The 276,736-nt window shown below is 43.5% G+C and overlaps 6 protein-coding genes, 1 long non-coding RNA gene and 1 pseudogene across 19 annotated transcripts in view; 4 read left to right on the plus strand and 4 right to left on the minus strand.

Moving 5' to 3' along the window:
- LOC109909717 (endothelial cell-selective adhesion molecule-like) overlaps positions 1-22,606 on the plus strand; it is a 72,689-nt gene extending 50,083 nt beyond the window's left edge. Inside the window, exons 1-7 of one of the 2 annotated variants that reach the window (XM_020508729.2) lie at positions 7,711-8,604; positions 10,408-10,553; positions 13,452-13,653; positions 14,017-14,172; positions 20,203-20,325; positions 20,421-20,550; positions 20,725-22,606. In XM_020508729.2, coding sequence (XP_020364318.1) covers positions 8,559-8,604; positions 10,408-10,553; positions 13,452-13,653; positions 14,017-14,172; positions 20,203-20,325; positions 20,421-20,550; positions 20,725-21,604 — 1,683 coding nt within the window. In that variant the 5' untranslated portion in view covers positions 7,711-8,558 and the 3' untranslated portion in view covers positions 21,605-22,606. Of the gene's footprint in view, positions 1-7,710; positions 8,605-10,407; positions 10,554-13,451; positions 13,654-14,016; positions 14,173-20,202; positions 20,326-20,420; positions 20,551-20,724 lie in introns of those variants that run through there. The other variant, XM_031795684.1, reaches the window with a different exon arrangement.
- A 2,391-nt stretch (positions 22,607-24,997) lies between these two features.
- On the minus strand, positions 24,998-29,683 carry LOC109909576 (isobutyryl-CoA dehydrogenase, mitochondrial-like; annotated as a pseudogene).
- Positions 29,684-31,933: 2,250 nt separating this feature from the next.
- LOC109909577 (uncharacterized) lies at positions 31,934-34,552 on the plus strand. 2 transcript variants are annotated; one of them, XR_002257774.2, is made up of 4 exons: positions 31,934-32,308; positions 32,452-32,504; positions 32,651-32,728; positions 32,880-34,548. It is a non-coding gene; the product is annotated as an uncharacterized LOC109909577 (long non-coding RNA). The 2 variants fall into 2 exon arrangements; XR_002257773.2 differs by having other exon boundaries at positions 31,936-32,504; positions 32,880-34,552.
- Positions 34,553-34,694: 142 nt separating this feature from the next.
- LOC109909156 (vacuolar protein sorting-associated protein 26B-like) lies at positions 34,695-38,326 on the minus strand. The gene is made up of 6 exons (XM_020508115.2): positions 37,511-38,326; positions 37,155-37,311; positions 36,713-36,877; positions 36,345-36,520; positions 36,110-36,252; positions 34,695-35,887 (listed from the first exon to the last, which is right to left on the minus strand). The coding sequence occupies exons 1-6, from the start codon at positions 37,731-37,733 to the stop codon at positions 35,750-35,752; spliced, it is 1,002 nt and encodes a 333-aa protein (XP_020363704.1). The 5' UTR covers positions 37,734-38,326; the 3' UTR covers positions 34,695-35,749.
- A 5,493-nt stretch (positions 38,327-43,819) lies between these two features.
- On the minus strand, positions 43,820-59,145 carry LOC109909439 (junctional adhesion molecule C). The gene is made up of 9 exons (XM_031795249.1): positions 58,947-59,145; positions 54,410-54,478; positions 54,172-54,285; positions 53,910-54,062; positions 53,345-53,547; positions 53,101-53,200; positions 47,895-48,027; positions 44,297-44,348; positions 43,820-44,159 (listed from the first exon to the last, which is right to left on the minus strand). Exons 1-9 carry the CDS (start codon positions 58,993-58,995, stop codon positions 44,124-44,126), a joined length of 909 nt encoding a protein of 302 aa, XP_031651109.1. The 5' UTR covers positions 58,996-59,145; the 3' UTR covers positions 43,820-44,123.
- Positions 59,146-85,171: 26,026 nt separating this feature from the next.
- On the plus strand, positions 85,172-190,255 carry LOC109909154 (protein turtle homolog B). 3 transcript variants are annotated; one of them, XM_031796227.1, is made up of 23 exons: positions 85,172-85,510; positions 131,714-131,911; positions 145,463-145,609; positions 159,147-159,298; positions 162,031-162,148; positions 165,588-165,732; positions 166,782-166,927; positions 167,893-168,035; positions 168,300-168,440; positions 168,563-168,682; positions 168,816-168,966; positions 170,319-170,442; positions 176,701-176,876; positions 177,476-177,702; positions 178,033-178,117; positions 178,352-178,513; positions 178,606-178,651; positions 179,095-179,181; positions 179,881-181,515; positions 182,869-182,914; positions 183,693-183,952; positions 184,572-184,702; positions 184,943-190,255. In XM_031796227.1, the coding sequence occupies exons 1-20, from the start codon at positions 85,447-85,449 to the stop codon at positions 182,912-182,914; spliced, it is 4,113 nt and encodes a 1,370-aa protein (XP_031652087.1). In that variant the 5' UTR covers positions 85,172-85,446; the 3' UTR covers positions 183,693-183,952; positions 184,572-184,702; positions 184,943-190,255. The 3 variants fall into 3 exon arrangements, with proteins under 3 accessions (XP_031652087.1, XP_031652088.1, XP_031652089.1); XM_031796228.1 differs by lacking the exon at positions 183,693-183,952; XM_031796229.1 differs by lacking the exon at positions 179,095-179,181.
- Positions 190,256-195,746: 5,491 nt separating this feature from the next.
- On the plus strand, positions 195,747-241,465 carry LOC109909153 (rho GTPase-activating protein 32). Of its 6 annotated transcripts, none has more exons than XM_031795833.1 (22): positions 195,747-196,018; positions 214,665-214,757; positions 215,627-215,732; positions 215,932-216,029; positions 217,186-217,270; positions 230,033-230,119; positions 230,511-230,648; positions 230,908-231,000; positions 231,176-231,298; positions 231,456-231,533; positions 231,723-231,804; positions 232,053-232,202; positions 232,333-232,435; positions 232,609-232,753; positions 233,083-233,165; positions 233,404-233,511; positions 233,844-233,989; positions 234,069-234,282; positions 236,053-236,201; positions 236,410-236,484; positions 236,639-237,325; positions 238,144-241,465. In XM_031795833.1, exons 2-22 carry the CDS (start codon positions 214,666-214,668, stop codon positions 238,212-238,214), a joined length of 2,913 nt encoding a protein of 970 aa, XP_031651693.1. In that variant the 5' UTR covers positions 195,747-196,018; position 214,665; the 3' UTR covers positions 238,215-241,465. The 6 variants fall into 6 exon arrangements, with proteins under 6 accessions (XP_031651693.1, XP_020363701.1, XP_031651688.1 ...); XM_020508112.2 differs by having other exon boundaries at positions 238,197-241,465; XM_031795828.1 differs by lacking the exon at positions 195,747-196,018 and adding an exon at positions 215,141-215,291 and having other exon boundaries at positions 214,659-214,757; positions 238,197-241,465.
- A 22,423-nt stretch (positions 241,466-263,888) lies between these two features.
- LOC109909152 (cell adhesion molecule 1) overlaps positions 263,889-276,736 on the minus strand; it is a 187,806-nt gene continuing 174,958 nt past the window's right edge. For 3 of the 4 annotated variants that reach the window (XM_020508109.2, XM_031796155.1, XM_020508107.2), the window contains 2 exons: positions 268,444-268,572; positions 263,889-268,269 (listed from right to left, as the gene is read on the minus strand). In XM_020508109.2, the coding sequence (XP_020363698.2) occupies positions 268,151-268,269; positions 268,444-268,572 (248 nt within the window). In that variant the 3' untranslated portion in view covers positions 263,889-268,150. The remainder of the gene's footprint in view (positions 268,270-268,443; positions 268,573-276,736) is intronic. The other variant, XM_020508108.2, reaches the window with a different exon arrangement.

Raw genomic sequence — 276,736 nt, forward strand, 5'->3', positions numbered from 1 at the left:
CAAGACTTTGATTGGCTCGGCTACAGTAAAAATATGTGATGTGTAATTGATTATTTGGACACTTGTTATTGCAACCTTCCCATGAAACGTGCCTAGAACATTAATATCTTATATTCTGAGAACATGGCAACCATGTTCTGTTTTTTTTGTGTTTTTTTGTTGGGACATTGATGGAATATTCTCCTAACCCACAGAATTTGACACATGATTGTTCTTGCACCATTCCCATGAAACGTGTGTAGAACATTCATATTTTAAGTTCTAAGAACTTGGTAACTACATTCTGGGTGAGTTTTATTTGACATTAATGGAACGGTCTCTTGGAAACATTCCTTGCACATCACAGGAACATTCTTATGAAAACGTAAAGTTAATGACCAAATGAGACTCTTTAAATTTGTGGGAACGATTGTTGTTAGCTGGGATGCCTGTCTCTTCAGGACTTTCATCACAGTCTTATCTAGATAGCATTAAATCATCATCTCTCACCATGATTCACATACCCTCAATCCACTCCTCAAACCATTCCTCAACCCACACTCTATCTATCCTCACTCAAACGCCACCACAATATTGGTCTTTATCTCTATCGGTGATGTGAGATGTTTACCATGTATCTAATGAGGACTGCCTTGTTCGACTTGTTTAAACCTCAAAACAATTGAGACATGGACTGTGTATGTGTGCCATTCAGAGGGTGAAAGGGCAAGACACAAGATTGTGCCTTTGAACGGCATGTGGTAGTAGGTGCTGGGTTTTTCACACTCAACAGTTTCCTGTGTGTATCAAGAATGGTCCTCCACCCAAAGGACGTCCAGCCGATTTGACACAACTGTGGAGTGAATGTGGGCCAGAATCCTTGTGGAACGCTTTTGAACCTTGTAGAGTCCATGCCCCGATTAATTGACTGTTCTGAAGGGGGGGGGCAACTCAATATTAGGTGTTCCTAATGTTTGGTATACTCAGTGTGTATAATCCCTAGTTTTCACAGTACAGTGTTAATTCTTTATGACCTAATTTCTGTGGACTGGAGACATGGAGTCTTGAACATGACTTGAGCTGCAGGGAACATGTATTCTTGTCAAACTGACACTGTCCTGAATTCTGATAGTAGCTTGTGCCCACATAGCCAATAGTAGTCCCTTACAGTAAACATATTGACCGTAGAGGCCTACTGTATTTGCGCAAAATACTGGAATATTGGCCTGAAATTCTTAGTATTCACAATGCCATTCATATGGACAGGATTAACCATTAATACAAATCTATATGAATGTCTTTGTGGATTTAGCCTGTAGGTGGAACTCGGGACAAGGTTCCTGTGTTTAGATTTGCCATCCACCACCTCTCTAGGTTAAAGACTCATAAGCAAAGTAGATATTTGTCCTGCTGCCATAGGTCATGTTCTTGAGGTTCTGAAAGGCCACCCTATTGTGTTCAAGGGCTGAAGGTACACACACCTCCCCATCTGGGGCAACATAGTCATCCAGAGGAAGCCATAACTCTATGGAGGCAGCTGCCTGGCTGTTGGCCTTTTATTCCCGCTCCTACCTCCTGACCGTCTCCTCTCCTGCTGGTTTCCTGACCCACCCTGCCTGAACAATGGAGATGAAGCTAACGCTGAGGGGAAAGGTTGTTCCCTGGCAGATTCTGAGATGTTGTGGTGGGGTTTTGCTTCCCCATCAGCACACTAACCCCTTCAAAGGCAACATCTCTTTCATCTTCAAAATTTCTGTAATATTGTAAAACATTGTGACATGCATGCAAATATCTAATGTTTTCTATGCTTGAGGCTTTCGAGTATTGCATGATGGGCCCTGTAATTCCTCTCAGATAAGAGCTCAGTGGAAATCTGAAATCAGATCACATCTTAATTACAGGCCTGCATTAACCTGTGCTGTGCTCATCAGGGCTCCACGGTACGATAGGCACGGACTCCCCCAGCCAGCACTGACTCTATCTGTCACTAGTCAGCCTGTCAGCGCGGCCCTCTCTCTTGGATATAAAAGGGCCAACCCGTGCCTTCCCTATCCCCCCCCCCGGCTACACTAATGACTTATAAATATCTCCTTCAGAGCCCAAGATGGTGGGCTGCCTGCTGCTCTGGTGGTGTAACAGTGCAGACCAGAGCCATTTAGGTCCACAGCCTTCCTTTCATGCCCTGCCATCATTCCTGCCAGAGAGAGCCAGACCCAGGCCAGTGTGGGCTGTTAGATGATGGACAGCTGTTCTGATGAGGCCACTGATATGAGACAAGACTGCTGGGTGGTATACCGTATTTTACTATATACCGGTATTGATGCACGGACCGGTTTGGGTTTTTACTTTACCTTCTATAACGATATTTGAATGTTTGGTTTGTTAAATGTGATACACCGTGTGTATCGTCCATTTGTATAGTTTACTTCGCTACTTGAGTCATCTCTCCCTGCTATCTCTCTGCGCTTTCCATACAGACCTAGCCCAGCCCACTCAAGGAGCGCATTTGTTGTTCCTCGACCACGAGACACTTGCGTTCGATCTGTATGGTCAATGCAGCACATGCAACAATGTTGATAACGATGCTGTTTTCACATTGCTTTTTAATATAATCCACTTCCGTTCTATAATTACACTATCAGTTTGTTTCTTATATCTGCAAACAGCTAGTTTGTCTTTTCCTAGCAAGTTAGGCCTAAATCTTGTTAGCTGCTAATGCTAATCGCTAGCTAGAGAATAAATGTACTAAGTCAGCACAAAGCTGTGTTAACTTAATTGCAAAAGGATTTTCTAATGATCAATTAGCTAATCCAAGTTTATCATTTTAAAAGGCACAACGTGCCATTGGAACACAGGAGTGATGGTTGCTGATAATTTGCCTCTGTACGCCTATGTAGGTAGATATTCCATAAAAAATCTGCCATTTCCAGCTACAATATTAATTTACAACATGAACAATGTCTACACTGTATTTCTGATCAATTTGATGTTATTTTAATGGACAAAAAAACAATTATTTTAAAAACAAGGACATTTCTAAGTGACCCCAAACTTTTTAAATGTAGTGTACACTGATCAAAGCTTCAATATATCCATCCTTTTCCACCTTTGTGCTCAGTGTGTGCCTCCCTTCCTCTCCTCTGTCTCATGTCTTTCTCAGCTGGGAGAGTGTGGTAAATGTTCCATGTTAGTTGTCAAAGCTTCCAAGACTGTATGACAGTCCATTCAGCAATGCACACACAAAAAGGCATGCAGGCAGTCTGTTTCCAAGCAGAAATATTAATGTAAACATAGATGAAAAGACAAGGCACTGAGCAAACAGGAGCAGCATCGTGCAAAGATTAGACACCCATGAACTGCACTGGGCCCTAATCCAAACACAGTTCTGACTGTTGGACAGCCTCAGTCCTGTAGAGTGGAACAGACAAGTTACCCTCCAAAAGGCACCATAGTATAATACCATCAATCAAAACTGACCTGTCTTTAGCCTACAGGATCTCTCTTGATATGTGAAGGATTACTGTCTACTGTTATTAATTACTGTCTTAATTCAAGCCCTATCCACTATGTTCTACAACTCACTCTCTCTTTATCAGTGTAAGTAGGTCATGGCTTATGGTTTATGACAGTGATCAATGGAGATATGAATATTTACTATAGTAGTGGTCATGATCTGGTCGTTAATGATGATGTAACGGTCAGGAGGTAATGGTCATTAGTGATCGAGGGGAAGCTCCTTTCCTTCACGTTGACTGGGCCTAACACTCTCTTATTTGGATTAGCCAAAATGCATTATTCAAGTCCAATCCATCTGTGTGTGTGTGTGTGTGTGTGTGTGTGTGTGTGTGTGTGTGGGGGGGGGGGGGGGGGGCTGTCCTAGTGCCACAGGCAGTGAGGCGATTTAGAGTGTTCGTTTTTCAGTCCAGTTTAGTGTTTAAAAGGACTGCTCTGATTGATGGCCCTCCCAATGTGGTTTCATAGCTTCGTAGAGTCTCTGAAGACATAGAGGACTATTTCGACATCAATCATGCATCTCCCCACATGGGCCAGCGGAATAATGTGTCCACTTTGGGGTGGCAAAGGTTTAATAGTCTTATCTTATTCGCAGCATTCTCATTAAAAAAATTATATATATATTTTACCTTTTATTTAACCAGGCAAGTCAGTTGAGAACAAATTCTTATTTTCAATGACGGCCTAGGAACAGTGGGTTAACTGCCTGTTCAGGGCAGAACGACAGATTTGTACCTTGTCAGCTCGGGGGTTTGAACTCACAACCTTACGGTTACTAGTCCAACGCTCTAACCACTAGGCTACCCTGCCGCCCTCATGAACAAATTGATATGATACCCACTCCAAAAAAAGTTGCTTTCTATGTTTTTCACACCTGTATATGTATGGGAGTCTATGATATGCTAAGTGACTGAAATACACCAGTTCTGTGTCTGTAGAGAAGATCTGTTAGCTTCTACCATTCAAAAGTTAGAGCCAGATTTGTAGAATGAAAACAAAAAACATTGAATATTTGTCACACCATCGCAGCAGCTCAAAAGATTCAGGGTAGACCCAAAAGCCAGGTCCTGGTGAATCTCTGTAATGCTTTATTCCATTACCTTTTCCTCTCGTACAACCTCAATGCCTGTATCCAACCTCGCCAATGTACACGGTTAAAGACATGAAAAATTGTGATCTAAAATCAGCTAAGCTGGTCAAATATGTTTTTCTCTCTGAAGTGCTCTTAAGTTTTTTTTTCTCCATTGATTAATTTATAATGTGATGAGAGAGTGAGAGAGAGACTAGGTGAGAGGGAGACAGACCATACCAGTAATGTATGTGGTGGAGAGACAGGGGGTGTGGGAGTTAGAGCCCATGTTTGCATACAGAATCAATTTGAACACATTCAAAACTTTAGAGGAATTAAAGCTCCTGTGTTGCGATGGCATACTCAAAATGGTTTAAAATAGCTTCAGAGATTACGCTAATGTAATCCAATTTAAAGGAGCCGCCTCCAAATATTTATTATTTAAGCACCATCTGTTTGAAGCCCCAGGGGTCAGCCACAAACAGTACATGCACAAAGTCTTCCACAAAGAGGGCTATCTCATTGTCCTACATCACTAACTGCCTCTGCACCATCCAGAACCCAACTCACTCCTCATATACCCTCCATATCCTCACTTTACCTTAATCCTCTTTTTACATAGCCAAACACAGGCTTAGCTTTGTGGACTGGGTACTGTGTCAGGACACGTTTTGTAACGAAGCCTCATATTTTCCCATCATTGAATGCCTCTCAGTCTGAGATGTACATCGGTCACGGCCCATTTGTAAACTGTAGCCCCCCTGCCACTCACTGTGCTGTCAGACAGTCTTTCCTAGTCATTGCCCTGTGAATCCTTCCCTCTCTCCTGTGAAGACCTTCAGCCCCTCCGGAGCGTGCTACTGCAACTTTCACCAGCAGCTTCAGATTAGTGGTTCATTTGAAGGCTGACTCAGTCAGCACAGGAGAGATAGTGGGGGCTGTGCTGCAGCTTGAACACAGGACCCTCAGGAGATAAAGACTACGGTGAAACGAGAGATTATAGTGAAAGATAAGTGGTTCTGTTTAATGAGAGTTGGTTTATCTTCTGCCCGCGGCTGGAGGGTGGGCATGGTTGTGTGTTTCAGCTGGGGACTGGAATCATTTGATTGTCTTATAAGCAGTTTGTATTTTTCAAGGAGCCTATGTTGTACTGGTGGTGTTTAAAACATAGGGAATATCCATTTGTTGTTTTTCATTGGGGATTTCAGATGTTAATCCTATATTTAAACATACTTGCATTGATATCATTTAATTATTATCATGGATTATTATGGGTTATTGATCATCTAAAAATGGAGGCACTAAACATTTTGCCTGGCTACCCATCCACGTCGCTCCGGCCAAATGCCACGCCCACTAACGTTTATTCTCGATGACTCTGGATTTGATCTCCCCCCCCGAAAACTTCTCGAATGCAAACACATTCAAACTGTTTTGATTGATCCCTGAAACCTATGGGTTGGGCCAGAGCCTGAACACACATAGGTAGAGCTTTGTTTCGGAAGTAGTCATTGGCTTTGGTACTCTAATTGATTAGACGATCCAATCGCTGATGACTTGTTTTGTTCAACTCCCCCTCATTTTGACTTCAGCAGAAAATTACTTCTATCATTGCAGTCTAGCGATAGGTGGAGCATTGGAATTAAATTCAGTATGAGTCATCAGGCTACTAAACATTGGCATTTGATTTTAAATGACTCCACTACATCCATGTGATTCTAGTCTGTTGCTTAGTTGGTGATTCTCATAAAGATTTGCTGCCCCCTCTAGGCTGCTCATGGTAAGTGACATATTCTCAGTGGGCTCTATTTTGAGCACCAGCTTGGTAGCCTCATTCGACCATCCTGATGGATCCTGATAGTTTTTGCTGAGATATTTTTTCCATAGATTTTAGAACTCTCCAAAAAGGCCCACTATACTAATGTCTATCATACATTTTTGGGGAACAATGAGTTTAGTTTTATTTCAAAGGCAAGATGCATCTTTTTGTATTATTTTTAAACACCCATATTGTCCATGTAAAAACATGGTAGTTATTAAACAATCCAGTTGACAGTGATGCCCCGCCTACATTGTGTTCTACAGTGGCAGCTTTTCAAGGGTTTATCTGTTGATAGATGTAGATTAATGATACCAATATCCACACCTTCCAGTGTGTCTCATCTGTCTGCAGCAAGACACAACCCAGATGGAGAGTGGAGAGTGGAGACGGGGATTAGGGAAGATTTTCCTTCATTTAATAATCAATTGAATGGCACAGTTCGGAGGATAAACCTAGCACAAGAAAAAGCGGTAAGAATAGTCACGGGAATATAGAGCATTAAGGCGCAGTGTATAATTTAAAAGAACCATTCCCATTCATCATCATTCTAATCTACAACACAGTCCAATACTCCTTCGCATTAGGACACACTGAATTGTTATCCCCAAAAGTCTGGAGGGCTTAGATTTAGCTGCACATAGTTGTATAGAATTTTTCCCATAGGTATGTATCACTCTAAATTACTTTTTTCAAAGTGACGCAATCCATCCTAATCCAATCACATCCTACATCCGTTTTCCCATGGTAGGAAGAGCAGTTATATATTCCTCATCTGCATCTATATACTCTTAGAAATGTTTTGGGGTTCCATGTAGAGTCCTCTGTGGAAATGGTTCTACATATAACACAAAAGGGTTCTACATGGAACCAAAACGGTTCTACATGGAACCAAAAATGGTTATTCAGAGTTCTTCTATGGAGACAGCCAAATAACCATTTTAGGTTCTAGATAGCCCCTTTTTTTCTAAGAGTGTAGCACTGCTCTTTTCAAACACAATCATTTCTCAGTAAAGATGATGCCCACATTGACTTCCAACTAATGGAATAGCCCACCCCCTCACCTTTAAATCTGCCATCTCAAGCAGAAAAAATGAGTTTCTATCCCTAACAGGATTAGCGAGACAAAGTGCAAGCCAAATCAGAAAAAACAATCCAGGGTCTATTATGTTGTGGAATAACAGAATGGCTAATACAATGATGATGCTATTAAATCCACTTCAGTCAGTCTGACAGCATCAGCTGTGATTAGTGTTTTGGCAAGTTGGACTTTCATTGGCACAAGAGTAGATGTTGCATTTTCCATTGGCGCATTGGTTCTCATTCGCCTTAGGAATTTCTGTGGAACAACAATCTCGAATAAACTTGTAAGTTCAATGCAAGTTCAAGTTCAGGACATGAATCAAGTAGTTTTATTTAGGCCTATCCGTTTCTGTTAGTATATGTTTTGAAAACCTATGCAGGCAAAGAAAAGTGATTGAGCTACAAATATGAGAATCCAGTCATACCAACAGTCAGCACAGAGACAGTTGTCAAAGTGACCATGTGTTAGCCTACCTCCTCTGTGTCCAGCCGAGCTGGGTCACGTGAAGCAAGAGTCAGGGTTGAAGGATTGAGCCAGGGATTGTTTAGGGATTAGTCAATAGGAGCTTCACGGCAGAAATTAAACAAGGGACACCATAGCAATGGGGTCACATGATACCAGGGGCAATAAGAAAGCATAGAGTCACTGCGACTATAATCCAAGAACAACATGCCAGCCCTGACGCCAGACAGATGCCCAGTTGCTCTCGCTCTCTCGTTCTCTCGCTCTCACTCCCACTCAATCGCTCTCGTTCTCTCTCTAATTCACCCAGCTGAATACAGTTTCATTCCAGAAAGAAGGTAACCGCTGTTCTGTCACACAGCAGCTGTTGAGCAGCCCCTGGCCTAGCTAGATGTATGTGCGTGTACGGACTTGACCGTCTTGCTGAGTGTTTGTGTTTGTGTTTATTGGGACTGGGGGTTAAGACCCTCCTCTTATAGGGCTAGTGTTTTTGCGGACTAGGGATTTGAGACCCTCATCACGTCACTCTGAGAGGGTTGTCTGTGTGTGTGTGGAGAGGGGTTATTCTGTGTGTGTGCGTGGGACCTAGCTCCAAGCTGGCGGAGGGCGAGGACTACGATTGCTGGGATCAGATGATCCATCTTCAGCTGACCAGCTCAGGGGACTGGCCGGCACCCTGTGAGTGAGCCTGCCCACCACCATACTCTAGTTCAATTTCTCCTCTTTTTCTCCTTCTCTTATCTCTCATTTCATTCTCATCCATTCATTGAATTCTCATCATCCGATCTCTATCATTCCAACTTTCATGCTCCTCTACACCTTCATGTTATATTCTGCCTCTTCTTCCTCAACCTCTTTTCGATGCTTTGGTTGTAGGCTGCTGGATGATACTTTAGGTTTTATTGCTCTGCCTTGTGTCTTTATGATTATCCTAAGTGTAGTTATATGGGTTATTTCTTGGCATATAGTCTTGATATTTTGTAGGAGGAGATATGGGTTAGACCTGGTCATTAAATGTGAACTAGTAAGCACTTAAGTCCTCAGACAGTTCCATCAACTAAATGCTTGAGATTATTTTATGCATATCCAGATATTCCAATCATTTCTAATGCTTAACATTAGTGAATGTCTTTTTAGAAAGTTCAATTAATTCTAATGTTTGATTTTACCTTGTGTTTTTTATGGATATTCCAAATGGCTCAAACGCTCAAGGTAAGCTTTTGAATGTATTTTTTCTGAAAAGTGTAATTTTGTTTGAGGTTGTTGGCTAAATCATCAATATAACTGTTACAGTTCAAGTTTACTGCAAACAATTCAGGGTTGTCTGACCACATACAGTAGGAACAAACAGAACTCTGGTAACCAAGTACAACATCCCAAATGTGGGTAAATGATTGATTTGTGAGATCTGTTATCTCCATTTTGGTCTGTCAGAAACTTTGTGGAGCCGAGTCCCGCTGAATGTTGCCCAGGTTACGTAAAAGCTCTCTCAAACAGCTGTGGGGGATGACAGATCTTTATCCTATATTAATCAAGGCACTGTCATTATTCTGCTTTTGATCTCATTTTTCTAATGTGCTCCGTCTTCCCCTTCCATTGATCTCATCTGGGCTTTGCAGGTTTACATCTGGCCAGTGTTTGTAGTGTTAGGGGGATTACCAGTATCGGTGTTGAATTATGACGGGTGAATACAAACAGATTGCAAGAGAGGGCTATGCAGATGTCAAGGAAGACCTGAATGGGCTTCAAGGCTTGGCCATTATGTGAAGCACGCTGTGACAAGTAGGGCTGGCATAATTACCGTATAACCGTGTAACCAACGGTTATGGATGAAGAACATCATGAAAATAAAATGTATTTTTATTGTGGAATGAACAGCTGACTGAAGACGGGACGGCCAGGCATTCGTGTGGTTGAGTCTGTCTCTGTTTTAACATGGACTCTACAACGTGATGAAACGTTTGTTGCACCTTGCTGAAAACAAGCCAGGTGTTGTAAGCAAACAAGTCATCAGTTGTCGAAGCAACGCCCTCCTCCTTGCAGCAGTAGCACCTGCAGTCAGGAGCATAGGAAAGAACAAAATGTGCGTCTTAAATTTTTATTTTTTCAAACTGTTAGTATGGTGACCACAGTTATTTGGCTGACCAATAACCATCATCCAAAAATCCATGACCCTCACAGCCCTAGGTGGCAATTCACATCATACTATATATAAAACTGAACTGATTAGAGTGGAAGAGTTTTGTTGACTGCAATTCGCTCCCTACCTCTTCCTATAACCCTTCAATGTTGGCAGATCTGTGGAAGCAATATGGTGGAAGCTTCACAACTAAATTGCTTATACCTATCCAGAGCCTTCACATCTGCAAACACTGGAGGGTTAGCACGAAGGGGGTAGGGAGTGTATTGGAACCGGCTGTGCGTTGGTGCTGTGTCAGGTGAGTTTTAGTGACTGTGTCTCTGTGTGTTTGCTGTGTCAAGGTGACTCCCAGCGGGTGGAGATGCCCAGGAGAGAGATGGAGGTGGTGAAGGGTCAGGTGGTGGTCCTGCAGGCTTGGTACAGCCCCACATCTGATATCGGCAGGAACAGTGTCATCTGGAACTTCATGGCCAACGACTCCAAGCAGGTATGTAAGCCATCTCCTCTTCCTCCTTTCCACTAGAGGTCGACTGATTAATCAGCATGGCCGATTTTCAAGTTTTCATAACAATCGGTAATTGGCCTTTTTGGACGCTGATTACATTGCAATCCACGAGGAAACTGTGTGGCAGGCTGACACGAGTGCAGCGTCAAAAGGACCTTGTTGCTGCAAGAAGCCAAGGTAAGTTGCTAGCTAGCATTAAACTTATAAAAAAACTATCAATCTTCACATAATCACTAGTTAACTACACATGGTTGATATTGTCCTGCTTTGCATATAATCAATGCGTTGCCTGTTCATTTATCATCGAATCACATTCTACCCAAATGGGTGGTGATTTAACAAAAGCGTATTCGCGAAAAAAGCTGAATTGTTGCACAAATGACCTAACCATAAACATCAATGCTTTTATTAAAATCAATACACAGAAGTATTTTTTTTTTTACCTGCATATTTAGTTAAAAGAAATTCATGTTAGCAGGCAATATTAACTAGGGAAATTGTATCACTTCTCTTGAGTTCAGTGCAAGCAGAGTCAGGGTATATGCAACAGTTTGGGCCGCATGGCTCGTTGCGAACTGTGTGAAGACCGTAATTAATATGCCAGACTTTTACATAATTATGACTTAACATTGAAGGTTGTGCCATGTAACAGCAATATTTAGACTTAGGGTTGCCACCCGTTCGATAAAATACGGAACGGTTCCAAATTTCACTGAAAGAATAAAGTTTTGTTTTCAAAATTATAGTTTCGGGATTTTTCCAAAGGCTCATATTTCTGTGTTTATTATATTATAATTAAGTCTGATTTGATAGAGCAGTCTGACTGAGCGGTGGTAGGTAGCAGCAGGCTCGTAAGCATTCATTCAAACAGCACTTTACTGCATTTGCCAGCAGCTCTTAGTAATGCTTGAAGCACAGCTCTGTTTATGACTTCAAGCCTATCAACTCCTGAGATTAAGTTGGTAATACTAAAGTGCCTATAATAACATCCAATAGTCAAAGGTATATGAAATACAAATGGTATAGAGAGAAATAGTTGACGCGTCATAATTCCTATAATAACTACAACCTAAAACATCTTAACTGGGAATATTGAAGAACTGGGAATATTGAACCACAAGCTTTCATATGTTCTCATGTTCTGAGCAAGGAACTTAAACGTTAGCTTTTTTACATGGCACATATTTTACATGGCACACATTTTACATGGCACATATTGCACTTTTACTTTCTTCTCCTACACCGTGTTTTGCATTTTTTAAACCAAATTGAACATGTTTCATTATTTATTTAACATTCTGACATTTCAGATTCTTAAAATAAAGTGGTGATCCTAACTAACTTAAAACAGGGAATTTTTACTAGGATTAAATGTCAGGAATTGTGAAACTGAGTTTAAATGTATTTGACTAAGGTGTATGTAAACTTCCAACTTCAACTGTATATATATCGGTATCGGCATTGAAAAATCATAATCAGTCGACCTCTAGTTTCCACAGAAACCACTGTTGCTGGATCTTTTCTCATTAACCTTTCCCTGAAGTGTTTATGTCCCTCTAGTTGGTGTGCAGTCTGAAGGAACAGACTTATGTTGAAGAAGCTGTTTGATTATTTCAGGGCTGGGAGCGGCTCTGCTCAGGTTTCAGACAGTTTTACAGTTTTATTTTCAGTAATCCAATCTCCTTCTAGTAATCCCAGATCTGGCCACATCTCACAGGCATTACAGACATGCGGCAGGTAGCCTAGTGGTTAGAGGGGCGAGCCAGCAACCTGAGGGATGCCAGTTCAAATCCCGTGTCCGACTGGAAAAATCTGGTGGGAAGTGAGCTGGCAACTACACGGTTGCTGATATCAAGTCCTGGATGCCATTGCCTGCCGTTGTGCCCTGAGCAAAGCATTTAACCCCCTACAACAACAGGTGCCCAGTGTGGCAGCCCCCTGCACCTCTCAAAAACCGGTATGTCTGTCTTTTGGAGGACAATAAAGTAATCTTAATGGCATGTACAGTGCCTATAGAAATTCTACACCCCCTTGAACTTTTTTTCACATTTTGCTGCCTTAAAATTCAATCTAAAAAGGGATTCAATTAGATGTCTTTCCTATACATCCAGACAACATACTCCACATTTTCAAAGTGAAAGAAAATTAAGAAAAAAAAAACTGAAGTATGATAATTGGATAAGTCTCCACCCCCCTAAGTTAATACTTGGTGGAAGCTCCTTTGGCAGCCATTACAGCTGTGAATCATTTTCATTAAGATTCTACTAACTTTGTAACCATATGTCACTAACGGTGTGGTTGTGTTGCATGTATCTCCTGTATGTTTAGAAGACCTCTGGATGTGTGTGTGCGTGGCTTCTTCAGTGATTACGATAATCTCAGTAGTTTCACTGGCCATGGCCTGTGAGCTTATCTCTAACAGAAAATCAGTCTAAAAATTCTAACTCCCATCTGCACATACATATCAGGATTATCTGAAGGACATTGACTTCTGTTATACGGTAAAATTGTGTGGCTATAGATGGCACCGAAAATCGTATTTCAGCTCAATATCAGTATTGTATATTTAGAGAACCGGTATTTCTGTAGTTACTTGCATTAGTTTTCATTACAACAAATCCTCTCGTGCAGTGTTGCAAAAATGCTAGTCTCTCTCCTCGACAAGCAACACAAATGCTGGCTTGAAAAAGGCTAACAATATGTCGGGTTTATATACAGTATGCTGGCGCAAATAGAGGGCTTCTATGGAATGGAGTGCTCATCCGGGTAAAATCCTATCATTTCTGACAGTACATTTGGTTCCTGAACTGCGAAAAGGAACACAATCTACCGTAGCGTTCCCTATTGTGAATTATTTCCCTTGTCTGTCTGTATGTGCAGGTCATCTCCTACAGTAATGGTGAGCCAGGGATAGGTAGTCCTGAGTTCAGGAAGCGTGTTGGGTTCAGCCTGTCCATGCCCTCGGCCAATCTCTCCATCTACATCAACAACACCCAGGAGTCAGACTCAGGACGATACCTCTGCAATGTCATCATCCCTGGAGCCGCCGGACTCTCTGGAGAAATGCGCCTTAATGTCAAAGGTACCATCCGGAATGGATGCCTTGTTTCTGGCACTTTCCAAAAATACTTGACTGTTTTTTTGGGCCAACACTCAGAGATGGAATCACAAAAGTGTAAACTGTACTGCAGTTTGTACATATGCACTGGGCTGTGTCTCTAATACTTTCCTTCAGCTTCAACAGATGGAGAGTGTGTGTTGGCACATTTCCATTACCTTGCGCAGTGTGGCCAGCATTCTTGGAAATACAGTACCCTGTTCAATTGAAATTGATTAATACGATACTTCAGGAGGTCAATTGGGGGTCAATTGTAGTAGGCCAAATCCTTTAATTTGTTTCTCTCATAGCTCTTCTGTTTCTAACTATCTGTTCTCTCTCACTCAGTCCCTCCCTCGCCTCCAGTGTGCTTGATGACTGGGTCATCTGTCCTGAACGGCAACGTGACACTGAGCTGTAAGTCCAGCTCGGGCAAACCCATCCCTCAGTACAAGTGGACCAAGAATGCCCCCATGTCAGAGGTCTTCTTTTCCCCCATGCAGAGTGAGTACTCCTTTATATCTGTACCAATAATGTTAGCCAATCACATTAGCTCTCTGCCTCAGTTAAGTTTTATCATAATTACGAGTAGTCCCCATCAGAATGGATTGAATCCTTATTGAATATACACAGAGTACAAAACATTAAACACCTTCCTAATATTGAGTTGCACCCCTATCAGAATAGCCTCAATTCATCGGGGTATGGACTCTACAAGGTTTTGAAAGCGATCCACAGGGACGCTGGCCCATGTTGACTCCAATGCTTCCCACAGTTGTGTCAAGTTGGCTGGATGTCCTTTGGGTGGTGGACCATTTTTTTAAACACACAGGAAACGGTTGAGCATGAAAAATCCAGCAGCGTTGCAGTTCTTGACACACTCAAACCAGTGCGTCTGGCACCTACTACCATAACTCTTTCAAAGGCAATTCAATATTTTGTCTTACCCATTCACCCTCTGAATGGTACACATACATAATTCATGTTTCAATCATCTCAATTGTCTCAGGTGACAACAATAAGGGATCATAGCTTTCACCTGGATTCACCTGGTCAGTATATGTCATGGAAAGAGTTCCTAATGTTTTGTACACTCAGTGCATGTAATGTACTGTATGATATAAGGATTACAAAGGATAGCTCACCTCCATCCATCGCCGATGTAGAGCACTCCACCATGTGATGCAGAGTAACCACTACTAACCAGCACTGAAAACACCTGCCACTACTATGGATGGGTGCAATATAATTTTAGTCAATGCAAACTGTCATTGTCCTCTTCACAGCAGCTTTATATGGGTTATTGTAGTAAGGAGCCCTGCCTCTCACTAAGATTGTCAAATGAGAGCTAAAATAGATACATTGATAGACTAAGTAATACCTAGCTTCTAAATAGCCATTGACATAAGATGGAGATGATTCCAAATAAATTACAAATATATAGTTTCAGAGAGCCTATAATTCGGATATTTCTTTTCCACTAATTGGTCTTTTGACCAATCAGATTTTTGCCAATAGAAATATAATTGGGCTGACTGTGTGAACACAGCCATAGCATCTCCCATCGTTTTACTGGTATATCTGCTCAGAAAACCCATTAAGGGTGCATTCTCCCATATGGTGTAATCTCTCCTAACCTTCTCCACTGGAATGTATTGCCAGGGGTTCGCTTGTTAACTCTGTGAGTTGGGCTAAATGTTGAGGACAAATGTGTGGTGTGTTGGCGATGGGATTGCAGATCCTAATTTCTCTCTCTTTTTTTCTCTCTGGTGACTGAGTTTTTTTCTTTGAAATGCCACAACATGCATCACTTAATCCTCTTTAAAGAATGGGAAACGTTCACGACGTACACACTGCATGCTCATGTCAGACTTGCAGAGAGTGAGAGAAAAATATTAAATCAAGGTTTATTTTTCTTACTTTATTGCACATATGCCTTTTATATTGTATTATTTTGTGAAGAGTTGTGAAAATACAGTGGAAACAATTATTGTGAAAGCACCAGCTGTTTCTGAGCAACAATGAGGCTTACACTGATTGACCAAGTACTGGAATAGCTCCTCCTCTGATCCCCTCGCTTCTTCTATAGATTACCCAACAAATAATACACTTTATCTGTTTCACTGCCTTATTGACTCAATGTCCAGGACTGTGGGTTTGAATGCACTACCAAACACACATGGACAAACCTGCAAAATCTCTAGAACACTCTGATCCTCTGTATTTTTCTCTTTGACCTGGCACATGCTCTCTGTGACATTGAGCCTCCACCCCTGTGTTCTACTAGTATTCTAAAGGACACTACTTTCGACTGAGCATAAGGGCTTGGTATTATCAAACTCAAGTGTTCATTTGTATTGTTTTGGTCTAGCAGCAGCAGTAGGCAAATTATTTTCTGCTACTGAAAAATGTGGCAAGTTTCAGTTGTTTATGGTAGTAACTTTGTCAGTGGTGGCACATTGCTTAGCCCAAATTGCCCGTATGGAACAAGAGGTGTGATTTACAACACCAGTGACCTGATCCTACCTACTATAGAAACATTGAAGTTGTTATTATAAAATGAGTCTTTGTTTTTATTTTATTATATTAAAAACCAAGCTTATGTAAATGATGGTCTTTTGTAATGCTATACCAACCTAACTTAAACTGTAATCTTGCTTCTTTAACATTTGACATGTCCATACATGGCTCGCACATGATGCAACACAATTTAGCCTTTGTAAGGTATTTTCTACTTATGAAAGTGCTGTGTAAGATAATTCCATATTGAAGCCAATTACCTACTTACAATGTAGACTGCATACATTTTTTAAAACATATTTAGCAAAAAACTAGATACATTTTTGTTATTGCTATTATGGCCTATTAGGTCACTGTTGGTTTCAAAGAAAAAAAACTATACTCCACAAATCACAATAGACTAAGACGAACATTCATGCCCTCCCACTGAATTGGAGTGCATGACAACACACAACGTCAAAAACCGTGCATGACTTGAAGCCACCACATATTAGCTATTGATTGGTCAAGCCCTTGCCACACATACAACTTCTTAATTCACCAAAAGCCAGCACTTTTACGACACCTCCAGGTATTTTAGTTTGTCAATATAGCGAGCTACCCTCAAATAATCAGCATGTCTCTCTCGCTTCATTCTAAGATGCTGTGTTTCTATTGTTCCCCATCTCTACTTCTCTCCTGCCTTTGTCTCATCACTCTTTTCTTGCAAACTTTTGCAGCTATCAACACCTTACAGATCCCTTCTAGGGGTTAGAGGTTGATGTCTCTCTTCCCTAATCACTCTCTTCACCAGCTCTTCTTCTCTCAGTCACTATCTCTGCCACTTTTCTCTCCTGCATGACCACAGAATGGAGAGCCTGCCCCTCGACCTTGCTTGTTCTAGGGTTCATGGGTAAGGGTTTCACACATACATCCTCAACCCACCTAGGACTCAGAAGCCTGTAAAGCCCCACAGCCTATATAATGTTAGATCTGGCCGGCTTGTTGTCCTAAAAAACAGAAATGAGTTACCTCTGGTTTGTTCAGCCATTCCTATGGGGGAATTAATGAGGAAGGAATGGGGTTTGGGGATAAATGCCAAAAATAAGGTCTGAGGTTAACACAGGCTTAGGAGGTATTATACCTTTTGTTCTGAGATATCAGTCAGTTAACATGGCCTTTATTAATTATGAAGCCTTTATGTGCATTAAGTGCTTGTTTTTGATTAAATATGTGCTTCAACATTCACAATAGTGGCATTAGCTGACAAAGTTTCTCATAGAACAAACTGTATAAAATATCCTGAGCCTGTGTTTACCATAGACCTTATTTTGGGGCGTTTATCCAAAAACCCATAAAAAAAACATTAATCGCTCCATAGGCATTGGCCAATGAGCCATGGCGAAGTTTGTGCCTACAAAAAGATGCTATTGCTCTCTATAATCTTGCTGGTGTCACCCCAACCCCCCATCTTCAGGTGAACTCCCCTGACCCACCATTGGACAGACACAGATATAAAGTTGAACCTTTAGAAGAATTGTATATGTTATTCATCCAAAGGCATGTCTTCATTAATCCTCACCAATGACTTTTCCTTGAATACATCTGCATTGCCCTTTATAAACTCAGTCGATCTGAGATTACATATCTTTGACTTGCGTGATAGAAAATGTTTCCTTTGGTATGGATCAACTGATACGAGCCCTTGGCCCTTAGACATCTGGCCTGAAGATGAAACCACTTCAAAACATAGCAACCACTATACTGTAGGTTAACCTCTTCATAACATGCTCAGATAACACCATATAAAAGTACGAAAGTCCACAGTAATCAATATGCTAATATAACATAAATGGTAAATGACTGTGAAGGCAACAATAAAGTCAATAAAGTAGTGAATGTAAAGGCTACATATCAAGGCCATAGAGAAAGAGAAAGCATGGACTTTCTCACAATGGCTGTCATTGGTCCATTCATCAAATGACAGACATTCAATGATTCAATCAAAACTATGATTGCAAGGTCCACTCTGCTGCGTTTGCTGAGGTCATTGAGTTTGAATTTAATCCAGAATAAGTGTTTTGTTTTTGTCTTGTACGTAGACTAAGATTGTGTCTTAACATTCTGAATATGTATGAAACATGAAGGTGCACAAATAACAGTTGGCACAAATACTATGAGTTTGTTTGTGTGTTCTTGCGTTCTTAGATCTTTCCAGTAGAAATGTTTGATAGTAGCAAGTGACTGTAAATAGTACTGTAGTTAGTTATTTCATGGTTTGATTTCAGTATATTTTGATCAGTACAATACTTTCTTGGTATATAGAGATTGGTGATGTCTTTGGATCTTGATTGCAGTGCAATTTAGAAAATCTGCCAAATTTAAGAATGTGCTGATCTGTTGTTAACCTGTAGCAATTATTTCTGGCTCCTCTGGGTTACTAATGTCAGGTGCCTATTGTACACACGTATAGGCACGTCCATCCGCAAATTATATCTTCTCAGAGAGGTTTTGTTTATTAGGAAATTTAAAGTATAAGTTAGCAGTAGCACCGTTGCGTTGCGGAGTTTGTGTGCTTTGCGTGCCTTATGATTTGCCCCCACCCTCCCAGAGAGAACAGCAGATGGTGCATGCTGAGGTTATCAAACAAGAATTCCAGCCAGCAGTTCATTCCTAGACTTTGGGACAGGGACAAACAGCTGTTTGTCACAATGAAAATTTAGGACAGAGGACATCATTTGCCATAGTTTAATTATAGGATTTTGTAGTCTGGTTATTAGTGAAGGTACTGACATCATATTGTGAACTTTAGCTTCTCTACTTGAGTTGAGCTGGTTGAGTCACTGGGTTGTTTTGATTCTCCATTTATGATATGCCTCGGAATATATGATGAATATATATCTATTTGTTTTCCCCCTTGATCCTTTATATTGGTATATATGGGTAGAGGCCCCAGCCATCCAAGTCATAGACTGTTCTCTCTGCCACCGCACAGCAAGCGGTATCAATGCATCAAGTCTGGAACCAACAGGACCCTGAACAGCTTCTAGCCATAAGACTGCTAAATAGTTAACTTAATTTGACTCATCACATATTCTGCTGCTATTGCTTATTATCTATCCTGTTGCCTAGTCACTTTGCCCCTACCCATATGTACTGTACATATCTACCTCAATGACCTCGTACCCCTGCACATCGACTCAGTGCTGTATAAATGTATCGTTACTCATTATGTATTTATTCCTTGTTATCTTTATATTAATCAATTTTTCTCTCTGCATTGTTGGAAAGGGCCCGTAAGTAAACATTTCACTGTTAGTCTACACCTGTTGTTTATGACGCATGTGACAAATAAAATGTGATTTAATTTGAAAACACATCTGATGAAAATATTCTCTTGTGACGTTTCCAATCGGATTTTGAGAGGATTTGCTTGATAAGAGCTGCCCCACATGTTTATTATTCTCTAGTGCCCCCAGTGCTACATACTTACAATAGAGCATCCCCACGCCAGCTATGACAAGTGGACCACAGCAACTAGGATTATGTCAACTGATGAAGTCCAGCTGTGAAAAGCCACAGGTTCTGATTCATCATTGTGGAGACTCCTTGTCTGGTGTTTAACCATTTGCTAGTGAGGTCTCTACATATAACCTAATTTATGCCCGGGACAGAAAGGAGTGATATCATCGAAGAGGATCCATACTGGTATAAAGAAAACCAACAGCTCATCCCACTGGGAAAACACTGGTTGAATCAACGTTGTTTCCACGTCTGTGCCCAGTGGGATTTGACTCCCTAGGACCAGGATACCCCTCAATACTTATAGCTTCGGAACCAAGAGAGTATTGTACTTGATAGAGTGTGTAGTCTAATTATGTTTGTATACATACTGTAGCTACCCTTGTGTTACCTAGTGTAAGTGTCAGTATTACTGTAGATGGAGATTGTGTATAACGTTCTGTGCACTGTACAGTACATGAATATGTTCATGATGTAGAGGCAAGAGTGTGTAACACTGTCTCTCTCTTTCAGATGAGAGGCAAGGCACCCTCAGGCTGAGTAACCTCACTAAGAGCATGTCAGGGAAATATGTGTGCCGAGCTAGCAACACTGCCGGCTCTGACACTTGCTCTATCAACCTGGAGGTCTTCACCTGTATGTATAGGAAGTAAACACATAATCTCATACTAGTATATACAGACTGCTCTTGTTTCCTGTTCTAATCCTCTCTGTGGTGTCCTCTTCCACAGCCTCTAATGCTGGAGCGATTGTTGCTGCTACTCTGGGGTCCATCGTGGCACTGGTAGCCATCATACTCTTCCTCATCTTCATACTGAGGAGGAGAGACCATGAAGAGGAGGAGCTAGCCAATGATATCAAGTGAGATTTTGTCATTGGAAAAACAAGTACAGTTGTTAAACGTCACAGGATGTACAACTACTAGTACTCCACCATGGACAGTGTTCTAATTCAGTTTCTGCAGGTTGGTGATTGGAGGATGTGTGTGATATGATCTTGGTTTGTGTTTTCTCATTGGCTGCCTATCCATTACAGGGAGGATGCCCAGGCACCCAAGCGTGTTTCCTGGGCAAAGAGCGGCACAGGCTCAGACCTCCTCTCCAAAAATGGCACGCTGTCTTCCATAGCCACGACCCCACATCTACGAGACCCCCAGCAGCCCAACAACTTCCGCTACCCCTACCCCACTGCTCCGGCCTCTGACACAGGCTCTGTGTTCAATGCCTACCGCCTTCGGCCTGGAGAGCCCAACCCCTTGCAGGGCCTCCCAGGATACATCAGTGGCACACCTCCACCCAGGCACACCAGACCCCTCTGTGTTGCAAACAACATTGATGCCACCTCTCCACACAGGCACAGTCGACCCCCCAGTTCTAACCACATCAGTGGGACTCTACCCCCTGGCCACACCCGGCCCCTCAGCACTAGTATCATTGTTGACACCCCTCCCCATGGGTTCAGTCAACCCCCCAGTCCTAACCATGTTGGTGTCACCTCTCCACATGGGCACAGCAGACCCCCTAGCTCTAACAACATTGGTACCCCCTCCCCACATGGGAACAGTCAACCCCCAAGTTCTAACAATATCGGTGCCCCCTCTCCACATGGGCACAGCAGACTACCAAGCTCGAACCACATTGGCGGTAGCGCTCCACACAGGCACAGTCGACCTCCCAGTTCCAACCACAGCCGACCTGCCAGCATCAGTAGCATTCCTCACTATGGACACAGCAGAACCTCCAGTTCCAACGGTGCCCCACCCCATTCCCCACCTGGCCACATGGTCACAGACCCTGACAAGACTGAGGGGGCCCAGCCCCAGGTGCCACACCCTCTCACCTCACCAATCAGCTCCACCACCCTGGCCCGTATAGGTGCTGTGCCCGCTCAGAGCCAGGCTGGATCACTGGTATAGCCCACTGGAGTGTCTCACGTTTTACTTTTGAACACAAACTGAAGCAAATGCATAAAGACTTCCTCAAAGTAAAACTGTATAGAGTAGAGAAGGATTTGCTACAAATTAAAATCACTTTTCATTGCAGTTGTTCAAAGTAGAATGAAGAACTCATGCTAAAGAAGACAAATGAGAAATTATGACACTTGTGGAATCGACTGTATTCAAGTCTGCACAAGTTCAAAGACTTGTTTTAGCTGTTTTCAAATACCATGATCAGAGTCTTTAAGGTTAAAACAAGGCCTATTCTCTAAAACATTGTTTGTGAATCCATATATTTGACTTAGTCGTGGCCAAAAGTTTTGAGAATGACACAAATATTAATTTCCTGCTTCAGTGTCTTTAGATATTTTTGTCAGATGTTACTATGGAATACTGAGGTATAATTACAAGCATTTCATAAGTGTCAAAGGCTTTTATTGACAATTACAGGAAGTTGATGCAAAGAGTCAATATTTTCAGTATTGACCCTTCTTTTTCAAGACCTCTGCAATCCACCCTGGCATGCTGTCAATTAACTTCTGGGCCACATGACCTGACTGATGGCAGCCTATTCTGCAATAATCAATGCTTGGAGTTTGTCAGAATGTGTGGGTTTTTGTTTGTCCACACGCCTCTTGAGGATTGACCACAAGTTCTCAATGGGATTAAGGTCTGGGGAGTTTCAAATCAAATGTATTTATATAGCCCTTCATACATCAGCTCATATCTGAAAGTGCTGTGCAGAAACCCAGCCTTGTGAACATATTTAAATACAGTATAAAATACATGTTTTTGGAAAAAGGTTTTGTATTTCAATTTCAACCAGAACATTTATTTTTTACACTTGTACAGCGGTTGAAAAACTGTGTTTTTGTATCTGAATAAAAACTGGCCATGGACCCAAAATATCAATGTTTTGTTCCCTGAGCCACGTAGTTATCACTTTTGCCTTATGGCAAGGTGCTCCTTCATGCTGGAAAAGGTATTGTTTGTCACCAAACTGTTCCTGGATGGTTGGGAGAAGTTGCTCTCAAGGGATGTGTTGGTACTATTCTTTATTCATGGCTGTGTTCTTAGGCAAAATTGTGAGTGAGCCCACTCCCTTGGCTGAGAAGCAACCCCACACATGAATGGTTTCAGGATGCTTTACTGTTGGCATGACACAGGACTGATGGTAGCACTCACCTTGTCTTGTCCGGACAAGCTTTTTTCCGGATGCCCCAAACTATCGGATAGGGGATTCATCAGAGAAAATGACTTTACCCCAGTCCTCAGCAGTTCAATCCCTGTACCTTTTGCAGAATATCAGTCTGTCCCTGATGTTTTTCCTGGAGAGAAGTGGCTTCTTTGCTGCCCTTCTTGACACCAGGCCATCCTCCAAAAGTATTTGCCTCACTGTGCATGCAGATGCACTCACACCTGCCTGCTGCCATTCCTGAGCAAGCTCTGTACTGGTGGTGCCTTGAGCCCACAGCTGAATCAACTTTAGGAGACGGTCCTGGCGCTTGCTGGACTTTCTTGGGTGCCCTGAAGCCTTCTTCACAACAATTGACCCGCTCTCCTTAAAGTTCTTGATGATCCGATAAATGGTTGATTTAGGTGCAATCTTACTGGCAGCAATATCCTTGCCTGTGAAGCCCTTGTTGTGCAAAGCAATGATGACGGCACGTGTTTCCTTGCAGGTAACCAATGGATGACAGAGGAAGAACAATGATTCCAAGCACCACACTCCTTTTGAAGCTTCCAGTCTGTTATTTGAACTCAATCAGCATGACCGAGTGATCTCCAGCCTTGTCCTCGTCAACACTCACACCTGTGTTAACAAGAGAATCACTGACATGATGTCAGCTGGTCCTTTTGTTGCAGGGCTGAAATGCAGTGGAAATGTTTTTTGGGGGATTCAGTTCATTTGCATAGCAAAGAGGGACTTTGCAATTAATCTGATCACTCTTCATAACATTCTGGAGTATATGCAAATTGCCATCATACAAACTCAGGCAGCAGACTTTGTGAAAATGTATATTTGTGTCATTCTCTACTTTTGGCCACGACTGTATATACATGTTTTATATGCCAGTTACAACAATTGACGAGGGTTTGCCTGGAGAGAATGTATGCTCATCAACTCACACCATCATGTTGAAACTAAGCACATTACTGCTCATAGAGATGTAAAGCATTCTTCTCAGGCCAACTGTTCATGTGGAGTTGTGATCACCCCAGTAGAACAGACCATTTTATAGACAAAGTGTCGACCCATACTTGTATCTAATAAGAATATTTGTGGTTTTATTACATTTATGTACACAGAGAATATATTACTAATCTCAATTAGGTAGCTGGAATGTATAATTCATCAATGACAGAGATCTGGGTTTTAAATATTCTTCCCTTAGCGGCAAAAGGTCTCGTGCAGTCAATCGTGATTTCCTGTGTTTTGAGGTTGGAATACTGTGAAATTATAATGGCCATTTAGTGTAAGAGCTGCTTGAGAAATTGGTCATTGTTTTCAATAAAAAATTTAGCAACATCATTGTGATCCAGAAATGATTTGATAGAGAAACAGCTACATTGGACCTTTAAAACATGGTTCATGCAGTACCAAATATTATATCAAATCTCAGTCATCCAACCCATCTAGATGATACATTTAATTGTTTTATGATTAAACTGAATCATGAGAACCAAACTTGCTCATGTTTCAAATGTTGCCGCCATAACTGAATGTGCAGGAGAGGCTGTGATGTCATCGAACGAATCATCTGGTATATATAACCAAAAACTTCTCCACAAAATACAGCATGGAGAAATATGACATATCTAATATGGTTCCACTTCCATATCCCTCAATGAGCAGCTGTTATTTAATTCCACACAAAGGAATTAAAAAGGGACCTAATTACAGCTTTAGCCTATAGTATTCCCCCTTTTAAAAGTGGGGAGTTCAAGACACTTGAGGGATACAGTCAAACAACAAGAAGCCTGCCACTACACCATCCCTTCAAGACACTTGAGGGATACAGTCAAACAACAAGAAGCCTGCCACTACACCATCCCTTCAAGACACTTGAGGGATACAGTCAAACAACAAGAAGCCTGCCACTACACCATCCCTTCAAGACAGGAGAAAATCCATTTTTGGCCAGCCCATGGCATATTTATCCAGACTCTGGCAGTAAACTTCTGGCAATTATCATCCGCATCATTTCATTTGTTCCTGAAAGAGAAAATATAAAAGGGTAAATCAGTAATTTGTCAATGCAACAGTGGCTAGTGATCACAAGTTTATAAAGATGTGTGTATTTTCATTAAAATACTGAACCATTATGTTATAAAGCACAGCTTTGTCATAGTAAGAGCGGTGTATACATACCCTCCGGTATCTGGTGGACTCTGATGTCCCGGACAAACTGCTGAACAGCGTAGTCTTTGAGGTAACCGTATCCACCATGCATCTGGAGTGCCTGGTTACAGATCTATTGAGAGAAGGCAGAGATACCGATGTGTGTGAGAGATGTGCAGCTACATCTGATAACTAGACTTCTACATCATTACCCGTGCGTAAGAGGAGACCACTTACTGTAAAATGTTGAGTCTCCAACATGCACTGGTCCTTTTTAATGGTTGGGCATCGTTTCAGCCTCCAGTATTTATGCTGCAGTAGTTTATGTGTCGGGGGGCTGGGGTCAGTTTGTTATATCTGGAGTACTTCTCCTGTCCTATTCGGTGTCCTGTGTGAATCTAAGTGTGCGTTCTCTAATTCTCTCCTTCTCTCTTTCTCGGAGGACCTGAGCCCTAGGACCATGCCCCAGGACTACCTGACATGATGACTCCTTGCTGTCCCCAGTCCACCTGGCCATGCTGCTGTTCCAGTTTCAACTGACCTGAGCCCTAGGACCATGCCCCAGGACTACCTGACATGATGACTCCTTGCTGTCCCCAGTCCACCTGGCCATGCTGCTGCTCCAGTTTCAACTTCCACCTGACTGTGCTGCTGCTCCAGTTTCAACTGTTCTGCCTTATTATTATTCGACCATGCTGGTCATTTATGAACATTTGAACATCTTGGCCATGTTCTGTTATAATCTCCACCCGGCACAGCCAGAAGAGGACTGGCCACCCCACATAGCCTGGTTCCTCTCTAGGTTTCTTCCTAGGTATTGGCCTTTCTAGGGAGTTTTTCCTAGCCACCGTGCTTCTACACCTGCATTGCTTGCTGTTTGGGGTTTTAGGCTGGGTTTCTGTACAGCACTTTGAGATATCAGCTGATGTACGAAGGGCTATATAAATACATTTGATTTGATTTGATTTGGTTTCACATTTTAGCAAAGAAACAATGGCCTACAATACACTCTGGGTCTCCAAAAAAAAGTGTCATTCTGCTGCAGTGGAATTCCACCCCACCTCTACCCTGCGTTGAAGAAAGGCATTGGTGTTTATGGTTAGGTACACATTGGAGCAACGACAGTGCTTTTTCGCAAATGCGCACTGCATCGATTATATGCAACGCAGGACACGCTCAATAAACTAGTAATATCATCAACCATGTGTAAATATATATGTGTGTGTGTGTATATATATATACACATATATATATTTATTTATTTATTTTACCTTTATTTAACTAGGCAAGTCAGTTAAGAACAAATTCTTATTTTCAATGACGGCCTAGGAACAGTGGGTTACTGCCTGTTCAGGGGCAGAACGACAGATTTGTACCTTGTCAGCTCGGGGATTTGAACTTGCAACCTTTCGGTTACCGGTTACCGGTTACTAGTCCAACACTCTAACCACTAGGCTACACATATATACACACACACACATATATATACACATAACTGTATGTGTGTGTGTGTATATATATATATATAACACACACACATATATAAACACATATATTTACACATGGTTGATGATATTACTAGTTTATTGAGCGTGTCCTGCGTTGCATATAATCGATGCAGTGCGCATTCGCGAAAAAGCACTGTCGTTGCTCCAACGTGTACCTAACCATAAACACCAATGCCTTTCTTAATATCAATACACAGAAGTATATATTTTTAAACCTGCATATTTAGCTCAAATAAATCCAGGTTAGCAGGCAATATTAACCACGTGAAATTGTGTCACTTCTCTTGCATTCATTGCACACAGAGTCAGGGTATATTGAACAGTTTGGGCCGCCTGGCTCATTGCGAACAAATTTGCCAGAATTTTACATAATTATGACATAACATTGAAGGTCGTGCAATTTAACAGGACTATTTAGACTTAGGGATGCCACCCGTTAGATAAAATACGGAACGGTTACGTATTTCACTGAAAGAATAAACGTCTTGTTTTCGAGATGATAGTTTCCGGATTCGACCATATTAATGACCTAGGGCTCACATTTTTGTGTGTTATTATGTTATAATTAAGTCTATGATTTGATAGAGCAGTCTGACTGAGCGATGGTAGGCACCAGCAGGCTCATAAGCATTCATTTAAAAAGTACTTTTGTGCGTTTTGCCAGCAGCTCTGCTGTTTATGACTTCAAGCCTATCAACTCCCGAGATTAGGCTGTTGTAACGATGTGATGCGAAATGACTAGCGGGGTGCGGGCTAATGGCGTTTCAAACGTCACTCGCTCTGAGCCTTGGGGTGGTTGTTTCCCTTACTCTGCATGGGTAACGATGCTTTGAGGGTGGCTGTTGTCGTTGTGTTCCTGGTTCAAGCCCAGGTAGGAGCGAGGAGAGGGACGGAAGCTATACTGTTACACTGGCAATACTAAAGTGCCTATAATAACATCCAATAGTCAAAGGTATATGAAATACAAATCGTATAGAGAGAAATAGTCCTATAATTCCTATAATAACTACAACCTAAAATTTCTTACCTGGGAATATTGAAGACTGATCTTGAAAGGAACCACCAGCTTTCATATGTTCTCATGTTCTGAGCAAGGAACTTAAACGTTAGCTGTCTTACATGGCACATATTGCACTTGTACTTTCTTCTCCAACACTTTGTTTTTGCATTATTTAAACCAAATTGAACATGTTTCATTATTTATTTGAGGCTATTTTGATTTTATTGATGTATTATATTAAGTTAAAATAAGTGTTCATTCAGTATTGTTGTAATTGTCATTATTACAAATACATGTTAAAAATCGGCCGAATAATCGGTATAGGCTTTTTTTGTCCTCCAATAATCGGCATCGGCGTTGAAAAATCATAATCGGTCGACCTCTAATATACATATATATACACATACATACGGCCATCAAATAACAAACCATTAAATAACCAACCAAAAAGGTAAACTTGTTGCCACCTCACCAATATTGATCCTGCCTCCATTCAGGCCTCTCATAGCGATGTTAAAGCCCTGTCCCTCCTGACCCAGCCGACTGATCACTGGGACGTGGCAGTCCTCTAAGATCACTGCTCTGGTTGGCTGAGAGTTCCATCCCACCTGTTGAGATAACAGAGGCCTCTGTTGGAAAATCACTGCATCCATCAGGGCTTCAACACAACCATGACTCAACTATGCCCCCTGGTGGGCATTGCTTCACTTAGACATGTGGAAATGAACTATAGACCATGTAAGTTTGTAGGCTCCTGCTTTAGTTTATTAGACATAAGGATTGTATTCAAAATTACCAATGTAAGACTATCAACATCAATCAAATGCCAGCTACCTTCTTCTCCTTGTTGCCAAAGCTGAGTCCTGGAGTGTCTTTCTCCACCACCACACAGGAGATCCCCTTAGGACCTTTCCCTCCCGTCCGACACATTACTATGTATGTGTCTCCTCCTCCACTGATGAAGGCCTGCAGCAGGACAAACACAGTGAGAGCGATACCTCCACTTTATATCACAATTTATTCTTTCATATCAGCTACAGTAAGGAGATGAAGAAAATCAGTACCTTGGACCCATTGAGGACATAATGGTCTCCTTCCAACTTTGCATTTGTGAGTAACGAAGCAGCATCACTGCCACTGCCTGAAACATGAATGGGAAATGAGATTCAATAAGACAGAAAGGATAGCCACACTATACAGGTTCATGGTGCCAATGCATGACACCATCACATGGTGGGTAGCCTAGTGGTTAGAGCATTGGACTAGTAGCCAAAAAAAGTTGCAAGTTCAAATCCCCCAGCTGACAAGGTACAAATCTGTCGTTCTGCCCCTGAACAGGCAGTTAACCCACTGTTCCTAGGCTGTCATTGAAAATAAGAATTTGTTCTGACTTGCCTAGTTAAATAAAGGTTAAAAAAAATAAAAAAAATAGAAAGATTAGGACAAAATACCAACCTGGCTAAGTGAGACAATAAGAGGCCAACTTGTCCATTGTACAAAGCTCAGGGCAGTACTTCTCCCTCTGCTCAGTGTTGCCGAAGGTGTCAATCATCCAGTTACACATGCTGCACAGAAATTAGCATCTATTAATGAACACCCCATACTTACTCCTGCTTTCAATTAATATCTAGTCAATTGTCTGTATGTGATGTTTGGTGAATCTCTTGAGCAGACACTTTTGAGAGGTTGTGGTGATTGCTGGCATTTGCCATGCCTTACTGTGAATGCTGAGGTAGGCTGTGGTGCTAACGCAGCCTGTCGATAAGGTCTCAAAGATGAGCGAGGTGTCCAGACGAGACAGGCCAGATCCCCCCCACGTCCGGCTGTCCATAGATCCCCCCAAACCCCAGCTGGGCAGCCTTACGCATGGTCTCCACCGGGAAGATTTCCTGAACAATGAAAGTTGCTTTTTACGTTCATACAAATACCCTCTCACAAAAAAAGGAGTTTAGTGATTGCAGAGGAGGCTGCTGGGAGGAGCTAATGGCTGGAATGGCATTCATGGAAAGGAGTCAAACAGGTAGTTTCCATATGTTTGATACTGTTCCATTTATTCCATTAACATGTATGGGTTGAAAGGGAATAGCTAAACAAGTTGCACGGTACAGTAATACCTTTTCATCCCACTCAGCCATGTGTGGAGACATTTCATTTGCTGCGAAATCAAAGGCCATCTTCTGAAACGCTTTCTGTTCATCAGAGGCCATGAGCAGCTGCAAGGAGGGAGTTAAGAATAGAGTAATGCAGGTGTAAGTTAAAGTACTGTGTGAATTTCACCAGGTTCATATATTAAAATGTCATGTTGATTTGTTATTATCCATGCCTGCATCTTGGGAGTAGGGGAGTGTGTACTTACGTTTTGCCCTGCGTGCTCGTGCTCAAATTATTTTGATGCAATATGAGAGGTAGGCAAGCTTTTTGTGTCTTGAGTTTGATTATTTTAAGCACAATGTCATACACACAGTGTTTTGTTCATGAATAATGTTGTATATTTAGAGGTTACTCATAAGTGGATGGTATTGTTAAGATGCACTTGTAACTGTAGTTTTTAGAATTATATTAACATTCTGAATTCAACATGTGGTTAATAGCTAGCTACGGTATTAGCAGGCTATTGTATGTGTGAACGATGGCTAGCTCCTCGAATGATCCCAGTCCCTCCTATTGTGCATCTGTTGTAGAAAGTGGTGACGATTCGCAGAACATATGTGCTCTACAAATGTTTTAATTTCTTTTGGATGCAGATATTGAATTCTGCTTCATTAAAACAACCTGATCTCCCAACGCACACACAACGCAGAGTTACAGCGTTGCAGTTCAGCACCGGTTACACAGGGCACATACTGCATAAAACCTAGCAGTGTTAAAAATAGAGTCACGAAGGGCACCTACTGCATAAGGTCTAGCGGTGTTAGACAATAGTAGTACGGTATAATTACCAGAATCATTTGAAACACTTTTACATGAAGAGAAATAGTTGAAACAACCATTGAACATGACACATCACACTCGCCCTTACATCACATCTGTCAAGTCAACGTAGATCAGGACAGAAGCCCACCCCCCTGCCTCAGAAGCATTTCGCTACGCTCGCATTAACATCTGATAACCATGTGTATGTGACCAATACAATTTGATTTGAGAGGTGGAAAGGAGACATGGCTGACCAATAGGAATCAAGTGTCTATTCTCAAGTAAGCCTGTATGTACACCACCATGCATTCTTAAAATGCATACTGTTTACTATGCATCAAAATAACGATTGAGTGTCACTTGACCACCAGAGGTTTTTACATAGCTAGTTAGGTAGTACAGTATAACCTTACCAACAGAGGTCAATATGACTAAGTAGTACATAAGTAGCAATGCATTTCTGGAAAATGCACACTTAGCAATGAAAAACAAGACACTTTATGCAGTCAGTTACCTACTAGAAATTCTGCTCATCCCAACTAACTCATGTAAACGCTTCAGGTGACTAGCAGTGCAAGTCCGCATTTTATTTATCCGTTATTTTACCAGGTAAATTGACTGAGAACACGTTCTAATTTGCAGCAACGACCTGGGGAATAGTTACAGGGGAAAGGAGGGGGATGAATGAGCCAGTTGTAAACTGGGGATTATTAGGTGACCGTGATGGTTTGAGGGCCAGATTGGGAATTTAGCCAGGACACCAGGGTTAACACTGATAGGGTTGCGTCTTTCGAATCCGATGTCAGGACAAATAAAAAGCAGAATCTTTTTTCAATTATCTTTAATCAAATTCAGGCAATAAATGGTAAATGCAATTTTCGTATATACGGGTTCACTGTAACACCACGCAGGGTAGAACAAAGAACTGACAGGATGTACGTAAACAGCTGTTCTTATACTGTGATAGACATAGTTCCAACCCGTCTGTTGGCCTATCACAGTAGAGGCAGAGCATGGTTTTAGACTTGCTCAGACTAGTCCCAGCCTCTTGGCGCTTCTTGGAGTTCACCCTCTGTCGATGTATAGATCCTCACTGTTCTGGTATCACACCCTAGTTATAACAGTTGCTCAGTATTTTTCCATCTCAATCAAACCTCGTGATGAGCCTCTCCTCCCTGTACCTGTCTATCTACAGTTTTCACACCATGTTGCTCAGTATTGTCACACACACAAATACACAAAGCAGATGTAGCAAGCAGTTGTTTAATCTCATGATGAAGCTCAAGTGCACAAACGCAGATGCCGACATCAGATAATATTTAATCATATATATGGTAATGGCTATAATGTAAAACACAGAATACCATAACAGCCCTACTCTTACGATAAGTGCCATGGGATCTTAATGACCTCCGAGAGTCATGACACCTGTTTAACGTCCCATCCGAAAGACAGCACCCTACACAGGGCAGTGGGAGAAAAAAAGAATTGAGCCGAGGAAAGAGTGCCTCCTACTGGCCCTCCAACACCACTTGCAGCAGCATCTGGTCTCCCATCCAGGAACTGACCAGGACCAACCCTGCTTAGCATCAGAAGCAAGCCAGCAGTGGTATGCAGGGTGGTATACTGCTGGCATACCAATGATACCAATGATTTCCATGAAGCTATTCCTCGTTTCTGTGTGCTGTTCAATATTAAACGACATTTTCTGCCAATGCATAAACTCAGTCTGGCAACGAGAGAACGTTCCAACGGCCGCCATGTTGGTCACTGGTTATATCACGCGGGTGCTGTAGTTCCGTAACATAAGATAAGTGTAGTTCTTGGATTGTGCAGGTCCTGGTTAGTTTTCTTCGATATTTTTTCAGGAAAAGGCTATTTTTTTCGTAATTTCATTAACCACCGAAATATACCCTAAGGTAAGTTGCTTGCTTAAACCATAGCCATTAAGGAGGCCTAAACAGAGAAATCAAATTTAAGCGAACTGTTTCTACATCAAGTGCCTTGAACATACGTCACTAGCGCGGGAGTTATTCATTATTCAGAGTCCTTCCTTTTGCAGTGTTCTGAGTTTAATGACGCGACCACTTCGATTCGCATGTTTATAACATACCAGTAAGTAACAATGTAATCCTTTGCATAATTAACTTATTTAATGAAACACATTCTTCATTTGCTTTAAATCAAATGTCACCAACTGTCACGCACACAGAATGGTTAGGCATCATTGGAATAGGATTTAAAGGTTCAATTTCTTCCAGGCCAACCACTATTTTGTCATCTCTCAGACATGCCACATAAAATGAGAACTCGTGGAACCACAAGAACACTACAATCCAGTAAGTAAAAGCATTCACATTTATGTACAATACATGACATTGCAAGGATTTCAATGTGCATGAAACTGTTTCACAATCACTTTACTACGACAATTATTTGATTGTCGAATGGCTATTAATAAGTTAATGTATTTTATGTACTGTTAACCAGGCAACGACGAAGAGACAAAAAATTGTGCCCGCAGTGAGGATTCCCTATTGGAGATTGGTCAGGCAGTCCGGGGGGAAGAGGAAAGGCTCAGGGAAGACTTGAAAACAGGACTTCAAAGGAAGAAAAATCACCTGAATGACCGTAGAACAGGTGGGTATAATTGGAACGTTCCAAAATTAATCTGTTCCCAAAACTTCGTAAATAACAAGGTTGCCAACAAACAAGCATACAAAGTTGTATAGCGGCCGAATAAGATACCGGGTAGGGAGTGGGCTATTTCATTAAGTATTTCACTCACCACTTTTATTTAAAAAAATGTCTGCTCACTCTGGTAGGCTATGGACAAACATTAAGAATAAACTACGTGGTGAGTTGATGTCTATTCAGCAGCTAGTTAGCAAGGTGAATTGATCTACTTTGTATGTGTTGTTTTTGGCAACCTTGTACTTTACAAAGTTTTTGGCGCTGATTCCTGTTGAAACGTTCCAATTATACCCCCACCCACAGTACTGTCATAGAGCCAGAGAGATGCTTTGAAAATGTCAAGATATTCTGTTCTCCTTAATAATAGGATGGTGTCATCTATGGCTATTCCATGTCTGGCTTTGTGGTTAATGTGTCCACCCTTAGATTGGAAGGTTGGGGGTTCAATCCCCAGTCAAGTTATACCAAAGACTTAAATGGGACCTGATGGATCTGCTAGGCTTTCAGCACTAAGGAAATGGATTGGGGGTAAGGCCCTGCGGCAGACTAGCATCCTGTCTAGGGGGTATAATTTTACATCAAGCTGCCTAACGATATACAGAAACAGGAGATAGGCTCTTGCCCTATGGGTTGTTATGGCTTGTTAAGGCTTATTTACTATGTCAGTTTGGGATCAAGGACTCTTCCCAACCAAACTGGTTATTGGGATGTTTGGAACTACCGGGCCTGTAACTTCATGCGAGACATGAAAGCGGGGCAGCAAGTATTCTTCTAGCACAGTAACTGCAAGGAGCCTGGAATATCTGCGAGTTATGACGGTGAGTAAAGGAGTCCTATGTGGACCACAGTCAGTTTGACAAGACAGATGTCCATTACGACACCTCCAGCAAGGCAGACAACCCTAGATGGAGTATGGTATGAATGATTTCATGTTTACATTTGTTTGTGTTCCAAATGGCTTGAGATCAAGATACATCACTGATATGTAACAGGCTTTTTTAAAATCACAATCCAATTTAGACTGTACTAGTGCTCTGCTGGCTTGGTTGGTGTCCAGTTTGAGAGGATGTTGAAGTACTTCATTCCTCTGTCTGAGTTGAAGAAGACCCACCTGCAGCTCAAGGCGGGGCCCTGAATGCCATGGCTCTCTTCACCACGGCCAGGCTGTCTGTCCAGCCCCTCACCAGTGGTACGTGGAGATCAGTGACACTGAGTAATATGGTTGTCAAATCTCCACCTCATCATATTTTACAAAGCTTTTGTCTAAGTAAAATCATATATTTAAAAAAATTCAAATGAGTTTGGAGGACAAAGACCCACTGTGAAGATTTGGACAAGATGATGCTGCTAATATGTTTACTGTCTATTGAACCATTGTGCTTGTATTGAATGAAAATTGGCTCAAGGTTTCTGTTTGTCAGACACCCTGGAGTTAATTTCTAATATTAAATGTTTATATTAAGACAGTTCATGTGTTTGCCTTCACTGTCTATAAAGGAGATCATTTCAGTCTAAACATGCAACATTTTCATTTCCAAGGTAATTAATCAGTCCATTGAAATATTTATCAGGTGCAAGCAACTTATTTCTATACCAAAATGAGTGTGTGGATAACAATGCATATGGCATCAATTTATTTCAGTTTTGGGGAAGGGGCTATAATTAGTCATTTGCAGAGCACAAAAAAATACAGGAACATTTCAGGCTAAAAGAAGTGTTAAACATATTGAGGCAACAGGATTTAATTTGCAAGATACACTTAGGCACGACATTTCAAGTCTAACATGGACGATACAGAAGACTTCTTAATATCAGACCTCAAATACAAGCACTTCAAATCCCCGCCTAACAGTATTGGAATGCTTAGGTAAAGCATGTGAATGTAATGGTCATATTGTGACCGTCTGTATGCTATTCACTGTACATGATGGTATAAGAGGGTGAGAGTTCTATAGCTCTTATTTGCAGGACTTTAAAATGAATGGGTTAGTAATACTTTATCTAGCCCTCTCACTCAAAGAAATTGGATGACACTTCCAATGCAGTAGAAACCTTCCATTGATCTCACTGCAGTCATTACACAAGGACAGAGGATAATGTGTATGTGGAGAAGCAACGGATACCTATCTGTGTAAAGCCACAATTTCAGATTTCATTATGACAGACCACATTAAAATGTCAGGAATGCATTTGACTGGGTATGGAATGTTTTCAAAATGCATCGCTGTTACTCATGACTAACTCCCTATGACAATACAGTGTTGTAGACGGAGTTAGAATCCATTCATATAAAGCTAAAGCTAGAAATATATTTTGTGACAAAGAAAGTTGATCAATTGAAGATGACAGGGTATAATATTCCATTTTTCGGGTATCACGCACGGGGAGATCTAAATAAGTGGCCGGCTTAACTTTCACCGGATATGTGTGTGGATGGAATTGACCTGCAGCAGGATTTTAGACCCCTGTAATGGCTCATGCAGGCTTCTTTTTCATTGTTCAGGTGTTTACCTCTAGACTTCCCTTCATCCTTCCTTTATCCCTTTATTCAGCAGCCCTAATAAACAGAGGACTACTTTATCAGTGATCATGTGAGCTGACAGGTGCCCCACTACTTTTCCACAGACACTGCCAGTCTTCTGTGAGGAGAATGAGTGGAGGCAGCTTTAGGCGCTGTCCTCCCTCGCCGCCTTCTCCAGGGCGCTCTCTGAACTGACTGAGCCCTCGAACCGCTGGGCTCCGATGGTGGCCTGGCTCGACATGCTCTTCCTCACCACATCCCCTTTCCTCCACAGTGTGATTTCCTGATTGAGAAGGAAGTGGTCATGAGCTCATTGTCTTAATCACTAAAGCATTTCCATAGGGACATATTTACTGCTAGGTAGGAATGCAGTATATAATGTGCATCACAGTGAACAATGGATACACCATGTTGAACCTGACACCTGATAAATTCTCTCTAAAGGCACATAATTTCATCTGGGATCACTGCTAACAGTTACCCATCAGAAGCCACTGTTCTATACCTGCTGTTTGAAGTAGCGTCTCTCCTCCTCATCAATCAGCACCAGATTAAGGTAGTAACGCACAGAGAACTTCTTATTGATATCTCGCATGGTAGGGGTCATCTCATAGCCAGCCAGAAACAACCGTATTGGAATTGACTCTCCTTAAACATAATTAAAACACCCAGTTAGACCTGATGGGTAGTTTTGAGTATTGCAATTTTCAAAATCATACAATCTTCACTATATCCTTTACCTCGGACAGGAGCTCCATCCATGATCTCATATTTGGCGATGGTGTCATTTTCATGGTATACACTAGGACCGGTGCCAGTTGTCTCCCTTTTGATGATGTCAATCTCCATGTGCTTGATTTTAATCCGCACCAGCAGGAAGTAGATCTTACCCACAATGACGTCTTTCAGGTGGTACCTGTGAAAGACAGGAAGGATTGTCACAGGACTGCTCTGCCGCAAAGACAAATAGTTAAAGGAAAGGTTCTAAGCTACAATGATTTCTGCATGTTGCTGTGACTAGGAGAGGTGGCATTTTGTTATTTTGTAAATTGACAAAAAAAATGAGGTGACTGAGGGTACTGAAAAAATGTCTCTCTTTCGGCCTTACTTGGATTTGTTGTACTCAAACTCAATGTGGAGACAGTCTTCGATCCCAACTTCCATTTTTATTGATGAGTTGAGCTCTGGGTACGTGCTGAGTGTGTGCACCACAATATCCATCTCTTTACTGATGTCATTCAGTCTCCTGCTCACCGTAGCGCGCAGAAAATACCTGCAAGTACAACCAACAGACACTGAGCAAACCTGCTGTAATCTCAACAGATGTCATCCAACAACATATCCTCATGGCATCCTGAGGCTATAAAATAAGATGGGCATTATCATAACCACTAATCACGATGTGTGTGTGTAGCACACAAACATTACTCTTGCTGAGGATGTAGTGCTAGGCACATGACTGACAGGTCAAAGGGGATCTTGGGTTAAAAAGTGAGCCATAAAGTAATAGTTACTTTGGCAGAGAATGTTCAGGCTGAATGTTTCCTTACCGTAGCTTCACATTCTGGCCTGTGTAGGACTCATAGGGCTTCTCAACATGGGTGAACTCAAAGTCGAATGTCTGTGACTGAGTAAGCTCACCAGGCCTTGCCAGATCTTTCACCAGGGAGACAAACTCATGATGGTTTCCTCTGTCGTAGTACAGCTCTGTGAAGGAAGGACAGGTACACATTTCAGACATTCAAAGACATCACAAAATAATCACTCTCTCATAGAAGAATATATCTAGGCCTATTGGCACATTCGACACAACTGTTGTTAACTAAAAAGTCCAACATAAAGCGACATTGCATTTATTATGATTTATTTGGAATAGATATCACTGCATTAAACTAAGAACACTCACCAATCTGGCCTACAAATTCGATTTTGATGCCTTGATGTTCCAGTCTTTTCCCAGGGTTCTTCAGTGTAACGTTGACCTTTCCTGCCACAGTCTCCCCATCATAAAATAGGAAATATTTGTCCTTCTTCCCATCTTCAGTCTTATGTTCAGCCTTCTTTCTCGTCTCAGCATCAGTCAGAACTACATCAATTTCTGCACTTTGGCCAAAACTGAAGAAACTCATGCTTGTTATTTTCTGGCCGGTTTTATGAACAAGGTTAAGATTGATCGGATCTGAACAGATCTTTTAAGACCAATTTAGGTGACACTTTCAGTGACCTATTTCTTACTGAAGTAAATTCTGTCGTTCATTCGAAATGACGGAAAGTGCAACAACACCGACTTGTTTGTTACCAGCAATGATCACAGAACGAAGTAATTCTGCTTATAGTCAGCACATGCAGATGGGAGGTCTGGACAAATATGCAAATGTTAGCGTTATTTTACCTTTATATTTCTTCTCAAATTCAATTGAATTCATTTACACACAGCACCATGTCTTCATATCCCTTTCGATGAAATAGCCTAAATACTACAAAACATGTCGCATGGTGATATCCACAAACACTGAAGAATGTAGCGTTTCCCTCGAACTGAAGATGTATCCGTCGTCATTCAGACACCGATTAACAATGTAGTGGGTCTTGATTTCCTTTAGAACGTTATTCACGTTAAATTATATATTTCCTGAAAAAGCATAATATTGCAAGCGATCATTTCCTATGTTGTTGCACTTCCGGGGTTGTCTGGTTGACTGCATTATTTTTCAAAATAAAAGTTAAACTCTTCTGTAGTCATTTGCAAATAAAAAAAAGTCTCAACAATACAATAAATACAGTTACTAATGTTATTTGTGTCTTTATTGACTAAATGAAGTAAGCATAACAGTATCCATTACTTGCACTACAACGAACATTTGACAATTTACAACAGTTCCTGAGTAGTGTTTAACAAAATAACCATGTTTCAAAAAGTCATTTTTAACAATTTCAATTTGAAACATTGTTTTATACTTATATATTGTTACTGATAAACATGTATGTGTAGACATTTGTTTCTAAAAAAGTTGTATTGCCTGTATATCCATTAATATTGTATATTGTGTTCATAAAGAAAATACAGTTAATTGTGAGTTACAACTGGACAATATGTCCAATATTCATAAAGTACATAATTAGTAAGCAAAGAAGTTCACTTATACAGACACGGCAAAAAATCATAATCACTTGATATAATCATAATAATACATCTTAACTTGCAGCATTATAATGGAATTATACTGTATAACTGTAATATGTTTATTTGTTATTCTGAACACAGAGAATAAAGTCTGTTGGCTTTTAAGAACAACAGACAGTTTCATTGTGCCCCTTGGTTCTACATGTAAAAGATCAGCTTTTTAAACATGCCCCACTCATTATCTGTATGTATGTATGTACAGTTGAAGTCGAAAGTGTACATACATCTTAGCCAAATACATTTAAACTCAGTTTTTCACAATTCCTGACATTTAGTCCTAGTAAAAATTCCCTGTCTTAGGTCAGCTAGGATCATCACTTTATTTTAAGAATGAGTGAATGATTTATTTCAGCTTTTATTTCTTTCATCACATTCCCAGTGGGTCAGAAGTTTACATACACTCAATTAGTATTTGGTAGCATTGCCTTTAAATTGTTTAACCTGGGTCAAACGTATCACATAGCCTTCCACAAGCTTCCCACAATATGTTGGGTGAATTTTGGCCCATTCCTCCTGACAGAGCTGGTGTAACTGAGTCAGGTTTGTAGGCCTCCTTGCTCGCACATGCTTTTTCAGTTCTGCCCACAAATTATCTGTAGGATTGAGGTCGGGGCTTTGTGATGGCCACTCCAATACCTTGACTTTGTTGTCCTTAAGCCATTTTGCCACAACTTTGGAAGTATGCTTGGGGTCAATGTCCACTTGGAAGACCCATTTGCGACTAAGCTTTAACTTCCTGACTGATGTCTTGAGATGTTGTCCTACCTCATGATGCCATCTATTTTGTGAAGTGCAAGTCCCTCCTGCAGCAAAGCACCCCCACAACATGATGCTGCCACCCCTGTGCTTCACGGGTGGTGCTCTTCGGCTTGCAAGCCTCCCCCTGTTTCCTCCAAACATAACGATGGTCATTATGGCCAAACAGTTCTATTTTTGTTTCATCAGACCAGAGGACTTTTCAACAAAAAGTACGATCTTTGTCCCCATGTGCAGTAGCAAAACTTAGTCTGGCTTTTTTAATGGCGGTTTTGGAGCAGTGGCTTCTTCCTTGCTGAGCGGCCTTTCATGTTATGTCGATATAGGACTCGCTTTACTGTGGATATAGATACTTTTGTACCGTTTCCTCCAGCATCTTCACAAGGTCCTTTGCTGTTGTTCTGGGATGATTTGCACTTTTCGCACCGAAGTACGTTCATCTCTAGGAGACAGAACACATCTCCTTCCTTAGCGGTATATGACGGCTGCGTGGTCCCATGGTGTTTATACTTGCATACTATTGTTTGTACAGATGGTTCATCCTCCCATGGATGAAAAGACGAGTGGGGTTTCTGAGGTCTTGGCTGATTTCTTTTGATTTTCCCATGATGTCAAGCAAAGAGGCACTGAGTTTGAAGGTAGGCCTTGAAATACATCCACGGGAACACATCCAATTGACTCAAATGATGTCAATTAGCCTATCAGAAGCTTCTAAAGCCATGACAACATTTTCTGGAATTTTCCAAGCTGTTCAAAGGCACAGTCAACTTAGTGTATGAAAACTTCTGACCTATTGGAATTGTGATACAGTGAATTATAAGTGAAATAATCTCTCTGTAAACAATTGTTGGAAAAATGACTTGCACAAAGAAATGTCCGAACCGACTTGCCAAAACTATAGTTTGTTAACAAGAAATTTGTGGAGTGGTTGAAATACGAGTTTTAATGACTCCAACCTAAGTGTATGTAAACTTCCGACTTCAACTGTATGTATGTATGTATATATACATTACCAGTCGAAAGTTTGGACACTTACTCATTACAGGGTTTTTATTTTTGCTATTTTCTACGTTGTAGAATAATAGTGAAGACATCAAAAATAAGAAATAACACATATGGAATCATGTAGTAACCCAATTGGTGTTCAACAAATCAAAATATATTTTATATTTGAGATTCTTCAAAGTAGCCACCCTTTGCCTTGATGGCAGCTTTGCAAACTCTTGGCATTCTCTCAACCAGCTTCATAAGGTAGTCACCTAGAATACATTTCAATTAACAGGTGTGCCTTGTTAAAAGTTCATTTGTGGAATTTCTTTCCTTCTTAATGTATTTGAGCCAATCAGTTGTGTTGTGACACGGTAGGGGTGGTATACAGAAGACAGCCCTATTTGGTAATAGATCAAGTCCATATTATGGCAAGAACAGCTCAAATAAGCAAAGAGAGAGAAACAGCAGTCCATCATTACTTTAAGACATGAAGGTCAGTCAATACAGAACATTTGAAGAACTTTGAAAGTTTCTTCAAGTGCAGTCGCAAAAACCATCAAGTGCTATGATGAAACTGGCTCTCATGAGGACCACCACAGGAAAGGAAGACCCAGAGTTGCCTCTGCTACAGAGGATAAGTTAATTAGTTACCAGACTCAGAAATTGAAGCCCAAATAAATGCTTCACAGAGTTCAAGTAACAGACACGTCTCAACATCAACTGTCTCAGAGGAAACTGTGTGAATCAGGCCTTCATGGTCTAATTGCTGCAAAGAAACCACTACTAAAGGACACCAATAATTGCTTGGGCCAAGAAACATGAACAATGGACATTAGACCGGTGGAAATCGGTCCTTTGGTCTGATGGGTCCAGATTTTAGATTCCAACCGCCATGTCTTTGTGAGACACAGAGTAGGTGAACGGATGATCTCAGCATGTGTAGTTCCCACCGTGAAAAATGGAGGAGGAGTGATGGTGCTTTGCTGGTGACACTGTCAGGGATTTAGAATTCAAGGCACACTTAACCAGCATGGCTACCACAGCATTCTGCAGCGATAAACCTTCCCATCTGGTGTGCGCATAGTCCCACTATCATTTGTTTTTCAACAGGACAATGACCCAACATACCTCCAGGCTGTGTAAGGGCTATTTTACCAAGAAGGAAAGTGATGGAGTGCTGCATCAGATGACCTGGCCTCCATAAATCACCCGACCTCAACCCTATTGAGATGGTTTGGGATGAGATGGACCGCAAAGTGGAGAGCAGCAAGGCTCAGTATATGTGGGAACTCCTTCAAAACTGTTGGAAAAGCATTCCAGGTGAAGCTGTTTGAGAGAATGCCAAGCGTGTGCAAAGCTGTCATCAAGGCAAAGGGTGGCTACTTTGAAGAATCAAAAATATATTTAGATTTGTTTAACACTTTTTTGGTTACTACATGATTCCATATGTGTTATTTAATAGTTTTGATGACTTCACTATTACTCTACAATGTAGAAAATAGTAAAAATAAAGAAAAACACTTCAATGAGTAGGTGTGTCCAAACTGGTACTACATACAACCGTTCAAAAGTTTGAGGTCACTTAGAAATGTCCTTGTTTTTGAAAGAATGCACTTTTATTTGTCCATTTAAATAACATCAAATTGATCAGCAATACAGTGTAGACATTGTTCATGTTGTAAATGACTATTGTAGCTGGAAACGGCAGATTTTTAATGGAATATCTACATAGGCATACAGAGGCCCATTATCAGCAACCATCACTCCTGTGTTCCAATGACACATTGTGTTAGTTAATCCAAGTTTATCATTTTAAAAGGCTAATTGATCATTACAAAACCTTTTTGCAATTATATTAGCACAGCTGAAAACTGTTGTTCTGATTAAAGAAGCAATAAAACTGCCCTTCTTTAGACCAGTTGAGTATCTGGAGCATCAACATTTGTGGGTCAAATTACAGGCTCAAATTGGCCAGAAACAAAGACCTTTCTTCTGAAACTCATCAGTTGATTGTTGTTCTGAAAAATGAAGGCTATTCCATGCGAGAAATTGCCAAAAAACTGAAGATCTCATACAACGCTATGTACTACTCCCTTCACAGAACAGCGCAAACTGGCCCTAACCAGAATATAGTCCTCACAAGTCCTCAACTGGCAGCATCATTAAATAGTATGCGCAAAAGAAAACACCAATCTCAACGTCAACAGTGATGAGGAGGCGTCTCCGGGATGCTGGCCTTCTAGGCAGATTTGCAAAGAAAAAGCAATATCTCAGACTGGCCAATAAAAATAAAAGATTAAGATGGTCAAAATAACACAGACACTGGACAGAGTGTCCAGAATGCCAGCATCCCAGAGTCGCCTCTTCACTGTTGAGTCCGGTGTTTTGCGGTTACTATTTAATTAAGCTGCCAGTTGAGGACTTGTGAGGCATCTGTTTCTCAAACTAGACACTCTAATGTACTTGTCCTCTTGCTCAGTTGTGCACCGGGGCCTCCCACTAGTCTTTCTATTCTGGTTAGATCCAGTTTGCGCTGTTCTGTGAAGGGAGTAGAACACAGCGTTGCATGAGATCTTCAGTTCCTTGGCAATTTCTTGCATGGAATAGCCTTAATTTTTCAGAACAAGAATAGACTGACGATTTTCAGAAGAAAGTACTTTGTTTCTGGCCATTTTGAGCCTGTAATCGAATCCACAAATGCTGATGCTCCAGATACTCAAATAGTCTAAAGAAGGCCAGTTTTATTGCTTCTTTAATCAGAACAGTTTTCAGCTGTGCTAACATAATTGCAAAAGGGTTTTCTAATGATCAATTAGCCTTTTAAAATGACAAACTTGGACACAACGTGCCATTGGACCACAGGAGTGATGGTTAATGATAATGGGCCTTTGTACGCCTATGTAGATATTCCATAAAAAATCTGCCGTTTCCAGCTACAATAGTCATTTACAACATGAAGAATGTCTACACTGTATTTCTGATCAATTTGATGTTATTTTAATGGACAAAAAAAATGCATTTCTTTAAAAAACGAGGACATTTCTACGTGGCTCCAAACGTTTGAACGGTAGTGTATATATAAAACTATTGACACAACCTACCTTCATATTAACATAAACTAGTCCAGCTTGCATTCAGAGGTTATGAAATACTGTTTTTTTTAAACAGGTTTGTTGTACTCTGTAGAAATTTTAGGAAGTAAAAAACCTTGTTTGTCTCAAAACAGTATGAGGGAATGTTCCAGCACCAGTTAAGATGAACATACTGGTGGAAGTTCAAAAGTCACAGCATTAATATTTTTTTAATTTTTTAAGTACTGTAATTGTAGTTACAGTAATGACTGAGGGCAATACATATGTGCTACAAAAAAAAGTAAACAGTGTACTAATAGGGACATGACGTTACAGTTGCCAAAGTTATCATAATGAAAAAGATCAATCATTATTTCAATTTTGCTTTCTGATAGGCAAGCTTGTTGGTTCATGTGAAATGTTACAGCTCACATTTCTCACACGAAGCCCCATTATGGGATTTGGCACACTTGACTTCAGTGGGTCTCCTCTTCAGTGTGTCTCCTTGATCTCAGATGTCAAATGATAAACGATGATTTGTGACGGAAGTGACCCTGATGGGAATATAAATTATAAAAAAATACCTGCAGTTGATAATTCTTTTCATTTGTCATTTTTAATAATACATTGTGATTACACTTTAGCTCAATAATAATAATATAGAACACACAATTAAGTTAATTTTATTCACCTCATCTGCTTCGGCATAGTCAATGCCATCATCCTGCGATGGAAGTTTGTAGCTAAAACACACAATAAATCCTTAATTTCCACACAAAGACGTACTAAGCAACTCACATCACATAATATGTCACTATTAAACTGGTCCATTTAGCTTTAAAAGCCCTGTACAGAACAATGGATGTCGATTAAGGCAGCCCCCCGCAGCTCTCTGATTCAGAGGGTTTGGGTTAAATGCGGATAACACACTTCAGTTGAATGCATTCTGTTGCACAACTGACTAGGTAACCCCATTTCCCTTTCAACCTATATTGTACTTTAAAAAAATATATATATATTTTTAATAACATTTTCTATTATTATCTATATTATTATTATTTTCACTGCATTGTTGGAAAGAGCTCTCAAGGTAAGAATTTCCCTGTACTGTTTTACACCTGTTGTATCCTGTACACGTGGCAAATCAACTTTGAAACTTGTAACTAGAGGTCGACCGATTATGATTTTTCAACGCCGATACCGATTATTGGGGGGACCCAAAAAAGCCGATACCGATTAATCGGCCGATTTATTTGCATATATAATGACAATTACAACAAAGATGAAAAATAAATCAATACTGAATGAACAATTAACACTTTTATTTGAACTTAATATAATACACAAATAAAATCTATTTAGTCTCAAATAAATAATGAAACATGTTCAATTTGGTTTAAATAATGCAAAAACAGTGTTGGAGAACAAAGTAAAGGTACAATATGTGCCATGTAAAAAAGCTAACATTTAAGTTCCTTGCTCAGAACATGAGAACATACAGTGCCTTGCGAAAGTATTCGGCCCCCTTGAACTTTGCGACCTTTTGCCACATTTCAGGCTTCAAACATAAAGATATAAAACTGTATTTTTTTGTGAAGAATCAACAACAAGTGGGACACAATCATGAAGTGGAACGACATTTATTGGATATTTCAAACTTTTTTAACAAATCAAAAACTGAAAAATTGGGCGTGCAAAATTATTCAGCCCCCTTAAGTTAATACTTTGTACTGCCACCTTTTGCTGCGATTACAGCTGTAAGTCGCTTGGGGTATGTCTCTATTAGTTTTGCACATCGAGAGACTGACATTTTTTCCCATTCCTTCTTGCAAAACAGCTCGAGCTCAGTGAGGTTGGATGGAGAGCATTTGTGAACAGCAGTTTTCAGTTCTTTCCACAGATTCTCGATTGGATTCAGGTCTGGACTTGGCCATTCTAACACCTGGATATGTTTATTTTTGAACCATTCCATTGTAGATTTTGCTTTTTGTTTTGGATCATTGTCTTGTTGGAAGACAAATCTCCGTCCCAGTCTCAGTTCTTTTGCAGACTCCATCAGGTTTTCTTCCAGAATGGTCCTGTATTTGGCTCCATCCATCTTCCCATCAATTTTAACCATCTTCCCTGTCCCTGCTGAAGAAAAGCAGGCCCAAACCATGATGCTGCCACCACCATGTTTGACAGTGGGGATGGTGTGTTCAGGGTGATGAGTTGTGTTGCTTTTACGCCAAACATAACGTTTTGCATTGTTGCCAAAAAGTTCAATTTTGGTTTCATCTGACCAGAGCACCTTCTTCCACATGTTTGGTTTGTCTCCCAGGTGGCTTGTGGCAAACTTTAAACGACCATTTTTATGGATATCTTTAAGAAATGGCTTTCTTCTTGCCACTCTTCCATAAAGGCCAGATTTGTGAAATATACGACTGATTGTTGTCCTATGGACAGAGTCTCCCACCTTAGCTGTAGATCTCTGCAGTTCATCCAGAGTGATCATGGGCCTCTTGGCTGCATCTCTGATCAGTCTTCTTGTATGAGCTGAAAGTTTAGAGGGACGGCCAGGTCTTGGTAGATTTGCAGTGGTCTGATACTCCTTCCATTTCAATATTATCACTTGCACAGTGCTCCTTGGGATGTTTAAAGCTTGGGAAATCTTTTTGTATCCAAATCCGGCTTTAAACTTCTTCACAACAGTATCTTGGACCTGCCTGGTGTGTTCCTTGTTCTTCATGATGTTCCCTGCGCTTTTAACGGACCTCTGAGACTATCACAGTGCAGGTGCATTTATACGGAGACTTGATTACACACAGGTGGATTGTATTTATCATCATTAGTCATTTAGGTCAACATTGGATCATTCAGAGATCCTCACTGAACTTCTGGAGAGAGTTTGCTGCATTGAAAGTAAAGGGGCTGAATAATTTTGCACGCCCAATATTTCAGTTTTTGATTTGTTAAAAAAGTTTGAAATATCCAATAAATGTCGTTCCACTTCATGATTGTGTCCCACTTGTTGTTGATTCTTCACAAAAAAATACAGTTTTATATCTTTATGTTTGAAGCCTGAAATGTGGCAAAAGGTCGCAAAGTTCAAGGGGGCCGAATACCTTCGCAAGGCACTGTATGAAAGCTGGTGGTTCAATATTCCCAGTTCTTCAATATTCCCAGTTCAGAAGTTTTAGGTTGTAGTTATTATAGCAATTATGACGCATCAACTATTTCTCTCTATGCCATTTGTATTTAATATACCTTTGACTATTGGATGTTCTTATAGGCACTTTAGTATTGCCAGCCTAACCTCGGGAGTTGATAGGCTTGAAGTCAAACAGCGCTGTGCTTCAAGCATTGCTAAGAGCTGCTGGCAAACGCAGTAAAGTGATGTTTGAATGAATGCTTACGAGCCTGCTGCTGCCTACCACCGCTCAGTCAGACTGCTCTATCAAATCAGACTTAATTATAATATAATAAACACAGAAATATGAGCCTTTTGTCATTAATATGGTCAAATCCAGAAACTATCATTTAGAAAACAAAACTTTTATTCTTTCAATGAAATACAGAACCGTTCTGTATTTTATTGAACGGATGGCATCCCTAAGTCTAAATATTGCTGTTACATTGCACAACCTTCAATGTTATGTCATAATTATGTAAAAATCTGGGAAATTAATTACGATCTTCACACAGTTCGCAACGAGCCAGGCGGCCCAAACTGTTGAAGTGACACAATTTCCCTAGTTAATATTGCCTGCTAACATTAATTTCTTTTAACTAAATATGCAGGTTTAAAAATATATACTTCTGTGTATTGATTTTAAGAAAGGCATTGATGTTTATGGTTAGGTACATTTGTGCAACGATTGTGCTTTTTTCACAAATGCGCTTTTGTTAAATCACCCATTTGGCGAAGTTGAAGTAGGCTGTGATTCGATGATAAATTAACAGGCCCCACATTGATCATATGCAAAGCAGGACACGCTAGTTAACCTACTAATATCATCAACCATGCGTAGTTAACTAGTGATTATGTGAAGATTGATTGTTTTTTTATAAGATAAGTTTAATGCTAGCTAGCAACTTACCTTGGCTTCTTGCAGCCACAAGGTCCTTTTGACTCTGCACTCGCGTAATAGGTGGTCAGCCTGCCACGCAGTTTCCATGTGGATTGCAATGTAATCGTCCACAATCGGCGTCCAAAAAGGCCGATTACAGATTGTTATGAAAACTTGAAATTGGCCCTTCATGCCGATTAATCGGTCGACCTCTATTTGAAACTGCATAGCCCTACTCACTTGGTTCCTGTGTGATCCTTGCCGGAGGAGAAGCAGTGATGTTTTTGTACATGACAAACCCCCAACATCATAACAATGAATCCAGCCAATGCCGCCAACACCTTCAGGAAAATGCCCACAATGTCGACATCATCTGAAAATACAAACAGGGCATTTTGAGATGAGATTTGGGTAACAACATAAACCCAAATTTAAACAACATACAGCAGCCGCGGTACAATACATTTTTGGGGGGTGAGCGGATGGAGTGGGGCCGGAGGATAATTACAAATCATTTGTAGACTGCAAATTGACTGCAAGAAGCCCAATCGAATATAATATTTGTCTAAAACATAATAATTTAGCCCACTGGCCACCAGTTTGGTAACCCTGACTTAAAGGAATGACCTTGGAATGCATGTCCATGTCAACCGCTATGATTTATGTGCACTAGAGTAGATGCATGTGACTCACTTGCAGGTTAGGTAACACACAATTGTATGTTCAGTGTGGCAGCGGTATGACACACTGACATATTTAAATCAAATCAAAGTTTGTCACGTGCGCCGAATACAACAGGTATAGACCATACAGTGAAATGCTTACTTACAGACTCTAACCAATAGTGCAAAAAAGGGTATTAGGTGAACAATAGGTAAGTAAAGAAATAAAACAACAGTAAAAAGACAGGCTATATACAGTAGCGAGGCTATAAAAGTAGCGAGGCTACATACAGACACCGGTTAGTCAGGCTGATTGAGGTAGTATATACAGTGGGGCAAAAAAGTATTTAGTCAGCCACCAATTGTGCAAGTTCTCCCATTTAAAAAGATGAGAGAGGCCTGTAATTTTCATCATAGGTACACTTCAACTATGACAGACAAAATGAGAAAAAAAATCCAGAAAACACATTGTAGGATTTTTTATTTATTTATTTGCAAATTATGGTGGAAAATAAGTATTTGGTCAATAACAAAAGTTTATCTCAATACTTTGTTATATACCCTTTGTTGGCAATGACAGAGGTCAAACGTTTTCTGTAAGTCTTCACAAGTTTTTCACACACACACAAGTTTTCCGTGTTGCTGGTATTTTGGCCCATTCCTCCATGCAGATCTCCTCTAGAGCAGTGATGTTTTGGGGCTGTTGCTGGGCAACACGGACTTTCAACTCCCTCCAAAGATTTTCTATGGGGTTGAGATCTGGAGACTGGCAAGGCCACTCCAGGACCTTGAAATGCTTCTTACGAAGCCACTCCTTCGTTGCCCGGGCGGTGTGTTTGGGATCATTGTCATGCTGAAAGACCCAGCCACGTTTCATCTTCAATGCCCTTGCTGATGGAAGGAGGTTTTCACTCAAAATCTCACGATACATGGCCCCATTCATTCTTTCCTTTAAACGGATCAGTCGTCCTGGTCCCTTTGCAGAAAAACAGCCCCAAAGCATGATGTTTCCACCCCCATGCTTCACAGTAGGTATTGTGTTCTTTGGATGCAACTCAGCATTCTTTGTCCTCCAAACACGACGAGTTGAGTTTTTACCAAAAAGTTATATTTTGGTTTCATCTGACCATATGACATTCTCCCAATCTTCTTCTGGATCATCCAAATGCTCTCTAGCAAACTTCAGACGGGCCTGGACGTGTACTGGCTTAAGCAGGGGGACACGTCTGGCACTGCAGGATTTGAGTCCCTGGCGGCGTAGTGTGTTACTGATGGTAGGCTTTGTTACTTTGGTCCCAACTCTCTGCAGGTCATTCACTAGGTCCCCCCGCGTGGTTCTGGGATTTTTGCTCACCGTTCTTGTGATTATTTTGACCCCACAGGGTGAGATCTTGCGTGAAGCCCCAGATCGAGGGAGATTATCAGTGGTCTTGTATGTCTTCCATTTCCTAATAATTGCTCCCACAGTTGATTTCTTCAAACCAAGCTGCTTACCTATTGCAGATGCAGTCTTCCCAGCCTGGTGCAGGTCTACAATTTTGTTTCTGTTGTCCTTTGACAGCTCTTTGGTCTTGGCCATAGTGGAGTTTGGAGTGTGACTGTTTGAGGTTGTGGACAGGTGTCTTTTATACTGATAACAAGTTCAAACAGGTGCCATTAATACAGGTAACGAGTGGAGGACAGAGGAGACTCTTAAAGATGAAGTTACAGGTCTGTGAGAGCCAGAAATCTTGCTTGTTTGTAGGTGACCTTATTTTCCACCATAATTTGTAAATAAATTCATTAAAAATCCTACAATGTGATTTTCTTTTTTTTTTTTCTCATTTTGTCTGTCATAGTTGAAATGTACCTATGATGAAAATTACAGGCCTCTCTCATCTTTTTAAGTGGAAGAACTTGCACAATTGGTGCCTGACTAAATACTTTTTTGCTCCACTGTACATATGGTTAAAGTGACTATGCATATATGATGAACAGAGAGTAGCAGTAGCGTAAAAGAGGGGTTGGCGGGTGGTGGGACACGATGCAGATAGCCTGGTTAGCCAATGTGCGGAAGCACTGGCTGGTCGGGCCAATTGAGGTAGTATGTACATGAATGTATAGTTAAAGTGACTATGCATACATGATAAACAGAGAGTAGCAGCAGCGTAAGAGGGGTTGGGGGGAGGCACACAATGCAAATAGTCTGGGCAGCCATTTGATTACCTGTTCAGGAGTCTTATGGATTGGGGATAAAAACTGTTGAGAAGCCTTTTTGTCCTAGACTTGACAATCCGGTACCTCTTGCCATGCGGTAGTAGAGAGAACAGTCTACGACTGGGGTGGCTGGGGTTTTTGGCAATTTTTAGGGCCTTCCTCTGACACCGCCTGGTGTAGAGGTCCTGGATGGCAGGCAGCTTAGCCCAGTGATGTACTGGGCCGTACGCACTACCCTCTGTAATGCCTTGCGGTCAGAGGCCGAGCAATTGCCGTACCAGGCAGTGATGCAATCAGTCAGGATGCTCTCGATAATGCAGCTGTAGAACCTTTAAAGGATCTCAGGACCCATGCCAAATCCTTTTAGTTTCCTGAGGGGGAATAGGCTTTGTTGTGCCCTCTTCACGACTGTCTTGGTGTGTTTGGACCATTCTAGTTTGTTGTTGATGTGGACACCAAGGAACTTGAAGCTCTCAAACCTGCTCCACTACAGTCCAGTTGATGAGAATGGGGGCGTGCTTGGTCCTCCTTTTCCTGTAGTCCACAATCACCTCCTTAGTCTTGGTTACGTTGAGGGATAGGTTGTTATTCTGGCACCACCCAGCCAGGTGTCTGACCTCCTCCCTATAGGCTGTCTCGTCGTTGTCGGTGATCAGGCCTACCACTGTTGTGTCGTCTGCAAACTTAATGATGGTGTTGGAGTCGTGCCTGGCCATGCAGTCGTGGGTGAACAGGGAGTACAGGAGGGGAATGAGCACGCACCCCTGGGGAGCTCCAGTGTTGAGGATCAGCATGGCAGATGTGTTGCTACCTACCCTCACCACCTAGGGGCGGCCCGTCAGGAAGTCCAGGATCCAGTTGCAGGGGGAGGTGTTCAGTCCCAGGATCCTTAGCTTAGTGATGAGCTTTGAGGGTACTATGGTGTTGAATGCGGAGCTGTAGTCAATGAATAGCATTCTCACATAAGTGTTCCTTTTGTCCAGGTGGAAAAGGGCAGTGTGGAGTGCAATGGAGATTGCATCATCTGTGGATCTGTTTGGGCGGTATGCCTTTGTATTCTTGGGCACAGGGATTATGCTGGTCTGCTTGAAACATGTTGGTATTACAGACTCAATCAGGGACATGATGAAAATGTCAGTAAAAACCCCTGCCAGTTGGTCAGCACATGCCTGGAGCACATGTCCTGATAATCTGTCTGGCCCCGCAGCCTTGTGTATGTTGACCTGTTTAAAGGTCTTACCCATGTCGGCTACGGAGAGCGTGATCACACAGTCGCCCGGAACAGCTGATGCTCTCATGCATGCCTCAGTGTTGCTTGCCTCGAAGCGAGCATAGAAGTGATTTAGCTCGTCTGGTAGGCTCGCGTCACTGTGCTTCCCTTTGTAGTCTGTAATAGTTTGCAAGCCCTGTCACATAAGACGAGCATCAGAGCCGGTGTAGTATGATTCAATACGCTTTGACTGTTTGATGGTTCGTCGTAGGGCATAGCAGGATTTCTAGAGTCCCGCCCCTTGAAAGCGGAAACTCTACCCTTTAGCTCAGTGCGAATGTTGCCTGTAATCCATGGCTTCTGGTTGGGGTATGTACGTACAGTCACTGTGGGGATGACGTCCTCGATGCACTTATTGATAAAGCCAGTGACTGATGTGGTGTACTCCTCAATGCCATCGGAAGAATCCCGGAACATGTTCCAGTCTGTGATAGCAAAACAGTCCTGTAGTATAGCATCTGCTTCATCTGACCACTTTTTTTTCACTGGTGCTTCCTGCTTCCTGCTTTTTTGCTTGTAAGCAGGAATTACCAAATGGAGGGCGAGTGAGAGCTTTGTATGCGTCTCTGTGTGTGGAGTACAGGTGATCTAGAATTTTTGTCCCCTCTGGTTGCACATTTAACATGTTGATAGAAATTTCAGTTTCCCTGCATTACAGTCTCCGGCCACTAGGATCGCCGCCCTTGGATGAGTGCTTTCCTGTTTGCTTATTTCCTTATACAGCTGACTGAGTGTGGTCTTAGTGCCAGCATCTGTCTGTGGTTGTAAATAAACAGCCACGAAAAGTATAGCTGAAAACTCTCTAGGCAAGTAGTTTATCACAATATAATCTACTTCAGGCGAGCAAAATCTAGAGACTTCCTTAGATTTTGTGCACCAGCTGTTGTTTACAAACATGCACAGACCGCCCGCCCCCCCCCCCCCCCCCCCCCCCCCCCGTCTTACCGGAGTGTGCTGTTCTATCTTGCCAGTGCAGCGTGTATCCCGCTAGCTGAATATCCATGTCGTCATTCAGCCACGATTCCGTGAAACATAGGATATTACAGTTTTTTATGTCCCGTTGGTAGGATATTCGTGATTGTACCTCATCTAATTTATTGTCCAATGATTGCACGTTGGCGAGTAGTGTTTACAGTAACGGCAGCTTTACCACTCGCCTTCTCCGGGTCCTGACAAGGCATCCGGCTCTTTGTCCTCTGTACCTGCGTCGCTTCCTCTTGCAAATAACGGGGATGTCGGGGATGTAACGGGGATGTAAACAATACATAGTTGCAGTAAGAATGTCAGTCGGGTGTTTAGTACAGCATGGCCTACTCACAGACGTCCATCAGCTGTGTGGGACACTGTGCATGTCCAGCTACATTCTTTGCCTGGCAGTAATACTCCCCCGCATCCTCCTTCCTCATCCGGCGGAATTTCTGGAGGGAAAAATGCCAAAATCAACCCCAATACATCATACGGCTTTTCTCTTGTACCAACATCATCCAACAGTTGGATCTACTGTCTCATTAAACATGATATTCATATATCTAGTTTCCGTTCAATCTCCATTGATTCCTTACCAGACCACCCGTGTCAGCGTTAATGGAATAGGTGGAGTTGATGAACTTGGGGCTGCTCTTTGGGTCCTGGGGAAGCTCCTCGTTGTTGCGGAACCAGCGGTACTGTGAGGCAGGGAAGCCCTCGTTCTCCAGGCAGCGCAGCTCAGAGGACGTGCCAACAGTCACCGCCACAGGCACACTGCACCTGGGCACCACAGGCTTTACTGCACAGACAATAAATAAATAATAATTGTACAGAATGGTCCGACAGGAATTCGACTTCTGCTTTTTCCCAACTGCTCTGGAAGACACACATCCACATAGGCAAAGGACAGAGGTCATACTACGGCACCCAAATAACAGTTTTCTTTAGAGAGAGAGTGAGCACACTTTACTTGGAAATAGACAACACTGAAAAAACACAGCAAACTCTACTATAGGATTAAAACATTGGTCAACAACACACCTAACACTGACTAGGCCTATACTGAGATTGACCAGAGGACATACATATATCTCAGGCCAATGACAAGGTGGGAGCTCTGCATTGGTTAAGTGACACAGGAATATGACAATACGACCTCACCCCTGACAGCAAGACTGATTAGAATTTCATCAAAGTGTTTGTGGTCATCAATGGCAGCGACCTCACAGCGGTACTCTGCAGTGTCTGCACGGCTGGTGTTGAGGATCAGTAGGTTGGCTGGCTGGATCAGCTGGGCTCTGTGCTCCAAGTCCCCTAATAGAGAGGCAAAAACACACTCCAACCTCTCATTCCCAGAGAATAATAACACAGTTCTTAGGCCAATATGGTGTTGGTAAGGTGCTTAAAAAAATAATCATCTTACCTGAAATTTGATTTTGAAAGTACACATAACTAGGGACGCCATTTTGGATTTTCTTCCATTCGATTCTGGGGTTGTTTGTTGAGATGGACTCTATCAAGCACGTCAACTCAATAGCTGGAAAGAAAACCGTGATACTACGATGTCAAGACACCGGCAGACAACAGTAGAGACTGGCAGACAGACGGGCAATGGAAGAAAAATTATTCAGAGAGAATTAGTCAGTGTTTCAGTGACTTACGTTCAAATTCATTTGCCCACACAGTCTTGTCTGTGGTTCGGAGGATTACGCCAAGTGATGGAATGTAGCCTGTAAAAGTCAACAAATAAGTGAGAAGAAAAAAATTCAGACTGACAATCTTCAGAATTTTCATTCCAGGACAGTGCCAATTTTGCCAATGCCCATTAAACAGATAGGCCAAAAGGATTAGAGGGTCAGGAGGTGTAGGCCTATAGCTACAGAGAGGGTGAGAAAGAGCCTTAGCCTCAAAATGAACAATTTCTCCTGAATCATTTCTCATGTCTAGGTGGAGACAGGTGGAGCACATCTCAAGGGGAGCACAAGTCTCAGTATTAGTGTTCTTTCATCAATTATCCTAACTACAAAACACTCTCAAATGAAACAATTGGGAGATATATTTAGGGAGGCTTAAGAGTTACTATAATAACACACAGTGAGTAATAAAAACAGTCCCTCCTTCTGTGTGTTCGTCAGCGATATTAAGGACTCCTAATGAGGGGTGAAATCAAGACTGGAATGTATTGGAGCACAATTCATCTGAGTGTATTAAGAACTTCCAAGGTATAATCCAGACAGATAAAAGCACTGCGGCTGATTTAAAATGTCTCTGGTTATCAATTCATGATGCACATGAAAGACAATTCCCTCATATGCAAGATGGGCCTGTACTCCAATAACCTGGCAGTTTGGTGGAGGATAGGCTAGTTTAGTTGTGCGTCCCTCTCAGAGACTATGGGAACACATGTAAGCTTTTAGGATGGGTATGAACTAGAGGTCAACCAATTATGATTTTTTTCAAGCCGATACCGATGCCGATTATTGGAGGACCAAAAAAGCCGATACCGATTAAATCTGCCAATTATTATTTATTTTTTTGTAATAATGACAATTACAACAATACTGAATGAACACTTATTTTAACTTAATATAATACATCAATAAAATCAATTTAGCCTCAAATAAATAATGAAACATGTTCAATTTGGTTTAAATAATGCAAAAACAAAGTGTTGGAGAAGAAACTAGAAGTGCAATATTTGCCCTGTAAGAAAGCTAACGTTTAAGTTCCTTGCTCAGAACATGAGAACATATGAAAGCTGGTAGTTCCTTTTAACATGAGTCTTTAATATTCCCAGGTAAGACGTTTTAGGTTGTAGTTATTATAGGAATTATATGACTATTTCTCTCTATACCATTTGTATTTCATTAACCTTTGACTATTGGATGTTCTTATAGGCACTTTAGTATTGCCAGTGTAACAGTATAGCTTTCGTCCCTCTCCTCGCTGGGCTCGAACCAGGAACACAACGACAACAGCCACCCTCGAAGCAGCGTTACCCATGCAGAGCAAGGGAAACTACTACTCCAAGGCTCAGAGCGAGCGAGTGACGTTTGAAACGCTATTAGTGCGCGCTAACTAGCCAGCCATTTCACTTCGGTTACACCAGCCTCATCTCGGGAGTTGATATGCTTGAAGTCATAAACAGCGCAATGCTTGATGCACAAGGAAGAGCTGCAGGCAAAACGCACGAAAGTGCTGTTTGAATGAATGTTTACGCACCTGCTTCTGCCTACCACCGCTCAGTCAGATACTTGTATGCTCAGTCAGATTATATGCAACGCATGACACGCTAGATAATATCTAGTAATATCATCAACCATGTGTAGTTAACTAGTGATTATGATTGATTGTTTTTTATACAAATAAATGTAACGGTAGCTAGCAACTTACTTTGGCGTACTGCATTCGCGTAACAGGCAGTCTCCTTGTGGAGTGCAACAAGAGGCAGGTCGTTATTGCGATGGACTAGTTAAGTGTAAAATTGCAAGATTGAATCCCCCGAGCTGACAATGTGAAAATCTGTCGTTCTGCCCCTGAACGAGGCAGTTAACCCACCGTTCCTAGGCCGTCATTGAAAATAAGAATGTGTTCTTAACTGACTTGCCTAGTCAAATAAAGATTAAATAAAGGTGTAAAAATCGGTGTCCAAAAATACAGATTTCCGATTGTTATGAAAACTTGAGATCAGCCCTAATTAATCGGCCATTGGATTAATCGGTCGACCTCTAGTTTGAACACTGACTCAAAGGCTTCAGCCAGCCCTGAGGGTGGAGAAAACATGTGTCCTGCCAAAGTGGAGCACTCAGTCATAGCTCAGCTGTGAGCGCTGATGAGATCCGACTCTCAGCTTCCGTCACAGCGACTGACTTTCAAACCCCTGTATATCATGAGCTATTTTTACAACAAAAAGTGACTGGCCATCCTGAGAGATACGAGGAGAGCTTGTCCAGCAAATCTTCCTCTGGTAAACAGAGCAGGGACAGCCTATCCCTGTAATACCACTCATTAACCTTCAATTCCTTTACAATGTACTTAGACTGAACATAATTAATTACTACTACATGTCTCATTTTTTGCTGCCTACAAACAGACAGGCAGACAGTGTCCAAGCTTCACTGTATCCTCCCACCTGCATGAGGCTTTGTTGACCCAGACAGTTTTCAGACTGTGGGAGAGAATATGTGGTTAATTAAGAGGACAATGGCTGATTGCTATTGTGTGCCTGGAATAAATGCATTCCATAACTGAAAGCTTTCCACTGTGTTGCCTACATAAAGAAAGGGATCTCTCTCTCAAAAGACCCAAGCTGTTGATCCAGTGCATCCATCCATCTATCTATCTATATTTTTAAAACACATTTCCCAGACATTCTAGCACAGCTACTGTAAAAGCAGCCAAATCAAATTGTATTTGTCACATGCTTTGTAGACAGTAAAATGCTTACTTATGGATCCCCTATGGATGAGTAAAAAGATGCAAAAAATGTAACAAACAAAAAAATAGAAATACTGACACAGTGAGAATGAGTGGCTATATATAGGGAGTAGAAACGAACATGGCTATTACAGGAAGTACCAGTGCTGAGTCTGTGTGTATGTAGCCGATGTGAAATGGCTAGCTAGTTAGCGGTGGTGCGCGCTAGTGGCGTTTCAATCGGTGTCGTCACTTGCTCTGAGACCTTGAAGTAGTGGTTCCCCTTGCTCTGCAAGGGCCGTGGCTTTTGTGGAGAGATGGGTAACGATGCTTCGAGGGTGACTGTTGACGTGTGCAGAGCACCCCTGGTTCGCGCCCAGGTCGGGGTAAAGTCTATACTGTTACATGTACACTATATACAGTGGGGCAAAAAAAGTATTTAGTCAGCCACCAATTGTGCAAGTTCTCCCACTTAAAAAGATGAGAGAGGCCTGTAATTTTCATCATAGGTACACTTCAACTATGACAGACAAAATAAGAAAAGAAAATCCAGAAAATCACATTGTAGGATTTTTTATGAATTTATTTGCAAATATTGGTGAAAATAAGTATTTGGTCACCTACAAACAAGCAATGCATAGTGACAACCGTAAAGTTTGGTGGAGGAGTAATAATGGTCTAGGGCTGTTTTTCATGGTTCGGGCTAGGCCCCTTAGTTCCAATTAAGGAAAATCTTAGCGCTACAGCACACAATGACATTCTAGATGATTCTGTGCTTCCAACTTCAGCATGACAATGTGCTCGTGCACAAAGCGAGGCTCATACAGCAATGTTTTTTCGAGATCCGTATGAAAGAACTTGACTGGCCTGCACAGAGATCTGACCTCAACCCCATCAAACACCTTTGGGATGAATTGGAACGCCAACTGCAAGCCAGGCCTAATTGCCCAACATCAGTACCCGACCTCACTAATGAAATTGTGGCTGAATGGAAGCAAGTCCCAGCAGCAATGTTCCAACCTCTAGTGGAAAGCCTTCCCAGAAGAGTGGAGGCTGTTATAGCAGCAAAGGGGGGACCAACTCCATATTAATGCCCATGCTTTTGGAAAGAGATGTTCGACGAGCAGGTGTCCACATACTTTTGGTCATGTCAGTGTATGCGTGTGGGTATAGAGTCAGTGCAAGAGAGTCAATGCAGGTAATCCGGGTAGCCATTTGGTTAGCTATTTAGCAGACTTGTTTAGAATTATTCTGTTTTAGGGGTAGAAGCTGTTCAGGGTCCTGTTGGTTCACACCTGGTGCATTGGTACCGCTTGCCGTGCGGTAGCAGAATCTTTAGCAGAATAAAATCATTCATACAATGAAATGTAGGCCTACCTGGCAGCTTGGATGGAAATAACGGTTGACATCATCATCACATTTTGAGCGACAGATGAGGAGAGCTCAACGTTAGAAGATGCAAAAGCAGTGTGTACAACCTGTTCTATTTTTATTTAAATATTAATGAAAAACTGCTGAGGATTGTGTGAGCGTTTCAATGTGATTATAACGCATGTATAAAGAAAATGAATTACCATCTATTAATTGTGTGGCTCATCCTCAGCATGTTTACACCCGGCCAAGCTACTACTAGTATGCTAGGAGAGTAGGAAAACCGTTTAGCTAGTCAGCGCGATCATTTTCATAACAAAGCATTGCCATGTCTGCGAATTAATACATTTGCGATGCACAACATGTACCGTTAAACTACACCTTATCTTAGTGGAAATGAAAATAACTTACCAAGAATCGAGTAAAGGATGAAAAAAGACATCAGTCGTTGTAACGCCATCTTGAAACGTCTGATTTATCGGTAATTCTGGCACACATAAACCATCTAGCTAGCTACACCACACGCAGTGCCTGGTCTGAAGTGGTGAACAGGCTGGTGGACGTTTCCATAGCTACAAGGGCATCAGGGCGGAAAAGGTATAGTCCCAAAACCGGAAATGCCTTTACATCTGTTTTATAATGATGGTGTCCAATAATGCAATTTCATTAATGTGCTAAACAAGATTCATACTCCTTAATTCTCTCTGATATATCCAATACGCAGCTTTGACCCCGAGAACTAATCAATGCAAATGTCATTCTCTGTGAACATGACAGGTTAATTAAGGTTAAGATTAAACGGTACACACTCTTTTCAAGCCATTTCGCCGGGTAGGTGGTGCTATACGTCACGGTGGGCGTGGGTTTCAAAGTGCTAGGACTGTCGGATGCGCGTCCACGTTCATTTGAGAACCCTCCACCTAGGACGTGTTTCATAAATATAACTATGGTGGGTTTATAGTTTACAGTTGCGCTTTAATATGAGTACATCATGTTGCTTTATTTGAACTAACAATAGCTAGCTACCAAGTGGCTGCACCAGTTTCCCCCAAAGTTAATTTGTAACGTCAAGTTTTGCTTGCTAGCCAACCTACAAAATGTACTTGAATGAAATATATGAAACTGATCATGACTAAATTTAAACTAATTTCAATGCGATTATTTTGTCAACATATAAAAATACCAGTATTGTGTCAATCACTCAGATTAATTATTTTGGGGTTGCTGGTTTAATTTTAAAAACTCTTTATCTGATGTATTTTGGATGACCTTGGTTTTATTTATTTGTTTGAGGGCATATGCACGAGGCCAACGTTACCATATTATTTTGGAGGCATATATACATACCCAGTCTCACACTGATAGGCCAATTCTCAACTTTAAACAATGCGTAATTTGAATACAAAATATTTGTTTAACATCTTTCTATTCTGTGGCTGCATGAAATAGCAAAAAGTTATTACACTGGTTTACTTCATCTTTGTGTCTCCCTGATGAAACAGCAACATCCATTAATGTAGTTAGGCTTGGCCAAATTGCCAACCTGTGCTCTATGGTTTTAGTTGTGTGTTGAATAGATTCCATGATATGGATATATGTTCCGCTGTCATTTTCTACATGACACCAGTATTGTTCTTGACACTATGTGCACCCGTGTATGCGTGCTGAAATCTATGCCAACCGTGATGTATAGCACCGAAATGGGGTGAAAATTGTGTGCCGCTAAGAAAACCAAGTTTGACTTTGTTCCATTCATTCCATTCCAGCCATTACAATGAGCCAATCCTCCTATAGCTCCGCCCACCAGCCTCCACTGACTTACGATATGTTACGAATTCCAATTTGTTGTGCTAATATTAGCTAGGTGGCTAACGCTAACTAGGTGGCTAACATTAGCTAGGCTGGGGGTTAGGGGTTAAAGTTAGTGGAAGGGTTAGCTAACATGCTAAGTTGTTACAAAGTAACTGAAATATAGTAAGTAGTTGCAAAGTTGCTAAAATACTAAAGTTATCCGTGATTAGATTCAAACAGGCAACCTTTGGGTTGCTAAACATTTGCTTAATATGCCCACCAATACATTTACTATGTTATGTCCAATCTATGAGACCAGGTTGTAAAATAAGATAAATGTGGACTATCAAAGCAAAATGTATTGTTGCCAGAATCTGGTCACATGTCTTCATTCTCTCATAAATCCACCAGGTGACAGTATGTGACCAAACATCACTGATTGTCATTCAATTATTATACTGTGTCATGTGTCACTCCAAACACACCACACATACAGCACAATTCCTCTGTTCTGTAGTCCCAAACAACACCCAGTGAATAATCTGCCCTTGTGCGAATTGGCTTTAGGTCAGATAATATTATTAAGGGTTAATACGTGATTATTACAGTGTTATTGTAAACCTATGGTTTATAGTGGGGATTAATTTATGGTTTATATCCCTTTACTAATAGGCTATATGCAAATCCACCAAATGATAGGCCTCGCTGACTTCCCCATTATTCTCAACAATCAATCTAAAATTGAAGTCGGAAGTTTACATACACCTTAGCCAAATACATTTAAACTCCGTTTTTCACAATTCCTGACATTTAATCCTAGTAAAAATTCCCTGTTTTCAGTCAGTTAGGATCACCACTTTATTTTAAGAATGTGAAATGTCCAAATAATATTAGAGTGAATGATTTATTTCAGCTTTTCTTTCTTTCTTTCATCACATTCCCAGTGGGTCAGAAGATTACATACACTCAATTAGTATTTGGTAGCATTGCCTTTAAATTGTTTAACTTGGGTCAAATGTTTCAGATAGCCTTCCACAAGCTTCCCAAAATAAGTTAGGTGAATTTTGTCCCATTCCTCCTAACCGAGCTGGTGTAACTGAGGGTTGAGGTCAAGGCTTTATGATGGCCACTCCAATACCTTGACTTTGTTGTCCTTAAGCCATTTTGCCACAACTTTGGAAGTTTGCTTGGGGTCATTGTCCATTTGGAAGACCCATTTGCGACCAAGCTTTAACTTCCTGACTGATGTCGTGAGATGTTGCTTCAATATATCCATATCATTTCCCCCCCTCATGATGCCATCTATTTTGTGAACTGCTCCAGACTCTCCTGCAGCAAAGCACCCCCACAACATGATGCTGCCACCCCTGTGCTTCATGGTTGGGATGGTGTTCTTCGGCTTACAAGCCTCCCCCTTTTTCCTCCAAACATAACGATGGTCATTATGGCCAAACAGTTTTAATTTTGTTTCATCAGACCAGAGGACATTTCTCCAAAAAGTATGATCTTTGTTCCCATGTGCAGTTGCAAACCGTAGTCTGGCATTTTATGGTGGTTTTGGAGCCGTGGCTTCTTCCTTGCTGTGCGGCCTTTCAGGTTATGTCAATATAGGACTCATTTTACTGTGGCTATAGATAATTTTGTACCTGTTTCGTCCAGCATCTTCACAAGGTCCTTTGCTGTTGTTCTGGGATTGATTTGCACTTTTCGCACCAAAGTACGTTCATCTCTAGGAGACAGAACGCGTCTCCTTCCTGTGCGGTATGATGGCTGCATTGTCCCATGGTGTTTATACTTGCGTACTATTGTTTTTACAGATGGACGTGGTACCTTCAGGTGTTTGGAAATTGCTCCCAAGGATGAACCAGACTTGTGGAGGTCTACAATTATTTTTCTGAGGTCTTGGCAGATTTCTTTTGATTTTCCCATGATGTCAAGCAAAGAGGCACTGAGTTTGAAGGTAGGCCTTGAAATACATCCACAGGTACTCATCCAATTGACTCAAATGATGTCAATTAGCCTATCAGAAGCTTCTAAAGCCATGACATCATTTTCTGGAATTTTCCAAGCTGTTTAAAGGCACAGTCAACTTAGTGTATGTGAGGGCCTCCCGGGTGGCGCAGTGGTTAAGGGCGCTGTACTGCAGCGGCAGCTTTGCCACCAGAGTTCGTGGGCCGACACACAATTGGCCTAGGGAGGGGTTGGCCGGTAGGGATTTCCTTGTCTCATCGCGCACCAGCGACTCCTGTGGCGGGTCGGGCGCAGTGCGCGCTAACCAAGGTTGCCAGGTGCACGGTGTTTCCTCTGACACATTGGTGCGGCTTGCTTCCGGGTTGGATGTGTGCTGTGTTAATTAATAAGAGGCAGTGCGGCTTGGTTGGGTTGTGTATCGGAGGACGGATGACATTCAACCTTCGTCTCTCCCGAGGCCGTACGGGAGTTGTAGCGATGAGACAAGACAGTAGCTACTAAAACAATTGGATACCATGAAATTGGGGAGAAAATGGGGTAAATGAAATAAAACATTAAAATTAATTAATTAATAAATAAAAACTTAGTGTATGTAAACTTCTGACCCACTGGAAGTGTGATACAGTGAATTATAAGTGAAATAATCTGTCTGTACAAATGTTGGAAAATTACTTGTGTCATGGACAGAGTAGATGTCCTAACCAACTTGCCAAAACTATAGTTTGTTAACAAGAAATTTGTGGAGTGGTTGAAAAATGAGTTTTAATGACTCCAACCTAAGTGTATGTAAACTTCAACTGTATATCCTGCATTAAACCTTGAGTTGTACTCAAATTCACTACAGTATTCATATCTGAACTCTAACTAGTTTGGGTGATTGGGTCTTGGCATTGCTAACATCCTATCCTGAGCAGCTGTGCTCCCCCTCTCTAATATCGTCCACAGTCACTGAGCTAACATAGTCTCTAAAGGTTGTGTCTCACACTAGCAGCTCCACAAAGAGCAGGTCTATTCAGTCACCGTCTGCTTAAACAGAGCTGCTGAGGGCTGAGGGCTGAGGGTAGGAGAGGGTGTGAAAGCAGCCTGCCTTATGTGAGCCTCAGTGCTGTGAACACAATGATCTAAATGAAACCTCTATACCTGACAGAGATCCCACTGGGAACAGATATCAATTCAACGTCTATTCCACGTTGGTTTAACATAATTTAATTGAAACAATGTGGAAACAACGTTGAATAAACTAGTATGTGCCCAGTGGGATAACTCTCATCACAACATTTTGACACAATAATATCTAGCTGTATGTCTTCGTTCTGTGACTTGTGTGCATCACAATTGTGGGAGCTTTTTGTGTGGGGATAGGGAGTTTCATTATGATATTCTAACTCTGTCTTATTACCATGCTACTGGAGTTATAATTAAGCAATAAGCCCCGAGGGGTGTGGTATATGGTCAATATACCACAGCCAAGGGCTGTTTTTAAGTACGAAGCAACACGGGGTGCCTGGATACAGCCCTTAGCTGTGGTATATTGGCAATATACCACAAACCCCCAAGGTGCCTTAATTCTATTATAAACTGGTTACCAACGTAATTAGAGGAGTAAAAATAATTGTTTTGTCAAACCCGTGGTATATGGTCTGATATACCACAGCTTTCATCCAATCAGAATTCAGGGATTGAACCACCCAGTTTATAATTGTAACTGATTACATAAATGATGCTTTAACAAGAGAGCTGTTTTGTCTTTTGAATGCAGAATTTTGTGGGGAAATCAGCTTCAGAAGAGGTGTTCGTTTTAGGCGGTGACAGATGGAATGGCAAAAAGAAAGTCAGGCAGGTTAACATTCCATTCATAAATTGTGGGATTTGACGTTCATACCCTCCACCTGAGAAGGGAAGTGAAGGCATATAAAGCACTACTGATACTGAGGTGATTCAACAGATGGCAGGGTTTTGTAATGTAATTCAGTTTAAAAATAACCACAGCAAAGCATATTGATTAGCTTCCTCCTTCTATACATTACAGTTGAGTCAATGGCTGCAACAACAATGGTTCATGCTTTCAAGCTGCCATTTCAATGTGCCCATTAGAAAATACTTGTAACTTCAAGAGTGTTATGTTAACTCTTGAACCAAAGGGATCTATTTTCGGATGAAAGAGACGCAAATGTAAAGAGCCATTTTGCATGTGCCATGATTACTTTCTTAAAGGATTTCCCAGGATTCTGGTCATTAGCATACAGAGCAGTGGAATGAATGTTCTATTCAGCTACTATGCTACTAGAGATATTGATACTCAAAGGACACATGCAGCCCTGTCATCACTACTTGAGATCGAGCAAAAATAAATACAGTATTTCGTTAAATGATAACACCAAATTATATTCATATAGATACAGAGAGGAGACTGTCACAGTAAATACATTTTTAAGTGATTATGTATGAGCGTCTGGAAGCCTGGTTTAAACTTATTTAATGGAATTTCAAAGCCTTTAATATTAGGATACTGTAAGGTCAGCCTTTCCTTTGAAAACTTCCCTAACAATTCATTTTGAGGTACCATTTCCACCAGGAGCTACAGTAGCCTATGCATGTACTATTCAGGAGGGAATATCCCTCATATGCAGGATGTCATAAAATACATCACAAAGAAAAAAATACAGTACCAGTCAAAAGTTTGGACACACCTACTCATTCCAGAGTTTTTTTTACTATTTTCCACATTGTAGAATAATAGTGAACACATCAAAACCATGAAATAGCAAATATGGAATCATGTATTAACAAAATATATTTTATATTTGAGATTCTTCAAAGTAGCCACCCTTTGCCTTGATGACAGATTTGCACACTCTTGGCATTCTCTCAACCAGCTTCATGAGGTAGTCACCTGGAAGGCATTTCAATTAACAGGTGTGCCTTGTTAAAAGTCCATTTTTGGAATTATAGCCTCGCTACTGTTTTTTTATTTCTTTACTTACTTATTGTTCACGTAATACCTTTTTTTCACTATTGGTTAGAGCCTGTAAATTAAGCATTTCACTATTTGGTCTACACACCTGTTGTATTCAGTGCACATGACAAATAAACTTTGATTTGAGACACATCTCAACATCAACTGTTCAGGCTTTCATTTAATTTTTTTAACTAGGCAAGTCAGTTAAGAACACATTCTTATACTCAATAACAGCCTAGGAACAGTGGGTTTAACTGTCTTGTTCAGGGGTAGAATGTCAGCTCGGCGATTTGATCTGCAACCTTTCGGTTACTAGTCCAACGCTCTAACCACTAGGCTTCCTGCTGCCGTCATTTTCAAATTGCTGCAAAGAAACCACTACTAAAGGACACCAATAATAAGAAGGGACTTGCTTGGGCCAAGACACACGAGCAATGGACATTAGACCGGTGGAAATCTGTTCTTTGGTCTGTTGGGTCCAAATGTTTGATTTTTGGTTCTAACTCCCGTGTCTTTGTGAGATGCAGAGTAGGTGAACGGATGATCTCTGCATGTGTGGTTCCCAACGTGAAACATGGAGGAGGAGGTGTGATGGTGTGTGGGTGCTTTGCTGGTGACACTGTCAGTGATTTACTTAGAATTCAAGGCACACTTACCTCAGCATTCTGCAGCGATACGCCATCCCATCTGGTTTGCACCTAGTGGGACTATCATTTGTTTTTCAAACAGGACAATGACCCAACACACCTCCAGGTTTTGTAAAGGCTATTTGACCATGAAGGAGAGTGATGGAGTGCTGCATCAGATGACCTGGCCTCCACATACATCCTACCTCAGCCCAATTGAGATGGTTTGGGATGTGTTGGACCACAGAGTGAAGGAAAAGCAGCTAACATATGCTCAGCATATGTGTGAACTCCTTCAAGACTGTTGGAAAAGCATTCCAGGTGAAGCTGGTTGATAGAATGACAATATTTTTAAAGCTGTCATCAAGGCAAAGTTGTTTTTTTTACTATGTGATTCAATGTGTTATTTCATAGTTTTGATGTTTTCACTATTATTCTACAATGTAGAAAATAGTAAACAATAAAGATAAACCCTTGAATGAGATGGTGTGTCCAAACTTTTGACTGGTACTGTATATATTGTCTTTCTTAGCCAAATACAAAAACAAAAGCCTTTTCATGTAGGATAAGACATATGAGCCTCTTAATAAATAAGAGAAGGTTCAGAGGACCCAGGTCACAGAATTACTGAGCTATGAAAGGGTCTCACATATTCACCTGAATTAAATACTGTATGGAGATTGGCTGGAAGGGAAATGGAAGTTCTCTTTGGAATTAAAGGGTTGTTCCTGACGGCTCCTTTATGCCATATCACCAGGCTCAGAGGCATTATAAATTAATTGAACGGGGTCAAAGTTATCAAATGGAACCGTAATATTGCCATGATCAAATGGGCCTAAACCTCTGAGATCTGCTATAGCTGTCATCTATACATCTTTGCAGGGCACACTGCTCTCTAGTGTTATACTGTAGCTGTCCATCAAGCTTCACAGTGCACACAAGATTGATTCCTGAATATATACAAAAAGGTATTGTAAATACCTATCCTGTACACCATAGAAAATTGTTCTATTAACTATTCAAGAGACCCTACCATCACTCAGGGGCCACAAACCACTATGTCTCTCTGACAGATGTACTGTACCTCAGCTGTATATCTGAGCTGCCTTGGTTCCCTGTCTATTCGTTTCTCTAGCCTGTGTAAGGCCTCACTCCTTCACTAGACTCCCAGTCAACCCTGCTTCCACGAAGGATATATGCAAAGGTGAGGACTTTTGTCATTCGAAATGAAATGTAATCAGTAATTCAATGAGTCAGCTTTTCATATGTAGTTAAATTGCATTGTCTCTCACCTGGATTCAGTGTCACTGATATTTGAATAAATGAAAGAATTTGTCCTTATGATTGAACTCAGTCTACCAGCTCTAATATATATTCAACAATTTTGAGTTTAATAAGATATTACATTTTTCAGCATGCATAAATACATTCTACAGCTGGGAAGATTATCATTCTGAGGGTTGCTGCAGTAGGGTATTGTTGAGGCGCGTATGTCTGGACACAGGAAGAATTCTATTGTAAAAAATGTAAACCAGAGTCCTATAGAGTATCATGTGGATGCTTTACTGTCTTATCTTCTCATCACCTTGTCGTGTCAACCTTGCCAAAATAGCAGATTCATTCCAGTGATTGTATTTCAAACTCAGGAAATGGAATCCAGGTGATAAATGAGAGATCTATATACTGTTAGGTCAAGAAAGCTGGACTGTGCAGAGGGTTCATTGATCCACGGGCCGTTCATCTGGTATAGATCTCAGATGGAACAAAGATAACGACCATGACAGGCCATTCAGTCACCTGACAGATATAGGGCAGGCCAGGGAGGAGAAAAGCAACAATGCTATTAGATCCTTCAACAACAACAAAAAATGTTTTTATTTTTGTTTAAAGACGCCACTCTTGAATTCCCTCTGTAAAGAATCTATACTGTATCTAAAATATATGTATGTTAAGAATTATTTTCATAAAAATTTGGCAATGGCTGACAAAACAGAGACATAATAAATCCCCCAGCAGAACACAGGGACATACCTGTGAGGGAAATTAATTTCCCTCTATGAGGAACTTGAGGACACTGTGACTGATTTTCTGATCTGTAATAAATTATCTCTCCCTGGCTGTCCTATTTTACAGCCTGTTGTAAGGAAAATTGTGTGTTTCTATAACATGGCAAATATGTTTTATGTCAGACATAATGCAGTTCTCTATGTTGTCCACAGCCGTGCTGTTTCTTACTAATGTGGAGAAAATAGAAGGAATAGAGCCTCCTGAAGTCTTTTATAATGCAGACTTAATGAAACTCCTGCAAGAAGAATAAACAAATCGTGTGCAGGCCATGGCCTCCAATGAATTATCCCCTGTGCTCAAGCGTCATGGCCACTGTGCCTTCATTGACACAAGAGAAATGAAAGAACACAAAACACTGGAGAATAGGCCTAGCCTTGATAAGTTCTCTACATAAATAATTAATGAAACAGAAACTTTTAATTAAACTAAATTATATAACATCTGGACTTGTTGTACTAATTTGTGTTTGCTGTGACTAAATGTGACTGAACAGCTGAGATACTGAAATGGAGTCCCACAACCTACTGTCGATCTCAAGGACAGTCATTATCTCCTCGATGCAATCAGAGGGATATAATTTTTTCCACTAAGACATTTAAATCTGAATGCTGGGCATGAAATGTTAATAGGAATGGGCCCAGGCCCCCAGTATTCTGTGAGAAAAACAAACTGTTCATAGTTATATTTACTTCACCAATTCAATCTGTGAACTCCATCCAGGCCGTAAAAACTTCAGATTCCCAAGGAGACGCCAGAAAGGCCCTGATCCATAAGGGAGAATATTGCCTAGCAACACATATTAGCAACAGCTCTAAGGTGGGCTAGAGCAGTATGTTCACCTCAGCATGTGACCGTTCTACAAGATGGGGCAATGAGTTCATGGCTATATCTGTCATTTCAAAAAGCCAGTATGGGCCTAGATATCAAATAAGACCAGGACACACATTTATTCCAAAGTCAATTTGAGATCATATATGGACGTAATTATCCTGGCTGAAGTCCATGGAAGCCCTTCACTAATATGAATGACATACAGTTGAAGTCGGAGGTTTACATACACTTAGGTTGGATTAAAACTCGTTTTTTGGGCCTTCCGGGTGGCGCAGTGGTTAAGGGCGCTGTACTGCAGCGCCAGCTGTGCCACCAGAGACCCTGGGTTTGCGCTCAGGCTCTGTCGTAACCGGCCGCGACCAGGAGATCCGTGGGGCGACGCACAATTGGCCTAGCATCGTCCGGGCTAGGGAGGGCTTGGCCGGTAGGATATCCTTGTCTCATTGCGCACCAGTGATTCCTGTGGCGGGCCAGGCGCAGTGCGAGCTAACCAAGGTTGCCAGGTGCACGGTGCTTCCTCCGACACATTGGTGCGGCTGGCTTCCGGGATGGAAGGGTTGTTCCGGGATGGATGCGCACTGTGTTAAGAAGCAGTGCGGCTTGGTTGGGTTGTGTATCGGAGGACGCATGACTTTCAAGCTTCGTCTCTTCCGAGCCTGTATGGGAGTTGTAGCGATGAGACAAGATAGTAGCTACTTAAACAATTGGATACCACGAAATTGGGGAGAAAAAGGGGTCACATTCCCCCCCAAAAACTTGTTTTTCAACCACTCCACAAATGTCTTGTTAACAAACTATAGTTCTGGCAAGTCGGTTAGGGCATCTACTTTACCTTCAAACTCAGTGCCTCTTTGCTTGACATCTTGGGAAAATCAAAAGAAATCAGCCAAGACCTCAGAAAAAAAATTGTAGACCTCCACAAGTCTGGTTCATCCTTGGGAGCAAATTCCAAACACCTGAAGGTACCACACTCATCTGTACAAACAATAGTACGCAAGTATAAACACCATGGGACAACGCAGCCATCATACCGCACAAGAAGGAGACTCGTTCTGTCTCCTAGAGATGAACGTACTTCGGTGCGAAAAGTGCAAATCAATCCCAGAACAACAGCAAAGGACCTTGTGAAGATGCTGGACGAAACAGGTACAAAATTATCTATAGCCACAGTAAAATGAGTCCTATATTGACATAACCTGAAAGGCCGTTCAGCAAGGAAGAAGCCACTGCTCCAAAACCGCCATTAAAAAAGCCAGACTACGGTTTGCAACTGCACATGGGGACAAAGATCGTACTTTTTGGAGAAATGTCCTCTGGTCTGATGAAACAAAATTAAAACTGTTTGGCGATAATGATCATCGTTATGTTTGGATGAAAAAGGGGGAAGCTTGCAAGCCGAAGAGCACCAAACCAAACGTGAAGCACAGGGGTGGCAGTATCATGTTGTGGGGGTGCTTTGCTGCAGGAGGGATTGGTGCACTTCACAAAATAGATGGCATCATGAGGGGGGGAAATGATATGGATATATTGAAGCAACATCTCAAGACATCAGTCAGGAGGTTAAAGCTTGGTCGCAAATGGGTCTTCCAAATGGACAATGACCCCAAGCATACTTCCAAAGTTGTGGCAAAATGGCTTAAGGACAACAAAGTCAAGGTATTGGAGTGGCCATCACAAAGCCCTGGCCTCAATACTATAGAAAAATGTGGGCAGAACTGAAAAAGTGTGTGCGAGCAAGGAGGCATACAAGCCTGATTCAGTTACACCAGTTCTGTCAGGAGGAATGAGCCAAAATTTACCCAACTTATTGTGGGAAGCTTGTGGAAGGCTATCCGAAACGTTTGACCCAAGTTAAACAATTTAAAGGCAATGCTACCAAATACTAATTGAGTGTATGTAAACTTCTGACCCACTGGGAATGTGATGAAAGAAAAAAAAGCTGAAATAAATCATCCTCTCTACTATTATTCTTAAAAAAAAGTGGTGCTCCTAACTGACCTAAGACAGAGAATTTCTACTAGGATTAAATGTCAGGAATTGTGAAAAACTGAGTTTAAATGTATTTGGTTAAGGTGTATGTAAACTTCAGACTTCAACTGCACATTACAGATATTTTGAAAGTAATGCTTTTGAAATGAGAGGGCATTCTCCGATTCTGATTGATACAGAGTTTTGTTCCTCCATTTGACTTTACCCCTAATTTTCCGAACCTATGTAAATAGCCGCCACCATAGAGATGTTCTGTTTAATTCTGTGGCCAAGAGTATAAAGGACATGTGGAGCTTACCTACCTACCTATGAACAGTCCTATTGATGGAAGCATGATAGGGATCACCGCCTGGTATGGCAACTGCACCGCCCTCAACCGTAAGGCTATCCAGAGGGTAGTGAGGTCTGCACAACGCATCACCGGGGGCAAACTACCTGCCCTCCAGGACACCTACACCACCCGATGCTACAGGAAGGCCATAAAGATCATCAAGGACATCAACCACCCGAGCCACTGCCTGTTCACCCCGCTGTCATCCAGAAGGCGAGGTCAGTACAGGTGCATCAAAGCTGGGACCGAGAGACTGAAAAACAGCTTCTATCTCAAGGCCATCAGACTGTTAAACAGCCACCACTAACATTGAGTGGCTGCTGCCAACACACTGTCAATGACACTGACTCAACTCCAGCCACTTTAATAATGGGAATTGATGGGAAATTATGTAAATATATCACTAGCCACTTTAAACAATGCTACCTTATATAATGTTACTTACCCTACATTATTCATCTCATATGCATATGTATATACTGTACTCTATATCATCGACTGCATCCTTATGTAATACATGTATCACTAGCCACTTTAACTATGCCACTTTGTTTACATACTCATCTCATATGTTATACTGTACTCGATATCATCTACTGTATCTTGCCTATGCTGCTTTGTACCATCACTCATTCATATATCCTTATGTACATATTCCTTATCCCCTTACACTGTGTATAAGACAGTAGTTTTTTTGGAATTGTTAGTTAGATTACTTGTTCGTTATTACTGCATTGTCGGAACTAGAAGCACAAGCATTTCGCTACACTCGCATTAACATCTGCTAACCATGTGTATGTGACAAATAAAATTTGATTTGATTTGATTTGATCAGCATTACCTACCTATGAACAGCCCTATTGATGGAAGCATGATAGGGATCAGCATTACCTACCTATGAACAGCTTTATTGATGGAAGCATGATAGGGATCAGCATTACCTACCTATGAACAGCCCTATTGATGGAAGCATGATAGGGGTCAGCATTACCTACCTATGAACAGCCCTATTGATGGAAGCATGATAGGGATCAGCATTACCTACCTATGAACAGCCCTATTGATGGAAGCATGATAGGGATCAGCATTACCTACCTATGAACAGCCCTATTGATGGAAGCATGATAGGGATCAGCATTACAAATGCATAAGACCTGTAAACCATGGCAACCATATGTGCTACTTCAAGCTGCTAAATTGGATTCAACAAGGAGTGTTAAAAATGTGCATAACGTCATCCTTGACAACTAAATACAGTACTGTTGGTGTACACATGGTGTGAAAATCTACAATCCAACCAAGAGAAGAGCACTTTAATCATAAATCATTACAGGCAGTGTGTAGCAGAATCACCGCATGGCCTTAAGCTCTACTCCAGCAGGATTTTATTGAGATAATCATTTGGATGCTTGGTGAGGAGAAATTAGATTGTGCCTTGAACTAAACATTTGATCACATGGGCAGCACTGTTGTACTGTGTTTAACTGGATGTGTCGATACAGATGCCAGATGCTGCAGAGAGAGACTTTCACACAGTGACAGTGAAGCAGGGAATGAGACATTATGAGACAGCTCCTACCACTACACAGGGAAAGAAAACAAATGGATCTAACACTTCTAGCACTGACTTTGCTGATAAGTACTTTATTGAGTAAAAATGTACTTACTATGACTGTGATATGTTTTAGTCTCACCTAGCTATCTTAAGATGGATGCACTAACTTGTAAGTCGTTCTGGATAAGAGCGTCCCTGGTTCTTAATGGCACCGACGGAGATGGCCGCCGTTTTACGATCCCGTAACCAACTGTGCTATTGTGTATGTTTTTTTGCGTTATTTGTAACTTATTTTGCACATAATGTTTCTACCACCATGTCTTATGACCGAAAAGAGCTTCTTGATATCAGGGCAGCGATTACTCACCCCGTACTGGAGGAATTCTTCTTCATTGAGTCGGACGGGAAGGATTTATTCCAGACTCCCGACAAGGCTCTCATCCCCGTCATTCACAGGATGGAAAAGGTGGAGATATCGTGGACGACGGTCCGGGTGCCTTGTAAGGATCCGTCGACCGAGAGGGTAATCTACCTTTACCATCGGTCCCATTCGCCAATGTAAAATCAATCGATAATAAAATAGACGAACTACGAGCACATCTATCCTACCAACAGGACAATAAAAACTGTAACCACCTTTACTGCACACACAGAGACACGTACAAAGCTCTCCCTCACCCTCCATTTGGCAAATCTGACCATAATTCTATCCTCCTGATTTCTGCTTACAAGCAAAAACTAAAGCAGGAAGCGCAAGTGAATCGGTCAATAAGAAAGTAGTCAGATGAAGCAGATGCTAAGCTACAGGACTGTTTTGCTAGCACAGACTGGAATATGTTCTGGGATTCTTCCGATGGCATTGAGGAGTACACCACATCACTGGTTTCATCAATTAGTGCATCGATGACGTCGTCCCCACAGTGACCGTACGTACATACCCCAACCAGAAGCCACGGATTACAGGCAACATCCACACTGAGATAAAGGGTAGAGCTGCCGCTTTCAAGTTGCAGAACTCTAACCTGGAAGCTTATAAGAAATTCCGCTATAGCATCAAACAGGCAAAACATCAATACAGGACTAAGATTGACTTGTACTACACCAGTACCGATGTTCGTTGGATGTGGCAGGGCTTGTAAACTATTACAGACTGCAAAGGGAAGCACAGCCATGAGCTGCCCAGAGACACAAACCTATCAGACAAGCTACATTACTTATTTGCTCGCTTCGAGGCAAGTAATGCTGAAACATGCATGAGAGCACCAGCTTTTCCGGACCACTGTGTGATCCCACTCTCTGTAGCCGATGTGAGTAAGACCTTTAAACAGGTAAACATTCACAAGGCCGCAGGGCCAGGCTGATTACCAGGACCTGTACTCTGAGCATACGCTGCCCAACTGGCAAGTGTCTTCACTGATATTTTCAACCTGTCCCTGACTGTATCTACAATACCAACATGTTTCAAGCAGACCACCATAGTCCCTGTGCCCAAGAAGACTAAGGTAACCTGCCTAAATGACTACAGACCCATAGCACTCACGTCTGTAGCCATGAAGTGCTTTGAAAGGCTGGTCAGGGCTCACATCAACACCATTATCCCAGAAACCCTAGACCCACTCCAATTTGCATACCACCCCAACAGATCCACAGATGATGCAATCTTTATTGCATTCAACACTGCCCCTTCCCACCTGGAGAAAATGAACACCTGTATAAAAATGCTATTCATTGACTACAGCTCAGCATTCAACACCATAGTGCCCTCAAAGCTCATCACTAAGCTAAGGACCCTGGGACTAAACAGCTCCCTCTGCAACTGGATCCTGGACATCCTGACAGGCCGCCCCCAGGTGGTAAGGGTAGAGAACAACACATCCGCCACGCTGATCCTCAACACAGGGGCCCCTCAGGGGTGCGTGCTCAGTCCCCTCCTGTACACACTGTTCACACATGACTGCATGGTCAGGCACGACTCCAACACCATCATCAAGTTTGCCAGAGTCACAACAGTGATAGGCATGATCGCCGACAACGATGAGACAGCCTACAGGGAGGCGGTCAGAGACCTGGCCGTGTGGTGCCAGGACAACAACCTCTCCCTCAATGTGATCAAGACAAAGGAGATGATTGTGAACTACAGGAAAAGGAGGACAAAGCACGCCCCCAGTCTCATCGACGGGGCTGTAGTGGAACAGGTTGAGAGCTTCAAGTTCCTTGGTGTCCACATCCCCAACAAACTATCATGGTCCAAGCACATTAAGACAGTTGTGAAGAGGGCACGACAAAGCCTTTTCCCAATCAGGAGACTGAAAAAATTTGGCGTGGGTCCTCAGATCCTCAAAAGGATAAATACAGCTGCACCATCGAGAGCATGGTTGCATCACTGCCTGGTTTGGCAACTGCTCGGCCTCCGACCGCAAGGCACTACAGAGGGTAGTGTGTACAGCCCAGTACATCACTGGAACCAAGCTTCCTGCCATCCAGTACCTCTATATCAGGCGGTGTCAGAGGAAGGCCCTAAAAATTGCCAAAGACTCCAGCCACCCTAGTCATAGACTGTTCTCTCTGCTACCACATGGCAAGCGGTACCGGAGCACCAATTCTAGGTCCAATAGGCTTCTAAACAGCTTCTACCGCCAAGCCATAAGACTCCTGAATAGCTAATGAAATGGCTACCTAGACCCCTCTTTTACTCTGCTGCTACTCTCTGTTTACAATCTATGCATAGTCACTTTAACTCTACCTGCGTGTACATATTACCTCAATTACCTCGACTAACCGGTGCCCCTGCACATTGACTCTGTTTTTTTACTGCTGCTTTTTAATTATTTGTTACTTTAATTTTCTATTTTCTACTGATATATTTTTTACTTAACACTTTTTTTTCCTTAACTTCTTAAAACATTGTTGGTTAAGGGCATGTGAGTAAGCATTTCACTAAAGTCCTGTTGTATTCGGCGCATGTGACAAATAAAATTTGATTTGATGAGATTAAAAATATATGAACTGATGGAACAATGGGGAGGAGTACTTGCATCTTATCAGGGATTCTTTGACTTTTCATATTTTAGACACACAGATTCTCCTTCTTGATACACACACATATGCACACACACATATGCACACACACACACACACACACACACACACACACACACACACACACACACACACACACACACACACACACACACACACACACACACACACACACACACACACACACACAATAATATACAAATGATTCTCATCCAAATGTTCCATTATAGCTGCATGAGACACTCTTGGCAGGGTAATGATAAGCAGATTGTTTAGCTATTTATTGCTGCCTGCCGTTCCTGAGCCGGCCGGCTCAGCAAAGGCTCCGGTCATGGGAATTGAGGAAGGCCCTGTAGGTTGTCTGCGATCTCTCTCTGTCTCTCTCTCTCTCTCTCTCTCTCTTTCTCTCTTTCTCTCTCTCTCTCTCTCTCTCTCTCTGAATTTGGAGCATTCAGCTGTATTTCTGTTAGTGAGGCATTGTTAGTCCATCCATCACCACCACTACCACCATCACCACCATAGATAACTGACATGATAACATCACAGTCTCCATCAGCTCCTCAGCTCTGACTGACACTCTCTTGAACAGTCATTCTTATTGACAAGTAGGATTGTACAATGCTGATGAGACCAACTTTTGATTTAGGATGTGTATCAGCATATTACTTCATTGTGAAATTAGTTTACTAACATCCCTGAGCAAATAATGATTAGCACTGAGGTGGCTATTATAATCAGTGTTACTGGGATCACAGTATCAGCTATTACATTGAACAAATATGACCTCCTCTATGCTGCTAGTGTAGGTGAATTCACCTACAGTTCTGTATCACCCAATGCAGACCGGCTGGTGTGTCATCATATCTGTGTGTCCTCTGGGATCTACACGCTAATCTGATGAGTCACAGTCACATCTGTGTTGGTCTGTAATTACATTTAGAGATAACCTTGGTGCGCTACACCCACATCTTCCTTTTTCAAGTTAATTTGGTGTTAGTGGGAGAAAGAGGGAGAAGAGGAGATACTGAGAGGGGGAAAGAAGGATGTGTGGCGAGAGGGAAAGAGAGAGGAAAAAGTGACGAAGTAAGAGGGGGATCAAAATCATTGAGTTCCTAAGGTTCACTGGTTTAGGTGATTATTATAGACCTACATTACTCCTCCATGAAGTCTCCATCACTCCCCTCCGGCCTCTAGATATCCCTTCCTATCGAATGTGAGTGTTGGCCCTCAGAGGGAGAACAGGCCAGTGTGCTGGGAATCACCCATTCAACTAAAGTGGTGACAGCTGGTAGCGTCTTGCAGAGACTCTGTTAGCATCCTAAATGGCACCCTATTCCCTAAATAGTGCACTACTCTTGACCACTACTTTTGACCAGGGGCTTGAACCAAAATACAAAATACATGTTAAAGAAGAGTCCAGACACTTTTTCACAATACTTTTTTTCACAATACTTTTCGTGGATAAGTAATGCGTGTGCTTTCTTGTTTCACCTCATTTGGAAGAAAAAGCATGCGAATGCTTGCACACGGAAAAGTATTGCTCAAGTCCCACAAAATGGTATATTACGCTGCAGATTTTAGTGTAAATGTATTTCACCTTTATTTAACCAGGTAGGACAGTTGAGAACACCTTTATTTAACCAGGTAGGACAGTTGAGAACACCTTTATTTAACCAGGTAGGACAGTTGAGAACACCTTTATTTAACCAGGTAGGACAGTTGAGAACACCTTTATTTAACCAGGTAGGACAGTTGAGAACACCTTTATTTAACCAGGTAGGACAGTTGAGAACACCTTTATTTAACCAGGTAGGACAGTTGAGAACACCTTTATTTAACCAGGTAGGACAGTTGAGAACATCTTTATTTAACCAGGTAGGACAGTTGAGAACACCTTTATTTAACCAGGTAGGACAGTTGAGAACACCTTTATTTAACCAGGTAGGACAGTTGAGAACACCTTTATTTAACCAGGTAGGACAGTTGAGAACACCTTTATTTAACCAGGTAGGACAGTTGAGAACACCTTTATTTAACCAGGTAGGACAGTTGAGAACACCTTTATTTAACCAGGTAGGACAGTTGAGAACACCTTTATTTAACCAGGTAGGACAGTTGAGAACACCTTTATTTAACCAGGTAGGACAGTTGAGAACACCTTTATTTAACCAGGTAGGACAGTTGAGAACACCTTTATTTAACCAGGTAGGACAGTTGAGAACACCTTTATTTAACCAGGTAGGACAGTTGAGAACACCTTTATTTAACCAGGTAGGACAGTTGAGAACACCTTTATTTAACCAGGTAGGACAGTTGAGAACACCTTTATTTAACCAGGTAGGACAGTTGAGAACACCTTTATTTAACCAGGTAGGACAGTTGAGAACACCTTTATTTAACCAGGTAGGACAGTTGAGAACACCTTTATTTAACCAGGTAGGACAGTTGAGAACAAGTTCTAATTTACAACTGTGATCTGGCCAAGATAAAGCAAAGCAGTGAGACACAAACACCAAATATAAATATATAAATGTAAAATATAAATGTGTACAAGATCAAAAGAACAGCATCACTATACTGAGAGTGTTGCCGTTTTTTAAATTACGCATTTGGGTGTTTTTGTAGCCTTTGTTAAGTTTTATCTGTGCCCTGGCACTGCAGAGCGAGCCTGAGGAAGTCTATCACTGGTGTGGTAAGTTTCTCAAAGCCAAGTGAAATCGCCCAAAACGGGTCTGGACTCTTCTATAACATACCATTTACATTTACAAAAAAAGAGATTTGGTTTTAAAAAAGCTACATTTTTCTTAAAGATCTTGGGGAGGTAGAGAGGACAGAGTAAGCTACATTTGAGAGATAGTTGACAAGGTTCTATGTGGTAGACATTGGGGTTGTCTGAAAATGTGTGATTTCTTACATTATTCTGACACAAATATTATTTGTCACTTGTTATTTGTCAAAGAACAGGTGTAGACTTTACCGTGAAATGCTTACTTACGAACCCTTTCCAACAATGCAGACTTAAAAAGTTTTTACAAAATTGCAAAAAATTTAGAAGGAAATAACAGTAATTAGGCTATATACAAGGAGTACCGGTACCGAGTCAATGTGCAGGGGTACGAGGTAGTTGAGGTAAAAATGTACATGTAGGTAAAAGTGACTAGGCAATCAGGATAGATAATAAACAGAGTAGCAGCAGCGTATGTGAAGAGGTTGAAGGATGTATGTTTGTGTTGGAGTGTCAGTGTAGTATGTGTGAGTGTGTGGCTAGACTCCAGTGAGTGTGTGGGTAGACTCCAGTGAGTGTGTGGGTAGACTCCAGTGAGTGTGTGAATAGACTCCAGTGAGTGTGTGGGTAGACTCCAGTGAGTGTGTGAATAGACTCCAGTGAGTGTGTGGCTAGACTCCAGTGAGTGTGTGGCTAGACTCCAGTGAGTGTGTGGGTAGACTCCAGTGAGTGTGTGAATAGACTCCAGTGAGTGTGCGGCTAGACTCCAGTGAGTATGTGGGTAGACTCCAGTGAGTGTGTGAATAGACTCCAGTGAGTGTGTGGGTAGAATCCAGTGAGTGTGTGGCTAGACTCCAGTGAGTGTGTGGCTAGACTCCAGTGAGTGTGTGGGTAGACTCCAGTGAGTGTGTGGCTAGACTCCAGTGAGTGTGTGGGTGGACTCCAGTGAGTGTGTGGGTAGACTCCAGTGAGTGTGTGGGTAGACTCCAGTGAGTGTGTGGCTAGACTCCAGTGAGTGTGTGGGTAGACTCCAGTGAGTGTGTGGGTAGACTCCAGTGAGTGTGTGGCTAGACTCCAGTGATTGTGTGGGTAGACTCCAGTGAGTGTGTGGCTAGACTCCAGTGATTGTGTGGGTAGACTCCAGTGAGTGTGTGGCTAGACTCCAGTGAGTGTGTGGGTAGACTCCAGTGAGTGTGTGGGTAGACTCCAGTGAGTGTGTGGCTAGACTCCAGTGAGTGTGTGGGTATTCTCCAGTGAGTGTGTGGGTAGACTCCAGTGAGTGTGTGGCTAGACTCCAGTGAGTGTGTGGGTCAACTCCAGTGAGTGTGTGGCTAGACTCCAGTGAGTTTGTGGGTAGACTCCAGTGAGTGTGTGGCTAGACTCCAGTGAGTGTGTGGCTAGACTCCACTGAGTGTGTGGGTAGACTCCAGTGAGTGTGTGGCTAGACTCCAGTGAGTGTGTGGCTAGACTCCAGTGAGTGTGCATAGAGCCGGTGCAAGGGAGTCTTTGCAAATTATAAGGGGCTCTTAGGGGATAACTTGCTTAAATGTGTAGCACCCAAATACCGTACTGTAGGTGATGTACAGCTGCCATTTTAAGCTTGTGTGCTTGCTACACATTGATAATTGCAGTGGTGAAATGTCATTTACCAGTTTAAACTGATTAAGCAACCAAGACTATAGCTACATTGGAAATTACTGTAAGGCACTATACAGATTTAGTAATATTTCTACCATCACAATTTAAAATCCAAACATATGTAAGAGACAATGACTGCGTTTCCACTGCAATGTCACTGCCCTTGAACTATGTACATGAAAACAAACTTACACGCTACATTAGCATGGATATAATTACACACAACGCCAAACACCATATTTTGGCCATAGAGCACATACACACTGTGAGAAACCGTCCTCACTATTTTGCCTTAAACATATTGGATGTGCCATGTTGTGGCTTCTGGGAATGAGTCTTTTCCTGGCACATATTGGCTATCCTGCATCAATGCCAATGGCACAATTTTCTACTTCAAACATAACGGAGACACACTGCAGATTTAGGACAAAAAAGGGCAAAACATGCCTATAAGGAGAAAGTAAACTCAAGTCTGGTAGCCGGATAAGTTTGTGCTTTAGCCAAGTACTCGGTACTGTATGGCATGACAGTGAACACACGTCAGAGCAGTTGGCTGGTTGATGTTCAAACAGATGGATACCAGGCCAAGAAAACATAGGATTACTAAGAGAAGAGTACCCATTCACAAAACTATTTCATGCTACTGTAAATGCAACCTGGTCTCAGAGCATTTCGTATTATTCTGTACGTAAATCTGAGAACACTCCATTTAGTATGATATGTTACGTTTCTTATGGTATGTATTAATTTGAGGATATCCATCGCCAATTTTGTATGATATGTTACAATTAGAATTCGTATTATATGTTACGAATGCTAGGTGGTTAACATTAGCTAGCTTGCTAACATTAACTTTGCGTTATACGACCATCCATCCACCCCAACCAACCACTATGTTTTCATTTTAGCCTTAAGTAACCATCTGTCTTATGTAACCATGCCAAATGTAACATATCATACTAATTATAGCACTCCGATTTACATTTACTATTTTTACGTCTAGTCTATAAAACCAGGCTGGTAAATGAGATTACCTCAAGCTTGATAAAACACCCAGATATTATGAGTTCAGATCTTTTTGCCATATTTGGCATAGATTGGATTACTACAGAATTTGTTCAAACAATGAGCAACAGACAGGTGTCAATCCCTTGGCCCCATGAGTAGGTCCTATACAACCCCACCCCTGGAGAGCTCTCCCTCCATGCATGTCACTACTCAGGTCAACAGATGTTTGGGAAATGTGACTGTAATCATTTGGGAAAGGCTGTTTAATTCCCAACTCAAGCTGCCCTTGTAGGAATCACGTGTGGCTGGGTGAGGATTAGCATGCATTGGTGCCATTGTGGGTTGGCACTTTCACTGTGACAGATGATGTCTAGATGTAGAAAGCCAGAACATGTAATCTCTGCATGGCCACTAGCATGACAAACCTACAGTCTAAAATGTATGCCACTCTAACCATACTAGCCTATGTTAGGCTTTTGATAAACCTCTATTGACACCAATGTAGAAGTCGGGGGATTGTAGGACAACAAATGGTGAGATCTTAACACAAATGTGCACGCTTATCCAGTTCCATTTGTCAATGGGAGCCATCGGCATACCGTAGGCCTATGTGTCTCCATAGACTTACTGGGATTTAAGAACTACATATTTAACGCCTGCTTTGTTAATACTGTGTAGTAAATAACTAGAGAATAACTATTGGCCAAACAGAAAATATCATCATATAATGGCACTTAAAATAACATCACATTAGCCTAGGTATTAACATGGTAATACCATGGTAACAACTTATTCATAATTCATAATAAAAACATGATTTTCAACCTGTTACAGTAATGATGCTCTAAAGAAGAGCTGTACAATTTTGGTTGCATAAGAGGGGATTACATCAACTTTCAACTGCCGGAGTCTGTCACCCTAATCTAAAAGAAATCATCACACTGCTGCTGTCTCGACCGACCAAACAGTCTGCCTGTCTGTCTATCTGTTTCCTACTGCCTCATAAAGCTGGGCTAATACCATCATGCCATGTTGGTGTCATCGTGGAAACAGACCCTGTACAGTACTTATCCATTTTTACAGTCCCAAAGGGTCATGAGATGTTCTGGTCAGGAAAAGGCAATGTGTCAGCACTCCTGCAACGTTAGGCCATGGGAGAGAGAAAGAGAGAGAGAGAGAGAGAGAGAGAGAGAGAGAGAGATATTAAATGACCTTGTATTGTACTCAGTTTGCCATGCAGCAGTCAGAGAGAAAGAAGGGGGAGCACTACTGCACCACTCCCATGATGGTAATTGGGACAATGTGGGCAGCTTCACCCTACAAATGGCTTTGTCATCCAGGACCATTTCAATGGACATATCACTGACAAATAAAAAACATACTTTCTTTACATGTTTTAATTTCGCAATGGAAAAGGTGTTTGCCATTTTACAAATGTACCCACATTATATTTCTGTCACCTTGTCAAATGAGGCTCATGCAAGATAAAGCAAGCAACATCTTCCAGCCCTGAGTATTAACTTGTCAGAATTCTCTGTCACAGACATCAGACGATCTCTAAGAACATTTACGAACACAAGAATTCAGAGGATAGATATTTCCACGCTGTCATCCCTTGATGTCATCACTTTGTTCCTGCCCAAAACTCTGTTTCCTCTTGTACAAAGGCACTTTCTCCTAATCAAGAGTGACAAAATAAATGGCTTCGCTGACCATGATTTAAAAAAGAAAAGTGTTACCCAAAGCTCCCAACATAGTCAAACGTGATATCCATCCAGTCGTGAAAGTATGTGGAGTGTTGGCACCATAGAAATATGTTTGGCACTGGCATTTTACATTCACAAGTTCACCACCCTTCCAGGGCAGAGACCTCTATTACAATGCTGCTGGTCCTCCAGGCAATGTTTCATATTGTCCCGGATACACAGTTGTCTATTGTGTGGCTAAATGTTTCCCCTGGTACGACAACAGGATGAGCCCATGAGAAAATCATCAGCGGGGATAATGAATGCTGTGAACCAGACAGCAGTTAGCTCAAACTGTACCCAGTGAACTTGTTTGGATTGCTCTGAGTTTCACAACCCAATGCATGTGCCTCAACAGGGCGTCAAATGAATCACTTCTAATTGGAGTTGTTTACCGTACTGTAGCCCAACTCTCTCTACAAAGCCTGGAAAATGTCACTGTCATTGCCTTGCAATGTTGTTCTAAACTCCTGAATGGCTTATGGTTGGTGGTATAGGATACAGTCCAATCAACATTAGTCTCAATGTTGTCCCTAAATGCTATGTATTTCTCAGATAGTATTTCTCAGATAGTATTTCTCAGATAGTATTTCTCAGATAGGGTATTTACAGTGCAGTTATCATTTTTGATTTATATATACATTTGCAAAAATGTCTAAAAACCTGTTTTTGCTTTGTAATTATTGTGTATTGTGTGTCGATTGATGATGGGAAAAAACGATTTAATCAATTTTAGAATCAAATCCAATTTTATTGTCACATGCGCCGAATACAATAGGTGTAGACCTTACAGTGAAATACTTACTTACAAGCCCTTAACCAACAATGCAGTTTTAAGAAAATACCTAAAAAAAAGTAAGAGATAAGAATAACAAATAATTAAAGAGCAGCAGTAAATAACAATATATACAGGGGGCACCGGTATAAAGGCAATGTCAGTGTGGGGCGCACCGGTGTCGAGGTAATTGAGGTAATATGTACATGTAGGTAGAGTTATTAAAGTGACTATGCATAGATAATAACAGAGAGTAGCAGAAGACTTCCAGAACGTGTGTGTGTGTGGGGGGGGGGGGGGGCAATGCAAATACTCTGGGTAGCCATTTGATTAGCTATTCAGGAGTCTTAAGGCATGGGGGTAGAAGTTGTTTAGGAGCCTCTTGGACCTAGAAATGGCGCTCCGGTACCGCTTGCCGTGCGGTAGCAGACAGAACAGTCTACGACTAGGGTGGCTGGAGTCTAACAATTTTTAGGGCCTTCCTCTGACAACGCCTGGTATAGAGGTCCTGGATGGCAGGATAAGGATGTAACCTAACAAAATGTGGAAAAAGTCAAGTGATCTGAATACTTTCTGAATGCACTGTATCTGTCCATAATTCTGGGGAGTAGTCAGTGAAACAATTGCGTTGTGTGTCATGATAAGCAGGAGCTGACACCTTTAAAGCCACACTTTCTGAATTGCTATCATTTAGCTGAGGAAACTACATGTACAATATTAAGCCTATCATTCACTGGAATAAGACAGAGTAAGTACCTTAAAGATACAGAAAACCGTATAAACTGCTTTTATCCATATATGGAGAGGAAAATAACACCATTTTGAATTGATGGAGAAGTACATTAGATTCTAGATTATTTTTCTGAGGTATATAAAAAAAAACATTTCTGTCATTTTGATTTGTTTATGTCATGTGCAGTGTTTGGAAAAAGTGTATATCATATCTCTCCACATTTCCACTGAATGGAGATGTAAAATGAGCGTGCTGATACGGTTTCAACGCTATGCCAGCTGTAGCTAGGCTACAGATGGATTGGGAGCAGTAGCTGACAAGGCAACCTCCCTGCCGTCCTTGAATAAACAGGGGTAAAACAATGTTGGAATCTGTCGCCACACCCAACACATTAGCTGAGGTTGTAGTAGCAGAAAAGGAACGTTTTAACCCGGTGACAGCGACATGACCACTGCTCGAGGCTGTGAATGAGCGACAGACAGAGGAGAGACTCAAGCACAGCACAGACATCATGGCTCTTGCGCGTCACCATCATAGCTCGCAGCATGAATAGATATGCCAACATTGACATGAATAATGAATGCATGTTCAAAGGCTCTCAATAGACTGGTCAGTAATTGAACAATGATGGTGGCACTTGTTAAGGAACACTTCAAGGCAGGCGTTTGAGAGCAGGCGTTTGAGAGCATCTGTCAATGCGCATGATACTGCGGTTCTACTACTACGGCACGCTTCAACTCACCTTGAATTGGTACGCGTATGTTCTCCTGTCATTCGCATAGTAAGGGGCGGAAGAATAACCAATACACCCCCCAAATCCTCTATCAGCAACCAATCCAAAGAAAGAAAAGGCGGAGCTTTTGGGTAAAATATCACACTTGGTTTCACTATGCGCTCGTAAAACAGTTCCGTCTACTACAATCGCGGCGGTGCAGGTGCTCTGTCTCTTCGGGAGAGGATGCGGACGGAAGGACGGGGGAGGGAAGGGATGAAGGGAATCGCCGAGAGGAAAGTGCATAGAATATGAATAAAAAGGCATCGATAAGAGCGCGCGCTGTGCAATGTCGAATATGAAAGATTCGTTGAACGGGGCACTTTGCGTGGTAATAGCTGGTCGGCAATAGTACTATGATTTGGTATGTGGCCACTTTGATAGCAAGTGTTTTCAGCACCAGAGGAACGGCCGCTCAAGGTGAGTTGAAGTGCAATATATTTTGTGCCGCCCATAATATATGATTTTGAGCGACTGCATGTGGGTTTGCCGCTGGCCTTTGCATAGCATGCTCATTCTATATTGGTAGATTAACGCAATAGCTGTATTTCATTGATTTAAATGGCTGCATTTCCTCTAGTCACGTGAAAGTTGTGCCTTGGTAAAAAAAATTCTTCTAAATAATTGAGTTAAATATTAGCCTCCTCCTTATCATGTAATTATGTAATACAGCCTTAAGAGTCAAATCTCACGTTTGAAAGGAAAGATGTGAGACATAATATTGCATAATTCTGTATAAAATAATTGCTCCATTATTTGAGCAGAGAAATACTACGAGCATATTACTGTCTGTACTGTAAGTACATAGTGCTATGGTCGGTGATAGTAGCCTATACAGCCAGGAGCATGTGTTTCAGATGTGTCAGATAAAAGGCCAAAAATACATTTTGTTCTGTTAAAAGAAAAAAATCTGTCATGATCAGTAGAGGTGTCAGCAGTCTCAAATGTGATCATTTTCCCAAAAGGGGTGTGACGCTACACTAGTTTCCAATATGGGAAAGTAACTCGTCACGAAATGCAGAAATATTGTCACATAACATTGGAATGTGTATGTGCATGAATGTATTCATTTAATGTTATGAATATTGTCTGTTTAAATTCCATTTCAGAGGGTATGTAACTGCTGTGTGTGATGTGTCAGTAACTGACAATTCAAATAAAATCTAATCAAATTGTATTGGTCACATACACATATTTAGCATATGTTATTGCGGGTGTAGTGAAATGCTTGTGTTCCTAGCTCCAACAGTGCAGTAATATCTAACACTTCACAACAATACACACAAATCTACAGTAAAAGAATGGAGTTAAAAAATATATAAATATTAAGATGAGCAATGTCGGTGTGGCTTTGACTAAAATACATTAGAATAGAATACAGTATATACATATGAAATGAGTAAAGCAGTATGTAAAAATTATTAAAGTGACTAGTGTTCCATTATTAAAGTGACCAGTGATTCCATGTCTATGTATATAGGCCAGCAGCCTCTAAGGTGCAGGGTTGAGTAACCGGGTGGTAGCCGGCTAGTGATGGCTATTTAACAGTCTGATGGCCTTGAGATAGAAGCTGTTTTTCAGTCTCTCGGTCCCAGCTTTGATGCACCTGTACTGACCTCGCCTTCTGGATGGTAGTGGGGTGAACAGACTGTGGCTCGGGTGGTTAATGTCCTTGATGATCTTTTTGGCCTTCCTGTGACTTTGGGTGCTGTAGGTGTTATGGAGGGCAGGCAGTGTGCCCCGGAGATGTGTTGGGCAGACCACACAACCCTCTGGAGAGCCCTGTGGTGGCGGGCGGTGCAGTTGCCGTACCAGGCGGTGGGTGATCCAGCCCAACAGGATGCTCTCAATTGTGCATCTGTAAAAGTTTGTGAGGGTCTTAGGGGCCAAGCCAAATTTCTTCAGCCTCCTTCACCACACTGTTTGTGTGGGTGGACCATTTCAGATCATCGGTGATGTGTACGCCGAGGAACTTGAATCTTTTCACCTTCTCCACTGCGGTCCAGTTGATGTGGATGGGGGCGTTGTGACTGGTGCAGTGGCCATCAGAGGTGTTTACCAAATGGTCTGGAGCGGAGCAAGGAATGTTTAACATTTACAATATCAATTATTCAAGTTTGTTCACATTTGAATGAAAACACTGTGTTGACCCATGGACTGATTTAACCTTGCTCTTCCAATAGTGTCCAGATGGGGGAGTGATTTCTCCAGCTGTCACGTGATGATGACTGAGCTCAATGACCCCTCATCCTCTGTCTAAAATTACTCTGCTTTCTGTCTCATTTGACAACTGAGGATTAGAATTGTTAATTTGTTTGATTTGTGAGGGCCAGGGGTTCGACACAATATAAAGAGTTTTTTATATATGAAAAATAATTAGATTTTAGTGTAGTCAAAACATACATTATTATTTCCTTTCTTGCTGTTTCTTTGATAATGAAATACCTGCCCTGGTCTCTCATGTAGTGGTCACATTCAGGGTTGTCTGTTCCATCCCTGAAATAGGTATTACCAGTGGCTATACAATGTTGCTTTTACTTTTTAATCCCGCCATGCATGTTGTTGTTACTCTGATGGTTTAGGCCTCAATGGTTAGGGTTAGGATTTATTATTGCATAAAAACTGTTTTAGAGAAATGTCAACCGCTGAAATGTGATTGTACAAATCTGAAAACCACCTATGTAATTATTAGTTTAAACAGCTTTTGGGAAAAATATTAATACAATTGGTATACTTTCTAAGGATTTCTGCATCCTTTGCCTGTTGCTTTTGCTATCTCTGTGTTAGGCATGTTGGTAGATGAAGTAAGATGTCAGGGTAGAGGGTAGTGCCCCTAGCAAGGTTGGGGTCAATCCATTTCCATTTCCAATCAATTCAGAAAAGTAATTCAGAAAAAAATATCCTTGTAACAAACTATGGGCATGAATTACATTTGAATTTATCTCCTGAATTGACTCAAGTTTAAAAGGAAATTACTCCATTCACAGTCTCCGGCACTATGTGTTTCATCCTACCGTACCATTACTGCTTTCCCCTGCCTGAGAGAAGGATACAGTCAGTCCCACATCTAGTCTCTTCGCTCTCACTCATTCATTCAACCGTTCTACCGTTCTCTGATATCATTCACTCGTCTATAGCACCCATTCACCTACAGATACCTCACTCACATGCATTTTTTCTATTTATTTAGCTAGGCAAGTCAGTTAAGAACAAATTCTTATGTACAATGACAGCCTACACCGGCCAAAGCCAGGGCGATGTTGGGCCAAATGTCCAGCACCCTATGGGACTCCCAATCACGGCCGGTTGTGATACAGCCTGGATTCAAACCAGGGTGTCTGTAGTGACGCCTCTTGCACTGAGAAGCAGTGCCTTAGACCGCTGCGCCACTCGGGAGACCACATTCACTCGGACACACAACCTATACCCTCACTCATTCACTGTCAGGCATATGCTCTATTTACTCTCCCAATCATGGGAGGAAAGCTTGTAAACCCAGCCTAGAGAAAGCCCTGTGCTCAAGCTGTGGAAGGCAGACTTCTGCCAGCACAGCACTGGGCATGTGCCAGCTCTTTCTGCTGCAACCACTCCTCTCGCCTCGGCCAGTTCGCTCCCAGTGGAATCTCCCTGCAAACAAAGCCTGGAGCATTCTGGGAAAGTCAGTATGAGGAACAGGCCTGATTGAAGCCCCCAGTCCTCTTTTCTTAATGTTATTTTTAGGGGGTGGATCAGCTGTAATATTGGAAATAGATTGTGGCTTCTATCAATGTAATTGTCTGCATCATTTCCAATCCCCCATATATATTTGAAATATACAGAGCCTTCAAAAAGTATTCAGACCCCTTGACTTTTTCCACATTTTGTTACATTACAGCCTTATTCTAAAATAGATGAACTTGTTTTTTTCCTCATCAATCTAACAACCTGTTTTCGCTTTGTCGTTATGGGGTATTATGCAGATTGACAAGGGAAAAAATACATGTAATAAGGCTGTAATGTAACAAAATGTGGAAAAAGTCTCATGAGTCTCACGAGAATCCCAGGGGCAGTAAAACCGCATGCACCGCTCAGGCAGTCAAGAGGAAAAATGATTCCATCATTGAACAGGGAGGTTCCAAAGATTTAAATAGGGAAAAATAACAGTCATATTATTAATCTCAGCAGAATTTAAGAGATGTAATGTAGTGTTATTGACATAGTGAGTGAGACTGAGTGTGGCAGAGTGAGAGGGTAGAGAGAGAGAAAGAGAGGGTAAAGAGAGAGGGTAGAGATGGAGAGAGAGAGAGGGTAGAGACAGAGAGAGAGAGAGGGTAGAGACAGAGAGAGAGGTTAGAGACAGAGAGAGAGAGGGTAGAGACAGAGGTAGAGGGTAGAGACAGAGGTAGAGGGTAGGGACAGAGAGAGAGGGTAGAGACAGAGAGAGAGAGGGTAGAGACAGAGAGAGAGAGGGTAGAGACAGAGAGAGAGAGGGTAGAGACAGAGAGAGAGAGGGTAGAGACAGAGAGAGAGGGTAGAGACAGAGAGAGAGGGTAGAGACAGAGAGAGAGGTTAGAGACAGAGAGAGAGGTTAGAGACAGAGAGAGAGAGGGTAGAGACAGAGGTAGAGGGTAGAGACAGAGGTAGAGGGTAGAGACAGAGAGAGAGGGTAGAGAGGGACAGAGAGAGAGGGTAGAGAGGGACAGAGAGAGAGGGTAGAGAGGGACAGAGAGAGAGGGTAGAGACAGAGAAAGAGGGTAGAGACAGAGAAATAGGGTAGAGACAGAGAGAAAGAGGTTAGAGACAGAGAGAGAGAGGGTAGAGACAGAGAGAGAGAGGGTAGAGACAGAGAGAGAGGGTAGAGACAGAGAGAGAGAGGGTAGAGACAGAGAGAGAGAGGGTAGAGACAGCGAGAGAGGGTAGAGACAGAGAGAGAGGGTAGAGACAGAGAGAGAGGGTAGAGACAGAGAGAGAGGGTAGAGACAGAGAGAGAGAGGGTAGAGACAGAGAGGGTAGAGACAGAGAGAGAGGGTAGAGACAGAGAGAGAGAGGGTAGAGACAGAGAGAGAGGGTAGAGACAGAGAGAGAGAGGGTAGAGACAGAGAGAGAGAGGGTAGAGACAGAGAAAGAGGATAGAGACAGAGAGAGAGGGTAGAGACAGAGAGAGAGAGGGTAGAGACAGAGAGAGAGAGGGTAGAGACAGAGAGAGAGGGTAGAGACAGAGAGAGAGGGTAGAGACAGAGAGAGAGAGGGTAGAGACAGAGAGAGAGGGTAGAGACAGAGAGAGAGGGTAGAGACAGAGAGAGAGGGTAGAGACAGAGAGAGGGTAGAGACATAGAGGGTAGAGAAATTGAGAGAGAGAGAGGGTAGAGAGAGACAGTGCGAGAGGGTAGAGACAGAGAGAGAGGGTAGAGACAGAGAAAGAGGGTAGAGACAGAGAGAGAGAGGGTAGAGACAGAGAGAGAGAGGGTAGAGACAGAGGTAGAGAGTAGAGACAGAGAGAGAGGGTAGAGACAGAGAGAGAGGGTAGAGACAGAGATAGAGGGTAGAGACAGAGAGAGAGGGTAGAGACACAGAGAGAGAGGGTAGAGACAGAGAGAGAGGGTAGAGACAGAGAGAGAGGGTAGAGACAGAGAGAGAGGGTAGAGACAGAGAGAGAGAGGGTAGAGACAGAGAAAGAGAGGGTAGAGAGAGAGAGAGAGGGTAGAGACAGAGAGAGAGGGTAGAGACAGAGAGAGAGAGGGTAGAGACAGAGAAAGAGGATAGAGACAGAGAGAGAGGGTAGAGACAGAGAGAGAGAGGGTAGAGACAGAGAGAGAGAGGGTAGAGACAGAGAGAGAGGGTAGAGACAGAGAGAGAGGGTAGAGACAGAGAGAGAGAGGGTAGAGACAGAGAGAGAGGGTAGAGACAGAGAGAGAGGGTAGAGACAGAGAGAGAGGGTTAGAGACAGAGAGAGGGTAGAGACATAGAGGGTAGAGAAATTGAGAGAGAGAGAGGGTAGAGAGAGACAGTGCGAGAGTAGGTAGAACAGAGAGAGAGGGTAGAGACAGAGAAAGAGGTAGAGACAGAGAGAGAGAGGGTTAGAGACAGGAGAGAGAGAGGGTAAGACAGAGGTAGAGAGTAGAGACAGAGAGAGGGTTAGAGACAGAGAGAAGAGGGTAGAGACAGAGATAGAGGGGTAGAGACAGAGAGAGAGGGTAGAGACACAGAGAGAGAGGGTAAGAGACAGAGAGAGAGGGTAGAACAGAGAGAGAGGGTAGAGACAGAGAGAGAGGTAGAGACAGAGAGAGAGAGGGTAAGACAGGGAAAGAGAGGGGTAGAGAGAGAGAGAGAGGGTAGAGACAGAGAGAGAGGTAGAGACAGAAAGAGAGGGTAGAGACACAGAGAGAGAGGGTAGAGACACAGAGAGAGAGAGGGTAGAGACAGAGAGAGAGAGGGTAGAGACAGAGAGAGAGGTAGAGACACAGAGAGAGAGAGATGGTAGAGACAGAGAGAGAGAGAGAGGGTAGAGACAGAGAGAGAGAGAGGTAGAGACAGAGAGAAGAGGGTAAGAGACATAGAGAGAGAGGTTAGAGGAGGGTAGAGACAGAGAGAGGGTAGAGAAGACAGGAGGTTAGAGGTTAGAGACAGAGAGAGAGGTTAGAAACACAGAGAGAGAGGGTAGCGAGAGAGAGGGTAGAGACACAGAGAGAGAGGGTAGAGACAGAGAGAGAGGGTAGAGACAGAGAGAGAGGGTAGAGACAGAGAGAGGGTAGAGACAGAGAGAGGGGGTAGAGACAGAGAGAGAGGGTAGAGACAGAGAGAGAGGGTAGAGACAGAGAGAGAGAGGGTAGAGACAGAGAGAGAGAAGGTAGAGACACAGAGAGAGAGAGGGTAGAGACAGAGAGAGAGAGAGAGGGTAGAGACACAGAGAGAGAGAGGGTAGAGACAGAGAGAGAGAGAGAGAGTAGAGACAGAGAGAGAGAGGGTAGAGACATAGAGAGAGAGGGTAGAGACAGAGAGAGAGGGTAGAGACAGAGAGAGAGGGTAGAGACAGAGAGAGAGGGTAGAGACAGAGAGAGAGAGGGTAGAGACAGAGAGAGAGAGGGAAGAGAGAGAGAGAGGGTAGAGAGAGAGAGGGTAGAGACAGAGAGAGAGGGTAGAGACAGAAAGAGACGGTAGAGACACAGAGAGAGAGGGTAGAGACACAGAGAGAGAGAGGGTTAGAGACAGAGAGAGAGGGTAGAGACAGAGAGAGAGGTAGAGACACACAGAGAGAGAGATGGTAGAGACAGAGAGAGAGAGAGAGGTAGAGACAGAGAGAGAGAGAGGGTAGAGACAGATAGAAAGAGGGTAGAGACATAGAGAGAGAGGTTAGAGAGAGGGTAGACACAGAGAGAGGGTAGAGAAGACAGAGAAGTTAGAGGTTAGAGACAGAGAGAGAGGTTAGAAACACAGAGAGAGAGGGTAGCGAGAGAGAGGGTTAGAGACAACAGAGAGAGAGGGTAGAGACAGAGAGAGAGGGTAGGAGACAGAGAGATAGGGTAGAGACAGAGAGAGGGTAGAGGCAGAGAGAGGGGGTAGAGACAGAGAGAGGGGGGTAGAGACAGAGAGAGAGGTAGAGACAGATAGAGAGAGGGTAGAGACAGAGAGAGAGGGTAGAGACACAGAGAGAGAGAGGGTAGAGAACAGAGAGAGAGAGAGAGCGGTTAGAGACACAGAGAGAGAGAGGGTTAGAGACAGAGAGAGAGAGGGTAGAGAGAGACAGTGCGAGAGGGTAGAGACAGCGAGAGAGGGGTAGAGACAGAGAAAGAGGGTAGAGACAGAGAAGAGAGAGGTAGAGACAGAGAGAGAGAGGGTAGAGACAGAGGTAGAGAGTAGAGACAGAGAGAGAGAGGGTAGAGACAGAGAGAAGAGAAGAGACACAGAGAGAGAGAGAGGGTTAGGAGACAGAGAGGAGAGGGTAGAGACACAGAAAGAGAGGCGTAGCAGACAGAGAGAGAGGGTAGAGACAGAGAGAGAGAGGGTAGAGACAGAGAAGAGAGAGGGTAGACAGAGAGAGAGAGGGTAGAGAGAGAGAGAGAGGGTAGAGACAGAGAGAGAGGGTAGAGACAGAAAGAGAGGGTAGAGACACAGAGAGAGAGGGTAGAGACACAGAGAGAGAGAGAGGGTAGAGACAGAGAGAGAGGGTAGAGACAAGAGAGAGAGGGTAGAGACACAGAGAGAGAGAGATGGTAGAGACAGAGAGAGAGAGAGAGGGTAGAGACAGAGAGAGAGAGAGGGTAGAAGACAGAGAGAAAGAGGGTAGAGACATAGAGAGAGAGGTTAGAGAGAGGGTAGAGACAGAGAGAGGGTAGAGAAGACAGAGAAGTTAGAGGTTAGAGACAGAGAGAGAGGTTAGAAACACAGAGAGAGAGGGTAGCGAGAGAGAGGGTAGAGACAGAGAGAGAGAGGGTAGAGACGGAGAGAGAGAGGGTAGAGATGGAGAGAGAGAGAGAGAGAGAGGGTAGAGACACAGAGAGAGAGAGGGTAGAGACAGAGAGAGAGAGAGGGTAGAGACATAGAGAGAGAGGGTAGAGACATAGAGAGAGAGGGTAGAGACAGAGAGAGAGAGAGAGAGAGGGTAGAGACAGAGAGAGAGAAGAGACACAGAGAGAGAGAGAGGTAGAGACAGAGAGAGAGAGGGTAGAGACACAGAAAGAGAGGGGTAGAGACAGAGAGGAGAGGGTAGAGACAGAGAGAGAGAGGGTAGAGAGAGAGAGAGAGGGTAGAGAGAGAGCAGAGAGAGGGTAGAGACAGAGAGAGAGGGTAGAGACAGAAAGAGAGGGTAGAGACACAGAGAGAGAGGGTAGAGACACAGAGAGAGAGAGAGGGTAGAGACAGAGAGAGAGGGTAGAGACAGAGAGAGAGGTAGAGACACAGAGAGAGAGAGATGGTAGAGACAGAGAGAGAGAGAGAGGGTAGAGACAGAGAGAGAGAGAGAGGGTAGAGACAGAGAGAAAGAGGGTAGAGACATAGAGAGAGAGGTTAGAGAGAGGGTAGAGACAGAGAGAGGGTAGAGAAGACAGAGAGGTTAGAGGTTAGAGACAGAGAGAGAGGTTAGAAACACAGAGAGGAGGTAGCGAGAGAGAGGTAGAGACACAGAGAGAGAGGGTAGAGACAGAGAGAGAGGGTAGAGACAGAGGGAGAGGGTAGAGACAGAGAGAGGGTAAGACAGAGAGAGGGGTAGAGACAGAGAGAGATGGTAGAGACAGAGAGAGAGGTAGAGACAGAGAGAGAGAGGGTAGAGACAGAGAGAGAGAGGGTAGAGACAGAGAGAGAGAGGGTAGAGAAGAGAGAGAGAGAGAGGAGTTTAGAGACACAGAAGAGAGAGGGTAGAGACAGAGAGAGAGAGAGAGAGTAGAGACAGAGAGAGAGAGGGTAGAGACATAGAGAGAGAGGGTAGAGACAGAGAGAGAGGGTAGAGACAGAGAGAGAGGGTAGAGACAGAGAGAGAGGGTAGAGACAGAGAGAGAGGGTAGAGACAGAGAGAGAGAGGGTAGAGACAGAGAGAGAGAGGGAAGAGAGAGAGAGAGAGGTAGAGAGAGAGAGAGGGTAGAGACAGAGAGAGAGGGTAGAGACAGAAAGAGAGGGTAGAGACACAGAGAGAGAGGGTAGAGACACAGAGAGAGAGAGGGTAGAGACAGAGAGAGAGGGTAGAGACAGAGAGAGAGGGTAGAGACACAGAGAGAGAGAGATGGTAGAGACAGAGAGAGAGAGAGAGGTAGAGACAGAGAGAGAGAGAGGGTAGAGACAGAGAGAAAGAGGGTAGAGACATAGAGAGAGAGGTTAGAGAGAGGGTAGAGAAGACAGAGAAGTTAGAGGTTAGAGACAGAGAGAGAGGTTAGAAACACAGAGAGAGAGGGTAGCGAGAGAGAGGGTAGAGACACAGAGAGAGATGGTAGAGACAGAGAGAGAGGGTAGAGACAGAGAGAGAGGGTAGAGACAGAGAGAGGGTAGAGACAGAGAGAGGGGGTAGAGACAGAGAGAGGGGGTAGAGACAGAGAGAGAGGGTAGAGACAGAGAGAGAGAGGGTAGAGACAGAGAGAGAGGGTAGAGACACACAGAGAGAGAGGGTAGAGACAGAGAGAGAGAGAGAGAGGGTAGAGACACAGAGAGAGAGAGGGTAGAGACAGAGAGAGAGAGAGAGAGTAGAGACAGAGAGAGGGTAGAGACATAGAGAGAGAGGTTAGAGAGAGGGTAGAGACAGAGAGAGGGTAGAGACAGAGAGGGTAGAGATAGAGAGAGAGCGAGAGAGAGAGAGAGGGTAGAGACAGAGAGAGAGAGGGTAGAGACACAGAGAGAGAGGGTAGAGAGAGAGAGGGTAGAGACAGAGAGAGAGAGGGTAGAGACATAGAGAGAGGGTAGAGAGAGGGTAGAGACAGAGAGAGAGTAGAGACAGAGAGAGGGTAGAGACAGAGAGAGAGGGTAGAGACAGAGAGAGGGTAGAGACAGAGAGAGAGGGTAGAGACAGAGATAGAGGGTAGAGACAGAGAGAGAGGGTAGAGACAGAGAGAGAGAGGGTGAGACAGAGAGAGAGAGGGTAGAGACAGAGAGAGAGAGGGTAGAGACACAGAGAGAGAGGGTAGAGACACAGCGAGAGAGAGGGTAGAGACAGAGAGAGAGAGGGTAGAGACAGAGAGAGAGAGGGTAGAGACACAGAGAGAGAGAGGGTAGAGTCAGAGAGAGAGAGGGTAGAGACATAGAGAGAGAGGGTAGAGAGAGGGTAGAGACAGAGAGAGGGTAGAGACAGAGAGAGAGTGGGTAGAGACAGAGAGAGAGAGGGTAGAGACAGAGAGAGAGAGGGTAGAGACAGAGAGAGAGAGGGTAGAGACAGAGAGAGAGGGTAGAGACAGAGACAGAGGGTAGAGACAGAGAGAGAGGGTAGAGACAGAGAGAGAGGGTAGAGACAGAGAGAGAGGGTAGAGACAGAGAGAGAGGGTAGAGACAGAGAGAGAGGGTAGAGACAGAGAGAGAGAGGTAGAGACAGAGGTAGAGAGTAGAGACAGAGAGAGAGGGTAGAGACAGAGAGAGAGGGTAGAGACAGAGATAGAGGGTAGAGACAGAGAGAGAGGGTAGAGACACAGAGAGAGAGGGTAGAGACAGAGAGAGAGGGTAGAGACAGAGAGAGAGAGGGTAGAGACAGAGAGAGAGAGGGTAGAGAGAGAGAGAGAGGGTAGAGACAGAGAGGGTAGAGACAGAAAGAGAGGTTAGAAACACAGAGAGAGAGGGTAGCGAGAGAGAGGGTAGAGACACAGAAAGAGAGGGTAGAGACAGAGAGAGAGGGTAGAGACAGAGAGAGAGGGTAGAGACAGAGAGAGGGTAGAGACAGAGAGAGGGGTAGAGACAGAGAGAGAGGGTAGAGACAGAGAGAGAGGGTAGAGACAGAGAGAGAGAGGGTAGAGACAGAGAGAGGGTAGAGACACAGAGAGAGAGAGGGTAGAGACAGAGAGAGAGAGAGAGGGTAGAGACACAGAGAGAGAGAGGGTAGAGACAGAGAGAGAAGAGAGAGTAGAGACAGAGAGAGAGAGGGTAGAGACATAGAGAGAGAGGGTAGAGACAGAGAGAGAGGGTAGAGACAGAGAGAGAGGGTAGAGACAGAGAGAGAGGGTAGAGACAGAGAGAGAGGGTAGAGACAGAGAGAGAGAGGGTAGAGACAGAGAGAGAGAGGGTAGAGAGAGAGAGAGGGTAGAGAGAGAGAGAGGGTAGAGACAGAGAGAGAGGGTAGAGACAGAGAGAGAGGGTAGAGACACAGAGAGAGAGAGATGTAGAGACAGAGAGAGAGAGAGAGGGTAGAGACAGAGAGAGAGAGGGTAGAGACAGAGAGAAAGAGGGTAGAGACATAGAGAGAGAGGTTAGAGAGAGGGTAGAGACAGAGAGAGGGTAGAGAAGACAGAGAAGTTAGAGGTTAGAGACAGAGAGAGAGGTTAGAACACAGAGAGAGGGTAGCGAGAGAGAGGGTAGAGACAAGAGAGAGAGGGTAGAGCAGAGAGAGGTAGACAGAGAGAGAGGGTAGAGACAGAGAGAGGGTAGAGACAGAGAGAGGGGGTAGAGACAGAGAGAGAGGGTAGAGACAGAGAGAGAGAGGGTAGAGACAGAGAGAGAGGGTAGAGACACAGAGAGAGAGAGGGTAGAGACAGAGAGAGAGAGAGGGTAGAGACACAGAGAGAGAGAGGTAGAGACAGAGAGAGAGAGAGAGTAGAGACAGAGAGAGAGAGGGTAGAGACATAGAGAGAGAGGTTAGAGAGAGGGTAGAGACAGAGAGAGGGTAGAGATAGAGAGAGAGAGAGAGAGAGGGTAGAGACAGAGAGAGAGAGGGTAGAGACACAGAGAGAGAGGGTAGAGACAGAGAGAGAGAGGGTAGAGACAGAGAGAGAGAGGGTAGAGACATAGAGAGAGGGTAGAGAGAGGGTAGAGACAGAGAGAGGGTAGAGACAGAGATAGAGAGGGTAGAGACAGAGAGAGAGGGTAGAGACAGAGAGAGAGGGTAGAGACAGAGAGAGGGTAGAGACAGAGAGAGAGAGGGTAGAGACAGAGATAGAGGGTAGAGACAGAGAGAGAGGGTAGAGACACAGCGAGAGAGAGGGTAGAGACAGAGAGAGAGAGGGTAGAGACACAGAGAGAGAGGGTAGAGACAGAGAGAGAGAGGGTAGAGACAGAGAGAGAGAGAGGTAGAGACAGAGAGAGAGAGGGGTAGAGGGACACACAGAGAGAGAGAGGGTAGAGTCAGAGAGAGGAGAGGGTAGACGACATAGAGAGAGAGGGTAGAGAGAGCGTAGAGACAGAGAGAGGGTAGAGACAGAGAGAGAGAGAGGGTAGAGACAGAGAGGGTAGAGACAGAGAGAGGGTAGAGACAGAGAGAGGAGGGTAGAGACAGAGAGAGAGAGCGGTAGAGACAGAGAGAGAGAGAGAGAGAGAGAGAGAGGGTAGGACAGAGAGAGGTTAGAGACAGAGAGAGAGGGTAGAGACAGAGAGAGGGTAGAGACAGAGAGAGAGGGTAGAGACAGAGAGAGAGGGTAGAGACAGAGAGAGAGAGAGGGTAGAGACGGAAAGAGAGAGGGTAGAGACAGAGAGAGAGGGTAGAGACACAGAGAGAGAGAGAGGTAGAGACAGAGAGAGAGGGTAGAGACAGAGAGAGAGGGTAGAGACAGAGAGAGAGGGGTAGAGACGAGAGAGAGAGGGTAGAGATGGAGAGAGAGAGAGGGTAGAGACACAGAGAGAGAGAGGGTAGAGACAGAGAGAGAGAGAGGGTAGAGACAGAGAGAGAGAGGGTAGAGACATAGAGAGAGAGGGTACGAGACATGAGAGAGAGAGAGAGAGAGAGAGAGAGAGGGTAGAGACAGAAGGAGAGAAGAGACACAGAGAGAGAGAGAGGGTAGAGACAGAGAGAGAGAGGGTAGAGACACAGAAAGAGAGGTTAGAGACAGAGAGAGAGGGTAGAGACAGAGAGAGAGAGGGTAGAGACAGAGAGAGAGAGGGTAGAGAGGAGAGAGAGGTAGAGAGAGAGAGAGAGGGTAGAGACAGAGAGAGAGGGTAGAGACAGAAAGAGAGCGGTAGAGCCACAGAGAGAGAGGGTAGAGACACAGAGAGAGAGAGAGGGTAGAGACAGAGAGAGAGGGTAGAGACAGAGAGAGAGGGTAGAGACCACAGAGAGAGGAGAGAGAGATAAGGTAGAGACAGAGAGAACAGCGGGTAGAGACATTTATTTTTTTATTTATTTTACCTTTATTTAACCAGGTAGGCAAGTTGAGAACAAGTTCTCATTTACAATTGCGACCTGGCCAAGATAAAGCAAAGCAGTTCGACAGATAAAACGACACAGAGTTACACATGGAGTAAAAACAAACATACAGTCAATAATGCAGTATAAACAAGTCTATATACAATGTGAGCAAATGAGGTGAGAAGGGAGGTAAAGGCAAAAAAAGGCCATGATGGCAAAGTAAATACAATATAGCAGTAAAATACTGGAATGGTAGTTTTGCAATGGAAGAATGTGCAAAGTAGAAATAAAAAAATAATGGGGTGCAAAGGAGCAAATAAATAAATAAATAAAAAATTAAATACAGTTGGGAAAGAGGTAGTTGTTTGGGCTAAATTTTAGGTGGGCTATGTACAGGTGCAGTAATCTGTGAGCTGCTCTGACAGTTGGTGCTTAAAGCTAGTGAGGGAGATAAGTGTTTCCAGTTTCAGAGATTTTTGTAGTTCGTTCCAGTCATTGGCAGCAGAGAACTGGAAGGAGAGGCGGCCAAAGAAAGAATTGGTCTTGGGGGGTGACTAGAGAGATATACCTGCTGGAGCGTGTGCTACAGGTGGGAGATGCTATGGTGACCAGCGAGCTGAGATAAGGGGGGACTTTACCTAGCAGGGTCTTGTAGATGACATGGAGCCAGTGGGTTTGGCGACGAGTATGAAGCGAGGGCCAGCCAACGAGAGCGTACAGGTCGCAATGGTGGGTAGTATATGGGGCTTTGGTGATAAAACGGATTGCACTGTGATAGACTGCATCCAATTTGTTGAGTAGGGTATTGGAGGCTATTTTGTAAATGACATCGCCAAAGTCGAGGATTGGTAGGATGGTCAGTTTTACAAGGGTATGTTTGGCAGCATGAGTGAAGGATGCTTTGTTGCGAAATAGGAAGCCAATTCTAGATTTAACTTTGGATTGGAGATGTTTGATATGGGTCTGGAAGGAGAGTTTACAGTCTAACCAGACACCTAAGTATTTGTAGTTGTCCACGTATTCTAAGTCAGAGCCGTCCAGAGTAGTGATGTTGGACAGGCGGGTAGGTGCAGGTAGCGATCGGTTGAAGAGCATGCATTTAGTTTTACTTGTATTTAAGAGCAATTGGAGGCCACGGAAGGAGAGTTGTATGGCATTGAAGCTTGCCTGGAGGGTTGTTAACACAGTGTCCAAAGAAGGGCCGGAAGTATACAGAATGGTGTCGTCTGCGTAGAGGTGGATCAGGGACTCACCAGCAGCAAGAGCGACCTCATTGATGTATACAGAGAAGAGAGTCGGTCCAAGAATTGAACCCTGTGGCACCCCCATAGAGACTGCCAGAGGTCCGGACAGCAGACCCTCCGACTTGACACACTGAACTCTATCAGAGAAGTAGTTGGTGAACCAGGCGAGGCAATCATTTGAGAAACCAAGGCTGTCGAGTCTGCCGATGAGGATATGGTGATTGACAGAGTCGAAAGCCTTGGCCAGATCAATGAATACGGCTGCACAGTAATGTTTCTTATCGATGGCGGTTAAGATATCGTTTAGGACCTTGAGCGTGGCTGAGGCGCACCCATGACCAGCTCTGAAACCAGATTGCATAGCAGAGAAGGTATGGTGAGATTCGAAATGGTCGGTAATCTGTTTGTTGACTTGGCTTTCGAAGACCTTAGAAAGGCACGGTAGGATAGATATAGGTCTGTAGCAGTTTGGGTCAAGAGTGTCCCCCCCTTTGAAGAGGGGGATGACCGCAGCTGCTTTCCAATCTTTGGGAATCTCAGACGACACGAAAGAGAGGTTGAACAGGCTAGTAATAGGGGTGGCAACAATTTCGGCAGATAATTTTAGAAAGAAAGGGTCCAGATTGTCTAGCCCGGCTGATTTGTAGGGGTCCAGATTTTGCAGCTCTTTCAGAACATCAGCTGAATGGATTTGGGAGAAGGAGAAATGGGGAAGGCTTGGGCGAGTTGCTGTTGGGGGTGCAGTGCTGTTGTCCGGGGTAGGAGTAGCCAGGTGGAAAGCATGGCCAGCCGTAGAAAAATGCTTATTGAAATTCTCAATTATGGTGGATTTATCAGTGGTGACAGTGTTTCCTATCTTCAGTGCAGTGGGCAGCTGGGAGGAGGTGTTCTTATTCTCCATGGACTTTACAGTGTCCCAGAACTTTTTTGAGTTAGTGTTGCAGGAAGCAAATTTCTGCTTGAAAAAGCTAGCCTTGGCTTTTCTAACTGCCTGTGTATAATGATTTCTAGCTTCCCTGAACAGCTGCATATCACGGGGGCTGTTCGATGCTAATGCAGAACGCCATAGGATGTTTTTGTGTTGGTTAAGGGCAGTCAGGTCTGGGGAGAACCAAGGGCTATATCTGTTCCTGGTTCTAAATTTCTTGAATGGGGCATGTTTATTTAAGATGGTTAGGAAGGCATTTTTAAAAATATCCAGGCATCCTCTACTGACGGGATGAGATCAATATCCTTCCAGGATACCCCGGCCAGGTCGATTAGAAAGGCCTGCTCGCAGAAGTGTTTCAGGGAGCGTTTTACAGTGATGAGTGGAGGTCGTTTGACCGCTGACCCATTACGGATGCAGGCAATGAGGCAGTGATCGCTGAGATCTTGGTTGAAGACAGCAGAGGTGTATTTAGAGGGGAAGTTGGTTAGGATGATATCTATGAGGGTGCCCGTGTTTAAGGTTTTGGGGAGGTACCTGGTAGGTTCATTGATTATTTGTGTGAGATTGAGGGCATCAAGTTTAGATTGTAGGATGGCTGGGGTGTTAAGCATGTTCCAGTTTAGGTCGCCTAGCAGCACGAACTCTGAAGATAGATGGGGGGCAATCAGTTCACATATGGTGGCGGCAACGGTGAGAGACTTGTTTTTAGAGAGGTGGATTTTTAAAAGTAGAAGTTCAAATTGTTTGGGTACAGACCTGGATAGTAGGACAGAACTCTGCAGGCTATCTTTGCAGTAGATTGCAACACCGCCCCCTTTGGCAGTTCTATCTTGTCTGAAAATGTTGTAGTTTGGAATTAAAACTTCAGAATTTTTGGTGGTCTTCCTAAGCCAGGATTCAGACACAGCTAGAACATCCGGGTTGGCAGAGTGTGCTAAAGCAGTGAATAGAACAAACTTAGGGAGGAGGCTTCTAATGTTAACATGCATGAAACCAAGGCTATTACGGTTACAGAAGTCGTCAAAAGAGAGCGCCTGGGGAATAGGAGTGGAGCTAGGCACTGCAGGGCCTGGATTCACCTCTACATCGCCAGAGGAACATAGGAGGAGTAGAATAAGGGTACGGCTAAAAGCTATGAGAATTGGTCGTCTAGAACGTCTGGAACATAGAGTAAAAGGAGGTTTCTGGGGGCGATAAAATAGCATCAAGTATAATGTACAGACAAATGTATGGCAGGATGTGAATACAGTGGAGGTAAACCTAGGTATTGAGTGATGAAGAGAGAGATATTGTCTCTAGAAACATCGTTGAAACCAGGAGATGTCATTGCATGTGTGGGTGGTGGAACTAATAGGTTGGATAAGGTATAGTGAGCAGGACTAGAGGCTCTACAGTGAAATAAGCCAATAAACACTAACCAGAACAGAAATGGACAAGACATATTGACATTAAGGATAGGCATGCTTAGTCGAGTGATCAAAAGGGTCCGGTGAGTGGAGAGGTTGGTTGGTGATTTAGACAGCTAGCCAGGGCATCGGTAGCAAGCTAGCATAGGATGGAGGTCTGTTAGCCACCCCTTACGTTCCGTCAGTAGATTAGTGGGGTTCCGTGTGGTAGAGGGGATTAATCCAAATCACACAACAACAACAAAATAAAAACAATAGATATAGACAGTAGACAGTATAGACAGTAGACAGTAGACACAGTAGACACAATAGACATAGAGAGAGAGGTTAGAGAGAGGGTAGAGACAGAGAGAGGGTAGAGAAGACAGAGAAGTTAGAGGTTAGAGACAGAGAGAGAGGTTAGAAACACAGAGAGAGAGGGTAGCGAGAGAGAGGGTAGAGACAGAGAGAGAGAGGGTAGAGACGGAGAGAGAGAGGGTAGAGATGGAGAGAGAGAGAGAGAGAGAGGGTAGAGACACAGAGAGAGAGAGGGTAGAGACAGAGAGAGAGAGAGGGTAGAGACAGAGAGAGAGAGGTAGAGACATAGAGAGAGAGGGTAGAGACAGAGAGAGAGAGAGAGAGAGGGTAGAGACAGAGAGAGAGAAGAGACACAGAGAGAGAGAGAGGGTAGAGACAGAGAGAGAGAGGGTAGAGACACAGAAAGAGAGGGTAGAGACAGAGAGAGAGAGGGTAGAGACAGAGAGAGAGAGGGTAGAGAGAGAGAGAGAGGGTAGAGAGAGAGAGAGAGGTAGAGACAGAGAGAGAGGGTAGAGACAGAAAGAGAGGGTAGAGACACAGAGAGAGAGGGTAGAGACACAGAGAGAGAGAGGGTAGAGACAGAGAGAGAGGGTAGAGACAGAGAGAGAGGGTAGAGACACAGAGAGAGAGAGATGGTAGAGACAGAGAGAGAGAGAGAGAGGGAGAGAGGAAGAGAGAAGGAGGGTAGAGACAGAGAGAAAGAGGGTAGAGATAGAGAGAGAGGTAGAGACAGAGAGAGAAGGGTAGAGACGAGAGAGAGGGTAGAGACAGAGAGAGGGTAGAGACAGAGAGAGGGGGTAAGACAGAGAGAGAGGGTAGAGACAGAGAGAGAGAGGGTAGAGCAGAGAGAGAGGGTAAGACACAGAGAGAGAGAGGGTAAGAGACAGAGAGAGAGGAGAGAGGGTAGAGACACAGAGAGAGAGAGGGTAGAGACAGAGAGAGGAGAGGATAGTAGAGAAGAGAGAGAGAGGGTAGACATACGAGAGAGAGGTTAGAGGGGTAGAGACAGAGAGAGGGTAAGAGATAGAGAGAGAGAGAGAGGGAGAGAGAGAGAGAGAGGGTAGAGAAGAGAGAGAGAGGGTAGAGACACAGAGAGAGAGGGTAGAGACGAGAGAAGAGAGAGGGTAGAGACAGAGAGAGAGGGGTGAGACATAGAGGAGGGTAGGAGAGGTAGAGACAGAGAGAGGTAAGACAGATAAGAGAGGGTAGAGACAGAGAGAGAGGGTAGAGACAGAGAGAGAGGGTAGAGAAGAGAGAGGGTAAGAGACAGAGAGAGAGAGGGTAGAGGAAGAGATATAGGGTAGAGACAGAGAGAGAGGGTAGAACAGAGAGAGGGGTAGGACAGAGAGAGAGAGGGTGAGACAGAGCGAGAGAGGGTAGAGACAGAGGAGAGAGGGTAGAGAACAGAGAGAGAGGGTAAGAGACACGCGAGAGAGAGGGTAGAGAAGAGAGAGAGAGGGGTAGAGACAGAGAGAGAGAGGGTAGAGACACAGAGAAGAGGTAGAGTTCAGAGAGAGAGGGTAGAGACATAGAGAGAGAGGGTAGAGAGAGGGTAGAGACAGAGAGAGGGTAGAGACAGAGAGAGAGAGGGTAGAGACAGAGAGGGTAGAGACAGAAAGAGGGTAGAGACAGAGAGAGAGGGTAGAGACAGAGAGAGAGAGGGTAGAGACAGAGAGAGAGAGAGAGAGAGGGTAGAGACAGAGAGAGGTTAGAGACAGAGAGAGAGGGTAGAGACAGGAGAGGGTAGGAACAGAGAGAGAGGGTAGAGACAGAGAGAGAGGGTAGAGACAGAGTAGAGAGGGTAGAGAGGAAAGAGAGAGGGTAGAGACAGAGAGAGAGGGTAGAGACAGAGAGAGATAGAGGGTAGAGACAGGAGAGAGAGAGAGAGGGTAGAGAACAGGAGAGAGAGGGTAGAGACAGAGAGAGAGAGAGAGAGGGGTAAGAGACAGAGAGAGAGAGGGTAGAGAATAGAGAGAGAGGTTAGAGAGAGGTAGAGACAGAGAGAGGGTAGAGACAGAGAGAGAGAGGGTAGAGACAGAGAGAGAGAGAGAGAGAGAGGGTAGAGACAGAGAGAGAGAAGAGACACAGAGAGAGAGAGGGTAGAGACAGAGAGAGAGAGGGTAGAGACACAGAGAGAGAGGGTAGAGAGATAGAGAGAGAGGTTAGAGAGAGGGTAGAGACAGAGAGAGGTAGAAGCAGAGTAGAGAGGGTAGAGACAGAGAGAGAGGGTAGAGACAGAGAGAGAGGGTAGGACAGAGAGAGAGAGGGTAGAGAAGAGAGAAGAGAGAGTGGTAGAGACAGAGAGAGAGAGGGGGGAGACAGAGAGAGAGAGGGTAGAGACAGAGAGAGAGAGGAGGGTAGAGACAGAGAGAAAGAGGTAGAGACTAGAGAGAGAGGTTAGAGAAGGGTAGAGACAGAGAGAGGGTAGAGAAGACAGAGGGTTAGAGGTTAGAGACGAGAGAGAGGTTAGAAACACAGAGAGAGAGGGTAGCGAGAGAGAGGGTAGAGACACAGAGAGAGAGGGTAGAGACAGAGAGAGAGGGTAGAGACAGAGAGAGAGGGTAAGAGACAGAGAGAGGGTAGAGACAGAGAGAGGGGGTAGAGACAGAGAGAGAGTAGAGACAGAGAGAGAGAGGGTAGAGACAGAGAGAGAGAGGGTAGAGACAGAGAGAGAGGGTTAGAGACACAGAAGAGAGAGAGAGGGGTAGAGACAGAGAGAGAGAGAGAGGGTAGAGACACAGAGAGAGAGAGGGTAGAGACAGAGAGGTTAGAGGTTGGAGACAGAGAGAGAGGTTAGAAACACAGAGAGAGAGGGTAGCGAGAGAGAGGGGTAGAGACACAGAGAGAGAGGTAGAGACAGAGAGAGAGGTAGAGACAGAGAGAGGGTAGAGACAGAGAGAGAGGGTAGAGACAGAGAGAGGGTAGAGACAGAGAGAGAGGGTAGAGACAGAGAGAGAGGGTAGAGACAGAGAGAGAGAGGGTAGAGACGGAGAGAGAGAGGGTAGAGATGGAGAGAGAGAGAGAGAGGGTAGAGACACAGATAGAGAGGAGGGTAGAGAGAGAGAGTAGAGAGGGTTGAGACAAGAGAGAGAGGGTAGAGACATAGAGAGGAGGGTAGAGACAGAGGAGAGGAGGAGGAGAGACAGAGAGAGAGAAGAGACAAGAAGAAGAGAGGGTAGAGACAGAGAGAGAGAGGGTAGAGACACAGAAAGAGAGGGTAGAGACAGAGAGAGAGGGTAGAGACACAGAGAGAGAGAGAGAGGGTAGAGACAGAGAGAGAGAGAGAGGGTAGAGACACAGAGAGAGAGAGGGTAGAGACAGAGAGGTTAGAGGTTGGAGACAGAGAGAGAGGTTAGAAACACAGAGAGAGAGGGTAGCGAGAGAGAGGGTAGAGACACAGAGAGAGAGGGTAGAGACAGAGAGAGAGGGTAGAGACAGAGAGAGAGGGTAGAGACAGAGAGAGAGGGTAGACAGAGAGAGGTAGAGACAGAGAGAGAGGGTAAGACAGAGAGAGAGGGTAGAGACAGAGAGAGAGAGGGTAGAGACGGAGAGAGAGAGGGTAGAGATGGAGAGAGAGAGAGAGAGGGTAGAGACACAGAGAGAGAGAGGGTAGAGACAGAGAGAGAGAGAGGGTAGAGACCAGAGAGGAGAGGGTAGAGACATATAGAGAGAAGGGTAGAGACAGAGAGGAGAGAGAGAGAGGGTAGAGACAGAGAGAGAGAAGAGACACCAAGAGAGAGAGGGTAGAGAAGAGAGAGAGAGGTAGAGCACAGAAAGAGAGGGTTGAGACAGAGAGAGAGGGTAGAGACAGAGAGAGAGAGGGTAGAGACAGAGAGAGAGAGGGTAGAGAGAGAGAGAGAGGGTAGAGAGAGGAGAGAGGGGTAGAGACAGAGAGAGAGGGTAGAGACAGAAAGAGAGGGTAGAGACACAGAGAGAGAGGGTAGAGACACAAGAGAGAGAGAGGGTAGAGACAGAGAGAGAGGGTAGAGACAGAGAGAGAGGGTAGAGACACAGAGAGAGAGATGGTAGAGACAGAGAGAGAGAGAGAGGGTAGAGACAGAGAGAGAGAGAGGGTAGAGACAGAGAGAAAGAGGGTGAGATAGAGAGAGAGGTTAGAGAGAGGGTAGAGACAGAGAGAGGGTAGAGAAGACAGAGAAGTTAGAGGTTAGAGACAGAGAGAGAGGTTAGAAACACAGAGAGAGAGGGTAGCGAGAGAGAGGGTAGAGACACAGAGAGAGAGGGTATAGACAGAGAGAGAGGGTAGAGACAGAGAGAGAGGGTAGAGACAGAGAGAGGGTAGAGACAGAGAGAGGGGGTAGAGACAGAGAGAGAGAGTAGAGACAGAGAGAGAGAGGGTAGAGACAGAGAGAGAGGGTAGAGACACAGAGAGAGAGAGGGTAGAGACAGAGAGAGAGAGAGGGTAGAGACACAGAGAGAGAGAGGGTGAGACAGAGAGAGAGAGGGTAGAGACACAGAGAGAGAGGGTAGAGACAGAGAGAGAGGGTAGAGACAGAGAGAGAGAGGGTAGAGACAGAGAGAGAGAGGGTAGAGACACAGAGAGAAGAGGGTAGAGTCAGAGAGAGAGAGGGTAGAGACATAGAGAGAGAGGGTAGAGAGAGGGTAGAGACAGAGAGAGGGTAGAGAAGAGAGAGAGAGAGGGTAGAGACAGAGAGGGTAGAACAGAGAAAGGGTAGAGACAGAGAGAGAGGGTAGAAGAGAGAGAAGAGGGTAGAGACAAGAGAGAGAGAGAGAGAGAGGGTAGAGACAGAGAGAGGTTAGAGACGAGAGAGAGGGTAGAGACAGAGAAAGAGGGTAGAGACAGAGAGAGAGGGTAGAGACAGAGAGAGAGGGTAGAGACAGAGAGAGAGGGTAGAGGACGGAAAGAGAGAGGGTAGAGACAGAGAGAGAGGGTAGAGACACAGAGAGAGAGAGGGTAGAGAAGAGAGGAGAGAGAGGGTAGAGACACAGAGAGAGAGAGGTAGAGACAGAGAGAGAGAGAGAGAGAGAGGTAGAGACAGAGAGAGAGAGGGTAGAGACATAGAGAGAGAGGTTAGAGAGAGGGTAGAGACAGAGAGAGGGTAGAGACAGAGAGAGAGAGGGTAGAGACAGAGAGAGAGAGAGAGAGAGAGAGAGAGGAGGGTAGAGACAGAGAGAGAAGAAGAGAAGAGAGAGAGAGGGTAGAGACAGAGAGAGAAGAGGTAGAGACACAGAGAGAGAGGGTAGAGACATAGAGAGAGAGGTTAGAGAGAGGGTAGAGACAGAGAGAGGGTAGAGGCAGAGATAGAGAGGGTAGAGACAGAGAGAGAGGGTAGAGACAGAGAGAGAGGGTAGAGACAGAGAGAGAGAGGGTAGAGACAGAGAGAGAGAGAGATGGTAGAGACAGAGAAGAGAGAGAGAGAGAGGTAGAGACAGAGAGAGAGAGAGGGTAGAGACGAGAAGAGAGAGAGGGTAGGACGAGTAGAAAGAGGGTAGAGACATAAGAGAGAGGTTAGAGAGAGGGTAGAGACAGAGAGAGGGTAGAGAAGACAGAGAGGTTAGAGGTTAGAGACAGAGAGAGAGGTTAGAAACACAGAGAGGGTAGAGACAGAGAGGGGGGGTAGAGACAGAGAGAGAGGGTAGAGACAGAGAGAGAGAGGGTAGAGACAGAGAGAGAGAGGGTAGAGACAGAGAGAGAGGGTAGAGACACAGAGAGAGGGGTGAAGACAGAGAGAGAGAGAGAGGGGTAGAGACACAACAGAGAGAGGGTAGAGACAGAGAGGTTAGAGGTTAGAGACAGAGAGAGAGGTTAGAAACACAGAGAGGAGGGGTAGCGAGAGAGAGGGTAGAGACACAGAGAGGAGGGTAGAGACAGAGAGAGAGGGTAGAGACAGAGAGAGAGGGTAGAGACGAGAGAGAGGGTAGAGACAGAGAGAGGGTAGAGACGAGAGAGAGGGTAGAGACAGAGAGAGAGGGGTAGAGCGGAGAGAGAGGGTAGAGATGGAGAGAGAGAGGGTGAGACAGAAAGAGAGGGTAGAGACACAGAGAGAGAGAGGGTAGAGAGAGAGAGAGAGAGAGAGAGAGAGAGGGTAGAGACACAGAGAGAGAGGGTAGACGAGAGAGAGAGATGGGTAGAGACAGAGAGAGAGAGGTAGAGACATAGAGAGAGAGGGTGAGACAGAGAGAGGAGAGAGGGTAGAGACACAGAGAGAGAAGAGACACAGAGAGAGAGAGGGTAGAGACAGAGAGAGAGGGTAGAGACAGAAAGAGAGGGTAGAGATAGAGAGAGAGGTAGAGAGAGGGTAAGACAGAGAGAGGGTAGAGGAGGATAGAGAGGGTAGAGACAGAGAGAGAGGGGTAGAGACAGAGAGAGAGGGTAGAGACAGAGAGAAGGGTAGAGACAGAGAGAGAGGGTAGAGACAGAGAGAGAGAGGGTAGAGCCAGAGAGAGATGGTAGAGACAGAGAGAGAGAGAGAGAGAGGGTAGAGACAGAGAGAGAGAGAGGGTAGAGACAGAGAGAAAGAGGGTAGAGACATAGAGAGAGAGGTTTAGGGAGAGGGTAGAGACAGAGAGAGGGTGAGAGACAGAGAGGTTAGAGACAGAGAGAGAGGTTAGAAACACAGAGAGAGAGGGTAGAGACACAGAGAGAGAGGGTAGAGACAGAGAGAGAGGGTAGAGACAGAGAGAGAGGGTAGAGACAGAGAGAGGGTAGAGACAGAGAGAGGGGGTAGAGACAGAGAGAGAGGGTAGAGACAGAGAGAGAGAGAGGGTAGAGACAGAGAGAGAGAGGGTAGAGACAGAGAGAGAGGGTAGAGACACAGAGAGAGAGGGTAGAGACAGAGAGAGAGAGAGAGGGTAGAGACACACAGACGAGAGGTAAGACAGAGAGAGAGAGAGAGAGTAGAACAGAGAGAGAGAGGGTAGAGATAGAGAGAGGGTTAGAGAGAGGGTAGAGACAGAGAGAGGGTAGAGAAGAGAGAGAGAGGGTAGAGATAAGAGAGAGGAGAGGAGAGAGAGAGAGAGAGAGAGAGAGGGTAGAGACAGAGAGAGAGAGGGTAGAGACACAGAGAGAGAGAGGGTAGAGAATGGAGAGGAGAGAGGGTAGAGACAGAGAGAGAGAGGGTAGAGACATAGAGAGAGAGGTAGAGAGAGGGTAGAGACAGAGAGAGGGTAGAGACAGAGAGAGAGGGTAGAGACAGAGACAGAGGGTAGAGACAGAGAGAGAGAGGGTAGAGACAGAGAGAGAGAGAGAGGGTAGAGACAGAGAGAGGTTAGACTAGAGACAGAGAGAAGAGAGAGAGAGAGAGAGAGAGAGAGAGAGGGTAGAGACCCGAGAGAGAGAGGGTAGAGACAGAGAGAGAGGGTAGAGACACAGAGAGAGAGGGTAGAGACAGAGAGAGAGAGGGTGAACAGAGAGAGAGAGGGGGTAGAGACAGAAGAGAGAGAGAGAGAGGGTAGAGCAGAGAGAGAGAGGTTAGAGACAGAGAGAGAGGGTAGAGAAGAGAGAGAGGGTAGAGACAGAGAGAGAGAGGGTAGAGACAGAGAGAGAGGGTAGAGACAGAGAGAGAGGGTAGAGACAGAGAGAGAGGGTAGAGACAGAGAGAGAGGGTAGAGACAGAGAGAGAGAGGGTAGAGAGAGAGAGAGAGGGGAGGACGAGAGAGAGAGAGAGAGAGAGGGTAGAGACCGAGAGAGAGGGTAGAGACAGAGAGAGAGGGTAGAGACAAGAGAGAGAGGGTAGAGACAACAGAGAGAGAGAGGGTAGAGACAGAGAGAGAGGGGGTAGAGCAGAGAGAGAGAGGGTAGAGACAGAGAGAGAGAGTAAGAGAGGGTAGAGACGAAGAGAGGGTAGAGACGAGAGAGGGTAGAGACAAGAGAGAGAGGGTAGAGAACAGAGAGAGAGAGGGTAGAGAAAGAGAGAGAGGGGGTAGAGACAGAGGAGAGAGGTAGAGACCCGGAGCGAGAGAGGGTAGAGAACAGAGATAGAGAGGGTAGAGACAGAGAGAGAGAGGGTAGAGACAGAGAGAGGGTAAGAGACATAGAGAGAGAGATAGAGAGAGGTTAGAGACCGAGAGAGAGGTTAGAGACAGCGAGAGAGAGGGTAGCGAGAGAGAGTAGAGACACAGAGAGAGAGCGTAGAGACAGAGGAGAGGGTAGAGACAAGAGAGAGGGTAGAGACAGAGAGAGGGTAGAGACAAAGAGAGGGTAGAGACAAAGAGAGGGTAGAGACAGAGAGAGAGGGTAGAGACAGAGAGAGAGGGTAGGAGCAGAGCGAGAGGGTAGAGACAGAAAGAGAGGGTGAGACAGAGAGAGGGTAGAGACAAGAGAGGTAAGACAAAGAGAGGGTAGAGACAGAGAGAGGGTAGAGACAGAGAGAGGGTAGAGACAGAGAGGGTAGAGAGAGAGAGCGAGAGAGAGAGGTAGAGACAGAGAGAGAGGGTAGACACNGGTATAGAGAGAGAGAGAGGTGTAGAGACAGAGAGAGAGGTAGAGACAGAAAGAGAGGTAGAGACACAGAGAGAGAGGGTAGAGACACAAGAGGAGAGAGGGTAGATACAGAGAAGAGGTTAGAGACAGAGAGAGAGGGTAGAGACACAAGAGAGAGAGATGGTAGAGACAGAGAGAGAGAGAGAGGGTAGAGACAGAGAGAGAGAGAGGTTAGAGACAGAGAGAAAGAGGGTAGAGACATATAGAGAGTAGGTTAGAGAAGGGTAGATACAGAGAGAGGGTAGAGAAGACAGAGAAGTTAGAGTTTAGAGACAGAGAGAGAGTTAGAAACACAGAGAGAGAGGGGTGCTAGAGAGAGGGTAGAGACAAGAGAGAGAGGGTAGAGACAGAGAGAGAGGTTAGAGACAGAGAGAGAGGGTAGAGACATAGAGAGGGTAGAGACAGAGAGAGGGTAGAGACAGAGAGAGAGAGTAGAGACAGAGAGAGAGATGGTAGAACAAGAGAGAGGGTAGAGACACAGAGAGAAGAGAGGGTAGAGACAGAGAGAGAGAGAGGTTAGATACACAGAGAGAGAGAGGGTGAGACAGCAAGAGAGAGGTAGAGACACAGAGAGAGAGGTTAGAGACACACGAGAGAGGAGTGGGTAGAGACAGAGAGAGAGAGGGGTAGAGACAGAGAGAGAGAGGTTAGAGACACACAGAGAGAGAGGTAGAGTCAGAGAGAGAGAGGGTAGAGACATAGAGAGAGAGGGTAGAGAGGGTAGAGACAGAGAGAGGGTAGAGACAGAGAGAGAGAGGGTAGAGACAGAGAGGGTAGAGACAGAGAAAGGGTAGAGACAGAGAGAGAGGGTAGAGACAGAGAGAGAGAGGGTAGAGACAGAGAGAGAGAGAGAGAGAGGGTAGAGACAGAGAGAGGTTAGAGACAGAGAGAGAGGGTAGAGACAGAGAGAGGGTAGAGACAGAGAGAGAGGGTAGAGACAGAGAGAGAGGGTAGAGACAGAAGAGAGAAGGGTAGAGACGGAAGAGAGAGGTAGAGACAGAGAGAGAGGGTAGAGACACAGAGAGAGAGGAGGGTAGAGACAGAGAGAGAGAGAGAGAGGGTAGAGACACAGAGAGAGAAGGTAGAGACAGAGAGAGAGAGAGAGAGAGAGGGTAGAGACAGAGAGAGCGAGTAGAGACATAGAGAGAGAGTTAGAGATAGGGTAGAGACAAGAGAGGTTAGAGACAGAGAGAGAGAGGGTAGAGACAGAGATAGAGAGAGAGAGATAGAGAGAGGGTAGAGACAAGAGAGAGAAGATACACATAGAGAGAGAGGTAGAGAAAGAGAGAGAGAGGGTAGACCAGAGAGAGAGGGTAGAGACATAGAGAGAGAGGTTAGAGAGAGGGTAGAGACAGAGAGAGGTATAGGCAGAGATAGAGGGTAAGACAGAGAGAGAGGGTAGAGACAGAGAGAGAGGTAGAGACAGAGAGAGAGAGGTAGAGACGAGAGAGGAGAGAGATGGTAGAGACAGAGAGAGAGAGAGAGAGAGAGGGTAGAGACAAGAGAGAGAGAGGGTAGAGACAAGAGAGAAGAGAGGGTAGAGACAGAAGAGAAGAGGGTAAGACATAGAGAAGAGAGGTTAGAGAGAGGGTAGAGACAGAGAGAGGGTAGAGAAGACAGAGAGGTTAGAGGTTAGAGACAGAGAGAGAGGTTAGAAACACAGAGAGGGTAGAGACAGAGAGGGGGGGTAGAGACAGAGAGAGAGGGTAGAGAGAGAGAGAGAGAGGGTAGAGACAGAGAGAGAGAGGGTAGAGACAGAGAGAGAGGGTAGAGACACAGAGAGAGAGAGGGTAGAGACAGAGAGAGAGAGAGAGGGTAGAGACACAGAGAGAGAGAGGGTAGAGACAGAGAGGTTAGAGGTTAGAGACAGAGAGAGAGGTTAGAAACACAGAGAGAGAGGGTAGCGAGAGAGAGGGTAGAGACACAGAGAGAGAGGGTAGAGACAGAGAGAGAGGGTAGAGACAGAGAGAGAGGTAGAGACAGAGAGGAGGGTAGAGACAGAGAGAGAGGGTAGAGACAGAGAGAGAGGGTATGACAGAGAGAAGAGGGGTAGAGACGGAGAGAAGAGGGTAGAGATGGAGAGAGAGAGGTAGAGACAGAAAGAGAGGGTAGAGCACCAGAGAGAGAGAGGGTAAGAGAGAAGAGAGAGAGAGAAGAGAGAGGTAGAGACACAGAGAGAGAGAGGGTAGAGACAAGAGAGAGAGAGAGGGTAGAGACAGAGAGAGAGAGGGTAGAGACATAGAGAGAGAGGGTAGAGACAGAGAGAGAGAGAGAGGGTAGAGACAGAGAGAGAGAAGAGACACAGAGAGAGAGAGGGTAGAGACAGAGAGAGAGAGGGTAGAGACACAGAAAGAGAGGGTAGAGACATAGAGAGAGAGGTTAGAGAGAGGGTAGAGACAGAGAGAGGGTAGAGGCAGAGATAGAGAGGGTAGAGACAGAGAGAGAGGGTAGAGACAGAGAGAGAGGGTAGAACAGAAGAGAGGGTAAGACAGAGAGAGAGGGTAGAGACAGAGAGAGAGAGGGTAGAGACAGAGAGAGAGATGGTAGAGACAGAGAGAGAGAGAGAGAGAGAGGGTAGAGACAGAGAGAGAGAGAGGGTAGAGACAGAGAGAAAGAGGGTAGAGACATAGAGAGAGAGGTTAGAGAGAGGGTAGAGACAGAGAGAGGGTAGAGAAGACAGAGAGGTTAGAGACAGAGAGAGAGGTTAGAAACACAGAGAGAGAGGGTAGAGACACAGAGAGAGAGGGTAGAGACAGAGAGAGAGGGTAGAGACAGAGAGAGAGGGTAGAGACAGAGAGAGGGTAGAGACAGAGAGAGGGGTAGAGACAGAGAGAGAGGGTAGAGACAGAGAGAGAGAGAGGGTAGAGACAGAGAGAGAGAGGGTAGAGACAGAGAGAGAGGGTAGAGACACAGAGAGAGAGAGGGTAGAGACAGAGAGAGAGAGAGAGGGTAGAGACCACAGAGAAGAGGGTAGAGACAGAGAGAGGAGAGAGAGTAGAGACAGAGAGAGAGAGGTAGAGACATAGAGAGAGAGGTTAGAGAGAGGGTAGAGACAGAGAGAGGGTAGAGACAGAGAGAGAGAGGGTAGATAGAGATAGAGAGAGAGAGAGAGAGAGAGAGAGAGAGAGAGAGAGAGAGAGAGGAGAGACAGAGAGAGAGAGGGTAGAGACACAGAGAGAGAGAGGGTAGAGACAGAGAGAGAGAGGGTAGAGACAGAGAGAGAGGGTAGAGACATAGAGAGAGAGGGTAGAGAGAGGGTAGAGACAGAGAGAGGGTAGAGACAGAGAGAGAGGGTAGAGACAGAGACAGAGGGTAGAGACAGAGAGAGAGAGGGTAGAGACAGAGAGAGAAGAGAGAGGGTAGAGACAGAGAGAGGTTAGAGGACAGAGAGAGAGAGAGAGAGAGAGAGAGAGAGAGAGAGGGTAGAGACCGAGAGAGAGGGTAGAGACAGAGAGAGAGGGTAGAGACACAGAGAGAGAGGGTAGAGACAGAGAGAGAGGGTAGAGACAGAGAGAGAGAGAGGGTAGAGAAGAGAGAGAGAGAGAGAGGGTAGAGACAGAGAGAGAGGTTAGAGACAGAGAGAGGGTAGAGACAGGAGAGAGAGGGTAGAGACAGAGAGGAGAGGGAGAGACAGAGAGACGAGGGTAGAGACAGAGAGAGAGGTAGAGACAGAGAGAGAGGGTAGAGACAGAGAGAGAGGGTAGAGACAGAGAGAGAGAGGGTTAGAGACAGAGAGAGAGAGGGTAGAGACAGAGAGAGAGAGAGAGAGAGGGTAGAGACCGAGAGATGAGGGTAGAGACAGAGAGAGAGGGTAGAGACACAGAGAGAGAGGGTAGAGACAACAGAGAGAGAGAGGGTAGAGACAGAGAGAGGAGGGGGTTAGAGCCAGAGAGAGAGAGGGTAGAGACAGAGAGAGAGAGAGAGAGAGAGAGGGTAGAGACCGAGAGAGAGGGTAGAGACAGAGAGAGAGGGTAGAGACAAGAGAGGAGAGGGTAGAGACACCAGAGAGAGAGAGGGTTAGAGACAGAGAGAGAGGGGGTAGAGACAGAGAGAGAGAGGGTGAGAGACACAGAGCGAGAGAGGGTAGAGACACAGAGAGAGAGAGGGTAGAGACAGAGAGAGAGAGGGTAGAGACAGAGAGAGGGTAGAGACATAGAGAGAGAGGATAGAGAGAGGTTAGAGACAGAGAGAGAGGTTAGAGACACAGAGAGAGAGGTAGCGAGAGAGAGGGTAGAGACACAGAGAGAGAGCGTAGAGACAGAGAGAGAGGGTAGAGACAAAGAGAGAGGGTAGAGACAGAGAGAGGGTAGAGACAAAGAGAGGGTAGAGACAAAGAGAGGGTAGAGACAGAGAGAGAGGGTAGAGACAGAGAGAGAGGGTAGAGACAGAGCGAGAGGGTAGAGACAAAGAGAGAGGGTAGAGACAGAGAGAGGGTAGAGACAAAGAGAGGGTAGAGACAAAGAGAGGGTAGAGACAGAGAGAGGGTAGAGACAGAGAGAGGGTAGAGACAGAGAGGGTAGAGAGAGAGAGCGAGAGAGAGAGGGTAGAGACAGAGAGAGAGGGTAGACACAGAGAGAGAAATTAAAGAGACATTTATTGAGCAGATTCCATCACTCACACTTATTCTTGAGGGCAGTGCAATTTCTTTGATTTATCGATGTTGAATAAACATAATTTTCCATAACCAACTGCAATTAGACAAGACATATGGAAGTGCTAATAAGCATGCTTCTTGATGTAAATCATCAAGGTTATTATGACTGAAGAATATACTACTTGTTTAAAAAAGGAAGGAAGTTGAGTCTATGTGACTCGATCCGTGTTAGCATGGGGGAAATGTCAGTGACTTACAACCACCCTCCGTATATCCTGATTTCCTGTAAGTGGCACCTCTGGCAGTGCTTCACAGTGTTGAGCTGGCCTTTGGGCCTCTGGTAGTGCTTCACAGTGTTGAGCTGGCCTTTGGGCCTCTGGCAGTGCTTCACAGTGTTGAGCTGGCCTTTGGGCCTCTGGCAGTGCTTCACAGTGTTGAGCTGGCCTTTGGGCCTCTGGCAGTGCTTCACAGCTGGCCTTTGGGCCTCTGGCAGTGCTTCACAGTGTTGAGCTGGCCTTTGGGCCTCTGGCACGCCTGGCCCGTTTCACACCCCCTCTCTGTGCCCAGTGCCCAGACAAAAGCAGGTGTCAGCTCATTGTTGAGTGAGGGCTGGGGCCCTTCCTTAATTTGTCTGTGCTTGTCTGAGGGGGGCATGAGAGACTGACTAGGCTGGGCTGGCTCACACCACTGGGCTGTCAGGCTAAATATGTGTTTTAAAAGGTATATGACACCCAGATCTCTGTCTGTCAGATGAATGCCACTGGTGTTTCAGAGATAGTAGGCAGCTCGCCTGCGGTGGCATGGCCTCTTGTCTGTGTTGTGTAGTAGTGGGCAGCCTGTGTATGAGGTAGTGTTCATGAGGCTGCTTTTCATGTAGGGGAGTGTGCTGTGCTCAATAGCATATGTTGAGCATAGAAGGAAGGGCCCACTAGCTGGTATTGAGTTGAAGGTAAAGTAAATAAAATCAAATAAAATCAAATTGTATTTGTCACATACACATGGTTAGCAGATGTTAATGCGAGTGTAGCGAAATGCTTGTGCTTCTAGTTCTGACAATGCAGTAATAACCAACGAGTAATCTAGCTAACAATTCCAAAACTACTACCTTATACACACAAGTGTAAAGGGATAAAGAATATGTACATAAAGATATATGAATGAGTGATGGTACAGAGCAGCATAGGCAAGATTCAGTAGATGGTATCGAGTACAGTATATACATATGAGATGAGTATGTAAACAAAGTGGCATAGTTTAAAGTGGCTAGTGATACATGTATTACATAAAGATGCAGTCGATGATATAGAGTACAGTATCTACGTATACATATGAGATAAATAATGTAGGATATGTAAACATTATATTAAGTAGCATTGTTTAAAGTGGCTAGTGATATATTTTACATCACTTCCCATTATTAAAGTGGCTGGAGTTGAGTCAGTGTGTTGGCAGCAGCCACTCAATGTTAGTGGTGGCTGTTTAACAGTCTGATGGCCTTGAGATAGAAGCTGTTTTTCAGTCTCTCGGTCCCAGCTTTGATGCACCTGTACTGACCTCGCCTTCTGGATGATACCGGGGTGAACAGGCAGTGGCTCGGGTGGTTGTTGTCGTTGATGATCTTTATGGCCTTGAGTGACACCGGGTGGTGTAGGTGTCCTGGAGTGGTGTTTTTTCCCCCGGTGATGCGTTGTGCAGACCTCACTGCCCTCTGGAGAGCCTTACGGTTGTGGGCGGAGCAGTTGCCGTACCAGGCGGTGATACAGCCCGACAGGATGCTCTCGATTGTGCATCTGTAGAAGTTTGTGAGTGCTTTTGGTGACAAGCCGAATTTCTTCAGCCTCCTGAGGTTGAAGAGGCGCTGCTGCGCCTTCTTCACGATGCTGTCTGTGTGGGTGGACCAATTCAGTTTGTCTGTGATGTGTACGCCGAGGAACTTGAAACTTACTACCCTTTCCACAACTGTTCCATCGATGTGGATAGGCGGGTGTTCCCTCTGCTGTTTCCTGAAGTCCACAATCATCTCCTTAGTTTTGTTGACGTTGAGTGTGAGGTTATTTTCCTGACACCACACTCTGAGGGCCCTCACCTCCTCCCTGTAGGCCGTCTCGTCGTTGTTGGTAATCAAGCCTACCACTGTTGTGTCGTCCGCAAACTTGATGATTGAGTTGGAGGCGTGCGTGGCCACGCGTTTAGCTCAGTTACCTTAGCTTTCTTGGGAACAGGAACAATGGTGGCCCTCTTGAAGCATGTGGGAACAGCAGACTGGAATAGGGATCGATTGAATATGTCCGTAAACACACCAGCCAGCTGGTCTGCGCATGCTCTGAGGGCGCGACTGGGGATGCCGTCTGGGCCTGCAGCCTTGCGAGGGTTAACACATTTAAATATTTTACTCACCTCGGCTGCAGTGAAGGAGAGTCTGCATGTTTTGGTTGTGGGCCGTGTCAGTGGCACTGTATTGTCCTCAAAGCGGGCAAAAAAGTTATTTAGTCTGCCTGGGAGCAAGGCATCCTGGTCCGTGACTGGGCTGGTTTTCTTTTTGTAATCCGTGATTGACTGTAGACCCTGCCACATACCTCTTGTGTCTGAGCCGTTGAATTGCGATTCTACTTTGTCTCTATACTGACGCTTAGCTTGTTTGATTGCCTTGCGGAGGGAAGAGCTACACTGTTTGTATTCGGTCATGTTTCCGGTAACCTTGCCCTGATTAAAAGCAGTGGTTCGCGCTTTCAGTTTCACGCGAATGCTGCCATCAATCCACGGTTTCTGGTTCGGGAATGTTTTAATCGTTGCTATGGGAACGTCATCTTCAACGCACGTTCTAATGAACTCGCTCACCGAATCAGCGTATTCGTCAATGTTGTTGTCTGACGCAATACAAAACATATCCCAGTCCACGTGATGGAAGCAGTCTTGGAGCGTGGAATCAGATTGGTCGGACCAGCGTTGAACAGACCTCAGCGTGAGAGCTTCGTGTTTTAGCTTCTGTCTGTAGGCAGGGAGCAACAAAATGGAGTCGTGGTCAGCTTTTCCGAAAGGAGTGCGGGGGAGGGCCTTATATGCATCGCGGAAGTTAGAATAGCAATGATCCAAGGTTTTACCAGCCCTGGTTGCGCAATCGATATGCTGATACAATTTAGGGAGTCTTGTTTTCAGATTAGCCTTGTTAAAATCCCCAGCTACAATGAATGCAGCCTCAGGATATATGGATTCCAGTTTGCAAAGAGTCAAATAAAGTTTGTTCAGAGCCATCAGTGTGTCTGCTTGGGGGGGGATATATACGGCTGTGATTATAATCCAAGAGAATTCCCTTGGTAGATAATGCGGTCGACATTTCATTGTGAGGAATTCTAAATCAGGTGAACAGAAGGACTTGAGTTCCTGTATGTTGTTGTGACCACACAACGTCTCGTTAACCATAAAGCATACGCCCCCGCCCCTCTTCTTACCGGAAAGATGTTTGTTTCTGTCGGCGCGATGCGTGGAGAAACCAGCTGGCTGCACCGACTCCGATAGCGTCTCTCGAGTGAGCCATGTTTCCGTGAAGCAAAGAACGTTACAGTCCCTGATGTCCCTCTGGAATGCTACCCTTGCTCGGATTTCATCAACCTTGTTGTCAAGAGACTGGACATTGGCGAGTAGTATGCTAGGGAGTGGCGCGCGATGTGCCCGTCTCCGGAGCCTGACCAGAAGACCGCTTCGTTTGCCTCTTTTACGGCGTCGTTGTTTTGGGTCGCAGGCTGGGATCCATTCCGTTGTCCTGGGTGAAAGGCAGAACACAGGATCCGCTCTGGGAAAGTATAGGATTTCTAAACTGCATAATGTGTTCCCTGTCATGAAGGGTATTTTTTAAATCATAATGTAGAGAGAGAGAGGCTGCGATGATTCCAGCTTAGGGCTGATTCCAGTTTAGGGCTGATTCCAGTTTAGGGCTGATTCCAGTTTAGGGCTGATTCCAGCTTAGGGCTGATTCCAGTTTAGGGCTGATTCCAGTTTAGGGCTGATTCCAGCTTAGGGCTGATTCCAGTTTAGGGCTGATTCCAGTTTAGGGCTGATTCCAGCTTAGGGCTGATTCCAGTTTAGGGCTGATTCCAGCTTAGGGTTGCAAAATTCCCAGAATTTTCTATAAATTCCCTTGTTTTCCAGAAATCCAGGTTGAAGAATTCTGGAATTCCTACTTATTCCCTCCTGATTCCGGGGAATCCTACAACCGGGATTTCGGTAAAACCAGGGAACCTATTGAATGTTCCTGGAAGTTTGCAGCCTTATTCCTGATAATAAGAAAGAGCATTTCTTCCCTCTGTTGTCATCACTTTTACGTATAGATGTTATCAGTACTCAGTTAGAGATTTTGGAGAGGTTGATAAGTAACCTACTTGACATACAGGTAACTGCCAAAATAATGGAAACACTTGAGTAAATGAGGGATACAAAGTATATTGAAAGTGGGTGCTTCCACACAGGTGTGGGTCCTGAGATAATTAAGCAATTAACATCCCATCATTCTTAGGGTCATGTATAAAAATGGTGGGCAGACCATTATTTTGGCAACCATAGCTATGCCCCCCCCATAGGATGACATCCACGGGGCACAAGTGGTAACTGAATGGTTTGATGTACATGAAAACAATGTGAACCATATGCCATGGCCATCTCAGTCACCATATCTCAACCCAATTAAACACTTATGGGAGATTCTGGAGTGGAGCCTGATGTTTTCCAACACCGTCATCAAAACACGAAATAATGGAATTTTTGTGGAAGAATGGCGTCGCATCCCTCCAATAGAGTTCCAGACACTTGTAGAATCTATGCCATGGTGTCAGCTCATTGTTGAAGCTTTTCTGGCTCGTGGTGCCCAACACCCTATTAAAACACTTTATGTAGGTGTTTCCTTTATTTTGTCAGTTACCTATATGTGCTTATTGTTAATCTTTGTTCAGGTCTCCCTCTCTGTGAAGAGTGGTTAAAGGTTCATTCATTTTCCAGTGATGTTAGACTTCTCCTTTATTCAACTACAATACCACTCTGTGGTGCCCAGGATCCTGCATGATCAAATACATAATGTTACCATTTATAAAGGTGATGATTAAGTCTCTCCTCTCCCATTTGCTCTGTCACCGTCTGTCTTTCCTGCCTTCCGCCTCACCCTGCATCACTATCACTGTAATGTATTCCTCTCGATTGCAGTCTGTGTTTGTCTTTTCATATGGTTTATGTTTTTGTATTAGTGCCACAAATCCAGATTTCTTTAGGAAAGCTATTTATAGGGCAGCTATTACAATGTTTGTTTGATAAGTAGCTCAACGAGGATAGGATTGGCTTTTGTACTTGTATGTCACACTTTGATGTTAGGTTGTCAGTGTGTTCTGGGATGACTTATATTCAACACCAGTATTTTTACTGAGGCTGACTGTCTGGTAGTACTACGCTGAGCTTGGGTTTGACAGACTCCATGTGGCGCCAGTGGGTGTAACTGAGAGTGAGTCACACAGCTTCTGGTCAGTCTATGACGTTGGTTCACTCATATCATTGTCTCACACTGCCTGTGTAGGAGGTGGTCATCTGTCATTAATGTATGTGTCCCTGTATGTAAGTGTCCATGTTAGCTATCCATGCTGTTTCTCTGTGTGCAGCCTAGGCACTCCTATCCATGTGTCCTGACTACACTCATTGCATTGCACCTCATTGCCACACACACACACACACACACACTGTTCTCTGATGTGACCTTCAGCACATGCAGGCTGGCATTCAATTACCACCCTGTCAGTGGCCCATCCAGCCCAGTCGCTGCACGTCCTTGAGATTCATTCTCTACTCTAGTCTATATTCCATTACATCCAGGACATTGTGTGTTCTGTCCAGTTTAATCTGTGCTCATATCCTTGCATCACATACACCATAACCATGTGTGTGCTTGTACTGAAGTGCTTGTAGTGTCATATTCTCCTTTGCTCAATACCTGATTTCATGTCACAGATTATTGTGAATTAGACATTTGTGACAGGCACACAATTTTCTTCTTTATAATCCAGTACACAATTTTCTTCATAATTCCAATTTATTGTGGCTAACTTTAGATAGGTGGCTAACGTTAGCTAGGCTAGGGGTTAAGGTTAGGATTAGTGGTTAAGGTTAGCGTTAGGGGTTAAGGTTAAGGTTAGTGTTAGGTAACATGCTAGCTAAGTAGTTAAAGGGTTAGCTAACATGCTATCTAAGTAGTAAAAAAAATTGTAAGTAGTTACAAAGTGGATAAAATGTTGTCCATCATGTGATTTGAAAACGCACCGTTTGGGTTGCTAGACATTCACGTTATGCGCCCACCCATCCTCCCCAAACAAACCTCCCTCCTATCGTTTCTGTCTTAAGTAACCTACTGCCTTTATCTGTGATTAAAATGCACTGTATACTGTATAATGTGGTGGACACAAAATGTTTTACTTTTTGTGTGTCATGAATTTCCCAAGTAATTGGTGTCTATTTCAGGATAATTTGTGATAGTGGGTTGTAGTGCTGTAGCACTGCCAGGATCCAAAGCACTTCTGTTCCCCATCCACTCCCTTGTAATGTTTTGATGGTAGATTTGTCACAGATTGAGTCAGTGTCAGGAAGATGATTTAGGCATCCTGGGGTGACATGAAAACCCCACGTCTCCAAATGTAGTACATTTATTATTTAGATTTATTCAGATTTTATATGATCTCTTATCACATTGGACTTCGATAATGTCAAAATATTTCACAGCTATTGTTCTAGCTGCATAATTACAGCCCAAAGTGCCTGGAGAGTCCACACACGCAAATCTGTGATCATTATTGCAAGTACAGTAAAGGGTACTTTTCATGCAAGTGCCATTATCGTTGCTGCGGCTCAAATAGGCTGGTTGAAATCTCCAGCGGATTTAACTCCTAACTGTCCCCGATGTTCTACTGTGAACATTCATGTTCTGCTCTGGACAGATGCTGATTGACTCGGAACAGATTCATTTGATTGATTAAGTGAGCTGCAAAAGAAGTAGGCTGCTTGCAGTGAGTAACTGGCTTTAGTATTGGTAGTGAACATGCCTATTTAACTGGTGCCAAATAATCTGGAATTATTCTCCTGCATTGTGCTCTGGGACATGGACTGCCTCTGATTTAGCTAATTTACCTGCAAATGCAGACAGCAGCATAGTTTACTGGATAAAGTCGTCCCTTAGGGAATTCATTATGAGCAGGATCAGCACTACTGTTACTTGTATTTAGGAGTTAGGATACTTGTACAGATGAGGTAGTTGCTGAATTATATATTTTCCAAGATGGCGTAGCAGTCGGACATGTATTTGTCTTGTCCCGTCTTGTCCTGTGTACATATTAGTTTTCCTCGTTTTCCCCCTGTATATATTTAGTGTATATTTTACTCTCACTTTCCATCTACGAACTGAATATACTTTCCTGCAACCAGCCTCACCCAATGTGGTACGGATCTGCTATTTTTATACTTTAGAATCGGAACCCCCATCAGAAGCTAGCCAGCTACTAGCTACTAGCTAGTAGTCAGTTAGCCACTGCTAGCGGTCTTCACCGTTAACTCGGACATCAACCAGCTTCAGCTCGGGCCATACCTGCCAGTCTGCACAGCACGATAACAACCCAGAGCATATCGGACTGCTTTTTCTCTACCTCATCACCAGATTCCTGCCACAAGCCCTGATCCATTATACTGGATCATCGCAGCTAGCTAGCTGCATTCGAGTGGCTACTGTTGGCCAACGCCTTTGTCCCGAAGCAAGCACCAGTTAGCCTTGAGCTAGCCTCGAGCTAGGCCCATCTTTGGTCTAGCCGAAGAGGTCTACCAGCTAATTCTTGGGCTACAATAACTATTTTGCCAATTGGCCTGGACCCTTTATTGCCAACACGGAGCCCTGCCGATCCATCACGACTGGTCTGCCGACGTAATTGTCAGAGGTGGTTTCAACAGGTTTTTCCATTGCGACGTCGCCGAAGGCCCATCTGCTAACCCCAGCCCGCTAGCTGTCTGAATCGGCGTGTCTCCAGCTCGCCTAGCATAGTTTCGACTACCGAACGGCTCCCTGACTCACCTACTGCTGCTCATTAGACCCTATGATCACTCGGCTACACATGCCTCTCCCTAATGTCAATATGCCTTGTCTATTGCTGTTTTGGTAATTTATTATTGTCTTATTTCACTGTAGAGCCCACCCCCCACACATGCGGTGACCTCACCTGGCTTAAATGGTGCCTCTAGAGACAAAAACCTCTCTCATCATCACTCAATGCATAGATTTATCTCCACTGTACTCACATCCTACCATTCCCTTGTCTGTACATTATGCCTTGAATCTATTCTTCCATGCCCAGAAATCTGCTCCTGTTCCCGAATGCACTAGACAACCAGTTCTTATAGCCTTTAGCCGTACCCTTATCCTACTCCTCCTCTGTTCCTCTGGTGATGTAGAGGTTAACCCAGGCCCTGCAGCCCCCAGCACCACTCCTATTCCCCAGGCTCTCTCATTTGTTGACTTCTGTAACCGTAAAAGTCTTGGTTTCATGCATGTTAACATCAGAAGCCTCCTCCCTAAGTTTGTTTTATTCACTGCTTTAGCACACTCCGCCAACCCTGATGTCCTATCCGTGTCTGAATCCTGGTTTAGGAAGGCCACCAAAAATTCTGAAATTTCCATCCCCAACTACAACATTTTCCGACAAGATAGAACTGCCAAAGGGGCGGAGTGGTAAACTGAATGTTAACATTCATGAAACCAAGACATTTACGGAGAGTAAAAGGAGCAGGTTTCTGTGCATGGAAGAATAGATTCAAGGCCTAATGTACAGACAAAGGTATGGTAGGATGTGAATACAGTTGAGGTAAACCTATGCATTGAGTAACGATGAGAGAGATATTGTCTCAAGAAACATAATTTAAACCAGGTGAGGTCACTGCATGTGTGGGAGGTGGAACTAAAGGGTTAACTAAGGCGTGTTGAGCAGGGCTAGAGGCTCTACAGTGAAATTAGGCAATAATTACTAACCAAAACCTCAATGGACAAGGCATATTGACATTAGGGAGAGGCATGCGTAGCCGAGTGATCATAGGGGTCCAGTGAGTGGTTCAGGCGGGCCGGAGACACGGCGATTCAGGCAGCTAGTGGGCCGGGGCTAGCAAGCTAGCAGAAGGGCCTTGGAGGGACGTCGCGACAGAAGAGTCAGTTGTAGCCCCCTCGTGCTGTAACGTCAGCAGACCAGTCGCCGTGAATCAGCAGGGCTCCGTGTGGTGAAAGGGTCCAAGCCAATTGGAAAAATAGGCACAGTGGCCAAAGAATTTGTCCGATGGGCCTCTTAAGCTAAGTCCAATTTGGACCCTCTTTTTCAAAAATTATCCGCCTTAATTGTTGCAACCCCTATTACTAGCCTGTTCAACCTCTCTTACGTATAGTCTGAGATCACCAAAGATTGGAAATCTGCCGTGGTCATCCCCCTCTTCAAACGGGGAGACACTCTAGACCCCAACTGTTATAGAGCTATATCCATCCTGCCCTGATTTTCTAAAATCTTTGAAAGCCAAGTTAACAAACAGATCACCGACCATTTCAAATCCCACCATACCTTCTCCACTATGTAATCTGGTTTCCGAGCTGGTCATGGGTGCACCTCAGCCACGCTCAAGGTCCTAAACAATATCATAACTGCCACCAATAAAAGATAGTACTGTGCAGCCGTCTTCATCGACCTGGCCAAGCCTTTCGACTCTGTCAATCACCGCATTCTTATAAGCAGACTCAATAGCCTTGGTTTCTCAAATGACTACCTCGCCTGGTTCACCAACTACTTCTCAGATAGAGTTCAGTGTGTCAAATCAGAGGGCTTGTTGTCCGGACCTCTGGCAGTCTCTATGGGAGTGCCACAGGGTTCAATTCTCGGGCCGACTCTTTACTCTGTATATATCAATGATGTCGCTCTCGCTGCTGGTGATTTTCTGATCCACCTCTAGGCAGACGACACCATTCTGTATACATGTGGCCCTTCTTTGGACACTGTGTTAACAAACCTCCAAACGAGCATCAATGCCATACAACACTCCTTCCATGGCCACCAACTACTTTTCAATGCTAGTAAAACTAAACGCATTCTCTTCAACCGATTGCTGCTCGCACCCGCCCGACCGACTAGCATCACTACTTTGGACGGTTCGGACTTAGAATATGTGGACAACTACAAATACCTAGGTGTTTGGTTAGACTGTAAACTCTCCGTCCAGACTCACATTAAGCATCTCCAATCCAAAACTAAATCTAGAATCCGCTTCCTATTTCGCAACAAAGCCTCCTTCACTCATGCTGCCAAACATACCCTCGTAAAACTGACTATCCTACCGATCCTTGACTTCGGCGATGTCATTTACAAAATAGCCTTCAACAGTCTACTGAGCAAACTGGATGTAGTCTTATCACAGTGCCATCCATTCTGTCACCAAAGCCCTATATACTACCCACCACTGTGACCTGTATGCTCTTGTTGACTGGCCCTCGCTACATATTCTGGGCAAACCCACTGGCTCCAGGTCATCTATAAGTGTTTGCTAGGTAAAGCCCGCTGAATATAAGTCTTTCCTAGGTAAAGCCCGCCTTATTTCAGCTCACTGATCACCATAGCAACACCCACCCGTAGCACACACTCCAGCAGATGTATTTCACTGGTCATCCCCAAAGCCATCACCTAGTTTGGCCGCCTTTCCTTCCAGTTCTCTGCTGCCAATGACTGGAACGAATTGCAAAAATCACTGAAGCTGGAGACTCATATCTCCCTCTCTAACTTTAAGCATCAGCTGTTAGAGCAGCTTACCGATCACTGTACCTGTACACAGCCCATCTGTAAATAGCCCACCCAACTACCGCATCCCCATATTGTTATTTATCTTGTTGCTCTTTTGCACCCCAGTATCTCTACTTGCACATCATCTTCTGCACATCTATCACTCCAGTGTTAATGCTAAATTGTAATTATTTCGCCCCTATGGTCTATATATTGACTTACCTCCCTACCCTTCTACATTTGCACACACTGTACATAGATTTTTCTATTGAGTTAAAGACTGTACATTTGTTTATGTGTAACTCTGTGTTGTTGTTTTTGTCGCACTGCTTTGCTTTATCTTGGCCAGGTCACAGTTGTAAATGAGGACTTGTTCTCAACTGGCCTACCTGGTTAAATAAAGGTGAAATAAAGGTGAAATAAAAAATAAAATAAAAAATAGGTTTAAGAAGGTTGTTATCTTAGTTACAGTACTAAACTAAAATAGGGCAGGCTATAATATATTGACTTGTCATCTTTCTGTTAGATGTATTGGTGCCTCAGTGATGACACCTGGTCTTTGAGAAAAGCTCAGCCTGTGAAGATATAGCGGAGGTTAGAACAGAGAGGGCCTGTAACATGATTTGCACAGCTGGCATTTATGTCTTGTTGAGAGCATAAATATGTTCCCTTGAAAAAGTTCCCATAAACACTGCCGGGTCACTATGTCTCCATTAAGGAAATGAAACCGGCGGTAGCAGTGACTGGGCATGTGCTGATCTTCCCCTTGTGATGATCTCATAAAGCGATTGGGGAGTTATTAGCCAGGCAGTATAATATCCTGGGTCTTTATGGTAATTCCTCTAGGATCCAAAAATAATGTTAGATAGAAACCGTGAACTCCTGAAACCTGAACTGTCTGCAGGGAAACAATGGGTTTCAGCACCGCTGTGCCCCAAGCCCAGAGTGTAGGCTTTATAATGTGACAGCATTTAGTTCTCAAGCAAAACAATGTGGATAATATTTTATATTCCTCAACTTGTGTGGATAGTACTTGGCCTGCTTGGTCCCTTGGGGATAGACTACGTGAATTTCATGTTTTCATGTGATCACATGTGAAGTTAATGTGATGAAATATGACAACATGTAAAGTAACTTGATAACATGAAACAACACGTGAAAATATGTGATCACATGTGAAGTGTTCAACAACCAAAAATTCTAGTGTGAAATGAAAGGGGTGTCTCATGTAGCTTAACCAGTGTTTATAAAGTAGCTAACATAATATATTGCTTTTCTCTTGCTCATGGGTTACAGTTGATGATTACCTTATAAACACTATAGACACCTCTTAATCTATTAGTGTGGAAGACACATGTTGAGTCAATAAAAATGTTAAATTGATAGAAGAGGGCACGATTTCAGGTAACTGAGCCTCTTGAAGTATCAAATTCTCTGATAAGTCTGATAAGTCAGAAAAATACTTTGTTGTCCATTACAACTGAATAGATTAGTTTCCTGAAAATAGATCCAGTCATTAGGCAGCTCCAACACACGGTAAAAGGGTGCTGTGTAAACTGAAAGGAGATGGGAGTAGTCTAAGATTGAAATATGGGGTGCGTAAAGTATACTGCACACCTAATATGTTATGAAGGTGTAATAAATAGGGGTGTTAAGGCCATCACCACTCAGTTCCCTCCACCATGTCTACCACCCTGCAGCCATCACCACTCAGTTCCCTCCACCATGTCTACCATCCTCCAGCCATCACCACTCAGTTCCCTCCACCATGTCTACCACCCTGCAGCCATCATCACTCAGTTCCCTCCACCATGTCTACCATCCTCCAGCCATCACCACTCAGTTCCCTCTACCATGTCTACCATCCTCCAGCCATCATCACTCAGTTCCCTCCACCATGTCTACCATCCTCCAGCCATCACCACTCAGTTCCCTCCACCATGTCTACCATCCTCCAGCCATCACCACTCAGTTCCCTCTACCATGTCTACCATCCTCCAGCCATCATCACTCAGTTCCCTCCACCATGTCTACCACCCTGAAGCCATCACCACTCAGTTCCCTCTACCATGTCTACCATCCTCCAGCCATCATCACTCAGTTCCCTCTACCATGTCTAACGCCCTCTAGACATCACCACTCAGTTCCCTCCACCATGTCTACCATCCTCCAGCCATCACCACTCAGTTCCCTCCACCATCCTCCAGCCATCACCACTCAGTCCCCTATACCATGTCTACCATTCTCCAGCCATCACCACTCAGTTCCCTCTACCATGTCTAATGCCCTCTAGACATCACCACTCAGTTCCCTCCACCATGTCTACCATCCTCCAGCCATCACCACTCAGTTCCCTCCACCATGTCTACCACCCTGCAGCCATCACCACTCAGTTCCCTCCACCATCCTCCAGCCATCACCACTCAGTTACCTATACCATGTCTACCATCCTCCAGCCATCACCACTCAGTCCCCTATACCATGTCTACCATCCTCCAGCCATCACCACTCCGTCCCCTCTACCATGTCTACCATCCTCCAGCCATCACCACTCAGTTCCCTCCACCATGTCTACCACCCTGCAGCCATCACCACTCAGTTCCTTCCACCATGTCTACCACCCTGCTGCCATCACCACTCAGTTCCTTCCACCATGTCTACCATCCTCCAGCCATCACCACTCAGTTCCCTCCACCATGTCTACCATCCTCCAGCCATCACCACTCAGTCCCCTATACCATGTCTACCATCCTCCAGCCATCACCACTCAGTTCCCTCTACCATGTCTACCATCCTCCAGCCATCACCACTCAGTTCCCTCTACCATGTCTACCATCCTCCAGCCATCACCACTCAGTTCCCTCTACCATGTCTACCATCCTCCAGCCATCACCACTCAGTTCCCTCTACCATGTCTACCATCCTCCAGCCATCACCACTCCGTCCCCTCCACCATGTCTACCACCCTGCAGCCATCACCACTCAGTTCCTTCCACCATGTCTACCATCCTCCAGCCATCACCACTCAGTTCCCTCCACCATGTCTACCATCCTCCAGCCATCACCACTCAGTTCCTTCCACCATGTCTACCATCCTCCAGCCATCACCACTCAGTTCCCTCCACCATGTCTACCACCCTGCAGCCATCACCACTCAGTTCCTTCCACCATGTCTACCACCCTGCAGCCATCACCACTCAGTTCCTTCCACCATGTCTACCATCCTCCAGCCATCATCACTCAATTCCCTCTACCATGTCTAACGCCCTCTAGACATCACCACTCAGTTCCCTCCACCATGTCTACCATCCTCCAGCCATCACCACTCAGTTCCCTCCACCATCCTCCAGCCATCACCACTCAGTTCCCTCCACCATGTCTACCATCCTCCAGCCATCACCACTCCGTCCCCTCTACCATGTCTAACGCCCCTAGACATCACCACCCAGTCCCCTCTCACTGAGTCCTCTCTGTCACTGACGCATCAGATGCTACTGATGTTCTCCTTCCATTTCCTGCATCTTATCAGTGTGTGTCCATTGCTGCTTTGCACAGTTAAAATATTCACTGAAAGTGCTTAATCTTTACTTTAATTAAGCATGATAAGTCTATGCATATTTAGCTTTAGATTGCAATTATAGGTGCTCTTTACTCGTTCCCTTCCCTGTAAATTGTCTCTTCGAGTCTAATTTATATGCTTCTTAGACTCAGTATATTTACAATGCTTGTGTAGGCTGTGTTGCTGGTTTGTTTAGCTACGACTTTAGGTCTTAGCTACAGGCTGAATTGTGGTCATGTGCAGGGTCCAGTGACTCGGCGTATTGCACATGTGTTCCAGTGGATCAGTCATTAACTCTAAACCATGTTTTTTATGCTGCCTTGCACCGCTTACCAGAGAGGCACAATGGCAGAGCAGATTCTAGGAGTAAGGCCCGTGACTGGCAGACCACAGCTCCACTTTAACAAAAAGTGTAATTTGATTAAATCTGCTCTGTTTCAGTCCAAAAGCTGTGCTGGCTAAATCAAATAAAGTGGATTAACTCTTCTACCGGATAGAGCAGATTAAAATTGTAAACACAATCACTGACTGATGCATAGGACCTTCAGGGGTGGAGCCTGTAATAGAGGTAAAGAGGCTTCATGACTGTTTAATTGGAAAGGAACAATGGCAACCGTTTCACTTCCTATTTTACACAACACTGACAATGGTTTACACACTCAACACAAGGCATGAGTTCCATTACAGAAACCTACCTAGAGAATCGTACTGCTACCTTTTCCCCATCCTGAGGCGGAGCCTTTCTTTACCACTACTGTACTTGGATGCTGTACTTCCTGAAAACATTAGTAGCCATAGTGCAAGTAATAGTCTTAATGAAAGCGCTAAGTTATTCAGCCTGTGTTTCTGGAGAGTGAATCGTCAGCATGTCTCTTGATCCCTGAAGCGATGTTCCCCCCCGGGGCGAGGGGATGTGGGGTGAGGGAGGGTGGAAGGGCGGCAATGCTCAGTCTAATGGAGGAGATCCAGAGATCCAGGCTGGCTCAATGAGAGCAGAGCGGGGGAGGCAGCTGGACAAAATCCATTCCCAGAGTGAGCATTCTGCTGAGGCAGGTAGGCCGACCTTTCAGCCGCCCGATAGGTCAACCCTCGGCAGTGTGCCTGGACATCCATGGCTAAACGCCAGCCCAGCCCTGGTACCGCTCATAGTAAAACCCATATGAGCAGCAGCCAGCTCTGATCAATAGAGCCGCCTGGGCTGGTAACTTATTTACAGTACTGTAGGCGACCTACGCCTCAGACAGAATTCTCTCTCACCAGGAGAGATGACGACAAGGGAACTGTACAGAGCCAGACTGTCCTGTACTAGATCCATATAAGTACCTACCAGGGTCTATAAGTGGGGCCAACACTGTAGGCAGGGGTGTTCAATCTTAGTTTTGACGAGCTACATGGCCTGTTTTTTCAATCACTGTAGCTGTAATGGAATTTGTGTTTTATAGGCATTGGGAAACTAAGCAGCAATATCTTCTCTGCTTGGTCAGCACAGCTGTAGTAGTCGAGAACAGTACAGCACATATACTGTACCATTAACCAACCTCCTTCTTTAAGGGACCCTCTGCTCTTTGGTTAAAATAACCTCTCCTGTTTTCCCCCCCAGTTGCCCACGGAGTGAGAGAGGAGCCCCAGTTTGTGACGGCGCGCGCTGGAGAGAGCGTGATCCTGGGATGTGACGTGTCCCCTCCCCTGGACGGCCAGCAGCCCCCCTACGTGGTGGAGTGGTTCAAGTTCGGAGTGCCAATCCCCTTCTTCATCAGCTTCCGCTTCCACCCTCCTCATGTCGACCCAGAGTACACCGGTAAGAGCCAAGCCGACCACTCTCCTCATGTCAACCCAGAGTACACCGGTAAGAGCCTTCCACCCTCCCATGTTGACCAAGAGTACACCGGTAAGAGCCAAGGATCTAGTGAGCATTTGCCATGTAGCCTGGTTCCAATGCTATGAAATTACAGAAAAGAACAGATCAGAGGCAGCACTAACGCGCTGACGCACATTGCAGCTCAGATTAAAGTGTATTGTGGGTACAGATGCCATGTTACAGTAGAGCTGTGATAGTGTGATAATGGTTGAGACTGTGCCATGGTTCATGAGAACCTCCCCTGGGTGTTTTATGGGACTATATCCTCTCTGTGTCTACATGGAGCTGAGTGTCTGGAGTGTCTGAAGATTACCATGGCCCACTAGGCCAGAGTGGCCTGCTGCCTAACACACGCATGCACAAACACACACAAACACACACACACACATGCACACTGTATAAGATCTGCCTGGCTGGCTATTCTCATGAATCCCCATTTCCCATTTCTCACCAAATAAATAATTCATCTGGGTGGAACAGAGATTAAATGTACTGTCATTGCCCGGTTAGACTGGCTAGTCCTGCAAGGCAGTCAATGTACTGCTATATTTCTGGGTGTTAATGTACTGTATTCTGCCTATATTTCTGTGTCTTAATATACTATATTAATCCTATATTTCTGAATCTAAATGTATTCATGCTGGAAATAAGAGTTTCAGATTGCCTTTTACAGTAGCAGAGCTCGTATGTGGGGGTAAGCTAGCTTCTCATGCCTCTCTGCCTCTATGTCTGTGAGCTTTAAATGGGCATACCTGAAGACTGAAGTGTATTTTGTAATTCCACTATGACCTTATCTTTTACAAGGGATTATATCTTAGATTATGTTAAATAATGGGGTTATGGTTCACATCATATGTGTTGTGTTTATGTTGAAGTGGATTGGGAGTGGCACACCTCTCTCTTGCAGGGAGGAAAATACAGACTTTTACTGTTCGACTGAATATTACCCTTCGGCAAGTGTCTTAATCAGTGCTAGACAGAAATGGAGTGCTCCTCCTCTAGTGTGTTAGCCAATTGCCCAAGGTGATATGCAAATCTAACATTTCAAATCAGCTATTTTTGCACCAACTAACGCAAAGAAACAATCAATAATGCAGACACTATGATATTTAGTTTGTGCATTTTTAGTTAAAGATTTTTGGGGACAGGCTGGTCTTACATCTCACCCAAACCCAATTCCCAAGCTCTCCTCCAATCAGAGCCAGGGAAAAGCCTGCAGAGGGATTATGGTCTTTAAAGAACTGAACGTTTAGCTGCATGGCTTTCTTTAGCTCTACTCTCCTCTCTCTACAGCTATTGCAGCAGTGCAATGGATCGAAGCCTATGTGTGATATTAATAAACCCAGGGGGCAATATTCACTGTAGGCAGCAGTAGTGTTAGATTACAGTGTGTGTGAATGTCCTGGAAGGGCTGGTCCTGATGTGTACATAGTATTGTTAATTCTGTTTACAGCACGCCTCTCACTCGGTGACAGATTGAACCTGAGGTCGATCCCTACCCTTCACGCCACCACCTACCCTACTCAGCACTTTATCACCCAGGCTAAAATAGACCTGACTTTTAAAGCCTCGCCTTTTTACTGCAAGACTGCAGTCTCCCTCTTTCCTCTACCCTCTTCCCTTTGCCTTATCGATTTCCTGCTCAACAAAAACCCACCGTTTTCTTCGTCAGTTATCACAGCCATCCCAGTAAAAGGCTATCTATCGCATCTATATGCAGAGCTACTGGAAGAGCAATCCAGCCTGCCCTCCACGCCAATATGTTTTCCTGACGTTCAAAATGAACGAACAAGCAACAGTACTTACAGTACATACCGTATATACATCTCAAAGTTTGGAAAAGGATCTTTGTCCCAGGGCACGGCTCTAACAGAGGAGAGAGTGTTTCAGTCAGTTCATCTGGCTCGACTGTCAGGGCTGTAGCAGAAGCCATGTGGATGCAGTGGGTTGGAAGCTGTGAGACAGATTTCAACATGCCTGGTTTACTCAACTTCTCTCATCCTCTGTGACATGACTTCCTACTTTTAGATTTCCTATTAATCTCCTGAGCCTTCAAAGAGAAGTCAGTCTTTTTCACTATTGACACTAAGTGCTTTCCTTTTCCAAGCCCTGTGCTTCATCAGGTAGCTGTGGGGAGCTTGGAACAGGGTTGCCAGGTCAAGCAAAAAATTCTAGCCCAATGACCACTCAAAAACCTACCCAAAAGGCCTGAAAACTAGCCATTTATTTTCACAGCAAGAGGAGTTGCCATATCTATACAATAAACCCTTTTTCCATAACGTTATCGAGACAATTAAGAACAAGTATCATAGTAACTTGAGACGACCATTACAAAATAATAATTATTGCAAGCTATGACATGACGTAATAAAGGAATTTGAATATGTGACAAGAGAAAATATCATTTGCTCTGATTAAACTCGCCAGATCATTTCCCATCAATGGATGTAGCTTTAACTCGCTTGACTGGTATGATTAAGCAATAAGGCTACAGTAGCCTAGACAAGATGTAGGCAAGATGTAAACTGAACGATTTAGCAGTTTGCTTAGTTCAAATTAACAGACTGATTTATTCAACATGAATAGTGAGGCGATTTCGCAATAGTAAATGCTTGTTTCCTCAATTTCCTGCTGGAATAGGCTACTGAGGATGGGGTCATAATTTCAATCACTGAATTAATTATGAATAATATGTATATGAACTGAATATGCTTGGTCAACCACAGCCAGTGTTTACCTACAGCCCAATCTGACTACTGTTAAAGTCAATCTAATGCGTTCATAATAACCCAAGGCTACAACAACAACAAACTGAAGTTATAGGCTTTTTATTACATTCGTTTGCCAGCTCCAGGTAGGTTACAAAAGCAGCATACATGTATTTGCAATAACTCCAGTGATATCGTCATTTCAATATATTTATTTGATCAAATGTTAGCCTACAATGGCATATACATGAAAGGCTACTTGATGGCCAACAGAGACAAATGTATAATTCTCCACATTTAGCCTAAAGTCAGTTTCATTGAGGACTTTTCCCCATAAAAAGAACCACGCGAGGGTTTCTTAACTTACATCTCAAATTTCCACTCGTGCAGACCCAAGAATTGAGCATGCTCAAAGCACTTCGCTTGATACCGTTTCCTTTAAGCAGTCAACATTAGAATGCAGTTTAAACCACCTCCAAGCAGATTTATGTAATGCGTTCTAGTAATGCGAAAGTCGTTCCCCAGTGCGTAATCTTTTATGGAAAAGGGTTTGGAAATAGCTGTTTCCATAATGACAATCTAAAAAGACTACCTACATGTCACGACGTGCGCGCATGCTGTTCGCTCTCCTCCCGCGCACGTCACGAGCATGACCGGAATGGTACACTAGCACAGGTTGCGGAGCGGTGAAACACCGCTTCCCATTCATTTCATTGGAGGGGAAGCGGAGAGTGCGGGGGACCTTTGGGCGGTGCGAAGGTGGCGTGGGAGGCAGTGGAAAAATATAAACTTTACCCAACATTGTGCAAATCACCAGCGCGACCGCTGGACGATGACCAATCATATCGAGTGGCTCCCATGACGAATTTGATGCTATGCGACCCAAGGCTGGAGACTTTCTTCAGCAAAGATGGCTGACAAAAATACTACGATGGAAGCAAATGTAAGTGGTCATATTGACAAAGTTCCAGTGAAACTTTCTGCTTTTCATCGGCAGGTTTTCTTGTCATGGTCCTTAATTTATAAACACAAATTTTCTCCACACAGATATTATATATGGAATAATCGGGATATATTGTATAAAAATACCTCTCTGTTTTTAGAATATTGGTTCCGAAATAATATCCTATTGGTGAGCCAACTGGTAAATGCAGAGGGTCTTTTACTCAGTTATAAAGAATTCTTATCACTTTACAAGGTCCCTGTAACACCTAAAGATTTTGCAATTGTTTTAGATGCCATTCCCTCAGGTGTTGCTATGTTATTCAGGAACATGTCAAGACCTGACCCTCAGAGGCTACGTTCTGTTGACTGTTGACTCATCAGTGGGAAAGATTTGTTTATCTTTTGGTCCATTCAACAACAGAGCGATACGATCCTTGTTTCAGCAGGATGTTGTATCTATACCTTATGTCATGCCTTATTGGAATGGATTTATTGATAATATCTGTTGGAAAAAAGTTTGGATGTTGCTACACATATACCTACTTGTTAACAAAATTAAGGACGTTTCCTTTAAAATTATTCATAAATATTATCCTGCCAACCACTATATGAAGAAGTTTAAGGAAAACATCAACTCAAATTGCTCATTTTGTAATGACCACCCAGAAACAGTTGTGCATCTTTTTTGGCATTGTATGCATGTAAGAAAACTGTGGCAAGACATCAGTAGGTTTATAATTGAACACATTTATGAAGATTTTACACTATTGTGGAGAGATGTACTGTTTGGATTCTTTACATACAATAGAAATAAGCGGAATCATTTTTATGTAATTAATTTCATTATTCTTTTGGCCAAATTTCATATACACAAATGTAAATTTACAAACAGAAAACCACATTTTCGTACCCTACAAAAATAAATTGAACTGTATTTCAAGACGGTTAAATGCTCTACTAACAAAAAAGCTGTTAGAATTGTAAGTATATGCATGTCCCTTAAGGTCCTTGTGTAATTGTAATATGATATTGTACCCCCTAGCTCAATTGTCTATTGTTTGTAATCTATGTATGCTTGTGTCCCCTCATGTGCTTTATGTATTGATTTGTTATTAATAAAAATAAAAATAAATAAAATGTAAGTGGTCATAAAGAATCATGAAAATAATGTACAGTTGACAGGAATATGTTAGTTAATGTAGAGGCAAACGAGTATGCATATTTTTTTTAAATCATAAAGTTAATTTACGAAAATCGCGATTTCGCAAGCTAGCTGACTAGCTAACATTAGCCAGCTAGCTGGCTAGCTTTATGGGTGTTGTGACATGAGTATGAAATTGTAATTCTGGTTGTTTGTTTTAGGGACTCCTGAAACAACCAGCAAACCAGGCTGTCGTCTTGTGGAAACAGTGGATGTAAAGAATCTAGCTAGCTAAAGCATTTACTGCAAATTGAGTGTACAATTGTGCAAGCTTGCCTTGCTGATATTTGCCATGCAATGCAGATGGATGAAATAACGTAGCTAGCTATGTTCTTGCTTATTGTTCAGTGGAGGATAACAATACCTGTATGCCTATGGATGTGTAGCTAACGTTAGCGTTCTAGCCGATCGGTGTATGGACCCAAACTTTTGGCATACATATTAGTTCAGAACCTAGCTATGAACCTTAGCTATCATAGCCAGTTGTATCAAATTCAAAACAGTCTGAATGACATTAATGAAGCCTATGGATTGAGTAGAATATAATATAACTTTGTTCCAAGGATGCAAGTCGTAGACAAGTTATTACCATGCATGAGATCCCCACATTGTAGCCTGTACATTTAATATATTCACTGATCATGTACTCTACCTTGGCAAATAAAGGTGCAGTTCAGGTATGAATGTCTTTGAGGTTATTTTTCAGTCATATCCAGTACCAGGAGTATCAAATTCCAGTCTTTGAATGATGCTGTGTCTGCATGTATGTATTACAAACAGGATTTAACTAGTTAAAGGCTGATTTGTAATTAATATACAGAAATAGAATTTTAAAAACCATACACTACAAATCCTATGCATCATGCAAATACTCTAAATCCGGTTAATCTCAATATCTAATGCCCTTCATCTGCATTGATCTGATAAACACAGGATATGTGTAGTATTTCATCAAATGAGACTTAATTTCAACCAGTAGAGAATGTGAAACGCTTTATTGAAAGAAGTTCATTATCCAAGTGTTATAAATACATGCATTGTAAATATTATACATACATGTTCAATCTGTACTTCAATGCACATCTGTTGTGCATTATATAAACAGGAAGAAAGAGGTGGCAAGAGGTAAGAACATAGGAGCAGGGAAGGCAGCATATGCTTAATGAATCAGTGCTACCCAAATATTCTCAGTTCATCACAATTACATAATAGTGTCTCTAGTCTAACCCAAAGGTTATCTTAAGAGTGGGTGAGGTGGCGATGATGGGACTGGGGGTTGGCATCCTCTCATCAAAACATATCTGCAGATGAGACAGATGGAGAGAAAGAGCATGTTTAAGCCTTGTTTTAATTTTTATTCTAACATTGTTAGTCATCATAATCATCAGGAGTTGACATGCAAAACTGACCTTGGATCATTAACTCTGACTACTGCATCTCTATCTGTATTTCAATGTAAAGCATCTCTTTAATAATACTTCCTGTTGACCTGACCAAGTGACCGCTCACCTCTGATCGTGCTGTGCCCTCTATGTAGCCAGTTCAGATGCCGGAGGGGTTCACCGACATAGCTGATATAACCTAGAGGATTTAGGGAGAAGAGGAGAGCAGGACGAAGTGAAGGAGAGATACTGTTATTGGGAAAATAAGGTATTTAAAGAGACAGTGTTCTAACAGGAACCTGTGTGTGTGGCCTCACCTGGTGTCTGCACCACACTAAGTGGCTGCATAGTACTTTATGCTGAAAATCATGAACGGGCACACCAGGACAAACAATATAGTCTAGTTTTAGAAATAATGAAGTGTTTTACTATTCTCCATGGTTGGCCCTCTTGCCTATTCCTTGAAGGTGGAAGGAGCTACAGATATATTTCTCCTCTGGCACACGGCGGCAAGCTGCAGATCCCCTCCCGGTTCTCGTGTCCATCCTCATGAAGTTATGCAGGACACAGGTAGCCTTCACACACCTGAACTCCTCCATGAGGCAGTCCCAGATGGCCCTGGTCACCCAACCTTGCAGTGCCCTATACGTTAACTGTAGGCAATCGTTTTGAAGGAATCTCCAGTTACAAGGTTTCTGTAGGAATGTGGAAGACAATGTCATTATTAGACTTTTACATCACCAGGTCATTGTGGATTACTGAAGTATAATATCCCTGATAACAAATCATGATAACATTGGATTGATAGATGCATATGCACTGCACACATATGTACGTGTGACAATAACAGGATCATATCAAGGATAGCATCACAAATGAATACATAAATACCACTTGAAGCTTGATGATGAGTTGATCATTTGACTCAGCTGTGCAGTGCTAAGGCAAAAACAAAAATGTGGGCATATTAGAATCAACTATTAAAGACTAACAGACCCCACGGGATTCTCCAATTACATTGAATGAACTACAGGACAAAATACAAACCCTCCAACCCAAAAAAGTCTGTGGTGATGCTATCCTAAATTAAGTGATCAAATATATAGACCACAAATTCCAATTGGCTATATTTAAACTTTTTAACATCCTCAGCTCTGGCATCTTTCCAAATATTTGGAACCAAGGATTGATCACCCCAATCCACAAAAGTGGAGACAAATTTGACCCCAATAACTACCGGGGGATATGCGTTAATAGCAACCTTGGGAAAATTCTCTGCATTATCATTAACAGCAGACGAAAACGATGTACTGAGCAAATGTCAAATTGGCTTTTTACCAAATTACCATATGACAGATCACGTATTCACCCTGCACACCCTAATTGACAAATAAGCCAAAACAAAGGCAAAGTCTTCTCATGCTATGTTGATTTAAAAAAATCTTTAGACTCAATTTGGCTTGAGGGTCTGCTATACAAATTGATGGAAAGTGGTGTTGAGGAAAAAACACACAACATTATAAAATCCATGTACACAACCCACAACTGGGGCTGGGGGGTGAGACAGGGATGCATCTTAAGCCCCACCCTCTTCAACATTTATATCAACGAATTGGCAGGGCACTAGAACAGTCTGCAGCACCCGGCCTCACCCTACTAAAATCTGAAGTCAAATGTCTACTGTTTGTTGATGATCTGGTGCTTCTGTCCCCAACCAAGGAGGGCCTACAGCAGCACCTAGATCTTCTGCACAGATTCTGTCAGACCTGGGCCCTAACAGTACATCTCAGTAAAACAAAAAAGTTTCCAGGAACAAGAATACAAATTCCATCTAGACAAAAAAAAAAATATATATATATATATATATATATATACACACACACATACCTCGACCTAAACATCAGTTATAGAACCCATTGTCACATGAAATGATGCTGGAGATACAAAGCAGGTACGGGGAGTAAAACATTTAATAAATAACGGACATGGAACGAGACAGGAACAGCGTCAGCAAACAGGTAACAAAGACAAAAAAACATTAACAGATGAACAGATGAGTGAGTCCAGGTGAGTCCAATATCGCTGATGCGCGTGACGAGGGAAGGCAGGTGTGCATAATAGATGATAGGAGTGAGTGATGTAGGGCAGCCTGGCGCCAGCAAGCCCCGGGGGGGCAGATGTGACACCCATTGTCCTTTATGGTTGTGAGGTCTACGGTCCGCTCCCCAGTCAATAATTCACAGAATGGGACAAACACCAAATTGAGACTGCATGCAGAATTCTGCAAAAAATATCCTCAGTGTACATCGTAAAACACCAAATAATGCATGCAGAGCAGGATTAGGCCGATATCCGCTAATAATCCAAATCCAGAAAAGAGCCGTTCAATTTTACAACCACTTAAAAATGTATTCGGCCATCGCTCATCCATATATTTTTATGTACATATTCTTATTCATTCCTTTACACTTGTGTGTATAAGGTAGTTGTGAAATTGTTAGATTACATGTTAGATATTACTGCATTGTCGGAACTATAAGCACAAGCTTTTCGCTAAACTCGCATTAACATCTGCTAACCATGTGCATGTGACAAATAAAATTTGATTTGGTTTGATTTAAGCCCTGTATACCTGCTTCTAACATGTGTCCTGCATCCTGATCTTGTCCATTTACACCTATAAGATCTGATCACAGTCAGACCCCAATGCGTCTTTTAATCATGTACACCCGTCTAAAAATGTGGGCTAAAACACAATGTGCAGGACAAAGGATACATGTTAAAACCAGGTATAAATAAGGGCTTAAGTAACACAGCAACATGGGTGGTGCTAAACACTTATCCCACAGGACACCAGTACAAAAAAGTATGAAAATGTATGCACTCACTACTGTAAGTCGCTTTGGATAAGAGTGTCTGCTAAATAACTAAAATGAGATATAATAGAAATATATAAAAATATGAAGAAATCATTTTTACAGTGTAATCACACATTTAGTCCACCAAGTAGGTTTTTGTTTTTGTTTAAGAAAACAAAAAGTGCAGCTAGGTGCAATAAACCCACATGTCAGACATGGCCCTCACTTTGTGCTCAATTTTAAAGTCTTCATGTATTTCACTTAACTTGGCAGTAATCACATCATACTGTAGGTATGACGTCCTCTCAGTCTTGCACAAGCCAAAGCAGCTGACTCCCTCTCCAAGGTGTCCTCCTCGATCCAGTGGCATGTCAGGCTGAAGAAGCATCTGTTATGGGCAGACCAGATGTCTGCTGTGCAGGGGTGGAAAAAGTACTCAATTGTCATACTTGAGTAAAAGTAAAGATACCTTCACAGAAAATGACTCAAGTAAAAGTGACCCAGTAAAATACTACTTGAGTAAAAGTCTAAAAGTAGTTGGTTTTAAATATATTTAAGTATAAAAAGTCAATGGAATTGCTAAAAATGTTATGCACTTAAGTATCAAAAGTAAAGTATAATCCATTCAAAATTCCTTATATTAAGCAAACCAGACAGCATCATTTTTTTTTTTGACGGATAACCAGGGACACACTACAACACACAGACAATTGACTTACGAAGCATTTGTGTTTAGTGAGTCTGCCAGATCAGAGGCAGTAGGGGGTGACCAGGGATGTTCTTTTGATAAGTGTGTGAATTGGACCATTTTCGTGTCAAAATGTAACGAGTACTTTTGGTTGTCAGAGAAAATGTATGGAGTAAAAGTACATTATTTTCTTTAGGAATGAATTTTAGTAAAAGTTGGCAAAAATATAAATAGTAAAGTCAAGTACAGATACCCCCCAAAACTACTTAAGTAGTACTTTAAAGATGTTTTACTTTACATCACTGCTGCTGTGGTGCAGACTAACTTTATGCTCTGGAGTTTGATGGAGAGAGCTTCTTTCATGGACTCAAATTCCCTTTCTATCTGATGCATCAAAGTCGTTCTACACAACTTTTCTCCCACCACTGATTCCTTCTACTAGCTTGGGGGAATGAAGGCACCTCTTCTAGTGAAAAGGGTTTCACATCCTCTACGATGAAGTCAAATACCCAGTGATTTGTTAGGTGTGTGGTCCTCCTGGTTATAGTTTTGCTTGTTTCAATTGTGTACAAGATGTCCCTTTTTGGCCATCTGTAGATGGCTGTGCATCTCTCCACTCCTCCATGTCATCTGGTTGCCTTTTCCTGCTCAGGTTCTTCCATTGATTGTTATGCATCCTCTGAAAAAACTAAATGCAATCACTTAATTATGACAATACAGTATAAGAAAAATAACAGTAGAGTGAGAACCTTGTTATTGTTTCAATTAAGGATTTTAGCTTTACCCAACTTTTGTCCACTCGTTTGAAACGTATGTTTCACTTTCTATAGCCTGCCCCTGTCTGATAAACACAGGGCTGGGGTTGGAACATGTAACCACTCACACATGGACAACGCTGTGAATGCAATGATGTCTATGGTGGTTTATATTGTTTGTATAGAAATACTCAAATATTTATTTGGGTTGAAAAACAATTGAACAGCAGGAAAACTGCAGTGTGGCTTTATTGATTAGGGTAGCATGGTACTCTGAAACCATAGCTAGCTAGCTAACTAAGTTAGCAACAACCCTGACAGTGAGCATCTTGTAATGTTGGGTTACAGAGTGCAACTAACGTTAGCTTTCAAAATGTTTTTTTTTGTACTTTTGATTTAGCGAGCTAGCTAGGCTATGTAGACCAGTGAATTTCACCTAACTATCTACAACTGATTTGTCTTAGTTCAAATATATTTAATTAAATTGTTAACAAATTAGCACAATAGCATACTTGCTATGATATCTTGTTAACTACAGTAGCTAGCAACCGACAGAGCAAAACTTAAGTGAGCAGCATAACACCTACATAGTGTAGGAGAGTTGGCAAGCAAATTAGCAAACTAAACAGGCTAGCTAGCTAGAAATATGACTAAGTAGCTAGCTAGTACTCTCTGAAATCTCCGACCTATACAGGAAGATTGGTACCATTGTGAAGAAAACCTGTCTGTCTCTAGAGACTAGCTAGCTAAGCAAGATAACGATCCACACCTGCCAATCATCATCCTTACGTCCAAGTGTTTCTTCAGGTTCAAAGTCGAGTCTCTGGATGTCGACAGCTGCTTTACCATGGGCAAACATAGTTTGCATTGAACTGTTACATTACTGCCCTTTTCTACTCTAAATACATTGTTCTTTGGAATGCCTTCCAATTTTTTTTACTGCGTTGGGTTAGGGTAATGCACTGCGTTGGGTTAGGGTAATGCACTGCGTCGGGTTAGGGTAATGTATTGCATCGGGTTAGGGTAATGCACTGCGTTGGGTTAGGGTAATGCACGGCGACGGGCTAGGGTAATGCGCACCGGCGGGTTAGGGTAATGCATGGCGCTGTGTTAGGGTAATGCGCTGCGGCGGGTTAGGGTAATGCAGCACATTTTGGTTAGGGTAATGCACGGCGCCGGGTTAGGGCAATGCACGACGCCGGGTTAGGGTAATGCACTGCGACGGGTTAGGGTAATGCATCGCGTTGGGCTAGGGTAATGCACCGCGTTGGGTTACGGTAATGCACCGCCCCGGGTTAGGGCAATGCACTGCGTTGGGTTAGGGTAAAGCACATTGACAGGTTAGGGTAAAGCACATTGACAGGTTAGGGTAATGCACCGTGTTGGGTTAGGGCAATGCACTGCGTCGGGTTAGGGTAATGCACTGCGTTGGGTTAGGGCAATGCATTGCGTCGGGTTAGGGTAATGAACTGCGTTGGGTCAGGGTAATGCACGGCGTTGGGTTAGGGTACTGCACTGCGGTGTGTTAGGGTAATGCACTGCGTTGGGTTAGGGTAATGCATTGCGTTGGGTTAGGGTAATGCACTGCGTTGGGTTAGGGTAATGCACTGTGTTGGCGCGCCATACCTTTTTCTTTTGTGACCGTGTATGTTGCTCAGGCGGTAAGATCAAAGAGGTACTTTTTCAGTTAATTATATGATTGACGTTAATATGAAAGGAAAAAAAATATTCTGAAATTATCCCTTCTATATTTGAAAGTAATCCTAGAATGAATTATCTACTTTTAAAAATGTTTTTGCTGGTATTGTAATGGCTTACAGTTATTGTTTTTGTAATGCATTATATGTAACAGATTACATGTAATCTGTTACTCCCCAACCCTGTCAAGCTCCATATAACGCATTTCAGGTAAAATAACAACCCAATGTTTATAACCCAGGACAATTTAGCAAGCAACAGCAAGCAAACTATCTAAATTGCCATAATCTGTCCCCAAATTAATATAGTTAGTTCAGAGTTTGTTTTGATATTTCAACCTGCGTGTCCTGATCGCGTCTGGTGTGGATGGACAAAATCTGTGCGCAATGGCCCGGTCTAGTCAGCATGTTAGAAATAGCCCAAAAACCCGCAACCCATGACCAATACATTTTCACCCACAACATCGTTTTCAAGGTAGCCCAATTTGGTGGGAAAACTGCAAACATGACAACACTAGCTGGGGAGAGACAGAGAGGTGGGGGTGGGGTGGGGGACAAGAGAAAGAAATTAAAAAATATATATATAGAGAGAGTAAGAGATGGAGAGGAGAGGAGAACCTTAGCTGGGAAGCTTCTAGATGAGAGAGAGCAAGAGATATTGCCCTCCAGGTAATGCTATCTATTAATCCTAATACTGGAAGGCAGCTCTCTTCTGGCCAGGTTCTGTTGGTAGTTTGTTTATTGTGAGAGGTTGTGAAGTAGTATGGATTGGGAACAGCTCAAATTCAAATCCAATCATTTTAATTTTGGGTCAAATCAAATCCCCCTGACCTTGGTCATTCGCATTAGCGTTCTTTATATTGAAGCCATCTGTAATCAAACTGGATAGGTTAGGGGGTATCTAACAGCACAATCTAAGGCCACTGTCTTACCAAATGAACCTGCTCAGAGACACAGAGAAGATGCTGTTGGCAGAGCAGCTACGTATTTGCCAGCTGTGTGATGTCTGTATCAGCGCAATGTCAGTATGCTGGTGTGTGTTGGGGGTGTGATACTCTAGTGTCATTAATTAATTGAACAGTCAGTGGAATAATGAAAGAGCTGTGTAAGCGTCCTCCATGTTTAGATATGCGCATCACACTGATTCATGGTGCTCTTTGGGTACACTGGCGGCCATGTTGGGTGTACCATTCGGATCAACTCAAATTCTATGGTCCTGACTCCTGACCCTACCTGTGTTTTTCTCTCCCACCCCAGGTAGAGCCAGCCTGCATGGGAAGGCATCTCTTCAGATCGACCCAGTGCGCTCAGAAGACCAGGGCTGGTACGAGTGTAGGGTCCTCATGTTGGAGCAGCAGTACAACACCTTCCACAATGGCAGCTGGGTGCAGCTCACAGTCAATGGTGAGTTGCTGGCTGCATCACAAATAGCAGGGCCCATAGGGCTCTGGTCAAAAGTAGTGCACTATATAGGGAATAGGGTGCCCAATATGGAGAATGACCAAATATGGAGAATGGGTTTCTACAGTGTAATCTCATCAGATGTGTGTGCTCGAGTGATTCATGACAATGTTCACCTCATAGCTTGCTAACATTCTAAGCCACCACGGTTTTCATTGTTTTACCTCAGATAGCTTTACTATAGCTAACTACATTCTGAATATTTTGTCAGAACATTCCTTCTCTCTGACTCGACAGTCAGATACAATAGAGGTGACAATGACTTTCAGATTTACTGTGTGACTGCTGATTTGTTTTATCACTTGTCCAGTCCGATGTTTGGCTTTTTACTAATTGTATGTGGTACTGTACAATCATTTGTCTGATTTATGGCCATTTCCCTGTAGTCAATCTGTCTATGTTTATTCTGAGATGCCAAAGCTATGAGGAGTGGCAATTAGGTATTCTTTTAGATAATGCCTTTTCAAGAACATCACACAGACAGACATATTTCAGATTGCCTTGGGGATAAGGGGATGAGAAACTAGTGAGAAGGGGAATTGATTGTGGCCTGTTTGACACAGTTCCAGCAGGGAACGTCTGGGATAGTCTGGGAGCAATCAAATTGATGACGAGACGGGAAAATAATCTGCATGTTTGCACTTCCCAGAAAGGTCCCATTGGGTTAGCAGCTAGCTGCTTCTATCTATGTAATGTGTTCCAGTACATTGTTCAAGACCAGAACCATGTATTTATAGAGTTGGGACTTTTAGAAGGTTGAAGAATGTTCTAATTGTAAACATTCAGTTACATAGCATTATTTAAATATTCTCCATGTAATGTTAATGGGGTGCTAACATGGCTGTCATAGAATGTTGAAGTATCATACCGAAACTTCAATGTCCCAACTCTCTAAATGCATGGCTCTGTTCAAGACCATCTAGAGTCAAGTTACAATGATGCCAATGATCTTTACTATTTTATCTTCTGAAAACTAAATCGGTTTCATATTCGTATTTTCTGATGGGTTCTGATTGTATTAATTTTGTCAGATCTTATAATAGACAATAAAAAATACTTGTCTTGGAGAAATGTAATGGAATTGAATTCCACGTTGCCATATTTAATTCAGTTTGCAGGGCCGCGGATGCTAAATTATAGCTGCAGCATATCTGTCCATTCCAATTATTTTGGTCTCTGCTGGTGTTATTGAGATACAATACATCTCCCATTTGGCCGCCCTCCGGATGGATAGAGGTGGGTAGTTATTTCTCCATACGATCAAATGCAGTGGTTTCCTTTGTCATTTTTTAACATTAACATCCCCCTCCAGATAGACACCTCACAAGGACTGAAGATATTATTAGTGTGACAGTTTGCAGTTTATACTGTCAGGTTCACACACTCAAAATATATTTTTGGTGTGTGAACTTATGCTCACTGTCTGTGTGAGGCTCATTCATATTCTCATCATTTCTAATCTGTAACTGATTGTATATGCATATACAGTATACTTGACATTGGATGAGGTTCAACATATGTTCACTGTAAACCTAATGGTAACTACGAAACTGAAAAGCTAGTGATTAAGAAGAGGGAGACTACCAATGTGTCAGTGTGTGCAAGCTTGCATCTACACACTGTGTATTTGTGTGTGAGATCATTGCATGTGTGTAAGGGTACGTTTGCGTTTGGCTGTGGCTAAATTAGTTCTCTATCTGCTGAGTTACACTCGCGGTTGCCCTGCCAGGGAGTGTCACCTGCGGAGACTCTAGGGGGGCGGGAGGGAGTGTGTGAACATCTGTGTGTGTTTGGTTTGAATGGCTTTCTGTGAAAGTCGGGCGGGCACACTGCATCTCTATGGCCGGCCACATCAGTGTTCACGCTCAACTCACTCACTCACTCGCTCACTCACTCGCCTATGCTCTCCACCTCTCCTACTCCCAGTCCCTTACACTATCAGTGAGTTGTCTGGATAATATGTTTGATGTGTCTTTATCCTGTGTGTTGGAACCCGTTTTTGGTGTCTGAGTTCATATAAAACAAGTCTAAAATATTTTGTTTGTCCATACTTTGTTTACAGCAGTGTAAGAGCAAAGGTGCAGGACATAAGGGTAATGCCTTGTTTTCCCAATTGGGGACTGTTGGGGCTGAACCTGAAGCCAAGCTCTCATGTATACTGAAAGAGCCAGAGCAAAATGGCTGGCAGTGTTTGTGCTTGTTTTGAGACATCTGTGTGTTGAATTGACATTCAGAGGCCTCATCGTGGCTGTATGTCCCCTCAAAGGACCTCTGTTGGGAAGGCAGGTGCTCTCCTGGCCAGGCTTCATCACAGATACTAAAGGCAGCCATTTCCTGGGGCCAGTGGAATCTACATATGATACACTCCTTGCTTTGACTTCCTGTTTGCAGCCCTCTACTTCCTGCCAAACGGAGAGAGGATTCATGCCCACTCAGTGGCAGGTGTCAGATGGCAAGAACTTGTGCCCGAAAGACAGAGAGGCCACTGTGGTGCCTCTCCTCTCCTCCTCTCACCCTCTCCTCCCTTCTTAGTTTAGTATCAGTTAACAGAATGCTAATAAATCAGCAGCTTTTGGATAGAGTGAGAGAATACGTCAGTTAGAGAAACAGTGAGTGAGAGATTGTGAGTGTCAACTCACACAGCTGCAGTAACTTCAGAGACAAATAGTCTGAAGGGGATCCCTTGTTGCCTTGAGGGAAAATGGTTGTTGGGTTGCAGATGGAAAGTAGAGTACAGTAAACAGTAAAGGGCTAAATATATGCTGCAATTCAATAAAAATGCATCATGATCCTTTCGTGCTGTAAGTAGTAGTCCTCAGGGAAAAGACGCTCTCTCACCCACTCTGGCTGGCTCTGTACTTCATTTTGTCTGAAATCTACTCATAAAGGGAAATCAAAGAAAAACGGTATAAAAAACTGGTCATCCCCGAAGAGCAGTCTTCCAGGGGGCAGGAGAAAGAGAGGAAGGAGGAGAATCAGAGAGGAGAGAGAAGGAGAGATGTCGGTGAGCAGGTATGGAGCTCTAAGGAGGCTTGTGTGGAAAGGTCTACAGATGAGAGTGGTGTGAAAACAGAAGCATCTGAATCCAGGAATATAGGAGACTTGAAAATTAGGAAAGTAAGGCGAGATTGTGATGCTCAACTTGGCTTTTTGTAGAACATCTCCCAAGTTCCCCACTTGATGACACTTACGTACTGATGTGTTGTACCTGATGGGCGGAAAGAACTCCCCTGTCAACCATTCCGCTCACAGTAAATGCCACCTCCTGCTTGCCACCTACTTAGTGTAAATTAATGTTAGGTCATCTAAACCACATTATAGATGTGAATCAAAGATGTAGACCTGTTCAGTGAAAATAATCTACACCACAATCCACAAAATGGTTGCCGATAAAGCACACTTGCATTGTAAATCAGTACAAAAACCAGAGGGGGTTGCTTACAAATGTTCAGAAAGGAATGTATTCTAGTATACTTGCAGAATGACAATACCCATTGAGAGAATGCCTGGAACAGCTGTTAATAAAGAGATTGAATGGGATCTTAAGCACATTCATATCATATTATACGATTCAGTAGGACGTAACATATCAGTGGAAATGGAGGACGTGACAGTACCACCCCCAAGGTCAGGGCGTGACAGTAAACCCCCCCCCCAAAAGGTGCAGACTCCGGCCGCAAAACCTGAACCTATAGGGGAGGTTCTGGGTGGGCATTTCTCCGTGGTGGCGGCTCTGGTGAGGGACGTAGATCCCGCTCCACCTCTGGCTTGGCCCATTTAGGTGGCGCCTCTAGAGCGGGGACCCTCGCCGCCGACTCCGGACTGGGGACCCTCGTAGCGGGCCCCGGACTGGGGACCATTGTAGCGGGCTCCGGACTGAAGGGCGCCTTTGGAAGCTCCGGACTGAATGGCGCCTCTGGAGGGAGGAGACGCAGAGACAGTCTGGTGCGTGGGGCTGCCACAGGGCCCATCAGGCTGGGGATGACCTACAGGAAGCCTGGTGCGTAGAGGAGGCATCGGATGAACCGGGCTGTGGTGGAGCACTGGAGCTCTGGTGCGCAGCCTTGGCACCACTCCTCCAGGCTGAATGCCCACTTTAGCCCGGCCCCTCCAGAGTGCAGGCGCAGGTCGAACCGGGCTGTGGGGGAGCACTGGAGATCTAGTGCTTAACACTCGCACCTCTCCATTTGGCTCAATGCCCACTTTCGCCTGGCACGGGCGGAGTGCAGGCATAGGACGAACTGAACCCTCCCAGCGCCCCGGAGACACAGTACGCAGAGCCAGCGCAGGATAACCTGGGCCGAAACGGCACACCGGAGACAAAACGAGCTGAGCTGGCACAATCCGCCCTGGCTGGATGCCCACTCTTGCATGGCACTTGCGGGGGGCTGGCATATAGCGCTCCGGGCTATGAGCGCGCACTGGAGACACCGTGTGCTTCACCGCATAACACGGTGCATGACCAGTATCACGCTGCTTCCGGTAAGCACGGGGAGTTGGCTCAGGTCTATCGCCTGACTCTGCCAATCTCCCCGTGTGCTTCCCCCCAAAATATTTTGGGGGCTGCCTCTCGTGCCTGCTGCGCTGCCTTGCCTCATATCGCCGCCTCTCAGCTTTAGCTGCCTCTAGTTCTTCCTTCGGGTGGCAATTTTCCCCAGCCTGTCTCCAGGGTCCCTGTCCGTCCAATATCTCCTCCCAAATCCAGGAGTCCTGAACCCTCTGCTCCTCGTTACCACGCTGCTTGGTCCGTTTGTGGTGGGTAGTTCTGCAACGCTATTCGTTGTCTGAAGAAGAGGAATCATCGGACCAAAGCGCAGCGTGGTAAGTGTTCATGCTTGTTTTATTAAAACTGAACACTAAAACAAAAGTAAACAAGAGAATAACCAGAACAGTCCTGTAAGGTGCAAACACTAAACAGAAATTAACTACCCACAAAAACCTGTGGGAAAAAGCTACCTAAGTATGGTTCCCAATCAGAGACAACGATAGACAGCTGTCCCTGATTGAGAACCAACCCGGCCAAAACAAAGAAATACAAAAACATAGATAAAGGAACAAAGAATGCCCACCCAAATCACACCCTGACCAAACCAAAATAGAGACATAAAAAGCTCTAATGTCAGGGCGTGACAGTCACCGGTAGTCTCTATACAGGAGCATTGTGCAGTGAGCGGCCAAGATGGAGAGGCAGATGTCTAGAAATGCTAATTGGTGTGTTTGTTTACTCCCCACCATGTGTGTGTGCAGTTAGAAGTCAAGACAAGACTCCCATCGGCTAGCCATGACCCACTTGGGTAGAGAGAGTGTGATCCTCTCTTCAGCTAAGTTTAGTTCAAGTTTTATTGTAACATGCACAAATACAGTGAAATACTTAACTTGCGAGCTCAACCCAACAGTACAGTAATCAATGCTTATAAAATACTAAAATTCTGTAAAATACAAAAATATACTGTATATAATAAAGAAAACATGACAAAAAGTATTCGGCCCCCTTGAACTTTGCGACCTTTTGCCACATTTCAGGCTTCAAACATAAAGATATAAAACTGTATTTTTTTGTGAAGAATCAACAACAAGTGGGACACAATCATGAAGTGGAACGACATTTATTGGATATTTCAAACTTTTTTAACAAATCAAAAACTGAAAAATTGGGCGTGTAAAATTATTCAGCCCCTTTACTTTCAGTGCAGCAAACTCTCTCCAGAAGTTCAGTGAGGATCTCCGTATGATCCAATGTTCACCTAAATGACGAATGATGATAAATACAATCCACCTGTGTGTAATCAAGTCTCCGTATAAATGCACCTGCACTGTGATAGTCTCAGAGGTCCGTTAAAAGTGCAGAGAGCATCATGAAGAACAAGGAACACACCAGGCAGGTCCGAGATACTGTTGTGAAGAAGTTTAAAGCCGGATTTGGATACAAAAGATTTCCCAAGCTTTAAACATCCCAAGGAGCACTTTGCAAGCGATAATATTGAAATGGAAGGAGTATCAGACCACTGCAAATCTACCAAGACCTGGCCGTCCCTCTAAACTTTCAGCTCATACAAGGAGAAGACTGATCAGAGATGCAGCCAAGAGGCCCATGATCACTCTGGATAAACTGCAGAGATCTACAGCTGAGGTGGGAGGCTCTGTCCATAGGACAGTCGTATATTGCACAAATCTGGCTTTTATGGAAGAGTGGCAAGAAGAAAGCCATTTCTTAAAGATATCCATAAAAAGTGTTGTTTAAAGTTTGCCACAAGCCACCTGGGAGACACACCAAACATGTGGAAGAAGGTGCTCTGGTCAGATGAAACCAAAATTGAACTTTTTGGCAACAATGCAAAACGTTATGTTTGGCGTAAAAGCAACACAGCTCATCACCCTTAACATACCATCCCCACTGTCAATCATGGTGGTGGCAGCATCATGGTTTGGGCCTGCTTTTCTTCAGCAGGGACAGGGAAGATGGTTAAAATTGATGGGAAGATAGATGGAGCCAAATACAGGACCATTCTGGAAGAAAACCTGATGGAGTCTGCAAAAGACCTGAGACTGGGACGGAGATGTGTCTTCCAACAAGACAATGATCCAAAACATAAAGCAAAATCTACAATGGAATGGTTCAAAAATAAACATATCCAGGTGTTAGAATGGCCAAGTCAAAGTCCAGACCTGAATCCAATCGAGAATCTGTGGAAAGAACTGAAAACTGCTGTTCACAAATGCTCTCCATCCAACCTCACTGAGCTCGAGCTGTTTTGCAAGGAGGAATGGGAAAAAAAATCAGTCTCTCGATGTGCAAAACTGATAGACATACCCCAAGCGACTTACAGCTGTAATCGCAGCAAAAGGTGGCGCTACAAAGTATTAACTTAAGGGGGCTGAATAATTTTGCACGCCCAATTTTTCAGTTTTTGATTTGTTAAAAAAGTTTGAAATATCCAATAAATGTCGTTCCACTTCATGATTGTGTCCCACTTGTTGTTGATTCTTCACAAAAAAATACAGTTTTATATCTTTATGTTTGAAGCCTGAAATGTGGCAAAAGGTCGCAAAGTTCAAGGGGGCCGAATACTTTCGCAAGGCACTGTATATAGAGGGTCAATGCCAATACCACATTTACAATGTGCAGGGATAATGGAGTAATTTGAGGTAGATATGTACATGTAGGCGGGGATTAGGAGAAAGTGACTGGTAGCAGGATAAATAATTCTAATAGTGAACAGTATGGCAGCAGCATAAGTGGTAGGTAGGTGGGTGTGGGTGTGTGTGTGTGTTTGTGTGTGTGTAAGTGTTTGAGTGTGTGAGAGTGTCAGTATTAGGCGTGATAGGTGGATATACATGTAAATGTGGCTGTTAACAGGAATATATAAATACTTATGGTAATAACTAGTGGTAATATATACAGTGATTTTGTTGTGTTACAGCCTGAATTCAAAATGGATTAAATATATATTTTCCCTCACCAATCTACACATAATACCCCATAATGACAAAGTAAAAATATGTGTTTTTTTCTTTTTGATAACTTATTGAAAGTGAAGTGCAGAAATATCTCATTTGCATAACTATTCATACTCCTGAGTCAATACTTTGTAAAATCACATTTGGCAGCGATTACAGCTGTGTGTCTTTCTCGATACGTCTCTAAGAGCTTTCCACACCTGAACTGTGCAACATTAGCCAATTATTATTTTCAAAATTCTTCAAGCCATAGATTTTCAAGTAGATTTAAGTCAAAACTGTAACTCAGCCACTCAGGAACATTACCTGTCTTCTTGGTAAGCAACTCCAATGTAGATTTGGCTATGTGTTTTAGGTTATTGTCCTGCTGAAAGGGGAATTAATTTCCCAGTGTCTGGTAGGAAGCAGACTGAATCAGGTTTTCCACTTGGATTTTGCCTGTGCTTCGCTTCGCTCCATTCCATTTATCAGTATTGTATTTGCACCAAACATAACACTGTATTTAGGACAAAAGTATATTACTTTATCACATGTTTTTCAGTATTACTTCAGTGCCTTGCAAACAGGATGCATGAGTTGGAATATATTTATTGTGTACAGGCTTCCTTCTTTTCACTCTGTCAATTAGGTTAGTAACTACAACGTTGGTGATCCATCCTCAGTTTTCTCCAATCACAGCCATTAAACTCTGTAACTGTTTTAATGTCACCATTGGCCTCATGGTGAAATTCCTGAGCGGTTTCTTTCCTTTCCGGCAACTGAGTTAGGAAGTATGCCTGTACCTTTGTAGTGACTGGGTGTATTGATACACCATCCAAAGTAATTAATAACTTCACCATGCTCAAAGGGATATTTAATGTCTGCATTTTAAACATTTGACCCATCTACCAATAGATGCCCTTCTTTTCGAGGCATTGGAAAACCTCCCTGGTCTTTGTGGTTGAATCTGTGTTTGAAATGCACTGCAGAACTGAGGGACCTGTATATGTGGGGTCCAGAGATAAGGTGGTCATGTTAAATACTATTATTGCACATGGAGTGACTCCATGCAACTTTTGATGTGACTTGTAAAGTAAATGTTTGTCCTGAACTTATTTAGGCTTGCCATCACAAATGGGTTGAATACTTACTGACTCAAGACATTTCAGCTTTTCATTTTTTATTAATTGTCAAAAATGTCAAAAAACACAATTCCACTTTGACATTGTGGGGTATTGTGTGTAGGCCAGTGATCCAAAAACACAACAAAATGTGGAAAAAGTCAAGGGGTGTGAATTCTTTCTGAAGGCACTGTACATGTAAACAGTAGTACTAGTAGTAGGATAAATAGATATATACTAATGGTAACGGCAATCAATGAACGGCAACGTAGTGGTACTAGTAAATCTAATCAATAATCATTTTAGCAGCAGCGGAGGTGTGAGGGGGAGCAGTAGTTATTAGCCATTTAACAGTCTTATGGCCAGGGGATAGAAGCTGTTTTAAGAGTCTGTTTGTCTGAGCACCGATACCGTCTGCTGGACGGGAGCAAGGAGAACAGTCCATGTTTCCGGTGGCTGGAGTCTTTCGCAATTTGTGGGGCCTTTCTCAGACACCGCCTGGCATGTACATCCTGGATGGCACAATACTGCTGCTGCTGTTTAGAACCAGAGTTACCTTGAGATATCAAATGCAGAGAATCCAAGAGTTTGCAAAGCTGTCATCAAGGCAAAGGGTTGCTACATTGAAGAATCTCAAATATAAAATATATTTTGATTGGTTTAACACTTTTTTGGTTACTACATGATTCCATATGTGTTATTTCATAGTTTTGATGTCTTCACTACTATTCTACAATGTACAAATAAAAATAAGAATAAAGACAAACCCTGGAATGAGTAGGCATTGTCACAGCTTTTGATTGGTACTGTAGTGTAGCAGCTAGTTAGCTAGAAATAGATGATAAAGGATACTAGCGAGACCCAGTAACAGCTGTGCAGTATGCTGTACTGATTGGTTTTATTAGTGGCTGTATTATGTTCGATGGTTGTGATATTATGCTCTTTGCTGGGTTCATATAGAGCAGATTAGGTAATCTTTGCCTAAATTGAATAGGGAACACATTTCTTAGAGTACATTTTAGGGATTTATCAATGTGGGGCTGCAGGTAGCCTAGTAGTTAGACCGTTGGGCCTGTAACCGAAAGGTTGCTAGATTGAACCTCCGAGCTGACGGTAAAAAGCTGTCGTTCCGCCCCTGAACAAGGCAGTTAAGCCACTGTTCCTAGGCCATCATTGTAAATAAGAATTTGATCTTAACTGACTTGCCTAGTTAAATAAAGGTTAAATAAATACATAAAACATTGTAAAAATTGTGTTTATTTTTTTTAAAATCAAATCAAATCAAATCAAATTGTATTTGTCACATACACATGGTTAGCAGATGTTAATGCAAGTGTAGCGAAATGCTTGTGCTTCTAGTTCCGACAATGCAGTAATAACGAACAAGTAATCTAACTAACAATTCCAAAAAACTACTGTCTTATACACAGTGTAAGGGCATAAAGAATATGTACATAAGGATATATGAATGAGTGATGGTACAGAGGAGCATAGGCAAGATACAGTAGATGGTATCGAGTACAGTATATACATATGAGATGAGTATGTAAACAAAGTGGCATAGTTAAAGTGGCTAGTGATACATGTATTACATAAGGATGCAGTCGATGATATAGAGTACAGTATCTACGTATGCATATGAGATGAATAATGTAGGGTAAGTAACATTATATAAGGTAGCATTGTTTAAAGTGGCTAGTGATATATTTACATAATTTCCCATCAATTCCCATTATTAAAGTGGCTGGAGTAGAGTCAGTGTCGTTGACAGTGTGTTGGCAGTAGCCACTCAATGTTAGTGGTGGCTGTTTAACAGTCTGATGGCCTTGAGATAGAAGCTGTTTTTCAGTCTCTCGGTCCCAGCTTTGATGCACCTGTACTGACCTCGCCTTCTGGATGACAGCGGGGTGAACAGGCAGTGGCTCGGGTGGTTGATGTCCTTGATGATCTTTATGGCCTTCCTGTAGCATCGGGTGGTGTAGGTGTCCTGGAGGGCAGGTAGTTTGCCCCCGGTGATGCGTTGCGCAGACCTCACTACCCTCTGGAGAGCCTTACGGTTGAGGGCGGTGCAGTTGCCATACCAGGCGGTGATACAGCCCGCCAGGATGCTCTCGATTGTGCATCTGTATAAGTTTGTGAGTGCTTTTGGTGACAAGCCGAATTTCTTCAGCCTCCTGAGGTTGAAGAGGCGCTGCTGCGCCTTCCTCACGATGCTGTCTGTGTGAGTGGACCAATTCAGTTTGTCTGTGATGTGTATGCCGAGGAACTTAAAACTTGCTACCCTCTCCACTACTGTTCCATCGATGTGGATGGGGGGGTGTTCCCTCTGCTGTTTCCTGAAGTCCACAATCATCTCCTTAGTTTTGTTGACGTTGAGTGTGAGGTTATTTTCCTTACACCACACTCCGAGGGCCCTCACCTCCTTCCTGTAGGCCGTCTCGTCGTTGTTGGTAATCAAGCCTACCACTGTTGTGTCGTCCGCAAACTTGATGATTGAGTTGGAGGCGTGCGTGGCCACGCAGTCGTGGGTGAACAGGGAGTACAGGAGAGGGCTCAGAACGCACCCTTGTGGGGCCCCAGTGTTGAGGATCAGCGGGGAGGAGATGTTGTTGCCTACCCTCACCACCTGGGGGCGGCCCGTCAGGAAGTCCAGTACCCAGTTGCACAGGGCGGGGTCGAGACCCAGGGTCTCGAGCTTGATGATGAGCTTGGAGGGTACTATGGTGTTGAATGCCGAGCTGTAGTCGATGAACAGCATTCTCACATAGGTATTCCTCTTGTCCAGATGGGTTAGGGCAGTGTGCAGTGTGGTTGAGATTGCATCGTCTGTGGACCTATTTGGGCGGTAAGCAAATTGGAGTGGGTCTAGGGTGTCAGGTAGGGTGGAGGTGATATGGTCCTTGGCTAGTCTCTCAAAGCACTTCATGATGACGGATGTGAGTGCTACGGGGCGGTAGTCGTTTTGCTCAGTTACCTTAGCTTTCTTGGGAACAGGAACAATGGTGGCCCTCTTGAAGCATGTGGGAACAGCAGACTGGTATAGGGATTGATTGAATATGTCCGTAAACACACCGGCCAGCTGGTCTGCGCATGCTCTGAGGGCGCGGCTGGGGATGCCGTCTGGGCCTGCAGCCTTGCGAGGGTTAACACGTTTAAATGTCTTACTCACTTCGGCTGCAGTGAAGGAGAGGCCGCATGTTTTCGTTGCAGGCCGTGTCAGTGGCACTGTATTGTCCTCAAAGCGGGCAAAAAAGTTATTTAGTCTGCCTGGGAGCAAGACATCCTGGTCCGTGACTGGGCTGGGTTTCTTCCTATAGTCCGTGATTGACTGTAGACCCTGCCACATGCCTCTTGTGTCTGAGCCGTTGAATTGAGATTCTACTTTGTCTCTGTACTGGCGCTTAGCTTGTTTGATAGCCTTGCGGAGGGAATAGCTGCACTGTTTGTATTCAGTCATGTTACCAGACACCTTGCTATGATTAAAAGCAGTGGTTCGCGCCTTCAGTTTCACACGAATGCTGCCATCAATCCACGGTTTCTGGTTAGGGAATGTTTTAATCGTTGCTATGGGAACGACATCTTCAACGCACGTTCTAATGAACTCGCACACCGAATCAGCGTATTCGTCAATGTTGTTGTCTGAGGCAATACGAAACATCTCCCAGTCCACGTGATGGAAGCAGTCTTGGAGTGTGGAGTCAGCTTGGTCAGACCAGCGTTGGACAGACCTCAGCGGGGGAGCTTCTTGTTTTAGTTTCTGTCTGTAGGCAGGGATCAACAAAATAGAGTCGTGGTCAGCTTTACCGAAAGGGGGGCGGGGCAGGGCCTTATATGCATCGCGGAAGTTAGAGTAACAATGAGTCTTTCCACCCCTGGTTGCGCAATCGATATGCTGATAAAATTTAGGGAGTCTTGTTTTCAGGTTAGCCTTGTTAAAATCCCCAGCTACAATGAATGCAGCCTCCGGATAAATCGTTTCCAGTTTGCAGAGAGTTAAATAAAGTTCGTTCAGAGCCATCGATGTGTCTGCTTGGGGGGGGATATATACGGCTGTGATTATAATCGAAGAGAATTCTCTTGGTAGATAATGCGGTCTACATTTGATTGTGAGGAATTCTAAATCAGGTGAACAGAAGGATTTGAGTTCCTCTATGTTTCTTTCATCACACCATGTCACGTTAGTCATAAGGCATACGCCCCCGCCCCTCTTCTTACCAGAGAGATGTTTGTTTCTGTCGGCGCGATGCGTGGAGAAACCCGCTGGCTGCACCGCTTCGGATAGAGTCACTCCAGTTAGCCATGTTTCCGTGAAGCAGAGAACGTTACAGTCTCTGATGTCCCTCTGGAATGCTACCCTTGCTCGGATTTCATCAGCCTTGTTGTCAAGAGACTGGACATTGGCAAGAAGAATGCTAGGGAGTGGTGCACGGTGTGCCCGTCTCCGGAGTCTGACCAGAAGACCGCCTCGTTTCCCTCTTTTTCTGAGTAGTTTTTTTGGGTCGCTGCATGTAATCCACTCCGTTGCACTGGTTGTAAGGCAGAACACAGGATCCGCATCGCGAAAAACATATTCTTGGTCGTACTGATGGTGAGTTGACGCTGATCTTATATTCAGTAGTTCTTCTCGGCTGTATGTAATGAAACCTAAGATGACCTGGGGTACTAGCGTAAGAAATAACACGTAAAAAAACAAAAAACTGCATAGTTTCCTAGGAACGCGAAGCGAGGCGGCCATCTCTGTCGGCGCCGGAAGTCCCTATGTAATGCTGGTTAGAGATACATGGGCATGAAGACATTTGATAGGCTGTTAATTTAAAGACTATGCCACATCCATGAAATTCCCAACTTTTTAATACCTTCAAGAAATTAAGATATTCTCAGTGGATAGAAAATATGCTAATGCTGTTTTTTCTTTCCCAAAGCCCCTCCCACTTTTACGACCACGCCCCCACAGTATGTGGAGGCCAAGGAGGGGGGCAGCACACTGCTGACATGCTCCGCCCAGGGAAACCCCAAACCCATGATCAGCTGGCTGAGGGAGGGGGAGGAGCTTGCAACCAGTGGAAAATACAAGGTAAGACAAACTGGGCAACAAATTTACTGTACCTCGGGCTAGAAATACATGCCCTTTAAACCTTGAATTAGCAGTGAAATGGCCTGTGAAAGTGACTCTATTTTAGGTCAGTAGAAATAAAACATGCAGATTTGTCCATTTTCTGGGCTGCCATGACATTCTTTGATATTTAGGGAAATGAGCCTTGAAGGTATATGGATTCCAGATCATTTAGCCCTTTTAAGGTCTTGGAGTCATTCAGATGTGAAGTTGAAATCTTAGATATTATACATGTCTTGCATGCTTAAGACCAGCCCCACCCCACCGTTTCTGAGGATGTCACTGCTCCTGATGTTTTTTTTTGTTGCTATGGAACAAAGTACAGTAAGCACTGAATTGTATGGAAATAATCAGAACAACTGAACAGTATGGAAATAATCAGAACAACTGAACAGTATGGAAATAATTAGAACAACTGAACAGTATGGAAATAATCAGAACAACTGAACAGTATGGAAATAATCAGAACAACTGAACAGTATGGAAATAATCAGAACAACTGAACAGTATGGAAATATTCAGAACAACTGAACAGTATGGAAATATTCAGAACAACTGAACAGTATGGAAATATTCAGAACAACTGAACAGTATGGCTAGGCTATATCCTTTCACAGACAAGCTTTCACAGACTCCAAAACAATGTGTGGTGCCAGAACAACAACCTCTCCCTCAACGTGATCTAGACAAAGGAGCTGATCGTGGACTACAGGAAAAGTAGGGCCGAACACACCCTCATTCACATCGGGCTGTAGTGGAGCAGGTCAAGAGCTTCAAGTTCCTCTGCGTTCACATTACTAAGGACATATCATGGTCCAAACACACCAAGACTGTCATGAAGAGGGCACTACAACACCGATTCCCCCTCAGGAGACTGAAAAGGACCCATTTGGCATGGGTACTCAGATACTACAAAAGTTCTACAGCTGTACCACTGAAAAGGGCTCCTTAACAGCGTCTACCCACAAGTCAGAAGACTGCTGAACAATTAATCAAATGGCAACCAGACTATTTGCATTGACCCCCCCCCCCCCCCCCATTTAAAAAAATGATAATTATGCTGCTGCTACTCACTGTTTATTATCTATGCGTAGTCACTTTACCTACATGTACATATTACCTCAATTACCTAGACTAACCTGTACCCCTGCACAGCCTCGTTATTATTATGTTATTGTGTAACTTGTTCTTTTTTTCTCTATAGTTTATTTAGTAAAAATGTTCTTAAGTCTTATTTTTCTAAAAACTGCATTGTTGGTAAAATAAGCATTTCGAGGTAAGGTTGTATTCGGCTCATGTGACAAATACGATTTGAATTGATCAGTTTAGGCAAGTCGAATGACAACAATTTACAGTTGTGAATGCTACATGCATGTTCCTCTATCTTGGTACTCAGACTGGCTGTAGACAAGTCTATACAGTCTGTTTCATAAGTCATGTTCAAGCACGGAAGGCAGTCTATAGGTGTGGTTGTGTGTGCTGGAGGAAATCTTCAGCACGCACCACCATCTGCCTGAGTATATGTGAGACTGCTGTCTGTCTGTGCACTTTTCACTGCACCCAGATTGCAGATTGAGAAGCCCTTAATTGGACTGTCTTGCATGTCTGTGATTGGCCAGGAGCATCTGTCAGTCAGGCTGCAGAATCCTGCAGAGGGCGGGTCCCTGAGGGGAGGAAGAACAGTCCAGGCGTGTCAAGCCTCGGCTGCACCCCCTCTCTCATTTGTCATGTTTTGCGTTAGTGTTCCAGTGCTCTTTAAGGAACCCTGTGAACCGTGGACAACCCCCTCTCTCATCCCTCTCTCAGCCCCCCTCCATATTTCAGATGGAGTAAATCCCTGAGCTTGCTGAAGGCTGCACCTAACATTTGGAAATGATGTGTGATGTACAGGAAGTGACAGCTATCCTCATTCCTGTGTCATAGTTTATGTCACTCAGCGAGCTGGCGCTCTGTCTTGTCCCTCTCTCACCCCTCTCTCATCCCTTTGTCATCCTTCTCTTAGCCAGTCACCCTTCTCTCATCCTTCTTTCACCCATCTCTTTCATCCATCTCTTTAACCCTTCTCTTTCATCCATCTCTTTAACTCTTCTCTTTCATCCATCTCTCTCACCTCTCTCTTATCCTCACTCTCTCTCACCTCACTCTCTCTCTCACCCCTTTCTTTCACCCCTTTCTTTCACCCCTCTCTTTCACCCCTCTTTTTCATCCATCTCTCTCATCCTTCACTCTCTCATCCTTCACTCTCTCACCCCTCTCCCTTACCCCTCTCTCTCACACCTTTCTTTCATCAATCTCTCTCACCCCTCTCTTATCCATTGCTCATCCCTAACTCTCTCTCACCCCTCTCTCTCGCCCCTCACTCTCTCTTGCCCCTCTTTCTCGCCCCTCTCTCTTTCTCTCTCTCACCCCTCTCTCATTCCTTTCCTCAACCCCTTTCTTATCCCTCTCTTCCCTCTCTCACCCCTTTATCATCCCTCTCTCTCACCCCTCTCAGGCTCCCACACCACAGCCTCGTCAAAGGTCAGACTTTAGACTTTAGAGTATTTGGTTGTATGCTCTCTATAAAACATACATTCCTACCAAAGACAGAACCTCAACCCTGCCTTGATTTTGGTGTGCCATTTCACTAGGTTATGCTTATAAATACCATGTCTGTAAGTTTGCTCTGTCTTGCACAAACATGTCCACCCCAGGTGCATGATGGGAGTCTGACGGTGTTGGGGATCACTCGGGACGACAGAGGGGCGTATACGTGTCGAGCCTTCAGCGACCAGGGAGAGGTACTCCACACCACCCGTCTGCTGGTCCAAGGTAAGAGGGCAACGGTCACACTGTAACGTCACAGATGGGTGTAACTTGAAAGGTTGTTATGGTGGTGTGAGGGAGAAATCATGACTTTTCTCTACTGAGATGCACACTGATTATTGAGTATGAGTTTTGAGGAGAAGATTCCTAGGACAATTGCTGGCTGAATACTGAAAGAACAGTTTGTCCTGACTTCCTGAAAATTCCCTTATCAGTTCATCTTTATGCTATTTTTACCTTACACCTGCTTTTAAACATCTATTACATGCCTACAGCTATGCAGTACTGTGTCTAGATTGTGTTTAAGATGGAGAAATTAAGTCCTGCCGCTCTCTACTTAAACAGTCTCTGTTTCCTGCCTTTGTCACAGTATGCAGGGTTAGTGTTTGGTTTTATCAGTGTGGTAATATGGTTTAGTCGGTATCAGTCAATAATCTTAAATCCTCTCCTGACCTAGTCTGTGGCTACTGCTGCTGCTGGTGTGTGTGCATATCACTGTCTGTCTGAGGCATACATCACTGTCTGTCTTCGGTCCATTAACCAGGCTCTCTCTCTCGGCTAGACAGACACAGAACTGGGCTCTGCTCTGCTCAGATAGATGGATCTGATACAGGCTTCCTCCACTTCCTGCCTTTGCCTCTATGTCTACATCAAATACGTGCACACACGTTCACACGCACACACATTCTCTCTCTCTATCAAAACAAGCACTGGATGAGTTAAGAGGCTGTACATTAGACGATGGAGCAGGTTGGTTTTATGGTAGGCTTGTTAGGTTTAATGGTGGGGTAAAGATGTGTCAATTTCAGCCAATGTCTAAAAGGAGGATGGGCAAGAAGTCATTGGTTACATCTTGGATTTTGAGGAAGGTTTACTCTACTGACCCCTCGAAACACACTCACACACTGCATGCACATGCCTGACAATACAGGAAGGGGAGGGTTGTCTAGAACAGCTGACAGGTGAGGGGAAAGGTTTAAATTCATTGGTCTGACTGAAGCATCCTCATAAACCTCATACATGTCTTAGATGGTTTGAATAAGGCTTTTACAAATCCAGAGTGAATTGGAATAAATCTGAGATATAATGATACATATGAGTTTTGTACACAAGCAATATTGCAGCCTGTTTTTGTTTTTCACTAAGGAGTATCTATCCATAAGCAGGCTCTGTGGAAATGTGCCAGTGAAGTTGTCTAAGGCTCTCTGAGCAATTACAAGCAGCTATCGGAGGAGTCGTGATTCTCACTAAAGTGATCTGTTTTTATTTGTTCTGTGCTTTACCACTCTTTCAGTAGTCCCTCCTGATGTATAAAGCTATTCCTTGTGTATTAAGGAAGTAACCAGGAGGCTTGTAGCTGGGCCCACTTAAAAAGACAGCTTACGTTTCACTGTCTGTAATATAGTACAGAGAGCAGAGCAGCAACCTCAGGGCACTGAGGGCTCATGTTGTGGAGGCATCTGCAAGTCTGGCAACCAAGTGTGGGGTTCAAGTTACAATATGTATGCTTACTGTATCTCATAGGCTACTAGACAGAAGCTTGTGCCAGGGGTCTTGTCACGGCTGTGTGGAGATACGGACCAAGGCGCAGCGTGCTCGGAGTTCCACATCTTTATTTTTTGTCAAACTTACAAACAACGAACCGTAACATAAACGGTGCACTAACTCAAAACAAGATCCCACAAAACACAGTGGGGAAATGGCTGCCTAAATATGATCCCCAATCAGAGACAACGATAAACAGCTGCCTCTGATTGGGAACCATACCAGGCCAACATAGAAATAAAACAACCTAGATTACCCACCCTAGTCACACCCGACCTAACCAAAATAGAGAATTAAAAAGGCTCTCTATGGTCAGGGCATGACAGGTCTACTGTACCTATTTAACAATAAACAGATGCTGAAAGGGTCATAAGATAATATTTCAGTATCCATATCTACACTGAATAAAAATATAAACTCAACCTGTAAGGCGTTGGTCCCATGTTTCATGAGCCGCAATAAAAGTTCCCAGAAATGTTCCATACACACAAAAATCTAATTTCTCTCAAATTTTGTGCACAAATTTGTTTACATCCATGTTAGTGAGCATTTCTACTTTGCCAATTTAATCCATCCACCTGACAGGTGTGGCATATCAAGAAGCTGATTAAACAGCATGATCATTACACAGGTGCACCTTTCTCTGGGGCCACTATAAAATGTGCAGTTTTGTCCAACAACACAATGCCACAGATGTCAGTTTTGAGGGAGTGTGCAATTGGCATGCTGACTGCAGGAATGTCCACCATGGCTGTTGCCAGAGAATGTAATGTTCATTTCTCTACCATAAGCCGCCTCCAACATAATTTTAGAGAATTTGGCAGTACGTCCAACTGGCCTCACAACTGCAGACCACGTGTAACCACAGCAGCCCAGGACCTCCACATCTGGCTTCTTCACCTGTGGGATCGTACGAGACCAATCACCCGGACAGCTGATGAAACTGTGAGTTTGCACAACTGAAGAATTTATGCACAAACTGTCAGAAACCATCTCAGGGAAGCTTGTTGTCCTTACCAGGGTCTTGACCTGACTGCAGTTTGGCGTCATAACTGACTTCAGAGAACAAATGCTCAACTTCGATGGCCATTGGCACGCTGGAGAAGTGTGCTCTTCACAGATGAATCCCGGTTTCAACTGTACCGGGCTGATGGTAGACAGCGTGTATGGCATCATGGGCAAGCGATTTTCTGATGTCAACGTTGTGCCCCATGGTGGCGGTGAAGTTATGGGATGGGCAGGCATAAGCTATGGACAACGAACACAATTGCATTTTATTGATGGCAATTTCAATGCACAGAGATACCGAGATCCTGAAGCCCATTGTGCCATACATCCACCTCTATCACCTCATTTTTCAGCATGATAAAGCATGGCCCCATGTCGCAAGGCTCTACACAATTCCATGTAAGCTGAAAGTGCCTCAGTTCTTCCATGACCTGCATACCCACCAGACATGTCACCCATTGAGCATGTTTGGGATGCTCTGGATCGACATGAATGACAGCGTGTTCCAGTTTCCGTCAATATCCAGCAAATTCGCACAGCCATTGAAGAGGAGTGAGACAACATTCCACAGGCCATAATCAACAGTCTGATCAACTCTATGTGAAGGAGATGTGTCGCGCTGCATGAGGCAAAAGGTGGCCACACAAATACTGACTGGTTTTCTGATCCACGCCTCTAACTTTTTATTAAGTTCCTGTGACAAACATGCATATCGGTATTCGCAGTCATGTGAAATCCATAGATTAGGGCATAATGAATTTATTTTAATTGACTGATTTCCTTATTTGAACTTTAAATCAGTAAAATCTTTGAAATTGTTGCATGTTGAGTTTATATAATTTTTCAGTGTGTGTTTTGTTGTGCACTAAAAACCTTTGTTTGTTTCCTCTAGGGCCACCGTATATTAAGTCACCGCCAGAGAACATCACTGTCAACATATCCCAGAATGCTCGCTTCACCTGTCAAGCAGAGGCGTATCCAGGCAACCTGACCTACACCTGGTTTTGGGAGGAAGATAACGTCTACTTCACTAAGAAGTAAAATTATAATCGAGATCGTGTGTCTGATTGTCTGTGTGCCTTCCCTTTGGTATTTGAGTCTTTTTCACCCTGTCATCTAAAGGCTTTTGAATCTTGTGTCCTCTCCTGTGACCTTAACGTATTTTGTACTGTGTCTTGGCATAATTATTATGTGAGACTTCCAGACCCTGTCTTGATTCAGTGACTTTGAATGTGAGTGTCTGTGCTGGTGCCCTGTTCTGCTGTGGTCCGGCAGCAGTAAGAGAGGGCCTAGTAGGGGCTGTCTGGAGCACGCCAGCCGGGTTAGCATGCTCTGATGACAATTCCACATGCCTCTTATACTGTAGTAATGATCTGAAGCATAGCCAGGAGCTGCCAGACTCGCCCCAAGCACCGCTTTAGTTTAGTGATGGAGACGTTTTAGAAAGAACAAGTGACTGGGAGACCAAGTGTCTGTCTGGGAGAATCAACCTATCAGAGTGTCCCTTAGAAAGAGGCCCATCTCAAATAGGTTTCTAAAGGCCTAGAAAAAGGCTGTGCATAAGCAACCCTAGGATAAGACACTACTGTCCTAGTTGGGCTGCTTACAATGTTTGGTCTATCCTTGGAGGCAACATTCTATCACGAAAGGGTATTTTTGGTCTAATCATACGATTTATTTACTCAAAAATATTCATAGTTTAGATTAAAATATTCCCTCTGCTATTTATTTTGCATAATGTCCTCTCAAATATTACTCAAATGAACATGGTGTGAGGTTTGTTTGTTCTTTGTTTGAAACACAGCGGGAATAGAATATCTGCCAGTGTACTCTTCATGAGAGTACTTCATTTAAAGTGGCAGTGCGAGAGAAAACACTAAGGCTGCAGCATCAGGTGATTGTGGAAATTAGGGGATTTATTTGACATTCAACTGCTTCATCTTTTGGAAGCTATTCAGCCTGGTTGGATTTGACCAAATGCTGCCCTCTCATGGCACGCTTGTGCAATTACATTAATGCAGCCCCAAGTGTGCGAGTGTGTCTCTATGCTATGGCATATTCGATAACTTCTGCTTCCTCTCGGCAGTGACCTGAAAAACCGAGTACGCATCCTCATCGACGGAACCCTCCACATCTTCCGGGTGAAACCAGAGGATGCTGGGAAATACACCTGCAGCCCAAGCAACAGCCTCGGAACTCCACCGTCAGCATCCGCACACCTCTCTGTTCAGTGTGAGTGTTACCATGGCGATGGAGGGAGGGTAAGGGGGAGGGGCAGACAAGGCTGGCTGGCAGTACTGGAACAGGAGGAGAAATAACAGTATCACAACCTGCATAATGGCAGCCAGAACACTGCTGATGTATTGTCATTGGTGATGCAGTACCATACATATCGCCCTGCTGAAACTTTTCCACCCTTGGCTGAATTTCAGAGTTAAAGGTTGGGACGAGGGAATGATTAGATATTCCTACTGCTCATCATCTTGGCAGGTTCTCTCTCATCACCATATTCTTTGCATTTTTTCCCCGTCTATGATTCCAGTCTCTGTAGAGTTGTTTATCTTCCATATTGCTAGACACTGAAAGAGACAGTCTGCTAGTCTCACCCAATAGCATGCTGCTCAGTCTATCCTTCTCCCCTTAGAGAAAGAGTCTTGGTCTCCTCAATGTGCTGGACTGAATTGAAATGGTGACCTTTTAGTTCATCTGCTATGTGGGGAGGAAATGCCACCAGGCCGGATGTCTAAGTGTGTTTGCTACTATGCTAATTCCCTCTGGAGTTGCTGGTCATTGATTTCTGTGTTCTTAGAGAGAGAGAGAGAGAGAGAGATCTAGATACACTAGCAGCCGACCATGACTGTCTTTGTGATTGGCTTCAGAGGGTGACTAGAGCCCCTCGCTGAAACAATAAACCAAATTCAGCAGTCCTTTTTCCTGTTATGTACTATCCAAGTTGATAGCTAAAGACAATTAGTTAGTAGCTAGCTTGGGCCACCATAAAGTCACTTATAAAATACTATTTCTTACATGGTTTCCATACCAACCAACTTATTACAGGAGAAGTACCTGGCAGTTGTAATTGTGATTTAACAGTTTCAGACTTTATGTTCCAGTCTAATTTCACTGAAAACATCTCCCGTCCATCTATACAAAACCTCGTGCTCTGTCCTCTCTGACCTCTAACCTCTGACCCTCAGACCCTGCTCGCGTGCTCAACATGCCCTCCATCATATACGTCCCACGGAAACTGCCAGGGATCATCCGCTGCCCAGCGGACGCCAACCCGCCGGTGATATCAGTGAAGTGGGAGAAAGATGGCTACCCTCTCAGAGTGGAGAAGGTCAGTCTCAGTCTGCCATCTGTGGGGGCCTCTGTCTGTCTGGACTGATGCTGATAACACCTCATTCACCAAAACAGCTGTTCACAAAGTATCCCAGAGTAGAATTGCAGATCTTTCCCTTTTAGACCATAATGAATGAGATTTATATGGACACGAATCCTAGATCAGCACTCCTTTAAAAGCTCTTTGAATACAGGCCCTGACATGTTTTAGAGAATATTGCATCCCTGTGATGTTGAGTGTACCTCCTCTCTCCTGTCCCAGTACCCTGGATGGAGCCAGGCACCGGATGGGAGTATCCGGGTGGCGGAGGCCACAGAAGACTCCCTCGGCACCTACACCTGTATGCCTTTCAACGCCCTGGGTACTAAGGGCCAGTCTGACCCGGCCATTCTGGTGCTAAAGGTACTGGTACTGGAAGAAACATCTGACCAAATGTGATATGTGTAGTCTTCTCTCCCCCTTTTGGTGAGACTTGTTGTGAGACTTGGTCTGTGACATTGTGTGTGTGTTGGCCCGGCCCACAGGATCCCCCCTACTTTAACGTGAGGCCTGGTGGGGAGTACCGCCAAGAGGCTGGTAGAGAGCTGGTCATCCCCTGTGCTGCCTCGGGAGACCCTGAGATACCAACCATCACCTGGAGGAAGGTATGACACCACGCTACAGCTGGGACTAGTCTGGGAAGAGAAACATGGAAAACTCAAACTGCTTTTTTGATATAACAACCAGGGAACTGTGTGTGTGCTTGTGTGTGTGCGCATGTGTGTGCATGTGTTCAAGGTGGGGAAGCCCAGCAAGAGTAAGCACACCATCCTTTCCAGCGGCAGCTTACAGTTCCTGTCCCTCAGCAAGGAGGATCATGGGGAATGGGAGTGTGTGGCCACCAATGTGGTCACCAGCATCACTGCCAGCACGCGCCTCCTCGTCATTGGTACCATCCCCTGTGACCTCATAACCCTCTGTCCCCATGCATGTCTGATGATCCTAGTCATCGATACAGTCCCCCTGTATTTTCTCAGTTTATGGTTCAGAATTTCAGTTAATCTGAATTTAAGTAGTTTGACAGCAACCCTGCAGCTTTCTGTTCCCATTCATGACCCTAGTCCCAGCTGTACTGTATGTATACTGAAGTACTGCTTAGACATTCATGATGACCCTAGTCCCAGCTGTACTGTATGTATACTGAAGTACTGCTTAGACATTCATGATGACCCTAGTCCCAGCTGGACTGTATGTTTACTGAAGTACTGCTTAGACATTCATGATGACCCTAGTCCCAGCTGTACTGTATGTTTACTGAAGTACTGCTTAGACATTCATGATGACCCTAGTCCCAGCTGGACTGTATGTATACTGAAGTACTGCTTAGACATTCATGATGACCCTAGTCCCAGCTGGACTGTATGTTTACTGAAGTACTGCTTAGACATTCATGATGACCCTAGTCCCAGCTGGACTATATGTATACTGAAGTACTGCTTAGACATTCATGATGACCCTAATCCCAGCTGGACTATATGTATACTGAAGTACTGCTTAGACATCCATGATGACCCTAGTCCCAGCTGGACTATATGTATACTGAAGTACTGCTTAGACAAGTGACTTGCTTATGTGTTTACAGTACATATGAGTAATAAGCATGCCTCAGGACTTCTCACAGTCATACACCCTAGCTGGCACCTTCCCAAGTGTCCCCTCACTGGAGTGACAGCTGACATGTTAGAGGTGCTGAGTGTGGAGAGGACAGCTTTGACGTTTCTGACCGTAGTGGTCAGGGCAGCAGGTCTCCATTTAATCCCAGTACAAAGGTGCTGGGTCTTGGCCACACAACTGGGGCTAGGGATGATGATGGTCTGGCCAAGCCATAGACCTTCACCTCACCATTGGTCAACACCTCAAAGTACAGGGCATTAGCCAATCAGATAGGCCATTCGCAGCCATTGTAGACAGTTATATACTGTAGAGGACTGTGAATGGCAATGACAGCACAATGTACATTATTTGACTTAATAGGACACATTTTTGGACAATGATAGTCATTCTGAGTGAGAAAGCTTTTTATACATTGACAAAACAGCTGTTATGGGAATAACACACTTGATTCATACTGTGGTTATTGAAGAATGGTCATCCTAACCTTCACTGTACAGTACATATAGACCTAACAGATTGCGCTATCACTCTTTAGTGTGGGCCAGAGCAATATACAGTAGAGATAGAGAGGTATACTGTAGATGGCTCTGGTATTAAATATGACGGTCTCTTCTCTCTGAACCTCAGGCACCAGCCCACATGCTCCAGGCAGCATTCGTGTGTTGCCCTCGGTGACCTCGGCCAACGTGTCCTGGGAGCCGGGTTATGACGGAGGCTTTGATCAGACATTCTCAGTGTGGTACGGCCCAGTGTGAGTACTCCCAGCATGCTCTCCGAGCACTGATGCTGCTGCTAGTCGTTACTAGCTTACCAAACTTGCTTACTGCAAAATAAACCACGGGGAAAAGCCGTGTAATGATCGTCGTTGGTAGAATTAGACCAAGATGCAGCGTGCGGTAGGTTAATCATACTCTTTAATGATAACCAGAAATCCAAGAAAGAGAGAACCAATGAAACATACAGCCTTGTAGGGCTCAATAGCAACAATACAAGGACAAGATCCCACAAGATAGATGGGGGAAAAAGGCTACCTAAGTATGATTCCCAATCAGAGACAACGATAGACAGCTGCCTCTGATTGGGAACCACACTCTGCCAAACACAAAGAAATACAACACATAGAATGCCCACCCAAATCACACCCTGACCAAACCAAATAGAGACATAAAAAGGCTCTCTAAGGTCAGGGCGTGACAACTGTCCTCCATTCGCTATTTAAATGCATAGATTACATCTTTCGATACAGGTGCATGATAATGGTTCATTCTAAATCAAAACAAATGTCACATATATTATTTTGTATATGTAAAGACAAGATGAAATCAAGAATATTCTGATGGGTGACAATATTAGCCTGTCTCAGGACCCTATCTTTGAAAGATAATTCGTAAAATCCAAATAACTTTACAGATCTTCATTGTAAAGGGTTTAAACACTGTTTCCCATGCTTGTTCAATGAACCATAAACAATTAATGAACAGTCACATGTGGAACGGTCGTTAAGACACTAACAGCTTACAGACGGTAGGCAATTAAGGTCACAGTTATGAAAACTTAGGACACTAAAGAGGCCTTTCTACTGACTCTGAAAAACACCAAAAGAAAGATGCCCAGGGTCCCTGCTCATCTGCGTGAACATGCCTTAGGCATGCTGCAAGGAGGCATGAGGACTGCAGATGTGGCTAGGGCAATAAATTGCAATGTCTGTACTGTGAGACACCTAAGACAGCGCTACAGGGAGACAGAACGGACAGCTGATTGTCCTCGCAGTGGCAGACCATGTGTAACAACACCTGCACAGGATTGATACATCCGAACAGCACACCTGCGGGACAGGTACATGATGGCAACAACAACTGCCTGAGTTACACCAGGAATGCACAATCCCTCCATCAGTGCTCAGACTGTCCTCAATAGGCTGAGAGAGACTGGACTGAGGGCTTGTAGGCCTGTTGTGAGGCAGGTCTTCACCAGACATCACCGGCAACAATGTCGCCTATGGGCACAAACCCACCAAACTGGACCGGACAGGACTGGCAAAAAGTGCTCTTCACTGATGACTCACGGTTTTGTCTCACCAGGGGTGATGGTCGGATTCGCGTTTATCGTCGAAGGAATGAGTGTTACACCGAGGCTTGTACTCTGGAGCGGGATTGATTTGGAGGTGGAGGGTCTGTCATGGTCTGGGGTGGTGTGTCACAGCATCATCGGACTGAGCTTGTTGTCATTGCACACAATTTCAACGCTGTGCATTACAGGGAAGACATCCTCTTCCCTCATGTGGTACCCTTCCTCCAGGCTCTTCCTGACATGACCCTCCAGCAGGACAATGCCACCAGTCATACTGCTCGTCCTGTGCATGATATCCTGCAAGCCAGGAATGTCAGTGTTCTGCCATGGCCAGCGAAGAGCCCAGATCTCAATCCCATTGAGCACATCTAGGACCTGTTGAATCAAGGGTGAGGGCTAGGGCCATTCCTCCCAGAAATGTCCGGGAACTTGCAGGTGCCTTGGAGGAAGAGTGGTGTAACATCTCACAGCAAGAACTGGCTAATCTGGTGCAGTCCATGAGGACCAGATACTGACTGTTACTTTTTATTTTGACCCCCCCTTTGTTCAGGGACACATTATTCCATTTCTGGTAGTCAAATGTCTGTGAAACTTGTTCAATTTATGTCTCAGTTGTTGAATCTTATGTTCATACAAATATTTACACACAAAATAAACGCAGTTGACAGTGAGAGGACGTTTCTTTTTTTGCTGAGTTTAGATTGACATAGGCTAGTGCTTTTGCTGTACGTTAGGCCTACTCATCTTGTTGGCTGACGAAAAGTAAATGTGGACAGTTCATCCAATATCTTCAATATGCTCCTCGGAATTGGATAAGGACGCACGCAGTTGCGTCCCCGTTGTGTCTGTCTTAACAGAAAGACAGACCCAATCACTGACAGAGAGCAGTGTGAGTGAGAGCTGCTTCGGATTGCGCAGCACACTCAGGGAGAAGGGCACAACGCAGCACTCCAGGCCGCTAAAGGCATGGATTTTTCTAGGGTGCATGATGGCCACAAAGGGGATGCCGTGGTGAAATTCGAGGCATTATCAAGTGCTTGTCAAATTGTGAATGACAGAATACTGGAGTGTGTACAACCTGTGCAAAAAAACAAAGCAGAGCTCATGCCTTTCAAGTAACTTTTTTCAAATCATCATTAGAGTCTCATCATCCAGCGTTACAATGTATTCAAATCATAACATATAGCCCAACGTTTGTAGAACAACTAAAGTTACATTAATAACTCGAAATTAAGCATATAGGAGTACCTATTTATTTGTTAACTGCTCAACACAGAATAGCCGCATGTGTGCACTCCCCCAAATCATTTGGAGACGATATTTATAATTTATTCAGCTTTGTTCGATTGTATTGTAGACCTGCTGTTTTCAACTCTCTAGAGACAGCAGGAGCGGTAGAGATACTCTGAATGATTGGCTATGAAAAGCCAACTGACATTTACTCCTGAGGTGCTGACCTGTTGCACCCTCGGCAACCACTGTGACTATTATTATTTGACCCCGCCGAAAATTTGAACATCTTGGCCATGTTCTGTTATAATCTCCACCCGGCACAGCCAGAAGAGGACTGGCCACCCCTCATAGCCTGGTTCTTCTCTAGGTTTCTTCCTAGGTTCTGGCTTTATAAATACATTTGATTGATTGATTATTCTTCATACTATAAAATAATATAAAATAATGCCACAGAATTATAAGCAAATCTCCCACACCCATTTGGCATAGCCACATCAGGACCTAACATAACCTGACTAGGACTGGCGGAACCCCGTTCCGCTAGCGGAACCCCTTGCCAACAGCCAATGAAATTGCAGGGCGCCAAATACAAATCAACAGAAATCAAATTTCTCAAACATACAAGTATTAGGCACCATTTTAAAGATACAATTCTCGTTAATCCAGCCACAGTGTCTGATTTAAAAAATGCTTTACAGCGAATGCTCCACACACGATTATGTTAGGTCACCACCAACTCACAGAAAAACCCAGCCATTTTCCAGCCAGAGGAGTCACAAAAAGCACAAATAGAGATAAAATTAATTACTAACCTTTAATAATCCTCATCAGATGACACTCATAGGACTTCATGTTACACAATGCATGTATGTTTTGTTCGGTAAAGTTCATATTTATATCCAAAAATCTTATTTTACATTGGCGTGTTACGTTCAGTAGTTCCAAAACATGCAGAGAGCCACATGAATTCACAGAAATACTCATAATAAATGTTGATGAAAATACAACTATTATACATTCATCTTTAGATGCACTTCTCCTTAATGCAACCGCTGTGTCAGATTTCAAAAAACATTCCGGAAAAAGCATAATCTGAGAACGGCGCTCAGAGCCCAAACCAGCCAGAGAAATATCCACCATGTTGGGTAGTCAAAATTATTCATAAATAGCATTATAAAAATTCACTTACCTTTGATGATCTTCATCAGAATGCACTCCCAGGAATCGCAGTTCCACAATAAATGCTTGTTTTGTTCGATAATGTCCATCATTTATGTCCATTTATGTCCAATAGCTTCTTTTGTTAGGGCGTTTGGTAAACTAATCCAAAAGAGCGATCTGGTCCATTCGGATGAAATGTTCAAAAAGTTATATTACAGGTCGAAGAAACTTGTCAAACTAAGTATATATTCAATCTTTAGGATGTTTTTATCATAAAAGTAAAATAATGTTCCAACCGGAGAATTCCATTGTCTGTAGAAAAGCAATGGAACGAGAGCTACCTCTCAAGTGAAAGCGTGTGACTGAGAATGAGGCTGTAGGCAGACCCCTTAGTCAAACAGCTCCCATCTGGCCCCCCTTCACACGAGAAGCCTAAAACAACGTTTTAAAGACAGTTGACATCTAGTGGAAGCCTTAGGATGTGCAAAATAACCCATATCCCACTGTGAATTCGATAGGGGCCGAGTTAAAAAACTACAAACCTCAGATTTCTCACTTCCTGTTTGGATTTTTTCTCAGGTTTTTGCCTGCCATATGAGTTCTGTTATACTCACAGACATCAATCAAACAGTTTTAGAAACTTCAGAGTGTTTTCCATCCAATACTACTAATAATATACAAATATTAGCATCTGGGGCTGAGTAGGAGGCAGTTCACTCTGGGCACGCTATTCATCCAAAAGTGAAAATGCTGCCCCCTATCCCAAACAAGATAAGGACAACTGAGTATGCTATTCTGTTCTTCGGAAATAAATCATGGATTTATTGTGAAGGAGTAGGCTAAATTACATGGATTTATTAGCCTACATTCCATTTTAAAAAGTCTGTGTGGAACCCAGGAGATGCTAATTGTGCTTATGTTAATTATAATCGGTCAATAAATGTGCCTATGTTAATTATAATCGGTCAATTACCGTGAGACCGACAGTTCTTTGCTTGACAATCACCGACTGACAAAATGTTGTGACCACTACAGCCCTAGTTATCAATAAGGAAATATTGATAATTTAATTACTTTAATTATTACAACGGTATCCAGGGGGAAACATGTAACAGTATCCAGGGGGAACCATACAACGGTATCTCAGGGGAAGCATACAACGGTATCCAGGGGGAAGCATATAACGGTATCTAGGGGGAAGCATACAACCGTATCCAGGGGGAAGCATACAACGGTATCTCAGGGGAAGCATACAACGGTATCCAGGGGGAAACATGTAACAGTATCCAGGGGGAAGCATACAACGGTATCTCAGGGGAAGCATACAACGGTATCCAGGGGGAAGCATATAACGGTATCTAGGGGGAAGCATACAACCGTATCCAGGGGGAAGCATACAACGGTATCTCAGGGGAAGCATACAACGGTATCCAGGGGGAAACATGTAACAGTATCCAGGGGGAAGCATACAACGGTATCTCAGGGGAAGCATACAACGGTATCCAGGGGGAAGCATATAACGGTATCTAGGGGGAAGCATACAACCGTATCCAGGGGGAAGCATACAACGGTATCCAGGGGGAAGCATATAATGGTATCCAGGGGGAAGCATATAACGGTATCCAGGGGTAAGCATACAACCGTATCCAGGGGGAAGCATAAAACCGTATCCAGGGGGAAGCATACAACGGTATCCAGGGGGAAGCATAGAATGGTATCCAGGGGGAAGCATATAACGGTATACAGGGGGAAACATACTATCATCAACAGACAGGTGCTACAACACCATTTTGACAGCACAATGCTAATGGTTTATTACTCAGTCCTTCAGTAATATCACTCAGTTACTCAGTATTTGTATTTACATGATTTGCATTGTTGAAGAGTTGGGCATACAGTAAATCACAGAAGATGCATAATTCATGTGTTCATTCATTTATTAAAGGCGTAATGGAAAGACATTGCAGTAACATTCTATTAGGCAACATCCACGAGGTGCCATAAAATCACCATTATCATTTGATGTACATGTCAGCAGTCATACGGAGCCATACTGTGTTGAATGGTGGCTGCGTGTGAATAATAATCTGATAGAAGTGGTGCTTTTGGCAGTCTAATATTAACAGCCATTCTCATCCATCTCCCTGTCATGGCCTGATGACACCTTAATGGACATTTTTTTGACAGTAATATTAAACCATGTGGTTTTAGGAACATTGCATATACATGGAGACATCTCTTGTGTATTTACATTACTTTGTACAGAGAGCTGTTACTATAAATGTACGAGTCAAAGTGATCTAATTACCTTTAGTTTAGATTACAGAGATGGTGACGTGAATGTGAAGAGGACATTAAACAGAGTGAAATATAGCCTAGCAACAGTATTGTATTGCAACACTGTGGCCCATTGTCTGTGTAGTTTGACAGAGGCACACTACATAAGACTGGCTATCTGAGTGTTACCAGGGTGGCCCGTTGACCTTATAGTCGGGGTGCAGGTTAGTTAGTATTGATACCTCTCTCTGTGTTTCTGTCCTCCAAGGTTGAAAAAGGAGAATTTTGGCCCCCATGACTGGCACTCCATGCCGGTGTCGGGGTCTCAGACGTGGTTGGTGGTGCCGGGGCTGGAGCCCAGGACAGAGTATCAGTTCAGCGTCCTGGCACAGAACAAGCTGGGCACAGGCCCTTTCAGCGAGGTCGTGACGGTTAACACAGTAGGTAGGTGGCACCAGCGCCAGAACAACTGCCTACACTGGACTGATACTGTATGCCTATACTTGTATTTTGTATTTATTAAGGACCCCCATTAGTTCGTGCCAAGGCAGCAGCTACTCTTCCTGGGGTCCAGCAACATTAAGGCAGTTATATACAATTTAAAGTATTACATGACATTACATTTCATAACACTTTTCTGTTCCCACAGGCCACTACTCTACTATCACATATCTACAATACACAATCCATGTGTATGTGTGGATTTAGAAACCTAGAATTTACTATTTGTAATGCATGTTTTTTTAGACCAGGCATATATCATAAGCTATAGAGTTAACTTGAAATATAAAATATTTGTATTTAAAGGTTTACACATCAGTGTGTCCATTTCAGACATGTCATGTTGATTCTGTATGCTCACAATATCATTGAAACTACTGCTCTCTAGAGCTATCTTCTAGAATGCAGTTTGTAATTGCTCTCACCATCTTCTGTTTATCTCTGATTGATCACATGTGAATGTATGGGTTTGTTATGGCTGTTTGAATAATATGAATTGCTTAACTTCCTTCCAAAACTGGTCTGTTCTCTTGTCCCCTTAGTGTCTCCCCTGAGTACCCCTGAACCACAGGTGCTTCTTACTCCACCACGGTGCCTCACAGCCAATCGCACACAGCACGGCGTCCTGCTAACATGGCTCCCGCCAGCCAACCACACCTCGCCTGTCGACCGCTACATCATGGAGTTCCGTCTCGGAGAGAGGTGGGAGGTCCTCGACGATCTAATCCCTGCCGCTGAGACTGAGCTGATGGCCAGGGACCTAGTCCAGGTAAAGGGCCGTACATACCTCAATGTATAAACAATGCTGTCTGTTTATAGTGACAACTGCCAATGTGTAATTAGTGTCATGGCTCAGCTGTCTACAAGATAATAATGAACACTTTTTACAAATGACTTGTAAATCCTATATAAATCATTTAAGGTATACCTTCATGGATACTCAAACTGTTATTGCTATTATTTTGCTAATGGTAGTTGTTTTGGGGGTAAAGACACCGTTATTTTGAGACAGGGGTTATGCTGAGGGGAATTGGACTGTGGATGTGTTATGTGTGTGGAATGGACAGTGGAGGAGTGTGTTGTCTTGTGTCCCTGGCAGGAGTCCTGGTATGAGTTCAGAGTCATGGCCGTCATGGATGACCTCATCAGTGACAGCAGTAATGTGGTGGGAGTGTCCAGCACAGGTAAGTGTTACACCAAATATATTACACTACAATTCAGAATTAGATTAAGAGTATATTCAAATAATATTCCCAAATAACTACAATGGAATGGAATATTTTTAAATGCTGCTGATATGTCACTCCATTAAATCCATTTACCTCCATGAGATTGGTGAAGATTGGTTCATGATTTGAAGTCCATTTCCACCCCCCCACCCCCCATTTCTGAACCCCTGGGTACCTTTTCCACTTCAGATCCCTTCCCCCCTACGGAGGTGACTGAAGAGGGGTTGGCGAGGCCCGTGGTAGCGGGCGTCGTGGCAACCATCTGCTTTCTAGCGGCTGCGGTGCTCTTCAGTACTCTAGCAGCCTGCTTCGTCAACAAACAGCACCGACGAAAACTCAAACGCAAACCAGGTATGCCTCCAATTCATCTAACTGTCTAACTTCTACTGTCCATTCACTGGTCTTGGTTGTAATCTCTAAATCTCTGTTTTGTCTCTTCTAAGACCCTCCCCTGTCTGTAACACACTTCAGGAAAAGCATTGACTCACCGTAAGTACTAAAAACAAACCCAGAGAGATTAAAAAACAGGAGCCAACCTTTTGAGATCATATGCCGATTCACAATGCAGTAGTCACTGGATTGAATTTAGATGCAACAATAAACTCCTCTTTACCTGTCTTAAGAGTTATTGTTATGGCCTCTGTTCACTTCACTCCTGTTCAGTACCAACTGTCAGGGCAGGGTATCTTTGCTAGGACAAGAGTATGGTTTGGATGTATATTGTGTGTATGTCAAAGGTTTGGAGAGAGGTCTATGTTAAAAGGAATTGGATGTGTTGACTTGCATTATAATGCATGTTCCAGTTGTTTATACCAGAATAGTGAAGTCTAGTCCTCTTGTGACTCCGTGATGGTCCCTCCTGTGTTGTGTGGAGGTTTGGCTTAGTTGACAAATGACCGTGGCCCATGTCATTTGTGTGTCTCCCACCGCAGGCCTCCTCTCACCCCCTTGCCCGGGGTAGAGCCCTGCTGGGACGTGCCAGCCAGGAGCAGCTACATGCCCCCACCAGCCAGCTCCCTGTGAGTGCTTAGCTCCTTGCACCATGCCACAGTGTGTGTTGTGCTGCACTACGCTATGCTGGCTTGGCTGCATGGATAATAAATTAATTTTATAGATTTGATTTACTTAGTGCTCTGCTGGCCTAACCTCATGCACAGTATACATTATATGCACCGTATAGGGATTTGTGTTTGCGTTGGCTCAGCCGCATGCACTGTACTGTGTATATGCACTCTATAGTTGACTGTGTTGTTTACAATGCTGGTCCTGGTGTGTGGCAAATAGGAAAAAAAGGGCTAGTTGGATGTCATCTGCTTTATTTTTATGACATAAAAGCATTTGGCGCAGCATATGTTCCCAACAAGACAAATGGCCCTCGGTTTTTACCAAAAAAAGTTATATGAGACGGTTGTCATGGCTGCTTGGTAACGGTTCCTTTCTCATACTTTCGCTGGGGCTACAGTCATTAGCTTCAATGCTAGCAGAATGCACGGGATACTATCAGGTTGAATACAAATGAAACAGGTGTATTTGCTTTGACATGGTGCCATGGCTTTGGATTTTATCTGTCTAGCATAGTAGTGATGCCAACTGTGATTAACATGCTATTTTACTGTGTACAATTAGGCAGTTTATTGATGAATAACTGCTGTTTAAGGGGTTCATTATGGGGTTCATTATGTTTGAGTGTCTGTCTCTGTGTTGGTTGTGTCTGACAGGCTGTCCTCTGGGAAGATCAGTCCAGAGAGCTCCCCTCCCGCCTCGCGGCCCCAATCCCTGTCCTCAGATGGGGCCCACGGTCCGGGTCTGTACGTCAGGAGGCTGCCAAGCCCTCAGAGAGACAAGGACAAAGAGCTCTCCTTCTACAAGAAAACCAAGCGTGCCATAGCCAGCAAGAAGTACAGCGTGTCCAAGCACGAGTCAGAGGTCACCAGCCCCATCGAGCTGATCAGCCGCGGTCCCGATGGTCGTTTCAGCATGGCCAGCCCGCCATCAGCCCACCGCCGCATCCAGGGCTTCCCATTCGCAGAGGAATCCGACATGTATCCTGAGTTCCGGCAGTCGGACGAGGAGAATGACTTTGACCCCGGGCCCCTGCCCCCGATCATGGCCACGCTCCGACCACAGCTCTCCCCAACAACCTCCAGTCTGGAGTCCACGCAGCCCCCCAACTACAGCCCCCGCCTCCACAGGCCCATGGAAGGTATGAGCTTTGTGGAGGGCAGTGGGCATCATGCTGCAGGGCAGGCCCCAGCCTCCCGCTACAGGGATTTTCCACAGGTCCCTTTCTATGGGTATCTAGGCAGCCGCGGGGAATCGGGTATACCACCACCTTTTTACATGCCTGACATCAGTCCCCGTAGTTCCACTCTATCCTCCCCCCCAGGCACTGCTGACGGGGGGCCCTACGGCTATCCCTCCATCCCAGAGGAGAGGGAAGAGATGGAACTCCATCATCAGTACACTGCCTCTGGCCATTCCCTACCACATACACACAGTACTCCCCCTCGCTCCCCTCGCTCACCTGACAGCTGGCAGCCTCACGAGTTCCCCTTCCTGGGTCTGGAGGGGCCCCACTTCATTTATCCACCTCACCACCCCTTACATCATCACCAGGACCTTCCCGATCCTCCACCGTACCCCCCTCTCCACTCTCTCCCCCCCAGCCGCCTGCACCTCCCCAGCCCTCGGCTCCTGCAGCTGGAGGTCCCAATGGCTCCACAGAGCAGGGACCGACCCCCAGGCCCCCCAGCTAGGCACTTAGCTATGCAACAGGCCCAGAGTCTCGGCCAGCTCAGACACACGTCCCATGGTGTGGGTGTACCAGTGTTGCCTTACCCTGACCCGGCAGCCCGTGAAGGGAGCCCAAGCACAGCCCGTAGCAGCAGCCCCCAGTCCTGGCTCAGCCCGAGGTCAGGGCGTAGGACAGACCCCTCCCTGCCCCCGCTGGTCCTCCAGCCCTCCCGCCTCTCCCCCCTCTCCCAGAGCCCTCTTAGCACCCAGCCAGGTTCTCCAGATATTCTAGTCCGCCCCCCGCCCCGCCCCAGCATCCTCCGCACATCCCACTCTCTGGAGATGCCTGAGATCACCCTGCACCCCCAAGCCACTGTCAGTTTCTCCCGAAGGTCCTCCCTGGCCACCTCCCCCACACAGGGCCAGCAGGGAAGCCGCAGGCCCAGCCCCAGTTACCGTGCCCACATGTCCTATGCCTCCACCGCAGCCAGTTATCCCTCCCAGTCCCCCTCTCCCCCTTTGGAGGGCAGGGATGTGTTCGGGCAGTGGCCGTCCCAGAGAAGGACAGAGGAGGAGATGCTGCCCTCAGAGCCCTCCCAGCTCCAGATATCCGCCTCAGGGTAGGTGACCTACACCGGTCCGGCAGGGACAGCAACGCATTAACTAACGCACATAACAAACTTCTCCAACCTGGGCACTCAATTCTTAATGTATCCCCAGTTTATAGAATATGACGTAATGTTTTACTTTTGGCATACCAATAATGCATATTTAGGCTTATATGCAGAAAGCATGTATTTGCATCTGGCACACATCTGATCAGTCATAAACAAGTTATTCAAAAAAAAATTGGCAATATACCCATCTGAATCAAGGCAAATGATACAATTCATACTGACTTTTAAAGTGTGTCCTTATGACACATTTTGACATTTAACCCTAGAACAAAGTCACATCTGATTGATATTGATATGGATCTTTGAATTCTGTAATTATTATTTATAAGATATTTGTGTTTTTCTCTGTATGGCGACCCATTTTCAAAAGAAAATGTGATTTTTAACTGCCATAGTTCACGGAAAATACTGTTTGCTAAAGAAAATGTTGGCAGGAAGCCTAACCTAGAATGTGTAAAATGTTACAATTGCATTAAAATGCAATCTGCAACATAGGATTTCAGGTGGCAGACTTATGGGACCTTTGAGCAAATGCTTCACTAAATAATTAACTAGCATATACAGTGTTTTTTTTATTGATTGAAAACTCTGAATACTAGTGTAGTGAGGTAATATTTATTCTTACATATTTAGTGGATTTCCTTGTATTATTGCCCACCTATGACATCTTAGTAGAGGCTTTCCTTGACTGCTACTGTTTTTTAACTGGTGGTAAATGACACTGTAGCTAAACAAAAAAATGACGATTGAGTGAGACCTACACTTTGAGTGCCTTCCACCCCTCAAACAAAATGTGAAATGTACAAGATAGCAAAGTTATTTTAATGATATTCAGCATCATTATTGCCCACATAAGCCTTCTATTTCAGGAATTATCTTCACACATTTGAACATTTGAAAATCTGAGATTTATGACCAAACACCTGTTTTTAATATTTTTTTTTACCTGAGACCATTTGGACAACTTGATCATTTCTAATTATTATCTGTTACACCCACATAGTCATACAGTACATGCTGTGCAGGACAATAGAAGACATACAAGAGAGCAATATACCTGAGGCGCATATAATCCTCCCCTTTTGTCTGTATACCTACATGCTTCCCCCCTTCCCCCTCACACCCACCTCCTACCTTTCTGAATCCCAGGGATTGCCAGGTTAGCGTAAGAGGTCATGCTCTTTTTCCATCCCTTTACAGTGTCGTGGTCATATGGGCAAGTATAGTGTAGGGCTGCTGGTTTGTACAGTATGAGAGCTCAGGGGTCTTACCTCATCTGTTTTTGATTGATCTCAGCTATCTGGGCAGCGTTGTTGTGAGACGGTCCCCTACGCCGCAATAGGTAAGGGTCGGACCCATGTCTGAGAGGGGAGGCGTCAGCAGGGGAGGGCTCTAATCACTCTCTCCTTTAAAGGGGAATCGCTGACTTTGGGTTGAGCCTCTTTACTGGATTCAAGTTTGCTAGCTCTAATGCTAACTGCTAACATACAGGTTACATTTCCTACAGTTCTTTGGCACAACATGCCTGCTGTCGAGCACAGTGATTAGGCTGGTGAGCATTATTAGGAGCTGTTTTGGACTGTGAAGCAGTATTTGAAATACAGGCACGGTTTCCCTGCACTCAAAAAAGCCTTGAATCAATAGAGGACCCAGATTACTGATAGACTGGAGTATTCCCCTTTAAAGTTTTGTTCCATGTGCAAAATGCCATGCATGCCTTCTCAAAATATCTCTCTTTTGACTCAAACGTATAACAATAATTCTCAAGACTAAATTCTTCGTCACATTCGTCGTCTTAAGTGCTTTCGTTTCTGTCATGTGACTGTTTTTAATGGCCATTTCCTATTCCTGTCATGTGACTGTTCTTTAACGGCCATTTCCTCTTCCTGCCATCTCCTCCCGTCAGCATGGTGAAGCCTCTGTACACAGTGTTCATGTTGATGAAAGTGTGCTGTACAGTGTTCATGTTTTTTGGAAATGTACTGTAGCTAACTCACTGTGGCCCCTGCACACAGTATTTGTGATTATGAATATCTCCTATTTATCTAACGAGGAATGCTTTAATTATCATATTTGTCTCCCCTCTCTGCTAATGGCTCTCAATCTCTCTCTCTCTACAGTGATGATGGACAACACCTCTAAACCTTTGTGTTCCTACAGTATGCCTTTTGAAACAATATGTTTTGGCAGAATCACTTGACTTTAGATATCGTCAAGTTAGGTTTTGAAGCAGGTGTATTCAATCCATTAAATGGCAACAAACATTTAATCTCATGAACCTGAATGTAAATGTTTGGTGTTCATGAGGTTAATTTGGGTCTTAGTATCATTACTTGCATCTTTCTATGATGGACTGCAAAACAAGAGTATTCATTATGAGGTAAAAGTATTTTTCAAAACAGATACCTTTCTGTGTAAAGCTCATCAACGTCCTTCAATTTAACACGGATTTACAATTAGCCAATGATAGATACTGCTCATCTTTAACACATGAAAATATATTCAGTATTAGGGTGATTTTGATTGATATGTCATTCATTAAATGAAAATAATCCACATACCGTAGCTCTTTCGAAAGATGAGAATCCTCTTTGTTGCCCCACTCAACAAAACAGACACAAGCCATGGATTCTAACTGTAGAGCAAGAGGAGCAACTCAGTAACTATAGAAACGGAAGCCTTTCTTATGTAAACTGTTATTACAAATACAGTATAGAGATTATTTTCATTTTATGGGTATCTGAAGGTGACAAATATTCCTTCATAATCTTTTTGAGAATTAACACAGTTCGTCCCATAGTACTTTATTAATTCCTCACAATCTAAAGCCAATGAATTTCTCAACAAATCATCAGTTTATTTATGGTTCAATATTACAGAGCCTTTCGGAATCAATGTCCTCCTGACTCCCCATCTGTCTAATCACTGAGAGGATAGCGCTCCCCAGTGGTGAGTTAAAGTAAAGCATGTGTGTTGTGCCTGTCTTCTCCTCTTTCTAGGGAACCTCTAGGTGCGTCTTGTGATCCTGCCGGGTCTGAGAGCTTACAAACACTGCTACACCACTGTATTACTAAAGCCAAGAGAGTGGCTGCCAACACCAATAACAACTCCACTTCCAGGAGAAGAACAGGTCAGTCTCTGAACTAAAGAATAGGCCACAGGCCGACACACAACTGTTAGAAGTACCAATAAGAATAACATTTAGTGAGTTCATTGTAGCCTTGTCCCAAATCCGTTTGTGCTGTAAAACCAAATCCAATCATTGTCATGCCTATGTATACTTGTTGTCTTTACAGCACTTAGACAAGTCAGGGGCCATACGAAATGCTTCTGTGTTGTATCCTCAATAACACCACCTCTCCCTCACTAGGTGTGTCTCCCTCTCAGACCCAGCAGCATTCCCAGACTACCCCGGCTCACAGAGAAGATCTCTACCTGCACAGGAAGAGGAAAAGGCAGAACAGGAAGAGCCCGTATCTCTTTTTGTCCTCCCTCCTGCGCCGCAGCAGACGCTCTGAGGAGGACCAGGCGGCCATCCTGGCCAGTACAGACTCAGACGGGCCCAACTACGGGACCCTACACTGACCACTGACCAGTATGTCCACTGCTGTCACTCACAGACAGCCCACGCCATGGGACGTGACTACATTGACCCACCAACCTAGATCTCCCTATAACTCCCATACACTGATGATGATAATCATATGATTAATTCCATTTAGCCTTTGGTAGTGGATAACCTGTCTCTAGCATTTTTCTAATAATTTAGAAACAAAATAAAGATGTTTTCCATGTCTCCCTGAGGATAATGTAGTGAGGGTCACCAGATAAAACATCTGTAATGTAAATAAATTAAATATTGAAAAGGGGGATAATCTCTTCTATTGTAGGAAAGTGCATTGATCTAAATAATTCACAACACCTTAAAAGTCACTGGTCAGGAGGAGTCTATCTGAGGTGTTACAGTGACTCCGTGGATTATAAAACCTGGTGCGTTCCTTAAACAAGAACCTCGGTCTACCTTTCCTACAATTCAAATAGTGTCAGTATCTAACACAGGGTTCTTATCACAAAATATACCTCAGAGTAAGCGTAGAATTGCTGTAATTCTAGTGGTATATACTGTACGTATTTTACATTATTTTTCAAATGAAATAAATGGTGTATATAGTATCATACACTTCCCATATGAAATGGATGCTATGGCCTGAAATCTGATTTTGATCCACATTTAATATCAATCCCAATCTGCATATTTTGCTTAATCCCAAAATAATATTATCATCCAATACAAGGCGTGATATGATATTGGTACATTTCAAACCACTAAAAGACATATCCTCACTCTCTTGCATGTTGGCTCAAAGCCTTTAACCATGTGATCACATCCAGTAAAGTTGAGCCTATGTTCTTCTTGCTAAGACATACAGTAACCTTGTGTTCAAAAGAGGCCAAATATACACTTGATAGGGTGAGGACAGAAAAGAGGTGAGGAAATGTGATGTCTATACAGTGTTTTTCATTAATATGGAGGAAACCTCGAGTCACTTGTGGAATATGGCACATCTCTAGGTGCCTTGTTTGCCTTTTCTCTCTTGTTTTTGAAAAGTGAATTAACTGCCTTTTCCTTCGCCTTCACGCATTCTCTCTCTCTCTCTGTTGGGACTCATTATAAACTCCAGTCTGACCTGGTGCAGACTCAACTTTTTCTGCCAAGGACACCTAGCTGTGAGGAAGTGGTACTGAAGGTGCATTACTCTGATTCTTTTATTAAAAAAAATGATCTTGACTGTGTATATTCTACTAATAGAACAGACCTATAATAACAATTAGTGATTATGATAAGTGTTATTCATTTCAGGTTTCAAACTGTGGTAATGTTATAACATAGATTCAAAAAAAATCACAATTAAATCAACATTTAATTGTAAATGGTACAGAAGTAGTTATTATGCAGAAAGTGAAACTTGCCATTGATGTTCATATTTCAAAACAACTGTAATACTTAATACTGTATTGAAAGATCTGATTGCTGTTGATTTATTATGCGATTTTAACCAATGGGCTTGTTAGATGACAAGTGACAACATTTGTGTTACAATAACTAAGGTGAAACTCAAGGTGGGGTGGCTGTCTCGACTCTCGACTGTTTATCTCTCTAACAACGGTATAATATTACCTGCTAGCTATTTCTCTGTATGTTTATCCATTTTAACACTAACCGATAATGAATGTATGTTTTGCTGTACAGGAAATGAATGTCCTGATGTCACAGTACAATGGATGACCTTTCACATGTGGTGGTATTAAGTTTAGGTTTAATTGGCTAGTTGGCACAATAGATTGATTTGATTTATCTCAAGGTGCTAGCTGGTTAGCCAAGGAAGAATGCTTTCCTTTACACTGATGGTTACTGTTAGCATTTTCTTCTCACCCTGTAGAGTAGGCCGTCATTGAAAACTAGGCCGTCATTAAAAATAAACATTTGTTCTTAACTGACTTGCCTAGTTAAATAAAGGTAAAATAAATAAATAAAAGACTAGACCTATTAGAGAGCTTTACGCTTACACACTGACAAGATGAATCACTGGAAGACATTGATGTTTTAAACCCATTTGTCTGACTTGGAGTCACTTTTATCTCTACTGATAGCAATTCAGGAGTTGAACTAGCCATAACACCTCTCTGAATGTATGTTAATTGATACCCTCTCTGCTTACTATAGAATACAATTCAGTGATCAAATCATCAACTTTATCTGCCCTCTTCACTCACTTTCCAACATATTTTCTTTAGAATTAGTGAAATAGTTGTTTGAAATTGATACATCAACATGCATATTCTAAGAATTGGTTATATGTAAGATATGAGGAAAATCTATATTTATAATGTATACATGGTGTGTACTGTATTTGTAAAGATGAAACTAAACAGAAAGATTTTCTGTCCATGTCAATTATGCTTGAGGACAAAATTCTAGATGCAGATTTAAAGCAAATTATATTAGATGTGATGAAAGTATATGCTTTAAGGTATGAAGTGGACAATATTTATAAAACATCTTAAGGTGCCTCTTTTGTCATATTTTCAGAGACATTGTTTTACATTTATGGAAAAGTACATGTTAGCACAGAAGAAATGTGTTATTGTCATGTGGGTCTGTTGGCTGCACAAGTTCACTAGTATTTCTTCTGTTGTATAGTATGTGAATGAATACCAATTTGAAAAGCTTTAGAAGCATCAACGTGTTGTCGCTGGACTAAACCTTATCTGGAACAGAAAACAACTTTTCTTTTCTCACGAGCACACAGGTAGATTCACTTATGATCACTTGCCTTCAGATGTCCCAAGTATGAGAAACAAAAGAGAGGCCACATTTTTCATTGAGCCACAAACAATGTCATAGTTATGGGGTACTGTATGTGCTGCAACCGAAGTCGTGTTTACATTAGCTAGAGATGACGTGCGTGATACTAGGACGTAGTTGCTTTCAACATTATGACTTGGTGCTATGTTTAACTCTGTGGTGCTGTAGATCAGAGGCCTAATCTCTTGAAGTCCTCTGTGTTTTACTAACTCAACTAGTTCCATCGTTGTAGGTCCTATTAGTAAACTAGTGTGATTGGCAATGAGCAAATTGTATTGATTGTGGAATCAGATTGTGGAATCAGATAGTGGCAATAGATAGTGTGGTGACATTCAAAAAATACATCAAAGAGACTTAGAATAATGTAGCAATGGAACAATAGTTAGTTTCCGTCTCTGTTACATCCTCTGTCTGTGCTTCCAGGGTACCCTCTCCAGAGTGTTGTACTTGTGTTGAAGGGGAGATATAATATCCAGATTAGATGGGGAAACCTACTTGGTGTGAAGTTATTGATCAGTACTTTGGATCAGTATTAAATATGTAACAGCAGACAGGGGAGGGAATCTGAGCCTGTGGTCAGGGCATGAGAAGGCTGTTCTACATTACACACTTCCTACAGGTCAAAACTATTTTTGATTGACAGCACTGTTTTCAAGCACACTACTGCAGGGGCATAACCTTCTTATGTGATATCTCTCCACTGTTGTCGCAGAGTCTCCTATTGGGGGACAGTATTGTACAGTATAGCCAATAAGAGTATTCATCAAACAGCGTTTGTATTTAAGCTGATTCTTCTCGTATGTTTTGGTAAAGCTGATTCTTCTCGTATGTTTTGGTAAAGGTATTTCTGACACATTCTCCATGTAGAATTTTACTAATGTATGTAGTCTTCCGGGCTCTTTTGCTTAAAAAAAAACATATAGTATGTAAGAGGGCTACTTTGGAGGTACAGATGTAGGATCTTAATTTGAGCCAGTTTGCTACTGCAGGAAAATAAACCAGCAAGAGAAAATGTGAATTATTATAACGATTATATTTAATGGACATTTTTTAGGGGTTGCAAAAATGTTCTTAAAGAGAAAATAAAGTCTGAAATATCAAAGTGGAAATTACAAACTTCAGAAGCCTCTTTAAACCTCAAATACACTACAAGTCTGAAATATCCTGCATTGAAGGAAAGTTCTCCTGCAACAGGGCGATCAAATTAAGATCCTGTTCTGTTAGATCGACTTTTGTTTTGTGTTTTTCTGCCCTAATGCTTTTATTGCAGGAACTGGTATGATTATACTTAGAGCCAATTTGATTTAACTATATTTATCTTGCATGTAGAGACAATACAAAAAAGCCTATTCAGCAATCAGTCATAAACTTTCAACCTGGTTGTGATCAGACAGAAAATGGAATATGTAGAATTTTCTATGTTCTCTGTTTTTCCATGTGTACCATCACTGAGGAAATAGAATGTATTATTACAGTACAATAAGCGCTACATCTTTGACTGTTTTAACTAATGCTCCTCATTCTCAAGCCAGTAGTAGTTAAAGGAAGAATATGTAGTCATGTCATAGCATATTTCATCCTTTGAGCCGTGTGCGTGCTGTATATCACACGTTTACATTCTATATTTTATGTTGATGTCTTCTGCGCATAATCTGTTTCAATATGCCTTTTTAACTGAAACAATTGATTGATATCAGACTGTTCATGTGTAAATATTCCGAAGCAAAAACATAAAATACCTTTTACTTTTTGTCTGTTTTAGAATGATAACCTGCTGATTAATTTGGAGCTTCATCATTCAGTTCTTTTGGATTGACATCAGGAATTATTTTCCACTTAACTTTTATGTGAGCAATTAACTCATCTACTGTATGGTGCTGTACCAAAGCCTTATGTAAAATACTAGTCTGTGTTGATTTTCTCTTTTGCCACTGTTGTCCAGGGAATTCAATATTGCCTGGGATCACATGTTACTCACTTCATGTTCAACTGCCATGGAACGTTGTTCTTCAGAATAAACCCTGATACCACCAGTGGCTTCTAGATGATAGGTGACAGAAGCTTATGACCTGTGGCATAGGCTCAAGACAAAGTGACATAGGTTTATTAAAAAAGGCATTGGCAAATTTTTTGTAACATTGGCTCATGAGCGGTTTGACGTAGACATACAGCATGTTCTATGATGATCCATGGCATGCCAATAATAAGTGGAAAGCAGCGTTCATGTCCATCATATGTCCATTTCCAACGCTTAGTCCAATGTAATATTTTCCTCTCAAATTTTTGTATTTTGATATAATAAAAATCTTAAACGTGCTTATGTATGTGTTTGCGTTATTTTTGGATTAACAAACTAAAATGGATTTTCTGTCTGACCTTCTGTCTGAACTGCAGAGGTGTAGTTTCAACTACTGGACACAAGGTGTGAGTGTAAGAGAGCCAGACACCATGACTGGGTGCTAGATCATTTATCAGGTCAGGAAAAAGTATTTATTTTGAGTATTTATATATATTATCGTGAGGCTATCTAGTCGGATGTATACAATTGGTATATAGTGAGTTATAGAAAAGTCTGACCATACAAGGTACTGTATGCCTATATCAAATTAAGATTATGTTAAATTGAAATCACTTCCACAAGTTGCTAACTGGGATTATTTCCATGTATAGTATATAACAAAGTATTTTTCAATTACTGTGTGAAACCTGGAAGGTCAGTCATAAGTCTAGTGTTAAGATAACTCCACCACCCAATGACCAAACTGTGGAGAGGTACCGACAGTGAATGATTGGCCTTTGCAGTAATGTTCAAATTCCTTTCTGGCTTTGCAAAAAATTATCCCTTTGAGTCTGCTTATACACAGAATATACCAAATATTAGGAACACCTTCCTGACATTAGGAACACCTTCTTGCTTAAAAATATATTTTTAATCGGTCTCCTCCCTTTCATCTACACTGATTTAAGTGGATTTAACAATAAGGAATCATAGCATTCACCTGGATTCACCTGGTCAGTCTATTTCATGGAAAGAGCATATGTTTTTAAGGCAATTTAAATTAAGCAAAAGACGTTTGGTCTCTTAGGCCTTATTGTTGGTAATAGGTACACACAGATGATGTCATTAGTATATCACCTGTGTTCGGTGTGTTTATCTTTATTTTACAAGTTAAGTTGAGAATGTATGTTTGTAAATGTATTATATAGACCTTATAGACATCATTGACTTTAAGTTCATATACAATGCATTCAGAAAGTATTCAGACTCCTTGACTTTTTCCACATTTTGTTACGTTACAGCCTTATTCTAAAATAGATTAATCTACACACAATACCCCATAATGAGAAAGCAAAAACAGTTTTTTTTAAATGTGTGCAAATGTATTACATATAAAAAACTGAAATATCATATTTACCATTTATTCAGTACTTTGTTGAAGCACCTATGACAGTGATCACAGCCTAAAGTCTTCTTGGGTATGATGCTACAAGCTTGGCACACCTGTATTTGGGGAGTTTCTCCCATTCTTCTCTGCAGATCAATCAATCAGTCACATTTATTTATAAACCCCTTTTTACATCAGCAGACGTCACAAAGTGCTATACAGAAACCCAGCCCAAAACCCCAAACAGCAAGCAATGCAGATGTAGAAGCATGGTGGCTAGAAAAAACTCCCCAGTGAGGCTGGAACCTAGGAAGAAACCTAGAGAGGAACCACGCTCTGAGGGGTGGCCAGTCCTCTTCTGGCTGTGCCATCACGTCTGACTCAAGCGACGCACCCCTCCTAGGGATGGCATGGAAGAGCACTAGTAAGCCAGTGACTCAGCCCCGGTAATAGGGTCAGAAGCAGAGAATCCCAGTGGAGAGGGGAGCCGACTAGGCAGAGACAGCAATACCGGTTCGTCGCTCCAGGGCATTGCCATTCACCTTCACACCCCTGGGCCAGTCTACACTCAATCATAGGACCTACTGAAGAGATGAGTCTTCATTAAAGACTTAAAGGTCGACACCGAGTCTGCATCTCTCACATGGATAGGCAGACCATTCCACAAAAATGTAACTCTATAGGAGAAAGCCCTGCCTCCAGCTGTTTGCTTAGAAACTAGGGACAATACGGAGGCCTGAGTCTTGTGACTGTAGCGTATGTGTAGGTATGTACAGCGGTACCAAATTGGAGAGATAGGTAGGAGCAAGCCCATGTAATGCTTTGTAGATTCGCAGTAAAACCTTGAAATCAGCCCTAGCCTTAACAGGAAGCCAGTGTAGAGAGGCTAGTAGTGTAGAGAGGCTAGTACTGGAGTAATATGATCAAATGTTTTGGTTCTTGTCAAGATTGTAGCAGCCATGTTTAGCACTAACTAAAGTTTATTTAGTCCTTTATCCGGGTAGCCGGAGAGTAGAGCATTGCAGTAGTCTATTCTAGAAGTGACAAATGCACGGATTCGATTTTCTGCATGATCTTTGGACAAAACATTTATGATTTTTGCAATGTTACGAAGATGGAATAAGGCTGTCCTTGAAATATTCTTGATATGTTCATCAAAAGAGAGCAGGGTCCAGAGTCCAGGTCCTTCACAGTTATATTTGAGATGACTGTACAACCATCAAGATGAATTGTCAGATCCAACAGCAGATCTCTTTCTTTCTTGGGACCTAGAACTAGCATATCTGTTTTGATTAAAAGTTTTTTATTTTTTATTGCCAACATCCACTTCCTTAACTCTGAAACACAGGCTTCCATAATAGGCAGTTTTGGGGCTTCATCATGTTTAAACAAAATGTACACGTGTATGTCGTCCAGCACTAAGGTCTAGGAGCTCGAGGACAGAATTTGGTCAAGTGCAGTCTAGGTGCTACGATGGGGTATAAAACCAGGGTGAAGCATTTCAAATACATTTTTCTTCAGGAAGCCAGTAAGATGCTGCGCAACAGCTTTTTCTATTTTGGGGAGATTTGATATAGGCCAATAGTTTTTTACTTTTTCCGGTACAAGGTTGGGCTTTTTCAAGAGAGGCTTTATTACTGCCACTTTAGTGAGTTTGGTACATATCCGGTGGATAGGGAGCCATCTATTATGTTCAACATAGGAGGGACAAACACAGGAAGTAGCTCTTTCAGCAGTTTAGTTGGAATAGGAGCTTGAATATGCAGCTTGAAGGTTTAGAGGCCATTACTATTTTCATTCTTCAAAAAAGTTAATTAATTCATCACGGCTAAAGTGAAAGCCACCCACTCTTGGGGAATGCTGCTGTTTAGTTAGCTTTGCAACAGTATCAAAAATAGATTTTGGATTATTCATTCTCCTCAACTGGATTATAAATATAGGATGATCACGCAGCAGTGAGGGCTCTTCGATATTGTACGGTACTGTCTTTCCAAGCTTGTCGCAAGACTTCCAGTTTGGTGTAGCACAATTTCTGTTCCAATTTTCTAGAAGCTTGCTTCAGGGGTTTGGGATCATCTCAAGCTCTGTCAGGTTAGATGGGGAACGCTCAGGACCTCAGACTAGGGTGAATGTTCACCTTCCTATAGGACAACGACCCTAAGCACACAGCCAAGACAACGCAGGAGTGGCTTCGGTAGTGGCCCAGCCAGAGCCCGGACTTGAACACGATCGAACATCTCTGGAGAGACCTGAAAATAGCTGCGCAGCGACGCTCCCCATCCAACTTGACAGAGCTTGAGAGGATCTGCAGAGAAGAATAGGGGAAACTCCCCAAATATAGGTGTGCCAAACTTCTAGCATCATACCCAATAATCGCTGCCAAAGGTACTTCAACAAAGAATATCTCGTTTTATTTATACATTTGCAAAAACTTCTAAAAACTTGTTTTCACTTTGCCATTATGGGTATTTTAGAATAAGGCTGTAATGTAACAAAATGTGGAAACAAGGAATTGGTCTGAATACTTTTTGAATGCACTGTACATGTAGTTTATTCATACGGACATATAAAATCAGTACTTTCAAATAAGCAATTTCCAAGATTTTACTGAGTTGCAGTTCCTATAAGGAAATAAGTCAATTGAAATAAATTTAATTTGGCACTAATCTATGGATTTCACATGACAGGGCAGGGTGGCAGACATGGGTGGGCCTGGGAGGGCATAGGCCCACCCACTTGGGAGACTGGCCCACACACTGGGAAGCAAGACCTAGCCATGCAGAATGAGTTCTTCCCCACAAAAGGGCTTTATTACGGTCAGAACTACTCCTCAGTTTCATCAGCTGTCCACATGGCTGGTCTCAGATGATCTTGCAGGGGAAGAAGCTGGGTATGGAGGTCTTGAGCTGACGTGGTTACACGTGGTCTGCTGTTGTGAGGCCGGTTGGAGGTGGCTTATGGTAGAGAAATTGTCACGCCCTGACCTTAGAGAGCCTTTTTATGTCTCTATTTGGGTTGGTCAGGGTGTGATTTGGGGTGGGAATTCTATGTTTTGTTTTTCTATGATTTTGTATTTCTATGTTTTGGCCGGGTATGGTTCTCAATCAGGGACAGCTGTCTATCATTGTCTCTGATTGGGAACCATACTTAGGTAGCCCTTTCCCTCCTTTCTTTGTGGGAAGTTAACTTTGTTTGTGGCACTTAGCCCTTAAGCTTCATGGTTGTTTTTGTTGGCGTAATTCTAATAAAAAGGAATATGTACGCTCACCACACTGCACTTTGGTCTACTTCATTCAACAGCCGTGACAGAAATGGACATTCAATTCTCTGGTAACAGCTCTGGTGGACCTTTCAGCATTCAGCATGCCAATCAGTTAATCAGTTTCTTGACATGCCACACCTGTCAGGTGAATGGATTACAAACTTTACATGTTGCGTTTATATTGTTGTTCAGTATAACAGAAGCAGTAATATGCATAGTAATAATGGACTGTATTTACACTGTATTTACAAATATGAAGTGGGTAATGGCACTCAGTAGAATTAAGCAATAAGGCCCGATGGGTTGTAGTATATGGCCAATATACCATGGCTAATGGCTGTTCTTAAGCACGACGCTACTCGGAGTGCCTGGAAACAGCCCTTAGCCATGGTATATTGGCAAGACACCACAAACACCCCAGGTGCCTTATTGCTATTATGAACTGGTTACCAATGTAATTAGAGCAGGACAAATAAATGTTTTGTCATACCCATGGTATACGGTCTAATATACCACGGCCTTCAGCCATTCAACATTCAGGGCTCGACCCAACCAGTTTATAATGAATTGTATATATAGTAGAACAGCAGTGTTGATGATTAGTTGATTATTTGAATCAGCTGTGTAGTGTTAGGGCAAAAACCAAAACGTGCAACCCTTGGAATTGTTAACATACAGTTGAGTACATTTTTAAAGTTCGTAACATATTGTACGAATTTGAATTCGTAACATATCATAGAAATTGTAAATCGTTACATATCAAACAAAATGGATGATGGACATTCACAAATTAAAACATACCATACCATAGGAAATGTAACATGTCATATTAATTGGAGTGTCCCGGATGAACATTTACTATGTTATGTCTAACCCTGAATCCAGGTTGCAACATGGGTGTGTGTGTGTGCACATAACCTACAGTATATACTACTGCAATCCACTGTTGAAATAGTTGACAAGGCTCCTTTTTGTATGCCAATAGCAAACATCTTTCATCTCATAAATCACCCATGACATAGTACACATAGATTGGTTTCTTTGTTAGGAGTGGAAGAGCGATTGAAACCGGTTTTCCGATGTACAAGGACAGTTGAGGGCACTAGGACTAGAGCAATTTCAGGAATCATTTATTTACCTTGCTGGCGCGTACGCGCCCAGCCGAGTTGTGCGCGTTCACAGTGTTGGGTGCAGAACATACGAGGCTACGGGTTCTATCTCGCTGTCTCTTCTGTAGGACATGTTCACTGACGAATCCCATATTTGTTTTATTCTCACTGAAGCAGTGCGAACTGGGCTTAGTAGTGGGATGCTGAAAAATACAAGTCATTGCTGTCGAAAACCTCAACAGTAGTAAAGTGCGCGGCACACTGCGGCTAAGAGGATATAGAGAAGAGACCCTTGGTGTGGTGGTTTGTCCTGCGCTTACAGGTATGTTTAAAATACCATCTCCAAGTGTTACCATCTTCGTCATTCTTGTGCTTTGTATTGAACTCGGTTTTAGGTGAGCGAGAAAGATACGATGTGAATGAATGTTGTGGCTTTTGAAGGTTATGACATATGTCTTGTGTATGGAATGACAACATGTTGACTACATAGAGATCCTGTTAACTTACTAGAGGAGCTGTGTCATAAACCCTCAATTCCATTATGGGAGAAAATGGCAGCCATCTTGGTCAGGGAGAAATCTAAAACCAGTCTGAATTAATGGCATAGAGAAGTAGGTGATACATTCCCAGCTTTTCCTTAAGAAGGAAAATAAAAGTAAGATGTGGTGTATCAGAAATTGTGTAGTAGATTTATAGTCAAGCTAGAATATTGTCATATAATTATAAATACAGAGTCTTTCCATCTCATTTCAGCAAGCCATGACACCCACCATCTCACATTGTTCTGAAATTGTTTCTGTAATTTATTAAGATAATTGATTGCACCTAAATTTGCCATTTTTAATTTATAGGATTCATATATTATATGGTAAAAAATAGTGGACCAAACGTTTTTTTAAACAATAACCACATTTCCATCCACAGTTTCTATGCGAGTAAAGTCATACCGTATAAAACCCCCCCAGCTGTAATCAATTTGATAAATGCAGACAGATAATTTGTTTGTTCAACATGGTGAAATCTTTGTGTCGAGAAAACTGGGATATGCTTAACACCCTGGCAGTCCTACAATCTTAGCTAGATGCCCTCAATCTCACACAAATGATCATGGAACCTACCAGGTACAACGCTAAATCTGTAAACACGGGCACCCTCATAGATATCATCCTGACCAACCTGCCTTCTAAATACACCTCTGCTGTCTTCAACTAGGATCTCAGCGATCACTGCCTCATTGCCTTCGTCCATAATGTGTCCGTGGTCAAACGACCACCCCTCATCACTGTTAAACGCTCCATAAAACACTAAAGCGAACAGGCCTTTCTAATCGACCTGGTCCGGGTATCCTTGAAGGATATTGACCTAATTCGGTCAGTAGAAGATGCCTGGTTATTCTTTAAAAGTACTTTCCTCACCATCTTAAATAAGCATGCCCAATCAATTTTGACCTGATTGCCCTTGACCAGCACAAAAACATCAAGTGGCATACTGCATTAGCAACAAATAGCCCCCGCGATATGCAACTTTTCAGGGACGTTAGGAACCAATATACACAGGCAGTTAGGAAAGCATAGGCTAGCTTTTTCAAACAGAAATTTGCATCCTGTAGCATAAACTCCAAAAAGTTCTGGGACATTGTAAAGTCCATGGAGAATAAGAGCACCTCCTCCCAGCTGCCCACTGCACTGAGGCTAGGAAACACTGTCACCACCGATAAAACTACGATAATCGAGAATTTCAATAAGTATTTTTCTACGGCTGGCCATGATTTCCACCTGGCTACCACTACCCCAGTCAACAGCTCTGCATCCCCTGCAGCAACTTGCTCAAGCCCCTTCCATTTTCTCTTTCACCCAAATCCAGATAGCTTATGTTCTGAAAGAGCTGCAAAATCTGGACCCCTACAAATCAGCTGGGCTAGACAATCTGGACCCTCTCTTTCTAAAATTATCTGCCCCAATTGTTGCAACCCATATTACTAGCCTGTTAAACCTCTCTTTCATATCGTCTGAGATCCCTAAAGATTGGAAAGCTGCTGCGGTCATCCCCCTCTTCAAAGGGGGAGACACCCTAGACCCAAACTGTTACAGACCTATCTATCCTACCCTGCCTTTCTAAAGTCTTCGAAAGCCAAGTTAACAAACAGATCACCGATCATTTGAAATCCCACCGTACCTTCTCCGCTATGCATTCTGGTTTCCGAGCTGGTCATGGGTGCACCTCAGCCACGCTCAAGGTCCTAAACGATATCATAACCACCATCGATAAAAGACAATACTGTGTAGCTGTATGAATCGACCCGGCCAAGGCTTTCGACTCTGTCAATCACCACATTCTTATCGGCAGACTCGACAGCCTTGGTTTCTCAAATGACTGCCTCGTCTGGTTCACCAACTACTTCTCAGACAGAGATCATCAGTGTGTCAAATCAGATGGCCTGTTGTCCGGACCGCTGGCAGTCTCTATGGGGGTGTCGCAGGGTTCAGTTCTCGGGCCGACTCTTCTCTTCTCAGTATACACCAATGATGTCGCTCTTGCTGCTGGTGATTATTTGATCCACCCTCTACGCAGATGACACCATTCTGTTTACTTCTGGCCCTTCTTTGGACACTGTGTTAACAAACCTTCAGACGAGCTTCAATGCCATACAACTCTCATTCCGTGTCCTCCAACTGCTCTTAAATGCAAGCAAAACTAAATGCATGCTCTTCAACCGATCGCTGCCCGCACCTGCCCTCCCGTCTAGCCTGTTGTAACTAGGGGGCACTATTTTCATTTTTGGAAAAATAACGTTCCCAAAGTAAACTGGCTATTTTGTCAGGACAAGATGCTAGAATATGCATCTAATTGACAGCTTAGGATAGAAAACACTATATAGTTTCCAAAACTGTAAAAATATTGTCTGAGTATAACAGAACTGATATTGCAGGCGAAAGCCAGAGAAAAATCCAATCAGGAAGTGACTCATGTTTTGAAAGCTCTGTGTTCCGTTCCGCTGCGTCCCTATTGAGCAGTGAATGGGCTATCAACCAGATTCCTTTTTCTACGTATTCCCCAATGTGTCTACAGCATTTTGACGTAGTTTCACGCCTTTATGTTGAAGAATGAGTGTAAGCGACTACATTGCGTAAGTGTCCGGCTGAGGGCTCTCAGAGTAATTCTTGCGTAATAGACAGAGGTAGCTATTTTTCCTCCCGGGCTTACTGAAAATACAGCTGTCCCGGTGGATATATTATCGAATAGATATTTGAAAAACACCTTGAGGATTGATTATAAACAACGTTTGCCGTGTTTCTGTCGATATTATGGAGCTAATTTGGAATATTTTTCGCCGTTGTCGTGACCACAATTTTCGGATGAATTCTCAGCCAAACGTGAAGAACTGAGTTATTTCGGCTACAAAAATAATATTTTTGGAAAAAAGGAACATTTGCTATCTAACTGGGAGGCTCGTGAGTGAAAACATCTGAAGCTCATCAAAGGTAAATGATTTAATTGGATTGCTTTTCTGATTTTCGTGACCAGGTTGCTGCTGCTAGCTAGGCATAATGCTATGCTAGGCTATCGATAAACTTACACAAATGCTTGTCTTGCTTTGGCTGTAAAGCATAATTTCAAAATCTAAGATGACAGGGTGATTAACAAAAGGCTAAGAGCTGTGTTTCACTATATTTCATGAATATGAATATTTTCTAGAAAATATTTTCTGTCTGTTGCGTTATGCTAATTACTGTAGTTGTTGACAACGCTCCCGGATCCGGGATGGGTAGTTACAAGAAGTTTTAATTAACATCACTACTCTGGACGGTTCTGACTTAGAATATGTGGACAACTACAAGTACCTAGGTGTCTGGTTAGATTGTAAACTCTCCTTGCAGACTCATTAACCATCTCCATTCCAAAATTAAATCTAGAATCGTGTTCCTATTTCGCAAACAAAGCCTCCTTCACTCATGCTGCCAAACATACCCTCGTAAAACGGACTACCCTACCGATCCTTGACTTTGGCGATGTCATTTACAAAATAACCTCCAACACTCTACTCAGCCAATTGTATGCAGTCTACCACAGTGCCATCCGTTTTGTCACCAATGCCTCTTATACTACCCGCTGCTCTGTCAGCTGATGCTTAAAGTTAGTGAGGGAAATATGTTTCCAGCTTCAGTGACTTGCAATTCGTTCCAGTCATTGGCAGCAGAGAACTGGAAGGAAAGGTGGCCAAAGGAATGATTTGCCTTTGGGGTGACTAGTGAAATATACCTGCTGGAGCACGTGCTACGAGTAAGTGCTGCTATGGTGACCAGTGAGCTGAGATAAGGCGGAGCTTTACCTAGCAAAGACTTGTAGATGACCTGGAACCAGTGGTTTTGGAGACTAATATGAAGCGAGGGCCAGCCAACGAGAGCATACAGGTCACTGCGGGTAGTATATGGGTAGTGGGTAGTATATGCACCTGTACATAGCCCATCTGTAAATAGCCCACCCAACTACCTAATTTCCTTTATTTGTTTTTTATTTGTTGCTCCTTTGTACCCCAGTATCTCTATTTGCACATTCATCTTCTGCTCATCTATCACTCCAGTGTTTAATTGCTAAATTGTAATTATTTCGACACTATGGCCTATTTATTGCCTTACCTCCCTTATTTTACTTCATTTGCACACTGTATATAGACATTATATTGTCTTATTGACTGTACGTTTGTTTATTCCATGTGTAACTCTGTTGTTTGTGTCGCTTTGCTTTATCTTGGCCAGGTCGCAGTTGTAAATGAGAACTTGTTCTCAACTGGCCTATCTGGTTGAAATGGTATAATTGGAAACTCCTTTATGTGCAGATATTGATATACAGTGCAAATGATATAGACCCCTTGACGTTTTCCACATTTTGTTACATTACAGCCTTATTCTAAAATGGATTCAATAAAACATTTCCCTCATCAATCTACACACAATACTCCATAATGTCAAATCAAAAACAAGTTTATAGAAATGTTTGCAAATGTATATAAAAAAACATACCTTATTTACATAAGTATTCAGACACTTTGCTATGAGACTTGAAATTGAACTCCGGTGCATCCTGTGTCAATTGATCATCCTTGAGATGTTTCTACAACTTGGAGTCCACCCGTGGTAAATTAAATTGATTGGACATGATTTGAAAAGGCACATCTGTCTATATAAGGTTCCACAGTTGACAGTGCATGTCAGAGCATAAAAACAAACCATGAGGTCCAAGGAATTGTCCTTAGAGCTCCAAGACAGGATTGTGTCGAGGCTCAGATCTGGGGAAGGGTAATAAAATCATTCTTAAATGGAAGAAGTTTGGAACCACCAAGACTCATCCTAGAGCTGGCCGCCTGGCAAAACTGAGCAATCGGGAGAGAAGGGTCAGTGAGGTGAGAAAGAACCCGATGGTCACTTTGACAGAGCTCAAGAGTTCTTCTATGGAGATGGGAGAACTTTCCAGAAGGACAACAATCTCTGAGGCACTTCACCAATCAGGTCTTTATGGTAGAGTGGCCAGATGGAAGGCACTCCTCAGTAAAAGGTACATGACAGCCCGCAAAGTTTGCCAAAAGATACCTGAAGGACTCTGAGAATGAGAAACAAGATTCTCTGGTCTGATTGAACTCTTTGGCTTGAATGCCAAGCATCACGTCTGGAGGAAACCTGGCACCATCCCTACGGTGAAGTGTGGTGGCAGCATCATGCTGTGGGGATGTTTTTCAGCGGCAGGGACTGGGAGACTAGTCAGGATCGAGGAAAAGATGAACGGAGCAAAGTACAGAGATCCTTGATGAAAACCTGCTCCAGAGTGCTCAGGACCTCAGACTGGGGTGAAGGTTCACCTTCCAACAGGACAACGACCCTAAGCACACAGTCAAGACAACGCAGGAGTGGCTTCGGGACAAGTCTCAATGTCCAGAGCCCGGACTTGAACCCAATCGAATATCTTTGGAAAGACCTGAAAATAGCTGTGCAGCGACGCTCCCCATCCAACCTGACAGTACTTGAGAGGATCTGCAGAGAATAATGGGAGAAATCCCCAAATACAGGTGTTCCAAGGATCTGCAGAGAATAATGGGAGAAATCCCCAAATACAGGTGTTCCAAGGATCTGCAGAGAATAATGGGAGAAATCTCCAAATACAGGTGTTCGTCATATCCAAGAGGACTCGAGGCTGTAATAGCTGCCAAAGGTGCTTCAGCAAAGTACTGAGTAATGGATCTGAATACTTATGTAAATGTGATATTTCAGTTTTTTCTAAACCTGTTTTTGCATGTCCAGTCAATATAATTGACCACAGGTGGACTCCAGGTTGTAGAAACAGGATGCACCTGAGCTCAATTTCGAGTCTCATAGCAATGGGTCTGAATACCTATGTAAAAATGTGCAAACATTTCTAAAACCCTGTTTTCGCTTTGTCATTATGAGGTATTGTGTGTAGACTGAGTAAAACAATTGAATACATTTTGAATAAGGCTGTAACGTAACAAAATGTGGAAAAGGGGATGGAGTCGGAGTACTTTCCAAATCCAATGTAATAACTAGTGATGCACCCATATTACATTTTTTGGCTGATACCGATCTCCAACATTTTCCTTGCCAAAAAAAACAATACTTTATAAGTGGCCTTTTTAAGCATTATAGTATAGTTAAAACACACATGGACTTAGCGGTCTAAGGCACTGCATCTCACTACAGTTCCTGGTTCGAATCCAGGCTGTATCACATCCGGACATGATTGTGAGTCTCATAGGGCGGCGCACAATTGTAAATAAGAATTTGTTCTTAACTGACTTGCCTCATTAAATAAAGGTTACACACACACACACCACACTGACCAAAAGGTTATTTTTTTGGAATTTAATGTTCCCATTACCAGTAAAACATAATCAAAAAATGTATTTCACTTACTTGCTGTGCTGTTTCGTTATTCATTTGTTCACTCACTTCATTCTCAACCAGAATTTCTATGGAACGCCGTTTGGATCTTTGAGTGTCCAAAATGATACACGCCAAATAACGCTTTTTGACGAATCCAATAACGCTATTTGACCAATTAGGACCTGAATATGACTGCACTTCACATAATAATTTAACGAGTTCACTACATTTTTACGTAGTTATTACATTTACACTTGTATTTCATATGTCACAACGGTTCATCGATACATATGCCATTGTAACAGTATAACTTTAGACCGTCCCCTCGCCCATACCCGGGCGCAAACCAGCGACCCTCTGCACACCACAACAGTCACCCACGAAGCATCGTTACCCATCGCTCCACAAAAGCTGTGCATAATCCATGTAATATTTGTGTTGTGGAGAAATGACCAGGCAGGAGACGGGAGTACAGTTAGTTTTTCGTTTAGTCAAAACCCCTCGTGCTCTACAGTTCGCGGCATTCCAGTGCGCATGTGCATTTCCTATTAGGTGTAGTAACGTAACACTGCCGTAATGCATTACTGCTTAGTAACAGCACAGTAACTAATATAAACAGATGTAGATCCCAGATACTACAATCCACAACACGGTCAGATGAAGCTAGCTGGCTGCTAGGGAAATTTCAGTAGGCGAACAACAAGTGGCAATCTAGCTAATACTTACAAGGATTCCTAAATCATTGCTAAGAATAATGAAAATGACTGCAGTTTCTACTGGTCATTGTTTTCCGGCTGGTTGTATTGGTGCTAGCTAGGTACCAAGCTAAAGCTAGCTACCCCAGAAGTTGCGGTCGAACATATGATGCTTTATTACCAATGCGGTATTGCAAACACATCGTTTGTGGCAGGTGTTTGCTTGTTTGTACACTTTTTTTGTACAGCTTTGACAGTGCTACTGTATCTTTTTTGACACGCAAAGACCCAAACAATACATACCATACTTTGGAATGCCGTATCTATGTTATGTACAGTGGGGCAAAAAAGTATTTAGTCAGCCACCAATTGTGCAAGTTCTCCCACTTAAAATGAGAGAGGCCTGTAATTTTCATCATAGGTACACTTTAACTATGACAGACAGAATGAGGGGAAAAAAACCTTTGTAGGATTTTTTATGAATTTATTTGCAAATTATGGTGGAAAATAAGTATTTGGTCACCTACAAACAAGCAAGATTTCTGGCTCTCACAGACTTATTCTTTAAGAGGCTCCTCTGTCCTCCACCCGTTACCTGTATTAATGGAACCTGTTTGAACTTGTTATCAGTATAAAAGACACCTGTCCACAACCTCAAACAGTCACACTCCAAACTCCACTATGGCCAAGACCAAAGAGCTGTCAAAGGACACCAGAAACAAAATTGTAGACCTGCACCAGGTTGGGAATCTGAATCTGCAATAGGTAAGCAGCTTGGTTTGAAGAAATCAACTGTGGGAGCAATTATTAGGAAATGTAAGACATACAAGACCACTGATAATCTCCCTCGATCTGGGGCTCCACGCAAGATCTCACCCCGTGGGGTCAAAATGATCACAAGAACGGTGAGCAAAAATCCCAGAACCACACGGGGGAACCTAGTGAATGACCTGCAGAGAGCTGGGACCAAAGTAATAAAGCCTACCATCAGTAACACACTATGCCGCCAGGGACTCTAATCCTGCAGTGCCAGACGTGTCCCCCTGCTTAAGCCAGTACATGTCCAGGCCCGTCTGAAGTTTGCTAGAGTATTTGGATGATCCAGAAGAAGATTGGGAGAATGTCATATGGTCAGAAGAAACCAAAATATAACTTTTTGGTAAAAACTCGTCGTTTTTGGAGGACAAAGAATGCTGAGTTGCATCCAAAGAACACCATACCTACTATGAAGCATGGGGGTGGAAACAACATGCTTTGGGGCTGTTTTTCTGCAAAGGGACCAGGACAACTGATCCGTGTAAAGGAAAGAATGAATGGGGCCATGTATCGTGAGATTTGGAGTGAAAACCTCCTTCCATCAGCAAGGACAATGAAGATGAAACGTGGCTGGGTCTTTCAGCATGACAATGATCCCAAACACACCGCCCGGGCAGCGAAGGATTGGCTTCGTAAGAAGCATTTCAAGGTCCTGGAGTGGCCTAGCCAGTCTCCAGATCTCAACCCCATAGAAAATCTTTGGAGGGAGTTGAAAGTCCGTGTTGCCCAGCAACAGCCCCAAAACATCACTGCTCTAGAGGAGATCTGCATGGAGGAATGGGCAAAATACCAGCAACAGTGTGTGAAAACCTTGTGAAGACTTACAGAAAACGTTTGACCTCTGTCATTGCCAACAAAGGGTATATAACAAAGTATTGAGAAACCTTTGTTATTGACCAAATACTTATTTTCCACCATAAATTGCAAATAAATTCATTAAAAATCTGGAATATTTCTTTCTCATTTTGTGTACCTATGATGAAAATTACAGGCCTCATCTTTTTAAGTGGGAGAACTTGCACAATTGGTGGCTGACTAAATACTTTTTTGCCCCACTGTATGTCATGAAGCTAATAGCAGTGACACTATTACTGTGTAACTTCGGTAGGGCAACATCTGAAAAATAACGCACTTAGTAGGGTGTGCCGGTGCTCGACCAGTCGACGAAAGCCAACATCGCCCACAACAGAGTATGGTTGATTTTCAAGGGCAATGAATCCCATTATCTTGGCTTTAATGGATTTCGCCTTTGAGTTGTCTCGCTAAAATGTTCTTACTCTTTCAAATGACTGCTCGACATGTTGACTGCTCGATCCACACAGCAGACATTGTGGGATAGGTTATGAATGCTGTGTTGTACGTGTAGCGCCAAATTTTACGTAGCGTCATTACGCCATTTACCTACATTATAAAGGTATGCACAGTAGCTTTGACATCGGTTTTTAACATCTGTGTTTATTAGGCTACAGATGAAATAAGTTATAATGAACTTCACAGGGTGGTGAAAGTGATGGGCTTGATGCTCATTTCCAACAAATATTGAGTGTCTTATTCTGGTGACAATTCTGGTCGACGCAGTCAAGCATCAACCATGTCACCAGTTTGGTGGAAACACCCCTGGTGGGAAAATGCACCCACCCAAGAAATTGTCAAAAGCCAAAGTCAGTCTCCATCTCCACTAACCTGTAAGGATTTCTTTCCTATTAATAATGTAAAATGAACAGCTGTACAGAAAGACTCATGTGAAAGGCCAAATTAGAGGAGAGACTTCTTGATGCAATTAAATCCTTTTAAATCCGGGAAACAATTAAAGTATTGTTGGATATTATTAATCCTAATCAGACAGTTTTTTTACATGGACAATACATTGGAGAAAATAAGACAAGTACTGGAAACAATAAAACACTATGAAAAATCGGGGAAACAAGGCCTGGTATTCGTAGCTGACTTTGAAAAGGCTTTTGAGAAAGTACGACAGGAATTTATATATAAATGCCTGGAATAGTTACATTTTGGATAATCTCTTTTTCAATGTGTTAAAGTTATGTATAGTAAATAAGGTTGTCCACTGTCGGCATATCTATTTATTATGGCCATCGAAATGTTAGCTATTAAAATCAGATCCAGCCATTTATATCAAGGGCCTAGAAATACAGGGCTTAATTAAAACAAAGGTGTGGTTGTATGCTGATGATTCATGTTTTCTTTTAAATCCACAATTTGGATTGTTCCACAGCCTCATAGATCTACTTTTTCTACCCTCTCTAGATTACAACCAAATTATGCTAAATTTACTATATTTACGTATTGGATCACTAAGATATATAACTTTTCCATTACCGTACAGTTGACCAATAAAATGGTCTGACGGTGATAAGGACATACTCAATATTCATATCTCGAAAGAAATCATCTAATTTTCAATACATTTTCATAAAGTTAGCAAAAATAGATAAGATCTTGCTACCGTGGAAAGGAAATAACTGTCTATTTGTGGAAAAATCACCTCTTTAGTCATATCCCAGTTGACTTATTTGCTTATGGCCTTGCCCTACACCTAGCGACTTGTAATATTTTGCTCATATAATTTAAACATTTTATTTGGATTGGTGGGCCCATTTCATTTTGTCAGGCTTATTTTATATAATGAATATGAATTCGGGGGGCAGAAATGATTAAATATTAATGCATTAGACCTCTCACTAAAGGCTTCAGTCATACAAAAGTTGTACTTAAATACGAACTAGCAGATTAGTAAGAATGTCTCACCCCCTGTTCAAGAATGGTCATTTTCCCTTTAATCAGATTACAACCTCTTACTTTTGGTTATTTGAAAATGAAATAATCTCCAAAAATATCGATATTTTTAGAACAAGCCATAGAACGTTCGTTGCAATGACTGTTTAATCCACCAGAAAAAAACAAATGATTACACCAAATGATTATGGTTAAACTCAAATATACAAATTTATAAAAAACAATAATTTTGAAAAAATAAAAAGGTAGAAACTTTGTTTATAATTTATATCTAGGCAGAGTTGCAAAGAAAATTCCATATCTCAGACTGGCCAATAACAAGAAAATATTATGATGGGCAAGAGAACAGACACTGGACAGAGGAACTCTGCCTAGAAGGCCAGCATCCCAGAGTCGCATCTTCACTGTTGACATTGAGACTGGTGTTTTGCGGGTACTATTTAATGAAGCTGTCAGTTGAGGACTTGTGAGACGTCTGTTTCTCAAACTAGACACACTAATGTACTTGTCCTCTTGCTCAGTTGTAATAGAATGTTGATGCTCCAGATACTCAACTAGTCTAAAGATGGGCAGTTTTATTGCTTCTTTAATCAGAACAACAGTCTTCAGCTGTGCTAACATAATTGCAAAAGGGTTTTCTAATGATCAATTAGCCTTTTTAAAATGATAAACTCAGATTAGCTAACACAACGTGTCATTGGAACACAGGAGTAAATGGGCCTCTGTAATGCTGATAATGGGCCTCTGTACGCTTATGTAGATATTCCATAAGAAATCAGCCGTTTCCAGCTACAATAGTAATTTACAACATGAAGAATGTCTACACTGTATTTCTGATCAATTTGATGTTATTTTAAGGGACAAAAAATGTGCTTTTCTTTCAAAAACAAGGACATTTCTAAGAGAATCTAAACTTTTGAATGGTAGTGTATGTCAACTAAGCTTAAAGAATTCTTCTCAAGTACCTAACTGATTACATTTAAACTAGGCTTACAGTGGGTCCTTTGTTGAAAGTGTATGTAAATTTATTCATTTCAGTTTCTTATTCTCGTTAATTGCATCTGCCTGTATTTCTGGACAGAGTATAGTCTATGAACTTTACTATGTCTAAGCTACTATGTCTCATTTTGTGTGTGTGGAATGGGACACATGTTTTTGTTTTTTTTCACCTTTATTTAACCAGGTAGGCTAGTTGAGAACAAGTTCTCATTTGCGACCTGGACAAGATAAAGCATAGCAGTGTGAACAGACAACACAGAGTTACACATGGAGTAAACAATTAACAAGTCAATAACACAGTAGAAAAAAAAGAGTCTATATACATTGTGTGCAAAAGGCATGAGGAGGTAGGCGAATAATTACAATTTTGCAGATTAACACTGGAGTGATAAATGATCAGATGGTCATGTACAGGTAGAGATATTGGTGTGCAAAAGATCAGAAAAGTAAATATATATAAACAGTATGGGGATGAGGTAGGTAAAAAATGGGTGGGCTATTTACCGATGGATTATGTACAGCTGCAGCGATCGGTTAGCTGCTCAGATGTTTGAAGTTGGTGAGGGAGATCAAAGTCTCCAACTTCAGCGATTTTTGCAATTCGTTCCAGTCACAGGCAGCAGAGAACTGGAACGAAAGGTGGCCAAATGAGGTGTTGGCTTTAGGGATGATCAGTGAGATACACCTGCTGGAGCGCGTGCTACGGGTGGGTGTTGCCATCGTGACCAGTGAACTGAGATAAGGAAGAGCTTTACCTAGCATGGACTTGTAGATGACCTGGAGCAAGTGGGTCTGGCAACCAATATGTAGCGAGGGCCAGCCGACTAGAGCATACAGGTCGCAGTGGTGGGTGGTATAAGGTGCTTTAGTAACAAAACGGATGGCACTGTGATAAACTGCATCCAGTTTGCTGAGTAGAGTATTAGAAGCTATTTTGTAGATGACATCGCCGAAGTCGAGGATCGGTAGGATAGTCAGTTTTACTAGGGTAAGTTTGGCGGCGTGAGTGAAGGAGGCTTTGTTGCGGAATAGAATGCCGACTCTAGATTTGATTTTAGATTGGAGATGTTTGATATGAGTCTGCAGGAGAGTTTACAGTCTAGCCAGACACCTAGGTACTTATAGATGTCCACATATTCTAGGTCGGAACCATCCAGGGTGGTGATGCTAGTCGGGTGTGCGGGTGCAGGCAGCGTTTAAGAGCAGTTGGAGGCCACGGAAGAAGTGTTGTATGGCATTGAAGCTCGTTTGGAGGTTAGATAGCACAGTGTCCAAGGACAGGCCGGAAGTATACAGAATGGTGTCGTCTGCGTAGAGGTGGATCAGGGAATCGCCCGCAGCAAGCGCAACATCATTGATATATACAGAGAAAAGAGTCGGCCCGAGAATTGAACCCTGTGGCACCCCCATAGAGACTGCCAGAGGACCGGACAGCATGCCCTCCGATTTGACACACTGAACTCTGTCTGCAAAGTAGTTGGTGAACCAGGCAAGGCAGTCATCAGAAAAACCGAGGCTACTGAGTCTATAAGAATATGGTGATTGACAGAGTCGAAAGCCTTGGCAAGGTCGATGAAGACTGCTGCACAGTACTGTACAGTAATGATTTATACAGCTATGGAATTCATCATGAGATTAAACAAAATTAATCCCACTGTAGTAAATGTAAATCAGATTATAGAATAGTATGATTCTCCCCCTGAAAAAAGCATTAATCAGGTTTTTAATCCCATAAAAACAATCACCACCGCACTGTATAAAGTATTGTCGTTATGGTACAGTATTGTAAAATCTTTTTTTATAACTAAACCAAGACAGACCACAGCCTTCCGTTTCCAATCAAAACAAATGAGTAAAATTGGGCAGTACAGGCAAAGAGGTGGGCAGAGCCAAGCATGAGCTTGTGAGATCCTATTGGCGCGATCTAGCAACGTTTGCATATTTCCGCTGGAGAACGCCTCATCTGTGAAATGTGCGTGTGCAATAACTCAATTCGCATTTGCACTCCATCCTAACAAAGCAATTAAAAATAAATACGTTTAGTTCCATCTTCTCCCACTGCCAGACAGTGGGCTTCCTCTCACTATCATAGAGTGGTAGTGAAGCATTCGCTTGGCGTTTCCACTCACATTTATACATCTGGTGAAATATCTGTCATATTGTTCAATCTCTTGTATTGTAGTGTACAGTTTTGTCATGGTTTAATTTTCTCTTCCTGCTACCTCATCAGTCGAGCAGAGCAGATGAGTGACTCACAACCTGCAGGTTTCCATAGCAACCCCAGACCTTCTCCACTTTGACTAGCTTTATTAACCGCATGAGAGCGTTAAACTTTCCCCTCAACAGTCAGATGGAAACATTACACTGGGGAGCGCCTTTATCAAAACCCATGAAGATGTTGTCGAATACAGTACTGCCTACACCCGTGTGTGTGTGTGTGTGTGTGTGTGTGTGTGTGTGTGTGTGTGTGTGTGTTGCTCAGTTGTCTGGGTGGGGGCTGCTCAGTGACCCCAGAGACACTCGATAACATAACAGTATGAGGTGAAACAATAGTAATTTCTCTCTTCCCAGTGGCTCCCTTAGCCTCTCACTTTAGATATAAAACACTACATACACATCATGACCAAAAGTATGTGGGCCCCTGCTTGTCGAACATCTCATTCCAAAATCATGGGCATTAATATGGAGTTGGTCCCCCCATTTGCTGCTATAACAGCCTCTACTCTCCTGGGAAGGCTTTTCACTAGATGGAACATTGCTGCAGGGACTTGCTCCCATTCAGCCACAAGAGCATTCATGAGGTTGGGCACTATGTTGGGCGATTAGGCCTAGCTCGCAGTCGGCGTTCCAATTCATCCCAAAGGTGTTCGATGGGGTTGAGGTCAGTGCTCTGTGCAGGCCAGTCAAGTTCTTCCACACCAATCTCAAAATACAGTTTTCTTATTTTTCTCCCCAATTTCATGGTATCCAATTGGTAGTTTGTCTTGTCTTATCGCTACAACTCTCGTACGGACTCGGGAGAGGCAAAGGCCAAGAGCCGTGCGTTCTCCGAAACACGACCCAATCAAGGTGCACTGCTTCTTGACACAATGCCCACTTTAGTTGAAAGCCAGCCGCACCAATGTGTCGGAGAAACACCGTACACCTGGTGACCGTGTCAGCGTGCACTGTGCCCCACCCGCCATAGTAGTCGCTAGTGTGCGATGGGACAAGGACATCGCTGTCTGCCAAACCCTCCCCTAATCCAGATGGTTCTGGGCCAATTATGCGCCGCCCCATGGGCCCCCCTTTCGCGGCCAACTGCGACAGCCTGGACTCGAACCCAGAATCTCTAGGGGCACTGCGATGCAGTGCCTTAGACCACTGCGCCACTCGGGAGGCCCTGAAATACAATTTCTGTATGGACCTCGCTTTGTTCACGGGGGTATTGTAAGGGGAAGGGTCATGGTGAAACAACAGAAAAGGGCCTTCCCCAAACTGTTGCCACAAAGTTGGAATCATAGAATCATCTCGAATGTCATTGTATGCTGTAGCGTTAAGATTTCCCTTCACTGGAACAAAGGGGCCTAGTATGAACCATGAAAAACAGCCCAGATAATTATTCCTCCTCCAACAAACTTTACAGTTGGTACTACGCATTGGGGCAGGTAGCGTTCTCCTGGCAGCCGCCAACCCCAGATTCGTCCGTTGGACTGCCAGATGGTGAAGCGTGATTCATCACTCTAGAGAACGCCGTTCCACTGCTCCAGAGTCCAATGGTGTCAAGCTTTACACCACTCCAGGCGTGTGTGTGGCTGCTCGGTTATGGAAACCCATTTCATGAAGCTCCAGACGAACAGTTATTGTGCCGATGTTGCTTCCAGAGGCAGTTTGGAACTCGGTATTGAGTGTTGCAACCGAGTACACAATTTCTATGTGCTTCAGCACTCGGCGATCCCGTTCTATGAGCTTGCGTGGCCTACCACTTCACGGCTGAGCTGTTGTTGCTCCTAGACGTTTCCACTTAATGGCAGAAACTTTACTGACTGACTTGTTGGAAAGGTGGCATCCTATGACTTTGCTATGTTGAAAGTAACTGAGCTCTTCAGTAAGGCCATTCTACTGCCAATGCATGGCTGTGTGCTCGACTTTTAATACATCTGTCAGTATCGGATGTGCCTGAAAGAGTATTTGAAGGGGTGTCCATACATTTGTGTGTGTGTGTGTGTGTGTGTGTGTGTGTGTGTGTATATAGTGTCTTAAAGCTTTTGGCCTAATTGCATACAGCACTGTAGCAAATGCATTAGCTTAACATGTGTGTGTCTAGTGTGATGCTTCAGAGGCTTATGGCATGAAATTCTTCTCTTAGAGATGATGTGTGGGCATCAATTCATCACACCAGCTCATGATTTCTAATACAGGTTTCATAAATGGCATGCAGAATTGCGTAGGCTGCCCTAGTTTTCCTAGAATACCATGTAGGCCAGAGCTGCCAAAGCCAGATCAGAGCTGTTTTTGTCTCCTTGTAGCAGAAATGGAGAACTTCCTTCAAGTGGTGAACAAGATATCTTATAGCTACCGCTACTGTACATTGCAGGATGATGGTTCTACTATGGCTAGTCTGGCATGACTGACAGATAAGTGGGGTAAAGATAATGTCCCAAATTACACCCTATCCCTATATAGTGCACTACTCTTTTTTTTTTTTTACCAGGGCCCATAGGACTCTGGTCAAAATAAGTGCATTATGTAGGGAATAGTGTGCCATTTGGGACATACCAAATGTAAGACATTGGCTAACATGTCAGGAAACATCGGTGTCCTCGTTAAATCATATAGCTTTGCCATGTTAGCGATATTTAATGGATAAATGAATGGATGTACCTTGTCATGTTGCCATAAGGCAGTGCTGAGTGTATCTGCAACGCAGCAATGTGAAGCACAGGGTGCCCTTATCTGAGAACAAACATTCTCCATTCTGAACAATCATCAAGGTCAGGCATGTTACATTTGATCATAGAATAAATGCAATGCAGTCGCCTACAGAGCTTTTGAAGGAGGAACAGAAAGTTGGACCACATTCTGATGGGTGACAGATTGCCAGACTATACTGAATGGCAAAAATATTCTGTACATGCAAACTGTTGTATTACTTTGTTCATCTTCAAAATCATGGAGTCTATCCCTGGCGAGATTCAGGACAGCTTTGGGACTTCACATAAATTGTTGATGGTTTTTTTGTGTGTCATCATGCTGTCCTCTTTCATTAGATACATATTTGTTGTAATAATTGTGGCAAAGAAGGGGGCCGAGTGACACATGGCAGATATGTGAGGGCAGAACTAATAAACGGGCTCTGCCCTCTCACTAAGTGTTGGCCAGATAAGGAACTACAAAGCACAAAATGTCTGACCCAAAAGAGAGAGAGAAACTACAATCCACAGAAGCAAGGGGAACGCTTGCAAGGTGGGGCCGACCCTCGTATATAAGGGGTCAAGCCACACCAGGAAGAAAGGAGAGCATGGAGCTGTGGACCTGTGAAACATTGAAAAGAGAAAGTGATGATATATCTGCTGGATTTACTGTGTATGACCTGGACTTACCTGTTGTCTGTTTTGGACCCTGATCTATCGAGAACTTGATTTGTGTACCGAACCCTGCTATCCTCGAACACGCCTGCGTCCCGGAACGGTCCAGGATGGAGAAACAAACATTCAGGTGCTGTCCTGTTGGAAATAACTCTCTCTGGTGTGATTTTGTGTCGGTTTCCCACTTAATTTGTGTACAAACTCTCCTAATCTTGAAGAGAATTGTCACAATGTTTGATAGGAGATCCTATAGCAAGGCTACAGCCGCCATTGGAAAGATGAAGTGAGAGTACAGTGGAATATAGTAGATCTATAGGTCTGGTTTGGCCTGGGTCTCTGGCTGGTCACATTTCTGAATCAGAGGGCTGTGTGGAACTCTGTCATCAGTGAGCACAACTCTGTGTCTATGGGCCAATGGGCTGCCTCCCTCTATTGGGGAAAATACTACCATGTAATGGCTGGTCTGATGTATCTATTTAGCTACTACTCCTTACTCCAATTATCTTCTATGGTCATCATTACAGCTTCTGATTGGAGAAGAGGAAAACTCCTGCTTTACTACCTCCGTATTGGTTGGCTGGGGAGTTTTTTTAATGCTGAAGTGTAGATCCGAGGTACTTTGAGTGCACAATGCACATACTGTAGCACTCCAGGACCAGGGTTGGTTGGTTACCACTGCACTGTGTTTGCCCAATATTCTACCAGATGTGAGTTCAGCTCCCAGTGTTGCCTTTCATGAGGGCGAGTTATGGAAAGATTTGGAAGGCTGTGTGGAGGTGTTTTGTTTTGCTCTGTCAGAGCATTCCTTTTATTTGTTGACTGTATATAAAGAGCTGTATTAGGGATGATGGATCATGGGTGCTGTCACAACACTCCCCATGGGGGCTGTCACAACACTCTCTTCACAACAACACTCATCATGAAGGGTTTGTTTCTGCCTTTCAGGACCATTCCAAACACACTCATACAAGTCCCAGTGCTTTCCTTTGCCTGCAGTATGGATGGATTCCATATTGTTTAAAAAATATGATTTTCAATTTGACCTGTTTGAATGAAACAATTTTAACGTGTAAGAAGTGGGTGTTTACTTGTTTACTGAATGCCTTTCTTACTGTAGACTCATTAACCATTAATTTGTTAAAGGTGTGAAATGATTCTAGAGAGAACAAGCTGCAGCTAAGAGTGGGTTAATGTCTGGCAGCTTCCCAGCTAAGTCTCTCTGTCTCTCTCGACTGTTGCAGTATGATGGAGGCTGGCTGTGGGGTTGCCGCGGTGATCGGGAATGCTTCCTCAGGACCACAGGGAAAACCAGGAAGTGGTGACGTCCTTGAGGGGTGAGCTACTCTCTCACGCGCCACACTGAACCGGTGCTATGTCAGCTGACCAGGACTCTGCAGATATCACACCCATAAATATAAAGAAGACGTGTGTGTGTGTGGGTGATTGTACGGGCATGTGTTGTGTGTGTGAGAGATTGACAGGGAGGAAGAGAGCGATAGCGAGAGGAATTCTAAAGACATTAGAGATGGCTATACTATATCATCCCATTGTAAAGGGTTGTGATGACACACATGATATCTTCTCAATCAACTGTAAATATTCTGCAAAACAACCAGGCCTAGATAGGATAGGATGGCTCTAATTTAATCACAGATCTCCAGCAGATGAGACGAGCTCATTCTTTCAGTGCCTGTGTTCTTGTCCTTATTATCAGCAGATCTCATGTCTGAGCCCAGGAAGGAAGGAGAAATCTCAAGGATCCACTCTTCTTCATTGTACCTGAGAAAAGTTGGGCTGAAAGGACTTTTCTTCCTCTGCCTAGCACACTGACTCAGATTTCAGCTGCAGGTTTTGTGAGGCAATCCCTGGTGGGCCCAGGATGTGTTTTACTGTATGTAGGCTAGGCTATACTCCTCTCTGGAGCTTTCTGTACCAGTCAGTAGCCATTTGAGACTGTGAAGTTATTTGTTACCACCAGAATAACAAGGATGTAAATACCACAGTTTTCTGGGCCGCTGGTGCAATGTCATGATTTGATTTGATTCGATCCCCAAATATAATGTGAATACATTGGTCTCTCTCGCTGGCTCCCTCTGGTGGAACCCATGGACACTTATATTTATTTAAAGTATGTCAAATGTAATATATTTATGGATTCGGATTCTTCCTGTCACTCAGTCCTTCCCTCCCTCTGCCTCTGTAGGGCCATGTCACTGTGTATTACACCAGATGAAGACAAGAACCAGCCTGATCCATACAAGAGCACTATTCCAACAGATAAGTCCCCACAAGGGAGCACAATGGCCATGGTACAGTCTTTTATTGCTAGAGGAGGTCTGATAAGAGCACTGTAACCCGGGAACAGCAGTCTCTTAACTCTAATACTATGTAGTCTTATAGATACTGCTAGTATGGGTTTGACCATCATGTAATTGGTTTACACTTCAGGAATGTTGAGTATCGTGTGTGTTAATTGGCAGATATTGAGTATTGTGTGTTGATTGGCAGGTACGGAATGATGAGCTCACAGAGCTTCCTGTCGAGCCTGAGCCCACCCTGCGTTCCTGCATCAGCACAGCCAGCATGAAGGTCAAAAACGTGAAGAAGTAGGTGCTCCTGTCCCCACGGAAACAGGCTATTATGGGCTGTAAAATGGGCCTCTAAACCAGGGCAGTAAAATAAAGTGCAGTAAATTGATGGGCCGGGCCGAGACCGACTGGTCAACTTGCTATCGCACTCTCTATCCTCTCTCTCTTTCACACTACTATCCCCCTTCTCTTCTTTCTCTGCTCTCTTCTTTTTCTCCTCTCTTTCTCTCCTCTCTTTCTCTTTCTCTCTCTCCTTTCTCTCCTCTCTTTCTCTCTCTTCTTTCTCTCTCTCCTTTCTCTCCTCTCTTTCTCTCTCTTTTCTCTCCTCTCTTTCTCTCTCTTCTTTCTCTCTCTCCTTTCTCTCCTCTCTTTCTCTCTCTTTTCTCTCCTCTCTTTCTCTCTCTTCTTTCTCTCTCTCCTTTCTCTCCTCTCTTTCTCTCTCTTTTCTCTCCTCTCTTTCTCTCTCTCCTTTCTCTCCTCTTTCTCTCCTCTCTTTCTCTCTCCTTTCTCCTCTCTCGCTCCTTCTCTCCTCTTTCTCTGCTCTTTTCTCTCCTCCCCTCTTTCTCTGTTATTTCCTTTCTCTTTCTTCTTTCCTTCTCTCTCCTTTTTTGCTCTTCCTCCACTCTTTTTCTCCGCTCTTTTTCTCCGCTCTTTTTCTCCGCTCTTTCTCTTCTCTTCTCTTGCGCTATTTCTTTGCTCTTTTTCTCTTTTCTCCTTTCCTTCTCTACTTTCTCTCTTTCTCTCCTTCTCACTCGCTCTTTCTTTGCTCTTTTTGTCTTTGCTCTTTCTTTGTTCTTTCTCCTTCTCCTTCTTTCCTCTTTCTTCTTTCTCTCTCTGCTCCTTCTTTCTCTCTCTGCTCCTTCTTTCTCTCTCTGCTCCTTCTTTCTCTCTCTGCTCTTTCTTTCTCTCTCTGCTCTTTCTTTCTCTCTCTGCTCTTTCTTTCTCTCTCTGCTCCTTCTTTCTCTCTCTGCTCCTTCTTTCTCTCTCTGCTCCTTCTTTCTCTCTCTGCTCCTTCTTTCTCTCTCTGCTCCTTCTTTCTCTCTCTGCTCCTTCTTTCTCTCTCTGCTCCTTCTTTCTCTCTCTGCTCCTTCTTTCTCTCTCTCTCTTTCGCTCTCTCTGCACCTCAGTGTATCAGCCAGTAGAATACTGATGAGGTGATGCTGCTGTATTACAGGCTGACATTCCCCAGAGGTCATTTTCCCAGGCTGGCTGAGTGTGCCCACTTCCACTATGAGACCGTTGACTTTGGCACTGTGCAGGTGAGACCTGGCCCAGAACTGAACACTCATACATTCAATGGAGAACAGAAGTCATTTGTTGCTGGTAGTTTGGTAATTGTGTCCTTGGCTCAGTGGACATCATGGTGAATTGTTCTACAAAATACCTAATTTCCTTAATGGAACCAAGCCATTGCATCAGCAGTTTGTTCTAATTATTTTAGGTCATCCTGCCCCACCCCCCATTCCAATTTCCCATATTTGGAAAAAGTACAGATGGAATTTAAATTCTCATTCATTATGTACTTTAAAGGGATGCGTTGGAATTTTGGCATGCTTGCAGATACCCATAGACTTCCAGTCATTGCACTAACGCTAGTAAGCATTGGCTTGCAAAAATAAAGCTAACTTCCTTCATGCTGGACACAGTGACATAAAAATGGTATCCACTAATTCATCTGACCCTGGGGAAGTAGATAAAGGGCCTCATTGCCAAAATCCCGAAGTATCCCTTTAATTTGTAAATACAATTGAATAAGTGATACAGCAGTCAGCAACATGGAATCCATGTGTGTGTTAATCCACTAAGTAGCATTCATTCCTCTCTGATCCGCTCAGCTCAGGATAAACCTGTAATCCTCAGTACTAGTTGGATTAAAGTGATGATATCAACCAGAGAAATAGGGGTTTTCTGGGCAGACAGCGTTACTGTGGGAGCATCCACAGCCAGTCAGAACTACTGTAGTACAGAGCGTGAACTGTGGCAGCTTTCAACATCCAGGAGGTGGCAGGAGAGAGGAGTTATGTGCATCACTGGAGAATGTAAGAGAACATTTAATTGTTTAAGATGTTGCTTTGTTTGCTTAGCTTGCACCTGTGATATCATCCCATAGCCTCATCAGGTGGTAATTTTAGGGTGGCCCTAAGGGTCATTTTTGCTGACACTTTAATTGAAGTTTCATCGCCATTACAGTCAGCACACATTTCAGATGGTTGAGGGTTTTTTTGTTTTTTGTTTTTTGTGCCTGTGGTGATAATTAGAATCAGTCAAGCGGAAGTGGTTACTCACTCATTTGTGAAAGTGGCTGTTTATTGCCTGCATAATTCCTATGTAATTTTGTTGGCTTGCTAGCAGAGAGCAGTAGTCATCTACTCATTCGCACACTGATGCTTTTACCACAGTTTCTAAACCCAGAGGCCCAGCATTGCGAGACTTACGGGAAGAAATAGGAAGCAGACACAGCAGACCAGACCGGGGTTTGGAGTTAGAAAAGTAAAAAATTACTCCGAAGTTGGTCATTTTTTCACAATCTAAAGGCACAACCTAGATTTGAGCCAGAATCTTAGTAGCTGAACATGTTATTACTCCAACCTAGTGAAAGTGACATACTAACACGTTTTCATTTTTGTAAAAAAACGTCTTTTTTTTTATGTGTCTTTTTATTTGAATGCATGCACATGCGCAGTTCAGCCCGAGATGACTGTTAGACCTGATTTACATATTTATGCGCATGAGTTTAGCTAGCCAACCTCGTGGTCACGTCCACTCCAACCACTCCCCTCCGGCGTCGCCGGTTTACTAACCACCGGTCCTGGCATCAATCATTACGCTCACCTGCGCTTCATCATGAGGCACACCTGGACTCCATTACCTCACTCATTACCTCCCCTTTATCTGGCACTCCCTTAGGTTCTTTCCCCAGGCATTATTATTTGTGTTTCATGTCAGTATGATACTCCTATATTGTAACTTTTTTTTGGTGTATTAAATTTACCACCTGCTTCTCAACTCCCAGCGTCTACTTTACAGAATACATCTCCTAGACGGTTCACGAGCAGGGATACCTACTTTGTCAACACCACGACCAGCTGGTGCAACTGGGGACGGCTATGGAAGAGGTTCTTTGCCGTGTTCAACGTCTTGAACATACCCGAGAAGTGTTGCCTTCAACTAGCGGAGGATACTCTACCATCAGTCGAGCCATCACACCAGCCCATTCAGTAACCCGCCTAGGTCAGCGACGCCTGTTTGTCCTTCCCGGCTAATATGACGGCACCCCATCTAAATGCCGTGGCATCCTACTACAGTGCTCCCTCTATTTCGCACCAGATGAGAGCCCACACCATCGAGAAGTCCATGGTTGCCAAGGTTATTTCTCTGCTGACTGGGCGGGCGTTGGAATGGGCCACGGCCGTCTGGATTCGTATGAGGGGTTCATGGATCTGTTCAGTGTTATCTTCGATCATCCACCGGAGTACAGAGAGGGGAGTGAGCGCCTACTCCAACTATGGCAGGAGGACCAGACTGCTGCTGAGTACGCGCTCACCTTCCAGACAGTAGCAGCATCCAGCGGATGGAATGAGCCGGGCCTTCATACGCTATTCAGAAGAGTACTGTGAGAGAAGGTCCAGACGGGACTGACCTGTCGAGACGACAACCTCTCCTTGGACTCACTCATCGAGATGGCCATCCTTCTGGATAACCTACTTCGGGAGCGTCGTCACTCATCGCTTCTCTCTCTCCCTCCCTGGCTGGTACACTGTGGTGGAAAGGGCAAAGAGATAGAGGCGAGAGGAAAGAGAGCTGGAGGACCTGCTTTCCTGTCCCCTGTGGTTGCACATTGGTTGAGTGTGATGTGGTTGTCCTTCAGCCCAACATCCCGGAGGTATACCAGGACCTGCGGGAGATATTTTCCAAAACCCACGTCACCGGTCCCCCTCCTCATCGCCCCTGGGACTGTGCCATCGACCTGCTTGCAGGCTCTGTGCCCCTTTGTAGATGCCTTTACCCTCTGTCAGTGGCTGAAACCAAGGCATTCGAGGAGTACATCCATGAGGCGCTCAACAAGGTTTCATCCGCACGTCCACTTCTCCTGCGTCTGCAGGCTTCTTCTTCGTGGCCAAGAAGGATGCAGGGTTACGTCCATGTATTGATTACAGAGGAGTGAGTGAGATCACCACCAAGTACCGTTACCCTCCCGTTGGTGCCGGCAGCCATCGAACAGCTCCACGGGGCCTGGTTCTTTACCAAATTGGTCCTGTGGAGTGCATACAATCTCATCCACATCCGGGAGGGGGATGAATGGAAGGTAGCTTTTAGCACGATGTCTAGTCACTACGAGTACTTTGTGATGCCAATTGACTTAGACAATTCTCTGTCGGTGTTCTAGGCATTCGTCAACGAGGTGTTCCCGGACATGTTCGGAGGCCAGGTTGTTGTGTATTGATAACATTCAGGTCTACTCCGACTACCTTGGAGGATCACATCGCTCACATCCAAGTAGTCCTGGAACGCCTCCTGGCTAACCAACTGTTTGCTTGTCAAGGATGAGAAGTGCCAGTTTCATCGGGAGGCTGTCTCCTTTCTAGGTTACCAAATCAGCCCGCACGGAGTGAAGATGGACGTCAAGAAGGTAGATGCTGTGAGGTCATGCCCAGTCCCAACCACCATAAAGGGGTTACAATGGTTTTTGCGGTTTGCCAACTTCTACTGCCGTTTCATCAGGAACTTTAGCTCCATTGCCACTCCTCTCACCTCAATTGTGGTCCCCGTAGGTTGGTGTGGAGTCCAGCAGCTGACGAGGCCTTCCGCCTACTGAAGGGACGTTTCACCTCTGCCCCATTGCTCCAACGACCAGATCCCACAATACCCTATGTGGTGGAGGTGGACACTTCATAGGTGGGCGTGGGGGTTGTCCTGTCTCAACGACAAGGTCATCTACAAAAATTTTACTCTTAATGAAACTGTCCCCTTCAGAGAGGAATTACGACATTGGCGATCGAAAGCTCCTGGTGGTGAAGTTGGCATTAGACACTGGTTGGAGGGCGAGAAGGACCCCTTCATCATCCTCACCGACCATCAGAACCTGGAGTGCATACAGACAGCGAGGAGGCTGTATCCGCGACAAGCAAGGTGGGCCCTTTTCTTTACGAGATTTGACTCCACACTGACCTATCGCCCAGGTTTAAAGAACGCCAATGCCCTGTCCTGTCTTTACAATTTGGGAGAGGGTCCTGTCCAGAATGCACCCATAATCCCTTCCTCTTGAGTCGTAGCCCCCGTGATCTGGGACATAGATGTGGACATTCACCAGGCTCTGGAGAGTGAGCCCGCACCCACTACCTGTCCTCCTGAGCCCATCTATGTTCCCACAGGGATATGGTATCGGCTGCCGACCTGAGCGCACACAGCTTTTGTCGCTGAACATCCAGGTATTTATCACACTACTCAATCTATTTCTGAGAAGTATTGGTGGCTACCTTGGCGCGTCAAATCCAGTTCCATATGTGCTCAAACCAAATCCCCCCCCCCCCCCCCGGCATGCTCCTGCAGGGAAACTCCTTCCCGTGCCTCAGCGTTCTTGGTCTCATCTATCCATTGATTTCAAATAAAATTTTAGGGTTCTGCTGTTTCCTGAAGTCCATGATCATCTCCTTTGTTTTGTTGACGTTGAGTGAGAGGTTATTTTCCTGACACCACACTCCAAGGGCTCTCACCTCCTCCCTGTAGGCTCTCATCGTTGTTGTTAATCAGGCCTACCACTGCAGTGTTGTCTGCAAACTTGATGATTGAGTTGGAAGCGAGCATGGCCACGCAGTCATGGGTGAACAGGGAGTACAGGAGAGGGCTGAAAACGCACTCTTGTGGGGCCCCAGTGTTGAGGATCAGTAGGGTGGAGATGTTATTTCCTACCTTCACCACCTGGGGACGGCCCGTCAAAATCAGGACCCAGTTGCACAGGGCGGGGTCAAGACCCAGGGTATCGAGCTTAATGACGGGTTTGGAGGGTACTATGGTGTTAAATGCTGAGCTGTCGTCAATGAACAGCATTCTTACATAGGTATTCCTCTTGTCCAGATGGGATAGGGCAAAAGGACATGAGTTCCTGTATGTTGTTGTGATTACACCATGAGTCGTTAATCATAAGTCATACACCCCCGCCCTTCTTACCAGTTTGTTTCTGTCAGTGCGATGCGTGAAGAAACCGTGTGGCTGTACCGACTCTGACAACATATCCTGAGTGAGCCATGTTTTCGTGAATCAGAGAATGTTACAATCTCTGATGTCTCTCTGGAAGGCAACTTGTGCCCTAATTTCATCCACCTTGTTATCTAGAGATTGGACGTTGGCGAGTAATATGCTCAGAAGCGGTGGATGGTGTGCTCGCCTTCTGAGTCTGACCAGTAGGCCGCTCCGTCTGCCTCTCCTGCGCCGACCGCGTTGTTTTGGGTCGGCCTTTGGGATAAGATCCCATGTCCAGGACGGAGGTCCGAACAAAGGATCCGCTTCGGGTAAGACGTATTCCTGATCGTAATGTTGGTAAGTTGACATCGCTTTTATATCCAATAATTTTTCCCGGCTGAATGTCATAACACTTGAGATTTTCTGGGCTAACAATGTAAGAAATAATACATAAAAAAACAACAGTACATATTTTTCTAAAGACCTGAAGCGTTGCGGCCATCTCTGTCAGCGCCATCTTGTGTGGTTGTGGATAGATTTTCCAAATCATGTTGTTTCATCCCCTTCATCCATTCTGGTCTTCCTACTGCTCTCTAGGTCGCTGAGGCAGCATTCCATCAGGTGTTCCGGCATTATGGCCTTCCGGAGGACATCATTTCCGACTGTGGCCCCCAATTCACATCACGAGTATGGAGAGCCTTTATGGAGAAGCTCGGGGTCACGGTCAGCCTCCACTTCCAGGTATAGCCCTCAGTGTAACGGGCAGGTGGAGAGGGTGAACCAGGAGCTGGGGAAATTCCTGAGGACTTACCGCCAGGACCGGCAGGGAGAGTGGGCCCAGAATTCGTTAAGTCACTCCTCCACCGGGCTGACTCCGTTCGTTCCAGTGTGTTCTGGGTTTTCAGCGTACCCTGGCTCCGTGGACCTCGGGCTAGATCAAAACTTCTGCAGTGAATAATTGGTTCAGCCCCGCAGAAGAAGTGTGGAGCGAGACTCATCTGAGACTCCAGCGCACTGTCCACCGTCAGATGGAGCAGGCAGACCACCACCGCAGTGCTGGTGGTTCCTGGTCCCTTGGCTGATGCCGGCCCCCACGGCACGCCTCGGCCCCCCTCCTGGACGTTGAGGACGGTCCCGCCTATGCCGTCAGATCCCTACTCGACTCCCGAAGTCGTTGGGGTCGGTTCCAGCAACTAGTGAACTGGGAGGGGTATGGCCCAGAGGAGCGGTGTTGGGTTATGGTGGAGGACATTCTGGATCCCAACATAATCTGGGATTTCCATCTTCGCCGTCTGGCCTGCTAATCATCCTCTGGGCCGTCCCTCTGTGCCTGCGTCGTCCTGCAGCTGGAGCCGGATTACTAACGACCAGTCCTGGCAACCATCATTACGTGCACCTTGCATTGTTCCATGTTCTTTGTTATATTAAACTTACCACCTGCTTCTCGACTCCCAGCGTCTACGTTACAGTTGCCATGACATTGCCAACAAGCGTGATCTGGGATTTCTATTGGGGAAGCAGTTTCTACATGTCATCATACTAAACCATCTTTGCTTTTACTGTTGAGAGAGTCTCAGTGAACCGCTATGTTCGCAGTGTGGTATAACATAACATGACCAGCAAGCTATTACATGTATGCTAAGGGACGTGTGTGAGCTGATAGGAGCTCTAGCACAGTAATTTGCAGCTATCTAATAGCTGACCTACTGTAGCTGTGGCAGCTGTGATACATTAGCTGTGTGACTGGGGCATAGCTGCTGAACAGAAATCTGTCTGTGACCTTGGTCTTCCTACAGGGGGAGATGAGATGTGCTAAGAGAGAAATATCACTCTAGGGAGAGACCAGCATGCCTCACTCTGACACTTATAGTACAGACCAAACATACACACAGTGCATCCGGAAAGTATTCAGACCCCTTGACTTTCTCCACATTTTATGTTACAGCCTTATTCTAAAATGGATAAGAAATATATACAGTTGAAGTCGGAAGTTTACATACATTTATGTTAGTCATTAACTTGTTTTTCAACCACTTCACGCATTTCTTGTTAACAAACTATTGTTTTGGCCGGTCGATTAGGACATCTACTTTGTTCATGGCACAAGTAATTTTTCCAACAATTGTTTACAGACAGATTATTTCACTTATTCACTGTTTCAAAATTCCAGTGGGTCAGAAGCTTACATACACTAAGTTGACTGTGCCTTTAAACAGCTTGGAAAATTCCAGAAAATGATGTCATGGCTTTAGAAGCTTCTGATAGGCTAATTGACATAATTTGAGTCAATTGGAGGTGTACATGTGGATGTATTTCAAGGCCTACCTTCAAACTCAGTGCCTCAAATAAATTGTACACCTCCACAAGACTTGTTCATCCTTGGGAGCAATTTCCAAATGCCTGAAGGTACCACGTTCATCTGTACAAACAATAGTACGCAAGTATAAACACCATGGGACCATGCAGCCGTCATACCGCTCAGGAAGAAGACGCGTTCTGTCTCCTACAGACGAATGCACTTTGGTGCGAAAAGTGCCACTCAATCCAAGAACAACAGCAAAGGACCTTGTGAAGATGGACGAAACGGGTACAAAAGTATCTATATCCATAGTAAAACAAGTCCTATATCGATGTAACCTGAAAGGCCACTGAGCAAGGAAGAAGCCACTGCTCTAAACTACCATAAAAAAAGGTAGACTATGGTTTGCAACTGCACATGGGGACAAAGACTTTTTGGAGAAATGTCCTCTGGTCTGATGAAACAAAAATAGAACTGTTTGGCCATAATGACTATCGTTATGTTTGGAGGAAAAAGGGGAGGCTTACAAGCCGAAGAACACCATCCCAATCATGAAGCACGGGGGGCCACATCAAGTTGTCGGGGTGCTTTGCTGCAGGAGGGACTGGTGCACTTCACAAAATAGATGGCACCATGAGGAGGGAAAATATGTGGATATATTGAAGCAACATCTCAGTCAGGAAGTAAAAGCTTGGTCACAAATGGATCTTCCAAATGGACAATGACCCCAAGCATCCTTCCATAGTTGTGACAAAATGGCTTAAGGATAACAAAGTCAAGGTATTGGAGTTGCCTTCACAAAGCCCTGACCTCAATCCTATAGAAAATGTGTGGGCAGAACTGAAAATGTGTGTGCGAGCAAGGAGGCCTACAAACCTGACTCAGTTACACCAGCTCTTGTCAGGAGGGATGGGCCAAAATTCACCCAACTTATTGTGGAAGGCTACCCAAAACTTTTGACCCAAGTTAAACGATTGAAAGGCAATGCTATCAAATACTAATTGAGTGTATGTAAACTTCTGAGCCACTGGGAATGTGATGAAAGAAATCAAATCTGAATTCTCTCTCCTATTATTCTGACATTTCACATTCTTGAAATAAAGCGGTGATCCTAAAACAGGAATTTTTTGCTAGGATTAAATGTCAGGAATTTTGAAAAACTGAGTTTAAATGTATTTAGCTAAGGTGTATGTAAACTTCCAACTTCAACCGTATCTTTCTCATCAATCTACATACAGTACTCTATGACAAAGTGAAAACAGGGTGTTAGAAATGTTTGCAAAAAAAAACATTTACGTAAGTATTCAGACCCTTTGCTATGAGACTTGAAATTTAGCTAAGTTGAATCCTAGTTCCATTGTTCATCCTTGATGTTTCTACGACTTTGTTGGTGTCCACCTGTGGTAAATACAAAAGTTTGGTCATGATTTGGAAAGGCACACACCTGTGTGTGTGTGTGTGTGTGTGTGTGTGTGTGTGTATATATAAGGTCCCATAGTGACTGTTCATGTCAGAGCAAAAACCAAGTCACGAGGTCGAAGGAATTGTCCGTAGAGCTCCGAGACAGGATTGTTTCGAGGCACAGATTTGGGGAAGGGTACCAAAAAAATCCTGCATCATTGAAGGTCCCCAATAACACAGTATCCTCCATCCTTAATTGGAAGATGTTTGGAACCACCAAGACTCTTCCTAGAGCTTGCCGCCCGGCCAAACTGAGCAATCAGAGGAGGGAGCTGGTCAGGGAGCTGACCAAGAACCTGATGGTCACTCTGACAAAGCTCCAGAGTTCCTCTGTGGAGATGGTTGTCCTTCTGGAAGGTTCTCCCATCTCTGCAGCACTCCACCAATCATGCCTTTTATGGTCGAGTGGCCAGACAGAAGCCACTCCTCAGTAAAAGGCACATGACAGCCTGCTTGGAGTTTTCCAAAAGGCACCTAAAATACTCTCAGACCATGAGAAACAAGATCTTCTGGTATGATGAAACCAAGATTGAGCTCTTTGGCCTGAATGCCAAGTGTCACATCTGGAGGAAACGTTTGCACCACGGTGAAGCATGGTGGTGGCAACATGCTGCGGGGATGTTTTTAGCGTCAGGGAAAGGTGAACGGAGCAAAAAGAGATCCTTGATGGAAACCTGCTCAGGATCTCAGACTGGGGCAAAGGTTCACCTTCCAGCAGGACAACAACCAGAAGCACACAGACAAGACAGCTCAGGAGTGGCTTCGGGACAAGTCTCTGAATGTCCTTGAGTGGCCCAGCCAGAGCCCGGACTTGAACCCGATCAAACATCTCTGGAGAGACCTGAAAATAGCTGTGCATCGATGCTCCCCATCCAACCTGACAGGGCTTGAGAGGATCTGCAGAGAAGAATGGGAGATACTCCCCAAATACAGGTATAGCCAAGCTTGTAGTGTCATATCCAAGACAACTCAAGGCTGTAATCGAAGCACCTTTGGCAGCAACTTAGAACTGAGTAAAGGGTCTCAATACTTATGTAAATGCTATTTTAAGTTGTTCGAAAGGTTCTAAATAGCTGTTTTTACTTTGTCATTATGAGTTATTGGGTGTAGATTTAATGAGGGATAAGAATAAGTCTGTAACGTAACAAAATGTGGAAAAGATCAAGGGGTCTGAATACTTTCCGAATGCACTGTACATACACACAGGTAGCCTGGGGGCCGGCAGATAGCCTGGCGGGTAGGAGCGTTGACCCAGTAACCAAAAGGTTTACTGGATCGAATCCCTGAGCTGACAAGTTAAAAACATGTTCTGCCCCTGATCGAGGCAGTTAACACTCTTCCCCGGGCACCAAGGACGTGGATGTCGATTTAAGGCAGCCCTCCACACCTCTCTGTTTCAGAGGGGATTTAAATGCGCAAGACTCATTTCAGTTGAATGAATTAAGTTGTACAACTGACTAGGTATCCCTTTCCCATGCTTAAATGTTTTCTTCAATGCCCAGTGCAGTCAAAAGTGTGTAATTTTTTTCAGTGTTTTTTATATATTTCCACGTTCTGTGGTTGGAATAATACTGTAAAACTGTAAACAATTATTATTCCCTTTTAGTGTAAGAGCTGTTTGAAAAGACCTGAAAGACCTGCCTGAAATATTTGCCTGTTTTGGTGGGGCCTTTCCATGGTGATATCACTATGCGGTAAATTAGTTAATAGACCAATAAGAAGGAGTTCCAAACCTCTGCCAATAACAGCCAGTTTTCAGTTTTTCCCTCCCCACTCAGACCACTCCGACAGTCCTAGCAAAATTCTTGCTTGAGAAATTGCTCTTTGCAAAGTAGTTATTTTTGCTACTGATTTGTTTTTAATTAAAATAATTTAAAAAACGTTACTTATCCGTTTTGTAGTCGAGTCACTAAACCTCTTGTCTCAGTCGAGTCACCAGTCCCCTGAGGTCGAGTCACGAGACCTTATGTCTAAGGTCGAGTCCGAATCACCAATGGTAAAGTCTCCAGTCTGAGTAGTCCTAGTGGGCGAGTCCTGGTCCAAGTGCTCAAGTCTGCGTCAATGGGTCTGAGTTTAACAAAAAATACTACATTTTGTAATATTGGTTAATGTGCACATAAAACTTTTGAAAGCCAAAATAATTATTCAGGGTTCTTTAGACAATTTTATATTTTGATTACTGCTGTTTTTATTTTTAATTTTTTTCTGGCTTAATGCTCGTTTGATGCTAGATTCGTGTCTGTATTGATTTGGCTCGGATTTAGTTGAAGATATCTGCCCAGCATCAACTAGTGGCGGGCTGGCGGGAAGATTTTAATGTGAGCATTGAAGTAACGCAAAGATTTTCCTCCTGTTGCGCAATGGTCATAATTGCCTGCAATATAAACTGATGTCAAGCTCAGAATGGCAACATGAGGACAGCAGCCTCTGAAACACATACAGCGTACTGGGCTGATTCTGCCCAAGATTACTTCCATTCTCTCCAGAAGCACAATTTTGAAATTGAGATGCCTGTGTTGTCTGTGTTCTCCTGCACCTCTCAGGGTTACATATGGGCGTGTGCTAACTGCTCTGGTTTAGCCTATATACTGTAGAGCTCTTTTGTCATGAGAGGATGACGAAAGATAGAGGGAGAGCGGGAGGGAGATTAAGGAAGGGATGGGATGGACAGAGGGAGAGAGAAACAGCGGGATGCTTTCCCTACTTCTATTCTCTGCTCTTGTGGTCTAATTGAACAGTGAAAACATGTTGTGGTTCCACCTTGCGGCGAAGGACAGGCTGAAGGGGATTTAACCTCCGGGACAGATGAAAGCAACCAGCATCTGTGGTAGGCAGCTACGGGTTCAGCCCAGTGACTTCTATCTGGAGACACAGGACTGCAGTTGAACGCTGTCTGGGAGACATCCAGCTCTGTTGTAACCTGACTTAATAGCTGACGACCAGTTAAGAGCCTGCACTGGCAGGTACCAGTATGCGGTTGTCTTCATTTCTGTCTCTGGGTCCAGATGTGTGTATTAATAGTTAATGACTGCAGGCATGTTTCTATTTAGGGATTTGTGCTCCGCCGTATGAGGTTGTCAGTATTAGTTGCTTGGCTAAAATGCGTTGGTAAAAAGAGTTAGGGGATGGAAAGAGCTTAAACAAAACAGAAGTAAGACATGCACTAAATTTACTCAGTTTAGTTTTCAGTGTTAAATGTCTCTGCTCCATGTGACTGTTTTTCTGTCCAGACATCCTCTTGACATATTGTTAGTAATCATTGATTCATGTTTGTTGTCTTATGCTAACCGTCCATCTTTCCATCCGCATGACCATAGTTAATGTTATTGTTTAATTCACTCATTGACTCATGCTTATTTTTTTTAAATCCTCTCTGTATAGCTATGTGTATGATTTACCATACGCTGTGGTTTCCATGTTACTGAGCAATGATGGGTAACTAGGTCATATTGTGTTGAGTATCTAGATTAGTTATAAATAACCAAAACCTCCCCTGCCTCGCAGCACTTTGAAGTTTTGCCTGTATTTGATATCAATTTATTCCCCTAACTATTCCTGGGGCTTTGATCTCCTCTTGGTATAGGATGTTATGGAGTTCTATGGGAGGGATGGAGGGAATTTGACAAGGATTTTTGGTACATTTCAATAGCCTCTCAAACGCTGAAGGGGTTTTCAATTGCTTATGCATTATTCATATACTGCTTATATTTTGGGCACATTCACACTTTCTTAACCTCCCAATAGTTATTTCCTTATTGAGTGTGAAGTCAGCAACTCTCAAGACCAAAGGACCTCCTACAACCCATTTATTTAAGGGGCCTCTCTTCTTTTTTTCTTTTTTTAAGAGCATGATTGTTTTTATTATGTACTATCTAGATGTTTCCCTACCATGGTAGTATTACCCAGTTTGGTTTAATGTCCATTATTGATAGTTTGGAGAGTTGGCTAAGTGACCGGACATGATATATGTTCTACTTTCACAGTAGTTCCGTTACAGAAAGAGGTTGCTGTATTAAACTCCTACATTATTTAGTGTGGTGTCCCTCACTATTTTAATCTCTCTGTACCCATTCCCCTGCAGCTGTCCTTTGCAGAGGAGCAAACTGAGGGGCAGAAGGCTTGTCTGGACTCCAAGGAGCCACTCTACCTGGTTCAGATCTGCTGCCAGGTATAATGGAGCTTGAGGGCTAGGCCCTAGTTTCTGACCCATAGAAAAATCTGGAACATTTAACTGAAGCATGATATTCATATCTAAGAGGGTAAGATAATCCGGTGCTTCTCAACCCTTTCCTCAGGGACCCCCAGACATTTAACAAATGTTGTTGTAGCCCTGAACTAGCACAACTGATTCAAGTAGTCAAAGGCTTGACCACTAGTTAACAAGTGGAATCAGGTGTGCTAGCTCTGGACTAGATCAAATACATGGAATGTCTGGGGGTCCAGGAGGAGAGGTTTGAGACAGGCTGATGCCTTTGTGTACAGTATATTTGTCCTAGATTCCTTCAATGTTTTTCTCAGTCTGGTCTCATTTCAGGCTCACTCTTGTCTCTGTGTCTCAGAGTCGGAGCTGGTTGGTGAAGCGCTCCTATGAAGACTTCCGTGTGCTAGATAAACACCTCCACCTTTGTATCTATGACCGACGCTTCTCCAAACTCAATGAGCTGCCTCGCTTTGACTATCTGAAGGACACAGTAGAGGTAGGAGTCAGTCAACAGGACTAACTGAGAATATTTTTTACTCTCTGCTGTGATTGAGACCATCTGTATCCCAAATGACACCCCATTCCCTAAGTAGTGCGCTATGTTTGACCTGTGCAAAGGAAACTGGTCTAAACTAGTGGACTACATAGGGAATAGGGTGCCATTAGGGACACTTACACAGCCATAGTTGCATTACATTCTCTCCCCTGGCTTTGCATTCAACCTAACTCATTGCTGCTGATTCTATTCTCCGTAGGAAATAACCAAGATGTTGGCAGCCTACCTGTCCCATCTCTCAGCCATCGCTGATAACAAGATCAACTGTGGACCAGTGCTGACATGGATGGAGGTGAGCTACTCATGTTTCTCTTACTCACTCCTCAGATCAACAGGACAACTTGTTTATTCAATTAGACTTCATGCACAATTAAATGTTCCATTCTAGTAATTTATATGATATCTATGCTGAACTCCATAATGTTAAGTATTTTGTAGACTTCGTCAACCTGTGTTTTGTCTCTCAGATTGATAACAAGGGCAACCGCATGCTGGTAGCTGAGGAGTCCTCCATCAATGTTCCTGCCATCGCCGCGGCCCACGTTATCAAACGCTACATTGCCCAGGCCACAGACGAGCTGACCTTTGAGGTGACACCTCTGTCCATCTTGTCATTGGACTGGAAAGGGGAGGGGTTTAGGGAACAGTGGGGAGATATGGGGATATATTCTGCCATGGTTGTTGATTTTTAAACCCACTCAAACTGCTATACTCTCATTTGTCTTTTCTGTGTTGACCCTGTTCTAGGTAGGGGACATTGTGTCAGTCATTGACATGCCTCCTAAAGAGGACACTGGTTGGTGGAGAGGGAAACATGGTTTTCAGGTAAAACACCTCAAATAAGTCTGACTCAAACAGCTTTGTCTGTCCCTTCATACTAGTGATCTGTTTTCTGCATCCCACACCCTACTGTACATGGAGGTTACTATCACTTACTCTTCCTTAGATCATATCTGGTGCATTATAGAGCGCAGGAGAGTGTTACTATTCCTCTTTCTGTTTCTCTCTGTGCAGGTTGGCTTCTTCCCCTGTGACTGTGTGGAGCTGATCAGTGACAGGATTCCCACCTGTGTGTCCAGCTCTGTGTCAAAACCAGGTACTGTGACCTGTTTTACAGCAACAGTACTCTGTCCTCCCTCTTCCCTATGATTTAATGTATAGCTGACTGGAGTTGACTCTTAAAATATGTACTGATAAAATGAGGTGAGTCTGGCGTGTGTATTGGTTGACTCTTTGGGAATAAGTGTTTTTATTCTTGCTTTCAAGTGTTATCCACTGGGATTCAAATGCACATCTATTGTATGTTTTATTTACAACCCAAAAACAAAATGTATATTCATTCAGTGTGTAAGAAGCATGGGAAGCTGGTGACATTCCTGAGGAGCTTCATGAAGTCCCGTCCACCTCCCCAGAAGCTGAGGCAGCGTGGGATCCTCAGGGAGAGGGTGTTTGGCTGTGACCTGGGGGAACACCTCCTCAACTCAGAACATGATGGTCAGTCCCCCAGCAGCCTTTTCTCTCTATAGTTAGCACTGTATAGAGAAAGGTAGTCTTCTCGGTCTTTGCTGTTAAAATCTCCTGGATGTTACTTTGTTGACGGCCCTTTCTCCTCTCCTTTCTCCAGTCCCCCAGGTGATAAAATGCTGTACTGAGTTCATTGAGAGACATGGTGTCGTGGACGGGATGTACAGACTCTCTGGGATCTCCTCCAACATCCAGAAACTGAGGTACGTCCCTGCTTCACTTTTTAACATCAAATAATGTACAACATCCTGGAAAACAATGAAGAAATTCAAACATCATGTCAGTACTGCTAACAGACGTATACAGTGTTAATTGTATGTGATGGTCTGATGTTGAGTGTTAACCAGTGTCTTCTCTCATCTGTTTCCTTCCCCAGACATGAGTTTGACTCGGAGGAGATCCCAGACCTCAGTAGAGATGTTTTCAAACAGGATATCCACTCCGTAGGGTCCCTCTGTAAACTGTACTTTAGAGAGCTGCCCAACCCTCTGCTCACCTACCAGCTCTATGAGAGATTCTCAGTAAGGAGTAGAACACTGAACTGACACAGAGGGGAAAGGTGGACGCTTATTGGGGAATAGATGAATAATATAGTCATCTTGGAATAAACCAAGGGAGATACTGTACTAACAAATACGCTTGTCTTTCCCATTTCAAAATATGTGAAATAGAAAGGTCTTATCACTGAAATGAACTTAGAATTCGTAATCAGAAATCTCCTCGTAGCACGGTGGGGTGTATTGAAGATAAACGTAAAGGGGGGAATGACAGTAAAGGACAGAACTAGGCCAGCAGGAGCTTTATCAGGCTCTCTGTCAGTGTGGACCTCTGGTGTTCCCTCCCTCCACAGGAGGCTGTGTCTGCAGCTACTGATGAGGAGAGGCTGGTGAAGATCCACAACGTCATCCAGCAGCTTCCTCCTCCTCACTACAGGTCAGTGGGAGAGGAGTTCACAGCACACCCTAGTGGCTCCTGCAATGTGGCATCGTCTATATTCACTACTAGTAGTGTATAAAGTCACCACTGAACTGTAGGTGCTTAGGCGCCATCTGTTGGCTAAAAGAGAGCATTGAAGTCACAGTCTTGGCTTTGTAGGCTGACAGTAGAGAAGGGTGTATTGCACATGTCTGTGTTCTACCTGATCTGTAATAGTCCCTGGTCTGCACTGCAGGACTCTGGAATTCCTCATGAGACATTTGTCCCAACTAGCCACCTTCAGCCCTATTACCAACATGCACACCAAGAACCTGGCCATCGTCTGGGCTCCAAACTTGCTCAGGTATATTGTAACATTCCAACCACCAACACTGTCATTAGTATTAACTGCGATTTATAAAATGGGTGGTTGGAGCCCTGAATGCTGGTTGTCTGAAAGCCGTGGTATATCAGACCATATACCACGGGTATGACATATCATTTATTTTTACTGCTCTAATCACGTTGGTAACCAGTTTATAATAGCAATAAGGCACCTCAGGGTTTGTGGTATATGACTAATATACCACTGCTAAGAACAGCCCTTAGCCGTGCCATATTGCTTAAATGTACACTGTTGTTTTGTAACTGGCTATGACTGGCAATTCTGTTGATTAGGACATAACTGTGTTTCAGGTCCAAGCAGATTGAGTCGGCCTGTTTTAGTGGAACCGCAGCCTTTATGGAGGTGCGTATCCAGTCAGTGGTGGTGGAGTTCATAATGAACAACACAGAGTCACTCTTCAGCCGCAAGGTCAACGCCCACAACCGGGAGAGCACAGGTACAGCATTACCCTGGCTTAGGCAGTCATTATGGGGACATTATGGGAACTTCAAAAACATTTCTCTCTCTGCTCCAAGGTACCAGTACCCTATCCAGGCCCAAGTCTCTGCTGGTGTGCTCTCCCTCTACTAAGCTCCTATCTCTGGAGGAAGCCCAGGCCCGTACCCAGGCCCAGTTGGGCTCCCCTGTTCCTACCCCCGTTCTGTCCCACAGCGAGTACATCGAGGTGGGGGAGGGACCCGGGGCACTGATGGGCAAGTTCCACACAGTCATCGCGCTCCCCACTGAGAGGTAGGTTGTTGGTGCTTCTAGAAACTAGTAGCCTACAGTACATTGTAGTTTTATAAACCATATAAACTCATCAAAAAAATAATAATCTGGTCAGTCTGACTTGAGACAATAGACAATTCTGTTTAGAGACCATTCATCTGTTCCAAACATCACTACTGATTTAACATAACTATTGAACAGTATATTAAAACAAAATGTGTGCGACTGTATGAAGGATGTATTTGTTTCATAGGCTGTTGTAAACTCAGCAAATAATGAAGCGTCCTCTCACTGTCAACTGCGTTTATTTTCAGCAAATTTAACATGTGTAAATATTTGTATGAACATAAGATTCAACAACTGAGACATAAACTGAACAAATTCCACAGACATGTGACTAACAGAAATTTAACAATGTGTCCCTGAACAAAGGGGGGTCAAAATCAAAAGTAACAGTCAGTATCTGGTGTGGCCACCAGCTGCATTAAATACTGCAGTGCATCTACTCCTCATGGACTGCACCAGATTTGCCAATTCTTGCTGTGAGATATTACCCCCTCTTCCACCAAGGCACCTGCAAGTTCCCGGACATCTTTGGAGGAATGGCCATAGCCCCCATCCTCCGATCCAACAGGTCCCAGACGTGCTCAATGGAATCGAGATCCGGGCTCTTCACTGGCCTTGGCAGAACACTGTCATTCTTGTCTTGTAGGAAATCACGCACCGAATGAGCAGTATGGCTTGTGGCATTGTTATGCTGGAGGGGCATGTCAGGAGCCTGCAGGAAGGGTACCACATGAGGGAGGAGGACATCTTCCCTGTAATGCATAGCGCTGAGATTGCCTGCAATGTCCAGAAGCTCAGTCCGATGATGCTAAACACACACCCCCAGACCATGACGGACCCTCCACCTCCAAATTGATCCCGCTCCAGAGTACAGGCCTCAGTGTAATGCTCATTCCTTCGACAATAAACGCGAATCCGACCATCACCCCTGGTGAGACAAAACCGCGACTCATCAGTGAAGAGCACTTTTTGCCAGTCCAGCGACGGTGGGTTTGTACCCATAGGCAACGTTGTTTCAGGTGATGTCTGCTGAGGACCTGCCTTACAACAGGCCTACAAGCCCTCAGTCCAGCCTCTCTCAACCTATTGCTGACAGTCTGAGCACTGATGGAGGGATTGTGCGTTCCTGGTGTAACTCGGGCAGTTGTTGTTGCCATCCTGTACCTGTCCTGCAGGTGTGATGTTCGGCTGTACCGATCAGGTGTTGTTACACGTGGTCTGCCACTGCGAGGATGATCAGCTGTCCATCCTGTCTCCGTGTAGCGCTGTCTTAGGCGTCTCACAGTACGGACATTGCAATTTATTGCCCTGGCCACATCTGCAGTCCTCATGCTTCCTTGCAGCATGCCTAAGGCACGTTCACGCAGATGAGCAGGGACCCTGGGCATCTTTCTTTTGGTGTTTTTCAGAGTCAGTAGAAAGGCCTCTTTAGTGTCCTAAGTTTTCATAGCTGTGACTTTAATTGCCTAGCGTCTGTAAGCTGTTAGTGTCTTAACGACCGTTCCACAGATGCATGCTCATTAATTGTTTATGATTCATTGAACAAGCATGGGAAACCGTGTGTAAACCCTTTACAATGAAGATCTGTGAAATTATTTGGATTTTTACGAATTATCTTTGAAAGACAGGGTCTTGAAAAAGGGATGTTTCTTTTTTTTGCTGAGTTTGTCTTTGACACCCTGTACAGTCCACTGTTTTCACTGGGGATGTTGTGTTGTGTTATAGTAAGAGGGCTCCTGGGAAGTTGAAAAAGTCCCCAGTGGGAAGCTGGCGTTCATTCTTCCACCTGGGCAAGTCATCCTCCATGACCTCCAAACGCAAGCTGAAGCGTCACCCCAGCGAACCCAATGAGATCAAGAGCATCGCGCTGCCAGGTCAGGCCTTAACCAGCACTACACTGTCACCATCCAGGACTGTACACAACCATAAGAACCGTCTTCAAAGCCATGTTATAAAATACCTCCAGTCATGTCTCTGTGGTTAAATGTATGGCTGTTTATTCCACTTGGGTGATGTGATGAAGTCATGTTTTTTCAAAAATAATTATATTTCAACTTCAGTTTGTACTTTCATATTATTCAGGTGGTAGAGGTGATAGTGGGACACTGCGCTCCACCAAAAGTGAAGAATCTCTCACCTCTTTGCACAATTTGGAAAGTAAATATGCTCCGTCATACTTTCAATCCTGTCAGTACCTGTGTTTCATAATATGCGATAAACTAATTTAGATGGATAATTGGTTACATTTATTTTTATGTCTATTGTTGAAGTCTGTCGCTGAATGGTAATGCATACTGTCTGTCTGCCATAGGGGAGCCCCAGATGTACCGCCTACCTAGACCACACTCCACCAGCGATGCCCTCTCCACCGCATTCAGGGATGACCTGTGTGATGCTAGGGTCAAAGGTGACCACTACAATAACCAGGTCAAGGAGGTCCATAGTGGTGCTGATGGTCCAGCCTTTGACCCAGCTGTCGAGTTCCCTCCACATCAGGAGGACGACCTTGACCTCTGTCTTCCAGCCCCTGGCATGGCCTTTCTGGACTTTGACCCCATGTCCTTCCAGTGCAGCCCAGTGAGCCCACCAACAGCTAAATCCGCTCCTCAACGCAAAGCAAGCGTCAACTGTAGGAAGCATGTCAGGGGTTCCAGTGAATCAAAGCCCATCTCCTCGTCCCTCAATAAAGTCCTCAGTGACTCCCAGTCCCCTGACATCAGCCCAGTCCATAGGAAAAGAGGGGAGAAAAAGAAAGTGGCTCGGGTCGTCTCCCCTGTGGTCGAAACAGATGTGCACACTGTGTGTGTGTCTGCCCCACGCTGTGTCTCAGATACTCAGGGGGGTGAATCCTCCTCCCCTCCACCTCTGGATCTGTGTGAGGCCCAACTAGTGAGTGAAAAGGGGAGTGAGGCTAGGGCACCCTGCCGGCCCCCCAGCCCACCAAGCTTCTCCTCAACTGTCACAGACAGCCTGGCTTCACAAAACCCTCCGGATGCAGGTCAGTGGCACATAAAAAAATTCCATTTTTGTTCATTTTTTAAATTTGATTTATTTAACTAGGCAAGTCGGTTAAGAACAAATTCTTATTTACAATGACTGCCTAACAAAAGGAGGCCTGCGGGACGGGGGCTGGGATATAACAAAAAAAAGAGACAATTCTTCACGACAAGAGACAACACTACATAAAGAGACCTAAGACAACAATATAGCAAGGCAGCAACATATGACAGCACAACATGGTAGCAGCACAAAACATGGTACACACAATTATTGGGCACAGACAACCGCACAAAGGGCAAGAAGGTAGAGACAACCGCACAAAGGGCAAGAAGGTAGAGACAACCATACAAAGGGCAAGAAGGTAGAGACAACCGCACAAAGGGCAAGAAGGTAGAGACAACCGCACAAAGGGCAAGAAGGTAGAGACAACCGCACAAAGGGCAAGAAGGTAGAGACAACCGCACAAAGGGCAAGAAGGTAGAGACAACCGCACAAAGGGCAAGAAGGTAGAGACAACCATACAAAGGGCAAGAAGGTAGAGACAACCGCACAAAGGGCAAGAAGGTAGAGACAACCATACAAAGGGCAAGAAGGTAGAGACAACCGCACAAAGGGCAAGAAGGTAGAGACAACCATACAAGCAGCCGTAACTGTCAGTAAGTGTCCATGATTGAGTCTTTGTTGCACATTAATGATACTGTCGATTGAAAAAGGCTTTACAATGTTTAACATGCATATGTACAGTTATTAATGAGTTTCCTTAATCAAGTTCTTATGGTATTATTCTATGTGTTGTCCCCTCATGTCTGATCACAGCGTTGTTTGTCCTGTCATACTGTAGCAGCATTGTTTGTCTTATGCCTCCCCAGGAACAGATGGGCTTGTGAATTCAGTGTCTGTCCTCCCTCCTCACACTCCGTTGACGAGTGCTGCCCGCAGGCTGGCCCTGGCCCTGGCTGAGTCTGCCCAGAAGGCCACCCTGACCTCCCAGAGGAGGGACACCCAGCCCCCCTATCCTCTCCAGAGACAGGACACCCCCCACCCCCTGGACAGACCCCCACGACCCTCTGTTCTCCAACTCCAACCCTGCTCTCAGGATTACGGTGACCTCAAGGCCTCTTCTCCAGCCACCCTCTTACCCATGGCTGGCACACCAGTTGAGAGTCCTTGTGACCGTTTCTCTGGCCATGAGAGAAAACGGGCCCCTGAAGGACAAGTGGCCATGAGTAACTTCACTCCCACTGTCAGTTCCTTAGAGGCTGGAGCTCTACTGCCGGGCAGCACAGAGGTGAGGGACCAGAGGGAAGGGAGAGACCGGCCCCTGGGAGCTGTAAAGACTGTACATCTTCAGACTGTGTCCTCCTCGTATCTCAGTGGTGGGGCCTCGCCTCCCATTCAATCAGTCTGCTCCATTCAGAGCCCGTTAGCTGCTGCTGTCCTTGCTAACACTGACTCAGTCAATGCCTATAACTATCAGACTGTTCTTGCTGAGGCGTCCATGCCAGGGTCTGTGGGGGAGATCCCTCCACATCGTCCTATGCCGTCCTTAGTCAATCAGTACAGCGCTGATGGAGAGAGAGCTATGAGGGAGGCTGAAGATGTGTACAGACATCATCGGGTCAATCCAGCAGGACAGGTATCTGGACCTCCTCGGCCTGACTATTTCCTTCCCCACCAGGCAGGGCCCAAGAGCATGTACAAACCCACGTCTGACAGCTGCTACAATACATTAGGCCTCCGGAACTACCCCTCTAACTCCCCCCAGTATAGTGGTCAACCCCAACCCAGGGAAGAGTACAGCTCCAGTGGCCACCACAGATCCAGGGGACAATGGCAGAGGACTGAGGATAGAACCCTGGGCTACCCCGGCATCCGCAGGGCACGCTCCTTCCATGCCCAGCAACCTATTCGTATTGAACTGGCAGACACCCTGTTCTACGTCCAACGTCCAGCTGTCCAGGAAAAGGAGTACAAAAGGCTACTCCAGTCAGATGTCCAACCTCTGCAGCCGTACTTTGAGAATGGCTGTGTTCAGTACCGCTACAGTCCCTATTCAGACGCAGTGCCTCTAGAGGAGTCTTACTACTATGTGGACCCTTACAGGACGAGCCGCATCCGACACAGTCAGTCATACACCATGCGCTCTACCAAGGATTGTGGACATCCTGGTTACCACTACCGTCCCTCACACAACATCCCAACCGCAAAAAGAGAACTCTTCTTAGAGAGCAGGGATCCAGAGCGAGTCATTTACAAGTCCTGGGACCACCCAGAGGGTTGTGACAGACCTGTCTATCAGCCAATCAGGCAAGAGAATAGAGCCAGGCAGAGGCCCCAGGGCCCTATCATGTCTCCTTATGAGAACCTGAATCCTCCCCTCCCACAGAGTGACATCAGGGGCAGAGATATCAGTCACACCAGAAGCAGGTCAGACCCAGGTAATGCCTGGCTGCTGGCCATCGACAGAGTGGACAGCCAACGTGAAGTACCTGCCATGTCTCCAATCTCGCCTGGTCAGCAGCTTTCAGACCCTAGTGATTATATCAGGCACCAGAGGGTTCATTGGCCAGGCGAGGAGCCAGTCCCTCCCAGGAGAGAGAGCGTTACCAGGAGAACCCAGCCCAAGCAGGGCACCCCCCAACGATATCAGCCACAGCATTGCAACGTCCCCATGCTCCTAGATGTTAAGAACGTGGAGCAGGGTGAGGGTGGTCATAGTAGAGGTTGTGACAAGAACACCGTAATTATGGGCAACGCTGCTAACAGCTACTCTGCCCAATTAAAACCAAGCATCCCCAGGAGACCACGATCACAGAGCATCAAAGAGCCTCGTTATTACCACCATGTCAAATCACCTGTGGAACAAGATCACCCTGGGTCCTTCTCCACTCAGCCCCACAGGAGAACTCAGAGCACCAAGGCCATGCCCTCTCATTATAATAACCTGGAGGGGTACTACCCAGCTCCCAAGCCCAAACCCTCAGGATCTGGTAAGGCCATGCCAGGGCCGTTCCCTGGCCACGGCTGCATGCCCCCACACAGCCACAGACTGCTGTCACATGGCCTAGGGGGCCACGGGGCCTTTCTGCAGACAGGCCACAGGCCGGAAGCTGGAGTCTATGCTGAGTGATTCAGTCCTCTAATCACACCAGCAGCTAAAAGAGGCCAGCTTGGTAAACATCTCCAACTCAACAGATGAATGTTCATGTTTATAAAAATGTAAAAAATTCATAGACATATCCCTTCAAACTGTTTTTAAGAAAATGTTGAATTGACACGAATGGGTGGGTCATACCGTTGGTAACATGTAGATAGCAAAGAAAGAGGGAAATTATTTTCTCAAACTAAGAGGTGAGATTTTGAAAGCTTGTTTTAGGAAATAGTTTATGAAGGTGTTGTACAATTTTCATTTAATGTCCGTGAGATAATATTGTCCAACAAACAGAAAATGCCATTTGAAATGTCTGCCAAATATTGTTAATCTTATGAGCAATAATAATCTAAGATATGTCTTACTGGGCCTACTGCCAGCGTGATATTGTTTGCCTAGATCATTTATGCCCTAACTGAAGAAACATGCACTTTTTAAGAATTCTAGCATCTGAGAACCCTGTATAGATCCTTGACTTTTTATGTTTTGCAATTCCACTGATTCTTCACTGAAGGTGTTTGGTAACATTGGCACTTGTGGTGTTATTTAGTTCATACAATAATGGAAGACACTGAGGACATTTCTTCACCTGCACGTCTCCCACCTTCACAAAACAGGACACTCAGACATGGAAAGATTAAGGAGCATGGAGGATTGTGACCACAGTTGGGGTCCATCTAATGTCATGTTACCAGGATAAATAACTTCCAAACATGTACGTGTGCTGCAAATGTGAAAGAAGTGTACAGAATGTCAATGCACTCCTCACATTAACAGGAAGCTATGATGTTGTATTATGAGGACATTCATTTCTCTCTTTGTAGGCATATTTTAATGGTATGTTATGTTTTAACTGTTGTTTTACTCTATTGTTATAGTTTTTTATTCATTAACGATATTATTTAAAACCACCCTCTGTAAATGAGATATTGCTAAAGACATTTCGTTTTTTCCATGAGATAATCTAAATAAAAATGTAAAACATACTATGACATTGTGGCTGGGTTTATTTGATATTTTGTTAATGGGAATGCACATCTAAGTAATTGGTTGAAGCAACAATGCATACTCACTGGGCCTTGCATTTGCTACCATGCAGATTCAGAAGTTTAAGCATTAGACTGCAGAGGGCACTGCAGTATTGCAGAAAAAGTGGTTCCCTAATAATGTCTCTGAATCTTTAGTGAAGATTGAACTCGATTTTTCATTTTGAATCCATTTTTGTCCTAAAGTCTCTCTCATTTCTTAGATGTGTAGTGTATTACTACACACAACAGTGACTGTAGTTGTTTCCCAATAGTATCTCATTAGCATAGACAAATCTGACAACTTCTGAAAATCTAGTATTTTTGTTCATGCATCCTCTCCCCTTGATCTGTCATCCATATCCAAGGAAACTGCCAGTGCAAATTTAGGAACAAATCATTCAGGATAATTTTATCCGTAGTCTGCCGAGCAAATCGGGAATATTCCCAGAACATTAGCTAACATTCCAATTAAGTTCTAGTTAGGGTTTGAACCAGTATCTGGGCAGAGGAGACGATGACTGACGAGATCTCCTCTGCCCAGAAAGCTACCATTTCAAGCTACCATTCACCAGCTCTGCAAGCGTTATGTCAAAATAAGTTTGGTACTCACCAAATATGCCTGGCCTGCCCATCAACTATCATCATTTACTGTCGTTACGCCCGGTTTGTACTTACAAAAAAGGTAGAAATAAAAATTCACAGGATAACGTCCCACAAACATTCAAAGAATGTTTTTCACCATCAAATCATTTTTGACTAGAATTTCTAACATTCAAATGTTGTTCACAACATCTGTAAAATCTACCACAGAACATTCCCCCAAGGTTCTCATTTGGTTGCCAGGGAATGTAATAAAACAATGTTCCGCTAATGTTCTTAGAACATAATGCCACAGCAAAATGTGGGAGCAATAGAAGTGGTTCTGAGGAAACATTACAGGTACATGAACGTCCATGTTATTCAAAACACCCACAATAATATTCCTACAATGGTCTCATAAAAAGAGTGTGACATTGACATGATGGTTCTAATAATGTTGCCTGAACATACTTCAGTAAAATGTTGGAGCAATAGAATTTGTTCAAAAAAAGTCCTGGAATATTGTTGTTGATGGAACTATTACTATTAACACCTACAGTGCATTGGGAAAGTATTCAGACCCCTTGACTTTTTCCATGTTTTGTTATGTTACAGCCTTATTGTAACTGCGTTCTTCGTTTGTCGAAAGAGAGTCGGACCGAAATGCAGCGTGGTGATTACTCATGTCTTTAATGAAGAAAAAGGCGATACATGAAATAACTATAATAAATACAAAAACAGCAAACGGAACGTGAAACCTAATTACAGCCTATCTGGTGAAACTACACAGAGACAGGAACAATCACCCACGAAATACAAAGTGAAACTCAGGCTACCTAAATACGGTTCCCAATCAGAGGCAACGAGAATCACCTGACTCCAGATTGAGAACCGCCTCAGGCAGCCAAGCCTAACTAGACACACCCCTAAACATAGCAATCCCAAATCCTATAAAACCCCAATACGAAACCAAACACATAAACCCATGTCACACCCTGGGCTGACCAAAATATATAACGAAAACACAAAACACTATGACCAAGGCGTGACAGAACCCCCCCCAAGGTGCGGACTCCCGGACGCACCTCAAAACCATAGGGAGGGTCCGGGTGGGCGTCTGTCCTTGGTGGCGGCTCCGGCTCCGGACGTGGACCCCACTTCATTAATGTCCTAGTTCCTCCCCTTCGCGTCCTGGGATAATCCACCCTCTCCGCCGACCATGGCCTAATAGTCCTCACCCAGAACCCCACAGAACTGAGGAGCAGCTCGTGACTGAGGGGCATCTCGGGACTGAGGGACAGCTCGGGACTGAGGGGCAGCTCGGGACTGAGGCAGCTCGGGACTGAGGGGCAGCCCGGGACTGAGGGGCAGCCCGGGACTGAGGGGCAGCCCGGAACTGAGGGGCAGCCCGGAACAGAGGGGAAGCCCAGTACTGAGAGGAAGCCCAGTACTGAGATGAAGCTCAGGTAGGTAGTAGGCTCCGGTAGATCCTGGCTGGCTGGCGGATCTGGAAGATTCAGGTTGACTAGCAGATCTGGAAGATTCTGGTTGACAGGCTGATCTGGAAGAATCTGGTTGACTGGCAGATCTAGCTGCTCTATGCAGACTGACGTCTCTGACTGCTCCATGCAGGCTGACAGCTCCTTGCAGACTGGTAGCTCTGGCTGCTCCATGCAGGCTGACAGCACCCTGCAGACTGACAGCTCTGACTGCTCCATGCAGGCCGACAGCTCCTTGCAGACTGGCAGCTCCTTGCAGACTGGCAGCTCTGGCTGCTTCATGCAGACTGACAGCTCTGACTGCTCCATGCAGGCTGACAGCACCCTGCAGACTGGCAGCTCCTTGCAGACTGGCAGCTCTTTGCAGACTGACAGCTCTGGCTGCTTCATGCAGACTGACAGCTCTGACTGCTCCATGCAGGCTGACAGCACCCTGCAGACTGGCAGCTCCTTGCAGACTGACAGCTCCTTGCAGACTGACAGCTCCCTGCAGACTGGCAGCTCTTTGCAGACTGGCAGCTCTGGCTGCTTCATGCAGACTGACATCTCTGGCTGCTTCATGCAGACTGACAGCTCTGACTGCTCCATGCAGGCTGGCAGCACCCTGCAGACTGGCAGCTCCCTGCAGACTGGCAGCTCCCTGCAGACTGGCAGCTCTTTGCAGACTGACAGCTCCCTGCAGACTGGCAGCTCCCTGCAGACTGGCAGCTCCTTGCAGACTGACAGCACCCTGCAGACTGGCAGCACAGGCTGCTCCGAACAGGCAGGAGGCTCCGGCAGCGCTGTAGAGGAGAAAGGCTCCGACAGCGCTGGAGAGGCGGGAGACTCCGACAGCGCTAGAGAGGCGGGAGACTCCGACAGCGCAGGAGAGGCGAGGCGCACTGTAGGCCTGATGCGTGGTGCGGGCACTGGGGATACTGGAGCGAGGACACGCACAGGAAGCCTGGTGCGGGGAGCTGCTACCGGAGGACTGGTGTGTGGAGGTGGCTCTGGATAGACCGGACCGTGCAGGCGCACTGGAGCTCTTGAGCACCGAGCCTGCCCAAGCTTACCTGGCTCGATGCCCACTCTAGCCCGGCCAATACGAAGGGCTGGTATGACCCGCACTGGAGACACGGTGTCTGCCCGGTCTCTCTAGCCCACCGGAAAGCACAGGGAGTTTGCGCAGGTCTCCTACCTGGCATAGCCATACTCCCTGTAAGCCCCCCCCAAAAAAATGTTTTGGGGTTGCTTCTCGGGCTTCCTTGCCAACCGTGTTCCCTCGTATCGTCGGCTCCTATCTCCTGCTGCCTCTGCTTCCTCCTTGGGGCGGCGATATTCACCAGGCTGAGCCCAGGGTTCTCTTCCGTCTAATATCATCTCCCAAGACCAGAAGTCCTTATATTGCTGCTCCTCACGATTAACAGGGAGAGTTGGCTCAGGTCTGACACCTGACTCATCCACTCTCCCTCTGAGCCCCCCCCCAATACATTTTTTGGGGTGACTCTCGGGTTTCGCTCTGCGCCGCCGTGTCTGTTTCTCCAACTCCATTCGCCTATAGCCTTCTTCGCACTGATCTAGCGAATCCCAGGCGGGCTCCTGCACTCTCTCTGGGTCGGCCGCCCACCTGTCGATTTCTTCCCACGTCGTATACTCCATGCCATTGCTGTCCATAACGTCCTCCTTTCGCTTTTCCTGCCTGTTACCACGCCGCTCGGTCCGTATGTGGTGGGTGATTCTGTAACGGCTTCTTCGTTTGTCGAAAGAGAGTCGGACCGAAATGCAGCGTGGTGGTTACTCATGTCTTTAATGAAGAAAAAGGCGATACATGAAATAACTATAATAAATACAAAAACAACAAACGGAACGTGAAACCTAATTACAGCCTATCTGGTGAAACTACACAGAGACAGGAACAATCACCCACGAAATACAAAGTGAAACTCAGGCTACCTAAATACGGTTCCCAATCAGAGGCAACGAGAATCACCTGACTCCAGATAGAGAACCGCCTCAGGCAGCCAAGCCTAACTAGACACACCCCTAAACATAGCAATCCCAAATCCTATAAAACCCCAATACGAAACCAAACACATAAACCCATGTCACACCCTGGGCTGACCAAAATATATAACGAAAACACAAAACACTATGACCAAGGCGTGACACTTATTCTGTAATGGATTAAATAAATAAAAAATACCCCATAATGACAAAGTGAAAACAGGTTTTTATTACATTTAAATGTATTAAAAATAAAAAATAAACGTATAAATGACATTTACATAAGTATTCAGACCCTTTGCAGTACTTGAAACACTTTTGGCAGTGATTACAGCCTCGAGTCTTGGGTATGAAGCTCATAGCTTGGCACACCTGTATTTGGGGAGTTTCTCCTATTCTCTGCAGATCCTCTCAAGGTCTGTCCGGTTGGATGGGGAGCGTCTCTCCAGGGATGTTCGATCGGGTTCAAGTCCGGGCTCTGGCTGGGCCACTCAAGGACATTAAGAGATTTGTCCCGAAGCCACTCCTGCGTTGTCTTGCCTGTGTGCTTAGGGTCGTTGTCCTGTTGGAAGGTGAACCTTTGCCCCAGTCTGAGGTCCTGAGCGCTCTGGAGCAGGTTTTCATCAAGGATCCCTCTGTACTTTTCCCTGCCACTAAAAAACATCCACACAGCATAATGCTGTCGCCACTATGCTTCACTGTAGGTATGGTGCCAGGTTTCCTCCAGACGTGACGCTTGGCATTCAGGCCAAACCGTTCAATCTTGGTTTCATCAGACCAGAGAATCTTGTTTATCATGGTCTGAGAGCCTTTAGGTGCCTTTTGGCAAGCTCCAAGTGGGCTGTCGTGCCTTTTTACTGAGGAGTGGCTTCCGTCTGGTCACTCTACCATAAAGGCCTGATTGGTGGAGTGCTGCAGAGATCGTTGTCCTTCTGAAAGGTTCTCCTATCTCCACAGAGGAACTCTAGACCTCTGGATCGGATACTTGGTCACCTCGCTGACCAAAACCCTTCTCTCCCGATTGCTCAGTTTGGCCGGGCTGCCAGCTCTAGGAAAAGTATTGGTGGTTCCAAACTTATGTTTAAGAATGATGGAACCAACTGTGTTCTTGGGGACGTTCAATGCTGCAGAAATGTTTTGGTACCCTTCCCCAGATCTGTGCCTCGACACAATCCTGTCTCTTAGCTCTACGCAAAATTACTTCGACCTCATGTCTTGGCTTTTGCTCTGACATGCACTGTCAACTGTGGGACCTTATATAGACAGTTGTGTGCCTTTCCAAATCATGTCCAATCAATTGAGTTTACCACATGTGGACTCCAATCATGTTGTAGAAACATCTCAAAGATGATCAATGGAAACAGGATGCACCTGAGCTCATTTTTGAGTCTCATAGCAAAGGGTCTGAACACTTAAGTAAATAAGGTATTTCTAAAAAACTGTTTTTTCTTTATCATTATGGTGTATTTTTTATTTATTTAACCAATTTTAGACAACTGTACTGTTTTTATGTTATGAGAACATTTTCCACAACCTAACAAATATTCTGGGAACATTCACAGAATCAATTTTGGTTTGCTGGGTGTTTTGTTGTAAATGAAGAGAAAACAAGCCTCCATCAAATCACAGCTGACTGAGGTTTCCTGCACTGTGGCAGAAACAATTACTGAGACCTGAGGAGGTCGAGACATCCCTCCTGGCAGCTCAGCGTTGCTCCGGGTGCAGCCATCCCACAGAGCCATTGTATATTCATTTCTGCATTGACATTCAATGTGCACCAATGCCGTGTCCTCTCATAACCAACAAGTTGCAATTTTTATGCATGTGAACATTGGAGGGGAAATGACTTGTTGGAGACGACTTGGGTAAAGTGAGCTTTTAGCAAAGCGTTTTACGCTGCATCCAGACACAGAGCGATCCATTTGTTTCTTGGATGTGCTGTTTCACAGCAAGGTGTGCATGCATTATTCAGATTTACTGTGGTGGGTCTGGTCCCCAGCTAGATGGCCATCTGCTCGGTGGACATTGTGATGTTTTTGGAACATGCTGCCTTTCAGCTTCAGGTTTACGCCTCATAGTTCAGTGGGGACAAATTAAATGAAGGGGTTATGGATTCCTGTGATAATGTCCAATGTCCTTTTCTCAAAGTTGGCCGCCCTCTCCCCCTAACCAAAGTAGTTTAAGTTAAGGGGAAGTGAGGGTTAAGTTGAGTTCAACTGTGAAGGGAAAGTCTCAATCCTCTTCACCTGGTTGCTTGGAGAATTATTCCTGAACAGCTGTGCTTGTCCAGATGCAGACAGCTAAAATGTGCTGTGTGGGGGGAGTTTGGTGCCAAGCTGTGGCAGTTTGGTGGAGACAGCAGGTGCCTGGCAGTAGGACGCCTCTCAGGGGGGAGTGGTCTATAATCTGCCCTATGGGTGTGATTGTTGTCTGAGAAAGATCGTGTGTGGCTCAACACTATAGACCCCTGTACAGAGACACTGTCCTTGGGGATAATACCAGGGGGAAAGCAGCTTTATGGGGTGTCATGTAGACGCTAAGGAAAAAGGCCATGGGGATATGCACTTTTGAGTCTGTTTAGCATGTGGCATATTCTGCTTTTCAGCAGCTCACGGTTGACCCTATTGGAATCATTTCAATTGCTTGTTCTGTAAAAGGGGTAGTTGCCATTACCAAGGCAAATAGAATGCTTTAAAAAGTATTTGCATCCCTCATAATCACCTCAGCAATAGGGTGCTAAATGAATTAGCAACAACCTCAATCAACAGAACCTTGTTAGTGCTTGAGGTTTCTAATGCTGTAACCTTGGATTCGGATTGAAGAAAGGAGGCAATCAGTGGTGTTCACCTTCTTGCTGATGGATTGGAGGAATAGGGGTTGATGGGATAGAGGAAGGCAGAGAAACAATATGGGCTGATTAAGTGCCTGATTAGACCTCACAATTACATTAGGCAACAGCTCTTCACTGAGCATCAACCCTTACACGGCCACTCTTCTATTCTGATATTCTCATGTGGATTCTGGATGGAGTTGATTGTGGTTGAGAAGAAGGCGTAGTTGGACTGTGTTCTGATGCCAAATGCCAGGTGTCACTGTCCCAGACTGATGATGAAGCGCTTGACCTTTCCCTGTAGGTGACCGATCCTAAATGATAATGCCCTACCTGTCACCCTAGCGAAGTAGGCAATTATTCAGGAAATACTGTTGGTACAAAGGGTAATTGTTAGACTTTTGATATGAATTAGTTGTGTATCACTAATTATCTGCTGTACTTGCCACTAGTCAGTACCTAACCTTGTCCCTAGGCTCAAGGGCTAGAGAGACAGCTGGGGACGAGATTAGTCAGTTCTTATAATACAGCTGTTATTGGGTGATTGTCTTTATAAGGTTAAGTTAAAGGGTTTATTGTCTTTATAAGATGTAAGGAGAGGGTTAAAGGGTTTATTGTCTTTATAAGGTGTAAGGAGAGGGTTAAAGGGTTTGTTGTCTTTATAAGGTGTAAGGAAAGGGTTAAAGGGTTTATTGTCTTTATAAGGTGTAAAGAGAGGGTTAAAGGGTTTATTGTCTTTAATAGGTGTAAGGAGAGGGTTAAAGGGTTTATTGTCTTTATAAGGTGTAAGGAGAGGGTTAAAGGGTTTATTGTCTTTATAAGGTGTAAGGAGAGGGTTAAAGGGTTTATTGTCTTTATAAGGTGTAAGGAGAGGGTTAAAGGATTTATTGTCTTTATAAGGTGTAAGGAGAGGGTTAAAGGGTTTATTGTCTTTATAAGGTGTAAGGAGAGGGTTAAAGGGTTTATTGTCTTTATAAGATGTAAGGAGAGGGTTAAAGGGTTTATTGTCTTTATAAGGTGTAAGGAGAGGGTTAAAGGGTTTATTGTCTTTATAAGGTGTAAGGAGAGGGTTAAAGGGTTTATTGTCTTTATAAGGTGTAAGGAGAGGGTTAAAGGGTTTATTGTCTTTATAAGGTGTAAGGAGAGGGTTAAAGGGTTTATTGTCTTTATAAGGTGTAAGGAGAGGGTTAAAGGGTTAATTGTCTTTATAAGGTGTAAGGAGAGAGTTAAAGGGTGTATTGTCTTCATAAGACGTAAGGAGAGGGTTAAAGGGTTAATTGTCTTTATAAGGTGTAAGGAGAGGGTAAAAGGGTGTATTGTCTTTATAAGACGTAAGGAGAGGGTTAAAGGGTTTATTGTCTTTATAAGGTGTAAGGAGAGGGTTAAAGGGTTTATTGTCTTTATAAGGTGTAAGGAGAGGGTTAAAGGGTTTGTCTTTATAAGGTGTAAGGAGAGGGTTAAAGGGTTTATTGTCTTTATAAGGTGTAAGGAGAGGGTTAAAGGGTTTATTGTCTTTATAAGATGTAAGGAGAGGGTTAAAGGGTGTATTGTCTTTATAAGGTGTAAGGAGAGGGTTAAAGGGTTTATTGTCTTTATAAGGTGTAAGGAGAGGGTTAAAGGGTTTATTGTCTTTATAAGACGTAAGGAGAGGGTTAAAGGGTTTGTTGTCTTCATAAGGTGTAAGGAGAGGGTTAAAGGGTTTATTGTCTTTATAAGGTGTAAGGAGAGGGTTAAAGGGTGTATTGTCTTTATAAGGTGTAAGGAGAGGGTTAAAGGATTTATTGTCTTTATAAGGTGTAAGGAGAGGGTTAAAGGGTTTATTGTCTTTATAAGGTGTAAGGAGAGGGTTAAAGGGTTTATTGTCTTTATAAGATGTAAGGAGAGGGTTAAAGGGTTTATTGTCTTTATAAGGTGTAAGGAGAGGGTTAAAGGGTTTATTGTCTTTATAAGGTGTAAGGAGAGGGTTAAAGGGTTTATTGTCTTTATAAGGTGTAAGGAGAGGGTTAAAGGGTTTATTGTCTTTATAAGGTGTAAGGAGAGGGTTAAAGGGTTTATTGTCTTTATAAGGTGTAAGGAGAGGGTTAAAGGGTTTGTCTTTATAAGACGTAAGGAGAGGGTTAAAGGGTTTATTGTCTTTATAAGGTGTAAGGAGAGGGTTAAAGGGTTTATTGTCTTTATAAGGTGTAAGGAGAGGGTTAAAGGATTTATTGTCTTTATAAGGTGTAAGGAGAGGGTTAAAGGGTTTATTGTCTTTATAAGGTGTAAGGAGAGGGTTAAAGGGTTTAGTGTCTTTATAAGGTGTAAAGAGAGGGTTAAAGGGTTTATTGTCTTTATAAGGTGTAAGGAGAGGGTTAAAGGGTGTATTGTCTTTATAAGGTGTAAGGAGAGAGTTAAAGGGTGTATTGTCTTTATAAGGTGTAAGGAGAGGGTTAAAGGGTTTATTGTCTTTATAAGGTGTAAGGAGAGGGTTAAAGGGTTTGTCTTTATAAGGTGTAAGGAGAGGGTTAAAGGGTTTATTGTCTTTATAAGGTGTAAGGAGAGGGTTAAAGGGTTTGTTGTCTTCATAAGGTGTAAGGAGAGGGTTAAAGGGTTTGTCTTTATAAGGTGTAAGGAGAGGGTTACAGGGTTAATTGTCTTTATAAGGTGTAAGGAGAGAGTTAAAGGGTGTATTGTCTTTATAAGACGTAAGGAGAGGGTTAAAGGGTTAATTGTCTTTATAAGGTGTAAGGAGAGGGTTAAAGGGTGTATTGTCTTTATAAGGTGTAAGGAGAGGGTTAAAGGGTGTATTGTCTTTATAAGGTGTAAGGAGAGAGTTAAAGGGTGTGTTGTCTTTATAAGGTGTAAGGAGAGAGCTAAAGGGTGTATTGTCTTTATAAGGTGTAAGGAGAGGGTTAAAGGGTTTATTGTCTTTATAAGGTGTAAGGAGAGGGTTAAAGGGTTTGTTGTCTTCATAAGGTGTAAGGAGAGGGTTAAAGGGTTTGTCTTTATAAGGTGTAAGGAGAGGGTTAAAGGGTGTATTGTCTTTATAAGGTGTAAGGAGAGAGTTAAAGGGTGTATTGTCTTTATAAGGTGTAAGGAGAGAGCTAAAGGGTGTATTGTCTTTATAAGGTGTAAGGAGAGGGTTAAAGGGTTTATTGTCTTTATAAGGTGTAAGGAGAGGGTTAAAGGGTGTATTGTCTTTATAAGGTGTAAGGAGAGAGTTAAAGGGTGTGTTGTCTTTATAAGGTGTAAGGAGAGAGTTAAAGGGTGTGTTGTCTTTATAAGGTGTAAGGAGAGAGCTAAAGGGTGTATTGTCTTTATAAGGTGTAAGGAGAGGGTTAAAGGGTTTATTGTCTTTATAAGGTGTAAGGAGAGGGTTAAAGGGTTTGTTGTCTTCATAAGGTGTAAGGAGAGGGTTAAAGGGTTTGTCTTTATAAGGTGTAAGGAGAGGGTTAAAGGGTGTATTGTCTTTATAAGGTGTAAGGAGAGAGTTAAAGGGTGTATTGTCTTTATAAGGTGTAAGGAGAGAGCTAAAGGGTGTATTGTCTTTATAAGGTGTAAGGAGAGGGTTAAAGGGTTTATTGTCTTTATAAGGTGTAAGGAGAGGGTTAAAGGGTTTATTGTCTTTATAAGGTGTAAAGAGAGGGTTAAAGGGTTTATTGTCTTTATAAGGTGTAAGGAGAGGGTTAAAGGGTGTATTGTCTTTATAAGGTGTAAGGAGAGAGTTAAAGGGTGTATTGTCTTTATAAGGTGTAAGGAGAGGGTTAAAGGGTTTATTGTCTTTATAAGGTGTAAGGAGAGGGTTAAAGGGTTTGTCTTTATAAGGTGTAAGGAGAGGGTTAAAGGGTTTATTGTCTTTATAAGGTGTAAGGAGAGGGTTAAAGGGTTTGTTGTCTTCATAAGGTGTAAGGAGAGGGTTAAAGGGTTTGTCTTTATAAGGTGTAAGGAGAGGGTTACAGGGTTAATTGTCTTTATAAGGTGTAAGGAGAGAGTTAAAGGGTGTATTGTCTTTATAAGACGTAAGGAGAGGGTTAAAGGGTGTATTGTCTTTATAAGGTGTAAGGAGAGAGTTAAAGGGTGTGTTGTCTTTATAAGGTGTAAGGAGAGAGCTAAAGGGTGTATTGTCTTTATAAGGTATAAGGAGAGGGTTAAAGGGTTTGTTGTCTTCATAAGGTGTAAGGAGAGAGTTAAAGGGTGTGTTGTCTTTATAAGGTGTAAGGAGAGAGCTAAAGGGTGTATTGTCTTTATAAGGTGTAAGGAGAGGGTTAAAGGGTTTATTGTCTTTATAAGGTGTAAGGAGAGGGTTAAAGGGTTTGTTGTCTTCATAAGGTGTAAGGAGAGGGTTAAAGGGTTTGTCTTTATAAGGTGTAAGGAGAGGGTTAAAGGGTGTGTTGTCTTTATAAGGTGTAAGGAGAGAGCTAAAGGGTGTATTGTCTTTATAAGGTGTAAGGAGAGGGTTAAAGGGTTTATTGTCTTTATAAGGTGTAAGGAGAGGGTTAAAGGGTTTGTTGTCTTCATAAGGTGTAAGGAGAGGGTTAAAGGGTTTGTCTTTATAAGGTGTAAGGAGAGGGTTAAAGGGTGTATTGTCTTTATAAGGTGTAGGGAGAGAGTTAAAGGGTGTATTGTCTTTATAAGGTGTAAGGAGAGAGCTAAAGGGTGTATTGTCTTTATAAGGTGTAAGGAGAGGGTTAAAGGGTTTATTGTCTTTATAAGGTGTAAGGAGAGGGTTAAAGGGTTTGTTGTCTTCATAAGGTGTAAGGAGAGGGTTAAAGGGTTTGTCTTTATAAGGTGTAAGGAGAGGGTTAAAGGGTTAATTGTCTTTATAAGGTGTAAGGAGAGAGTTAAAGGGTGTATTGTCTTTATAAGACGTAAGGAGAGGGTTAAAGGGTTAATTGTCTTTATAAGGTGTAAGGAGAGGGTTAAAGGGTGTATTGTCTTTATAAGACGTAAGGAGAGGGTTAAAGGGTTTATTGTCTTTATAAGGTGTAAGGAGAGGGTTAAAGGGTTTATTGTCTTTATAAGGTGTAAGGAGAGGGTTAAAGGGTTTGTCTTTATAAGGTGTAAGGAGAGGGTTAAAGGGTTTATTGTCTTTATAAGGTGTAAGGAGAGGGTTAAAGGGTTTATTGTCTTTATAAGACGTAAGGAGAGGGTTAAAGGGTGTATTGTCTTTATAAGGTGTAAGGAGAGGGTTAAAGGGTTTATTGTCTTTATAAGGTGTAAGGAGAGGGTTAAAGGGTTTATTGTCTTTATAAGACGTAAGGAGAGGGTTAAAGGGTTTGTTGTCTTCATAAGGTGTAAGGAGAGGGTTAAAGGGTTTATTGTCTTTATAAGGTGTAAGGAGAGGGTTAAAGGGTGTATTGTCTTTATAAGGTGTAAGGAGAGGGTTAAAGGATTTATTGTCTTTATAAGGTGTAAGGAGAGGGTTAAAGGGTTTGTCTTTATAAGACGTAAGGAGAGGGTTAAAGGGTTTGTCTTTATAAGGTGTAAGGAGAGGGTTAAAGGGTTTATTCCATAAATGGCTGTTTGTTTTCTGCCTCGGATCACTTAACATTTATGACTGATCCATAAAGGTTATGTGCTTGAGTCACTTGTTCCCCATCAAATGGGATACCAAAACATATGCACACACACACACACACACACACACACACACACACACACACACACACACACACACTATGCTAATAGGCAAAACACTCAACGGATGCCAGTCTTCCATGACTGAGTGAAGACAGTACAGTATCAAGGCCTATTCTGTCATTGCATTCTTTGACGGAGAGAACCTGAGTGTATTGAATCACATGGTTTGTGGTTCTCCCCCTGAGAAAGCCACACATGGTCGAGTCAAGATACGATGGTAAAATGATCTGAAATACGTTACCTCTTGGAGTCGGAGCTCAGGGGAGCGTGATTAAGACGTAATCTTGATGATCGCTGCAGGTTCGTCTTGCCACTTTTGTCTTAAAAAGGAAGCCAATGATGCCACCTTTGTCACTGGACACCAGCCATCTCCCCAGAGGCAGCCATGTGTGCACAACAGCAACTACACGCACTCAATAATAAACATGTAGTCCGTTATCTCTATTAGAATAATTTGATGTGGATTTCAATAACGTGCTTTACGACATGAAGGAGCTGAGGATGTGTCATTATTATAAGTCAGCTGATTGGCACACTCATTAATCAAATGGAAACACAAATTAGGAAGTAAACAAATGTAAAGAGCAATTAGTGCTGCCTTGTCCTGCAGCTGTATCAGACAGATTGGGCTTGGCTCTAATCGTTTTACATTCAAAATGAGACATAAGACTTTGTCCGTCTTGATAAGAGGTATTTTACAGAATTGATGAACTTTTTAGAGAGAAAAAAATAGGAGTAATGTAACACTTTGGCCTCAGACAATAGGCCCATTTGGCCTCTAATACATTTTCTCCTTTTTTATACAGAGCCAATTTTCCTCTGTTCACATCAGTGGTTCTACTGATGGACACAGCCTATTGATAATCTGCTGGGCGAGATAGTGGGAGTTCTACTCTCTAACTTCAGACACTTAGCTGTGCTCTGCTCTGCCTTTCATGCCGTTGGAGAATGAATAGCCTTTGATAGCTGTTGAAATCTGCTCTTGGTGATGACTTTGCTCATCCACCCAGAGTGAAATCCCATTCCACTGCGCCTATATATTTTACCTCTTAGTGATGTTATTCGGAGACATAATGTTAACTTTCACTGCTATGTTGAGGACACAGCTGTACATTTCGATGAAACATGGTGAAGCCCCAAAACTGCCCTCCCTGGAAGCCTGTGTTTCAAACATAAGGAAGTGGATGGCTGCAAATGTTCAACTTTTAAACTCGGGCAAAACAGAGATGCTTGTTCTAGGTCCCAAGAAACAAAGAGATCTTATGTTGAATCTGACAATTAATCTTGATGGTTGTACAGTCGTCTCAAATAAAACTGTGAAGGACCTCAGCGTTACTCTGGACCCTAATCTCTCTTTTGACAAACATATCAAGACTGTTTCAAGGACAGCTTTTTTCCATCTACGTAACATTGCAAAACTCAGAAACTTACTGTCCACAAATGTGGCAGAAAAATGTATCTATGCTTTTGTTACTTCTAGGTTAGACTACTGCAATGCTCTATTTTCCGGCTACCCGGATAAAGCACTAAATGAACTTCAGTTAGTGCTAAATACGGCTGCTAGAATCCTGACTAGAACCAAAAAATTTGATCATATTACTCCAGTGCTAGCCTCTCTACACTGGCTTCCTGTTAACTTGTTGAGGATATGGGGCAGTATTTTCACTTTGGATGAATTGCGTGCCCATAGTGAACTGCATCCTACTCTATCCTAGATTATATATTATAATATATTATATATCATATTATTATTACTATTGGATAGAAAACACTCTGAAGTTTCTAAAACTGTTTGAATTATGTCTGTGAGTATAACAGAACTCTCAGGCAATCTTGCAAACAAGAAGTGAAATTCTGAATGTGGGTCAACTTTGACGTCATCATCCCCTCCTTTCCCAACAAGATATGGATCTGGTAGCACTTTTTACGCCTTCCACTAGATGCCCTTATTCAGTAGAAAGTGGAATGGAGCATTTGCGGTGAACTTTGACAGAATGGGAGGGGAAATAGTCAGTGTCCCGACAGAATGCCATTTTCCTGTGGCACATTTCTCTGTGGGTGCCACCGCCGTTCCATTTGGCTGCAGCTGAAAACGTATGATCCGGTTGGAACGTTATTGGATATATATGAAAATAATTCTCTACTTAGTTTCACCAGTTTATTCGACCTGGAATATATATTTTTTAAGTTTTCGTGCGAGTTGAAAGGTAAGGGAATATTTATGAAGTAATTTCGTAATTCTGTTGACTCCAACATGGCGGAAAAATACTTTTACGTCTGAGCGCTGTCTCAGATAATTGCATGGTAGGCTTTTTCCGTAAAAAAAATGTTTTAACTGACACAGCGGTTGCATTAAGACCCAGTGTATCTTTAATTATATGTAGAACATGTATCTTTCTTTTCAAAGTTTATGATGAGTATTTCTGTTATCTGGCGTAGCTTTCTATAATTCCTCCGGATATTTTGGAGGCAGTTCTGAACATGGCGTCAATGTAAACCGAGATTTGTGGATATAAATATGCATATTATCGAACAAAACATAAATGTATTGTGTAACATGTCATATGAGTGTCATCTGATGAAGATTTTCAAAAGGTTAGTGATTCATTTTATCTCTAATCCTGCTTTTGTGACTCTATCTTTGGCTATCTTTGGCTGGAAAAATTGGCTGCGTTTTCCCTTTGATTTGGTGGTAGTCTAACATAAATATATGTTGTGTTTTCGCTGTAAAACATTTTAAAAATCGGACATGATGGGTAGATGAACAAGATGTTTATCTTTCATTTGAGGTATTAGACTTGTTAATGTGTGAAAGTTAAATATTTATAAAGAATATTTTTGAATTCCCTGCGCCACCTTTTCCGAGGGGAACTCCTTGCCATAACAGGTTTTAAGGCAAGGGCTGATTTCAAGGTTGTACTGCTAACCTACAAAGCATTACATGGGCTTGCTCCTACATATCTTTCCGATTTGGTCCTGCCGTACATACCTATACGTACGCTACGGTCACAAGACGCAGGCCTCCTTACTGTCCCTAGAATTTCTAAGCAAACAGCTGGAGGCAGGGCTTTCTCCTATAGAGCTCCATTTTTTATGGAATGGTCTGCCTACCCATGTGAGAGACGCTGACTCGGTCTCAACCTTTAAGTCTTTATTGAAGACTCATCTCTTCAGTAGGTCCATGATTGAGTGTAGTCTGGCCCAGAAAGGCACTGGAGCAACGAACCACCCCTACTGTCTCTACCTGGCCGGTTCCCCTCTCTCCACTGGGATTCTCTGCCTCTAACCCTATTACAGGGGCTGAGTCACTGGCTTACTGGTGCTCTTCCATGCTGTCCCTAGGAGGGGTGCGTCACTTGAGTGTGTTGAGTCACTGACGTGATCTTCCTGTACGAGTTGGTGCCCCCCCCTTGGGTTGTGCCGTGGCGGAGATCTTTGTGGGCTATACTCGGCCTTGTCTCAGGATGGTAAGTTGATGGCTGAAGATATCCCTCTACTGGTGTGGGGGCTGTGCTTTGGCAAAGTGGGTGGGTTTATATGCTGCCTGTTTGGCCCTGTCCAGGGGTTTGTCAGATGGGGCCACAGTGTCTCCCGACCCCTCCTGTCTCAGCCTCCAGTATTTATGCTGCAGTAGTTTATGTGTTGGGGGGCTAGGGTCAGTCTGTTATATCTGGAGTATTTCTCCTGTTTTATCCGGTGTCCTGTGTGAATTTAAGTATGCTCTCTCTAATTCTTTCTTTCTTTCTTTCTTTCTTTCTTTCTTTCTTTCTTTCTTTCTTTCTTTCTTTCTTTCTTTCTTTCTTTCTTTCTTTCTTTCTTTCTTTCTTTCTTTCTTTCTTTCTTTCTTTCTTTCTTTCTTTCTTTCTTTCTTTCTTTCTTTCTTTCTTTCTTTCTTTCTTTCTTTCTTTCTTTCTTTCTTTCTTTCTTTCTCTCGGAGGACTACCTGAGGCCTAATGGCCTGATGATTCCTTGCTGTCCCCAGTCCACCTGGCCGTGCTGCTGCTCCAGTTTCATCTGCTCTGCCTGCGGCTATGAAACCCTGACCTGTTCACCGGACGTGCTACCTGTCCCAGACCTGCTGTTTTTTCAACTCTCTAGAGACAGCAGGAGTGGTAGAGATACTCTGAATGATTGGCTATGAGTATTTATGCTGCAGTAGTTTATGTGTTGGGGGGCTAGGGTCAGTCTGTTATATCTGGAGTATTTCTCCTGTTTTATCCGGTGTCCTGTGTGAATTTAAGTATGCTCTCTCTAATTCTTTCTTTCTTTCTTTCTTTCTTTCTTTCTTTCTTTCTTTCTTTCTTTCTTTCTTTCTTTCTTTCTTTCTTTCTTTCTTTCTTTCTTTCTTTCTTTCTTTCTCTTTCTTTCTTTCTTTCTTTCTTTCTTTCTTTCTTTCTTTCTTTCTTTCTTTCTTTCTTTCTTTCTTTCTTTCTTTCTTTCTTTCTTTCTTTCTTTCTTTCTTTCTTTCTTTCTTTCTTTCTTTCTTTCTTTCTTTCTTTCTTTCTTTCTTTCTTTCTTTCTTTCTTTCTTTCTTTCTTTCTTTCTTTCTTTCTTTCTTTCTTTCTTTCTTTCTTTCTTTCTTTCTTTCTTTCTTTCTTTCTTTCTTTCTTTCTTTCTTTCTTTCTTTCTTTCTTTCTTTCTTTCTTTCTTTCTTTCTTTCTTTCTTTCTTTCTTTCTTTCTTTCTTTCTTTCTTTCTTTCTCTCGGAGGACTACCTGAGGCCTAATGGCCTGATGATTCCTTGCTGTCCCCAGTCCACCTGGCCGTGCTGCTGCTCCAGTTTCATCTGCTCTGCCTGCGGCTATGAAACCCTGACCTGTTCACCGGACGTGCTACCTGTCCCAGACCTGCTGTTTTTTCAACTCTCTAGAGACAGCAGGAGTGGTAGAGATACTCTGAATGATTGGCTATGAAAAGCCAACTGACATTTACTCCTGAGGTGCTGACCTGTTGCACCCTCGACAACTACTGTGATTATTATTATTTGACCTTGCTGGTCATCTATGAACATTTGAACATCTTGGCCATGTTCTGTTATAATCTCCACCCGGCACAGCCAGAAAAGGACTGGCCACCCCTCAGAGCTTGGTTCCTCGCTAGGTTTCTTCCTAGGTTCTGGCCTTTCTAGGGAGTTTTCCTAGCCACCGTGCTTCTACACCTGCATTGCTTGCTGTTTGGGGTTTTAGGCTGGGTTTCTGTACAGCACTTTGTGACATCAGCTTATGTAAGAAGGGCTTTATAAATACATTTGATTGATTCTGCAAGAAACTCAACAATAATATGGTGTACCGTGTCGATGAGCTATGCAACATTTTAGCATTCAAGAGCATTGAATGTACGACTTGATGTAATACATTACACTTCACAGTCTAGTAGTGCATACAAACACAAGATTCTGTCTCTAAGATGCTTTTCCACACCCACACAAAGAAAATTCCATTTAAGTTTAAACGCTAATGAACAATGTGCCACTAACCTTTTGTTTTCTGATGGAGCCCTATAGTGTTTGAATTCATGTCTATTTAATTAATTCATGTCACACTTAATTACCAAACAAATTAATTTAACGAGGCAAATGCGTCACACGGATAAATGATTGGGGAGGAAGTGGGCAGTGTTCGTCTTTAGCCACTCCCTCCCTGCATCAAGAAAGCCTATTTCTCATGGCTTCTATTAGTGTCATCAATAAGCCTAATCTATCATATTGTTTACTGTTATTTCACTCACTGGTCAATCAACAAAACAGATGATACTTTACACACTGTTAATAGTCTAGACAGCCCTTTATGAGGTTGACTGGACAAATAGTGTTGAGACAGTTTTATACAGTTATTTGTAGTGTTGCTGAGCAGCTGCTCTCCTCATGGTAGATAAAGCAGGAAGACTAGGGGTCATGTTTTCTCTTGTGTTTTTCTCCAGGACCCCAGAGGAGCTAGAGGGCACTAGTGGGAGAGATGTGAGTTCAGGTAGCAGGTGAGATGTCAACTATACTGAGGTTAGGTAGCTGTCTGTCTGTATAACATTAACATAACGCTCATTCAGTCGACAAAGTAATTAGAAGGAAACCTCTCTGGCTGTTAGACTGGCAGAGAAAAGCAACATTCACAATTAAATAAACCTGCCACAGAAAAGTTATAAGTATTTCTTCCGTTTTTTAAAAACTGATACTAATAATTACTGTGTCTTGTGGTCGCCTAATTGGACAAGTTCCAAAGGAAAACAAATTAAACATACGTCAGCTGACAATAAGAATATAACTAATTGCACACAAAGACAGAAATGACAGAAATACTGAAAGTAGTTGAAGTGAGAAGTAGGTAGGAGACATCACATTTCTTACTGTACTTGCAACAATGCTATCTTCAAGCTATTCAAGGCCATAGAGTTAAACGTTAACTGATATCTAACCACTACATTCAAATTAGAAGTTTAGAAAATGAATTACATCTGATGAAAACGAAATAAGATGCAGAACAAGAGTAGATAACGTAACTGGGCTGGGAAGATTTAAATACAGTTAGGATTGTGAGATAATTTGTTCTCAGGTTTCGATTGACTCTTGGTAACTGTGCAACAATGTGATAAATTGCATATAAAAACAATCTGAGAGAAATTGGAGTCGCCTTGAAAATAAGTTTGAGAGACGCTTGAGGGAAACATCTCAAGAGTGCTAAAACAGAACATTATATTGTTTTCTTTGACATTCTTTAATTGAATCTATTTTCATAGAATAGTAAGAATAGTAAGGTGTTATTATAATTGTGCTGTTTTTGCATTATCAGCCATATGCAAACTGAACATCGAATCCAGCACATTTCCCCCTGGTAAACATCAGTGTCTGATTAAGTACTAGGCAACGAGTATTAAACCGAACATCAAGCAATAGCATCTCTGACTTATGAGCCTGTAGTGTTGTTCACAGCATCTTCAGGCTTAGAGTTAATCACCTCCCAAACACAAGACTCCTCTGTCTGCCACTCACACACAGGATTAGCAGGGCTTGGCTATGTGTTTTAATTAACCAACGTCTCTCTTCTTCATAAAAGGCTGAGATAACGGCCTGTCTTTCGGACTGATCATACGATTCAGGTGTTTGCAATTGAGATTCAGTATTTAGATTTATTTATAAAGTTGCGGCTAACCTCATCTATTTTGTTTGTTCATATATGGGGCTTTGGTTTTTAGTTTTCTACATTTTAATGAGGTCTGTTTTTAGCATTTGTTTCCCATTAAAGGTTTTAACTCAATATACTCCAATGTGTGCCTTTGCTTTATGACCAAGCCCTGACATCCTCCACAGCACTTCTGGTCAAATGCTATTCTTATTCTAGTGAAGCAGCCGCTGTCCCTCAATAATCAATTACCTCCACTGTCGGTAGTGTAGATCTCTTGTACAAAGCAAGTCCCTGAAATAATTATTTGTTTTCTTGTTGGCTGTTGTGTGTATTTCCATTGAATATGTTGTAACAAAAGCATCTCTGTGGAAAAAGTAGAGGACATATCCTCTTTTGAACACTGAGAATTAGAGCTTTGTACAGAAGGATGTTAGGTAACTGGAGTAAATGTTCGTTTGTCCCTCCCAGTCATTGTCCACTTCTGAATCAGCCAAGGTGTGCGTACGTGCGTGAATGCGTACGTGCATGTGTGTGGTTACACAGTACCTGGAATTACGTTAGCAGGCAGAACCCGTCACCCCTAGCTGTCGCTGTCTATGCTCACACACATGCATCTATTTATACTTATATCCTTTAATTAGGCCGCAGCCAAGCGAAGTGATACATGCCATCAATCTTAATCAATAAATGAGTCAACTAAACAAGCCATGCACTGACACTCATTCACTCTCCATTCCCCCACTGTGCTAATTACACTTAAACATGGCATTGCAGATTAAAATGGAACGTTTAAATAGAACATCTTAATGAAACATCATACCGTAAAGTTAATCAATTCATGTACTTGTGTACTGTTTCATGTTATACGTGTGTATGCATACAGTGTGCATAATGTTCATTCAAATGTCAGCATTTGCATTATTCATATTTTCACATTGTTGTCCCAAGTTCCTCCCATGTTTGAATCAGATTGTTTCAGTCATTTTCACATTAGGGTAGTTTTCAGAAGCGAACTCCTTACAACTGTATATAGAACTTAGAGGTGTAGAGTAGAAATTATGAAACACACTATACATACAACAGTATGTGGACACCCCTTCAAATTAGTAGATTTGGCTATTTCAGCCACACACAGGTGTATAGAATTGAGCACAAAGCCATGAAATCTCCATAGACAAACATTGACAATAGAATAGCCTTACTGAAGAGCTCAGTGACTTTCAACGTGGCACCTTCATAGGATGCCACATTTCCAACAAGTCAGTTCGCCTTACCAACAAGTCAGTTTGTTTTGCCCTGCCAGAGCTTCCTGTAAGTGCTGTTATAGTGAAGTGGAAACCTCTAGGAGCAACAACAGCTCAACCGTGAAGTGGTAGACCACACAAACTTGCAGAATGGGACCTCCGAGTGCTTAAGCACGTAAAAATCGTATGTCCTCGGTTTCAACACTGCCTCTGGAAGCAATGTCAGCACAATAACTGTTCGTCAGGACTTTCATGAAATGGGTTTCCATAGCCTAGCAACCACATGCAAGTCTAATATCACAATGCGTCGGCTGGAGTGGTGTAAAGCTCACCGCCATTGGACTCTGGAGCGGTGGAAACGCATTCTCTGGAGCGATAAATCACGCTTAACCATCTGGCAGTTCGATGAATGAGTCTGGATTTGGCAGATGCCTGGAGAATGCTACCTGCCCCAGTGCCAACTGTAAAGTTTAGTGGAGGAGGAATAATGGTCTAGGACGGTTTTTCATACGTCCGGCTAGACCCCTTAGTTCCAGTAAAGGTAAATCTTAATGCTACAGCATACAGTGACATTCTAGATGATTCTGTGCTTCCAACTTTGTGGCAACAGTTTGGGGTAAGCCCTTTCCTATTTCAGCATGACAATGCCCCTGTGCACAAAGTGAGGTCCATACAGAAATGGTTTGTCGAGATCGGTGTGGAAGAACTTGACCGGCCTGCTCAGAGCTCTGACCTCAACCCGATTGAACACCTTTGGCATGAATTGGAGCGCCGACTGCAAGCCAGACCTAATTGCCCAACATCAGTGCCCAACCTCACTAATTCCCTTGTGGCTGAATGGAAGCAAGTCCTCAAAGCAATGTTCCAACATCTAGTGGAAAGCCTTCCAAGAAGAGTGGAGGCTGTTACAGCAGCAAAGGGGGGACCAACAATTACTTTTTCATGATCCTGTGGATAGTGGAGAGAAATGTCTGGTTTCTAAGAATAAAACATTTCCATTAAAGCTTGAATAATGCTGCTGACCTTTAGCTGGGATCACTTCAAATAATGGGAAAAGAATGGTTCATGCTAATAAATTAGGTCCTGTTCTTGAAAATGCTTATCAATTTGTCAAATCAATGTTAACATCCAAAGGCTGTTACTGATATCTTAACGTGTGTGGAGTTAAGCTACTATATGAAAAAAAGACCCCTTCAATCAGGAACACTAAATACAGTACATCACTCACCACATCACATCTAATGGAGATGAAATACACTGCCCAGTTTCAATTGAGGCCAAAATGGGTAGTAAAATATTTTAGAAATATCAAAAGCTCTGGATCTAGAGGCTGAGTTGAATAGAGGGTTTTGAAGCAAATACAAACACAAAATCTATATCCACACCAGGGGTAACAGTGCAGGACCAAGAGAATGATTGCTGACACAGAGCAGATTGGATGGTAACCACCTTTATGGCTTGAACCGCATTAGAAGTTCTTGACAATAGGAATATCAGGTAAAAGACAATACAGGCCATTTCACATTGATATCTTTTTATTAAGACAAGTACTCTTCAGAATTTTTTTTGTAAAAATGTTTTATGAACCAATACAAAATATGTATGGGAACATGAGGAAACCTTTCTTTACTACACAGAAATGTTGCCCAGGTACAGAGAGACTAAAGATTTGACCTCAAAACAACTAACTGGAGCAATGAACAACCAAACGTTCTAGGCATCAAACATGTTCTCCATCCAAACAGCCAAGAAATGTTGGGGGTTAATCAGAAAACTTAACCACTGCAATTATACCACCTGTTTTTTGAAAACATCTGAAAATGTGACTGACATGCATCATATTCAGGATGCTAATACACCATTAGAAAGTAAATAGATGCTATTTAAGTCTCTACACAATCCGTATCGCGGAAGTTCAGCTGGACAACGTGATTCAAATTGAAAGGCAATGTTCCTGTGTTAGAGAAGACCGCATTCACGGTAAACACTGTATATGTCAGCTCAAATGGAAATGACCTTAAAACTTCTAGCGCACAATCTGTAACGCGATCAGCGATACAGATTCAATAGAGCCTTTAGTCTCCATTTTTTTGTGTGATTACTTGTTCTTTATGTCTGGGGAAAAAACAGATGATACGTTTTACTGTGGATATAAGGATTTATCAATAACCACCCTTGTATTTTGCTGGACACTGACTGTACAAGTGATATTGTCTGATTAACAAATCTAGTTCTTTCTTTGTGAACTAGGTCTATACAAAATAATATGTAACATTTAACAGTGCACCATATATTAAGAACACAAACATATACAACTGAGAAAAAAATATATATTTTTTGATTTGATAACTTTCTGAAATGTTTAGTATTCTTGGGGGGCTTTCACTTTGCATTTCACCTGAGATGCAAAACACAAGATTCAACATGAACCTGAGAAAGTGGAAACACATGGACTACATGTCAAATAGCACTCAGTGGCCAGTTTAATAGGTACACTCATCTAGTACTGGGTCGAACCCCCTTTGCCTCCAGAACAGCCTGAATTCTTCAGGGCATGGTAACATTGCTCAATTGGTATCAAGGGCCATAATTTGAGCCAGGAAAACATTCTCCACACCATCACACCACTGCCACGAGCATGTACCGTTGACGCCAGGCAGGATGGGGCCGTGGACTCATGCTGCTTACACCTAATCCTGACTCTGCCATCAGCATGACGCAACAGAAACCGGGATTCGTCAAACCAGGCAATGTTTTTCCACTCCTCAGTTGTCCAGTGTTGGTGATCGCTTGCCCATTGGAGCCACTTCTTCTTTTAAGCTGATAGGAATGGAACCCAGTGTGGTCATCTGCTGCAATAGCCCATCCGTGACAATTACCGACGTGTTGTGCATCCCGATATGCCGTTCTGCAAACCACTGTTGTACTGCGCCGTTACTTGTCTGTTTGTGGCCTTGCACGATTCTTGCCATTCTCCTTCAACAAGCGGTTTTCGCCAACAGGACTGCCGCTGACTTGATGTTTTTTGTTTGTCGCCCCATTCTCCTTAAACCCTAGACACTGTCATGCTTTTAAAAAAAACAGGAAGCTGGCCGTTTCTGAGAAACTGGAATGGCGTCGGGCACCGACGATCATACCACGCTCAAAGTTGCTTAGGTCACTTGTTTTTCCCACTCTAACATTCAATTGAGCAGTAACTGAATGCCTCAATGTCTGTCTGCCAACTGTATATACTGTAGCAAGCCACGGTCATGTGACTGTCTGTAGGCGCAAACCATTTTCAAGAATAGGATGGTGTACATAATAAACCTTCCACTGAGTGTATACTGAAAACAAAAACAACACTTAATTTGAATCCCTACAGCGATCATTTCAATTGTATCCAGAATAAAACATTGAAGATTAACAAAACAAAAGCAAGTTCAGAACTAATCAATACACTTGGAGATTAATATTGATTTGCACATTTTAATTTGTTATACTGGTATCGGTTATGTTCTGCATCACCCTCAAGCAATTCAATTAAATAAACATCAGATTTCCAGTGCCGTTTTGCTTGTTTTACCTTTCCCAAAGTGTGGTGAGCCTTAGCCACAATTGCAGCACATAACCTTATAAATACAACTAAAATTGATTTAGCAAATAAATTAAATACACTTTGCCTACCTTGTAAATTCTTATTGGACAGAAATAGATTGTCCGTAAATAAAATCATTAATACCTTCTTAGCTTGTTTGTTATAAGGAGCTGTTTTTTAAATAGAAGCAGCCATATCATTCAGTTATGATTCCAATTATTTATCCAACCTGAAAATAACTTCAACTTGTTATTCCAGTTCTTAGTACTGTCTGATTTATGAGTTACATGTGAGTAGAGAGTAAGACCACCACTACTAGTGTAAGGTACAGAGAGATTCATATACTAAGATATAGTATGACACTGTTGACATGGTACTGTTATACCCTTTAAATAAAGGAAGGCACTGCATTTAGTCCTTCACTCTTTTTTTCTTCATTATTATGATATATTCCAAAGCAAAGTTGAATTATATTGCTTTAAGGCAGTGGCTGTCCGTTTAATTCATGTATTTGGAGTTGTTTTGTCTATCACACTGTTATATCCAATACATCTATTGACTAATGCACCATGGAAAGACAAAAGCAGGAACTTCAATATGCATTACAGGGATTCCACAGCAATCTGTACATTTACTTCAAAAGCTGAAACATGGCAGAAATGGAAACCGTGCTAGTCATTCCCCATTCAAAACGTATAGGGGATCTTCAATAACTTATTATTCACAGACACGATTAGGAATGCTCATTGAGCAATGACCAATAGTTGTGTGTTACTATTTCTAATTTGAAAACAAAACATTTTAACAAAACAATAAGTCATGCAAAAATGATATTCAAAGTGTATCATAATATCCGTAAGATATACAATGGTAGTCAAAATAATACATACAGAATTCCTTGTGTACTGGCTACTGTTTGAAAAATTAAAATGTTTTAAACATCATTACAATTAAAACGTCTTCAATCTAAAGTATAAGCAAAATATTTTCTTCCCTTTTCATACTGAGATATATTCCTCTCAATAGCAACCCGAGTCAACAGATTAGATAAAGGCCTAAGACAACAATAAAATCGTGTTTGAAGGTCCTTGTAAGGTTACTAAATATATATTCAATATATTAAAGTCAGTATATTATTCAAGAACAAAATCAAACTGGTTTTCTCTGTAGAAGATAATTATATGCACTGTATTTGAACACGTACAAGCATTACTATTACATTGGTCCTTCACTGACCATTGAGGGTATGAGTATGAGGACCCAGAGTAAACCATATTGTAGCGACCTTAGCCCAACACCTAGTGACCTCATCAAGGGGATCGGACCTCTTGGTATAACAGTTAAGGTGTTGGCTTAACATTTGCTGGACCAGGGTAGTCCCCTGGTTGGGACTGCCCCCCGAATTCACTGTAATATCATGATGTTGAAACAACACAACAGCCTGTTGCCCCGACCAACATCTGACAGACAAACCAACAATGCGTATGACCATGGCAGCAACTCCAGTCAGTCTTTTAGCCACAGAACAAACATAAAAGGGATGTTTCAGTATGTCTGATAGAGCAGGAGAGGTCATATTTATGCATGAGTTAAGAGGGACAGTATAGTTTGATATTGATGAGAGCTGTTTACAATAGATTTTAGATAGTCTGGAAATGACTCATATGTGTTGTTGGCTGCTTCTACAGTACACAGCAGAGAGAGTGCTTCTAAAAGCCTGGTACACAAGCTAAAATAGAGCTGCAGGACAACTAGAGAAGAAGCGCTGTGTCATTCAATCTCCTCTGAAAGCTAACTGCAGCAAAAAGGATCTGGTGGAGTCGACAGGCTTGAGGGGAAAAAAGAAAACAACAATTACGAAAGAAATAGAACAAGGCACAAAATTGTCTGTAAAATAATTGAACTGTACAGAATGGGCCCCAGCAGTCCAGGAGAGGTTGGATGGACAAATCCACGACAAAGCAATGAAGCCTCCAACTACTCATCCACTCTAATCCTCCTCTCCTCTAGAGTTCTCATCATTCTTCTCATCTTCTCTTCTCCTTTCCCCACCTCTCATCTTTCCTTCTCAGCTGCACCAGTTCGACATCCCTCATTACCCCCCCCCCTCCCCCCACACCCTCTGGCCCACTCAGAGTTAGATATAGTGCTCTTACAGGATGCCCCCCCCTCCCCCCAGCACCCCCTGGCCCCTCATCATTAGATGTAGTACTCCTTCTTCTCTTCCGTGTTGTTGTGTCCCCCCTCTGCATTAATGATGGCCGTGTCTGCATCTGCTGCGTCGTCTGCCCCTTTGGCTTCATGTGTGAAGTAGGTGCCTGCAACGAATAAACAAATTCATGAACACCCCTGTTGGACTCAAATGAATGGTAATGAATCTCTACCGCTAGTCCACTTCTAGGTCTATGAATGATCAATGATAGTGTACACCAGTTCATCTCAAGCCAGTGGAAGCATTGTAACAGCCAGGGAACCCAGGTGAGCCGTTATACCTTTGTGTCTGGCGAAGTAGCGCCCCAGGACGATGAGTGCACAGAGGATAGCGAACATCACCACGGCAACCACACCTCCGATGACAGCGTGGTCTATCTTCTGTGGCGCCCCCTCATCAGCTCTGGAGTCTGGAAACAAGCCAAACACAGCCTCTTAAAACAATGATCCCCAGACCCCTTCTTTGAGCCAATCACAGCTACAGTTAAAGTCGGAAATGTACATACACTTAGGTTGGAGTCATTAAAACTCCTATTTCAACCACTCCACAAATGTCTTGTTAATATGGTTGCAGGGGCAGTATTGTGTAGCTTGGATGAAAGGTGCCCAGAGGTGCCCAGAGTCAACGGCCTGCTCCTCAGTCCCAGTTGCTAATATATGCATATTATTATTAGTATTAGTACACTCTGAAGTTTCTAAAACTCTTTGAATTATGCCTGTGAGTATAATAGAACTCATATGGCAGGCAAAAACCTGAGAAGAAATCCAAACAGGAAGTGGAAAATCTGAGGTTGGTCGATTTTCAACCCAGCCCCTATTGAATACACAGTGGGATATGGATAAAGTTGCAATTCCTACGGCGATCACTAGATGTCAACCGTCTTTAGAAACTTGAATGAGGCTTCTGTGTTGTGGAGCCGGATGGGAGCTCTTTGAGTCAATGGTCTGGCAGAGAGCCAGGTCCTGGTCACGCACATTTCACATGATAGTGTCCCATGGCTTCTCTACAGACATAGGGAATTCTCCAGTTTGAACGTAATTGAAGATTTATGATAACAACATCCTAAAGATTGATTCTATACTTAGTGTGACAAGTTTCTTCGACCTGTAATATAACTTTGAAGTTTTCGTCCGACGTTCAGATGGACCTGCACGAGCATTTGGATTTGTGTACTAAACGCGCTAACAAAAGTAGCTACTTAAATAATGGACATTACTTTAAATCAAGCATTTATTGTGGAACTAGGATTCCTGGGAGTGCATTCTGATGATTTCTGATTTCTGTTGACTCCAACATGGCGGATAATTGTGTTTATTTTCTGAGCGCCGTCTCAGATTATTGCATGGTATGCTTTTCCGTAAAGTTTTTTTGAAATCTGACACAGCGGTTGCATTAAGGAGAGGTATATCTATATTTCCATGTCTAACAATTGTATTTATCGACATTTATAATGAGTATTTCTGTAAAATGATGTGGCTCTCTGCAATATCACCGGATGTTTTTGGAACTAGTGAATGTGACCCGCCAATGTATTGTCATGACGTTGTATTAGTTAATGTGACGACTGTTGCTCATCGAATGATTACAAGTTCCTAATTACGTGATTAACTGAATCAAGCAATTATTAACTCATTAACCTGGGGCACCATGGAAAAACGGGTCCCACCAATGAATTCGTACCACACCAATCCTAGTTGAATATTTATTTACTAAAAAGCAAAAATTATGATAAAAGATACACATAGACAAAACACATCATAGGTTATTGATTAGAACTTAGTATAACGGGCTAACACACTATGGCGCGTGTTACCCACAATGGGAATTTCAAAAGAGAGAGAAAAAGAAGTACACAAGAGAAATATACATTTGGGTGAATGTGTCAGCTATGCTATTCTAACCCTAGCCTTGCCTCAAACTGCCGCTCTTATGGGTCAGAATATAATGATGTAATTACGTGGGGATGATCTCCGGGGATTCTCTGCGTGGACCGTTCCGCTGTTCGATGACGCACTTCTCCTGCGCACCTCCCTGCTCGTCCTCCCGGTGTCAGTGTCCTTTTTGGCTTAGGAGTCTGTTCCCTCACCCCTTTCTCTGGAAGGGGTCTTCTAAGGACAGACAGCTCTGTAGCTCAGAGCTCAGGGCATAGGAATGAAACCCTTTAGATACCACGATTCGATGGGAGATGGAGGCTAGGTGGTTCGACTTGAATTCACCCGCTTAGACACAGCTACTCATCCGTAGCTCAGGTAGAAAAGGATTTCTTTGTTCTCAAACGTGCGTTGCGTTCTGGGTTGGTTGACTTTTTCAGACCCTGCTGCAGCTGGGGTCACATAGTCCTGTTGTAAATTCTATACTCACAGGTTTTATGCCCTTGGGTCAGAAGTGGGCGTAGCCGCCTTTAGGGCAATTCTCTGGGCGTACCAAGTTAATGAGGCAAGGGCTTGGTTTTTTTCAAATCCCATTTTAGACAACTAACTTAACATCTCATCTTCCCCAAAACATTCTCTTTGATTTGGATATTTTCCATACAACGTAGAATGTATAAACATCAAACATATACTAGGAACACCATTCAAATTACAATGTTTTCGTAATAACATCATCTATTAACCTTTAATAACAGAACAAAAATGACATACATTTTCATATTCCATCTATTGTCAAGACCACCATTGTGGCTGACGAAAACCATTGTTCCAAAGTCCCTTTAGATCATGTTTAATGTTCGGAGGCTGGTTCTCCATAGTGACATGACAAAGGAATTTGCCTGTGCCCTGAGATTTACCAGGGGCGTGAGGGCCATAAAAGCCCCCACGTCTTCAGACCCCTGGATCTCTCCACCGCTGTTGGGTTGAGAGATAATCTGTAGGGTTGTGGTCTCCTGTAACCGGACCTGATCAAGACAGTCATGACAGTATACTGAGATTTTTTTATATTATAACTGTATCAAACAAAACATACATGTTTTGTGTAACATGAAGTCTTATGAGTGTCATCTGATGAAGATCATCAAAGGTTAGTGATTCATTTTATCTCTATTTGTGCTTTTTGTGACTCCTCTCTTTGGCTGGAAAAATGGCTGAATTTTTCTGTGAGTTGGTGGTGACCTAACATAATCATTTGTGGTGCTTTCGCTGTAAAGCCTATTTGAAATTAGACACTGTGGTGGGATTAACAACAAGATTACCTTTAAAACGGTATAAGATACAGGTATGTTTGAGGAATATTAATTATGAGATTTCTGTTGTTTTGAATTTGGTGCCCTGCACTGTCACTGGCTGTTGTCATATCATCCCGTTAACGAGATTGCAGCCCTAAGAAGTTATAACAAACTATAGTTTGGCAAGTCGGTTAGGCCATCTACTTTGTGCATGACACAAGTAATTTTCCAACAATTGTTTCCAGACAGATTATTTCACTTATAATTCACTGTATCACAATTCCAGTTGGTCAGAAGTTTACATACACTCAGTTGACTGTGCCTTTAAATAGCTTGGAAAATTCCAGAAAATGATGTCATGGCTTTAGAAGCTTAATTGACATCATTTGGTTAATTGACATCATTTGAGTCAATTGGAGGTGTACCTGTGGATGTATTTCAAGGCCTACCTACAAACTCAGTGCCTCTTTGCTTGACATCATGGGAAAATAAAAATAAATCAGCCAAGACCTCAGTTAAATAATTGTAGACTTTCACAAATCTGGTTAATCCTTGGGAGCAATTTCCAAATGCCTGAAGGTACCATATTCATCTGTACAAACAATAGTACGCAAGTATAAACACCATGGGACCACGCAGCCGTCATACCGCTCAGAAAGGAGACACGTTCTGTCTTCTAGATATGAATGTACTTTGGTGTTAAAAGTGCAAATCAATCCCAGAACAACAGCAAAGAACCTTGCGAAGATGCTGGAGGAAACAGGTACAAAAGTATCTATATCCACAGTAAAATGAGTCCTATATCAAAATAACCTGAAAGGCCGTTCAGCAAGGAAAAAGCCACTGCTCCAAAACCGCCATTAAATAAGCCAGACTACGGTTTGCAACTGCACAATGGGGACAAAGATGGTACTTTTTGGAGAAATGTCCTCTGGTCTGATGAAACAAAAATAGAACAGTTTGGCCATAATGACCATCGTTATGTTTGGAGGAAAAAGGGGGAGGTTTGCAAGCCGAAGAACACCATCCCAACCGTGAAGCACGGGGGTGGCAGCATCATGTTATGGGCTTGCTTTGCTGCAGGAGGGACTGGTGCACTTCACAACATAGATGGCATCATGAGGGAGGGAAATTATTTGGATATATTGAAGCAACATCTCAAGACATCAGTCAGGAAGTTAAAGCTTGGTCGCAAATGGATCTTCCAAATGGACAATGACCCCAAGCATACTTCCAAAGTTGTGGCAAAATGGTTTAAGGACAACAAAGTCAAGGTATTGGAGTGGCCATCACAAAGCCCTGACCTCAATCCTATAGAAAATCTGTGGGCAGAACTGAAAAAGCATGTGCGAGCAAGGGGGCCTACAAACCTGACTCAGTTACACCAACTCTGTCAGGAAGAATGGGCCAAAATTCACCCAACTTATTGTGGGAAGCTTGTGGAAGGCTACCTGAAATGTTTGACCCAAGTTAAACAATCTAAAGGCAATGCTACCAAATACTAATTGAGTGTATGTAAACTTCTGAGCCACTGGGAACATGATGAAAGAAATAAAAGCTTAAATAAATTATTCTCTCTACTATTATTCTGACATTTCACATTCTTAAAATAAAGTGGTGATCCTAACTGACCTAAGACCGGGAATCTTTACTTGGATTAAATGTCAGGAATTGTGAAAAACTGAGTTTAAATGTATTTGGTTGAGGTGTATGTAAACTTCCGACGTCAACTGTATTAGAGCCTCGACTCACTTCTGATTAAATCATAGAGCAGGAGACTGGAAGTAGCATAGTAAATAACAGTGCATTCAAAGTTACAAATACTTTAAGAAATCAGGTAACATATGCTACCAGAAATACAGGGATTTAGCAAGACTACATTTGGCATCCTATACATAGAAGCTACCATAGACGTCCGTGGTCAACGACGGACCCATTCAGGGAGGTAGCTGCGACTCAATGAAATTCTATTAGAGCTATTCTGTTACAGGGTGTGTTGTTCAACAATGAAGGACAATGACGCATTGTACAACATGAAGCAGTGGAGTGAAAACAGTGTTTTCAGTTCAAATCAACATTGAAATGTATGATTAACCTCCTCCCACTCAGTCACACCTTCTCTTCCCTTCCTACTGTGGCTGTATGGGCTGTAGAACAGAATAGCCCACTTCATTTCGGTTTCATTACTTTTCCTGCATACAGCTGAAGGGCACTTCTGGATGATGTTATTCAAACTACCAAATGCAAGTCTAATGTACAGTATATGTATGTATTACGTAATGAAGACCCCATGGCCATTCAAACTGATAATGTACTGCCATGAATGAGGCCTCAATCGTCATCTGTATCTACAGTATGTCATTCATTAGTGATTAGTCATTGTCTGTATGTGGCGATGGACACTCACAACAGGATATCTACAACATTTGTTCTCTGTGCTTTCAGATATAATTACATCTGGAGAACTCTATGACACTGTATCATATTTCCAAATACCACTTATTCTGAGAGACTAGAGCTTTTCATCTCCAAAAAGTATTTGTGTAAAATGTTCTGAGACTGTTACATAAAAATCATATACTTGACATACCCCACAATTTCAACAGAAACAGTCCAGGGAACTGTAAAATACACTCTGATTTAAGAGGTAATATCAGGAAGTTATAAACCTCAATCATAGGGAGTAGACACAAGCACATAGATAAATCTGGCTGCAATGTGCTGTCCCCTCTCACAGAAATACATTTCACCCACGGGAATCCACTGTTTAGGGAGATTTATATGTCTACTAGCTACAAAAGAACAAGGCAAGGCATTAAATCTCCAAACATTCCACATTTTCGGCACTTGAGGTCTACAGATTAAGTGTGGGGACCTGTATCAGTTGAGACTGATGGAGGGGTGAAGAGGAGAGGTGAGAGAAGGGTGTTACTTTACTGCCTGAAGGAGAGACTCCATTTCCCATCAATCCCTAATCATGAACTGAAATTGGATGGTTTTGAATAAAGATTATGATTAGGAGAAATGACTTTCTTTCTGAATGCGAATGGGAAAAGCCTAAAATATCTGACACCTACTTAACTTGAATAGAGAGTAAAGACATGCTTCAATGCCATTTCCTCTTCAAAATGGACTTACCTCCACCAAGCAGGGGCAGAGCTCACATACTGTTGACACAGACTAGAGTCTCATCTGCTGCTGCTGTTGGTTGTATCTCAGGCAGGATGAGCAGAGCAGAGCTGTTTGTTTCCAGTATCAGGGACGTCTTGTAGCACAGTACAGAATGCTCCCTGAGGAGAGGGAAGGGCCCGTGCTCCATGCTAATCGACATCAACCCGCTAAATGGACTGAGCCGAGGAGCCCTGTCACATCCCCTCACTTGCCCCGGCCCGCCCCACCTCACCCTCACCTTGCCCCCCACCGCCTTCCATTTAACACCTGAACCAGCCAAACGTCTGCGAGCATAACCAACCTGCCACAGCGCACAGAGGGAAAAATGGAGCGGGTTTCTTTCACACAAAGAAGTGGGCCCGTCTATATCATTGAACGCATCTAAAAGGTATTACAAAGTATCAGCAAGGGGACTGTAAAATCTATAACCCGTCACTAATGGCTAGATGAATGACAGATCTGTATTGGAACCGTCCCATGCTGTTGCCCTGTCTGGAGTCATTCAATGGTTCTGCCTTTTAGTTCAGAACCACATTAGTGGTCCTTTATGGCATTGCACACAAACTAAACAGAATTTTGATTATGTTTAAAATGTGGAAGTGCTCTAACAGTCAGCCATTACCTCCCACATAGTCCTGCTGTTGGCTGGGGAGCTGTGACATGCCCACACCTTGGTCCTGACAGGATGTGGCTGGGGAGCTGTGACATGCCCACACCTCGGTCCTGCCAGGATGTAGCTGGGGGAGCTGTGACATGCCCACACCTCAGTCCTGACGGGATGTGGCTGAGGGAGCTGTGACATGCCCACACCTCAGTCCAGGCAGGATGAGCACAGCCAGGTGGATTTATGGGGGAATAAAAAGGATTTGTGGCCGATGCCCACATCGTTCGGCACAACACTGAAATGTGCTCTGCTGGAGTGAAGGGGCTACATGCTTTATGGTTCCCTCGCTCTCTGTGTCTGTTCTGGAATGACAAATTATACATAGCCAGGTCACTAACTAGCAGCCTCGAACTGATTGACTGGCTGACTTAGTGACTGATTGACTGACTGACTAACTGACTGGCTGACTGGCTTAGTGACCGACTGACTGAGTGGCTTAGTGACTTACTGAATGAGTGACTGAATGACTGACTGACTAACTGAATGGCTGACTGACTTAGTGACTGACTGAATGAGTGACTGACGGACTGCCTGGCTGACTTATTGACTGACTACCTGAATGACTGACTTAGTGACTGACTGAATGAGTGACTGACTAACGTATTGACTGAATTAGTAACTGACTGATTGACTGACTGAGGTATTGACTGATTGACTGACTGAGGTATTGACTGATTGACGGATTGAGGTATTGACTGATTGACTGACTGAGGTATTGACTGATTGACTGACTTCGTAACTGACTGATTGACTAACGTATTGACTGATTGACTGACTTAGTAACTGACTGAATGACTGACTTAGTAACTGACTGAATGCCTGACTTAGTAACTGACTGACTGACGGATTGACTGATTTAGTAACTGACAATGACTGACTGAGGTATTGACTGATTGACTGACTTAGTAACTGACTGATTGACTGACGTATTGACTGATTGACATATTGACTGACTTAGTAACTGACTGATTGACTGACTTAGTAACTGAATGACTGACTTAGTAACTGACTGAATAACTGCCTGACTGATGTTTTGACTGTTTGACTGATTTAGAAACTGGGGATCAGTTGTGTGTATCTGTCCCCTGGCTGATTACATGGAATATTGATTTCATTAGTCATACGGGAACTCACTTGTATGCACACTGTGGATTTACAGATGTAATTACACACATTTAATTGCAATGATGACTCTTGTGAATTGCTGGAAAAAGCTCATAACATATTAGGCAAGGGGCCAAATTCAATCTCACCCTCCATTGCAATATGTTTGTGGAGTATGTGGCCTGCTCTCACACACTCCTGAAGAAGACTGGAAGCATCTACTTTGTAGCAGAGTCTACTTAGTAGTAGCAGAGTCGACTTGGTAATAGCAGAGTGTACTTAGTAGTAGCTGAGTCGACTTGGTAGTAGCAGAGTGTACTTAGTAGTAGCAGAGTCGACTTGGTAGTAGCATAGGCTACTTAGTAGTAGCAGAGTGTACTTATTAGTAGCAGAGTCTACTTGGTAGCAGCAGAGTGTACCTATTAGTAGCAGAGTCTACTTGGTAGCAGCAGAGTGTACCTATTAGTAGCA

Source organism: Oncorhynchus kisutch, linkage group LG18 (assembly GCF_002021735.2).
Source record: "Oncorhynchus kisutch isolate 150728-3 linkage group LG18, Okis_V2, whole genome shotgun sequence".
NCBI lineage: Eukaryota > Metazoa > Chordata > Actinopteri > Salmoniformes > Salmonidae > Oncorhynchus > Oncorhynchus kisutch.

Bases quoted from the DNA above. Each gene is read 5' to 3' on its own strand.
- LOC109909154 (XM_031796227.1), top strand. From the start codon at position 85,447: ATGATTTGGTATGTGGCCACTTTGATAGCAAGTGTTTTCAGCACCAGA. The intron at 145,610-159,146 runs GTGAGTTGCTGG...TCTTTCCCAAAG, and splicing joins GGTGCAGCTCACAGTCAATG to CCCCTCCCACTTTTACGACC. The intron at 165,733-166,781 runs GTAAAATTATAA...TCCTCTCGGCAG, and splicing joins AACGTCTACTTCACTAAGAA to TGACCTGAAAAACCGAGTAC.
- LOC109909153 (XM_020508112.2), top strand. From the start codon at position 214,666: ATGATGGAGGCTGGCTGTGGGGTTGCCGCGGTGATCGGGAATGCTTCC. The intron at 231,534-231,722 runs GTAAAACACCTC...CTCTCTGTGCAG, and splicing joins GAGGGAAACATGGTTTTCAG to GTTGGCTTCTTCCCCTGTGA. The intron at 232,436-232,608 runs GTACGTCCCTGC...TTCCTTCCCCAG, and splicing joins TCCAACATCCAGAAACTGAG to ACATGAGTTTGACTCGGAGG.
- LOC109909439 (XM_031795249.1), bottom strand. From the start codon at position 58,995: ATGGCGTTACAACGACTGATGTCTTTTTTCATCCTTTACTCGATTCTT. The intron at 53,201-53,344 runs GTAAGGAATCAA...TTTTCCCTCCAG, and splicing joins ACGCTGACACGGGTGGTCTG to AAATTCCGCCGGATGAGGAA. The intron at 48,028-53,100 runs GTGAGTAGGCCA...TTGTATTTTCAG, and splicing joins CACACAGCTGATGGACGTCT to ATGATGTCGACATTGTGGGC.
- LOC109909156 (XM_020508115.2), bottom strand. From the start codon at position 37,733: ATGAGTTTCTTCAGTTTTGGCCAAAGTGCAGAAATTGATGTAGTTCTG. The intron at 36,878-37,154 runs GTAAGGAAACAT...TTGTACTTGCAG, and splicing joins GGCCAGAATGTGAAGCTACG to GTATTTTCTGCGCGCTACGG. The intron at 35,888-36,109 runs GTATAGAACAGT...CTTCTCAATCAG, and splicing joins GACGCTACTTCAAACAGCAG to GAAATCACACTGTGGAGGAA.